This window comes from Rhamphochromis sp. 'chilingali' (genome assembly GCF_963969265.1).
Source record: "Rhamphochromis sp. 'chilingali' genome assembly, chromosome: 17".
NCBI classification, from domain to species: Eukaryota; Metazoa; Chordata; class Actinopteri; order Cichliformes; family Cichlidae; genus Rhamphochromis; species Rhamphochromis sp. 'chilingali'.
This window is the reverse complement of record NC_137944.1, coordinates 15642191-15930548: the sequence shown is the minus strand read 5'-3', so window position 1 is coordinate 15930548 and position 288358 is coordinate 15642191. Positions and strand designations below refer to the sequence as shown.

At 41.7% G+C, this 288358-nt stretch overlaps 8 protein-coding genes across 24 annotated transcripts; 5 read left to right on the top strand and 3 right to left on the bottom strand.

The window, feature by feature from the left end:
• The first annotated feature begins 49950 nt into the window (after positions 1-49950).
• col1a2 (collagen, type I, alpha 2) lies at positions 49951-65068 on the top strand. The gene is made up of 48 exons (XM_080862387.1): positions 49951-50100; positions 50487-50570; positions 51101-51157; positions 51372-51416; positions 51508-51561; positions 51653-51706; positions 51837-51890; positions 51989-52042; positions 52577-52630; positions 52768-52812; positions 52979-53077; positions 53279-53332; positions 53613-53711; positions 53917-53961; positions 54087-54185; positions 54312-54365; positions 54468-54575; positions 54677-54730; positions 54821-54919; positions 55364-55417; positions 55520-55618; positions 55726-55779; positions 55875-55928; positions 56031-56084; positions 56205-56258; positions 56338-56382; positions 56618-56716; positions 57012-57119; positions 57222-57275; positions 57398-57451; positions 58214-58267; positions 58405-58458; positions 58556-58663; positions 58895-58948; positions 60442-60495; positions 60600-60761; positions 60908-61015; positions 61326-61433; positions 61614-61667; positions 61847-61954; positions 62056-62109; positions 62196-62303; positions 62482-62535; positions 62761-62868; positions 63000-63246; positions 63374-63558; positions 63646-63888; positions 63999-65068. Exons 1-48 carry the CDS (start codon positions 50047-50049, stop codon positions 64143-64145), a joined length of 4005 nt encoding a protein of 1334 aa, XP_080718513.1. The 5' UTR covers positions 49951-50046; the 3' UTR covers positions 64146-65068.
• A 6033-nt stretch (positions 65069-71101) lies between these two features.
• casd1 (CAS1 domain containing 1) lies at positions 71102-81166 on the top strand. 2 transcript variants are annotated; one of them, XM_080862618.1, is made up of 18 exons: positions 71102-71553; positions 72638-72734; positions 72981-73101; positions 73840-73884; positions 74001-74063; positions 74146-74190; positions 74289-74412; positions 74797-75011; positions 75112-75531; positions 75637-75726; positions 75821-75940; positions 76658-76818; positions 76954-77029; positions 77253-77354; positions 77546-77686; positions 78007-78084; positions 79221-79313; positions 79437-81166. In XM_080862618.1, exons 1-18 carry the CDS (start codon positions 71310-71312, stop codon positions 79704-79706), a joined length of 2505 nt encoding a protein of 834 aa, XP_080718744.1. In that variant the 5' UTR covers positions 71102-71309; the 3' UTR covers positions 79707-81166. The 2 variants fall into 2 exon arrangements, with proteins under 2 accessions (XP_080718744.1, XP_080718745.1); XM_080862619.1 differs by having other exon boundaries at positions 71414-71553; positions 72613-72734.
• A 1392-nt stretch (positions 81167-82558) lies between these two features.
• Positions 82559-95146, bottom strand: sgce (sarcoglycan, epsilon). Of its 3 annotated transcripts, XM_080862497.1 has the most exons (12): positions 94961-95146; positions 89474-89596; positions 89117-89274; positions 88601-88673; positions 86643-86841; positions 85980-86142; positions 85660-85874; positions 85164-85190; positions 84546-84734; positions 84170-84213; positions 83615-83652; positions 82559-82951 (listed from the first exon to the last, which is right to left on the bottom strand). In XM_080862497.1, exons 1-12 carry the CDS (start codon positions 95007-95009, stop codon positions 82901-82903), a joined length of 1329 nt encoding a protein of 442 aa, XP_080718623.1. In that variant the 5' UTR covers positions 95010-95146; the 3' UTR covers positions 82559-82900. The 3 variants fall into 3 exon arrangements, with proteins under 3 accessions (XP_080718623.1, XP_080718625.1, XP_080718624.1); XM_080862499.1 differs by lacking the exon at positions 83615-83652; XM_080862498.1 differs by lacking the exon at positions 85164-85190.
• Positions 92174-145751, top strand: ppp1r9a (protein phosphatase 1, regulatory subunit 9A). Of its 5 annotated transcripts, none has more exons than XM_080862493.1 (20): positions 92174-92486; positions 99044-100559; positions 113548-113680; positions 115702-115822; positions 119802-119906; positions 123942-124077; positions 127729-127881; positions 130776-130829; positions 131503-131732; positions 133459-133555; positions 135026-135161; positions 136816-136901; positions 137620-137752; positions 137840-137900; positions 140267-140314; positions 140429-140477; positions 141873-141992; positions 142295-142318; positions 142606-142788; positions 143179-145750. In XM_080862493.1, the coding sequence occupies exons 2-20, from the start codon at positions 99183-99185 to the stop codon at positions 143359-143361; spliced, it is 3429 nt and encodes a 1142-aa protein (XP_080718619.1). In that variant the 5' UTR covers positions 92174-92486; positions 99044-99182; the 3' UTR covers positions 143362-145750. The 5 variants fall into 5 exon arrangements, with proteins under 5 accessions (XP_080718619.1, XP_080718620.1, XP_080718621.1 ...); XM_080862494.1 differs by lacking the exon at positions 92174-92486 and adding an exon at positions 94429-94721; XM_080862495.1 differs by lacking the exon at positions 92174-92486 and adding an exon at positions 97153-97661 and having other exon boundaries at positions 127732-127881; positions 143179-145751.
• A 174-nt stretch (positions 145752-145925) lies between these two features.
• Positions 145926-148864, top strand: asb4 (ankyrin repeat and SOCS box containing 4; the record flags this gene model as incomplete). Its single annotated transcript, XM_080863153.1, has 6 exons — positions 145926-146469; positions 146774-147073; positions 147160-147402; positions 147498-147745; positions 147833-147946; positions 148247-148864. 6 exons carry the CDS (start codon positions 145926-145928, stop codon positions 148433-148435), a joined length of 1638 nt encoding a protein of 545 aa, XP_080719279.1. The 3' UTR covers positions 148436-148864.
• Positions 148865-152404: 3540 nt separating this feature from the next.
• Positions 152405-164221, bottom strand: pdk4 (pyruvate dehydrogenase kinase, isozyme 4). The gene is made up of 11 exons (XM_080863614.1): positions 163870-164221; positions 163480-163621; positions 161802-161873; positions 160945-161129; positions 159693-159782; positions 159305-159382; positions 157719-157795; positions 157524-157622; positions 157176-157289; positions 154088-154201; positions 152405-153774 (listed from the first exon to the last, which is right to left on the bottom strand). Exons 1-11 carry the CDS (start codon positions 163985-163987, stop codon positions 153631-153633), a joined length of 1233 nt encoding a protein of 410 aa, XP_080719740.1. The 5' UTR covers positions 163988-164221; the 3' UTR covers positions 152405-153630.
• Positions 164222-164652: 431 nt separating this feature from the next.
• On the top strand, positions 164653-232414 carry dync1i1a (dynein cytoplasmic 1 intermediate chain 1a). 10 transcript variants are annotated; one of them, XM_080863389.1, is made up of 19 exons: positions 164653-164894; positions 166880-166943; positions 167232-167365; positions 167615-167729; positions 168324-168411; positions 170397-170438; positions 172808-172867; positions 173111-173223; positions 189120-189215; positions 191751-191922; positions 196029-196128; positions 196261-196386; positions 211208-211354; positions 213227-213340; positions 213494-213627; positions 213905-214049; positions 223484-223624; positions 227212-227337; positions 231593-232414. In XM_080863389.1, the coding sequence occupies exons 3-19, from the start codon at positions 167246-167248 to the stop codon at positions 231701-231703; spliced, it is 1950 nt and encodes a 649-aa protein (XP_080719515.1). In that variant the 5' UTR covers positions 164653-164894; positions 166880-166943; positions 167232-167245; the 3' UTR covers positions 231704-232414. The 10 variants fall into 10 exon arrangements, with proteins under 10 accessions (XP_080719515.1, XP_080719514.1, XP_080719517.1 ...); XM_080863388.1 differs by having other exon boundaries at positions 166860-166943; XM_080863391.1 differs by having other exon boundaries at positions 166844-166943; positions 167232-167353.
• A 38-nt stretch (positions 232415-232452) lies between these two features.
• slc25a13 (solute carrier family 25 member 13) lies at positions 232453-286802 on the bottom strand. The gene is given in 19 exon segments (XM_080863384.1): positions 232453-233425; positions 234169-234259; positions 234467-234625; positions 239832-239970; positions 243249-243389; positions 247734-247814; positions 249924-249976; positions 252273-252431; positions 255074-255158; positions 257840-257924; positions 258988-259081; positions 266220-266358; positions 268361-268434; positions 268437-268494; positions 274623-274762; positions 278568-278683; positions 284855-284997; positions 285162-285215; positions 286737-286802. Coding segments are annotated over 19 exon segments (2010 nt in total). The 5' UTR covers positions 286749-286802; the 3' UTR covers positions 232453-233238.
• Between the last annotated feature and the right edge of the window lie 1556 nt (positions 286803-288358).

The following is a 288358-nucleotide window of genomic DNA, read 5'->3' as shown; positions in this document are numbered from 1 at the left end:
AGGGTCCCCACCTTACTCCACACACAGCTTACATGCATCCTACCTGCACTCACTTCTGCAAACAAGCCCTGCCCCACTCACCCACAACTTCCACTGCTACATGGACAAATGCATGTACCAGGAGACACTCGCCATTTTCTGGGGTGCAAAACATTGCCATCTTGCCTTTGGTGTTTTCGAGATAAGCCCAAGGTGTTCTTTAGTGAGGGTTCTTGACACAGCAGTCATGGCAATAATGTGAGTCTCACTAATAAGCCATCAGGTTTAGACTCTTGGTCAAGAATGCTTTGGGGTTACATTTGAGCACATTGAGTACCCTTAAAAACATACAAAATTAAGCTTTAAGGTTGCAGTCTTTCTAAAGTTTTAGTGTATGTTATTGCTGTGACACAGTCAATTATAATAATTTGTAACTTCTTGGCCAGTTGTTTTGCATTTTGCAAAGTCATTACACTTCAAATAAGCGTGAAAGCTGAAGGATGGTTTTCACAACACTTTCTTCGATGTAATTTTCCATATCCGGGTTGATTTTATCAAGTCAGAAAAGGCCGTTTCAAAGTCTGACTCAAGTCTGAAATCCTTTGAAATTTGTTGTGTTGCAAGTTTTGAGGCTTTAAATTCTGTACTCGATTTTTTGGAGGTCTGCCACTGTGACTCAAGACATCACGAGGCACTCTGTTTAAATATGAATGTTTTACTGCATCAGATGGCACATTCTCAGATGGAAGCCAGTCCTTCCTCTTTTGTTTGACTAATGAAGTCTCAAGACTGTTTTAGAAACTGTTCAACAAACTCCTCACAGTCGTTTTCAATCACTCTGAGGGACAGTGTTAATGCGACCGAGGTACTTCTGCCAATCAAGGCCAAACTTTCTTCACCCAGTCTGCTCTCTCTCTTTGTCAATAATATAAACAAAATGAGAACGAAAAGGTTACAGATGAGGTATCTCGCAGAATAACAGTTACCACTATTTTACATTTATTTTAAAAAAATAGAATAAATCTAAAAAGCCCTGGCAAAAGAGGGCAAACCACATCTCTCAGCCAGAAGAAAAGACATAAAAGATGAGAATACATTAAACCCACATGTATAGTACCCATTATGTTTGTTAGAGTTCTTATATTGTCCAGGGAAATGGGGAGCGTGTACACATAAAAGCCATTTTTCTGGGGTATTATTTCAGCCGACAACCATCATCTTTAATCATTGTATTGTGGATTATATTTTAGCCTCTGTTCTCTTCTTGATATTTTTTTCTCTACCTATTGAAAATGCAGCATTTATGCAAATTTAAAAGCACTTCAAGGAAACACTGTTTGGGCCGTTTGGTAATGTTTTGTTTGGGGGGGTTTGCTGTTCCCAAGGAGAAGTCGAAGGAGGAAATCATTTGTCTGATGTGCGTCACAACACCTCAACCGACAGATGTTCACATTTAACAAAAAAAAAAGGACAATCCTATTTTTATGAGGCTCATGAGAATGCAAATACACCATGCTCTTTATTGTGTGGAAATAAATATCACAGTGTTGTGAACACAGATCAAAAGTCCACTCATCTCGTTGAGCATGCAGACGATCTAGAGCTAAGTCCCAGCTATTATTCATTAAAAAAAAACTTATGGGTGTAAATCAAATCAAAGGATCCTCACAAAAGGACAAAAGGTACTGTAATTTAAAGTGACTCTTTTAAACAAAAGAAGGCCCTCATTCATGAACAGATTACTGCGATGTTGCTCTTGATTTGTGCATGGATCTCAAATGCAAAGAAGAACAAGACGTCACGAAAAGGCGTGCACCTGAGCTTTGATGAGAAAGCCTGCAAAATGCTTTAGGAAGCGATCTGCAAGCAGCAGCATTTGGACACCAATGAGGAGGCACGAGGAAATGTTTCTTTTTTGTTGCCTCTCTCTTTAGAAGCTGAACTACAAGCAGAGGTGACAAATGTACAGCTGTTTTACTGAAGTAGAAGCACAGATATTTGTGTAAAAGAAAGTACTTTGTTAAAAGTCAAAGCAGTGATTCAAATTATTTACTCAAGTAAAAGTAACACAAAAGTACAGACTATGAAATGTACTCAGAGTAAGAAAGTAAAAAGAAGCTCTTTAAAGGGCATTTAGGTTTAGGTGCTTTAATAATATCATAATAAAATAATAATAATAAAATTTCCGGGATGGGTGTGAGGTTCTGGGGGCGCTCCGTCTCTGGGCTGGGGCCCGGGCCGGGCCTCGGGGGCTTGGGTCCTGGTTGGTGTGTTGCCGGGGTTGTGGGCGGGTGGGTGCATGGGGGCCCGGCCCTGGAGCAGGGTGCCGCCGGTGCGTCGAGCCGCCTGGGGGGCTCTTCAACTGGTGGGGGGGATGGTCACATCTTGCAGGAGCTTTCTTCTCTTCAGGAACTCTCTGCAGGAGGGGGAGATACAGGAGAGGTGGAGGAAGATCTCAGCCTGGGCGTTTACCGTCTTATGTAGTCTGGAAGATGTGTGGATGGTGGGGTGGGTGCAGTTTTCTCTGTGGTGGGGTTGGGTGGACTGTCCAGGGCTCTGTGGAGCCGGGGGGCGCTACTGCACTGGGCCCCGGTCTGATGGGCCTGGGCCCCCCTTCCCTGGCGGGTCGCGGAGGGTGGGAGTGCCTACTGGGGTCAGCGGGGGAGCTGGCCCCAGGGAGGGGTTACCTGCCCCTCCCTTCCTTCCCTCCCCATCTCCAGCTGCCTCCCTCTTCCCGCTCCTCCACAACCACCCACACATGCAGGGCCTTGGAGTAGGGGTATGTCACCAGGGTGCAGAGGAGGCTCCCCCCCCCCCCCCCCCCCCCCCGTCCGTCCCCTTCTGGCTGCCTCTGCCTCAATTTTATCCCACAACTTAGACATTCACATTATTCACACTCTCATTACACATACATATAGGATCTTGGGGGTGGGCACAATCACGGAGTCCAAATCACCATCAGGGTGTATACCTCACCCCTGACGTCATTGCCCACCTCTCAATTTTAAATACACTTAGTCATTGAGGGCTAGCAGGAGGGACTATGCGCTTACCTGCTGCTCCTTGGCAGGTAGCTCCATGCCCTCCTGGGTTTTAATTGCACCTTAGAACACATATGCATCAACACTACAATGAGCGGGTGGAGGGAGGTTTGGAGTCTTCTCCCACCCCCATTCTCTGCGGCCTGCTGGAGCGGGAGGGCTAGTAGGAGGAGTTGGCCGTCCGACTGCGGTCTGGGGTGTGGGGCCTCCCTGCTGCTGCGGAGTCGGGATGGTCTGCCTCTCCCCACCGCAGGGAAAAGGGTAACACCACCTGGGTCTGGGTGCAATTCCCCCCTCCAGGGGCAAGGGTACCTAGACCCGGTTTGTAGAGTACGCTTGGGGAGTGTGATTGTGTGTACAGCGTCTCTTTATGTCTGTCTCCACGTTGGTTGAGTGTAGAGTGAGTGCATATGAGAGCATGAGGGTGGGAATGGATGTTTGTGTCTGTGTGTGCCTGTATGTCTGTGTCTATATGTCAGGTTGGGTATCAGACGCCACCTCTCTGGGGACACCTCAGGCCCTCCAAGGTTTGGAGGCCTATCTCCACCCACCACCACTTCCCTTCCGGTGGCGGACTCCCTCAGGTGTCGGTGTGTTGGTGGTTCTTTGTGTCTGGGGGTGGGCGTCCGGGTACACACCGGCTCACTCCTTGGCGGCCGCTTGTCGGGGCCTGGGCCTGGGGCTCGCTCGGGCCCCTTTGGAGGTGGGGTGCCCCCGGCCTCTCGGCCTGGGGCTCGGTCACTCAGGCACAGCTGGGGGCCGGCGGAGCTCACGGGCACGTCACTGCAACTCCCCCTGACTTCTGCTCCGCGGCTGCTGGGCGAGCCCTCATCTGGGACTCTCCTCAGCTCTTACTGGAACAGTGGCGCGGCTGCCCCTCTGTTGGTCTTCCATGGTCTCTTGTGTTCTGGGGGCCTCTGGATGTCTGGAGTTTTGATCTCCTCCATACCCGCTTCACACCCTGGAGGACGGGGCTGTGGCCCCCCCACACTCCCTAGCAGATCATTACATGGAGAAACCTTTGGAATGCAAGCATGCTGATCCACACAGGTATGCACACATGGGTATTCACAGACGCGGACTAAAGCTTTCTTGGCTGCTGCCTCAAAGCACACTGTGCGCTGTCTATCTTGCGTGCTGCACAATATCGTTTATTATTTAGTAAATATTGATATCTATGACTAGCTAGTTTATTGTGATGGTGCTTTGTTTTCTCTATTATTATGTTACTCTTTGTTGTTTGCTGTCTCCTCTGTTTGTTTTTTTTGTTTGTTTTTTTATTTTCTCCATACAGGTGACCCAGGAGTTCTTTTTTTTTTTCTCTCTCTCTCTTCCCCCCCCTTCTCACCGTCTCTTCTCCCCTTTGGTTTTCTTTCTTTCTCTCCCCCTCTTTCTCTCATTCATTCCCCCTGTCCTATTTATTTAAAAAAAAAAAAAAAAAAAAAAAAATGACAAAGGATGAACTGAAGCTCTGCCATCACGTAATGTCGCATACTGCTGTTTCTGATGTCATTTAAAAAAAAAAAAAAAAAAAAAATGCAGCATTTATGCAAATTTAAAAGCACTTCAAGGAAACACTGTTTGGGCCGTTTGGTAATGTTTTGTTTGGGGGGGTTGCTGTTCCCAAGGAGAAGTCGAAGGAGGAAATCATTTGTCTGATGTGCGTCACAACACCTCAACCGACAGATGTTCACATTTAACAAAAAAAAAGGACAATCCTATTTTTATGAGGCTCATGAGAATGCAAATACACCATGCTCTTTATTGTGTGGAAATAAATATCACAGTGTTGTGAACACAGATCAAAAGTCCACTCATCTCGTTGAGCATGCAGACGATCTAGAGCTAAGTCCCAGCTATTATTCATTAAAAAAAAACTTATGGGTGTAAATCAAATCAAAGGATCCTCACAAAAGGACAAAAGGTACTGTAATTTAAAGTGACTCTTTTAAACAAAAGAAGGCCCTCATTCATGAACAGATTACTGCGATGTTGCTCTTGATTTGTGCATGGATCTCAAATGCAAAGAAGAACAAGACGTCACGAAAAGGCGTGCACCTGAGCTTTGATGAGAAAGCCTGCAAAATGCTTTAGGAAGCGATCTGCAAGCAGCAGCATTTGGACACCAATGAGGAGGCACGAGGAAATGTTTCTTTTTTGTTGCCTCTCTCTTTAGAAGCTGAACTACAAGCAGAGGTGACAAATGTACAGCTGTTTTACTGAAGTAGAAGCACAGATATTTGTGTAAAAGAAAGTACTTTGTTAAAAGTCAAAGCAGTGATTCAAATTATTTACTCAAGTAAAAGTAACACAAAAGTACAGACTATGAAATGTACTCAGAGTAAGAAAGTAAAAAGAAGCTCTTTAAAGGGCATTTAGGTTTAGGTGCTTTAATAATATCATAATAAAATAATAATAATAAAATTTGCTTCCACACCTAAACAGAAAAATTTGTATACTCAAGGGTTAAAGTGGGATTTAGAAAGTGGATTTAAAGATTTAACTTTAACTAACATATCAAGATATGCATGTAAGTAGATGTTTGATGGTTTCCATTCCCTATACTGACAGTATACTGGTTATACTGTCTTTATACTACACAGTATACAGCTGATATAAAAGGATGAATTCAGTATCATCAGCTAAATATCGATTTGAATAACACAAACCTATCCTTCAGTTTGTTTTGCAGGACATTTCACAACATGGAAAAACATAACTTAATGTAAAGATCTAATATCTTATTGGACTTGGCATATATGCTTTAAATTTCCAGTTTATCAAATGTGACTGAGCAGCCCTTAGCTTTAAATATAACCTCTTTTCTTCTTCTCCTTCACGTCTCTCTTACATCTCTCACCATCTCTGAGTGATTTTGAGTCTTTCTTTTCTCTCCCCAGGAAACACAGCTGATGTACCTTTAGTTAAGAGGCACACTGTGTGGCAAGTTGCACACAAGCAGCGTGTTTGCTGATATTTTTTTGAGCTGTTGGAAAAGTTGCATTTGAAATTACCTGCCACTTAGAAAAAAAAAGTTACTCCCTTTATGCTCGCTTCTCTTCTGCAGCTCTGCTTAGATGCTGCACCACGATCACAGCTTATGGCCATCTGAACCACAAACACCATTCTGGATGGTTCTGGCCCAGTTTAACCTGAGTATAGATGGTGCATAAACTATAACTTTTCACGTCTTTAAGCTTCAGAGATGGATACACTAATGGGATTGTGCTACTGTTCCCTCCATGTAGGCTGAAATCAGTTTGATGTTTGAAGCGTGAAATAAAAACATTGCTCGAATGTCGTGAACCTAAAGTAACAAGTCTGTTCTGAAAATGTACAGAATAAAAAGTACAGATATTTGTGTTTTAATGTAGGGAGTAAAAGTAAAAAGTTCTAAATACTGAAGTATTAAGAAAATTCTACTTAAGTACAGCAGCAAAGTATTTTTACTTCATTACTTCCCTCTGACTACAATCAAAAGCTTTGAATTCAGGTGTACAGTCTCTCTGCTTTTTCCATTTCCCCTTATTTCAAGCAGAGAAGACAGGCCTCGACTTTTATGCCATCCCGATGTTCTCGTGTCACAATGCATTCAAACATGACTGAAAGACACAATCGCAGCTGAGGAGAGATGCATTTTTAAATAAAGACTGAACGGACAGCAAAGTTGTGGTGGATCCTTGGTTAGATGAGTCATCGTGAGGCTGATACTAATGTTAGAAAACAAGGTGCTGTGTCTGGGGGTGACAGTCTGACAGGAAGTTGAACAGTTCAATCCAAGGAAATCAAACCCACTGCCATTTAAAATGTTTTGCAACTAGAATCGTTTGTTCTTGTCTTTGAGATTTAGTCAGTGTGCACAAAATCAGGACTGAATGATAGGGTGAGACCAAACCATAAAAATAACAACATTCTTTGCAGGAAAGTTACCAATTTTTTTTAAATGAAAAGGAAATATTAGGCAAAAAGAGACAGAATTCTTTCAGGTTTTGCTCTCTTCCACGTCCTAAAATAGATTAAAATGCGCAAAAATGGCTTGATGCAGAAATGGTAATACAAGAGTAGTGCAGTGATAAGAGAACTCATAAATCAGAAGGCAGCTCATCCTGAAGACCTTTGTGCTGTTTAATATTTAAACACCTCAAATATTCCTTTATTTCCAACACTAAATAAAGAAGACGCTGGTCTGTCACCATAGCAACCCACAACCCCTCAAGGTACCAATGTTAAGGTGTTCACCAAGTAAACTGGAAAACCATATTTAACATACATTTAAACAAATTGTAATAAACACTGAAATGTACAATATCAGCATAAACAAATAATAAAATACTGCGCTTTCACTCGTTTTTACTGCAGTACAAACATCTTAAAAGAACAAAGAAAACCAAATTAATATATATAAAATACAATACTACTGCATTAAAAGTAAATACTCCACCCTAGGGTTGCTTCTTGTTCCTAAATAATTTCATTAAATGTCCTGGATGACAGAATATTGTGTGTATTACGTAAAATGAGTCAAATCCAAGCAGCATCCTTTTCCATAGAGTCTCATGTTAAAACGTCAATTTTTACAGCATTAAAAAGCATATTTACAAACTGATATCAAAATGGTCTGAGGTTCCGCACTGGAAACACATCATTCATTGCATATCTCTTTAAAGCTAACATCTGTCCACTTGCTGAAACTCTGGGCTCTGGTTACCTAGGTAACCTCCTAATATATTTACTACTAGGTTATATGTCAATCCTTCACTGTCTTTGCATTTACTTGCTTTGCCAGGGACGTGATATGTATTGAGTGTGTATGCAGCTTTAGGGGCAGGGCCACCTAACATGATAAAAAGTATTCATAACGAGTATTCCAACAAAGGCAGATGTACACGATCGGTGTATGCTATGCTAGCTGTTCTCCTCCACTACTTGGTGCCATTGAACCGGGCCTAGCTAGCACTAGCTGATAACTTAACACTCCAAGCGTTCATCAAAACATGGTACCTTCTGCCTCCAAAAAACTCAAACGGCTTTAAAAGTGTTATCACATTGGCTATGTCCACCATTTGGTGAGGATTATTTTACGTGAATGCAGCTAACCAGTGTTTATGCAAACATTTAATTGATCGTAGAGAAACGGTCTATTTGTTGAGTTTAGTAGCCATTTAGCACCAAAACAGCACTACTGAAGTTATGAATGCCCTTCCTACAGCCACTGACAGCTGACTAACGTTTCTTCAATCAAATTGGGCTAAACCACAGAGCAGGTTAGATTGGGGAATTTTGTGAGTAACGATGTCCTATTTCTTACCAGTTCGAGATCTGCCTACTTCAGCATATTAAATCCATAAGTCACAGGCAAACACATTTAAATATTTTAACGTTTGGAAAAAACAGAAATCTCACCTTATGTTGGATGGAAAAAAATCCAATGAGATGTTAGAGAAATCAAGAAAACTGTTCTTTAGTTCTCTTCTGTAATTGTACATTTTTCCATATATTCTCCTGCTAGAGAAGAACAGTTGTGTATGTGAAGTGTGGAAGGAGGCTGACAATGTTGATTGGCAGCTTGAATCTTTTTGTGTTCTTAAAATTGAAAAATAAAGTATTGACCTCGGTGGAGGATGAGCTTTTTCGGTGCCTTTCTCAGTTTTCTTTAAGACACTGAAAATATGCCTTGTGCACACAAGCACAAGGCAGCTGAAAAAGACAAAGAAAGAAACAGTTAAAGCTGAATGCAACGAACGGTGAAAGCTAAAGACCATCGTATATTCACAAAATTACATTAAAGGTGATTATTGTCATGGCCAAAGGAGGGGAAAAATCAAGAGAGACTGGGATTTCAGAGTGATTAGTGACACTCCTGTGGCCTTGGGCAAATCTGCATTGTCAGCCAGCTAATTTAAGATAAATACAAAAAGTACCGGTCCAAACCTCGTGATGATGGAAAACCAAATTGTTTTGCAGAAATGTGTTGTCTAATTTACATTTTGAGCCATTTTAAATATGCTCTCATTGCATAATCTTCATTTTCTAATAACCCCAATATATTTATGCCTTAATGTTCTTTCTCATGAGCCCTTTCTTTTTCTTTTGCTGTTGTAACCTTGGAAGGTAATTTACCAGCTGCTTATCTTCACTCACCAGCTTGTGTTCAGGTCAGTCCCACATGTCAAACTAAGCTGAGGTTCCTCACCGTTGGATGCTGGAACAAAGCTTGGGAATGTAATAGTGAATTCACAAAAAAAAAAGAAAAAAAAAAGAAGAAGAAGCCATAATTACAATTTGGTGTAGCTTTGTAGTGTAAATATGTAGCTAAATTCTATGAGTGATACATGTAGCATCATCTGCTCATTACAGAGAAAAGTAAGACAGCAATATTAGGAGAGAAAAAACTGTTTCTGGCAGTAAATTAAGATGTGGAATTAAACCACAATCTGAGTGTAGAAATTCACCTCATAAAAAGAGACAACATTATTATTCTTATATATTAAATATTTTGTCTCCATTATAGTATGATACCAGAATTCTCACCAAAGTGGCGATAGCCTGGTCTGATGTCCGTGCTTGTGAATTAAATCATGCAAAAAACTATCCAGCTGACTTTCATTAGATTTTGTGGAGAGCTGTGGCATGAGCAAAGGATGATTATGTGTCAGCAGAATTCAGATCACTTTCTTTAAAATTGTTAAATAAAGTGTTAACCTCAGAGGAAGATAGGCTTTTTTAATGTCTTGCCAGTACAGCAGTATTTTTGCGTTTAATATTAAACCTCTACCATTTTTGGTTTGTTTATTTTCATTGTAATCCATGTCAGTTCTGAAGCCTGCACTACAGGAATGGATTTGAGATAAGAGAAGTATGTTGAGGTTGAACCTGCAGTAATTCATGCTGCACACATGTTTTACTTTAGATCTGGTGTATGTTGGAGATAACAGAGTCCAAATCTACTCATCTATCAACTATTGCAATGATATTACTGTTTCCTGAAGATCCACTGGACCAAGGGTGTCTAACGCTATCGATGAACTAATTTACTAAATAAATTTCAGCTGATTTGTGTTTTAAGCCACACTGTATGATATGAATGTAATACCTGCTGTGTATGCATGTAAGTTTATATACTGCAAATCCACTGAATTGAAGGCTACTGACAACAGCTGCAGTTCTGCTGTTTGTTTTAATGCTTCTGTGGACATTTAGTTACCGACACTTATGTTGACTGAGAGCAGTTATCAGCCAAAGAAGTGCTACAATGTTGCACAGTATTAGACCAAACTCTTTTGAAGATGGCTATGGAGTAGATGTTCGGTGCTCTGTTACATCACTTACACTGCTTTAAAATCCAGAAAGCAGTGTTCAAGTGCTCTGGCTGATCAGACTCACAGTGAGGTTGAAGTTGGATGAAGCTATCCATATGCACATTTATTTTAATTGCACAAATAGACAAGATGAATGGTAAAATGGAAAACTACATCCAGGACAGAAACAAGCGCATTATGCTGCTAACACAACTTTGCAGCATGCTAACGCTAAGCTAGTTACCTGCCGATCTCAGCAGCCAGACCCTGAACTTCAACAGGTAACAAGCAGATGAGCAGTCAGGCTGCAGCCTCCCTTTCTACCTGTTCACGTTTCTAAAGCAGAATCACTGTGGCTAGTTTTCATCTTTGAGTTGTGTGGTCAGCTTTTTATTCTACTAAGAGAAAGATCTTGGAGATGTGTGGCCTCATTAGGGATTTGTGTTGGTGTGTGGGGTTGTAGCCTCAGGTTTATATTGTTAAATGGTGATTATGAGACAGTGTGTTTCAGCTATTTTGCAGAGTAACGTGAAAGTAATGTAATGAGTAGTATAACCAAATACTTTTTCCCAGGAGTAAATAAGTAACGTATTCTATTAATTTTAAGAAAAGTGTTACAACTCTAACACTGATCACAACAAAGAGAGGGAATACATAATATACATATGCACAAACGTTTGACTCACAGCATGCAATTAATTTGCATGAATGTAATTTCTTTCTTGTTGCTTAGCAATGCATGGTGACGACTCTCGAAACTGAGCCAGTGAGAACCAGTGACAATTGATAAGAGAGTTAATCGGAATCACTAAATTCTTATCAGTTCCCATCACCACACGGTACGTTTAATTCTTCTACAGTGGAAGTATAAACATGCATGAATACTAAAAAGGAGGAGATAGCTCAGCAGGGTAGAGCGTTCACCCCATGATCGGGGGTTCAAATCGACCAAACGGCTACCCTGAGGTACCCCTGAGCAAGGTACCATCCCTACCCACTGCTCCCCGGGCGCTGGATTGGTGGCTGCCCACTGCTTCACTGAGTGAGTGGGTTAAATGCAGAGAGTAATTTCCCTACAGGGGATTAATAAAGTATACCAAAAAAGTGGCTCAATATGATAAACTCTTACCTTCACTGCCTGAAAAAAAAGTGTTTAGCAGTTCCTCTCTTTCCGCTGCATTTCCAAGATGGTAAAAATTAAGGCCCAAATGTGCATAGCACTCCACACTTGATGGTGTGAATGTATATGTGCAAACAGTAGTCTAAGCATGGAAGCACATGATTGGAGACATGACACCGGATGCTGAAATGGAAACAGCCTGTTAGTTGGATAAAACTCCAACATGCAGATCAAATCTAGGGTGATAGCTGGTGAAGCAGAGCTACGGCTTGGTTCAGGTGGCAGCAAACCCTAAGTTGAGGTTTGGGCTGTAACTGGGCAGACTGGGGTAATGCACAGGCAAGCGATCCAGCGAGTTCAGCTAAGCCAATGTGGATATCGGATAAGACAGGAGATTGGGTAAGAAATGATGAATCATTCACTGCAGCAAAAGGAAAACAGCAAACCATGTGGGCTGAATATTGAAGTCACAGAAAATACTATCAATATCTGGCGGAAACTACAAGTGCTTGATAGAGCAGAGACTTTGCTCCAGGGACCAGGAGGTAGCAGAGCAGATCATTGGAAAGAGACTTGATTGCAAAAGTGGCTAATGGCTGGTGCGCCTGTGTTTAGGTACCAGGCACCTGCCTCCAATCCTGGAGTCTCACATGAAGGGGAGAACGAGAGATGCTGCAAACGTGTTTTCAAACACCATACCGAGAAAGGAACATGGAGTCTTCATGTCAGGCCAACACTAATCAGCTGGGCCCTGCTTGCTCCATGAACTCACTAATCAAGTGTTTGCACACTTGCTACCAGTGTGACAAGAGGGAAGATGGAAAGAGTCACCCTCCTGATGTTCTGGACCTGTGACTGATGAAGTGCATCACCACAAATCAGAAGCCTCTCACTGTGCCTACTTATTTCTCCCTTTAGGGTGTAAGTGCAGAGGAAGGATACATTTATAGATCGTATCTATCAGGCTCAGACCACGGTGTAGTACACCGTGGTCTGAGCCTGATAGATACGGCTGGTGTATTAACAGTGATTTGGTCTGGGTTAAAAGGGCAGCTAACTTTTTTGAAGGGCATGTTATGTTTTGTGCTCAGTTCGGGATCAGCTCTTTTGATTTCTGGGCATTGGCAATAAAACATAATGGAAGAACTTTGATTACTTGAGCTCTCTGTCAGACAGAAACATTAAATCTGTGCTGCCATGATAGTGAGCATGTGGCAGTGCCATGTATTTTTGCCCAGAGGATGTATTCCAATGGCTCGAGTGATACTCTGACTTTTCGTCCAATACTTCAATGAGGATGGCATTTGTGGTTTTGAGCAGCTGGACTAATTAATAAATTATAGATTTACACGAAATGAGATGTGATACAAAGGTTTAGACTCTGTTCAAGATGAATTGCATTAACCTTGGCGATCCTCTGACTTTTCATCTAATCGTTCGTAATTTAAATTATGAGCAGTCGTTTAAAGACCTGATGACATCCCCATCTGTCTGCGCTTGCGTTTGGTACTAGTAATAAAGCATGCTAGACTGTGAACCAGAGTGTTTAATCTGTGTGAATCACAGCATCGCAGATGCTACCCATGGACTCTTGCTTCAACTTTGTTTTAAAACCAAACCCTCCAAAACTGCTCATTCAGAGCCTTAACCAGCCAACAAAAGTGTTTTAGATTGCAACAAAATCATTGTTTTAACCATAGATATACAGCGATCTATTCTAGTTCAGTGTCAGGAGGCCACGTTGGCTTCTCTGCACTGCTGTTTCCCTGCTTATTAATTAGACAATCTACTCAGCAAGCTGCCCATTATCCAGCAATTGAAATTAAATCTTTAGAACCACCAAAAATACTTTATTTCCCCTCAAGGACACATTTTAGTCCACTAAGTCAATTATCATACGCATAATTATCTAGGTGTCCTGGTGCCCCATCTGTCTTTACTCCACTGATCTGTGCCTTTTGCCTCCCTCAAACTTGTCTATGAGGTCTTGACACTTTTTAAAACTAATCTTTATGTATGGCTGCTGTCGCGAGCATCTGAATACATTTACAAGTCTAATGTATGCAGATCGAGACTTCTCTTTCTTATTGAGTCTCACGGTGAATGTTGAATGACGGAACAGGACCTTTCGTAAATGCAGTCAAGCAGGGACGGTGGAAGCAAACACGACAGCGTCTCTCTCATCATAACATACGTCAGACTAGATTTAGGGGAAATCTTTCAGAGATATGACTCAAAAGCAGATCAGGTCTGACAAGGCTAATTTTGTACATTTTACATTTTTTTCCAGTATCAATAAAGTCTTATATCTCCATTTCTATATTGATATTGTTACTGAAAGGAGAAAAGAAAAAAGCTACTAAATAGAGAGCTCCAGTCCTGATCAGAGCTTCTTGTCTTTAAAACTTCTATTTCTTAACTTTTATACCTTTTATGACTTGTATAAGATTTTAGACCATTTCATGATCTGGTGACTCTGGAGGGCATTAGAGTACAATTTACTCATTGTTATGGTCAAGAAACTAGTTTGAGATGATCTGAACTCACATGGTGCGTTATCCCACTGTAACCAGCCATCAGAAGATGTGGTACCAAGAAAGAATCCCCCACACTTACAACACAACAACCAGCCTGAATGATTACTAGATAGTCCAGTTTTGGTGAGCAAGTTAAAGCCTCAGTTTCCTGTTCTGAGATGACAGGAGTGGCACCCGGTGTGGTCTTCTTCTGCTCTAGCCCAGCGGTCCCCAACCCCTGGGCCTCGGACCGGTACCGGTCCGTGAGTTGTTTGGTACCGGGCCGTGAGAGTTGAGGCTCAGGTGTGAAATGTATGGTTTTCAGGGTTTTTATCGGTTTTCAGCGTTATTTTGTTATCGTTTTTATCGTTAACTCGGTTTTCCTGGGTCTTTTCACGTGTGTTATGAATAAATCTTCTTTTTTTCGGTACCGGTACTAGTTTTATTTTGTTGTATTTATCCGCGACACCTTAAAGGCCGGTCCATGAAAATATTGTCGGGCATAAACCGGTTCGTGGCGCAAAAAAGGTTGGGGACCGCTGCTCTAGCCCATCTGCTTCAAGGTCTTGCATTCAGAGATGCTCTTCTGCATACCTTTATTTTAACAAGTGGTTATTTGACATACTGTTGCCCCCTATTAGGTCGAAGCAATGTGCCCATTCTTCTCTGAGCTGTAGCATCAACAAGGCATTTCCACTTGAGAACTGCCACTCTGGATATTTTCTCTTTTCCAGACCATACTCTGGAAGTCTTGGAGATAGTTATGTGGGAAAAACCCAGCAGATCACCAGTTTCTGAAATACTCACACCAACAACCATTCCACTTTCATAGTCACTTGAATCATCTTCCTTTCTCATTTTGAATTTCAGCAGGTCATCTTGACCACATCTACATGCCTAAATGAATTATTCTGCTGCCACGCGATTGGCTGATTATGTATTTGCATTAATGAGCAGCTGAACAGAGGTAACTCATAAATTGGGCAGTGAGTGCAATTATCTATAGTTGCTTGATTAAATTTACATATATTAAGGTGCAGATGTAGGTGCTAATTCTCTGTAGAGTGTGATTTTTTTCTTCTGGAGTTAAAAATTCCTCTTCTTCTTCTACCAAAACTTTATTTGTACAACTCCAAGGTAAAGGTAAAGACTTTAACATGCCATACACGTCTTTCTCCTTTCTATTCTTCGATTCTTCACCTTTACGTCATAATAATTAAAACTCCTGCTGCAATGTCAACAGCTACAGAAATAGCCCTGTTTAAGTGACTCACCACAAGCTGCTTTATGCTCATCTGTCTTTTTGTGCGACCCAGTGCAGAAAATGGTTTATTGTTGCCTTGTTTTGTTTTGTTTTTTCTTTGAATGTGGACTGATGTGCACTCATTTGTTGAACACGTTTGATGACCTGTCTGTCATCCTACATTATGAGAATTATAACGGCCGCAGGGGAGGATACAAGGAGAAGACATTTGCTTTGCAGGTTCATTCTGTACTGAAAAGTTTGACTTCTCTTGCGTGGTGATCACAGCACAGAGTTCACAGATCTTACAGAAAATGATTCCAGCATGACTGGAGGTAAGAAGAGAGAAAAAGAGAATTGTGTAAATGGATTAATAGGTGAATAAATCAAGATTTTAGGTTTTCCTGGTGTGGTTGTTTGGTTTTTGGTTGCAATCATGGTTCAAAAAGGTGATTTAATGATAATAAGCGGGTTGATAGATTGCTTTGCATAAAGTTAGGTGCACAAAGACTTTACAAATATGCAAAACATGACAAAAGAAAAATCAGCTGCACTCTCGCTCCTTTACCTAATTATTGCAACACAAAATAATTCCCAGCATGCCTTTTCTTCATCAGACCTGCTCCAGCCCCCTTTTTCTTGCTGTGAATGTGCATGCATGTTTGCTTGAACATGTGTCATACGTTTTTACAGTTTGTGCAGACAGAAAGGACTGCAGACAAAGTTCTCCTGGCTAAGATGTTCTTTGATGTGCTCCACCGCTTGAATGAATTCCAAGTAAGAGGATGTGAAAAGGACACAAGTGGGTAAATACTGCATCGCCACAGATTTGTAGCAAAAATGAAAGGATGTCCCATCCCTGAACTCACTGGGCTATTCGGATGTGCACGGGCTGAAAGGCATATAATCTCTGCTTGTTCCAGTGGAGATGTTCCGTGTGTGTGTGTGTGTGTGTGTGTGTGTGTGTGTGTAGCAGCGTTTACATTAACACTTTCCAGTGACACAAGAAAAACACCTAGCAAAGCCGAAGTGTGACTTTTTCATTGAACAGAGCTTTAGAAACCTGATTATTTTTTACAGACTTCTTCACAAAATGAAGCGGCTGCTGATGCCGTCTGCATTTTAAGGATGGAGCGTGCCCGCCGGTTGTTCCGTGTGTGATGCGGCGGCACCCTCCAGTGGACAGTGTGATGCTGACGTTTCGTCGTTTCACCAGCAAGTTTGACCTCACATTTTCTTCAATAATACACACATGTGTGTGCAAAACAACAACAAACCTACTTCGTGTTGCATTCACAGAATTGAAATTTTCGTGTAAAATATGTGCTGTCGTATGTTCCCCTGACACTTCCAGAGTGACGTGTGGAAACTAAGAAGAAGGAAGAGTTCGGACTGCGGCGTCTTGCATATTGAGCATCTTCACCAGAAGAGGATGCTGCTCTCTCACTCATGAAGGGGCATTGAGAAAATGAGTACAAGCACCAAGATGGGTTTCACAGAGTCGCTTGGAGCATCTGCGGTTGGAAACTCTTTGTTTCACAGCGAGAGAAACAGAAAACGATGACAAACTGTCTAGAAATATACAGATAACTCACAGAAGGTGTAGCAGCTGTTTTTTGGGGGAAAGAGTGCCCTTCAGTTTGAAGGCATGCTGGAGGAAAAAGTTGGTGTTTAAATGCAAAAACCAAAACTGTAACAGACTAATGGTGGACTGCTGGATTCAGTGTTTTCATTGTTTTCTTTGTACCATTCTTTGCATTTATTTTTGGAGCTGTTAACTTCTCTCCTTCTCCCTTTTTCTTTTTTCTGCCTGCAGATTGTCTGGGCGGGCTTCAGAAAAGATTGTGGGAGGCGTTTAGACGCCTCACGTTTCTCTCATTGTTGCCAGAGGCATTTGAGGTGAAATGTTAGCACGATTCTCTATAAGATATGTTTAAACGTTTTAATGAGCAGGTAGAAAAAAATACAGCCTGACTCACTGTAGCCTACTGCAGCCTCACAGTCTAGACGCTGGAGACGGCACGAGCTGAAATGGTTGATCCGCAGCATGTGCATGCGTTTGAAGCATTTGAAGCATGTATTTGTTGCTCTGACTGAGCAAGACTGACTTTCACAAACAAAGAAGTCTCAAATTCAAAGCAAAGAGAAGGGGAAAGAAATGCTCCTGTGTCACATTTCTAATGGTTTCACTGGTCGGTGGCGTGCACCGGGTCCATTATGTTTAGAAGTAAATCACTTCTATAATCTGGGTGCTGTTTGGCTGATCAGGTGTTTATAGACTCAATATATCAGGAACGGATAACCAGGCCAGAATTATTCAGCATGTTGAATTCAGCAAGTTGTAACCTTGTTAGGTAAAAAGCATGTCTGTATGAAAAACCTGGTATAAACTTACAAAGAACTTGCTTATATGCATAGGTGGAGGTACTGTGTGAATACTCTCTGCTTTAATTTCTGTTTTTAAGGACTTTTTTACATCTGTGTGAAAAAGTGTCCACCATTTAGGGAGCAGCCTCAGTGTGGATTTGAGGAGGGATCCACCTCCTCCTCCATGGACCACATCCTTCAGTGCTCTGAGATATGCGTGTCGACCAGGAACTGATTAATCACACATTACAGTACAATATAAATATTAATCAATATAGTTTCAGCAAACCTCACTACAGCCCCTTAATAATCGATGGTTTTGTCTGAGTCTAAACTAATTTTCACAGATTTATTTATATAAAATGAGAGAAACAAAAAATAAATGGAGGAGTGCACAGAATCTATTCCTGCTAAGCATAAACCTCATTGCACTTACACTGTGTGGGTAAAACTGTAAAGATTAAAAGAAAGAAAACATGCAAATCAACTGGGGGTGAACGCTAGAGTGATACAAACGTGTCATAAACTAACAATACCTTTTACAGTAATGTTTCAGCTTGCTGATTCTCAGGGAAAAAGCTAATGATCACTCCCATTTCTCCCATGAAGTCCTATAAAAATACACAAATAAACAAACCCAACATTTCTGGACTTGGTTCATCTTTAAAGTTCAGTGCAAACTTTTATCAAAAGTGCATCTTGCATTTCATGTTAAGAGACCTTTAGAAGCCAGCGCCGTGTCTCTCTGAGAGTCGTGACAAATGAGAGAGTACAGCAGAGTGAAAATGGCCTCTGACCGGAGTACAGCAGCTGAATCATCACTGTGCCATCCACGCTTGTGCGGTGTGGTCACCGAGGTGGCTTTTAGACTGCCTGGAGCACAGGAAGCAAATGAACTGGACTGCAACCTCCTTTCATCTCTACAACCATATAATATAACAAGAGTGAGCAAAGAAAGAAAGAAAGAAAGAAAGAAAGAAAGAAAGAAAGAAAGAAAGAAAGAAAGAAAGAAAGAAAGAAAGAAAGAAATGCTAAGAGAAAATGTCTGAAAAAGAAGGAAACAAGACGCAGAGAGTTAAAAAAAAATCACAGTGAGAATTGTAGAACAAGGGAATGAGGAAGAGAGTGGAAGTAAAGAGAGAAAGGGAGGCAGGGAGGGGAGGAAGAACAGGAGAGACAACGTGGCAGGAGGTTTCATCTGATGTAGAGCTTGGATGGGATGATAGGACTCTGGGTTCATGTGAGGATGAGTGCTGGTAGAAAGCGCTGCACTCTCACTAAACAATCATTAACTTCCAAACCCCTTTAACTGCTGTTTGCACTTGATCTAACAGGACAATTTTGAATCATATAATTTAGTTTTCACTATCTATTTGATGCCTAATGCAGGGCATTTTCTTATAAATTAAGCCATAAGTTAAGATACCGCTCATTTAATAACAGTGCTAGAATGAAGTAAGTAGCATAAGTATTACAGGGTGGTTTGATTACACTTAATGTGCATTTCCAAAGCAAAATTCTCCCTTGTCTTTGAGTTCTCATCTTCCAGACAGCCTTCATCACACTGATATGGTTGTTGTATTACAATAGAGCTTCCTGTTTATTTCTTATTCTTATACAGTTTAATTCTTTGACAGTTTCACGAGCCTCAGTTTAGTCAAATGGATGCTGAATGTATCTGCAAGGATTCTGTAACACTGATTGAAGCTGATTGGTGTATATGATTTGTTTTCTTAGAGTTTCAAATCTAGTATTTCTGACTTTTACATCCATGTTAACCTCCATATGCAAGAAAAACTGGAAATATATTCATTCTGAAGTGGCTGAAGTCAACAGACACTGCATGTTTTAAGCACAGAGATGCGGATGCCGGCATTACTGTGTCTCTTAAAATGGTTTTTACATCAGATTTTACCAAAAAGTACTTCCAGGCTTCGCTCTGACCCCGTGTAAAGCTTTTACACTCGCCAGCTAATTGTGGGTTTTGCCTCTTTGTAGCCCACCTTTCAATTTAACACTTAATTGCTGGAAAAGAGGGGATTCACTCAACAAGCAGTTGCAGGCCACGTGCCAGTAAAGACAAGGGAATGGCTGGCACCCCCACACACTCTTCACACACTGCACAAAAACAGATGTTTACAGGTGCGTATACAGCTGTTTTCCCAATTGTGATCATGTCATATGTAACAGAACAGTTTGTAGTTATAACTAGAAATAAACTATAAAGACACCAGTGTTACTGCATTTTCAAGACTAAATGTTGGAAATCTTATTGTTTATGATGGCTTTTGTATATTTTCATGATGCATCTTTTATTCCTCTGTAAATTTTGATACCAAGAAGCTTTAAAAGATTCATTTTATGTGGACTGTGCACCTTATTTGTGTGCAAAGAAAGAATGCGGTGTTTGATGCTGCAGAAGATCCAGTTGTCCAACGATTATGGAATTACATTCAGTTATATGCTCGAGTTTTGTCATCACTGATAGGCAACAATAAAATAAACAGTTGTTGTGACATTTTTTGAGCACGGTGGCAATTTCTGGAGTGGTCAAATGAAACAAGTGAAGAAGTGGAAAGAAATGAGCTGTTTGGTTTGAGGCTGGCTCCAAAACTGACCCAGTTCTTACAGAAACCATTTTAACAACTTAAGACTTTACAGCGTGGTACAAATCGAAAAGCTTGTCTTTTATTTTCCCTTCATGACAAAACTGTCAGTGTAAGTTTTACACAGCTCAGCCTGTTTCCGTTATTTAAAGATTTAAATCTGCATTTTTATGATTTAGATTAACAATTAGAGTGATAGGTGCTGCCTGTCAGGAATTCTCAACTGTTTCGACTCAGTGGACCTCTCTTAAAAATTTACATGCACTCATGGTGGGCGTGAATGTTGTGGTAATTCGGGGGTTTTAATGATTTCTCTGAACTGTTCTTTTTCTGGAGTAGATTAAACAGGATACATATTTAATGACTTTGTAAAACAAAAATTGAGTGCACAAGTTTGAGTTAACTTGGATATTCTCTAATCGAAACATAGCTAAAAGTATGCATACAGGATCAAATATGTGCATGCCCCCATTAATATTTGGCTAAATTCCCTTACCAAGTTGCACCTCAATCAGACACCATCAAGAGGCTTCTGGCATAATTCTGGCTGGATATTTGTCCACTCCTCTAGGCAGAATTGGAAGAGTTCATTTAACTTATTTGGTTTCCTTGGATGGACCTAGTTTTTAAGCAAAGTCCATGAATTTTCAGTTGGGTTGAAGTTGGGACTTTAAAAAGATCACTCTTAACGGAGCCATTTCTAAACAACTGCAAATTCCAAGATCAGTTCAAAGAACTTATTCTGAGATGAAATTGGTTAAGTTGTTCAAGAACAACCCAGGAACGACCAAGGTTCAACCGGCCATGAACTAGAAACTCCTGGAACATCAGTGTTGCTGTCCAAGGTGAAATAAGTTTTACATAGCCATGGGCAGAGAAGGGGCCCGCCAAGGAAGAATCTCCTGCTCCAAAATCAAACTCTTTAACTCTTGTCCCACATGGACAAGCCAAATGCCTTCTGGAGAAACGTTTTATGGTCAAACAAGACAATGACTGAGCTATTTGGGCACAACAGACATCAGGTACTTTTGGAGGTGTAAAGGTGAGGTTTTCTAACCTGAGAACACTGCACCAGCTGTCGAGCATGGTGGTGGTAGCATCATTTTCTGGGGCTGTTTTTCTGCCGGTGGTACCAGCATGTTGCATAAACCAGATTGAATAATGAAAGAGGAGAACTACCTCAAAATTCTTCAACTCTACCTGAAATCAAATGCTAAATGGTTGAAACATGGACATATTTGGGTGTTCCAAAAAGACAATGATCCAAAATGCATGACAATTGGTTTTTGGAAGGACAAAGCAAGCTAACAATAGACCTTAAATAATTTGTTTTTTATGTGTGAAATTCTAGTATTATTTTAACGCTAATAGGCTAAATTTCTGAGTTGGCTGATATATACTAATTAGTAGCTTTAATTATCTGTATCTGTGCCTCTATGATGTAACCATACAGGCTATTTAAAATGGAGCACTGTAACAAAAAATAATTTCCCCCAGGGATCAATAAAGTATTCTGATTCTGATTCTGATTCTGATTAATGCATTTTTCTGACCAAGCTAGCTAGCTAGCTAGCAAGCTTCTTCATGACTTAGCACTTAACCCCTTTTCCAAATATAAAGCTCAGTTCTGGATCCATAAAAATGAATAAAATAAATCAATAAAGTTGTCAGGGGTCAAAAGGCCGTTTCTTCTGTCTCCAGTTTTGATGCTAAGCTGTTCTGACTCTTGACCAGGGGCGTCATTTCCGGGTGGGGAGTTAAGGAGGGTTATAAAATTATGAATTATCTTGCATAAATAGGATGTTGACTTTCTTTACTCATTTCAGGTATTACCAGCAAAATAGTTACATGTCTAATCATGGGAATTTACCCAGATTTATTTATTTATTTAGACAGAGATCTTGTTCAGCACAAAGTTACGCCGATGCTCTTGACATCTTTCTCTCATAAGATAAAGAAGCTAAATAAACAATTACTCTGAAGCTTGCAAATTACAGATCACATTTTCACAAAGAGTGTAACATAAACTGTTAAATCAATCCAAATCCAGCTAGAAAATAGGAGTGGGAAAAAAGGAGCTGGCAGCACAGGGAGGTCAGATCATAGAAGGAGGACGAGAAGTGGATGTAAATGCAGCTCCCCACCCCCCATGCTTAAATCAGGAAAGTAAAAAAAACCACATAAAAGCCTCCTTTATCATGTCCCTCTAGGGGGGGATTTGCCTCCATGAGGGTGCAATCCTGTGGATGGACCCACCAGTGCATATGGGATACCTGGGCAGTTTGGTGAGAGGCAGCAAGCGTTGTTCACAAACATCAGCCCTTTGGCTGTGGAGATTCCACATAAGCTTCATTCCTTCCGAGTTTTCGTTCCAGTGATCCTGACAAGCACTGCAGGCTGAGACAATCCAGCAGTAGGAGCCTCAGCACAGAGAATGAGAGAAAGGAGAGAAGAGGAAAAAAAGAAAAAGGCATGGGGGGAAGGGAGAGCTTTGGACCTTTTAAGATGTCTGTGGAAAATGAATCATGGGGGCCTGCACAGGGGAGATCCAGAGGAGAAACACATCTGGTTAGGAAGAAAAAAAGAAAAAGAAGAGGACTGAGAGCAGAAAATACTTTAGTTCTGGGACAGTAAAATATATAACAGGATTTGGTTGAAACGTGTCTTGTTAGGAAGGGAGACATCACTTTTTTTTAATGCAGTAATGAAGGAAAGACAACGAAGGAGGTAAAAGATGGAGGAGAAGCAGACAGTAAGAGCAACAGGCTGTCAGGCAGAAAACGGAAAAATGGAGACTGAGAATTGTCATTTTGAGGCTAATGCCATGTTATTCCAAACTTTAAACGCCCCTCCCTAAACACCGGCTGTTCTCCATCACAGGCGGGCCAAAGCAGGAAAACGCCAGCCAACGCTGCCAGCTCCCAGTTTGTTTGGGCCGCTAGGGCTTGTCATTAAGATTTCTTCTTTTTTCCCCCCCTTGTTCTCTTTTAGAAACTGGTTTGAGGTGGGAGCAGCAGAGACTCAAGAGCCACGTCATCTGCAAGTCTGTGTGGAGGAAAACAATCACTGTGCATCACATCACTGTGTAAAAACCCCAATTATATTTAAGTTACAAAGGAGAGGCATGCATGCTGTACACTTCATTGGGGTTTTGAGCCTTTTTAACGCAACGTTCGGCTCCTAAGAAGCTTTTAAACTGTTTTGATAATAATTTTCATGACTGTGGGATTTTCGTAATATTTAAAAATGTCTCTCATGCCTCGTCTCTTAATTTCTCCCAAAAAAAAAGGAGATTTATTAAATTTCTCAAAAAAAAGAAGAAAGTAGATGTAATTGTTGTGCACATTGGTTTGAAATGACTAGTCCCCTCCACTGCCTTTTAGGAAGTAAACATTTGCATATTTTATTTGATGAAAAGTGTTTTTAAAAAGACAAATGTGCAGTGCAAAGATCACACCTCGGATCTTTGTGGGAAATGCTGCTTTTATTTTTCGTGTGATTACTGCCACTGAGGGAGTGGTCAACAGACGTGGAAGAGGAAAGAAGGAAGCAACAGAAGAAAAGGATGAAGGAAAGGAGGGAGAATTCCAGACATGCTGGAAAAAGACCAGAGCTCCAGAGCTGGAGGCTGCAGATTTAGAGATGAGACTACATGCTGGGAAGCTATTCACGGCTGATCTCTTGTCCTTTCTTTTTCAGCATTTTTAAGAAAATTTAAATATTCCAGCACTCCAAAACCTCACCGGTGTGTATGCACTGCAAGATTGAAGAGCCAGAAAAGTGTGTCAGTCGCTCTTTGGCATTACCTCCCTCCCCTCCTACAGTTTCTTATGTCACTCATTTCCATTAGAAAGCTAAGATGGTGACAAAAGAGAGTCAGTCAAATATTCAAATGCCAAGACTGCACTTATATCCAAATTGTTGGAGCATTTTAGAAAAAAACAAAAGAGGACACATTTATGTGGTGATATGCTGATAAAGAAGCAACGACACAATTAAAGAGCCCCTCTTTGGTGTGAACTGCAGCTGAAGTTTGACACAGGATCCAATGTGTTTCTTCAGTGTGTGTGTGTGTGAGAGAGAGAGAGAGGGAGGGAGAAAGTGTGTATTGACACGGACCTCAGGGAGCAGTTAGAGGAAACACCCCTGATTCCTCCTCAGTGTGGCCATCCTGTCTGACACAGGCTAAGAAAACACAGCAACACGGTCCTCTAACTCGCTGACATGCTCACCTGACAGTGTGTGTGTGTGTGTGTGTGTTGCTCATGACCTGGACTATACCTTTATCTTGCATATTAAATATGTAGACTGTTAATGATACTGTGACTACACAGTAAATCAAGGGGACTTTTTGTGAGAGCAGCTGATTTCTGTAACCCTAACATCCATATAGACAGACGTGCTCATGTTGCAGAAATGCAGTTTGTGCTTTTGTCTGAGGAGAGGGGAAAAGGTCAGATTTCCAAATGGCTCACAGCATGTCCAAGCACGTCTCTTATCTGTGTCTGGTCAGACCCAACACCCTGAGTAGCCTAAAGCTTGACGCCTGCAATGTTAACCATCAGGTGAAACGATTAAACGACCAGGTTTCAGATGAAACATTTAGCCTACTTTTTTTTCCACAAATTCTTAAATTCAGTTCAATTTTATTTTATTTATATAGCACCGATTCAAAAAAGCAGTTGCCTTTATATATGCGCTTTACATTGTAAGGTAAAGACCCTGTAATGAGACGCCCTGTGAGCAAGCACTTGGCGACAGTGGGAAAGAAAAACTCCTCTTTAACAGGAAGAGCCAGGCTCAGGGAGGGGCAGCCGTCTGCTACAACCAGATGGATGGAGAGGAGAGTTTAAAACTAGAAATGTTATCTCAGTGAAAATCTGAGAAGACATTAAAGTCAGGCGGTATGGCAGGAAACAGACATGCACTCGAGATTCAAAGCCTACCATCATTTTTCACGTTCATTTGTTTGTTTTTTTCTTCATGCAGATTCGATCACTTTTTTAGAAGCACGCCAGCTTCAAAGCGATTTCTTCTTTTTAATCCAACAGAAAGAATAAATAAGATACCAAGGCAGGGCCTGGAGCTATTTCTGATTACAGACAGGTACGAACCTTTTGATAAATAACAGCAGTTATTTCTCAAAGCAAGCTGTCTTTTCTTTTTCTCCTTCTGGTAGTGCACTTACTTTAATTTATAGTTAAACTGTGAGTCCCCACCCACGTTAATGTTTTCTGTTTATAGCTGAGATTTAGAAATGCAGGCTAAACGATGAGTTCAGATTTGTGACATATGTAGGGTGCCAACATGAAAGTTTACTGTTTTAACGTGAACAGTAAAAGTATGTCAGTGGAAATTTAAAAAAAAACAGCCAAATTAACATCTAAGCAAGATGTTAATGGAGTAAACATAATGAGCTTATACACAAACGATCTGAAAACATTTGAATATGACAGATTCACTGGAGGAAAACTGAGAGTATATATGTTTCTCTCTTTGTGTCTGATGCCAGTTGAGGCCTGTCCTCTCCAGCTGAGAGCTTCTATCTACTCTCAAACCCCTCCGAGGCAGACCGCCTCCACTCTCTCCTCGGGGTTACTCCGGTCACTAAAACAGAGTCATGCTGAAATGAGCTTCAAACAACTTTCTGTTAGTAATCAAGGCCTGCTTAAAAAAGATGACTGAAAATAGAAAAAGTAGCAAAAGACTGACTGCAGTGTCGTGAACACCTGGACATTTTCTTTCATAGTTCACACTCTTAACTATTTCTTCCTCCTGTTGTTTCAGGGCTTTTTTTTACCTCAGTATGTTGAGTTGGCAGTAATATACTATTTTTAACAGTCACCTCTTAGTTTCCTGAAGTAAAACAGATGTTAAATATCTCATGTATTTCACAGCAGATAAACAACAAATAAGCTGCATCCTGAGCAGCAAAACAGAAGTTTCGAGTTATCGGTGTGCTGCTTAACCACTCGTTATCACTTGTTACCCAGCTGTCTGCTTTGTTCAGTTTTTCTCTGTCTTTCTTCCTTTGACATTGTCTCTATGACTGCTTGTGCAAGGGGAAGGTTCCCGTAGAGCAATCAAAGTTTACATTTCAAAACTTTATTTAAGCAAATGAGAAGCAAAAACATCAGACATGTCCTCTTCATCCCACTGCTTCTTCCAAGTCTTGCTGCGGACACGTGGAAGAATTTTCTGGTCATTGTGAAGTTTTTTTGGGTTCAGCTGCAGAAGGGGAAAAAAAAGAAAGGCAAAAAGTGGAGTTGACTTTAGAGGAGGGACAAGTGAAGACGCTCAGACTCCACCTCAGCATTATGACTGGGTGCAGGACATCATCTGGTCTTTAAACTGAACTGGGTGAAGAGCGGAGGTGTGGACACACCCTGAAGCTGTAAAAACCATGTTTAAGTATCACAAAAAAGAACCACTGTGGGAGACAAAAGGAGTGACGGCAAATATATGAAGCAGAGAAGCAGAGAAAGAAAGTATATTTGTGAAGTGTTTTATTGAAACATATACAGTGTGTTTAAAGTGCAATGCAGTGCAATAAAGCTTAAATGCAAAAATAGAGTGTGTATAATTGAAAATCATTATTTAATATGATTTCAACACAGCCTGGACTTCATTTCTTTAAGTATTCTTTAGGAATAGATCGCCGGGTTTCATGAAGGACATTTCAAAGCTCCTCTTGGGATCATTGTCATGGTAACAGGATGAAGCTATTGCCTGTTGGAAGCTTTCCAGATGACATTGCATGGTGGATCAAAATCTGATGGTCTGCATTCATAATTCCATCATTTTTGATGGAAGATCCCCAAAACCCCAACATTTGGCTCAAATACAACCCCGAATCATGATGGAGCCTCCATCGTGTAGAAACTCACTGTTGCACCTCTCTCCTGACCTCCTGTGTATATATTGACGACAAACAGAACTTGTATATGACAAATTATACAAGCCTGGTTCTTAATTTATTTGTCTTTTGGCACAACTTCCTCAGTTTCCTCAAACTTTTTAAGGGCACACACATCATGCTGTGCTATGGAAAGCTTTCTCCTAATAGCGCTTTGTTAGTGCAAAAATACTTTTTTTTTAAAAAAAATACTATTTAATTCTTGTCAATATGTTTTATCACTAGCATAGATTTTCATATATTCAATAAAAGAAATGGGAACAAATATATGTTTTTGTTACAAGCTGCTAGAAACAAAGTCCCCGACGATAAATTTAAAATTGGTTCTTTGCTAATTTGTCTGTTATGTGTAGACACAGCATTGGTTCCTCCCTGGTGTTAGGTGCCTTTTTTTCTCCACAGTGTTCGGTGGTTTAAAAAACTAATGGTATTTCTATGAAAATGGTCAGGTATGAGGACTGGCCTGAAAATCAGTGAAACAGCAGCCAATGTCCAGAAGCCTGGAAAGCCTGAAAAATGGCAACAAAGTCTGGTTCTTTCTTAGTAAAATATAGAGAAACAAAGGTTTGCAAAAAGACTTTTGCAAGAACACAATTATAATCAACGTGTTATGTGTATTAGAGAGAGAGAGAGGAAAGAGAAACAAGCCTGTCATATGTAAACTCTGGAATGACTGGGAGACAACGAGTTGGGACCACCACAATGTTTCAGCACATGCTCTTATCCAATAATGATACTTTAAAACAAGAGCTGTCTGTCAGAAAAAGGTGCAAGACTCGGGAGATGCAGAACAATTGAGCAAAGGTCTTAATGTCAGTAATCTGTTAAAATGTGTATATTAGTTTACCATCTAAAGACTGAAAGGCAAACATTTCAGGTTCACTGCTGAAAGTTGAGGTGACTTCAGAGTCACCTCTGGTAGGTCCAACAGTGTGACACAGAAACCCAGGAAATGTTGATCTCCACTCGTGCATATAGCCTAAGGTTGTTTGACCAGCTGTGATCAACCTGAGTCGTTTCCTGTGTTTCAGCTCTAATTTGAGCATAATTGTCCTATTTTTAATAAATAATCTGTTAAGAGACATAATACATGATTTTCTTGCATGACAAGGGAAGTCCCGGGGTTAGCCGAGGCTTTGTCTTCTACATCATCAGCAAAAATAAAAACTTTTCTAAATAAGATACCATGCTTTTGAAATACTTCATAACTTTTGGAAATGAGCTTAACAGACTCCTTCATAAAATGTAGAAAACAAAACATATAGGCTTAAATAAAAAGTCATAGCCATCATCTGATTGGCTCACCTTGGCATGATATCTGGAGACAGAAACAACAGTCTATATTTTTTCACTTACTGTCTGAAGCTAACCTCACTCTCTACTACAGAAGTGAAGAGAAAGAGACTGTCCAACACAAAACACTGAGCTCTCAAAGGGGAAGAAGGTTCTGATATCACCGCCTGTTTCTTATTTCATGCATCCATGTTTGTCTTTGTGAGCAGAGACAAAGAGACTGGGGCAGAGAAAGCAGGAAACAAACAAGCGAAGAAGGTCTGAGTATCATGAACCAGAGACATCAAGAAAGGAATGGGTTGTTTTTTTTTTGGTTTGTTTTTTTAAAAACAGGAGAATTACTTGAGGAAGGGTTGGAAATTTAACTGAAAAGGGAATAAGAGGCCTGGAAGTAGTGAGGAGGAAAGAAGAGGCTGTAGATTTTAACCAGATGCAGAAGTCAGTGGACGTCAGCCAACAGGCATGTACTAATGCTTCAGCTATGTCATGGGCCGCCTGCTCTACCCTTAAACCTCCTCCCTTTCCTTCACTCCCTCTCTCAGTTTTTTTTTAACCTCCCTCTCTCTCCTTAACCTCTTTCTCTCAGCTTCTCCAGACTCTTCGTTTTCCCCTCTTCCTCCCCACTCCTCTCTACAATACCAGCAGCCAGTGATTCATACAGAATAAACTGATGTTTGGCAAAGGTGGAAGATGGGCACTCCATGCAATAAACACTGGTCATCATTTTCGTCTCATCTCAATAATAAATAGGGCCACAAATTTAAAGGATGGTGGCTTTGAAAGGCAACAACTGGGTTGATATAATCTGACCTACAGTCTATAACTTTAGTCTAACTGTGAGTTTGAATAGGCGCACAGGGCTGCAATTTGCTATGATGGTGATTTTCCACTGAGCACTCAAGAAACGAGAGCAAGAGACACATAAGGTGGGGGGATCCAGTGAGAAAGACAGAGAGAGTGGGAGGGACTAGACAAAGGAAAGTGGAAAAAAAACATCTGTAATTCTCAAATGGAATTTCTTCCATCATGAGCCAAACCTCCAAATGCAACCAGCAGAGGAGGTCAACACACACACACATGCACTAGCTACATTTGGTAGCTCTAACTGCCTACATACACAATCAGTGCAGAGAACTTTGAATGCTTAAATTAGGAAGACACCAAAAATATATAAGTTACTTTTGAAGATGCTTTTTTATGTTAGACATTAGCAAAAGCTACTCATGCTAAGGACTAAACAGAGAAGATGTTTTCACCTGATGTCCCTTTTCTTTTTTAGAGCGAATAAAGCTTCACCTCATGCAGCATGTGGTATCATCATCAGGCCCGTTGAAATGGCCAGGCCAGCAGGGGGGTACGGACTTTACTAATGACTTTAATGTGGGAAAGACAGCCCCTGCCACTTTAAGACCCATATGCCCTCCACACAGCTCCATAAGGATGTAATGGGTTCCAGGTGCCGGTGGGAATGCATGGTGGGAACGCATAGGAGTGCATGCACATACAAAGAAACACTGGAAAAAACAAAAAGAACAAGTTCAACACTCACGTAAATTAGTATGTGTTAAGTAAATCCAAGTAAATTCATTTTGAGGGCGATTTGATGTGCAAACTAGCACATATTATTGCAGATATTATACAAAAATATGTTTTCTTCCTGCAGTATGAAAAAAGGGGACTTTATTCCATAAAGAGTAATATATTGGAGACTGCACAGGAAACATAAAACACTTCAAGCTGAGCTACAAGCTACTATGGACTCCTAACTGTGCATTCACACCTAGCTAACATGTTAGCTCTTATTCTTCACTCTTAGCCAGAACGGTGCGATTCATTTCACAGCATAACTACAGCAGAGTGGGATTTATTAATCTAATGTTCTTCCCCAGATTTTCTTTACAGCACATGACAGGGAAAAAACTGATGCTACTCTACTTTCACGTCAGCCTGTGTAGCTTTGAAAGCTGCTCTGTGTGGTAGTGTTGTGCCCAAACCGCAAACCAGCATGAAGCCAGGTTGTCTGCGAGGACTGTAATAAACATGCTCAGTGAGCCACTAACTTCCAAACAAACTACCTGTACTCACAGCCGCTCAGCAGGAACTCACCTGGGGCTTTCCTGATCCAAGCCACATTTTCACCAATTAGTGAACTCCGTACTTTTCATTATTACCCCAGATCCAGTGTTATAAATGGACCTGGGCAGCTGTGACTCAGTAGGTAGGTAGTCTTCTATGAATGATCCTTGGATCCTCCAACCTGCATGTTGAATGAGGCTGGTAGTAAGAAAGCGCTACGAGTGCTCAAATCGAGTAGAAAAGCACTACATCAGTCCAGGATTTTACTGTTTTGTTGACATTGGATGCACTTTTGTTATTATTTTTGCAGGTAGTGCAAGAAGAAGCAACAAGTACAGTTTTATCTATTAACACAAACTTATCGTACTCGGTGAATCAGCTGGGGCTCTCTTGTTAGTGTTACATCGTTTTAAGGTGCAGTCAGGTTTAACTTGCTATAGGTTAGAGAAACTTTATGCTGAGGCATCAGATTGGCCTCCTGCTGTCATGTCAAAAAGATACCACCCTAAAACATCTGTAGAATAAACCCAACCTCAGTCCAAACCTCACATCTCTTAGCTCTGAGACAAACCAGTGGGAATCCATATCAAGCACCAACAACGGAGCTTTAAAGCTATATCTCTAAGCCTGTATCACAGGATGCAGCAAACTCTTCCTTGCAGTTCAGTTTTCCACGTTTTTTTTCTCTCCTTTTGTTTGGCTCTGTGCAGTGTTTTCTCTGGACAGCAGACCCTAACATTTGGTCTGTGATCCACAATCATGGATCTAGACAAGCTGCGCTGCAGGCAGAGAAGAAAAGACAGCGAGATTATGACAGAGACTGGAGGATCAGGAGGAGGAGGAGGAGGAGAAGTGATGATGTGGAGCTTGTGAAACCAGAATATAGTCAGTGAGGACAATTTTTACATTTTTAAGAGCGAGAAGGAAAAGGACTGAGCATGCTGCTGTGGGGGGGGGTCGTCATATAGATGTATAATTGAGAAAAAGATTTATAAAGTTATAATTTTTGGATACCAGAGTGAATTGAAAAGTATTTTTAATTAGTTTTGTTACAAAAAAATTAAATACAAAGTTATTTGCTTGACTTCAATTAAAGTATATTCCACATAGTTGAAATTCAGAGTTTGTCATTGATTAAGAGTTTAAATAACTGAATAGCAAGACTTCATCAAAAAAAATAATGAGCTCACTCCTTACTCTTGTTCATGTATGGTCTTATCTTCCTCTCCATTATCTCAGCTGCAGGCTTCCGCCTTCTGCTACTGGCAGCACAGGGGTCTTAATGTTTAGGCTCCTCCTGCTATGACTAATAAGAGGTCTGGAGAAAATGCCAACATGCCCAGAAACTGCATATTTGGCACTAACTTCCATAGCTTGTAAAACACATCCCTTACCAAGCAAACATTTTACTAATACTTTGTCATAAAGTTTTAACATTATCACATAGAAGTGAAGTCAGAGCTGTGATGTACATCTAAAGATTCAGTCACACTTAAGTAAAATTGGGACCGCAAGAAGGATCAGTAGTTGTCTGGTGATTGGAATGAATCCTTTTGCATTTGGCAAACAATTGCAAGTAGTTGCAGGGACCGACGGGTTATGCAAATGTTGGACATGCAATAACTTCTGGATGACCACTTTTGCCTGTTCTCCTGATGAGAGGCGGCTTGTCTCCAAAGCACGACGGTCCATCTCAGACAGACTGGCAAAGTAACTGCCTTCTAAAATATAAATGTTATCCTGGTTTATGTAGTAAAGCTTGTTCTGATTATGTTAATTAAAAATAAAACTTAGAAAAACGTGTCTATGCAAAGTAAATAAAGTGTCAAAATTGCCTCCTATTATTTCTACCTTTGGGGGGAAAATGCAATTTGAGATAATGATGTTTTATGGAATTAGGTAGTTTTATCCACCGAAAACATGCTGTGTTATTAAGAATGGCTTTTAGCACTAACAGGTTTTTCCTGCTGCTGAGTAGTCTCCCAGCCTCAGCTGAAGTTTTCCTCTGATGCAGCCCTCCTCCCTCTGGCCCAGTCGGTGGAAAAAATGACACAGCAGCAGAATAAAATGCACGAGGTGAAGTTAGTCTCAGGAAGAATTATCAAACGGGGACAAAGAAGATCTCAGAACACAACTTTGATTTTCAGGAGTTGTTCAGAAAACAGGGGGGACAAGTCAAACATCTAAAGTCAGAAAACACAGTAAAGGAAGCACTTTCACCTGTGACTGTACTTGTTTTTGGCCTCAGGGCCATGTCAGTTTACTACAAAATGGGGAAGTTTAAAAGGCTCTTACCAAGCATCCACCAGGTGTTTTTTGTGGCCGGTGGAGGTGGCAGAAAGTTCAAGCAGTCGTTTAACCCAGCAAGACAAGGTGCTGCTGTAGTGGCTGACTATGTGTAGACACACCAGATGTTTATGTGACACACTTAATTTCATCACATTAAAGGCTTCAAGGCAACAGTCATTTTTGATATAGTGCTTTTGTAAAAGAGTCCATAGCGTGCGTTTGATATTTAAGCAGCACTGGCTTTGAAGCAGCTGGTGTGGATTTCGATTTCTCGGTTTTCATTTGTAGTTTTTAGGTGTTTGCAGTTCATTTGTTATGTGAATAATTAACCAGTTTGTTTGTTTGGGGGGTTTTTTGTTCGTTGGTTTGTTGTTTTTTACATTTTTTTTGTTGTTGTTGTTTTTTGAGAGGGTAAAAGCTCTGTGTGGGGGGCAAAAGTGGATGAAATGGAGTCTCAAAACCAAAGGCTATCACACACTAAGTCATCAGACAACAAATAATGACTGCTCAGCCTTAAACCCAATATTCTCCCAATATAATATATAAGGTTAGGATGCAGTTTTCACAGGACTCTGTGCAGTTCCAAAAAATCCTCCTAAAGTTAGACTGTGCAATGTTTAGAGAAACTGCAAAGAAACTGAAGAGCTATATCTCTGACTCCACAACTCTCAGTTAGCATGTTAAATATTCAACCAGAGTCAACCATGAACTCCTCTCCAACAAAGTATTTTTAAAGTCAGTTGTGAGGCCATCTGTCCAACAGGTAAAGCTTAAAGGCCAAAACTGAGTCGTGCAGTATCACAATGATCCCAAGCACAGCAGCCAGTCTACATCAGACCGGCTGGAAAAGGAAAAAAACAAGGTGTAAGAATGGCCAAACCTCACCCTGCTTGAAATGCTGTAGTTTAGAGTTGTGCATGAACATATGCCCACAAAGATCAATGAACTGAGGCAATATTATAAATAGGAGTGGACCAAAACTTTTAGAGACCGATAAAGTCATACTAAAAATGATTAATGCTAAAGGTGTTAGCAGCTGCTACAAGCTGTTGAATTATGGGGGTACTTTTTTTGACACAACTGTATTTCTAATGTATCTTTGGTTATTTTTAAGTTTCCATTCAAGCTGCAATTGCTAATTAGGCAACATTTTTTATCTTCATCATTTTGCCTTTTAACTCTATAAGATCCAACTGTTTTGTAGCCAATTCTCCTTTCTTCCGATCTGTGAAATCATTCAAGTGCGGAGGAGGTCTGGAGGAGTCGTTTTACGTCCTTGTTGTCACTCGCAAAGTGAAGCCAGGCTCTGAGGTTCCCTTTGACTAAACTTTTTTAATCTTTTTTTTATATAAGTGTACAATACCATCACTAAAACCAATTGTTATCAGAGTCACACCACAGCACCTGTGCACCAATTTTGCACTTTTCATTCTGTTCCTTTTGAGACTGAAATGCCACAATTTTCATTTGAAGAAGCAGATGCAGTGAAATGTGCTAAATTACCTTAAATACCACTTTTGCCTTTCACAAGACATGGTAGGTTTGAGGTCAGGCATGAAGGGGCAGGCATATGTGGTCCTTAAAGAACTTTTGGGTGGGGTTTTTCTTTTCTTCCTAAAGTTTGACCCAGGTCTATTTGACCCTGCAAGAACACCATTTTTAGTGTCCTGAAATCTTAGAGAAGAGAGAAATAAAGAAAAGAAAAGAAAAGAAAAGAAAAGAAAAGAAAAGAAAAGAAAAGAAAAGAAAAGAAAAGAAAAGAAAAGAAAAATGCTTTATTATTGTGACATGTGGACCTGGGAGGAAACAACACTTTTCCATAGGGGGGGGGGGGGGGGGGGGGGGGGGGGAGAACTGCAGATTCCTTCCTCAAGAAAACGCCGCCAGTCGACGTCTATCATACTAAAATAAAACTGCATGAACCAGAGATCTGAAAGAGGTGGAGCTAATACGGGGAGCTGATGGGAGGAGTTATAAAAATCTGAGGTCTCTGATTTCCATTGGTGTTAATAGTTTTTTTTCTCTCTCTTTCTTTGAATGTAAAACTCTGTCATTAACTGAGCACCAGCACTTTTCAGTTGGTGCTTTGCTAACTGACAAATGCAGTGTTAGTTTTATCCTGCAGTAAACAAGACTCTGTGTTTTGTCTTTATATGCTATGTTTCATTTTTTTTAAAAGAATGAATATGTCTGGAGATCATTGTCTCTCTTTTCTCTCTGTGTCAGCCTGGGCTTTCAGTGCATTTTCCCAGATGTGTAATGATATATGGCTGTGCTGAACCTGCCCCTACCCAACCAGAGAGAGAGAGAGAGAGAGAGAGAGAGAGAGAGCATGTGTGAGGGGGTAGAGAGAAACTCCAGACAGCTGAACTCACTTAGATGTGTTCCTCATGTGTGCTGTAATATGGAAAAGATTTCAGTTCTCTCCCTTCAGCTCACCAAAACTGAGCTCAGTTTAACCCTTTAGCAGCCAGCGCACTCCAACTTCACTGAACCGGATTAGTCTCTGCTTAATGCAGGTCCTTTATAATCAGCGCCATCTATGCCTACTCTGTACTTACCGAGCTACTTGTGCTAATGAATAGCCTGCCATATAAAGTATTTATATGACAAGCACAACAACGTTGGAAATCTGAACAATATCAAAAGATAAAGTCTTCTTTGAAGAAGAACTAAAGAAAAAATGATGACCTTCTTAATCTATATACACATTTAATCTGACCGGCAGAGCTGTCATGTTTACATAGATAATGCTATGTAATCTATCATCTTAATTTCGCATTTTAACATGCTAACATTAGCCATCCTGCAAGATGAGCAGCATATTTCACTGATAGTAATTTGACTGACTAACTGATACTGCATTCCAGACTCAGACAAATGAATAATGTCCATCTTTGACAAAACAAAAATGAAATACTGATATCAGGTTAATAATACACATGATATAATACGATAATAATACTGTAACTATCTGGCTGTAGTAATGATCTGGTTGACAGCCCAACATTGCAGGTAGCAGCAATGTTACCCACCTATAGAGTCTGTAAAAGAAGGATGTAGCTATTAGGATATTGCCCATTGTTTTGTTAAGTCCTATTTTCAACCCTTGAGATCAAAGACATTCAGTACAACTACTCAGTTTTCAAGATGAGTGTTTTCACCATCACCATCATGCTGTTTTCAAACCAGATGTGATGAGAGAGTGGCCGGTCTACCTGTGAAATCAGATGCTTGTTAAGTAAAACTAACTTGGACAGTTCTCCTTTCTGTTTGACCTGGACTGACAAACTGGATAATGTTCTATTCAGTTTGACACAAGATGAGATCAGATGAGAGGGGAGTTTGCTCATAGACTTCTATAGGACCAGAAGACAGAATGCAGTTTTAAGGGACTCCCAAGCTAGCTTCATTCAGACCGAAAGCTTCACTGAATGGACAAAAGTACTAGGTCACCTGCTCATTTTATCTAGAGAAGCTACAATGACTTGGGAACCCTACCATTCAAAGGCATAACATACATTTTCACTGCTATGCAGATGATAACCAGCTTTATCTATCAAGGATATCAGATAACAAACATCAATTAGTTAAACTGCAGGAATGTCTTAAAGACACGAAGACCTGAGTGACCTCTAATTTCCTGCTTCTCAATTCAGTTCCTGACTCCTCCAGTCTGCATGCCCAAGTATCCTTGAGCAAGATACCCAACCCCTAGTGTGAGTGTGCATTAGAAAGTGCTTAACATGGACAAAAAGCATGAATATGTCTGTGATTGGCTGAATGCGACTTACACTAGAAAGCACTTTGAGTGCTTAGCTGAGTAAAAAAGGCACTATACAAGCAATAGTCCATTTACAGTATTTTCTCCATGTGCGAAATTGAAAAATAACTCTGAGAATATACTGCCACTTCATTTTCTTTCTGGTAGTTTCTATCATATTGAACCAAATCTGCACATGCAAAATTTGTGCTTTTTATATATTCACATATGGCAAAAAAAATACGTTTAAAAAATCCTGCAAATGTCATATACGTTTAATAACTTTGTATCATTCTCACTTTAAAAAAGTAAATGCTATAATGTTACATTAGCTAAGATAGAACTAATTAATAACTGTTTTAGTGCCAAAGCAGACTAGACGATGTTCTCATACAATAACTGAAACCTTTTGTATTAATAAACTAAAAAAAAAAAATCCCATGTTTATTTAAACTTCTAAAGAAGAAACTAAATATACTGACATTAACTTGCTTTACTCTTGTATGAGATGGACTTTTTTTTCCCCTCCTCTCAAACCACGGCCCAGCTCTATCTAGCAATTAACTGCCTGCCTTGGACTCTGGTGACATTGTGTGGGGATATTTCTGTCACGTTTATTATGCGTTTGCTGACCAGACTGTGAGTCATGTGGACATGCAGGCAAATCTAACCATGTGTTAGTCCCAGCCAAGGGAGGTGCCCTACTTTGATTTTTATCCTCTTGCCTTCTATTTTTTAAGCGCTTCTCACATTCCTTCTCATCTCTTCAGCTCTTTCTGTGACAGAAGGTTTTCAGAGGCAGCTGCTTTGTTAAAAAGTCTTTTTTTTATGTGTATTAAGTGAAAGAACCATTCCTTCTGACTCATCTGCTCCACCATACTCACTTGTGTTTCCTGACACATATTTATGCTCTCACCCCACCACCACCACCTCCAAATCCAGCTCTTTGATAACCCCACCTCCTTGTAGTTAAGGTCTAAAATCTCAAGAAATATATTCCAGTGGAAAACAGCCTGCAGATGTGGTAACCTGAGGGAGTGAAGTCAGACAGGGAGGAAGAGACACAAAAGCAGTGGTGGCAGTGAAAGCAGGAGAAAAGAGAGGTAGGAGGGAATACAGGAAAGGACGGAGAAGAAAGGGAAGGAGTGTTAAATATACAGAGACACATCACAAACTTGGCTGAGGTGTTATATAATTTAAAGCACTTGAAGTATATGACTGCTCCTTGGTCTGTCTGTTACTTCTCCCCACCGTTACTTCCTCTGTTACATTTACAAAGTCAGTCAGCGGGGTTAGTAATGCCAGTGGCTTCAGCATTCTGATATGTGCTCGGGCCTGTCGAGCCAACGGGAGCACTTACAGACTCACGCAAATGTTTGCTGTGAGGAGAACAGTGAAGAAAGCTGCTGCAGACAATAAATGTGGACTTTTTTTGCTGGTTCACGTTGCTGATGTTTGTATGATCTGTGAAGAACATGCGAACATGTTGTCTGGAAGGTCAGAGGCTGTTTCCCGCTGTTACCAAGTCCTGTTCTTGTTGATGCCTACTAATCTCATTAAAACCTTTGAAATGTGCAAGCAAACACTCTTAAATCCCAGAAGACTTGATCTCATTCTTTTTGGTTATGATGGCAGAGGTGAAGTTAAAAAATACACACAACAAGTCAAACTTCAATACAGTTGGATTCAGTTCATTTTTATTTATATAGCACCAAATCACAACAACATTAGCCTCGAAGTGGTTTATACAGTCAGGTAAAGAGGCTACAATAACAGAGCAAAAACAGACATTTCTATTGGTTGATATGGTGCAATCAGCACCCACGATTGGATTTGAAGTGAGATGATGTGACGTTTGAGAACACAACTGTTGTACTTAATACACTGAATTATCCTGTGCATCAGGTGACTTGGGTAAACACTGCTGTGGCCCCAAACACTCAGGTAGGTAGACATATTGCTTCTTTAAAGTTTTACATTTTGAACTGGAAAGTTAATTTTCTAGTGGCCTCCAAAGCCTGTGTACCCCTCCATTCATGTTTTAAACTGCTTATCCAACTTAAAGTCTCAGTGTTTTCTAGCTGTTACAGGAGCAAAGTCGAGGTGCACAGGTTGCCGGTCCATCACAGGGCTATGTACAGCATTTCTGATCAATTTTATTTTATACAAAATAAAGAAAATGTGCTTTTAAAAGAAAAGTAAAGGATGTGTCTAATTCAGGGTCACGGTGGGTTTGGAAAAAAGGGTGCTGCAGACAGTCCCAGCTGTCACAGGGTGAGAGGTGGGGTACACTCTGGACAGGTCACCAGTCTATCAAGTCTGTCAGAGAGGAGAACATGCAAACTCCACATGAAAAGGCCCCAGCTGGCCTCTTTGCTTTTAGGCTACGGTGCTTACCACCCCACCATCATGCCACCCAAGATATTTCTAAGTTATCCCAAACTTTTGGAAGGTTGGTGCCTTGATCCCTGCCTGCTCAGGTTTCCCGGCTGCATGCCTAACTATCCTTGAGAAGATAGGTGCAGGTTGCTCTCCAAAGCATTCAGTGGAGTGTGAATGTTAAATAAAAAGCGCTTTGTTGTACAAAAAAGTGCTTGCACGAATGCGTGAATAAGGCACGTTATATAAAGTGCTTTGATCGCGCAAATCGAGTAGAAAAGCACTATGTAAGAACCAGTCCTTTTACCATCATGGCTTCCCTGTGATTGGGACACTTCTTGAGAGTAGGTTTGGATGATACTCTAATGACATACTGCATGAAAATAGCAAGAAACAAGAAGCAATCAGAGAGCACAAACTTTCAAGGCAGCTCACTCTCTGGCCAGTATTTACTTTTTAGGGAATAGTATTGTACTTTTAAACTTACTTTAAATCATGGGCAGTTAGTAAAAATAACATATTCTGGGTTCAACTTGAAAGAAAGTAAAAGTGAGATCAGAAGTCAAGTGTCACACCACATTTGGATGCAAACTATATAGTGATATTTAGAATCCACACATGCATGTTTCATTTACTAAATGCTGCTAACAGAGACAAAGTCAGTAGAATTTTATCCATAGTTGAAACTTGAACTAAAAACTTGAACTAAAAACTTGAACGCTCTATCTTATTTGACCTTAATAGAAGAGGTGATATTCTGAATCTCCACATATCACACCCCATGTGTTGTCAAATCAAACAACAGGCATAGGAAATATAGTTTTAAACATAACATCATTATTACTTTGACTTTCAGATTAATCTGTTGGCCTTGGAGGAGAGGTCAGAGGTCAAATGTGACATGACATTTTAAATCTTTCGGTGCTTTCTATACGTTGGCAATGTACACCAGACGTGCAAAAATAATATCTTCTACGCTGTAAGGCTGTTTGTGCGTTTCTGACCAATAATTGTTGGCTATTATTAAATGATACCCCTACAAAGTATTTTTCAGAATTCATTCAAACTTTTTAAGCTTTATAGCTTAAAAAGTTTTCACCTTTATTCTGTCTGTAAACTTTGTTTCATTTACAGACATAATGACACACACTATCAAAAACATAACCTCCTTGTCCATGGTAATAAAGGGGCATTTAAAATAAATCTGGTTTTCACTTGAGGCCAAATTTTTATATTGTGGCTTGCAAAAGTATTCGGCCCCCTTGAACTTTCCCACATTTTGTCACATTACAGCCACAAACATGAATCAGTTTTATTGGAATTCCACGTGAAAGACCAGTACAAAGTGGTGTACACGTGAGAAGTGGAACGAAAATCATACATGCTTCCAAACATTTTTTACAAATAAATAACTGAAAAGTGGGGTGTGTGTAATTATTCAGCCCCCTTTGGTCTGAGTGCAGTCAGTTGCCCATAGATATTGCCTGATGAGTGCTAATGACTGAATAAAGTGCACCTGTGTGTAATCTAATGTCAGTACAAATACAGCTGCTCTGTGACAGCCTCAGAGGTTGTCTAAGAGAATATTGGGAGCAACAACACCATGAAGTCCAAAGAACACACCAGACAGGTCAGCAATAAAGTTATTGAGAAATTTAAAGCAGGCTTAGGCTACAAAAAGATTTCCCAAGCTTTGAACATCCCACGGAGCACTGTTCAAGCCATCATTCAGAAATAGAAGGAGTATGGCACAACTGTATACCTACCAAGACAAGGCTGTCCACCTAAACTCACAGACCGAACAAGGAGAGCGCTGATCAGAAATGCAGCCAAGAGGCCCATGGTGACTCTGGATGAGCTGCAGAGATCTACAGCTCAGGTGGGGGAATCTGTCCATAGGACAACTATTAGTCGTGCACTGCACAAAGTTGGCCTTTATGGAAGAGTGGCAAGAAGAAAGCCATTGTTAACAGAAAACCATAAGAAGTCCCGTTTGCAGTTTGCCACAAGCCATGTGGGGGACACAGCAAACATGTGGAAGAAGGTGCTCTGGTCAGATGAGACCAAAATGGAACTTTTTGGCCAAAATGCAAAACGATATGTGTGGCGGGAAACTAACACTGCACATCGCTCTGAACACACCATCCCCACTGTCAAATATGGTGGTGGCAGCATCATGCTCTGGGGGTGCTTCTCTTCAGCAGGGACAGGGAAGCTGGTCAGAGTTGATGGGAAGATGGATGGAGCCAAATACAGGGCAATCTTGGAAGAAAACCTCTTGGAGTGGAAAAGACTTGAGACTGGGGTGGAGGTTCACCTTCCAGCAGGACGACGACCCTAAACATGAAGCCAGGGCACCAATGGAATGGTTTAAAACAAAACATATCCATGTGTTAGAATGGCCCAGTCAAAGTCCAGATCTAAATCCAATCGAGAATCTGTGGCAAGATCTGAAAACTGCTGTTCACAAACGCTGTCCATCTGACTGAGCTGGAGCTGTTTTGCAAAGAGGAATGGGCAAAGATTTCAGTCTCTAGATGTGCAAAGCTGGTAGAGACATACCCTAAAAGACTGGCAGCTGTAATTGCAGCAAAAGGTGGTTCTACAAAGTATTGAATCAGGGGGCTGAATAATTACGCACACCCCACTTTTCAGTTATTTATTTGTAAAAAATGTTTGGAATCATGCATAATTTTTGTTCCACTTCTCACGTGTGCACCACTTTGTGTTGGTCTTTTACGTGGAATTCCAATAAAATTGATTCATGTTTGTGGCTGTAATGTGACAAAATGTGGAAAAATTCAAGGGGGCCGAATACTTTTGCAAGCCACTGTAGCATATTTTGCATTTTCATTATTTACTCAGTTTAATTCAATAGAAAATATCATAAACCTTCAGTTGTTTTGTTTTCTGGTTTGAGTTGGTGTTTTTTGGAAGATGTTCTTCTGTTTCATGAGTTTACTTCACCTTTATTATCTGCAAGCATCACTAACAGCTCCACTGGAAACTGGTGGAAATATCTAACTTGGCATTGTCCAAAAGATCAAAACCCCTACAGAGACAGAAAATGTACACAATATTAATTCACTGAACCGCTGCTGGTGTTAAATCATATTTGGACTGACCCTGGTTAGCTCTTCTCATAGTAAAACTTACACAAAAAAAGCCTAGTGAAGAAGAAATTTGGCAGTGGATGATCGGAGGTGTCAGAATATAAGGAAGCTAATGCTTTACTTATTCCAATTATATCGTCCCATTGTTTACAGTTTTTTACAGACGCTAGGACACATTTCTCAATACTTAGGTCACTTTTGCAAAACTCTTCACACAATCCTCCTAACTGACCGTCAGCTTGGCAAAGCAGTTCATTTCACATTCAAAATGCACTACAACTACCAAAACACTTCATTCAGGTCTCAAATAACCTCATTCTTCCAGAACACTAGCAAAGGTTGACAGCCGACAAACACACTTTGTCACCCACAAAACAATGACCTAAAAAACACTAACAACATGTAGCATTACACAGTGTTTTCTTGTGTAAAACAAGGACACATCTCTGTTTATAATTTCAATATATGTTACTGGAATGAATCAGACATCATGCAGAATTCGTTAATATTTGTTTATGTATTTTTTTATTTTTTTGCACTAAGTAATCCCAAAATACAAGAATTTGTATACACACCATCCACTGATACACATACAATAGTAATGCTAATCTACTCGGTCTTCTCCATTTGGCCACAGGTTCTCATCCACATCACATCTTATGTCATCTAGGGCAATACACCTAGGAAAGAATCTTCTGGCATGCCAGAATTGAAGGAGTTGAAAAATTGAAGGAGTAACACTTGTGTAGATGTTCATCTACAATGAGAATAAGCTGTGGCTGGTTAAACTGCATTTTTAGATTTAAAATATGTTTCAATAAAATATTGTTGTTGAATTTTGCTGTCTTTTCAAGTTTTGCATTGTGTTATTGTTTTGGCCATAAGTTTAACAGTTTTGAAAACAGTATGTAAGCACATGCAAAATGTCCTGTACGTACAAAGATTGTTGGCAGTTGTTGTGTCTGAGTGAGAAGATAATTCATGAAATTTGAGAGATGTAGTCATTGAATGCATTTTGTGCCAAAACAATGATAACTGATCCTCAGTTTAGCCCACATAGACTTCTGTTGTGCTCACTGTGTGAGGAGTTTTGCAAACGTGACCTAAGTATTGAGAAATGTGTCCTAGCGTCTGTAAAAAACTGTAAGTCAAACTTCTCTGTTGACCTAGAGCTTTTAGTTCAAGTTCAGCTGAGTTTGATCCGGTTCAGTTTTTCCTTCAATGCTCTTGTGTGCAGAAAACGAAAAAGAAGTGCCTGGAATATACGCTGTAATTTAAAAACCTCAGCCGCCCCTGCATGTCTGCTGGTGTGCGTGTGTGTGTGTGTGTGTGTGTGTGTGTGTGTGTGTGTGTGTGTGTGTGTGTGTGTGTGTGTAAGTGTGTGTAATCAATGTACTGCTTAATTAGTGCTCATATTGCTGTGTATTTCTATCACAGATGACAGCGTTTACCATCACTCTCTGTTTCCCTTAATCTGAAATGTTATTTGAATCTTTCCTCACAGAGATGACTCTGTCGTGTCTCCCTCTGCTTCAGTGAGTTAAAGGTGTGTGTGTGTGTGTGTGTGTGTGTGTGTGTGTGTGTGTGTGTGTGTGTGTGTGTGTGTGTGTGTGTGTGTGTCTGCCGCTCCTCTTTAATTACCGACTCTCTCTTTTTCTCTGCACCGTTGCTAAACTTCCTGCTGGTGTCTGAGTGTGTGGGCAACATGCCAATGACAGTCTTTTCATTTCACAGAATAGAGTGGCATGGTAGTGCAGTGGTTACCCCTGTCTCCTCACAGCAAGTCGGTCCCACGTTTGAATCCTGGACGGCGCATCTCTGCGTGGAGTTTGCTCCGGGTTCTTCCTGCAGTCCAAACACATGCAGTTAGCTGAGAATTCCAACTGACTGTGCGTGTGACACGATCTCATATCTCATGTTGGTGTTCTTACTGCATTATCTTAATAATGTTAGTCCAGGATCAACATTTCAGCTGACCAGTGATGTTGTTGTGAAGTCATAGCTTTGCAATGTGGGTAAAAGATTTATTCGTTTTTTTAAAAATGCTTTTGTTTATATAAAACTCTCTTCTGGAACAAATGGTAAACATTTCAAGTGTTTTCTTTATTCATTTATAAAATGTAATAAATATGAAGCTTTGTTTGCTGTTAGCCACATTAACTCTGGTGCTGTTTTGCTTGCAGCTTGGGATTCAGTATCTTGAGTACTTTGACCTGCAGACTGGAGCAAACCAACAACCTATGATGATGCTAGACCTTCTTCTAGAGCCACCCACAAAAGTATTAGATTTCTATTTAGATCTGGAAGGTCCCTGTTTGATCATCTCCCCATGAATCATGTGTTGCGGCGTGCACAATCGCTAGATTTCATTGTAATTGTATAAGAAACGTCCTTTCGCAGCAGTCGAGCATTAGCATGAGTTTCTGCATAGGTTCCTGTGTTAATATTTTATTTCTGTGGCACTACACATCGCTCCTTTAAAGTCTTGTTGTTGTCATATTTAATAAAAATCCTGTCCTTTGACTCTAATCTACTGTCATGGTGTTTCAGTTTTGTAGACTAATGCTGAAATCCCTCTCAGATTTAGTGTGGGATATTTTTATATAACAACCATCCTGCTCAAAACTTTTCTAAGGTTTACATGAATATCTTTCATTTTTCGTCTCCAAGTGTTATCAGGTGGTCTCTATAATCTGGTGTTCTGCAATCAGGAATGCAATAGTTCAATCTTGATGCACAAGATAGCAAATCTTTGCACTGATCTCATTGATCTTGTGCAGTTTTCCTTATCCGCTGGCTGACAGGTAGGCAGCCAACCCTGACACGACAAAATGTACTTACACTTACATCAGGAGTGAAATATGACACACACTGACCAAACCCAGTGAGGAAACTACTGAAACAGCCAATCAGAGTGAGGCACAGCTGGAGAAGTCTGTCTGCAGGCCCGGCTGGCAGCACTGTAGGAGACAGATTCAAAATGGCTGAAGATTTTTTTCTTTTTTTACACATCTCCAAGAGGAATACATCAAATCTGGCTTGAGTTCAATTCACGTTCAAATTTTGCCACAAAGGCATTTTTGCTCAAATAGGCTTCATTTTACTTGAAAAGTGTTCTCTCAGCTAGTTACCACTGCATAATGTACATGCTGCCCTGCCCGTGACCCTCACAGAGATTTTCTTTTTCTTTCATTTTTATAAAAAAAATCCAAAAAATGATATTTTGAAAGCAAATACAATGCATATATTTGCAGGAGTGGCCTGCAAATACGATCAGCTGTTTCTCTTGGAGCATGGCTGTACAGAGAGAAAAAAGGCTGATGATGTGGAGCTTGGGAGCCATCTTTGATTTCCTACGCAGACTGTCTGCTCCTCTCCAGCTACTTGGGATCCTCAGCAAACATGAGAACGTAACTCTGCAGTGAGTGGGAGCCCTGCCATCTTTAAAACATATTTGATCTCTCTTTCTCCCTCTGTCTCTCTACTGCCCCACCTCTTCTTCTTCTTTGCTGTCTTTCTGTCTCTGCAGTGTAAATTGGATAAATAAAGAGTTAAGGTGAGGTTGTCGGGAGTGTCCAACAGTTACTTTTAAAAAAAACACACACACACATATCTGCTGCACAAGGGGAATACGGATAACACGTCGGAGAAAAGGAAAGGAAGAGGCCAGAGGAGTGCACTCTAACAGAACTGTACCAGGATGTAATCTGGTGCCTTCTTAGTATTGCACTGAATGACCAAACAAGCATTTTAATGCACAGACAGAGAGAATGGAGTACAGGTATAAAACTCTATCATAAAGCTCATATCTAATCATGTCTAACATAACAAAGATACCCCCCATCCACCTACTGGTCTGTGAATTGTGAACTTGTTTAAACCTGCATTTCATGATTGCTTTTGGCCATAGGATAAAGTGTTGTGCACTTTGCTTAATCAAATGGACAATGAATGTGTGGCATGAGGCAGTGTGAGGGCCACGCTGAGTGTTGTTGGAGTGGCAGTAGAGTAGATGACATGTCTGGTCATGTGGGCAGGTAAGAGCTGCTCAGAGAGGGAGAAAGGGAAAGAGGGATTGAAACTAGCGTTCTCCTCCTCCTCCACACACCTGTCTTTTGTCAGCCTGAAGCTGCAGAGTAGTGTGTTTGCATTATATGTGAAGCCTGCCACTGACAGGCTTTCGCTGAGTGAATGCTTTTGGTTTATTATTAAAACTCTGAGAAGAAAATGGATTTTTTTTGTCAGTTTTACTTTGAAAGGCAATGGAAATTTGAAGTTGAAATGCTTGGTGGGTGTGCAAAAATGAATCATGATGCAAACTTTTCTTTTTTTGGGCAGTGTGACAGCTTGGTAGATGGAAACAACACAAGAAAAAAAAAAGGAAAAGTGAAAACAATGTAAAATGAAGGTATCATACAACAATTTCTCGATAAATCGGTGAGTATAAAGAGGCAAATAAGAGCCATTTAAACTCCAACATGAAAAGATAACACAAAACCCTCTCTCTCTAAGTTAAGTTTGTTTCTGTAGAATGCAGCGCAGAAACGAAGGACTCTGATCTAGTTGGTGCCAAATGATGCCCGCCAACGCGCCCCTGAAATGTGCCCATAATTTACGCACAGAAATCTCAAGTTGAATATCCTGCGCCCGCACCTCTTAGCGCAGAGACAGCACGGATTCCCTGCAGCCCGTAAAAAAAAGAGGAAAAAAGTAGGCCTTCATCTCCCTTTTAAACCTCGACGCTGTCCACGTCCTCAAAGAGAATGGATCTAATTAAAACGTTGCACTCGTCATCATCGCCAAAGCGTTGCCAAACGGGTTCTGGTGGAGAGGAGGCAGGGAGATGTAGCACCACATGACTAAGTCTGAGCTGCGGAGGGATGGAAGTTAGATTGGGTTTCTCTTCTCTCATTGGCCGGTGGGCTGACTTTTGACACGCAGACCAGGGACCCTCCTGTCGTATAAATAAGCCTGATGGGACTTTATTATTCTAGCATCACGGCAGCAGGTTTCTGCTAAGTTTGGAGTTACTCGTGTCACCACAACTGTATGTCTGCCTGAAAGTGGTTTAAAAACAGGGGCTCAGCAGCACAAGGAGTCTGCATGTCTGCTTAGACATGCTCAGCTTTGTGGATACCCGGATTCTGTTGCTGCTTGCAGTAACTTCATACCTAGCATCATGTCAATGTAAGTTTGAATATCTGCTCTTTTTTCTTCTGTGATGGATATTTTTTTTTCTTGAGGATCTTGGCTTTTGTTTGGGACTTACATCGAGGTCAAGCCGAAGACAGCTTTAAGCCCTGCTGAATAAAACTCAACGGATTGAGCTCATGCAGAGGATTCTTCACTTTTTCCAAGGACCCAGTTATCATGATTTGATTAGTTTCCGTAAAGGGAAAGAGAGAGAGAGAGAAAAGAAAATTTTGTTCCTTTAAAAGAGGAACGTCTAGAGGTTGTTTTTTTTAGTTGTAATGCATGTGAAGTTAATGAAATGAGTCGAAATGTAGGTTTTCTTTCAGGAATAGGATGAAAAGCTTTTGTTGGGGCGTTGTACACATTGTTCCATCCAGACGTCCAGGGAATGAGCTTTATTATAGGAAACTCTAATGTCTCCCCCTGGTGGTCATGGGTGCAAACATCTACTCGCCACCATCTGCGTTATCTCCAACCCCCATTTATAAAACTAAAGCAGAAATGACACTAAACGATGACACGTTTTCTCTTATAATTACATTTAGATTCTTAAAGTACTTTTTGAGCAGCCTACCTTGCAGTTAATGGCAGTATAGTTCAGCATACATTTAACATACAGCGGTTTTATAGATTAAAAGATGATTATACAGGTAACACATCATGACAAATTTGGCAATATTATATTACATGAAATGGACAAATAAATAGTCTCACATCCCTTTTCAACCGCCAAGTGCGCCACCTCGTGGTCCAGATAGGATATAACGTGTTAGAGTTCACGGGGAGGTCCCAGCTGTGCCAACCTCTAACCGTGACCAGCTGGTCCGGAGTCGTGGAGAGCAGCTGCAACACAGTGCAGAAGAGAGACGCAAAACACAAGGCACCATTAAAGAATGAAGTCACCAGTTTTTAAACAACCCTTTAAAAAAACAGAGAAAAATCACACATTATAATATTTTTGCAGCAAAAGCAGTAAGACAGGAGTAATTAATACATTCTTATCACAAATCATGTTGGTCTTGTCTTCTATGTTGTAGCAGGCCAACTATTCATTTCCCTAGGGCATAAGCGGCCTGTCCAGGCTTGCTCGCAGCTGGAGCGCGAACATGTGGAATGCTCCAACAATGACATTCACATTCATTACCGACAGTTTGACGAAGTTTGCTGTGATTCACAAACTGTGCAGGCATGGCCCTCAGCTACACTTTTAAGAGAGGCTGAGACATGTTATGCAGCGAGTAAAACATGCAGGAAGGATGCTTATTTTAGGCCTGCACAGAAGCGTCTGCTCAGCATTTACAGACACACCCGATCAGCGTAGTGTAAAAAGCCCCCGACTGTGTGACACAGTGAACGAAAAAGAAAAGCACTGTTTGAAAAGTCACTTTTTCTAGTTTTGAATGTACTGACTTGAACACAGTCTCCAGAATATTTTAAACCTGAAATAACACACTCAGCATTTTAATACGAAGATCTTAGGCAGATTCAACCATGAAGCATTAAGTAGAAGATGAAAACTGCTTTGTTTCTTTTTCAGGTTTTGCCCTAAAATTATTATTATGTTCTAACGGCGTATTCCCTTTTTCTCTCCCTGCCCCTCTCTTCTGCCTCTCCCTCCTCATCCTCATCTCTACAATGCCACAGTTGCGGTTAGTACACCTGCATGCTACCATGAAAACAACATACCTTAAAGTTTTTTCCGTTTTTCTTCCACAATCTCTGAAATGCCCGTGAATGAAGGTCTCTGTCGTCTTTTAACGATTCAAGCAATCTGAACTATGGCAGAGGAGTGCCGTTAGGAATTTCAGACCCTGAGCTCAGTTATTTCTTGCAGTTTTCTCCCTTCCTGTCCATGAATAGGTGAGGGTCCTATTGGCTTAAGTTTGTGTCAATGAAAGCTAAAACCACAGGGCTGAGGCACCCATGGGGCCTGGTACAAAGGACCTTTTCTGAGGACAGCAGTGAGGAACCAGAGAGGGAGGTTTGCCCCTATAACAGCTGGCTTTGGCTCCGTTTGGAGTCTCCCTCTGATCCTGATTTAAGATTGAATTTGGGAATTCTTCTGCTCATAGCTGAGATTGCCTGAAACTAAGCACCCACTGCTTTTGGTGTTTACAGCTTCACCACGTCCAGGCACCACTGTGCGTGGTGTGATTGCGGTAACTTGATAGCTGTTCCATAGACTAACATGCTCATACTCCTGAGTGATTGTCCAGTCTGGTTTTGAATGTTTCATTTTGTTGCCTCTCAGCATCTCTGATGTGCGCATGTTGACCACATGCACATTGTCCTCCTGGGTTCTCACATTAGTTTATCTGCACGAGCGTGATTCACATGTCACTGTGACAGCACGTCTGCACGCTGCATTATTTTAGAACAATGGCCAGTCCTCGTTACAGTCACACACAAGAATAGAAGGCAATAATCTGAATGAATGGGATTGCCAGCTCATTAAATTGTTGCATGGAACCCTGAAAAGACTGAAAAGATCTTCTATTTATCTTAACCGAGGCAATAATGCATAATGTTGGACCTCTGGCTTGTTTGGATTATGTCTAAGATGCATGAAGCATAGTTTATATTAGGAAAGTTCAAATGCCACCTTCATGATGACTGGTTCAATCACTCAGTTTTTCTGTTTTCTTTTGTTTCCCTTTATTTTTCTTGACTTGCTTAGCCTCTGAGGATACAAGAAATCCCAGATTGTTTTAAATTACAGTTTAAGTCCAGGTTGCATGCATCTGGTTTTCAGATCAGAAGCGGTGGCCCACTTTAGTGTGGGGATAGTTTTGAAATGAAATGCTGTTGAAGTAACAAACTGAGGCCATCTGCTCCATGTTTTTGGTCTGACTGAATGACTTTTGTGCCGCAGGGTCCAGGAGGAGCGAAAGGACCTCGAGGTGACCGGGTAAGCAGATGCAAAACTGCTCTCTCTGTGATAAACACGCTAACATGCCACTGAAGTATTTGATCATTTACACTCATGAGGCATCTTTGGCAACGTTTTTGTCAACGTCACCTGACCTGTTAACCTTGGCAGGCCACACCCCTTTGTTTACATTTCCAATGGCACTATTTTTCTTAATTGTAACATATGAGAATGCCTCTGATATCTTTGATACGACAGTGTGGCAGACTTATTCACTGATTTATTTTTACAATTTAAAACACCTTCGTTTTTTCAAAATAAGAGCTTGCGAGATAAAAACAGACAAGCGTCGCCTCCTTAAATCTCAGCAGCTCATCGTTCAATAATAACAGTGTTTACCAACTCATGTCATCTCTGTTTTACAGGGTCCTCCCGGCCCAAATGGAAAAGATGGTTTACCCGGACTTCCTGGCCCCGCTGGCCCCCCTGGTCCCCCTGGACTTGGAGGAGTAAGTAGAGAATAAACAGTCTGCGTAGATGGTGTTTACTGCAAATGTGCTCTAAATAATGCTGATAAAGCATCTTTGAGGAAAAAATGACAAGCCGTTCATAGGAAACAAACACGAAACCAGCCGTAAAAAGCGTATAGCTTCTTTTATTTTTTTGACCTCTGGTTGCCCCTCTCTGTCTCCTTAATTAACCCTGTAATCTTTGACCTTTTTGTCATTTATCCATTTTGGATCAAAGCATTTTAAAAAAAAGAGATACCACATGCCTGGTTACCACTCATTTTGCTCATTTTGTCTGTGTTTAATCCATAAAGCTGCTCGGTGAAAACTTTAGTGTTTTAAGAAACTCTTCAGGTGAATAAAGCGCATGTTTGCAGTAGTCTGTGGCTGCTGATTGTGAGACAAGTTTGAACTACAGGAACTACTGGAACTGGAAATCTAAATTACTTTAGTCTTAATGCCCTTTAGCTATAGAAAAGTGTTTATTATGCATACATAAGTATTAATCTGTGCTTTCTTCTGTTCAACAGAACTTTGCTGCTCAGTACGATGGTGTAAAAGGCCCTGATCCTGGCCCTGGACCCATGGTGAGGACCCCTCTCTTCATTGCCACACAACAACACTAGCCCATATGTCACAAAAACTAATATTTTTACATATATAATTTGGGATGACTACAGTGCATGGAAAGTTTCGTGTATTTCACGTGTTTAAATTTTGATTTCAGTCACCACAAAATGTTTTAATGACAGTCTAACTGAGAGCTGATGATTGATTGTTTACTTCTTTTCTTCTTTTCAGGGTTTGATGGGACCAAGAGGCCCTCCCGGACCTCCTGGAGCTTCTGTAAGTATAAATATGTGCGAAAATTAAACCTATACAACTGTCTTTTTAAAGATTTTTATGACTAAATGCTGCATCTCCTCTCATTCAACAGGGACCTCAAGGACACACAGGACACGCTGGTGAGCCTGGAGAGCCCGGACAGGCCGTAAGATCATCCTCCTAAACATTTACACTTCTTTCAATGTCGACTTAAAAGTTCATCCTGGAGATCTTAATGCTCTGATTTTCTTTCCCAGGGCGCTGTTGGTCCTCGTGGCCCTCCTGGACCTCCTGGCAAAGCTGGAGAAGATGTACGTACACATTAGTGTAACTGCTGTTCAAAATGCAAAATCATTTTTGTTGCCACTCTTCTGTGAATATTTTGCGAGTGGCTGCGGTAGTTCTTTGTTGTGGCCTAAAGTCTATTTCACTGATTCACAGGGTAACAATGGCAGACCTGGCAAGCCCGGAGACAGAGGTGTCCCCGGCCCTCAGGTAAGAGATTTGCACCACGATAACCACAAACAGATATAAGCAAGAAATGGATTTGCAGATGTGAAGTACTTAATATGTTCTTTGTGTTTGATTTGCAGGGTGCTCGTGGATTCCCTGGAACCCCTGGACTTCCAGGAATGAAGGGACACAGAGTGAGTGCTGATTTTTTTTCCCTCTGCTTTAACTTTACCCGATCCTTTGTGGACACCTGAGAGCTCAAACAAAGTGCTAAAAAGAAGAAAGTGGAGGTGGAGACACACCTGTGCTCCTTAGAAATTGCATTGTAATTACCTCCACAGGGAGTGATTATGGACCTAACCTCCTGAATTCCTAATGGATGCCTTGAAGTTCTTAGCCTGTTAACATAACTGGATTGCAAAAGTGCTTCACAGAAAGGTGTTAGGTATTGAACATTTCCTTCCTATGATGGATGGAGACAGATGCAACGCTTTCTATAACCCATGTTTGATTTTATAAATAGCTTTTTTAAGACGTTTTTTAATGTCTCCTATAATATAACCCCTGTTGGACTCTTTTCCTTGTTCTGTTTTATCTCTGGAGCAGTGCACTACAATTTGAATCTATTATCCTTCTCACATGTTGATCTAAACGGTTATATTTATTTATATTTGTATCACATTTCTCATATCTTCACCTGCCTTCATCACTGTGCTCCTATGTTTCAGGGATACACTGGCCTGGATGGACGCAAGGGAGAGCCCGGTGGTGCTGGCCCCAAGGTAAGGTGACAACTAGCTGCTCTATGAATGTATCAAAAACTAAAAACTGTAATTCTTAATAGTTCCCAGTTAATTATTAGTGATAAATTTGAAAATGTTTAGACACATTCCTCATCGTACCATTTTCCCTCCCATAGGGCGAGCCTGGTGCTCATGGAGCTGCTGGAAGCCCTGGACTGGCTGTGAGTTTGAGATTCACCTTTCATGCACAAAAATTTTAGTAAAGACATCTGACTTGGATGTTTGTGACTGTTTGCGTCAGTCAGCATCATGTTCATGGGATGATAATGATGCTGTGGTATAAAAACCTGTACAGGTGATAATTGTAGGTAACTGTCTTGCCTTCAGGGAGCTCGTGGTCTTCCTGGTGAGAGAGGCCGCCCCGGCCCTGCTGGCCCTGCTGGTGCTCGTGGTGCTGATGGCAATGTTGGACCTACTGGCCCTGCTGTGAGTACACACACACTTATAACCCCTTTATCGGTGTTAGAGTGAGAAGATACCACTGAGATGCTTTTTCCTGATTGGACTTCAGCCTGTCTTCATATATAAATCACGATGAATACTGTAATGTGCCATCCTGCCAAGTCAGAAAAGGTTCATTCTTAAATTTTGGACTTTATTATGTGTTCCTGCTTTTCCTTTATTCAGGGACCCCTCGGTGCTGCTGGACCCCCAGGATTTCCCGGTGGCCCCGGCCCCAAGGTGAGTGTGATGCCACTTCCTGTTGCCTCTCAGAGAGGTTCACGATTAGGGTGAAAAAAGGCAGTTTTTATTGCTGTATAGGACAAGTACAACCAGTGCCTGCAAGCTCCTGCCCAATCACATATTCTTATATAGTATCCCCCAGGGGAATTTTGACTGTTAGTACTGCAAACCAAAACAAATACTTAATGCTGCTTAAGCTGCTTTAACTATAAAACCAACAACCACTAGGTAATGTCGGCACACTGTTTGATTGTGGATGTATTTGTGCTGCTGACAGGGAGAGACCGGACCCGTGGGAGCTACTGGCCCATCTGGACCTCAGGGATCTAGAGGCGAGCCCGGACCCAATGGTGCTGTTGGCCCCGTTGGTCCCTCTGTAAGTATACAAGGTTGTTTCCATCAAGGTCACTCTCCGGTCACGTGTAACCACTGTTTCTGTTATTAGTCTTTTAGTTGACTCTGACTCCTATAATTTAGTCATGATTTTAGGGAAGATTGGTGTCATGTTAACATGATCAGTTGAAAATGTGTTTTCTTTAAATAAAATGACTTGACTTTGTTTTCTTGGTCTTTCTCTCCAGGGTAACCCTGGTGCTAATGGCCTGAATGGAGCTAAGGGAGCTGCTGTAAGTATTTGACTTGAGCCAAAAGTGCATACAAATTTCCAGGGTCACACCAAGCTATCTTTATTTTGATATGGTTTGATATAATAGGATGCTATGCTGACCTGTTGACCATACCTGCTGTTTAGGGCACCCCTGGTGTTGCCGGAGCTCCTGGCTTCCCTGGACCAAGAGGAGGACCCGGACCACAGGGACCTCAGGGTGCTGCTGGACCTAGAGGCCTGGGTGTGAGTACACAAGAAACAAAATAGCCACCTGGAAACATTCTCTGTCCTTACGCCCCAGTACTGTCATAATTGTTCACAGATGATTGCTCTTCTGATTAACTGTGTCTGTTTATCTGTCTATTTTAGGGAGATCCTGGTGTTCAGGGTATAAAGGGAGATACTGGTCCCAAAGGAGAACCTGTAAGTTTATGTCCTTATAATCATTTAGAATTTGATCCAAATAAATCTGAAAACCTCTCTGTTGCACATTTAATGACCGTTTTGCTATGTTGTTTCCCTCAGGGTAACTCTGGACCTCAGGGAGCCCCTGGACCTCAGGGTGAGGAAGGCAAGAGAGGACCCACTGGTGAGCTCGGTGCTACTGGGCTTGCTGGTGCCCGTGGAGCTAGAGTGAGTTCCAGCCCGTCATCTTTAATAGTTTGAGCCATAAATGTACTACAGCCGGAGACATTTTACTGGGATCAGCCATTAATTCTATTTGTCTCCTTTAGGGTGCTCCTGGCAGCCGTGGCATGCCTGGTGGTGAGGGAAGAACTGGCCCTGTTGTAAGTATTCAATGATTAAAAAAACTCTTTTTTGCTTGAAATACAGGCAACATTAAGTCTCATAATTTGTCTCATCTGCCCTTTTCATAGGGTATGCCTGGTGCCCGTGGTGCTTCTGGTGCTGCTGGACCTCGTGGACCCCCTGGAGATGCTGGCCGTGCTGGTGAGCCTGGCCCAGCTGGTCTCAGGGTGAGCTTTTTACTAAATCCTGTTCTTGGAAGGTTATAATTCACAGTTTCAGTAAGTTACAGAGACACCTCAAAGTGCAAGTGCATATTTGGCAGTTGTAGTTTTAAAAAAAATATGGAGCTAATATGGAGATGGAAAAAACTCTGAATTTCTAAAGTGAAAGTCTTCATTTCAAGTCTTAATTTTGTAAGAAATTATTAAGTGTTAGATTTACATGAAAACCCTGGATATTCACTGAGAATTTACTTACAAACGTCCATGATTAAAAGAAAAAGAAAACACAGGGCTTCACCTTACAAGGTTATAAAAACCTCATAATGTGTAGACTCAGAGTATCATGCCTGCCTGCCTAATCAAGTTGTAGTTGCAAAGTCTGAACTTTCTATGCAAATTTCCATAAGAAAACTTTAATGGAAAATTCATGGCAGCTATTATTTTCCACAGGGTCTCCCAGGAAGCCCTGGAAGCTCCGGACCCCCAGGAAAGGAGGGACCTTCTGTAAGTAAACCTCAATTTTATTTCATCTATTGTTCCTACTGTTTTGTTTTTTTTTTTACAGTAAATATAATTTCCTGCTGCAATCTTTGTTTGTCGCTCCAGGGTCCTTCTGGACAAGATGGCCGCAGTGGACCTCCAGGCCCAAGTGGACCTAGAGGCCTGTCCGGAAACATTGGTTTCCCTGGACCCAAAGGACCTTCTGTAAGCCTTTTTCTTTTCAAGAATTAAACATGGAACTATATCCTTCTTTGTTTTTCAAGTTAACCTAAATCTGTACTTATTAACTTGCTAACTGCTTTTTGTTTTAGGGTGAGCCTGGCAAGCCTGGAGAGAGGGGAGCCACTGGCCCCACTGGACTGAGAGTAAGTCACAAATGTTATAATATATAAAACTTGAATTTAATTTGGTAATGGCTTCAGTAGTTAAAAGGCATCACTCTCTTTATCCTTGTGTCTAGGGACCCCCTGGACCTGATGGCAACAATGGAGCCACTGGTGCTACTGGACCTGCTGTGCGTGATCTTATGTGCAGCGCATGAGTAGATCTTGATGAATAATAGCCACTGCATTGTCTTTGTCTTCGACTCTGATAACTTGTCTCTTTCTCTCTACAGGGAGGACCTGGTGAGAAGGGAGAGCAGGGACCTTCTGGTGCTCCTGGCTTCCAGGTTTGGATCCATAATTTTCTCTAAATATAGAAAAATGGTGCATGATTTTACAGCCATTTTAAGCTGATTGCTAAAATTTTTGATGCAATTGGAGCTGATGTAGAGTCTTGATATTTTCAGGGTCTGCCTGGACCCGCTGGAAATGCTGGTGAGGCTGGCAAGCCTGGAGACAGAGTAAGTATTTGGAAAACTGTAAAAGCAGCATTATTGAAAATTTAAGTCCACGTCTAACCAAACAAAAATGCCTCTGTAGGGTATCCCAGGAGAGCCAGGACCTGCTGGAGCTGCTGGTGGCAAGGTGAGATCACCTGTCAGTGACATTGTTTTCCAAAACAAATGCAGCAATATAGGATTTTTACACAGTAGCAAAGCCTGTCAAAAGTGCATATGTGTCCAGGTCTATGTGCACTAAATGAATCAAGACCCTTTAATATGTTGTAGGCTTTTCAAACCTTTAAATCTATTGCTATAAAAACATACTCAGAATCAAATATAGAGAACACAAATTAAAATATGCATGTCTGTTTCTCCAGGGAGAGCGTGGTAACCCTGGTGCTGCTGGATCTGCTGGACCTCAGGGACCAATTGGAGCCCGTGGACCTGCTGGAACCCCTGGAGCTGATGGTGGCAAGGTAAGACAGTTCTATTTTTACAGAAATTGATGGAACTTCTGAACATATGTCATGAAACCTGACAGTTCATGGACGTTCTCTGGCCTGTCACGGAATGGTCTTTAAAATGCACTTTCACAGCAATTTCCAGCATTGCTTACTGATCAAAATCTCACTGTTTATGCAGTGATAGCTCTGAGAAACTTTAAAAATTAAGAATTATGTGATAATAAAATCTGTATATAGCTGGAAAATTGAAAACATCAATATTTATGTTGTTCAAATATGAACCCAAGTTTATCCTCTTTGTTTCCAGGGAGAGCCTGGTCCTGCTGGAGCTGCTGGTGCACCTGGACATCAGGGAGCTGGTGGCATGCCCGGAGAGCGTGGAGGTGCTGGTACTCCTGGACCCAAGGGAGAGAAGGTAAGTTCTAGAAATCTGCCACCAGCAAATAAAATGGGTGTAAATGAGGGAGTATTGTTTCTTTGCTGTTGTGCGTCTTACACCCTCTTCCCCTCTCCCAAGGGAGAGCCTGGACACAAAGGCCCTGACGGCAATCCTGGCAGAGATGGTCCCCGTGTAAGTAAAACTCTCCCGTCTTTGTTAGTATGCTTAATGTAAAAACTTTACACATTTATTTCCTCAATTTGAGTGTGTCAGTCATAACCCTGATCTCAGTGTGCTCTCCTCACTTAATCTAGGGTCTGCAAGGACCTGCTGGACCTCCAGGACCCACTGGAGCCAACGGTGATAAGGTAAGTTGATAAAATAGTTGCCATTAAATAAATAATAGAAAGAAACCACCAAATTTAATGTTTTTAGATTATATAGATTCTATAATGCAAACAAACTTTGTTTGATTGGGGTTTTTTAATATTTAATTCATTTTTACAGTATTTAAAAAATGAATGCCAGCAAAAGTATTGAACATAACTCATCCACTGTAGGACCAGTTACCTTAAATAAAAAGCCATTTGCAGACGTTCACACCACTTTCATAATTTTATTGCTCAGTACCTTTATGTGGGACGTCCCACCCCTCTAAAACAGAAATTTTAAGTAGCCGAAACACTGTTATGACTAAAGCTAGAACCTCAACACCGCCATCTAATGGCTATTATGCAAAATAACAGCAATGAGCAACCTGCAATGAAATGTAAGATGACAGTGGTTAACCTAAAAATAATGCAGAAAACAAGTATTCATATTTATTTATTTATTTATTTTTTCATATTTATTACTGGCATTTAAATATTTATTTAAATCAAAATGTAGGAATTTGCAAGTATTTTTTAAATTTGTTTTCCTGAGTGTTTGTGTATGTTGTTCTATAAACACAACCAACAGAGCCAAGAGTACAATAACAAAATTCTTTAAGAAGGAAAATGCTGACTATTTAGAGCATTCTTATAATATATGGCATATTGAAGTATATTCCTACATAAGGGAGCGTGACAAGTCAGTGGATGCTTGGAACAATTGTAAGCTAATAAAATGTTTCCTGTTCTCTCCTCCAGGGTGAGGGTGGTTCCTTCGGACCTGCCGGCCCAGCTGGACCTCGTGGACCCTCTGTGAGTAGCTGCTGATCACTCCTTGTTCCACTAGCTTACATTTGCGTTTAAATATCTCATAGCAGAACCTGGCAAAACACAAGCTTCCATCTTTTAGTTTGAACAGTCTTTTTGACCCCACTGCTTGTTGTCCACAGGGCGAACGTGGAGAGGTTGGACCCGCTGGAGGTCCTGGATTCGCTGGCCCCCCTGTAAGCCCATTTTGAAATTCAGTACCCCATTCCCCATGTCATGTTCAATAGATAAAGATGAGCCAATACTTACATACCACAACCACGCTTGCTACAGGGTGCTGATGGTCAACCTGGAGCAAGAGGAGAGCGTGGACCTTCAGGAGGAAAGGGAGAAGTTGGCCCCTCTGGCCTCGCTGGACCTGCTGGACAGTCTGGACCTGCTGTAAGTACCACTTTCACTGGACATATACACACACAAACACGCATCCAGCAAAGCTAAACAAATTGAGAGAGATCTAACATGATTTCACTGATTTAGCATTACCAGGCATCTATGAGAGTGTTCACAGTGGGATAAAATCAACAGCTATTTCAAAATACTGTTTATGTTTATAGATTAGAGGGGAGCAGTCTTGATATGACACTGACTTTGATTTCTTCTTCCGGTATCTAGGGTCCTGCTGGCCCTGGTGGACCTCCTGGTGCTCGTGGAGACAATGGACCTTCTGTGAGTATTCAAACATACAAATAAACAGCTTTACCAGCCACACACGACACTCTCATGAATGCACTCATTAACTCCGTGGGCTTAAAAGCAACCATAGCATGCAGTGAGTAGGAGTTCCAATCAAAGCTGTTAGGAACTTTAAAAAAGGCAACATTAAAACATGAGATTAAGCCACTTATCAGTTATTTCTTGTACTGCCCTTTTTAAAATGTTTATATTTTTTAATATAAGCCCAAATAGGAACTAGTTTGTACTAGTGAGTCAATATTGTGTGCATTTGTGTAAATTTATGCACATAACCGCACAGTATCACTGTTTTAACTTAGCAGACTTTGTCAGCTTTTGATCTGTTCATTTTCCAGTGTTTCCTCTAAATCACTCAAATGTATTTTAATGGTAACACCAAAGGCAATTTTATTCATACAGCACATTTCGCTATTCGCTACATGTAAAATCAATCTGCTTGACATTAAAGATAAAAACACAAAAAATCCTTTTATCTTTGGAATGACTTAAGGAAATAAAAACAATAAAACTAATTCTACAAAGACATATAATATAAGTTAGCATGCACACACGCACAAGCATACACACTCATACAGTGTAAGTGTAAGCCTGTAAGAGGTTTTTAGTCCATTTTTGAATGCAGGCACAGGTGTAACTGACCTCAGGTCAGGGGTCAGGTTGTTTTTGAAGAGCATCACATTAACTGAAAGCAACCTCGGCACTCATTTATATCTCATTCTGGGACCAGTTAAAAGATTACCTGAGAGGTACGACTGGTTTATAGACACTAAACAAGTCAAAGATGTGTTGGAGGACCAAACCAAAGAGCTTTATGAACTCATAGATTTAAACGGTAATTTCATGTTAAACTGGAAACCAATAAAGTGACTTCAGTATTAGGGTGTTATGTTCACATTTGCGTGTACATGTAAGGCTCTGGCTGCTGCATTCTGAACGAATATAAGTAGTTATACTGATAATTCTGACAGTTCTGCAAATAGAGCGTTACAGCAGTCTAACCTGTTTGATATGAATGAATGGATCATATCCTCAAAGTCAGTTTGAGAGAAGTATTTTCTAACTTTTGATCAATTTAGGTGGCAGAAAGCAGTCCTGGTGACCTTATTAACATGACAATCAAAACTGAGATAACTGTAAAAAAATAATGCCCAGGGTTCTAACCTGCTCGCTGTGTTTGAGAAAAAGCGGTGATAAATATTAACAGATTTTCCATCTTGAATTTTAGACCAACAACAAATATTTCCATCGAGTTTCTGCTCAGTTCAGAAAGGTTTCTAGACAACCAGCAAATAATGTCATCAAAGGATCTTATGGATTTGAAGAACTGCTGATTGAATTTTGTATTTGTGCAGATCTAAAACTATGTGTATCGTGTCTTAACTCTCAGCCCAGCTACACACACAAACGTAGACACAACAAACATTTTGAATGACCTCTGCTTAACCACTGTGTGTGTTTCTGGTCAGGGTCTGACTGGTTTCCCTGGTGCTGCCGGCAGAGTTGGTGCTGCTGGTCCTGTTGTAAGTATAGATTTTGCATTTACTAATAAATTACATTTTAGTAATAACCTCAAACATACAAACTGACTTGACATGACCCCTCGTTCCTTCTCTTCCCCTCTCAGGGTATTGTTGGACCCCCTGGCCCCGCTGGTCCCTCTGGTAAGGATGGACCTCGTGGTCCCCGTGGTGATGCTGGTCCCACTGGTTCTTCTGGAGAGTCCGGAATGATTGGACCATCTGGTCTTGCTGGAGAGAAGGGACCCAGTGGAGAGTCTGGCCCCCCTGTAAGTTATAGCCCTCTTGAAATTGTGGTGCACTGAAACTTTGAGGACACTTTAGTGGCATCCTTGCTTATACCGCTGATGTGCATATATAGATCTTAAGAACTGCATCCTCAGCTCTTAAATGTGTGACTGATGATGTATTTTAGGGTCCTCCTGGTGCTCCTGGAACTTCTGGTCCTCTTGGACTTCAGGGATTCGTTGGTCTGCCTGGTTCTAGAGGAGATCGTGGTACACCTGGTGCTGCTGGTGGTGTGGTAAGTAGAAACTAGTTCTGATTATACCACGAAAAAAAAATTACCTGTTTGATGAACCACTGAATGTGTATTATCATTCAGAAAGTGTTGGTCAATTCAAACCATGGACAACAAATTTTAAATATGCATGGACAACAGTGCTAGTCCAGACGACAGACCATAATTTCCATTTTGGAGGATGTCTCAGAAAGACCACATGCACTTTTGATAATGGGAAGATCCCTCGTCCCCAAAAGTCTGAACATACACAGCATCCATGTTATTGGTTGGCTATATTTGACCCACTGATTTTCTCTGTGTCATATCCCAGGGAGAGCCTGGTAGAGTTGGACCTGCTGGTCCCCCTGGAGCCCGTGGAGCCCCTGGCAACATTGGCCTGCCTGGTATGACCGGACCCCAGGGAGAGGCTGGACGTGAGGTAAAGACTTGTAACCCCTACTACCGATCTATGAATGATTTATAGAGAGTGCTAAAATAATATAATTATGTGTTCTGTATTTTCTGTGATATATTTGCTTTAAAAAAAATCACATAACATTTTAAAATAGTAAGCCTGTTAAACTTTTATATAAACTTCTCTGTTCTTTACAATCCACAGGGCAACACTGGTAACGATGGACCTCCTGGTCGTCCTGGTGCTGCTGGATTGAAGGTAATGCCCTGTCGTGTACCTTAAGCCATTATCATGCACAGAACACACACACACACATATATATATATATATATATATATATATATATATATATATATATATATATATATATATATATATATATATATATATACACTATGTTTTATTAACCAACTTCCACCGTGACCCACCGTGCTTAGGGAGACCGTGGTGAGCCTGGATCTGCTGGCGCCATGGGACTTGCTGGTGCCCCTGGACCTGCTGGACCCACTGGAGCTGCCGGCAGACCTGGAAACCGTGGAGAGGCTGTAAATATTCTAATCATTAAATTCCCAATATAAGCAAAATTGTTTACTGGGTACTTTTATCTACAATCGTCTGCTTGTTTCACTTTTTTTCCTGTCCCTAGGGCCCATCAGGTTCCTCTGGAGCTGTTGGCCCCGCTGGAGCTAGAGGTGCCCCTGTAAGTATAATACACTAGCAAAGCAAATGAAATTACAAAAGGAATGCACCACAATATGTTTATGCCTGTGTCTTTGTTCAATGTAGGGACCTGCTGGACCTCGTGGTGAGAAGGGAGTTGCTGGAGACAGGGGAGAGAGAGGCATGAAGGGTCTGCGTGGACATCCTGGTCTCCAGGGAATGCCTGGACCTTCTGTGAGTGGCTGCACAGCAGCATAATGCACAAGAACTGTATGAATACTCAGCCCCATTATGCTCATAAACAATGCTTCAATACAGATTCCAGTAGCATTTGCAGGGCAATGTAATCACGGAGAGGAAAGACTTGTTGTCACTAAAATGCCACTGAGTGATGTGTTTTCTTTTACCACAGGGACCTTCCGGTGACACTGGTGCTGCTGGAGCTCATGGACCTTCTGGACCCAGAGTGAGTAGAATCCCAGCAGCTTGCTTATTTTTTTTTCTTCTACATGCATCGAAGATCATCTGTGCATGCCCTATTGAAAAGTTTCACCGTTAGTGAGAAATAAGTGTATGTAGCTCCTAGCTCCTAGCCACTCCTACCCACATACACTCCTGCTATTTTTGACAGAGCACCTTTAATTTGTAGATTAATAAAACCACAAATGTTTGTGTGATGTGATTTCTTTAGGGACCTGCTGGACCCCATGGACCCGTTGGTAAGGATGGCAGACCTGGTGCCCATGGTACTATGGGTGCTCCTGGTCCTCGTGGACCCAATGGATACACCGGACCAGTGGTAAGTTTGCCTTTATATCAACAGCTTCATCACCTTCTTAAATACTGCAACTTTTATTTTGCACCCTGGACAGTTTAGTGCTATTACAGAACTGTTCTTTACACATCACTCCATTGTCTTATCCATGTTAGGGTCCTCCCGGACCTCCCGGTCTGCCTGGACCTCCCGGCCCTGCTGGTGGTGGATACGATGTCTCCGGAGGATATGATGAGTACAGAGCTGACCAGCCTGCTCTGAGAGCCAAGGACTACGAGGTTGATGCCACCATCAAGTCTCTCAACACTCAGATCGAGAACCTGCTCACCCCTGAGGGATCCAGGAAGAACCCTGCCCGCACCTGCCGTGACATCAAGCTCAGCCACCCTGACTGGAGCAGCGGTAAGCTTGGCTTCAGCTCCTCAAAATAATAGCAAAGTGCCACTGTTACTATGTTCTGAAGCATTTACAGAGGCCATGCGTGTAACTGACCTACTCCAGTTAATGCGACTCTCTGCTTTTCCTGAAGGATTCTACTGGATCGACCCCAACCAGGGCTGCACCAACGATGCCATCAAGGTCTTCTGCGACTTCACCACCCGTGAGACCTGCATCTACGCCCACCCTGAGAGCATCGCCCGCAAGAACTGGTACAGAAGCACCGAGAACAAGAAGCACGTCTGGTTCGGTGAGACCATCAACGGTGGCACTGAGGTGAGAGAGCAGGCAACTTGCATCATGTGAAATGAAAACAAGCTTAACCTCTACAGGAAACACTCACTGGTTCTTTCCTTCCTGCAGTTCACCTACAACGATGAGACCCTCAGCCCCCAGAGCATGGCCACCCAGCTGGCCTTCATGCGCCTGCTGTCCAACCAGGCCAGCCAGAACATCACCTACCACTGCAAGAACAGCGTTGCCTACATGGACGGTGAGAGCGGCAGCCTGAAGAAGGCCATGGTACTCCAGGGCTCCAACGATGTGGAGCTGAGAGCTGAGGGCAACAGCCGCTTCACCTTCTCCGTGCTAGAGGACGGCTGCACTGTGAGTAGCATTGCTGTTACGTTTCAGTCTGCTTCGCAGCTTTGTGACTTGTGTTGTTAAACCTCTGCTCCAATACTCAACCTCTCTTTTCCTCCGATTTACTCCTGCAGACACACACTGGTGAGTGGAGCAAGACAGTGATCGAGTACAGAACAAATAAACCATCTCGCCTCCCCATCCTCGACATTGCACCTTTGGACATTGGTGGAGCTGATCAGGAGTTTGGTTTGGACATTGGCCCAGTCTGTTTCAAATAAATAGACTCATGATAAATTAACACCGGAAAAAAAAGAGAGGAAGAACGAAAAAAAAAACAAAATCTCTGCCCTTCTATCTGTGTTCGTTTTTTTTTTTTTATACTGAATGCTGATTTCTCTCTGCGCATCCACTTGCTTACGATGGGCAACTATCGGAGAGGACTGAACGGACTGATCGGAGCGTTGGTGCAATGCAAAATAAATACAGCAACCCAAAGGGACGCGGGAATACACCTTGTTGTGGGACATCATGTCATCCTTTTGTAAAAAATAAAAGAAGTGTAATAAAAACGCTGAAAGTATGCATCACTTTGTGGTCTTTGTATATCTTCCAAAGAGGAGGTTTAAAACCACAATTTCCATGAAAAAAGGTTTAAACTACCTCATGCCTGTACCTAAAGAAAATACTATTACCAAAACCTGGGTCCACAACCGAGATGTTATGATTTCTAATGCTTCAAGCTTTGTCCCGTATCGGAAGGTGCTCGGTTACTTGAAGCAAAGATCTATGGTGCTAATATGCAGCTGTTGACCAAACCACTTTTTTAACTGTATTATTTTGTATTGACCTTTAAGGAGTCTTGCAATCTTCCCCTGATATTCCTCCATTCTAAGCAGGTGGAATGAGTCTAAACCTGATGTCTTGTTTGGGTTTTTATTCTTTTGTTTTCTTTTTTTCTAGATTTTATTTTTCTTTGTTTGTTTGTTTGTTTTTCCTTCAGGCTTTTTCACTCTTCCAATCCCACACCCAGTGTTCATTCTGACAGCACATAATTCATCTCGTTCTGAATGGTTTTTTTAAGGCGGCCTCTCTCTCAAAAAATGACACAACAAAGTCTATTGTACCTATTTTGTATATGTGAGATGTTTAAATAAATTGTGAAAAGTTCTGAAATAAAGCATGTCCAATGTTCCAAAACACACTACGCAGTGACTTAAGTGCTTTCGTGTTTTAAGGACACCGATGAAGGTGTGTCACTGTAGTTTGGTTCTAGTTTGGCTGATGATTTACATATCATCACTGACTTTAAACATCTTCCTATTGTGGAAGCACAGCAGTGTCCTCATTCACATCCCCCACCTTTTTTTTTTTTACCCTGCTTTCCAACGGTACATTCAATTTTAATGTACAGTAAATTTCTGTTTACACTGTCCATGCCAATGTGTGATTACTAAAGTGCATTGTTCCTTGTAAATATGCATCCTCTCATGTTGCTTTTTTTCCTTGCATAATACAGCTTTTGCATCCAAATAAATCTCTGTGATTTGGATTCAAGGCTTGCAGTCATGCGTGAACATAGTCATAAGTCAGTCTCAGTTAAGAATACGGCAGTTCTGGAGATAAATAGGTGTTTCACTCAGGGTGATGGTGTATGAGATCAGCTGCAACACCTTCTGCAACCACTAGAAGGCAGTGTGGCGTGCATTTACGAGAGTATCTTCTTCATGTCCAGTTCATTTAGGCTACGTCCACACGTACACGGGTAAGGACACTTTAAATACCTGTAGGTGGCAAGGTTATTATAGTTAACTAAATTTAAACTAAAAACTAAAATCAGATGTGGAAAAAACATTTTACTGAACAAAAATAAAACTAAAAACTAGACTTTGGGGGGGGGGGGAATAAAACCAATTAAACAATTTTGTGAACTTGAAAATCTGTCATTGAAAGACTCTGGATATCTACAATACTACAACAAACTAAGACTTAACTGCTTTCAAAAAGTTATATGTTTTTACTGCAATACCTTTATTAATTTTCCCCAGTCTGGCTTTGACACATGGACTCAATATTGTAATAACAAATAAAAACTAAAACTGACACTGAAACTAACAACTGAAACTAAACATTTCAAACAACAAAAACTAAATTGAAACAAGAATATCCGCTCTGGAAACTCACTGAGACTAAACTGAATTAAAACAAAAAGTCAAAACAAAATAAAAAGAAAAAGAATACTAATTAGAAAATATAAAACTACAACAACTCTGATGGGTGCATGGGAAATTAGACAGAAGAGTATGATTTATACATTATCCAATCATTTATGCATACAATTGATTATTAACAGTACAGAAATCAGGCTGTGGGTCCTTTAGATGTCATGCTGACGTCCAAACAAATGATGATTACACAACGTAAAGTTGTGTAATCATCATTTTAAGAAAATAAAAGTTCATTTACTTTCCAGGTCTTCTTAACATGCTTAACACTTCTATGTCAGTTCAGGATTCTGTAATGTTTCTTCTACTTTATTTAATGTCCCACTTTATTTATATACCAGTTTATGTAGTAAATGTTATATTACAGATAGATGATTAAATCCCGAGACAATCAAACCACTGAGATGTTTATTAAAATATAAAGTAAGCTGAAATTATAGAAAGAAGAAGAAGAAAGTTTTCACACGAATCTATTCAGTGTGGTGAAACACTAAGTACACCCTTCCTACTTCCAAAGGAGTTAAGAGTGTAGCAGCAGTCAAGTGTTGCTAATCAAAACCACTTGATTACATGATCATCAGCAAGTGTGAGCTCCTCTATAAAGGTACAACTTTAGGCGGTTTGCAGGTCTGGACCGATTAGCTGTGTGACAATACAATGCTGAAATCTTCCCAGGAGCGGAAGTCCCAGCAAATTCACCCCAAGGGCAGGCTGCACAATGCTCAGAGATATTCAAGCATGGTTTCTTTGAAGGGTACCAACAGAATGGATTAAGTTTGCAAAACCAGACATCCGGAGCCATTTCCTTTGGACATACAAGATCATGGTTATAATGCATAATCCAACAGCCCAGTCATACCAGCTGTTAAGCATGGTGGTGGAGGGGTGATGATCTGGGCTTGTTTTGCAGACACAGCATTAAGCTTGTTGTGGACCCCTGGACATAAATGCAGAGCACAATGTAAGACTAAAGGATGTTTTATTAAAAGAGTCTTTCTTTCAGTCGGTCCCTCAGGGGGTTGAAGGCGTCAGCAACAGGCGTCAGGACAGAGGAGGCGAAGACAAGTAGAGCAACAGCAATAGATTGCATGTGAGTATTACAGGAGCCGAGCTTGTTTACTGCATGCTGGTGTCAACTGAGGAAAAACACCGCCCTCTTAAAGTCACGCCCCAATCAGCTCAACAGCAGGTAAATCAGGAATGTCTTCCCGGTGCGTGATTAGTAGGGCAGAGATCCCAGCGATGCGCCGCCTCTGCAGCATAGCACGCAACATTCCCCACACTCATGTCAACTGAGGACGGAAAGAGATCGCAAAAAGAGGGAGAGAGAGACGGGTGAGTCAGCTGAGGACAGTCTGGGCAACTTGGAGGCATTAAGTTGATTGTGAATTCCTCTGTATGCCAAAGTATTCTAGAGTCAAATATGAAGCCATCTGTCTGACATCTGAAGCCTGGCCAAACGTGGGACATACAAAAAGCCAGTGACCCCCAAAGCACAGGAGCAAATCTACAGCAGAATGGCTGAAAAAGAATTTTAAAAAAATGTTGTGTTGCAACTGCCCGGTCAAAAGTCCAGACTTCAACCTGACTGAAATGCTGTGGCAGGCATTTAACAGAGCTGCACAGAGAGCTGTGTAGATAATCGTTGGAGCAAAAAGACAACAACAAAAAGCAAACAAAGAAAAAAGAAACAAAAAACCCCAAAAACTTAGCTGTGCACAGGGCTGGACTGGGACAAAAAATCAGCCCGGGCATTTTGACTAGAGACCGGCCCACCAGGTATTATAGGAAAAACCATAAATCCTTTGAATGAAAACAAACGCTGTTGTCACAGTGATGTTCACTGTCTTGTTGGTATATGGTAAATGGCCTGTATTTGTATAGCGCTTTTCTAGTCCCTAAGGACCCCAAAGCGCTTTACACAACCTGTCATCCACCCATTCACACACACATTCACACACTGGTGATGGCAAGCTACAATGTAGCCACAGCCACCCTGGGGCGCACTGACAGAGGCGAGGCTGCCGGACACTGGCGCCACCGGGCCCTCTGACCACCACCAGTAGGCAACGGGTGAAGTGTCTTGCCCAAGGACACAACGACCAAGACTGTCCAAGCCGGGGCTCGAACCGGCAACCTTCCGATTACAAGGCGAACTCCCAACTCTTGAGCCACGATCGCCCCCACGATATATGTATCTTAAACTTAAACCTACACCATCCTCCTATTGTGGTATTCTAAACAGTACCCGAAAGTAGACTGCTTGGTCGAGTTAACCTCCTGAACTATCTACACATGGTGAAAACCTGAAATTAAGACAGAGAAGACTAGAGGTGAGACATGATCATTACTGATTACTGATGACAGATTTAGATATATTTTCATAAACCATACATTTGCCACATCAATAAACAGCATGGCAGGGCAAAATATTTTTTCTAACATGGCAACCTTTAAAAAGTGAAAGGAGATAGAAAGACAGGTGAGAAAGAATAGAACTAATTGACTTTTTGATGGCATTTTACACACAGTACTGGTACAGTATCTAGAAAATGTGGGAAAATACTGGCATCATATACAGTACTTAGCTACTTCTGAAGAAATTATGATGGGACCCTAAAAAAAATTACTATGTACAATAATGGATTTCTATACATTTTACATCAGATGAAAACGTAAGATTCAGATAATTATTTGTTAAAAGCGAGACATTTTAAATGAGAATAAGAAAGAAAAGTATTTCTTTGTGCCCCCCTTTCCCTGTTAATGCCCTACCTGGCCCCTGGCAAAACTTTGCTAGACCCGCCCCTGCACAGTTACCAGCTGTCAGCTACATAAAAAAAGGATCCTGGTGTTATTTGTGTCTCAGAAACAGTTCCTAACTTCCCTTCAACTCAATCATGTCACCTAAAAGGTAAACCTGTTTCTCCATCACCTGTTCAGCTCTGATGATCCAGTAAGGACATCTCCTGGTTTCATCTTCATGTTTCCCTCTCACCAGATATCCAGACATCATGACCAGCAGCTTTTACAGCTGTGGCTCTAGCAAACATCAGCTGATACTAGGAATTAATATTAAATAAATTCTAACAACAGCTGATCAAGCTTAAATGTGCTGCTATTGTTTAACGCGACCTCCGCTGGTTTTATGTTTCTGACGCAAAGTGGGCGATAAACAAACAAGAGAGAAAAGCCGATCAGCTGATCATTGATCAGTTTCATGATTGAAGTAGAAACAGGAGAGGGAGGGGGGAGAATGAATGAAGAAGAGGCAGCTGTGCAGCAAAGACACAGAATAACTCCAGCTTTGTGTCTTTTTCATTGTAGCTGAAGTACAGGACAAACTGGGTTCCTTTTCACCTCAATACGAAACCCGTAATATTTTCTCTGAATACGAGACGATTCCGTTTTTTACGGGACGGTTGGAAACTCTAATAACTAACCTTATAAATAAAATAAGATAAAACAAGTTTAACATCAGTAACATCAAAGCACCCGCCCAGCTGTATATAAACTCTGTCATGCTAGTTAGTACACAGTACAAGTTATTGTAACTGACTGTTAAAAGTCAGCATAACGAAAATAAACTCCACCTAAACTTGGTTTATATCTGACCCAGATAGACTGCAGGTCATTCTTACCTGAAGTTCAGTTTACCGTCTCAGGTCTCTGCTCCTTCTGCCTTTCTGTCATCCACCTGCCAGCGTGTTGCATCTGCTGGCCTCCACCACTTGCTAATGTTACTGAATCTGTGGAAGCTCTGCGATAGCCACCACCAAACAATTGAGTTATTTTTACACATCTCCCAGCATCTGGCCAATCCACCACCTTTCAGTGTTTATACCGTTATGGAAAAAAAACAAAAAACCCATCGTCCCACCGGGCAAATGCCCGGTATGCCCGATGGCCAGTCCAGCTATGGCTGTGCATCAAATTGGCGACCTGTCTGGGACGGCCCACAACTCTGATAAGGATAAGCGGAAGAGAATGGATGGGTGGAAAGAAAAGAAAACTGTTGTTGGGCCAGTTTTGTCTCCTTTGTTGTTCTGTCCATGAGATTCAGAGATAGGAAATGTGCAGTGAAACAAATTCAAAGTGAACCTGAAGCTGCATGTATACTGTAAATTAAACTTGTGTAATTTTTATCAGATATGATTAAATTCCTGCTTTCATCAATGTAAGGTAAAGGTAATTCAACAATATTCATAAGCATGTGTGCCTACAGTGGCACACCATTATGTCGCACCTTTGAAATTGACTGGTTTTCTGCCTGAACTGGCTACATACTCTGAATAGATTTACACCTGATCTTCAGTTTCCCCAGAAACCCGAAGAAGCTCAGGAGACTCAGATGTAAGATTTAGAAATATATACCATGTTCTCAGATTCTTTGAAACCTTTCTATTAAGTAGAGAGACCTTCTTCTTTGTTTCTAACCTCTAAGTTCAGTATGTAGCTCACTGAATTGTAGTAACGTCACTATTTTTTGGAAATAAAAACATATATTGTGCATATTGGGTATGCTGTGCAAATCAGTTATTTAGTGATCATTAATATGTGTTTAGAATTTACTTGATAGGTTAAAAAGTACCTGTAGGAGTATTAGTACTAGCAATACTGGCCCTGTAGTTACTTGGTATCGATCTACAGCAAAATCTGCACTACAGAGCCACTTTGATACTCTCTAATTTAAAAAAAAAACCCAAAAAAAACCCCTAAACTTGATGTCTGGTTTTTGTTTGAACCCATTACTACTACTTCGTCTTTTACTCTTCCACACAGTCAACTGTGTGTAAAAGTGTGTATAAATAAATGTAACAGGTTTGACACACTTGCACAATCATGGATACATGCAGTTAAGCCGGTTTACTTACATCTAACGCATGACACCTAACAGCCCGCCCCTCCACCCTAAACTACAGGTTAATTATTAATTTTTTTTATGCAAAGCCACGCCTTCTTCCAACAGTGCAAACTAATAAACCACTGTTTTCAATCGACCTGATGACAGTGCGCCTTTGCTTTTCTAAAAGTTACCATCTCCAAATTCCTGCTTTTGCTTGTGATCATTCCAGCATAAAACTTTTTTTTCTTCTTTTTTACAGACACCCGAAAGAAACGATTTGCCTCACCATAATATTATTTATAATAATTTTGTTGACAAATTTAGACCCGCTGGAAGGTCTCCTTGAACCGCACCTGACTCATTAAGCAGCAGTGATGGAGGAGAAGGAGGCGGTGTGCCGGGGAGTGGAGCTGGCATATGGTGAGCTGAGCGGAGCGCCGCCGCCGCGAGACTGCACAGCTGCCTGTTGTCATGGAGGAGCAAAGATGGCGGTCCTGGCCTATAGCCTGGGCAAACGCGAAATAAATCAACATTTTACCATAAAAAACGCGAAACTGATATCGCTGGTTGCTGTTCTTTTACTCCTCGTGTTTCACGCTGCTTCGCGGTATTACGAAGGTGAGTGCTGCTTTTATTTGATCAACTTAATGTGGATGCGGCCACTGGAAACACTTGACATTGCTACTGGTAGCTAGGTAGCTGCTTGCATGCCAGCGCTTTTCTTAGCTACTGGGCTCCGTGCTTTTGTCACGGGATGCTTTCTAGATGTTAAAGTTATCGCCTGAAAACGTGCGTGCCGCAAATAGGTGGTTTCACGCACTAAGTCTCCAAAGGAAGCGTGAATTTGACCCGACGTTATCCAGCTGGTTAGCTGCTAACACTGCCAATAGCTGTGTTTACATGTTGCTGACGTTCCTGCTGCAAGAAACGCTTTATTGCTGCTGGAAAAGCCCTGGAAAGGTTCGTGGAAGTGTATTTGATCTGCACCTGGAGACCAATGTCATGTAAATACGCCCGACATGGTGTTTAGCTAGCTTCCTGAATAAATGCACTGTCGGTAAGACTGGCCACAAATGTGCCTGTCGCCCTGCTCACAACTTCAAAAACTCTAGATTTGCTGCTTTGTGATAACATTGTAGCTGCACGTTTCTTTGTTCCAGGGCTGTAACTTGCATATGCATAGTGCACTGGATGTATCAGTAAAGGGTTTGCTCATAAATTGGTTGACAAACAGTGACACGTCCTCAGAGCATAGAGTTGGACTATGAATAAATAAAGCAGGCTTATTTACATGTACGTCGTACCTAGGCTGCTCAGTGTGGACGTCACCCACGAAAAGGTTAGGGAGCAGAGTGTTCTGTGAGCAGCTGCTTTGGCTGAGAATGATGTTGCATGCTGGTCTGCCCACCTTTCATGCTCGCCTGTTTCTGTGGATTGATTCAGCTGCAGATGGCTCCATTCATTTTGCGAACAAATGAATAGCTGGAGAGATTTATGCTCGAGCTAGATCGCTGATGGCTTCATTTTGCACTGTGGCCCCTGCCAGAGCCGTGTATTGTATGGTCCTTTTGACAGCACAGAATGAAAAGCCAGGGCACTATTGAGGCAGCAGGTTTCTGTCATAGTCGGAGCGAAACTGTGAGTGAAAGCGAGATCTTGTTTGTTTCGCCTCACCAGAAAGTTCTCTGTGTCTTGCCTCCAGGAGGGGACTCGTGTGAATGGCTGCTGTCCAGAGGACGCTACTTGGGGGAGGATGTATGGCAGCCTTATGGCTGCATGATGCACAAATACAAAAGCATGTGAGTCACACCACCTCTGAAGTTATTACACTGTATGTTTGGGATAAAGATTTAAATGTGTGGCAGTGATGTTGTGAGTTTTTGTCAGTCACTAAGGGTTTGTGGGTAATTTCAACTAAGGACTTTGGGATAAAAGATCACTCATTGACAAATAAAGGACAAAAACATTATTCACTTCAGTAAATAAATGTTTGTTTGTTTGTTTTTATCTGTGCTTGGCCCTCACCAACCTTTTATGTTTTACAGTGAAGCCAAAACCTGCCTCTCTGAAAAGCGGGTAGCCTTTGTTGGCGATTCGCGAATCAGGCAGCTGTTTTACTCCTTCATCAAAATTATCAACCCTGAACGAAAAGAAGAGGGGATTAAGGTAATAATGAGAAACTGCACTGTTCAAGCCCAGGGTTTTTCTCACAATAGTGATGGTACAAGCCAAACAGATCTACAGATATGAGGCACAAAGATATGCTTTAACTCACTCTGCCCATTGCTTCCAGGGAAGTTTATAAACTGACTAAAAATATTTCAACCTCAAAATGGAAGTCTCTCTTCCATCACAGATGGCTCTAAATTCTGACTGATCAAGGCTGCAACTTAAATCTAATTAGAAGAGCAGACTAAGATTCATGCGTACCTATCGTGGCTGCTTTGAAGGCTGTGTGTCTTCCGTCAGCTCTAATAAATAACCAGACCATCAGGACTTCAAAAAAATGCAGTTTGACTAGTCATTCATATTTATGTGGCTTAATTGTGGCTTTTAAAAGCAATAGTTACTTTGCTCCTCCGTACTTCTCTCAAGTCTGATAATTTAACTTCAGACTATCGATTTTATGTTAGAAAAAATCACCCTGCTGACTTGTCAAATAAATAGTCGTTTTTATGAAAAGATGGAAGTACTTTAAAGCTTGATATAGATGGCATTGTGGAAATGCGATGTTTAAAAAGGTTAAAGTCGAGCGGCTTGCACAGAAACTCAACAAGATAAATGAAGCTATGGGATAACCCTATAACTATACAGTACTAACTGTTTTGGTCTCAAGCTGGGACAAAGCATCACTGACTGTATGTCACACTTCCTCTCTGTCTGTCCACTTCCTAACATCTGAAGCATGAGGACATTTCCTTTGAAGACAAGAGCTACTCTATTAAAGTGGTGAGCTATTTATTTATATATATATTCCTGGTTTTAACATGTTCTCGGTTTATGTTTTTTTTTCTTCTAAACACTCTGCCACAAGATTTCTTTTCAAACTTCATCTTTGTGTTTAGGACTTTCTGTGGTACCCCGAGGCAAATAATTCAATGAAGGAACGCTTGATATCATGGACACGTGTGAGTAACGGTAACAAGTGGGGGAAATTGCGAATCAAGTGCCGCTCGTAAACTTAAGTGCGGCGTCTCTTTTGCTTTGCAGGAAGGTTCAGCAAAGCCAGATGTTCTCGTCCTCGGAGCTGCCACGGTAACCTGCGTAAATGCCTGCATGTTTTATATGAGACAAGTGTGACGTGGTGGCTGCCGATAGTTATGTCAGTCCTGACTGTTTATCCATTTACACAGTGGTCCATCAAGTTGCACGGTGGCAGCAGTGAGGCCCTCCAGCAGTACAAAGTCAACTTGACTGCAATCATGGGGCAGCTGGAGAAGCTGGCTGAGCATGGGGAGGTCTACTGGGTGCTGCAAGGTGTGCTCAGCTTCAGCCACTCACACAATACAAGATCTTTTTATGATCATAGACAGGCTTCTAAAGTATGAGGCATGACTGGAAAATATTAAGACTCATTTGGTGTTAACATACAGAGGAATTAATAGTTTCCAATCCGCACACACGCCTAATAAATTTGCAGCTGTACTTCACATCTGTTTGTTAAACATTTTCCATTTTTAACTTTTTGATTGTTAGAATTTACTGCAAACAACAAACAGGCAAAATAAATAAGGTGCCACACTGACATCTCTGAACCTCCTACTTAGCATTTCACACTCAATAGTCATTTCCCACGTTGCACAATGGTTGTTCACTTCATGTTTCCATGCATGGACCCTCTTGATTAAACTCCTTCTGCAGATCCAGTAAATGAAGAGGTGTTAAGTGAGAACAGGAAAATGATCACCAACCAGCAGCTGGAGCTGTACAATGAAGCAGCAGTGGATGTGCTCAACAGCAGCAAGCGTAATGGCAGATCTCGGGTCAGACTGGTGGCTGCTTCCCGTCAGGCTGCGCTGGAAACCATCATCAAGTCAGATGATGGTTTGCATCTGCCTGAGAGCACCAGGAGTGTGGTAAGTTAATTAATGAGTCCAGCTTTAGTGCGGTTATTTTATCGGTATCCTTGATTAGTACCCACTTCCCCTTCACCTCTCCTTTTAACCATCCTGGCAGGGAGCCATGATCCTCATGAACTCTGTGTGCAACAAAATACTGAGGCCCATCGACGGTTCATGCTGTCAGACGTTACGAGCCCCTAACTTGCTCCAGAAACTGTCGGCTCTTTTCTTCCTTGGCTCAGCCGTGGTCATCATGGTCTTCCACATCCTTGGCAACAATCGCCACCGCCGACACGTGCCCCCTGATGTGGAGAGCCTAGAGGAGAAGAAGCCAGCCACTGCAGCTGTTCCCCCCGGCCCAAAAGCACCTTTTCAGGCTCTCTGCAGGATGGGCGTCATCATGGGCTATTTTTACCTTTGTGACAGGGCAGATGTGTTCATGAAAGAGCAGAAGTTTTACACGCACTCCACGTTCTTCATCCCTCTCATCTACATATTTGTACTGGGAGTGTTTTACAGTGACAACAGCAAGGAGGTGAGACGGTGCTTCTCAGTAAAGTTTTGTTTTTGCGTCAAACAGCACAGTATAACAGTCTCTAAATAATCTGACTATTTTATTTTTTTCTTTGCTTCCACGCAGGCAAAATTACTCAACCGAGAACAAACAGACGAGTGGAAAGGCTGGATGCAGCTCGTCATCCTCATCTATCACATATCTGGAGCGAGCGCTGTGAGTCCCAATTATGTCTACAAAAATCAGTTTGAGTCTCCTGCTGTGTATGTTGATGTCTGAAGAGCCTGATGGTTATTTTTCTGTCTTTCAGTTCATCCCAGTGTACATGCATGTGCGGGTGTTGGTGGCAGCGTACCTATTTCAAACTGGCTATGGACACTTTTCGTTTTTTTGGCTCAAAGGAGACTTTGGACTTTACAGAGTGTGCCAGGTTAGGGGTGCTTTCAGTTATACTTTAACTTTATATTCTTATTGACATTTGTTTCTCAGTCATAGCAGACAATCATGCACATGAGGTGTAATAGAGAAGTTCTGTCCATAAAAAGAAAAACAATTGGACGATTTTCCAGTGCGCTGCTATTTTTTTGGGGGGGATCACCTCCGCTCTGATTACATGCATGTGACAACTTTGATGTCTCAGACTTGCACAAACTTACATCAGCTCTCAAACTTTCAAGTAGAGGATCATTATTGGTACTTTGGTCACCCAAAGACCAAACGGCAGTGAAAGAAACCTCAATGTTCAAGACCAAAGGCGGTGCATAAGGACAACAACACGCACCATGACCTTTTCCTCTAGATTCAGACTGTGGTATCCTGCAGGAGAACATTCATCACTCATAATCTGCCTGACACGCCACGCATTGAACACTCACCTACACAAAAACAGTCCTTGTCCTCCACTCCACACTGGCTCCCTGTGACTTTAGATCTCGTCACCAAAATAAAACTTAAGTTGAAGTGTTGGCGTTTCCGCTCTGTGAACAAAATCCAGTGGTCAAAACTAGGGATTCGGTGACTGAGTGATTTTTAAAAATGGCAGCTGTGACAATAACATTATGATTGTTATTACAGAATAATTTGGGTTCAGATAAATAGTGTGATTTTTGGGTATCTGCTTAGGTGTTTGTGTCATATTCATTCACAGGTGCTTTTCCGTCTGAACTTCCTGGTGTTGGTGCTGTGTGTGGTAATGGACCGACCGTACCAGTTCTATTACTTTGTTCCCTTGGTCACATTCTGGTTTGTTGTCATCTACACCACAATGGCTATGTGGCCTCAGATCCTTCAGAAGACGGCTAACAGTAGGTGTCAAATTACTGACCTTTATATACTCCGCTCAGTCGTGTCCTGCACTGTGTGAATAAACACAGTTGATTAATTCATGTCATAAGTGCAAGCAGCAGGGTTGCGTTTCATATGTCTTCCTTGTTGGACAGGTAGTGGCGTCTGGCATTTTGGAGTCTTGGCAAAGTTACTGGGCCTCCTGATGTTCATCTGCTTTTTTGCCTTTTCACAGGTGGGTCAGCTGAAAGCGTTCTTAAGTGTAACTCTACTTTCTTTTAATTGCATATTTAAGTTTAAGAGATGTAAATGGTCACATGTCCTAAGTTGTTCACGCAGCACCATATTGACCACTAAGCTGTGCTATGATTTATTTTATTTTTTAAATCGGATGTTTACTCCATTTTTAAAATGCTACTTGTTTTATGTAATTTCTGTGTTTTGCATTATGACTCCAGGGCGTTTTTGAGCGCGTCTTCTCTGTGTGGCCCATCTCTAAGCTCTTCGAGCTGAATGGCAGCATCCACGAGTGGTGGTTCAGATGGAAGCTGGACCGATTTGTAAGTCAAATGTGTTTCCTCAAGGTGCAGCCAGGCTTTTGTCCACTCGTGCTTCACATGACAGAACACCCCCCCCCCCCCCCCTTTTTTTTTTAAATTTTTATTTTTTTAATATAATATTTGTTACCGAAGTGATAACAAATTTTCTGGCCTTTGCTGTAATCTTTTAATGTGTTGGCACTCCTCTGCAGGCGGTGATACATGGCATGTTATTTGCCTTCATCTATCTGGTGCTGCAGAAGCGTCAGGTACTGTCAGAGGGAAAAGGAGAGACTCTCTTCTCTGCCAAGATTTCCAACTTTCTCCTCTTCCTCTCTGTTGTCTCCTTCATAGTAAGTCTGCATTTCACATATTTTGGGTCTTACCAAAATACCCGTGCTGAGCATTAGTTCTTAATTTAGATCAGTTATCATCTGTTACATAATTCTTCTAATCTAATGCTAAATATTTATTTTTTTAAATTTAGACTTCTTTGTATATTTAAGTAATAAACACAATGTGCAAAAGGGAATGCTTAAAAAGGAGCCATGTTTACTTATGTGACAAAGCCTTGGAAAGTTCTTGTTGTACTAACTGGAGATTACAGTATCAGCTTAACTTACTGGCTGTTTGGAAAAATGTGGCACTTAAAATCTTCTCCACGTCATTCTAGACTTACTCAATATGGGCAAGCAGCTGCAAAACCAAAACCGAGTGCAACGAGATGCATCCCTATATCTCTGTGGTCCAGGTACAGTTTTTATCTGTCCTTATCTTTGTTTCTTTGGCTTTTCACACATGAAGTGTTGGTGCGATCAAGTCTGAAAGTTTCTCTGAGTCCGATTAGTTGTTACTGCTGGAAATCCTGCATTTGATTTTGGGTTAAGAGGTGGCACCTGGAGGCAGGACTGATGACGCTGAGGCTTTAAATGCCTCATTCTCACATTAGCTCAGATGAACAATATACAGAGTTTGTGCTAAAAAGCTGGAAGGTTAAAGACTGTTTAATGTCTGAACTGTTTGGGACATCTGCGCTTTCGCCCACTGTTCTGTGTTGATTGGCTAATTCACATGTTTGGAAACAACCCTGACATCAGAGGCCTGCACTGTGATGTTTCATGCATGTAACTTCAGGGTATATTGCCTCGGAAACCTGTACCACAAACAAGATTAGAGATCATCAGGTGTGAAATCGCTGTCTGCTGACCAATCAGTTCTCTGGAAAATAGCATCACCATTCCTGTGCGCCATCAGTAGAAAGGTCTAAAGTTTTCTAATAGTGTCTAATGTCTTTGCCTTTCTCTGATCAGTAAGAAATATAAATTATTAGAGGCAACTTTATTATTATTTTTTTCTGTTGTCTAATTTTAAATTCATTCTTTTACTTTTATTCTTTACTTGCTCTCAAACATCACTGATGTTGCAGCTGAGAGAATAAAAGCTAAAGGTGTCTTTTTAAAGATTCAATCCTGGATTAACTGACGATCTAGCTTTGTGTCTGACTGCTTATCATGCCTCCCAGTGTAAGGCAAAGTGAATCCAGATAACCTGGATATGATGAGCTTTCTTCGTAGTTTTGGCCCATGTCATCTGAGTCATGAAGTTAAATTTACTACTTAACATGATTTCATGACAGTCTGATATGATTGTGAGACCAAGCCTAATAGCTCACCATGTTATCTACAGTCAATTCACACTGGAAAAGATATGTTTTCTACATATATTGCCACCATTACTATATTTAACCATTCGTCTGTTTACACCACTTTAGTGTTTACAGTTCTTCAACAAGCTTGACCTGCTACTTTTTTAGTGATAAGCATGATTTACCTGTTGTAACGTCACACTTGGATTCCTAAAAATGTCTGTGATCTGTTTTGTGGGCAGATTTTGGCCTTCATTCTCATCAGGAACATTCCTGGCTATGCCCGTTCTATATATAGCTCATTCTTTGCATGGTTTGGAAAGATCTCCTTAGAGGTAAGGTTCTCCTTGCTTTAGAGTCACAGTTAGCAATATAACCCTTAAATAAATCTCCAATCACAAAAGACTAGAGTCTTATGAGAGGTATTTTTTTAAAACCATGCTTTTTGTGTCCCACAGCTTTTCATTTGCCAGTACCACATATGGCTTGCAGCTGACACCAAGGGGATTTTGGTCCTCATCCCAGGAAACCCCTCCCTCAACATTTTGGTTAGCACCTTCATCTTTGTTTGTGTGGCTCATGAGATTTCCCTCATCACCAACGACCTGGCCCAGGTGGTCATCCCCAAAGACAGCATGGCTCTGCTGAAGAGACTGGGGGCCATGGGGATTCTCAGTCTCGTTATACTGCTGGTGTCCAGGGCTGGCCAGCCCACACCTGGCGCCTGATGGACATCTCCTGAGGGGATCTGGGGGAGGGGCGGGAGACCCACTAAGACCCTGCTGAGATTGAAGTGAGGTACAGATGGAAGTCAGGAGGCAGCCTTGTGTTTTAGCTACTGGTGAGACGATGTTGGCAGCGGTGACCCTTGGGAGAACAAAGTCTGTCCGCTGGCCACATTTGAGCAGAGTCCGTACTTTTCTGACTGCTGTGAAAGTCACACACTGAAGAAAAGACAAATTCCCAACAGAGAAGGAGTCACTCCTTTAACAGCAAAGTCAAAATTGTGGGAAAGGAGTTTAAAAAAAAAAAAAAAAAAAACACACAAAAAAAACCAATGAAATGTTTACAATATCTGGTTTCAGGATTTTGGAAATGCAGAATCTAAAAAAACAAAGCACGACGTCCTCATTTTAAGACTCATGCCTGCTGCATTTGGCAGCGTCGCGTCTGTTTAGCCAAACGCTAATAATACGTTTTTGTTACATGCAGAACTTCCTGTAAATCGCTTTGGGAGGGATCACCTGGCACACACTCCGTCCATGTTGTGCAGTAGCAGCTGAAGGAGGGATTTCACTCAGGTGGATCCATAACCTGCATATTCAGATATCTACTCTTTTACAACAAATGCGTTAAATTGTGCTGCATTTTTATCGTCAACATTCGTTGTACAGTATTCCTGGTGACTTCAAACTGCGTCAGATATCTAAATATGAGATATATGGACCAACGACTGGCTCGGATGATCAAAGAGTGACTAGAGTCAGAAAACTTGGAGTGCAATGGTTAATATGTTGGAATATCCTTTGACGTGTTTTTGCTGTGTTTTATTTTTTATTTTTTTTGTGCGTAATTTTGCTGAAAGGCTGTGGTCACCTGCTGTAGCGCTGAAATTCTATGTGACATGTACAGTATTTAATGATTTAAATTAAGTTTATATTTTATACGGTTTTTTGGAGGGAGGGTGGGGCAGGTGGGGGCTGGCTTTGTTTTATTTTATACTCTGCGACTGCTGTTTGTGACGGAAGTGTTCTATAGACAATTTTGTATCCATCCCAGACCCTCATAGACAATTACCTGATGGTGAGGTTGATCCTTTTAGCCGTCTTGTCTCATCTGTAGCTTACTTCCTAGTCTGTGTATATTTGTACAGTAGTGACAGATTTATTTTATACAGCGTTGCTTCCGCAGTAATTTTGGTCTGTTATTGTTTTTTTTAATGTCCATTGAAACATGCCTCATACCTCTGGCAGAAAGTGTACCAAGTTTCACATGCTGTTCTAAGCAAACTGCTGGGTGACAAATTAAAGGAAAACCTTTGACCTGTGCAGAAAGGGGCTGTGGTGGCTCTGAAAGGCTGCAGGGGGGCGCTGTAGATCAACTTGTTTTGAATGACTGCCTTTTAAACCAATGATAAAATTTGTCCCTATGGGAGTGGTTTCTCCCACAAGCAATATGACACCACCACCCCCCCTTATAGTCACCTGAGCTCAACCTAACTTGCATAGCCTGAGAGATTTTAGATTTTTATTTTTTTTCCTTTCCTACTGATCTTTGAAGGATGTGGAGCAAATTCCAAGTACAAGATGATGGAAATTATGTTTACCCAACGCCTCACTAAGACACTTTATTTTTTTTATTTCCATTAAATTGTTACCAATCTGTTTTTCTTGAGGTGCCACAGCCACTGAACTTTGTAGTCAGTGAATGAGTGACTGAAGTGATGTCTTAGTGATGCCTTTTAAACAGACTGTGTGGTGTTTTGTTTTGGGGGTTTTCCCAGTGGCATATACCTACAGTACATCTTCAGATGAAGACTTACATCTGTGATGCAGCTGTGATCATAAACTTCCATGTTTTAGGCACTTTGTATGGGGGGCCACAACCACATCATTTAGAAACCACTAGGTAATGCACTGAGTGAGCTGACATTACTGTTAAGGAAAAATGTCGTACATTTCATCAGGCGGTGTCTGTCCCCTCCTCATCTCCCCCTCACATGTTTGCCAGGACGGCAAACATGTGAGGGGGAGATGATTTTTATTTTAAGATCTGCTTTCCCCCCCCCCCCCCCCCCCCCCCCTTTTTTTTTAAATTTTTTTATTTTATTTACTTGTTGAGGTAATATTCAGCGTTTAACGTTGAGTTTAGCACAGTACCAGTGCACTTACTCAATGCACTTTTCTTTTTTTCTTTTTTTTTTTTTTTTGGCTCAATCAAATGTTGTTTGCAGATTTATGACAATATAACATAAGATGTATTGCAAATGATTTTTTTTATTTCAGCTGCCATCAGGTAGAAAACATTAAGTCATCCTCTATTCATTTATGTAATGTGGGTTCACAGCGGTACAATTTGCGCAAAATGCGCAGCTTTCATCTTTCTTTCTGGTTGTTTGGGTTCTGTTCTCAAACTGGGAGCCAAGTAAATGTTTAATTTTTAACCACTCAGCACCTCACTGTACAGATGAGAATGGCATATAGATGTTTCTATTCTCTTTGGTGTGTTAAGTTTACTGATCTGTATGATGGTTTGGGTTTTTTCTCATCTATTAGTGAACAACCGCGATACAGTAAATTTGGTTAATGTATCGGGCCTTAATTGATCTCTTTGGTTACGTAAAAGCAACAACTATTTATACCCCGTGTAGGGCCTCTTTTGAAATATATTACATGTATTAAAAAAATTGTGATGTCTTAAAAAAATGTGAAATGTATCCATATTATTTATAAATGCCTTTATTCATTAAGAATTAAGTTGTACATTAAGAATATCTTCATAAAAATGTGCTGTTTTGGCTTCTTTTAGTGGATGGAGTGGGAAGGGGGTGTTTTTTCTTGTTTTCCACTGGGACAGAAAGTTATTTTGAAAGAGTTTATTATCATATGACACATTGAACAAATGTTCTAACACATGGCGACGAAAGCATTTCAATATAAAACACCCTTACGCCCCGAGAGGTCCGCTGGGCAAAGCAGTATGACATACAAACATATTAATCACACTTTAAACATTTAAACGGATATTCCAAAATAGTCTAAGTTATCTTTATAATCGGCTAAGCTCTTCGGGTCTTTTTCACACTCACTAGTCAAGGTGCAAGTGCGCAAGTGGACGATAAAATTTTCACTGCTAACACATGCAGGTTGGCACAAATTTTAGGACAAAGGAAGAGGGGCAGCTGCAACACTGGTGCTTCTGGTCATAAATTCAGAGCTTCAGCCACTTTTCTCTCCTCAGGAATACCATTTACCTGGAACACAGTGAAAGCAACAGCTGAACCACAGAGACGTGACAAAACTTCCAGAAATCTAACACTAAATACAGATGTAAGCAGCAATGCTTGGGATCCAAGCAGACTGCACACACTTTGTTAGTGCTTATTGTTCGCTGGTAACTGATGCATGCTATTGACAACTAGGACTGACAGTTTGTACCCTGCCTGGTCCCTTCCTACAGTAGCTGACTTGCAAGCATAATAATTTTATGCTCTGTCTAATTTAAAGGCCTGCAAAAGCATCACAGTTGCAGTTAGTTGCAGGTGTTAAATAGCTTATTAAAGCATGATTTGACATTTAGCAAAATAAAAATGCCTAACTACAATGAGACACTGCACATCACGGTAGACTGATCATGTTTTGAAGTTTATAACCTCAAGATTAACAAAGTCCACAGATGATGCTCACTTAATTTTTGGACAATTGGTCCAGAATTTCAGAGGAGAAATTAGAATTTTACTTCAGACCACTCTCTCAAGAGTAATGTCTTCTGGATTTTGCAACACAACCATTTTTAGCATGGTGAAATAAATATGGAGAAGATGAAAAATCTGAACATTTACAGTTTTTCCTGCAGCTTCTCTGCTTGGATCCCAAATTATCTCAGCTTTAAATCATGAACAGCCGGCAGCACCTACCTCCAGCCTTCGAAATGTTGACATGACATAGTTATCTCCTTTGTTAGCAGTGAACAGAGAGAGGATTCGGTTAGTGCATCATGCAGCTGATACCCGTGCTCACAGGAGGGCGCTCACACGCCAGCGTCACCATTAGTCGGCTCATGCAGCAGATGATAACGGTGCAGTGATGCAGAAGGAACAGACTGAAGTTATAAGAAACTATGAAGCCAAGTGGTTTTATATGGATTCACATTATTGATGCCAGTATAGTCCAAGAACTGAATTTAGTGAGAAGTAATATAAAGGCAAGTGAATTGTAAGTCATTTTTACTGTGAAGGTGCTTAAACCTTCAGAGGCATGCTTTACTGCACTTGAAGTCCTGATGAACATTCGGCAAGAGAGAGTGTGTTACCAATAGCAGACATCCAGGTATGCTGACTCTATGCTATGAGCTGCTGTTAAACATCTGTCATTTCAAAGAATTCCTGGAAATATACTCCTGACATATGTTCCTGAAAGTTCTAATCATTCAGCTGCTTCATATTACAAGACGGCTGTCTTAAGATTCTCACCTGATGGCCGCTGCTGTGGTATCGTAATCTGGTTTTGCAGATTCCTGAAATCATAAACAACAATATTATGCCAAAACATGTTATAAAAATGTTTGGTTTTTTTTTTGTTAGTTTCAAGCCCATTAAGAGAAATCATGGGACAGCTTGAAGCTCTTAAGCTCTAGTTGTACTTTCCAAAGGCCTGACTTGCTTTCTGTAGCTATAGTTGTAAACACCACATAGTTGGAAAGTGCTTGAAACAACATGGCATTGTTCCAACTTTTCCATTTAACACCTATAAGCCTCATATCTGCATCTGCTAATGAGTGTGGGCGTATGTGTGGCTGTACTTAGTCATCCATCCGTCTTATGTTTCCCACCAAATCCCTGAACTCACGCCTGTGTCTGCATCAGCGGCATGCTGGTGGTCTCGTAGTTGTCGGGGTGGATGGGTGGAACCACCTCGCCGCTGACTGGGTTGAAGACGGGCAGCGTAGAGAGCGGCCAGGAGATTTCCCTGTTCTTTGACATGCTCCTCAGTTCCTTGGTGGACTTCTGGATGGAGCTGTGGTGAACCAGCTGGATGCTGGAGGAGGGGAGAAGCAGTGAATTCATATTGCAGCACGTTTCTGTGTCATGGGTAGGGGGTTGTCTCATCAAAGCTTAAGTGATGTGCACTCAAGTTTGTGCATGCACAAACAGAACTATAACATCCAACCTCACCTACTGCTGTTCTTTTTTTCTTTTTTGGGGGTTTGTTTTCCATTTGTTTGAATTAAATTTTAGGTGTAATGCTGAGTACATAGTTCTGATAATCCTACAGCTGGTCATTACATTTTTTTCAGCAGCCCACTGAATGAATGGATGCCAATGCCAACGCACGTATGAGCGTATGAATGGACATGAAACAGCCATGAATGACAACATAAATGACCAAAACTGCAAACCAAAAACAGAGGGAGAGGGAACAGAAATAAAATTTAAAAGAAGAACACAGGAGAGGTAAAACACTTACTCTGGTGTTTGCATGTTTCTTTTTTCCCTAGAAACAAAACAAAATGGATGAATTAAATACTAATATTAATAGGTAAAGCAACATCTGCACACAAGTGAATGAATGGATTGTTGGATAAAGACAAGGTGGACATGATGTGGAACACTGAGTGAAAAAATAAAAAGGGGAGGGGAGGCACACGTCTATCCCAGCCTGTAAACGATGGATGAGGATGACTGATCATCCATGTTGTGGCTATGCTTCAAAACATCAAGATGCAGATGACAAGAGTCACAGAGACCCGAGACAAACAGTGATGAGGAACTTAACTACTGCATGGTAATGACAAGCTGCAGTTAAAGTCCAGATTTCCATTCTTTTTCAGTTATCCTACAGCTAACTGAGCTTTTCAGGCTTATTTTTGTTGTCTCTCATATGGTTCTCGTACACTTTTGGCTGCTTATTGGGGTATTTGGTGCAAAATTTGCATAGAAATGTTAAGACCGAGCACACTTACACCCCTTCCCGCCTGCAGCACATAGTGTAGCCAAGGATGAAGAAGAGAACTAGCGCCACGGCGGAGGGAACAGCCAACGTGACGAGGAAGTCGGAAAAGTAGTCCCGGCTTTTCAGAGACTCAGACGGGGGTTTGTACTCCCCGAATTCGGGCAGGATCCCTGTTCCGGGTTCGGGACGTGTAACGTAAACTGGGACTACTTTGTTGATGTCAACCTTAAAAGAAAAAAAAAAAACAAAGACGTAAAGATCAATTAGAGGTTGCATACTTTTAGTGCATTTTAATGCATTTTTAGTGAATTTGTTGGAACGCATCCTCACCAGAGAAATCTTACACCAGTCGATGTGAAACTGAGCTCGGAACTTCTTGTCACAGCTGATGACGGGCTCCATCTCCTGACTGCAGCGCAGCTGGTTATGTGGGCTTTCCACCTCCCGCAGGCACGACGAGAAGGGAACATCAGCACCGACCATCACATAGACGCTAGAGGAGAGAAGAGAAGAAGAAGATGGAGTCTAATTTTACAAGTTTATGCTGAGGTTTGTAATAATCAAGTGTTCTCTCCTGCTGAGTGCTCTGCTAGAGCTAGCTTTCAAGTTCCAGCGTAAATCTTTGATGAACAACTTATGGCAGCTCATGTTGGCTATTCCCATCTGAGTTAAAGGAACTGACAGCATATCGGTGTAGACGGCTACGTGCTTTCATCTAATTTACAGAAAACTGAGGATCCCCAAAGCCCCAATTAAATTAATGTTAACATAATGTGAGTGGGCTGAAAATACTGTTGATTTGTTTGATTTAGAGAGGTGAAGAGGTCACTCATGGAGAGATTTGGCACAGACGAGCTGAACCGAGTAGAGCTAAATCTTATCCTTGAATCCTTGTAAAGGAAAATATGTAAGTAGGGGATTACTTAAAAAAAAAAAAAAAATCACAAATGTTTTCTGTTTCTGCTCAGATGAGACCCACGTCCAGATCCTCACCCTTCTTTTAAGTTGTTAATAGGTAGCGGCACCCGGCCACCGCGGTCCAGTGCCGATGTAATGTTGATGGCATTCAGCCGCTCGGGCTGCCAAACGTTCTTCACCGCTCCCAGGAAGTCTCCCAGCACCTCACTGGCCAGCATCTCCTCCACATTCATATTTTTGATGTAGAACTCTGCTTGGTAAGGCAGGGGGAACTCTGTGCATAGAGACAAAGACACAGTCAGAGAGACAGAGAGAAAGACTTAAAGAGGTTAAAGGCAGCAGGCTGAGGTAACAGTAGCTGACACTGATTTTTACCAGTCTGTCCACCGGACACTGCTTTGCCTGCGCTGCCTTGTTATGACTCTGCTTCCTTCGGGGGCCAGATGGCAGATGACATCACAGCACAGGGAGAGTGATGTTACATTAGCAGTTTGAACAGCTGCTGAGCGTTCCCCCTGACTCAGTTCATACTGTACTGCCTGTACTGTGATGGGTCAATATGGCAGTGAGCAAATCTACAGAAGCGCAGGTGCAGAGATGCTCTCCACAGCAATACAATGAAAACTCAAACTGAGGTAGGATTGTGTGGGGTTTTCACCATGACTGACTGAAGTGGACACTTCACTAGAACTATACAGTCCTTCAAGTATCCTTTCAAGACATTATGATCTTATTAGGGCTGCCACAAACGATTATTTTGATAGTCAACTAGTCACCGATTATTTTTGCGATTAATCGACTAATCAGATCATGCATCCATTGGACGTACCAGCAGCATCTGCTCTTATATAACTATCATTAGCTTACAGCGTTAAGTGTTTAAGGTATGTGCTAACTAAAAATAAAGACAAGATGATAGTTTATTAAATTTTAATGAAATTTGCAGATTGTTTCAGTGAAGTTTAATAAACTCCTTGCTATCTAAAATATAACAGGACACCGGAGTATATTCTCAAGCATCTCACACTTCTGATAATCAGTTGTCTGCTTGACGTTTATTCAGCTGTGTAAAAACTATAACTTTAATATCAGCCAAACCGATTTACTCAGGAACAAATAAAATACTAAAAAAAGCCAAACAATAACATTTGTAAGTTATCTAAGTGACTTATATATGTTTAACCTGAGTAGCGAAAGATGGCGGTGGGTTTGAAAACTATTTGCCGGGTGTCCGGTGTTCTCACGGGCTCTAGTGAGCCCTGCCCCCGGCTAGCTATCGAGCTAGTGGGTAACTGACGTCTCCGAAAACGTCAGAGCGCTTTTGCAAATATGTGGCGTCTTGATAAACTGAGCAGATATTTGAGGTTTACACAGCTACATTCTCGCCTGAAAATATGCTAAACGTTTATTTTGTGACCCAGAAAGAATAATAAGAGTAATATTAAAACTAACTAGCTGCCGCCATTGTTGGAAACTGAGCTGGGCTGCGCTATGAATTCTGGGACACAGCTTCTTCTTCTTCGGGCTTTAGCGGCACCTGGCATCCTAGTACATGCAGTGCTGCCATCTTCTGTTTCAGTCCGTTATTACACTTTTAAATCCTGCTACTTATTCCTGCGTCTTTTGGGATCTTACAAAGCTTCAAACAACGCATCGACTATTAAATCAGTCGTCGACGATTTTGATAGTCGACGTAATTGTGACTGGTCGACTAATCGTGGCAGCCCTAGATCGTATCGCATAACCTTCATCTGCAGATTTTGACAAGTTGACATGAAATTGACTTATCTTATTAAAGCTTCAGAACAGCTACTCAGTGCAGTGATGTTACTTTAACGTCTGCTGTATTTACATTCCAAGACCAACGATGAACTTTTGGTTATGCTTGATAAAAGTAATCAAAGACAACATTTTCTCTTAAGGGAAGCTCATTACACAGTCCAAGTACTGAGTGTGCTTCCAGGATTTAATCAGCGAAGCTGCGCAATCTGATCTCAGTTTGCTCTAAGCTCTTATGTACAAGTTCTTCTTACCTTCTGCAGCCTTGATGTTTATGACCAAGTTGTGCCGCGCTGTCTCAAAAGTGCGCCTGTTATAGGCAGTAATCTGTAGGACACAGAGGTGAAAGTTTAAGCCCAGATCAGTCCAGCTTATAAGGCAGCAGTTCTCCAGACAAGGCTGAGCTCGATACACGACCCAGGTTCTGTACCCAGCTGAGGCGCCGTTGAACACTTTAAGCCTTTTGGGAAAAGAATTTGTACAGTAGCTTATGGGAAAGCATAACAAGTATAAAGGAATTTAAGTCTAGCATCTGCAAGAGTAACATAGTACTACGTCGCTTCCAAACACATATGCAAATCAGCTGGGCTCAGTGAAATAAATTCCAACTCATCCTTGGACTACAACTTGACAGATTTCATTGAATGTTTTAAATTTACTTAAGACTTTTGGCACAAAAACAAGCAGTCACTTTCCATAGTTGAAATAAGCAGCAGCACAAATTACTTAATCTCCACTCTTTTCACTTTGAAAGCAGTCCAACCACCCACCTCTATGACAGTGGGCTTGCCAATGTGCTCTGCAGTGGGAGAACCATAGAGCACTCCGTCACTATGTGGGGTCCTTTGGATATATCGTAGCCAGCCCGGCCTGTCGGGGTAGCCCTTCAGGTTGGTGTTGAAAGTGATCGGATCGTTGCTGGGGTCACCTGCAGACAGAGCAGAGGAACAGTAAGGGGGCCAATAACGTGCGTTATGAAATAAGCAGCGCTCTATGGAGTTTATATGCAATCACCACCTCTACAAATGTTTCAGATGTATTTAGATATTCAGATATATTGATGATATACTATACAAACATGATAATAACATGTTTTTGATCACAGTGTGAATGTGACAGCGTTATACCTGATTTTGGGTAAGGAGGAAACTCTCCTTTGAAATACTCCCTCTCCAGAACGTGGACGAACAACACGCCTGCAGACGGGTAGACATTACGGTCTGCGTGCGACCTCGACAGGATGGTGACCACTGAAACACACATTTTAAAGACAACAGAAGTAAGCAGAACATTTCCTGTATGCGTACTATTCATCAATAAAGTGGACCTTGGTGCTTTTTCATATTTTGGTACACACAATAAACACTATGTCCAAATGTTTTTGTGTAGACTGTCATATCTATTTTATTTATAGCCTTAACCAATTTAAAGTCCACTTTAATGTCCTGCCAGCAACAGCAAATGGAAAAAAAGAGAAAATGTTAAACTAGTTTAAACGTGAAATCAATAAGTGTTTGCGGTGATCTATTCTATCTGTTTCTCTTGCCTGGCATCTGCATTCTTGTAAAGGTAGAAGCATTCACTTCCCACAAACGTCAACAAGTGTGAAGAGAAAAACTCAGATTATTGCTCAGACAGACTACAGCTCTGTAAATAAGAAGCGCTTGACAAAACCAGTTAAAGAAAGGGAAAGCGTCTGAGGTACTGTGAGTGAAAGCAGCAGTAATGACAGTCACTCATATTGTACAGAGTTCTTTTAACGCCCTCCCCCCCACTTGATCTCCATTGTGCTGTCTTTTTAGCCCCCGCTCCGTTTCAAACACAAACATTTAGTCTTTATTTGTGAAGGGCATCACTAGGGAAATGGTAGCCCCTTAACAAAAATTTACACAATGTAAGACCGGGGGTGATTTACCCATTTCTCTCCCTCTCTCTCTCCCTCCTTTTGTGTCTTTCTCTTTCATTACTTCCTCCTCTCTTGCTTCATCTTTTTTTGCTTGTGTACAGCACGGCTTTTTTTTTAGCACAGTTTTCTTTTTTTCCCTCTCTCGCTCTCTCTTTCCGTTCTCGATTTTTGCCTTCTCTGTGCCACAGTGGGTGGGAACTCAATTTTTAATCACCATGGGAGACTGAGGCCGAGTGTATGAGGAAGAAGAAGAGGGGGAGGAGGGCTTGCAAAGACGAAGGAAGGGAGACTGGACTGGAGATCTGTGCTATGAAGTGCCAGAGAGGGAGAGAGAGAGGGGGTTTGAACTGTTCTTGCCCGTGGACATACAACTCCAGACACATTAAGCAACTAGGTAAAAGCCTGGGTAAAGTCTCTATGTACATATGTGCCTTCCCACGGGCAAAGAGTGGCTGGTTTTCCCAAGTTTTACAACCCTTTCTAATCTGCTAATCAACCCAGCATTTTCTATCATTAGCATCATAATATTAAGTACTCTTCTCCTTCTACACTGAACACAGGCTGACTTTCAAGGAGAATGCACTGAAGAGAGTAATATCAGGATTTACATTTTAATTCATGTCAATGAGAAGGGGAAGTGAGCATTAGATGCAGTTAATTAATAAACCCTCAGCATCTACAAGTACACCAGTGAGACACTGCAACTCTAAAGACATAAAACAGTCCCACATGTATGTTAAACCCTCCTACAGCTGTGGTCAGTGACAGAGATGCTGAACTGACCATGTGTCTACAGCCCCCAAGGGCTCAGTCACGGCAAGATACAATCAATAGCATTTAGCGGCTGCTAAATGTGGTGTTAGATGAACAACCTGAGGTCGTATCCACCACATCTCTTTTCAAGAAAACCACCTGGGCATGACTAATCTGTGCGATGGCTCTTCTCACCGCAACCGCTGCACCCATCGCATTAGGATCTGGGTTAGTCTGAGACCAAAAATAAACCATCATTCAGTCTCAGCAGACCGCTTACTCGCTGATGACTTCGGTCGATCCTCAAAGCTGAATGCACGCCCTCGGATTCTATTATGTGACACATTGGGCCTCATTAATTCTCCGCCACACAAAGGACCACTTTCAGACCATGCCGGTCAAGGTCAAATCCTGGCTACACTGCTTTAGTCCGAGCCCAAAACTGGATGTGCTGTGAACATTTGCAAGAGATTCGGAGATGGGAGATGTAGGACATTCGAACAGCCTCAAGAAAAAAACGAAGTGTTTTAACCTACTGATATTAAACCTTTTCATCCAACAACAAAGATTTAGGGATGAAGACAATTTTATTTTTTAGTCAGTGAAGCTTAAGTATGTTTCAATGCAGCAGCTTCCACTTATGGCTCAGCCAGTGTAAGTAGAGATCACTAACTAAGCTACACCGAGGATTTGCTAATAGCATCAGATCTGCTTATTTGCAGCAGGATGACTTTCTGCCAGGCCTTCTCGAGTTGATGACCAGCAGCACTTCCACCGTACACCAATACATCACCAATTTAAGGTTAATGGTAAACTGTCCACTGCATAATAACCCAGCAGTTTCAGTTGGAGGACAAAGGTAGTGAGGCAAGATGTGCATGACAACACATATAAGAAGCTAGATTTCCCCAACAACAGAAATGTTGCACTACCGTCTATATTCTCTATGAATTGCTTAAAATCATTCAAACACTGCTTTTTAATTTTTTAACCCACATGCCATCATACCATAGTAGATGCTTGACAGGCCTTAGGGGTGGTGGAAATAACTAACCAACTTTATGATTTTCTGGGCTGACCTTAGACTGGGATAATGTCACGACTGACATTGGATTAGTTAAAAATGCCATTGGCAACGTGAAGAAAAGTAAACCTCCCTCCTTCAATTGGCTCCAGCTAACTGAGGCCTCAAACTAGATGAGAGACAACAGAAGGATGTCCTTTAGTTCTGCTGAGTCAGCTTCATGTGCACATGTAGTCTGGGTCATGAGGAATGCATGTGCTCCTTTGGTGTTTAGCAGGGAAGCCCAGAAAACAAGGATCGCTACTGTTGTAGTATTCTGCCAACAGAGTCTGAGAATCGACCTGTTCTCAGACATGGAAGTGAAAGTCGCTGCTGGTGTCACAACAAGCAGAAGTCAACGGATAAAGACAAGGGCGGGCAAGAAACCACCGGTTCCATCCTCTCGCGCTCAATAAATGTAAGTAAATAAAAAATGTATCTACAGTGCTCATTAGCTTTAAAACAGTGCTGCAAAGTATCGACATCACGTTAAGCAGAATAAATATTGCTTTCTGTAATAGTTAATGATTTAGGAGGAATTCTAATTCTAGCAAGGACAAGGTTTAGATGACGTTCAAATTCATTAAAGTGCAGCTACAGCAGAAGAAAGTGGGCCAAGTCTGGGGGCCAGCAGACAACTCAAAACAATAATGCCAGTATTAATGGGGAACCAGCTGAGCGTGTCACTGTGTTATGACCGAGGGGAGGGGGACAGCGGGTCAACACATGACGTGCACCACTGCACACACCCACTCACCGTCTCTGGACACGGCTGCTCTCTGCTTCAAGGCCACGGATTGCTCCACACGGACATTTCTCCCGTGTAAAGCGCTGTGTTTCGTGTCATAGGCATGCACAGTGCAAACTACTGGATCAATGGATAAAAGCATGAATGGAACAAGTTTCTTTTTTTTTAGCAGCAATTTAAACAACAACACCCAGTTTTTAAAGCACTCTGACAAAAATCTGATTCAGTCTGTTGCACCCGTCCAACATTAATTAAAGCCTGTTGTCATAGTTATTGTTTTAGAGGAGTTTGAAATGTTTTCTAAAATATTAACGTAGGCGTTTTTCACAAAATGTTAAAACCAATCTAGACAAAGTGCAAAACAAAATGTAAGCATATTGACTTGACAACAAATACTGCACTACAGACTGCCGCATTTATATCAAGCAATTTGCCAGGCTGAATTTAATGTGGCTTGTTGGAGAGGTGGCATATGGTCAGAGAAGAAGCCACTAGATTTCAGTGCAGATCCTGACACTATCTTGAAAATTGCACAACAGGACAATAGCCTTTGTGAAGGATTAGCTCTCAGTTTGAAAGCCCTTCCGCTTTCAAACTCAATAGCACTTCTCTATTTATGAGTATTAGGTCTCTGTGTATAAAGCTATAGTGTGTTTTGACTGTGGAGTAAAATATCCCACTCTCTTCATGTTAGTTAACACTATAGTAACAGTGCTGTGAATGGGCCCCTTAATTTTGACGTTTTATCAAAGCCTGAAAAAACAAACTGGTCAACAAGTGTTTTGCTACTGGGATTCTTTTGCCTGCACTTTAACAAATTCTACTTGCTATTTTCCAAATCTGAAAACTGTTTTCATGTGGAATGTCTCATTTCCTTGTTTTAGTTATAATATCGCAAGTATTTGACAACTAGAGACAACTGGACTGAAAAGATTTGGTTTCAAGAAAAGTGAAGCCAAAATTAAGGAAGGTGTTTTTGTCTGTCCTGAAATCCATCAACTGGTGCTTGAGGATGGGTTCAAAAGGAAGCAAGCATGGGAAGCATTCATCCAGGTTGTTAAGAATTTTCTATTACATTACATTCTCATCCTGACAAAATCCATGTGATGTTGTCGGTAAAAATCCTCCCTCTCTTTTTCAATGCTTTCGCCTTTCATAACTACATGGGAATCTGCCCGGCCCGGGACCCACCACCAGTCCCCTCTGAGTGCTTTCCCAAACCGCAGTCTCAATACATGCTCATGCCATGTGCCATTACCCTGACATATGCCCCGTGGCAGCTGGGACAGGCTGGATGGATGGATATTAAAATTGTCATCATCAGGGTTAAAAAAAAAAAAAAGCAAAATAAAGAGCTGGTCTTAAGTTCCCAGTAGCAAAAAGAATGACGTATATATGCAGACCAGTGTTATAGCAGTAAACTGGGGCACTGAGATGACATTATCCATTACTCAGCACTTCTTTTGATAACTAATTGTTATCAAAAGGCACTTTTTAACAACATTTGCTGATTCCAGGCTATACTGATATGGAAATCTAATGTATATGTTTCTTTTAAGATTGTAACCACAATAATATCTCAGGCTTAGGTCAGTGATTGAACCTTACATCTTTCATGGAGGTGGGACTCATTGCAGAGACTGTATAGGCTATTAGTACCTAATAAAGTGGCAGCTATGAGTGTGCAGACTTTTAGGAGCAGTGTATTGAAATAAACGAACCTATTCCCTACATTAAATTTTGGATAACCTGAGCTGCTAAACTATCAGGAGCTAGGTAATTAGGCATTCATAACACACCTGTTCTACATAAACCAGGCCTGCGCTAAGAGGGGGAAAAGGCTGAAATAACGACCGACAAGAAACACAGCTAGCAAGAGAAACGTTGTTACTAACAGCTGGAAATGTAAGGTACCGTAGAGAACACAATTTGTCACTAAGTGCACTGTGAAAACCCATAACGTGTAACGGTCTAGCTGTCAAATTGGTAGCCATTTTTTCCTCTTGTCTCCTCCTCAGCCTCTTGGGAAAAAAAATGCTCAACGGCAGCTAGCTAACTGGCTAGCTAACTAGCTCGGATACTTCACCAGAGCCGAACCGTTTTCAAAGATGTCGGGATATTTCCCGAGTTCAGTCGATACGTACCCGTACCAAGCCATACCGCGACAGCTGCGGCGGACATGGTGCAAATCATCTCCCCGAATCTTTACATTAAACAGGACCGCTTTGTCTAATCGCCACTGGGTTTGACAGCCATAATAATAAGCATCCTGCAGCATTCCTCCCTCCGCCTCCTCCTGCCTTCACTGGAAAACACAGCAGGACCGCTCATTGGCTGAACATCTGGATGGAAAAACATGGTAAAACATGATGGGAATCGGAATATAGGAGCGCCACGCCTTTACCAAATGTTTCTGTGTGATGCTCTCGGAACGGTTAGATTATATCTGGCTGCTTGCAAGGAGTGGCTGCCTCTGTGTGCGTGTGTGTGCTTTGCTGTTTATCTGTCTGCTTCTTGTATTCAGACTGATGGGATTTGTCATAATAAAGCATTCCTCCCACTAAAAGCCACAGTTTTTAGTGTTTTGGGGGGGTTGATTTATTCTTGGATCAGGACTTGCAAACACAGATACACCCTCTTAAAAACATGCAAGTCACCTCAGCAGTGCTTGACCTCCTGTGCACAGCTGTAAGCAGCAGAGGCATGTTTGGAAAGTCCTGCTCCAATCTGTCCAGCCTCCCCCCCTGCAGAGACAGTCCAAGCAGACAGATGGTCATGTTTTGGCCCCCTTGGCTCCCAATCACATCTACTAAAGGAGCCTTAATTCAACCCCCCCACGCTTCCCTTGATGTCAGCTCCCACTGAGAGGGCACTTTGATATTGCAGAATAGCCTCCTAATTCTGGCTAACATACTAGCAGTGGTCACTGGGATGCTTCTTGATTGATAAATTCGTATTTGTGACTGGATTCTTGGCTTTCTCAGTGGCGATAGACATGATGCCATCCATCCTCTGTGTTCTGCAGTTCCTGGCTGTTTTCTTCTTCCACCCTTCCCTTTTATCCCCTTAAGATTATTTTTAGGTTGCTTAGCAACATCTTCTCATAGCCAGTGTTTGGACTGGGTATGAATGTATCACAACAACCACTATAGGTCTGTGGATGTACGATGATGCTTAGAAATGGAGGAAAGCGCAGAATTTGTGACTTGGAGAGAAGCTAAGGCCCCAGTGTGTCTAATTTGATACGGACTTAGACTGATTTCTGTCCAATCCGGTTCTTTTTGGTAGCAGTGAACATCAGTTTAAATTGTAATTGTCCTCAATTGGCTTGTTTTGAACAGTGGGGTGGGGGGGGGGGGGGGGGGGATGCAAAATCCTCTCGTCAGCAGTGGTGGGTGTTTAGTAAATGTATGCACTGCATAGACTGTGTTTCTTGCAGTAATGCCAAAGCATAAGACTTGTTTTTAATGCACTTTCTAAATTCAAAACTGATGTAGGCCTATTGAAAATTCATCTGAAGTGTGAAGTGTCCCAAATCAACTTATAACAGTTCATGTTCTAATCTGCGACTCACATTTGTATTAACCGAGTATGGTTTGGTTAAATGTTGACTGAACAAGCAAATGTTTTTCCTCAGAAGGCCTCATCCAAATTCGCACACAGCTTGTGCTTTCATAAAGTTAGAAGAAACAATGCTGTCTATTATAACATAACAACAGCAATTATGTAACTTGGTGCTGTTTGTAAAAATAATCACACATTTGGATGTTTACAAAGCTTCCTTTTCTCTAGCGCTTCATCACATGAATTAAGTCCTGTGCTTTTGGTGGGGTCTGTTGACTGAATGCAACCCAGGCAGATAGTTTTTCTTTTTTTTTTACTCTGATCTTCTTTAATGGGGCTTAAAAAAATGAATGCTCAGGAATTAATTGAGGAGAGAGATGACTAACTAAAGAGATCATTGCAATTTTAATGTAGTTCCTCATGGTGGATGTGTGAGATGGCACTCAGAGCTGTTTGATTAAACTGCCCCCTTATACATTTCTCCAGTCAGACTTAAAAGCTGCATGTGTATTTATAGTAATACAAGCGATGGACAAAACAGTTTAAGGGTTTCTTCAAATTCTGCCATCAGACTGAACTTTGAGTGAAATCCAACTTTACTTGTTTTTGTTTGTTTGTTTGTTTGTTTCTCTAAACTTAAACCAGGTAAACTCCTCAAGGCCACTTTCTGGTCCTCGAACCACATTTTGGAAACCCTTATTTGAACGCGCATCACACAGTCAGAGTGGTCCTTGACCCTCTCTACCCCACCCAAATCCCACTGATGAACCAGCGAAGTTACAGTTGCTGTGTGTTGGTATTTATGCCAGACTGCAGCTCGCTGAAACCCCCTCCGCGCAGCAGATTATCGGACCAAACCATTGCTGCGCTTCAGGTTTTAACACCTGTCACATGAGGCTTTACATTCGCAAATCGCCGGCTATCGCTGCAGCTAAGCGAGTTCAGTTTGCCACACTGCAGACGGACATCGGACTCTGCCGTCCTGCAAATGCTGCCACAGTGCAGCTCTCAGTGAGATGAGCTTCCCAAATTGCACCGACACCCCCATTGTGCGACTGGCAGCATCACCCACTGCCTGCAATGCAATGGCGTTATAGCGGCTCTAGTTATGTCCAAACGTTTCTAGTGGCGATTCCGCTCCGGGCTGGCTTTTTACGGGCTCGGAATAGAAATGTTATTTTCGATAGCTTTTGCAAGCAGACCATCCGCATTTCTCGCAAGTTTCCCCTCTGGATTACAGTTTATGTGTGCGGCGCGTCCAGCGAAGCCGGAGCCATGAATGTAAGTCTGACTCTTTTGTTTTTGTAACAGTGAAGCAACCTCGATGTTATCTGAGGTTAACTTGTGTTTATTTTGCAATTATTGAGAAAGGTTAGAGGTTGATGTCGCGGAAATTTGCAGTTGGAAGAATGTAAATAAATACGCGTGAAACGGTGTCAGAAGGGGGGGAACCTGAGCTGTCATGTACTGTGCGGTGTGGCTGATGTGCGCCTGTTTGTCTGATCCCACTGACACCGATCCCAATGTTCACAAGCCTCAATTTATATTTCACCTCTCACGTTATCGTCCTCATTATCTTCCTGCGTAAAATCCTCAGAGGGTGCAAAGCACAAGATGATCCCCAAGTTCAGATTAATTATTGTTGTTGTTAATATTTTTAACGCAAGCATTTCACATAGGTGTTAACACTGAGCTGCAAGAGTCCAGCATAGTGAATATTAAATATTGAGCCAGGACGTTTAGTTTTCAGGCACCGCTGCTGTTGCTGATGCATCTATAGCATCCAGGCTGCGGGTTACAGCACAACTTAGGTTAATGGATTCTGTGTCCCAGATGGACCTTATTTTTTTATTTAATAATGTATTTTTATCCCAGCTTTACTGTGTCATGTTTCATTTCACTCTCTGTGGCGTGCATTTCCAAAAAGGATTAAACATTAACGGATGTAGGTGTATATTTAACTCCTACCAGCCGACTACCCTGCTCTAACCCTGTATTATTGCAAATGTGGGCCTTTCATTAAATGTTTCTTTTTTTTTTCTATTGGATGGTATCAACACACATGGTTGAGTGCATCCAGCAACATTTTTTTTTCAGCTTGGGAGCTGACATTTAGAAGCCACAACCATAATGTCAGTTATGGTTTAGAGAGTTGAAGGATGTCTTAGTGTACAAGGGTCACAGCTTCATATGGAAAACAGAGGGTGGGGGAGATAACGGAAAGAGAGCAAGAAAAGAAGAAGGAAACAACCATGTTTCCTAGAGCATAGCACCATTTTAAACAAAAAGAAGCACAAATCAAAGGATTTATTATCTAAGAGGGTTAGCAGCGCAGCTCTTCCGTGATGCTAAACACAGCATCTTTGGAGGCCCTTTAGAGTCCGATTGGCTTTTATCACTGCAGTAGTTCTCTTGTACTGAGAGCTTTTACTGCACGCATAAGTATCTGTAATTCGTTTTGCCCTCATGTGTCTGAAGAGTGTTGCTGATGGTAAAAATGACTTTTTTCATGCTTTTTAACCATCATTCTGATCATGAAGCTCCACTGACAAAAGGAGGCACTTTGACTCCATATGGTATTGTGAGCCTGTTTAAACAGTTATCTGTCTTCACTCGACAAAACCATTTTTCTATCTTTATAACATCTCCTTTCATCTTTACAGGTATGAATGGGCCTAACGGAACTATAACAACAGCTGGATCAGACCGAGTGGCACTACTAGTAGAACAAGATACCTCACTTCGGTGCTCTAATGCGGCCAAGGCAATGCTGACATCTCCTCTGAATCCAAAGGCATCATCATGCTGAAAACGGAGGCCTCGGGGGAGAGGACCAGCCTCCGGAGTGCCTCCCCCCACCGTAACGCCTACCGGGCTGAGTTTCAGGCACTCAAGAAGGCCTTTGACCAGCCTCGGCTCGATGGAGACTCAAAGCCCAAAGACCTCGAGCGGGTGAAACAACCGAGGGGACGCCAGTATGGCACACACGTCAGTCGCATTAAGGACATGTTCATGCAAATGGGGTCAGAGAATGCAGCTGCTAAGACTAGGGGTCGTGATGAATCCTCACCACAAAAGCTGGTGAAGCCCACAAACTTCGTCAATAAGGCTGATGGATCAGTGATAAAACTTCAGCATTCCTCATCAGCAGAAAGGATTGGAGGTGCCGGGGCAAAGTTTTCCGAAACCAGAAAGCTATTTGAACAACAGTCACGCGACCAGTCCCAATCACCAGTCTTTCCCTACGGCCGTGATAAAAGGGGTTCCCATGAGCACCTCGATGACTGGCGAGGGGCGAGGTCCAACCGAGGCAGTACAGACTCCTTGGATTCTCTGTGCTCCAGGACAGAGGCATCCTCCCCAACTGTCAGCCAACTCAGTGCTGTTTTTGAAAACGCTGACCACCACAACCAGGGGGTTTCATATAGAGGAGTCAGCAGACGAGCCCTCTACTCACCTGACGGATTCCAGCGCCATGGCGGAGACGTCAGTGAGGATGATTCTCTTCGACAATCTCCAGTTCGTGGAACCTACCGGAACAGGATAGGGGGCAAGTTACCCACATCCTCGTCTTCGGAGGACCTCCTGAGCCCGAGTCCTGGAGTAGAGATTTCAGAGCGCAAACAAGATGCTCCACAAAAGGAAGAAACCCAAGACAAAGCTGGAGAGGCTACAGTGGGAGAAGGACAGCGTTTTTCTGGTGCTTCCACCAATGGAAACCAGATTAATGGTTCTTGTGAAGAAGAGGAGAAACCGCAGGACACAACAAAACAAACTGAGGATCTAGGAACCTCCAAATCCTCGAAACCTACACATGGTGCTGTAATTACAAACAAAGCTTTAGAGGATACCACTCACGAGTTGCTGCCGACCACCAGGGAAAGCCAAGAGGACAGAGATGCTTCAAAGGAAGAAAAATCTTCCAAGGACCAGCTGGACGAGCCTGATGAGGAATACACTGGGAATGAGCGGGTGATTTTTAACGCAGATGGGGACGCCTGTTACCAGGGTTGGGGGGAAAGTTGCACGGATCCCGAGGATGACCTCTACGGTGACGATGACGAGGACATCGTCTACGACCCGGGGTCCGATCTGACAGAGATTCCTGGTCTGGCGGAAGAAAACAAAGAGGACATCCCTCCGAAGAGGAAGATTCGCTTCAGCAGTGCTCCTATTACAGTAAGCCGAATGCTGCACAAAAGTGTTGTGAAAGCCGAAATTGTGTAAACACATTTGAACGCAATCCGGCATAAAAGCATTTGTGCAGTGCTTATCAAAAGTAGGTTAAAACAACAGAGAGCTAATAGTTTAGAGTATTCAGAGCTTTCTTTTTATGGCCTTGTATTTATAGTTACCACTGAACTACTCTTTGTGGTTAGCTTTGTTGTTTGAACACATGAGGTTCATGAGGTTATGCAAACATGACAAATGACATGACCCTAGTTGACTTTTTTCATTTGGCATTTTCTTCCTTTAGTGTATACTGAGTTAGGTAAAATATCACATTATTGGATGCTATAGGTGTTGAAGGTTGTGGCCATTTTGTGATGCTAGGGTCAAAGCATTTGATGTTCATGAGCACAACATCTATGCATGTGTTAGTCATGCTGGTTCTGCACCCACACAATTTTCACACAAGATACTGTGTTTGTTTTTTGTTTTTTTATCTTTCGGAGCCTCTTTGCTCGGGGAGTTGTTTGTGAAACTATGGAGTCTTCACATATCTGTGAAATGCTCTGTATATTCAGCACACAGTGGACCCGTAGTGTCTGTATTTGTGTATGTGTGGTTTTGGTTAACCTTGATGTGTTATGCAAGGTTACAGTAGACATAGCTAAAGATTACATGCATTTTTACCATTGATCCCACTCTGCTTTCACAGTGGATAGAATTATAGAAAATCTCGTTTTTGCTAATGGAAAATGGTTATTGTTTCTGTAGACAGTGACTTCTTCTCCAGTAAATACAATTATCTGTACTATGGTATTTGTTTCATCTGCAGTGGAGAATTTTGCTGTTTTCAGTATTGAGTTGGGCACAATGCAGCCAGTGTTGCTTGTGGATTGGGGAGCTGGATTTGGGAGATTATGGAAAATATTTTTCCTTCTTTATCCTCAAGTATTTAGAATCAATTAGCAATGTGGCTTTTGTTACCAGTTTGATCTTCTTAATTCAATTTGTCATACAAATATATATATATTCATATTTTAAGCTTTCTTAAAAACTCACAGTCATGATTGAGAGATTTAAGTTCTTGTATGTAAATCTAACTCAAGCTAATGCAAACAATCCACAGGTTTATAACCACGTTATAATGAACCAGAACAATTAGTCCAGTTATTCTGTGGAGAAAAACGTGATGTTAGCTCACTAATTACCGTGTGCTGTCTCTGAAAAGTTGGTCCTTTTGCTCTTTTCTCTTCTTTCCTCTCAGGTTTCATCACACATGCAAGCATTTCCATGATGGAAATTAATTTAAATTAAAATAATATGATAATAGGTTTATATTTAATTATTATGTATATGTGTGTGTGTGTGTGTGTGTGTGTGTGTGTGTGTGTGTGTGTGTGTGTGAGAAGAAAAAAATGGCATTGCTTTTTTCAACTTGCACTTTCACTAACCAGTAAGTAACGAGTAAATAGAGTAAATACATTAAACAGCTTGTTCTCGTATTCAGGTTGAAGAGGCGTAGATTATGCACTGTTGTTGGCTTTAACTTCAAGGCTTCTGTTTCCCGTGAAAAGGACTGACGCTCATTCATCATATGGAATATTCAAGAGAGAAGCTGCCCCCTACCCCACAAAGACGCACACACACAATTAAACATGCGCCCCTCCCACTTTTCCATCGTACGCCCCACCTCCTCTCAGTACACGAGAAACAAACAGCGTTCTGTCTTTTGTTCATCTCTCTGTAAACTGAAAGAGACAAAGCTGTTTTCTCAGCCCCCAGCCCCACACGAGTCCAGCTTGACCCCTGTGGGAGAAGAGGGTCTTAAAGCCGTCTAATAATCTAATACATAATGTTCCCTCTATTTGTGTAATACTGCTTAGACATGCCCATCAAGTCATTTCAATGGACCTGCTTATAAAATCTTTAATTTTTAAAAAAAAAAATCTTCGTAGTAGCTACAGAGAATAGATGACACGCAATCAATTTTCAGTCTTTGTGAATATGCAGAGTGAGTTAAGAGCAGCTGCAAAAAAGTATATTGTATCAATCTCTGTGAAGCCGGGAAAGCAGGGTCTGTTTTCCAGTTCCGCTTAAGTCCGGAAAAAGGATTTGTGAATTGCCATGAAATTTACACCAGATATTCATGTCTGGCTTCGGATAATGACTTTAGTGATATCCCCGAAAAAGTCTAAGTGTGTTCAGTTGGTGTATTAACAAGTATTCTCAGACGAGTGGTATTCATCCTCAGATTTCTTTTGTATTTTTCATAATGAATAACTTATCATGCTACAATTTTGAGTGCTACAACAGAAAACAAGGCAAACATCATGCCGTTAGCATGAAGTTTGCTGTGTCTACAGTAAGTACCGCCTCACGGAGTTGCCTCCATGGCTGCAAAGTCTAGCTGTTACATCCTCACTGCCCCAGTGAGAAATGGCTGCTTTGAGCTATCCAAGGCGAACACAGAAGAAAATCAGGTCTTATGTTCATTGAAGTGTAGGTGGTTTTATCCTTGACGTTCGAACCTGTGGTTGGGTTGTCCAGTCTGCAGACAGACTTCTGTATTAAAGTAGATCCAGTTTTCTAATGCACTAATCCACTGCTGTGTGTTCTTTGCAGCTGGTGTCATGTTGAGGATATAATGGAGACATAGGAATGTAACTAAGGTTCTTTTAATTTTTGATGACTGCCTGGGGGTGACTGATCTCAACCAGTGTTCACTTCACCTTCTTAGTCCTCTCAGGCTTGAAATGTTCAAGCCTTGACTACATGTAGACCCTAAAAGCTCAAACATCTGTTACATGTTGATTTTTCCTTTTCATGAGTGCATTTTCTTTCCCTGTTTTGTTGAACTGCACCCCAGGAGTTTAACAGAAGTCTTCGACCTCTGTGTGCTGTCTGCTTTGTCAGTTTCCTCTTGTTTACCACTCGTCTGAACGAAGGGCGTTTATATCACCTTTTGATGACTTTTTTCTGCCTTTAGAGGGATTGCATTTTCATTACTTGCAACACTGCAGTATCCTAATATAACTAAACAGATGTGGTGAGTAGAGCACTAGTTAAATGGCCACTGAAGCGTCTGTGTAATCACCCACTCCATTCTGCATGCTGTCTGTTACTGGATCTACATTTTGTCCATTGCTTCTGTACCTTGAGTGGAATGATAGCACAACTCTGACTCAGAGCTTTAATCTTTACGATGGATGTGTGTCACTCCTTTTATGTGTTGCAAAAGTGTTTGTAGATGCATTTTTCTGGGTGCCTTTTACCCTAGTTTGAAAGATGTATAGTCTACAGCATAAAAAGGATGGTTATGTTCAGTATAAACATCTGTGTGTTTCTTGATGAGCACTATAAATATGGAGCTTTTATTTTATGTTTTCAAAAGGATAAGGTATATACATGAAATAATTGGCGTTCTTTGGCTCATTTGCCTCCAACTGATATGTTCGTACTTGCAGATTAGATCCTTCTGCAAACATTTGGTTGCAAAAACCACCTACACACGTTTTCTCTGCGTACTATTGCCGTGTGCGTTTTGCAGGCAAAACCAATTCACACACTCATCTTGTACTTTACTGAAGCATGAAAGAACATAAAGACAAAGTTGCTGATGCTGAAAAACTGAGAAAATACACAACTTACGCTGTCTCGGTGCCATTCGTCAGGCATGCAAGGAATTAAGAGAGGGTTATTTCTCCTGAGAATTTTGGAGCTCATTTATCTGCCCTTAATACAGTACATGACAGTGGAGGCTCCAGACTTTTTGTCACGATGTAATTTCTGCCCTAGTCCTCCCTCGTGTATTTGACAGTTTGTCCAACAATGTTGTTATTCAGACAGATCAACAGAAAACATGCGTAACCCCAAAAACATCCTTATCTAGAGCATCAACTAATGCAGTCTTGTAAGACCATTTCAAATTAGATGGCCTGTTGCCAGGAGCTTTGCTTTCTGACCATGTTTTCTGATAGAAAGGATTACTCTACTTTAGTGCAATCTGTCTTTCTGAGTGATGATATACTGTATGTGTAACAGCATTGCTTGAATTTTGGATCCAGCACTGACATGGATTTAGGAATTTGTAAATACAATTTAAGTCTGCAGCAGCACTGCTACAGCTTAATCTTCCTCAGTATAGTGTTGTGCTTTAGTGGATGTCTTTTTAACCAAAATTCAATTTTTAGGATACTGTGGAATTTAGTGGTACCCCTCATTTCTTTATATTTTTCTAGGAAAATGGGAAATATGTGCAGCGACTTTGAAAGACATACATGGAAAGACAGTAGCTTGAACAAAGCTTGAAAGTCAGTATTTGGTCTGACTACTTTTATTCTTCACCATAGCCTGAACTCAGAAAGCTTCTTTCAGTAGTCTTCAAGAATTGACATTCAAAGCTCTTCTGTGGATGCTGGCTGATTTTCTTACATTCTCTGTCAAGATGATCCCACACTGCTGCAATAATGTTGCAGTCAGGGCTCCAGGGATGCTAATTTGTGACTGATAGTGTTCCACTGTGCAGGTATGCTTTTACTGCGCTGGCAGTGTGTTTCAGTGAAGCTTCAGTGAACAGTAGATGGATCAGCTGAAGAGCCAGAAGCTTCTCTCGGGTCCAGCGTCAGGTCTTTACTGGATTTTTCCCTCGTTCTTAAGGACCTGACTTTCAGAAACCGTCATCTGCTTTTTTAGGCCTGACACTTCTTCTTCTGCGTGCCACATCTCCAGTTTCCCCAGTTTTTTAAGGACACGTTGCACATCATGCTGAGATATACAAAGTTTACACCTAACAGCTCTTTGTAATCATTTTGCAAAAATACCATTTTGCACCTGTCAAACTGTTTTATCTTTGACATTTTTCATAGAATCAACTAAAGAAATTTGAACAAATTATTTTGTGACAGGATGCTAATAAAGTGCCCAAAGATACCAATTGAATTTGATTCTTTGCTAAGCTGTCTGTTATGTGTAGACACAGAACTGGTTCATCCTTTAGGTTGCAGACCTTTTTGAAAGCTTGAGTGATTCATAGATCCAAATTAAGTGATTTAACCCAGCGCTCCCCAACCGTTTTTGCGCCACGGACCGGTTTATGCCCGACAATATTTTCACGGACCGGCCTTTAAGGTGTCGCGGATAAATACAACAAAATAAAACTAGTACCGGTACCGAAAAAAAGAAGATTTATTCATAACACAAGTGAAAAGACCCAGGAAAACCGAGTTAACAATAAAAACGATAACAAAATAACGCTGAAAACCAATAAAAACCCTGAAAACCATACATTTCACACCTGAGCCTCAACTCTCGCGGCCCGGTACCAAACGACTCACAGACCGGTACCGGTCCGAGGCCCAGGGTTGGGGACCGCTGACTTAACCAACAAAAAACATGCTCAGGTACTAGGACTGAACAGAAAACGAGTTAAAAAGCAGCCAATGTCTAAAAACAAAGTTTGAAAGACCTTCAAAAAAGCCTGGAAAATAATTGCTCAACCTCACTTAATACATGAAGAAAATAAAATAAAATTCTGGCTCCTTGGAAGCAAAATATAAAAAATGGAGGGTGTCTCAAGTGTTTTGCACAGTACTTTAAGTTCATTTATTTCCAAAACAGGAATGAGTCAAAGTACAAAAATATAACTGATAATCCAGCTGATGACTGGTACTAAAAGGTTTTCTGGTAGGTCTCTTGTTTCTGTGCACATCTCAGCTGTAGCATGCCTCAGATTTCTTCTTATGCCCTAAACTCTGTTGCATTTCTACATAGCTGGGTAAAGCTGTAACTAAACCAGAGTTACAAAAATGTTACATGTTACAAAGTATCAAAACCTATATGAAAGTATGTATCAAGCAGTGTTTTATTCAAACCAAGCTGTCCAGTGAAGTACTGTTTTTCTTTAGCAGTTATGCTGTCCATAGAAAAACAATCATGACTCCCTTCCTCTCTTACCTCTGACAGGAACAACTACTCTTGACTCGGATGTTGGGCATGCGTGTATTTTGTGCGTGCCTGTAGCTTAGTCACTCCATTATTAATGCAGTTGTGTTTTTGTTTGCTTGTTTCGGTGCCACCCGATCCTCCCTGGGGGATGCATTTTTAATGATCCGGGAAAGGCGAGACGTGCCTTGCGGTTTTTGAGGCTGGTCATTTGCCACACGGCAGACTGTGTCATGAACTATCAACCAACCCCCCACCTACCCAATCTGGCCACGTGCTAATGATATTACCAGTGCACTGTCAGTTTTTATTGCTGAAAAAAAAAAAGCTGCAGAGAACACAGCATCTCAGTGACACAATGTTCTCAGCGTTTGCTAAGCTCGTGTTTAGGAAGGTTCTGACTGCCGCACCATCACCATGTGCTTGTTTATGAGTCAGAAACAAGATTGAGATCTGCTGATACAAACAAAGATAATTTTAGGGTTCTGTGCTTCATTCACAGCAGTCCAGATCACACAGACTAGTTATTATGATTCGTAGAAATGCAGTCCCACTCTCTGCACAGCCATTATCGCAGCCTAATGAATTACATAGCATAGCAAGTGGGCATGTGCTTTAACAAGCAACATGTTGTGTTACTTCTAATCTCTTCCTCCCTCTCGTTGTATATGATAATATGCACTTGTTTTAAGCTAGTTCTTCTGTCTAGTTTCCCTTTAGGTTTGTCTCCTGTCCTGTATTTGGCCCTTGACTCAGGTGTTGGTGGGAGTAGCGGCCCCCTGTAGTATTGTGCAGTAGCCGATAGAAAGGAAAAGCAAGCCCGCTGTAGATACAGCAGATGAAAAATCAGCTTTTTAAAACGACAACACAAATCAAAAGTTTTGCCCTCCTGTATGAACAGTGTGTGTGTGTCTGTTTTGTATGCAGAAGCGGTGTCTAAAGTTAAAAAAAGAAACGCTGACTTATGTGATTGTGGCATTCCCTGTCAGTGTCACTTCCCCAGATGAGGGAGGATATATGTCAAGAAGATAGAGAGGCTGGCCTTGAATTGACTGTAAATCCCTGTATGTTCTCACCTCTCTTTATATAGAGTTGTATACTGAATGTTTATGTTTCCTCCTCTCTTTTCTCGCTCCCTGTTCTTCCCATCCCCACCTCTTTATTGCTGTCAGTCTGAGTCTGACATTCATTTATTTCCACCATCAGCGACTGTCTTGTCCCCTCAGTATCCAGACACTTTCTTCAGCACCTGTCAGTTCTCCAGCCTGGCGTCGTGCGAATGTGTCTGTGTGGGTGGCCACAGGTAGAAGTAATGGAATGCAAATACGCTGAGGTGTCGCAGCAGAGAAGACTATGAGTTTTTGTGTGTGTGTGTGTGTGAGAAAGAGAGAAAGAAAGAGAGAGAGAGCCAGGCTGTAGTTTATCCACTGCAGAGTTTGTTGGGTTCATGCCACACCAGTTGGAACATTTCTCCTGGGTTTTCCAGCCTCGTCTTGCCCTGGGCAGCATCCACTGTCTGGAAGACGCAGGGCGGGTGGCAGCATTGGCACCAATTCACCAAAGGCCCAGTTTAATACCATCAGAGGCTTTTCGCCGTGACTGGGCGCCATGCCGTGCCATCTTAGGCAAGGACTCAAACAGCCCTGGAGCAAATTACCCCTAGCATCACCCACTCCTCAGCTTTTTTTTTTCCATCTTCTTTTCTTTATTTCTCTATTATTGCCTGTTCACTGTTCAATAGCCTCAGTGTCTGCTGCTGCTCTAAACCATGAATCATATGAGTCATTCGGTTTCTCTCTCTTTCTCGGTGGATATAGTCTTTCTTTTTTATTTACTGTGGCTCCAGACTCAGCATCTTAAAGATTCCAGTCTCAGTATTATCCCTTGGCTGATCTGCGGTCATCATAGGAGCTATTAGGCCAACCCAACCGCTATCCTTACAGACCAGCTGAGGTGGCTGACAGGTATCATTTAGCAGCAAAAACCAATGTCTTGGATGTTGATTGAGTATATATGAACTCCCGCCCTTTTCATTAGTGGATGATTCCCTGCCATGTGTGTATGCTTGCATCTACACATCTCTGTGTGTGTGCAATGGCCTTTTAATCTAAAGCCTACATGAATACTATTCATATTGTTAGGAATCTGTATTCATGTACTTGCATTTGAATCTGCATAAGCGCTCAAATACAAGGACAGATTGAGGCTCTTCTACTAAGTAAGAGGCCTCAGCTTTATCGCTTTACATTTTCCAAGCATCTGCAGTGTCCCGGCATCTGCAGCAGCATCCACAGATGACTGTAAAACCGTATTTCAGAGTCAAAGTATACTCCCTTATCCTGATGCGAGGACAGGAGAAAAGATAACAAGAGTGCCTGCCCAAGCAGAACCGCTGCAGAGTCTGCACATAACCGCCAGTTGTTCTGTTGCTGGAGGTTTGTTAACCGGCAAAATACAGAAACGCGCGTGTGTTTGATTTCACAGGGCGTTGATCAGTGCGTTGTGCAGATGAAGGTTAAGTCTAAGAAAAGAGGGGATAAGAGACGCCATTTGATACAGTTAAGAATGATAGATTGTACTTTGCGGTTTGTAGTCCAGATCTTAGAGAAGGGATTATATCTGCCTGTATTTTATGTTGATGAATGAGTTTGTGGGAGGATAAGCACTGACACTGGGAGAATTGTGAAAGGTGATATGTTTTCTGGCTCTGTGGACTATCTTCATACAGACTATTCGCATCACCATCAGCAAGCAGCATGACACAGAGTCAAGGAGATTTATAGCTGTTCCAGAATGTAAACTTCTGTCGTGGTTTTTTTGTTTTTGACCCGAGCACGGTGTTAAGCTTGACAGAAACTGCAGGCAGCATAGATGAATATATTTACATGAAAATGGCCGTGTTGTGTTAAAACCTTCAAAAGCTGGCTCCATTTCCAAGGGAGAACCACATGGGGAAACGGTCCCTTATGCTTCAGTCTCCCTTTTTTAGTGACTCTCCTTGTGTGAAGCTACTATAACTAAAGTAAAAATGTAGGGGTTTGTCATTACAGTATGATGAGGTCAAAGTCGCAGCCAGTTTGTTAGACTAATGGTAAATGGACTGCTTCTTACACAGCGCGTTCTGCTCAATGTCTCATACGCTCAGTCACACAGACTTTCATGCAATGCTTTTATCTATACCTAAGCACCTCTGCCTGACAACTGGGCAACCCAGGGTTCAGTATCTTACCCAAGGATCCTTGGACATATGGAGAGGAGGAGCTGAGATCGATTCAGCCACAGCAGTCCCGAACGACTAATATGAGTAAACATATTGATATCCGTCAAACTATGGTCCCAACAGTTTTTCCCACAGCTGTCAGGCTAGTAGTTGCCAGGTGCATGTCTGGTCTTACTCTCTTGCCACTTTACACCTCCCTAAAGTAATAAAAGCAGCAGGCAGCAGTTCTGCCACCCTGCCAAGGTTAAGCACACTCTCACACGACGGTGTACCAAATCATTCTTTGTGCGCCTTTGAGCCTCTTATCGCTCTACTGGTATTTCAGATCCAAAAGTATTTTTTCCCCAGAACAAAATCCAATTATTGTAGGAGAACAAGAAGATATTATACATCCTATCTGAGAAGAGAAGTAGCTGTGAGAGAGAATCTTGACCTTTATATTTCAGATAACCCTTCTACATATTTTATCTGTTCTTAAAGAATTTCTGAGCCTGGAAGCCAGGTGGTGTTTGGACAGGATGGAGATGCATACCGGGGTTTCTGTTTAGAGCCAGATAACCATCGGGTGTCTTTGTTTTGTAGGCAAATGCTTTCTGTTAAATGTTTCAGTCTGTTTCTGGTTCACTCTCTTCCTGCCTACCTATTCTTATTTCCCCTGTGCGTGCTGTTTCATTTATCTCATCACTCCTTCCCTCAGTCACCATTATTCTCTATTCCAGCCGCTTACTATTCAGTTCATCTGCCTCCCAGATGCGTAGAAGTCCCTCGCTTGCCCTTATCTTTCTCCATCACTGAGGCTCCGCCCACTCTTCTACGCTTACCTTCCCTCACAGATCCACCCTCATCAGTCCTCATCTTCCCTCATGACCTCATCTTTTCTCTTTCTTTCTGTCAAGTGACTGGCCACATGCTAATGTGTTTGTAGATAGCACACAGTGACTGAGAGAGGCCATTAGATAATGTACTGGCTGCCAATGGCGGCATCGCGTTCAGGACATCCTGGACAGAGCAAGTGCTGGTGTTAGCATTTGTCAGCAGTGTGCATACGTGGGTGTGTTTAACGGGCCTGTGAGTGTGATGGCGTCTGCTACTGATTGCTGAGTGTTTGCGTGTGTCTGATTTGATATGTTGTAATTCTCTGCACAGTCTATACAGTGCATATACTCATGTGTGCGTGTGCTTCTGGGTGCAAGCAAGTGTTAATAATGCAGGGCTGTTGATAACACTGAATGATTGATTACAGGGAGGTCATGCAGATCTCATGCAAGATCTCACAGAGCAAATCCTGGCAGCATCATGCCATCTCATTGTGCCCTGTCTGTGCGTGCAGCACACTATCTCTTTAACAGAGTGAGTAACACATCTATATGATGCCTTATTGATGCGGTTTTGTGAATAGCTCCAATGATTTAAGTCTAATTAATGGATCCTGTTACATTAATTTTTAATGTCATTTTGTTCTTGAATTTCACCAAAGATCAAGATTCAAAAACCTCCAGTTTATCTTCTGTCTAGAGATGGCACGATACCACTTTTTTATGTCCGATACCGATACCGATATCATAAATTTGGATATCTGCCGATACCGATATGAATCCGATATAGTGTTTTTTAATCAACAAAACTGTTTTTTAAATATCTTGCTGCATTTTGTATAAGTTCATACTCAAGTTTAAAACAACAACTACACTAAAGCTATTCTGTTATACCTGTATGCAAAAAAAAATATTTCATAGTTCAGCAATACTGATCAATCTAATAAACTTAAACCTACACCATCCTCCCTATTCTGGTATTTTAAAGAGTACTTAGCGTAAATATTAAGCAACCTAACTAATAGGGTTCCAACTCCCAGCAACAACAAAAATAAATAAATAAAAAATAGGGAACCACCCCTCACCCTCCACCTCATGATGCTTAATCGACGTAATCAACCTTAATTTGATGCAGTGTGGAAAAAAATGCACAGAAATAAATTATTTTTCAAGAAATATTAAATAGATTCAACATCTTTCTTCAACAAAATTGCAGAATTCACAGATGGTGCCTTCCCAAAGGAAAAAGTACTATAGCTTACTAGGGTATGTTAGACTTAATAGTTACTATATACAGTAATTGACTTCTATTCATTTTACATCAAATTAAAACTTTGGGTGTCAGATAATTATTTATTAAAAGCTAGACATTTTAAATGAGAATAAGAAAGAAAAGTATGTCTTTGTGCCCCCTTTTCCCTGTTAATGCCCTATCGGCCCCCCTGGCTAAACTTTGCTAGATCCGCCCCTGCACAGTTACCAGCGTCAGCTACATAGAAAAAGATCCTCGAGTAGAAAGTAATATTAAATACATTCTAACAACAGCTGATCAAGCTTAAACGTGCTGCTGTTGTTCAGCCGCTGGTTTCCTCTTTCTGGTGCAAAGTGGGCCAAAAACAAACAAGAGACACGGACTCACGACAGAAAAGCCGATCAGCTGATCATTAAGCAGTTTCATGATTGAAGTAGCAGCAGGAGAGGCAGTCGCTCCATATATCGCTTGTTAAGCTTAACGCAGGCATGCTTTACAAACATTCAGAGATGGACTTACACACTTGCTTTACTTCTCTCGGGGATAACTTTGTCGGAGATGAAATGCCGGGTTGCTAGCGAAGCTCCACATGCTATCCAGACCACCGACAGGTCCCGCATGCCACAGCCGCTCTATCACGTGATGCATACTGCTCCGACGTGCTAACGTTCTGAGGTGAGTTACGGGGTGTTGCAAGTTTTGTGAGATGCTTTCGTGATATTTAATGGATCGGATTACATTTTTTATTTTTCTCCGATATCCGATCCAGTAATTTAGGTCAGTATCGGACCCGATACCGATACATAATATCAGATCGGTCCATCTCTACTTCTGTCCAAAACAACCAATTTAGCTCATCTTCCTCTCTTTAAGCTGTCTTTCTTCTGATTGGCTGCCCCTCACAAACAGAAGCTTTGTTAGCTGGTGGGCAGAGATATCCACTCTCTTTGATGTGAAACTGATCACAGACTGACCTCAGTATTTGAAACTTTGGCCACAATTAATATAAAGAGTGACAGAAAACAGCTAATGGGTTCACTTCAAGATAAATCTGAGATTCTATTAATAGCGCCTGGAGTCGGGGTTTGCAGGTGCCTGTTTTGCCGGAGTGAAGCTTATGCCTTCATGCAAGCTTCCCTCTGCACTTACATGCATGTTAATCTACGCGCTTGAACACTTTGCATATTCTTACACCTCTTTCTTCGACACCAGCAGACAGCATTCGGCAGAACACCACACTAAAGTCGTGACAAGAGCGTGCACAGCTCTCTCTCCTCTCCTTTCCTTCCTCCTCGTTGCAGGGAGCCGTGAGAGCGCTTGGTTGAGATTTGAAGTGACAGCTGACTGTTGCAAGGGAGGAGAGGCTCCTCTGAGGACCACACAGCTCAGAGAAAGAGAGAGGCATCCCCGTCCTCAAAGCAATTATGTTTCCTTGCATTACAGTTTATTTGTGGTTGCAGTTGTTTCTTTCATATAAAGACCTTGTTTATCCAAGTGCTGTTAGCTAAAAGTAGTGCTGTGTTCCCAATAATTGGGAACACAAAGCTCTTATTTACTCCCTCGCCTAAAGAGCAACCACTGTTGTCAAGCAGAGTAGTATAAATGTATGTAACATTCCCAGGTGTGGCATTGTTAGTGTTGTATGTGCAAAGGCAAAACCTGTTCCTGTGTGAGCCTATTAGTACAGTATGATGTGCCCTTTATAAAGCCTGAATACATTTTTTTTAAATGCAACTAGCTTATATAATTCTGTGTGTTGTTTTTTTTCAGGTGTTTAACACCTACTCCAATGAAGACTATGACCGACGTAATGAGGAGGTGGATCCCGTGGCCTCCTCTGCTGAGTATGAGCTGGAGAAGAGGGTGGAGAAACTGGAGCTCTTCCCTGTGGAGCTAGAGAAAGGTGGGGAAAAATCTAAGAAAATCCTAATGAAGATGGGATCCTGTCAGCTACTTATCATACCCAACAGACAGAACCACCCACACAGGATGTCTTTGTTTTTTGCTTTCTTCTGTACTTTCCTAATTTTTTTCCTTCACGTTTCCTTCATCCCCTTCCCATAGATCATGCCTTAAAGTTTAAATCTCTCCCTCGACCATTAGCAGTATTTTGTTATTATTATTATTGTTGTTAGATGTTACAAAGAGATAATTCACAAATTGCAATTTGACTTAGATTATCCCAAAAAGCAAGGGTTGCTTAATTCATTCTAATTCCCTAGACGTGACACTGCATGTTTTCCACTTGTCTTGTTCTGGACTAAAATTCATTTACACCCAGGATCTAAAATACACTGACTTTACGTTGTGGGACACCACAATCTACTCTGTTATGTAACTGTGGCGTGAATAAGACACGGCGGGACCACGGAGCAACGTTCAGAGTCATCTTTATTTACATCTCACCACACCACAACACCCCCAAACCCCTCAGTCCCCGTGTTTTTAACTAGGCGGGCGTGATTAAGGATGCCGTGCAGGTGCGTCCGCCCTCCCTGCACGGCACCGCAGACCACGCCCCACCACATACCCCCATCGCCCGATTGAGGCCGGGGAGCCATCCGGCCGAACCTACTCCCCCACCGCCAGTGGGAGAGGGAATCAGCCCGGACAGCTGGCACCCCCAGGCCCCGGCCAAGCGACGGGGAGGTGCGAGTTCAGGCGGCCGCCCGCGAATCCAGCGGCGCAGGCAAAGCTGGTTCGGAAGTCGGACACGTGACAGGTGCACCCGGCGCGGCCGGCACAAGCGTGAGCCCCAGCTCACAGGTGGCTGGGCAGAGGTGTGGCGTGTACAGGCCTCTGGTGGTGGTGAGGCCGGTCTGGCGAGCACGGCGATCTCAAGCGTGGCGCCCGCCTCGCTCGCCAGTTCCACTCGAGCAAGCTCCCCTGGCACTGGGACCTCCAGCTCCTTGCGCGGCCCCTCCGTCACCGCTGTCGCTCCCTGCTGGAGCAGCCCATAGCGCGACTCCTCCGTCACTACTGCTCCCTCCGCCGCCACTCCCGGCTCGAGCAGCCCCTCGTGCAGCTCCTCTTTCTCCAACCGGCGCAGACCCTCGCGCACCTCGTCTGCCGCCTCCGGTTGGAGCGGCTCATCCACCACTCCCGGCAGGAGCAGCCCTTCACCTGGCTGTTCCCCCTCCTCCGGCAGGCGCAGATCCCCGCGCGCCTCGTCTGCCACCTCCGGCTGCTGAGGTGCCTCACGCGGCTCCTCCACCGCTTCACTGTCCTCGGGACACACCTGTGGGGGTGGCGCCCAGGCCCAGAGCAGCGCCGCCAGCTCCCCAATCCTTTCCAGGTGCCGCTCGGACTGGTCCTGTAGCTCTTCCTGCTGGCGACGCACCTCCGCCGCCTGCTCCCGCTGGGCGGCCGCCATTTCGGCCACCCTCTGGGCCAGCTCCTCCATTCCCTGGCTCCGATATGGACCCGCCGTGCTGCCTCCTGGGTTTCGGCACCAATGTGGCGTGAATAAGACACGGCGGGACCACGGAGCAACGTTCAGAGTCATCTTTATTTACATCTCACCACACCACAACACCCCCAAACCCCTCAGTCCCCGTGTTTTTAACTAGGCGGGCGTGATTAAGGATGCCGTGCAGGTGCGTCCGCCCTCCCTGCACGGCACCGCAGACCACGCCCCACCACAGTAACACTAACAGCATTTGAATTATTAACACAGGACAGGGATGAATGAAGGGCATTTCTCCTCCATTTTTCACATTCTTGTAAAAATTGTTTCATGTCTTGGAGGTTGACGTCTCCTTATTCTTTTAGTTAATACTGAACATATTCACATATTCTGTCATATTCCACAATATGGTTGACATTGTTAACAGAAGTCATTTTGGGTTTGATTGACTGGATCTTTGGACACTTATGAAAATGCAGAGAATGACACTTGAAATTTGTGGGGTTTTGTGTTTCCAGATGAAGACGGCCTGGGGATCAGTATCATCGGGATGGGTGTTGGTGCTGATGCAGGCCTGGAGAAACTGGGCATCTTTGTTAAGACTGTCATTGAGGGTGGAGCTGCGGAGAGAGATAGCAGGTGGGTGCTGCTTTCCTGCTGGATATCACACATTTCTTTCAGTCTAAAAGTGGGTCTGGAGACAACAAATAACATGCACGTAGGATTAAACTTGCATATGTTGTGCAAAAAGTATATAAATGTAGTCCCTCCACAGGAATAAATTTCCATAGATGTTTTTTTCCCCCAGCACCACTCCACCATATTGTCTCGCTCGGTCTTACATGCGCAGTCACACTCTATATCTCTCAGATTTAACAGCAGGGGTTCGGATTATATCCACCGAGAGAGGCACAGTCTTACACAGGTCTGTACCTGTGTAGGTGTGTGTGTAGGTGTGACGGAGTCGTTACATTAAATTATATTTCTTTTTCTCTGCAGAGTTTCTCTGCAGAAAAGCGCTGATTTTTAAAGTCTCTGTTTCTATTTATGTCCTTGGATGTTTTACAGTATTGCATTATGTGTTTTTGTGCATTATGAAAAGTGTAAACAGTGCAGAGTTAGCAATGAGTCAGAGATGGAGGAGATGACAGCTCCTCAGCTGACAGACTGGCCTCTTGAGCTGTCACCTTCCACCTATTAGTTTGTTTGTGTGGTTCAGGTTCCCCATAAACAGAAACTGCTCCTCACAATGCAGTTTGAAGCTAGTGAGCTCTTCATAGAAAACAAGCCTAATGCAGCAGGGCTGTTTGCACTAGGTGTTTACTCCTGGGATTTATTCTTATGGCAGAAATTCTGAGGAACATGACAGTGAGATTAGTTAAAATGTAACCAGCAGAGCGACGGAGAAAAGCAGCGGCAGAAAGGAAGCAGCTCCTTCGAAAGTGAGAAAAGTTGATCTGTTCTAAGATGACAGTTTCACTGACTCCAAAAAGCCTAATTTCCCATGGTGAGTGGGAGAAGTGAGAGAAGTTGAAAAGATCAGAGGAACACTGTGCTGAAGCTCGAGTTCACATTTGTGTGACTGTAGAGTTGAGCCTGTTTCTTTTTTTTTCTTTAGTGGAAAAAAAGTTTTTAGTTTAGTTTCATTTTTACAACAATGCTGTAGAAGCTGTTGAGCGTGCTCCTCCGTGTGCTTGTTTAGATTTTTAGCGATGCTAGCAGCGTGGCTGTAGGCATGGCGACAATAAAAACCAACCTCTAATCTAATAGCTGCCTTGAAATGATGTATTCTGAAAAATGTATTTATGGTCACCAAAGAATGAAGTCTGCTTTGTGTTCAGAGGTAATTAACATTAACACATGTGCACTACTGTGTAATGCAAATTTGGTGATCATTACACAGCAGAGGACAGCCACTGTTGCTATTTCATGAATATTTTTAACATCAAGTTTTTGTGATGAGACGCTACATGACAAAAATGTTGTTCATGGACTGTTCAGCTTTTGAGATTTGGGGGTTATTTTTCTTTAGTAACATGTCTGCCTTCAGACTCATGTAATGAAATACAATAAAATACAAAAATACACATTTAGGTTGATATTTTACCACTTTACCTGCTGGACATTGATGCAACATTTGCATGTTAAACATGTTTAAAGTGCTTAACATGCATATCTAAACATAAAATCTCAGAACACTTAAAATATTAACAAACTGACTTAATATAAGTGAAGATATTGGTGAAGTTTAATAGTTTCATAGTGATATTTGTAGTTTAGTGGTGAAATGGACATCTGCACTTAATATAAAGACTGAATAAAAGAAAAGAAAAAGGAAAAAAGAAATATTCACAAATCAAATATCTTTTTACAGCTGGCTTTAAAACAGCCAGAGTGCTGTGCATATTTAAGTAATGCATTCACATTTACATAACGCTCTTCTGTTCTTACTGACCATTCAAACTTTCATTTTAACCATACATACAGCACTTTATGGCCAATTTAGAATCAGCAATTACCCCAACACGCATGTCCTCAGACTGTGGGAGGAAGCCAATGTACTAAGTTTTTATTATACTTCAAGTGAATGAATGCTTCCAACATTATATTGCATCATTAGTGTCTTTATTAGAGATGGAAACACAGCTGTTCTTTATTGTGAATCTGCAGTTCTGGCTGTGGCCTCATGATGGATTTCACAATAGACCATGATCACAGTATTAGAGAAATAAACTGTACACTTGAGATGTTAGTGTCATGGCGGCAAAAACTAATCAGTAATTTTTGCATGCTCACTTATTCGTGCACACACACACACACAGATATACACAGGGAGAGAAGGGAGGAGTCACTATCCAGAATGTGATTTCCTTGAGTCATTACCCTCCCTGCCACAGGGCTCTGTCTTTGCTGAGTCTGACTTAATGGTCTAATGTGCAGGAGCGCATTCACTCTCAGGCAGACAGAATGACTTGGCTGTGGCTCGATGTCTCGCCTGTGTGTGTGTGTGTGAGATAGGGGACATGAGGGTGATAGGATGTGTAATTCGGTGTATGTACATTAACTGACAAGGTCCTTTGTTGGCAGTTTTTTGTCTTTCCTGCTGCCTTTGTTTGGAAGTTGTATACCGACTAGGCTCGACCACATACAGCCACATTTGGATGGTAGCATCTATGAAGGTCAGAGAAGCATCTGGACCGCTGACAGACAACCAGCCTGCTGTCTGTCTACCTGTCAGGCCCACGTGTCTCTATACATCCCTGTGACATCTGTGATTGATGCGTCAGCTGTCACAGACATACTAAATTCTGCTCGGCAGCTGGTGTTATGTTGTAACAGACTGGGAGAAGGAGCTGCAGTTTTATATGAAGCCATCAAACACCTCTTCATTTTGATATTATTGTTGCGGTAAATAAAAAGGAAACAGTGCAGAGGATGCATTTGTAGGTAGCTAGTGATTTTGACCATTGTTAAATAGTCTTAGCTACTGTGGCTCTCTCCAGTTTATGAAATTGTAATTGTAGATCACTTGAGAACTCTTTTATCTTTGAGTTTTATTGCTTTTAAATTGAACCTATGGGGGTAGTTCATTCATACAAATCAAGAAAAATCGAGTTAAGAGACCTTCATCTCATCTGCCCATTCTATTTGATAAAAATGTGAGAAATGTACAAGTTTAAAGTTTTCAAGCTTGTGTTCATAAGTATCGAGGAGATGGGCCTTCTTGCACTCTGTTTTGGACCAAATAAAAAACCAAATTGCTGTTGAAGAAGAGAATAATGTGTCTGTTGTGGCTTCCAGCAATTAATTATTAGCACAATTCACTGTTTTGTTGAAAATAATGAGAGCTAGTTTTTGTTTTATTTATATGTTGAAGCAGTTACTCAAAATCCAGATTCAAAATCCCTCTGCATCTTTTTTTTCAGTACAAATGTTCATGCAAATTTAAATTGAATATTCAACAAGGCTGTCTGTTTTAAGCAATTTGTTCGCAGTTCCCCTGAATCCTGTATACTCAAGTCTTATCAGGAGTTTCATTTTAGGTCAAGAACTTAGGCGACCTCCCGTCATGTCCAGAGCAGAGCACAAATACCGGATGTATTGTAGCCGAGGGCCAAAGGCGTCCATGTCCCCATTAGCCCTCATAGTTTGTTTTGAGTCTCATCTCCTCTGTCTCCTTGTTACACAGTAGTCTGGAGCTATTGCACTGGAAATTTGTGACCCCAGAAAGTTTTCCGCTGTTGTAGTTCTATAAATTATGTGAACATGAATGATACGCCAGCGTGTTCGTGACTTTGTGCATCTTTTAGCCTTTGGACCACAATCATTTTCGAATGCAGAAGCCCAGCGTGAGGTCATATGTGCATGCAGATTTCAGCTTATATGTATGCACAGTAAAAGTAAAACGCAGACATTTATTCCTGATGTCTATACTATTGATATATTTTTATTTGCTCCTGCACAGTTGGTGTTGGAGCACCTATAATTTCATTGTACATGTACAATGACAATAGAGGGCTATTGTGTTCTATTCTATTCTATTCATTTATTTTATAATTACATGTTTATTACTATCTTATCTTAAGTGCTGAAAGATTCTTCTTCTTGCATTTGCCAGAATCAAAGTGAATGACCAGATCGTGGAGGTGGATGGGACCAGTTTGGTGGGCGTCACTCAGAGCTTTGCTGCCTCAGTCCTCAGGAACACATCAGGAGTCGTCCGGTAATACACACATGCAACCATAAACTATAATGCAGTCTAATGCAACAAAGTATTGGGAACAGGACATAGTAATGCTGGAGTGATAACTCCATTAGAATTCAAATTTTGAGAGTTGAATTGTGAAAATCAGTTGTAACAGTACAGCAGGATTTCAGGAAAGTGTGTCAAGCCGCTGTCAGCTCCAAAATCCACGACTACTATTATACAGTCAGAGTTATTTTACAGCTCCCTAAAAGCGCTAAAGCGTTCTTTATATTTAGTGATGGTCTCACTAGCCGCAGGAAGAGTATCAATGCAGTTAGTCCAGCTATTATGTTGCAAAAGTCCTACTTAGTGAGAAATACCTTAACATTACATGACGAGCTGTTTTTGACAGGGTCTGCTAACAGCACTGGGAAGCAGAGGAAGTACTCGCACACATAGAGATGTGAAAGAGAAGGCTGCGTTTAGTTGATTCTCGCTCTTGTCTGTCCTGTTTATTGACAGGCTTTCGTTTTTATTTCTCTCTCTCTGGATTCTCGCCATTGTGTGTTATTGAGGATGTTCTCCACTCTTTTCATTCTGCCACTTTTTCACCATTTCTTCTTCAGTCATCTCGGGAGAAGTGTGCGAGTTTATTTTCAGACCTCGACCTTGCTGGTGTAGAGCCCTCCATTCTTTGTCATGGATCTATATTCATATTATGCTTGAACTCACCTGTGGAAAGACAGATAGCTGTGTGGGAACTACAGTGTCTGATGAAAAGCTGAAGGCTGAACAAAGAGATATCCAAAATAATCAAAAGTGTTGGACAGATGATGTTTGCTGAAATAATATTGACAGTGGAGATTTTCCAGGATGTGGCTGTACAGATGAGACAGCCTTGAAAACGCCGACGTATATCATCTGTCCACCTCGCAAATATAAAGAAATAGTTATGACAAGTCTAAAAACTGAAATACACTGACGTACTTGTAAGATATATAAATGTTGTAGTCCAGTATATGAACATTAAACTCTGACAGTGTTTACAGGAAATATAATGATAAATCTCACTCCTCGCTGTTATTTCTTCCAACAAATTATCACTCCTCCTGCCCTCTCTTCACTGTCACTCTTTCAGTCTTCATCCATCAAGTCTCACTCACTCCACCCCCTCCTCCTCCTCTGTAAATCCTTCTCTCACTCCGTCTGATCACCAGGGGTTTTATGGCCAACTGTCCTACATTTGCCATTTTGCTATATTTACCCCGGCTTCCAGCAGCAAATCATCCAGGTTTAGAGGTGATCCCAGGATCTTTTAAAAACGTGCTGCCAAGACCCCATCACAGACAGGAAACTGTTCCCAAAATACATGGAACATTGGAAAATGGCTTTAGCACATAATAGATAGCATTAGATAAAAAGAATAAGGACATCTGTGTTTGATTGATTACGGTATTTATTTGTCACAACAATGATTCTTGGCGTTATGCAACCCTGATACGCAACTCTCACGCACAAATGCATCAATGCATCAGAATTATTGTCAAGAAGCACTGTTACAACAAACAAATACGAGTTGAGGAAACAAAATTTCTTATTTTTTGTTAAGTTGAAGTTAATATTTTGTATTGATTAACTGTTTTACAGAGCTTTGGAAGAAGCATTTAAATACTCTGAGTAAAAGTGGCAATGTTACAGTGTAAACATGTTCTTCAAGAAGAAGTCAAGTACACAAAATACTACTTAAATAAAAGTTAAAAAGTGTCATACTATCTATGCCTTTTATCCGTAGCTCATTAAGCGTTCTTATCTTCTGTTACTGGAGTGTATTTGAGTTATTGTTTTAGAGTACATCACTTTGATAATGCATCTTGAGCTAATGTAGTTGCTTTATTCTTTGCTGTGGGTCTAATTCTATAACGAGATATCATAATTTATCAGTATTTATTCTGCTAAATAATTAGTAACTAAAGCTTTAAAATAATGTAACAGTAACTGCCCCCAAACTTTAGTGGAGCAGAAGTAAAAAGAAGCATTTCAAAGTATTTAATCGAAGTAAATACACATCATAGTTATACTTAAGTGCAGTACTTGAGTAAGTGTATTTTTTGCATTCCACTATCAGACTTAATCATGCTCTAAATTGAACTCAGATTAACTTGCAGTAGATACATTAGATAGCATGTCTCCAACACGGCTGACCAGTCATATCTGGTATTTGTGAACCTGTGCTGACATCCTAAAACGGCTGTCAACCCAGTGCTGCTTAATGCTCAAGACGTGTGTCCTGCATTGCTTCTCCAAGCATCACTTTCTGCATCCTTGCCACGTCTCTATTAATTGGAGTAAATGGAATAAATCAGTGGTGTCTGCAGCTGAGCTGATCCTGCACAGCATCCTGTGTGGCAGTCCCAGATCTTAAGGAGAAACTACGACAGGCTCCCCATGCGTGAGCGGAAAGGCTCTTTTCAGGTCAGCTACTCTTCAGACCTCCCTGCTGTCCAAAGGCTTCCTACAGTAGAGCACTTAGCTTAACCCCTCTAACCCCCCTTCTTTTTCTACTTACTGTGTGTCCTGGCCCTCAGTTGTTCCTTCACATGTAGATCAAATACGCCTCTCTGCTGGAGCGTAAGGCTTTCTCTACATCCCCTTTAGAAATATATAAAAGAGCTCTCGGGAGATGAATTCACTTGATTAGACCCCATCTCCGATCCACTCTCGCTCTCTTTTTCTGTTTTCTTCTCTCTCTCACACACACACACGCGCACACACAATAGCTCGGGCCTCGCTCACACATACACATAGTTACAGGGACCCTGCAGGGTGAGCCACAAAAATCCCCTTACTTGATTGCTCGGCTTCGTTGGTGTTACGAGGAGAATAAATTGGTGATTGCGTTATAAATTTTCTTTTGAGTTGCAGAACTATTATTTGCTTTAAGTTTTTACATTTTGAGCAGAAGCGTGATGAGAGAGATGAGCATCTTTTTGCTTTGTTATCCCCTTATTTGTAGCTCTAATTTGTACTCTCAGTGCTCCCTCTCCCTGTAATATAGACAAACACAAATCTATAAGCAATCTTTAGCTCCTGCTCTTTGTCATCATCGGCATCTTTAGCTGTATTTTAATGTGATATTTTCTGTGTTTGTTTGCATGCGTAACTGCTGGTCTTCTCTGTTTAGTTCTCTGCCAGCTTAATAACAGGCTGCCTGGCCGAGCTGACTGTCGCCTCACATTATTATGCGTGTCCTGTCTCCCAGCCCTGCCCACTACGTCAGCACATATCGCTGCCATTGCTATGTGGCTGTGGGCCTCTGTTTTGCTCTCTGCGTTACTGTTGTGTTCATTTCCTTGCATAAATACACATCACAACAAGAAAGATGGACAAAAAATGAATTTAAAGTTGTTTTCCTCTTCTGTATGATTTTGTAAAAAGGTGCATGTCAGGCTACATTATTAGGTTAAATCATAAGTTCCAGAGAGGTTTGTAGTTACGTTGTAGGTTATGATGTAGATGAAGTATAAATCGAGTGTCAGACAAATGTCAAACCCTTTAAAATATTAAAAATGAAAAATATTCGTTTTTGTCAGATGCTACATTTACGATTAAACCCTTTATATCGAGTGTCTAAAGAAAATAAATCTGATAACTCACAGTGTGAAAGGTCGTGGTTTTGTAATTATAATATTCATACTTGTAATTACAAGATAAATTATTTAACAAATTCAAATAGTCATGTGGTAACTAAAGCTGGCCGATATTGGTCCATATTAGTTGCTTGCCGATCTGTTAATATTTAGTAAAAGAAGACGTGAGAAACACCCTTCAAACATGTTTTGATGTTTCATTGTTTGTCCACCCTGCAACTTCCCTGCTGTGTTTTAAATGCTAAAGACGCAACAATGTGATCCAGGCTTCCATCCATCCAACATCGGCCGACATATCGCAATATCAGCATTTTTAAATCACCAAATATCAATCCTATATCTTTTAGGCTCTACTGTCATGTTGTGTAATCCCGTGCTGGCCGCCTCTGTGTCTGTAGGTCAACAGTGCCTCTTGTTGTCACAGGTTTGTGATCGGCCGGGAGCGTCCAGGTCAGCAGAGTGAGGTGGCCACGCTCATCCAGCAGACCCTGGAGCAGGAAAGGAGACAGAGAGAACTACTAGAGCAGCAGTACGCCCACTATGACGCCGATGATGATGAGGTATTGACCATACGCAACCCTGGCCACTGCCCTGGGTGTCCTCTACAGTGCATTTGAGACTTTGTGAATGATAGTCTGAATATGCAAAGGTGCAGCCAGGGTAAGATGCCAGCCTCTTAATATGAGGAACATTATCCTAATAAATCTCATTATATCTGCATGTATTTGAGGTTCATTTGCTAACACATTTCTCTACATGACACCGTAGTGAGAAAATGAGGCTTCTGGTTGTCACTTAATGCAAATAAGCTCCTTTCTCCTTCCAATGGGCTGGAAGTTATAGCTTAATAGCTTCGTAAAACTGAGTGACAGTAGGCTTTGATGCTGACACACAGAACAGCCTCTCTCTCTCAGCCACACATACTAAGAGCCATGCGAGAGTTGGTCCTCGAAAGCATCACTCAGCATTTCTTTCTCTGATTCTGCTGCTTACTTGCTTGTTTAATCCACCAAACACTGAGCTCAGGGGCCTTCATATCTTTGAGTATGTGTGTGTGTGTGTGTTCATGTAGACACTCTTACACTGTGTATACACAAGACATAACACAGTGTAGTAACATAAATCAATACCAAGTGTTTCCTCACTTACATACACAGAAACAGCCGCACTCATGCGTAGATATACATGCAGACAAACACTACCAGACATCTTTCACTGTTTTCATCAGTGCTCTTTGAAGCTTTTCATTTCCCTGCAGACGGTGGATTGAGAGCACTCTTCATGCTTAAGAAACTCTTTTCCAGGCTCTGAATGCTGATACTACATGTCAGCACTGCCTAAGCTCCTACAGAGTGTTAAGGCTCAAATGTAATGTAAGATTTCAATGTTGAAAAAGAAAATAAACACTTTAAGGGCTTTTTTCCCTTACAGATCCCCACATGGACATATAAACATAAGAATGGTGATTATATTAAATTTGTTAATCCATACATCGATTAGAGCCTGCTGTAAAATGAATCAAAATCAGCCTCTGTGGAGCACTAAGGCATCCATAACTTGCTGCTGATAGGATAAACGGTTGCAAAAGGATTACAAAGATGCGTGTGGCAGTAAAAAGAGCTCATCAATATTAAAATCTTTATAAATATTAGAAAGAGTCATTGGGTGGGTGGGAGTTATTTCTCAATCTGAGGGCTGCAACAGAGTCTTCAGCTCTTTATTGGTGCTTAGAATCGGATCCCAAGAGGAAGGAGGAGTGCATTTAACAACAGACATGCAGCAGACACATGCATGCCCATCTGTTAACAGTTAAATGGAAGCATAGCCCACAAGTCTTATATTCAACCTTTGGTCCTCTAAATAATCTCATGCAATCTTTGTCATGTTCAACATAATAAATAATAGTGACAGAAAGACAAATAATTCAGTTATCAAAGTTAACAGTAGTATGTGCTAAAACAATAATAATAATAATAAGGGTGGAGCTGGAGGATTACTGTTACAGCAGCCAAAAAAATAAACACAACATATAAAGTAGAAGAGCTTAGTATTATAAATACATTAATAATTAAAAAATAATAGAATAGCAATAATAATAAAATGAAGCAATAAAGTAATAATAAGTTTGCAAAATTGTGCTAAAGATGGAGTTGAATTAAATATAATAGGTTAAGCTTAATGAGTAGAAACATAAATAAAATAAATACTGATGTCGTGGTGTGAGACAGGAAAGATCTCCTGTATCTGTCAAAACTGCTTCCAGTCAAAGGTGCATCACATGCTGGGCACCCTCAAAAAGGATTGTCTTTATACATTCAGTAGGAGGAAGTTATACTGTGCAGATGACGGTGCTCTTGTGTGTTTAATGGTCAACTCCACCATCTGTAAATGGTAGCTTAATGTATGTAGATGGCACTGTTTTAACAACCGAGCCTGTTATGGAAATGGGACCATTCGATTGCGATGCATGTGACTGAATCAGGCCTGAGCCCTGCTATCTGGGAGATAGTTGGAGGGATGTGCAGGGAAAGATGAGGAGAAGATGTAGGGCACAGTAATGAGTAGAGCTGAGAGCAGAGGCACAGAAGTGTGTACGTGTGCATGTGGAGCGCGGGTACAAAGACAAGTGTACAAATATTTTCTGTATTTCATTACACAACTGATGATGGAAACTCACAGTATAAGCTAATTGTTGCATATCAAGCCTTTATCATTTCTGAATCATATGGAGATTATAAAATGTATTTGTGATGAGAAAGCAAATTTGCAGGGGGTAAAAGTAAAAGTAAGCTGCAGATGTTTCATGGAGCAGCTTCACTGGAAGTGTTCGAGTCTGTTGGTCATCAGCCAAAGACTGAATCAACAAATCCATTTGGGCCCAGTGCTTAATGGTTTTTGCCAATACTCATTATACAGTGTTTTGGGCATCAGAGAAGAGAAAAACTGCCTTGAATACATGCAGTGTAATGGCCTACATAAATATTTTTCATTTAAGTACTACTAAAAGCTGCAGTAATAAGTTGTTTCCGGTGACTTTCATTAGTCTCTTCATTTCTGAGAAACCCCGGCCTTCTCAGTCGTAGCGTTAGCCCCGCTGGATGCTCATACCTCACTAGTTTTGACATGTGACCTTGTTGCACTTGAGGCAAGATGGTGAGTAATTTAAAAAAACAAACAAACCCCAAACAGGGACAGATTTTGTCAGCATAACTTATCTGATGGCTTACTTTTAAAGAAATTATAATTTCAGCTCACCAGGCTGTCAAACTGATTTATTTCACACAAAGTTTAGGCATGGTTACCTAAATCTTATGTAACCGGCAGCATTAAAATAGCATTACTTATGTAAAGTAGCAGGTGAAGCGAGGACGGCTTCAACAACATGCTTAAGAGTTTCAGGTAGTCAGACGAAAGAAGATGGAAAGGATGTAAAAGGTGACAAATACAAGGCTGTAACCACCAGAGCATTGCTGGCGAGACCAAATCTAGGTTTGGGTGTCTTGTGTCTTCTACTTGTAATGAAAAGTAAATAAAAGCAACTGCTTTCTGCAGAAATTACTGGCAGGGGCAGTTTGATCATAGTTGAATCCAAGGGGGGATGTATCCCCTCCAACATGATTACAGCCTTGGATAATTAAATGTCACAGTTGGAGCCTGACAGGTTATCTGTTTTGTCCGTTTAGGCTATTCTGCAGCCTGTTAACTTCTCACTGGAGGGTGAATGCTAATAGCTGTATTGGCTTCACTGTAGGAGTGGCTAATTGCCTGTTCAGTTAGTCATTTCACCTCAGATACCGCTGCTGCGTTCGCACTGTACTTAAAGTGACATCTGTCACACATTTCACTGGTTTTGTGCAAGTTTGTATAGATATCAACCTTGACTAAAGTTTGTAGAAGTTCTGCTGGCTCTTTCCTGCTGTGCCTGCAGACTTGTGATGACAGCATGCAAATAAATGTCACTTTTACAAGACCTCGGGGACCCTTTACTAATATAAAACCTCTGTCATTTAAAAATGAATGACAGACAGACTGAAAACCAACCTTGGTTGCTTCTATTTATTCTTCATAAATGTGATAATATTAACCATCTGTGCTTTACAGTAAAGATTAAAAAATAGTGTGTGTGCTACTTGGATTTATATTTTGTGCTCTGTTTTAAATATTCATGCAGATAATTGTCTCCACGTGTGATTTTACATTTCCTCCTAAAGCAGACGGGAGAATACGCCACAGACGAGGAGGAGGCAGGAACAACAGTGGCGGGAGGAGAGAAGAGCATCGAAGTGTTTGACTTACCGGAGACGGAGGATATCTTGTCTCCGTCGGAGCTGGACGCCACTAAACTCTACCAGAAGTTCAGAGAGGTAACCTGAAACGCCGCTGAGTCTTGATTACATAACTGATGGGAGCCTACAGCATTTTTCTCTGTCAGTGGTTTGAAGCGTACATTGCAAATACACCCGCAAAGCCACCAGAATTGCTTAGCTACTGAAAAAAGGTAATTAAATTTAACAACAGAAGAGACAAACACAATAGAGCCTCTGCTTAACTTGGCAAAACGATGCTTTTGTTAAGATCTGCGATCCGCTTACCCTCCCTAATTGCTAATCTGAATGATTAGAGGTGTGAACACAAAGTGATGTAAGTCCTCATTACACCTAATTGCCCGTGTTTTTAGTCGAAACTCCCAGAATAAGAATGAGAGTGAACACCATAAAGCTGGTTTTGAACCAGATCTTGGCAGTGCTTCACACACTGGGTTCCTCAGAATAGAAGCTCTCTTTGTTGAACCTCTGCTACCTTCGCTAACAGTGAACTCACTTTGAAGATTACAGCAATGAAACAGAACATAAATTTACTGACAGTTAACTCATTTATGCTTTAATGCTGCTAAAAAGCTGGTAATATCGATCTCGCGCTCCAACACCGTTACCATCAGCGCTGTGGCACCACCGGCCTTCCACAATTGCTGTATGACACATTTAACAAATGGCTCCAGCTGCACTGCAGGCACTGCAGTGGATATCGAGTGAAAATATAATGTAATCCCTGGGCTCAGGGTGTGTGCTTTTACTCCATTTTGTCATTTTCTCTGCTTCTTGACCTCTCTCCCATAGTTCAGCTTTTCCCTTTCATTCTTAAACGCCTCTGTTTTTGGAGTCTTTTAGGAAGCAGTTGACTATGGGGCTGTCAGGCTTTTGTAAATGACAGAGAGAAAATGTGATGATACAAGATGCTGTTTGAAACAGCAATGATTAATTGTGCTATGAAAAAAATTGGCACGACCAAACTTGTGATGGCGTTGCTTTAAAACGGTCCCAGGTCTGCAACCATCTGCAGTCAGCTGTGACTTTAATGATGACAAAAAATGTTGATAAGAAACAGTCAGTTTCTGATTGAATTGAGTCGAATGGTTAAAGTTTGCAATTGTTGCAATCTTTCACTGATAATATGATGATTAATTGAGATAAATTGTCACTGTCTACATAGATTGACCCACATTGTAAATCTGTATTTATAATTTAGGCAGCAATTATTTTTAAACCTTCACCAATTTTTCTCATCTGACTGCAGTCAGTCAGAGTCCGAGTGCAGTGTATTCGCTTTGTGATCCACAGAGGTTGACGGTGTCGCGCGCTCACCCTCTGCAAACTACTCCTAAATGAAAAAGAAAATCTGCGCTATCACTGAGACACCACCACATTTTTTTTTGGTCTCAAGGAAGTTGCTGTCCTATTTTTACTCCAGTGTGAGTGAGCGATAAGTAAATTATCTATCAGATGTCCACTGATTTGTAGACACAGCCAAATATTCTCCCCCAGTTTTAGTCAAACCTCTTTAAAAAAAGGGGAGGATGACTCTTTATATTAGAAAATGAAAGCTCTGCAAAAATGTAACGCTCTGCAGGTCTAACACAGTCATTATCCCAACATGTACCCACTTTAGTCAGTCATTTCTTTTCCTTTGTTCCCTCTTAGACTTGCTGCATCACTGAGCTTTATTCAGACTCACTAGGTCCAAGGATTTCTAGAAGTTGTTAGAAGATGTTATGCAGAAGCAGATTAACTTTTGCACCAAAAGATTGGAACCTCGAAAGCTACACAACTACCTCTTGCTATTTTTGCACATGCACCAGAGCCCTGAAGTTTTCTTGGAGTTACATAGTAGCCGTGTGTTTAAGAACACACGTCGAACACCTGTCAGTCTCCTAATAAATAAGCTGTGTGATGTTGGATTGCACTGACGTGTGAACAGAACAGCTCATATCCTCTTGCATTCACTACTAGTGAGTGTGCATCATGCACTGCCTCCTATCCAGGCAGCTCCCTCTTCTCAGCCTCACAGAGTATTTCTAGCACTGCCACCTACTTCCTGCCGTGTGTGACATGTGAGAAAGGAGAAGTGTGAAAAATATCCTGATGTGATTCTACCAAAATTATTTGAAGTTGTGTGAAAACTTCTTAACTTGCGCTACTGAAACTTCACAGTAACTTTTGGTAAACTTTAAAGTGAATTTTTAAACAGAAGCAGAACTGTTGGTATTGTAACTAATTTCTGCCACTGGAGGTACATCAGCTCACACAGAGATAGTGAATGATTGCAACAAAGAAACACTTTTTCAGTATATACATATAAGAATTTGATATTTGCTTTCAAACATAATGAAAGAAGAATTTTTCAGGAGGAGTAATTAGAAAAAAGTATGAGTATCAGTATTAGTACTTTAAAAAAGTTCGGCCAGTGCTCTGTGTGTCACGCCTCTACTTTTCTCTCAGAGCTTTCACTTGTTTCCATATCCTGCTCTCTCTCTCTGCATCTCCTCTTCTCCTGTTTATGTCTGCTCAGTCATTATCTAACTTCCTGTCTGCCTCTAATGGACCACCCATATACACTTGTACATCTAACTAACACCTAAGTTTCTTAGATTTTTTTTTTTTTAGTTTAGTTTTAGTTTTAACATTGCATTAAAAATGCAAAACGTTATTCCATGTTAGAAAATGTATGACTTTTTTTTCCCTTTATGGCTTCTTTAAACTACTTAGCAATTCATGCATCCCTCAGCTTTCCTTGCCTCTCCTCTGAGAGTGCATGTCAGTGCTGGAGCTGGGACGCTGTCAGGGGGAGGACAGAGTCGGCTGCCTCTGTCCATCACGCTGTATCGACGGCACAGAGAGCCTGCTCAGCCATCCATTTGATTATTGACCGCCCTCTCTTTTCTCTCCTGTTTTCTTTTTTTCTCCTCCTCTGCTACCAACAGCTCCAAATCAAACACACGGTGACCGAGGCCGAGATCCAGAAACTGAAAAACAAGGTAAGGGATTAAAACCGTCTCTGGGCAATCAGGCGACTGGTTGTGGGTGTGTTTTGTCAGTGTTTACATGATTTTTAAATCAATGTGAGACTTGGGTCAGGATAGCCGGTGAGCAGCGGTTCAAGCTTGGTGGAAATGTTTGGGAGATAAACTTTGGTGTTATAAGCGAGAGATGTTTTACAGAAACAATCCACAGCTAAAATACTTTAAATACACTTTATACAACTATTGAAGGTAGTGTTGTCTCTTTGCATGACGCACTCAGTGTTGTCAGGGTCTCTGTGAATGCATTTGTGCCTGCATGCATATAAATAACGGTGTATTATTCATATGCAGTTTGATCAAAGTGGTGCCTATAAAGCTTTTTCCATGACAGTAACGATGTTCCTTGTGATGCAATTTGTACTCTTAATAAGTCTTTGCTCCAAAAAGGCAGTTTTATTAGCTTTTGCTTGCTGATTTTATAACTGTAGGTTTGATTTTGTCTTACTTTGAGACCTTCAAAACGTCCAACAAGCTCGTGTTTTAACAATTAAAAAACAGTCTATAACTTCTTACTTAATATTGGTTACATATCCTGTTAAAAGTGCCTGTTTTTTGGCATGTGTATATGTGTAATATGTTGTATATATAGTGTTGGACATTATTGGACAATGCTGATTTTGTCCTGCAGCTGGCATCAGTGGAGCGGGAAAAGCAGCGCTGGGAGAAGGAGAAGAGCCAGCTGAAGGCCAGCATCGAGGAGAACAAGGAAAGGATGTTGAAGCTGGAGAGCTACTGGATCGAGGCGCAGACGCTCTGCCACACCGTCAATGAACACCTGAAGGAGGCCCAGGCCCAGTACCAGGCTCTGGAGAAGAAGTACAACAAAGCCAAGAAGCTCATCAAAGACTTCCAGCAGAAGTGAGTGAACTCTGGTTAAACTGATCACATTGGACCTCTCACTGTGTTTATTTTTCTCGGTCATGAAATCTCAGTTACATTAAGCATTGGACCAATGACAGTGTTTTGGGTTCAACTGCTAATACAGTTTGAAAATGTAAGTCTGCTGGACACCGGCAGCAACTTAGGTTACTATAACTAATCATGCACTTTCTAATTAGGGTCATTTATCTGAGCTTACAACATTAGTCCAACTGAAAGAATGCTGAATGTACACAATTTAAAAAAAAATCATTGTAATTTATAGTCACATCTATGAGGTAACTTCAGTGAGGCTATTTATAGTCTTTTATATGATTATATAAATTATATATATTATATGATTATATATGATCTTGCAGGTATTTATGATGTCACATACTGGCAATCCCAGGTTCGGTTCACTATTTTCACTCAGTTTCAGATTTTAATGTGCTAATGTGTGCTAGCAGTTAATCAGAAATGATTTATGGAAGCTAGTGCATTGGGAAAACTAAAAACTGAACATCCGAGTGATTAAAAATGGGAAGGAGACAAGAATGTCCTAACAAAGTTTCATAGTTTCAAATTCTATGAATATTGCATATTATGTAAGAAAAAAACATTGATTACTTCTTGAGGGACTGAAATCAGGGCAAAAAAAAGACTTATGTGCGATAAATTTTGTCTAGTTAGCCATACTTCATACAAAATCAGTCTGTTTCCATATGTTACTGTAGCATAACTGAGTCAGAAACCTCTGCCTAGGTGCTTTCATTAAATGTACTCTTCTCAGCTTGCCGAGAGAAGCAACAGCTAAGAAGGAAACCTCACATTTATTATAACACTTCAACTCTTTCAAATGAGTACTTTAGCATTAATCCTACAAACATATGTTTTAATTAAAAAAAAACTTGGATGAATTCCTTTGTTTTTCCTTTTACAGCTACCCTCACTTCTCTCAGTGAACCTGAAAAACAATATCTACCTCATTTCCATCTGTGAGCTGGACCAACTATGTTTCTTTTAAGCCTTATCCCAGTTCAACAGTAAGAACTGTGTTTCCATTTTAATGCAGTGCAGCACTCCCTCCTTTTCTGTGCACTGATTTCAGAACCTCTCCTGCTCAGCTTCAGTGTGACTGGATATAATTGGCTGTGCCCCTGCAGGCCAAATGGAAGCAAAGCGGTGAAACAAACTCTCCATGCTGATCTGTACCTTCGGCCTGGGCTGCAGAGGAGAGAGACTGTGTGCCTTTCATTATGCAAACGTCCTCGCGTGCTCTTTCCTCCTTTGACCTGGAAATTGTTTCTGTCTCCCATCACGGAGGTCTTCAGATCCCCTTAAATGCACCTTTAAGGAGAGAGCATCCATCTGGAGGGGCTTAAAGTGAAAAAACACAGGTGTATCCTTCCTTGTGTCTCTCCCTCACATCCTCAGTGGGAGGACTTAAGATGTGATGAAGAAATGAGACAGGAAAGCAAATAGAGGGGGGTAAAGTAGAGGTAAAAGGGAAAAAAAAGATGTGTGTGTTAACCGGGAACAGCGTGATCGGGGTAAAATGAGTCATTCTGGCATCCTCAAACAGCCTCAACTCCCTTATTACCACAGCTGAGCGAGAGGCAAGGCACTATCACACATGATGAAATGTGCACATGCACATATTATAGCTGTATCTTGTTTCCTGTGTTAACACACATCTCCTCTCCCCCGCCTCCTGTTCCTCCAGAGAGGTGGAGTTCATCCAGAAGGAGGATGCAGAGAGGAGGCGGCTGGAGGAGGCTGAGAAAGCTCACCTGGCTGAGATCCAGGGACTGCAAGTCAGGGTAAGCTATCTTTTTTTTTTTTCTATCCACTTTTCATTTTTGCCATAACTGAATAGCTTCCTGCCTTGTAGCTGTTCAGAGTGGGCTTGTAAAATTAAGCTATTTGCCCTTAAATAACATTGAAAATATGCTAATGAGTGACACAGTCTGGCTTTGTGTGAAATTACATTCAAAGCCAATAATCAGCATGGACATAAAGATCTTTAGGAGCACCCCCCTGTGCTTTTTCTGCCACTTGGTGTTTCTTGTAATGTGCTCAGGCCCAGTGGTCACACTTTCTCACATGTCGTACTGCCTCTGCCGCCTCTTGTTTGCCGTTTCACTCTTTTCAATAAAAAGGAAGTGCGACACAAAGATAATCGTGCTGGTGTGAGGTTTAATCATCAACCTTTAGGCCTTTCTTCACAGCTGAATTGTCAATCAAGCCTTTATTTTTTGCATTCGACACTCATTCCTTTACTGGATTTCAAAGGGTAAATAGTCGAGGGTGGCACAGGTAAGAGTTTTGGAAAACAGTAGACTCTTTATACTCTGATACTCCCTCCGTACAACAACACACAGAGTCTCTGTTTAACTACACTGACATACTGGAACAATTGTACTATATGTTCAGATATTTGTACACACTTGGCCAACCCCTGAAACTGATTTCTAGGTCTGTGCTCCTTTGTTCAGCCCCTCATTCATCAAGGATATGAAACAAGCTATTTTAGGTCCACTACCTAAGCCAACTTTCTTCTGATTGGCTGTCCCTTGTAAACAAAAGGTTTGAGCAGCAGAGAGGTGGGGAGGCTTCTGTGTTTACAGCCAGAGCTGTCACTGCATTCCCTTCCCAATTCATGACTCAGGATTGTTTACGGGAAAACCCACTCGATTTGGATTTCCAACGCCGACTATACAATTGAAGATGGTGACAGTCCACATAAACACTGGTAAAACTGTAAAACCTTTCTTTTGTACACTGTTGTGGGCTGCAGTGGCTTATTCCTAGCTAGCTTTCTAAGGAGGAAATCTCCTTTTTCCTTGCTTTTTGTCGCCACTGTGGTATTACTGTGGAACGTGATTAACTCAGGAATTAGCTCACTCTGAGCTCCAACATCTTCTGAGGTGCCAGAGCTGACCATATTAAGGATGTCCACCCTCAGTGACATCATACAGAACCAAGTCTAGTAAAACCTGCCTGAAACTGAGAGTTTGGAGTAATTTGAAACCTGAGCTTGTAGCTCATAGGGATTACATGCACAGATGCTGACCTCTTCATTTTAAACTTTTGTCATGTTTAATTTAATTGTAACAGTAAATATATGAAAATAAGAAAAAGAATTACAGGTCCACTTTTTTCAGATCAAGTATAAATGTGTTTTCTGATCATCTCAGCATGTCACCAATTGTTCCAGCGCTTTAAAGCAGCTGTTTGACAGGTATATGCCTACAGGTGATTAACATCAACCGGTTGGCCCCTCTCTACAGATTGCAACCTTAGAGTCGGAGCTAATGCAGCTGATGAAGCAGAACGGTATCCAGGTCAACAACAACAACAGCAGCAGTTCTGAGAGGCTCAGCGCTCAACAGCACAGCCCGAGCCGAGCTGCAACACAAGCCAGAGGTCTGTTTATGTGGGAACTGCCCTTTATGGAAAAAGTATAATATCTCTATATGTTGTTGTTCTGCTTTTTGTTTGTTTGTTTTTCTTACCAAGAAGCTCAATGTCATTCACATCTGTAAGAATTTTATTGGAATTTAAAGGTGAACCAAGCAGCTAGCTAACTTAGCTTAGCAGTGGTTTTAATTTATCTTTTGATTAAAACTTTATTTAGTTTTAATCAAAATTTACGCATCTAAATTCTTTTCGTTTTAGTCTTTTAAATATCACGAGATTATGATGAGAGATTCTCAACACAGTTTAGCATTTCCGTTTCCTTTACATTAATTGCAAAATGTGTCCGTCTGTCTGCTCTTCTCTTCCTCACAAGTGTTAAAAATTTGGCCCATTTTCATGTGAAACAGGGAGCATGGGTCCTAGTTGTAGCATAAAAACCAAAAACACAACTTAATAAATTCTGATTGGATCTTGTCTCTCCAGACTATTTCCATCTTGTTTTTGTCCCTGTGCATTAATTTTATTTAGTTATTGTCAAAAACTATGATGAAAATCACTGGTCAGTGAAATTAATACTGCTTAGCAGGTGTGGGAGTAGTGGGAGTAAAACCAGAGCTGCTACCAGTCCCTCTAAAGCTCACTAATGAATATGTCATATATTGGTTTGTTTTGTATGAATCAGTAAAAAACTGATAAATTAAAAAAGAAAAGCAATCATGGTGATTATTTGCCTTCTTTATTTACACTTCATTGATTGAACAAAGATCTTAAAATGCTGGTTAGCACATTTCGCTAGCTCTGGCTAGCCGTCGCTCTCTTAGCTTTTGTGCTAAGTTAGCTTGTTTAATGAATCTTGCAGTTTAATGATGATTTTGCTTTTAAAGTACATTAAAAAACATTGCATTATCCAGTTTTTTACTGTTAACTCACACACTCCATTGTAGATAATATAGAAATATCCATTTCATTTTAAAAATCCTCACACTTGAACCTCTGACTCCAGTTTCACTCTGAACTACTGCAAATAAAAACAAACAACTAATCAGTCCTGAGCCCATCTGTCAGGGTTTCTGTCAGGCTTTGTTCTCCTCAAGTCTTTTTAAGCTCCGCTGGCTTCATTTCAGTGGCTGTAACCGTCAGAACAGTAGAAGAAGCACCATATCTGGTGCAGTTCAGCGGATAGCAGAGTGATTGCATCAGCAGTGAGATGAATGATGCAGCCCATGTATGCTATATTAAAACAAGAGGGGCCAAGGGATACGGCTTGAACGGGATATAAAGGAGAGAGCACACGTGGGAGGAGAATACAGGGTCTGCTGAAATTATCTTTTTGAAATTTAAGTGATTCAGTCTTTGTTTCATCTGACAGCATCTCCATGCGCACTCAGGGAATGAGGAGAACGATGATAATTGTCTGCCTAATTAGAAGTGTCGCTCATGGGGGAAGTTTGGACGTTTTAACTGAGTTGATGGTTTTTTTTAATAGGTGTGTTTAATGTGGGTGTCGACACGGGGTCAGGGAAAATTAAGAAGTTTAAAAAAAGTAAAATTTAAAAAACAAACGTCACGGATGGACAGATGTCATCATGAAGGGATGTGCTCGGGTATACCAAAAGCTGTTTTTGCTCACCATTTCTTGTGTGTGTGGGTGTGACTCTAGACACGAAGGAGGGCTCTCCCCACTCACCCAGCAAAATAAAGGGCTACGGAGGAGTTCCCAGAGACAGCATCTGCTCCACAGACGAGGTTTGTATTAACATGTTTCCTTTACTCAGTGAAACCTTAACACAGTTACACGATTTCTTATTTAACAACTGTTGAAACATGAAACAGACGTGATGCAGACAGATGTGACTTTTAATCAAACGAGCTCCATTATTCTCATTAGCGTACTCTTACATTTAATATGTCTCAGATTTCACCACAGGGTGTTTGGTATGTGCGTGTTTGTGGGCCTTTAACCCCTGTCCATTCCACTTTATTCCTTCTAATGGATTAATTGCCGCTTGTTGCTCTGCCACTTTAATTGAGTGTGTGGTTCTGTCACAGCTTATTGTCTCTCCCAGTGTGATAATAACAGCTACGGTCTTTTTTTTCTGGATGAAAGGCTCGGGTTTGGCTAATGCTGTCACTTAACTCAGCAAGTTCAGATTAGATAAACAACTCGAGAACTGGATCAGAATTGGCAGGAACACAGAAGCTAAGGCACTGTGGCGCTTCCTGGGGAAAAGAGGGCAAGGAATTAGAAATGGTGAAAGTATGTCAAGTGACTTCTGTCAGATTAGTGCGCAGCTCTGGCTGCTCAGATCTCTTATTCTTTGATTGCACTTAATTTCCTCTTCGTTCTGTGGGAGTTCTTTGGAGGTTTTGCTTGTCTTTTCTTTCGCTCTCTCCTTAGTTACATTTTTCACATTTTTATGGTCTCTTAAATTAACTTGATGTTTCTTCTTCTCTCTGCTGTTAGATCTCTGAAGGTCGTGGAAGTCAATCCCACAGCCACTCTGGTCCGTTTCGTAGTGTGGCCTCTTGCGATGGAGGAGTTCCAGCACTTAGGGTCCAGGCCAGTCCAGAGGGCTCCCCCAGAAAAACACTCCACGGTTAGCACTCCTGGATCCATGCAGAACTCTTTTAAGCTCATCATTTGATGTAGGAGTAATGTCAGTATGGGGCGTTTCTTATCACAGGTTCTCAGTCTCCGAGCCCCTCTCAGAGTTTGGAGGAGCAGAGACCAGCTCTGGACCCTGGGTAAGACAGCAGATGATGCAATGACATGTTAACTTTTTGAGTGAATTGATGCATCGTACGTTGTCCAGAGAAATGTCGTCAAATGAAGTTGATAAATGAAGTTGTTAATCAAACACAAGGATCACGTATAAAAGAGCAGTGCTGTGTACACTCACTGGGCACCTTATTAGGTACAGCTTACTCGTACTGGGCTGGATGCCCTTTTGGTAAGGTGCTAAAATGTTATGTTCAAGAAACCAGTTAGAAGTGATCTGAGCTTTGTGACATGGTGTCTTATCCTGCTGGAAGCAGCCATCAGTAGATGGGTAAACTGTGGTTATAAAAGGATGGACATGGTCAACAACAATACTCGAGTAGGCTGTGGCATTTAAGTGATGCTCAGTTGATGCTAAGGAATCCAAAATATATAAAGAAAATTCCCACACACCATTACGCCACCTGCAGCCTCAATAACTGGTAGAAAGCAGGATGCATCTATGCTTTTTTGCCAAATTCTGAACCCAACATTCAAATGTTGCAGCAGATCATCATTAGTTTCCTGTTCTTAGTTGACAAAAGTGGTACCCAGTGTGGTCTCCTGATGCTGTAAGCTCTAGAGATGCTATTCCAGGAACATCCAAGTTTCTGAAACTCCAGACTACCTGCAGCCACAGCCTACTCTGATGCTCAGTTTGGCTTCAGCAGATTTTCTTGCCATGCCTAAATACACTGAGTTGCTGCCACGTGATTGGCTGAATACACATTTGTCTTAACAAGCTGTTGAACAGGTGTACCTAAATGAACCAGATAAACATTTACAAACATGCTGAGCAATGAACACACGAGCAGATAAAACATGCTGTATTTATTTACAGCTTTTATCGTCTGCAGTTTTAATCAGAATCAGAAATTCTTTATTAATCATGAAAGAAATTATAGGTTACAGCAGGCAGCACGCTAATGGCACGTGCGCATTTACAAAGGAACCCTCTGACCGAACTTTACACAAACATCACATTGGGAAGACATGTCAGAGAGGTAGGCTGATAGGAAAAAAACAACGAAAATACAAAACATGAGGTGAGAGGAGGAGAAAAAAAACTCAGACTGAGCTCCTACTGGGAGAACAGTTTGAGAACAGAAAAAAAACACCCCAGCACAAAAAGCACATGACTGTCAATACACCATAGAAACACAAGACAAGCAACTGGGGTGGGTAAGGGTAAGAGAGAGCCGGTGTAGACAGCACATCCGGTCCTGCAGCATGTCTGTGCTGGTCCAGTCAACCCGCCATCTACCCCGGAGAGGACAAGCATCGAAGGCGTTTGGAAATGGAGGGGGATGAGTGTGTATCAGTGTATGTGTGTGTGTGTCCTGAGTTTAGCTGAGAGAGTGTCCTTCGCCCTGCCAGGCTAAGTAAACAGTCTTCCAGCCGACCCAGGTGGCCTTGCGTAGGGGAGGAACAGTCTAAACACCGTCTGTTCTCAGGGTGAAAATTTGTTTTGTTCAGCTCCAGCCTTGAGACCACAGCTGGCGCCTATATGGTAGCCGGATGAAATGATGGTAGCATTCCTTTAGTTCGAACAACTGCATGTCAATTTTACAGCCGCTCTAACAGTCCAACACTGGTCTCTCAATCTCCCGTTGGAGAGCCGCGAGTTTCTCCATGATGTTATCCAATTTTCGCTCATAGGTCTTAGTCTGAGTTTTCACTGCAGCCTCAAGCTTCAAGATCTTATCCGTGCAGCGTTCAATGAGCCTGTTTCGAGAAGTCACAAGTCGTCCCATCGCTTCAATCACAGCGGGCAGCCTTGTGGGGTTTTGAAGAGCCGATTCTGCTTTCTTTAATCTTTGATAAACCAGGGCCAAGCCAGCTCCGATCAGCAAGAACCCTGTTATCATGGTTCCGAAAAGGTAGATGTCTTCAATGTCCTCGATCGACAGCCGCGCCAGGCACAGGACCCTCCAGTTATTCCACTCGTCCATCGTGTATCCGGCAGGGAACGTCCCTCCAGGACACTCAGGCTCACCCGAGCCCAGGCTTCTCGTTGAGAAGAGGGTGTCAGTTGCATTCAGGGACCAGTTGATCAAATCCATAATTCCCCTTTTAGGTTTTAGAGAACAGACTGTGAGAGTGTTCCAGGGCAAGAGTAGAAAAGTAGACGAGACTAGACAAGGACACGAGAAGCCAAGCAGGGAAGATAAGGGAAAGGGGGAGGAGAAAAGTGCGACCGCCTTCGTCAGGAGCCAAGAGAGACAATTTAACAACTGATCTTTTATGGAAGTCATTTTGTATGAATAATTACTAAAGGTTCATAGTTAACAAAGCACATGAACAAAAAAATTGCATCACATATGTTACTCAACTCCACTCCACCTCCTCACAGGAAAACCAAAGTGAAGGACAAAGATCCCAGAGCTTCACCTGGAAACAGGTATTACTGTTTGCATTTTCCTTGTCTCCCTCCATCTAATAAACACGAGGATTTAAAATGTTTACTTCACGATGGCTGATTTCGGAACTCCCTGCACCTCTTTCTGTCTCTCAGCTCCACAGAGCCGTCAGCAGAGAACAGTCCAGAGTACCTCAAGGCCAAGGTGTGTGAGGTTTGGTCATTGGTACCTTGGTAAATAGTGATTCTCTCTGAATAATAGTCTGCTTTGCCCTTTGTGGTGCACAATTATACATGCACTTAAAAAAGTCTTCTTGGCATCCGTGCAGTTTTTAACAAGTTCTGCATTTTCACTGCAGGTTACTGTTCACTTTGTAGCTTTAATGTACTGTGTAGTTTCTGTTGAACAGACTGCACTCACATGGCCACACTTCTTCTCCTATTCACATTATGTGGTATTGTATTCCTTTATGTTTAATAATAATGCTTCAAACAATTGAAATGGAAATAATTTTGTACCCCAAGATGTAATTTGGGGCTTATATAAAAGGAAATTACCTTGCCAAAGCCATAGAAATCCATAATTTGCTTTATAATTGCCCAATTAATTGTGTAACAGTCGATGAAACTCAGTAAAAAAAAAAACATAATGATTTAGCAAACATATGATCTGATTTTAGGTGTTAATTTAACTTTAGCAGAAAAATCTGATCACAGTGTGAATGAGTTCATTTTCTAATGTGTATAAAATCAGTTAAACCTCATCCTGATACAATAAGATTAAAGTTGTAGGAACTTACGTGAAAACTGGCTAATCCTGTGTAATATCAGATGGGGTTACCATAGGATTAAAAAGGAGATTATTTTTGATCCTGCACCAGTTCAGTCCTCTCTCACTCCCAAGACACCCTCAGCTTAAGAAGAGTGCACATGAGAAGATAAATCTTATCAGAACTTCTTCTTAATTATGTTTTTATGGAGCTTTTAGGTAAGGAGTCCTCCCAGAAAGCTGACAGTCTAAGCCTGAGATTAGTCTCACTTTGACCTCAGATGGTACTGAGACTAAAAGGACTGAGTTAAGCTACTGTATGTTATTGAGCGTAAGAAATAGCTCTACACTCTTAGCCATATATCACCGAAACTATAAACCTGTGTATTTCAGGCGAAAAAAGGAACGTTCAGTAGCTCAAATAAAGTTTCTCTGCAGGGCAGTGTTGTGTCCACGTAAATTCCAGCCAAATTTATAGTTTGCATACTATTCAAGCATCTTTAAAAAAATTACAGATATGCACACACTCCTTCTTGGAGCTTGTCAAACACCTAAAACATAATTTTTTTTAAAAACAGGGCGATGAAGCACATCAGTTACATTCTGGGAGAAAAAAACCTCCATTTTCTTGATTCATTCACTCCCCGTCCGCTCTCTCAGGTTAAAAAAATCATTCTTAAATACATTTGTAACATCTACATCGTGTTGGGCTTCACATAACGCTGCACAGAAACATCAATAACAGAGAAGCGTTCCAACTAATCGGCTAAATTCAGCCGCAGAGCCAGTTGGCTCGCCACAAGTCTTACGAACGTGTTGTTGATTTCTTAGGCACCCACTTTGTGCGATGATCTGAGTGCCAGCAGCAGCAGCTCAGTAGAGATCAGCGGTCTGCTCAGTGAAGCCAAGATGTCAGGACGCTCACACACGCTGGTGCTGTCCTCAGATGAGGTACTAAATGTTCCCGAAACTTCTTCGTGGATGTTCAATATGGAAACACAAACCATAAATACAAGCTTATTTATCTTCGCTGGTTCAAATCAGCCCATGCATAAAGTGTGTAATCTTATAGAAAACATCCAGAAAGTTTTTCTTTTTTTTTCTTTACATTATTGCACGAAAGCTTATCTTGTTTTTACTGCAGAAAAGCACTTTTTTTTTTATTTGCCAGGCTACCACAGAGGTAGCTTTTTCATTTCTGTTCTGTTAACTACCCAATCATTTTCTGTTGTTTTCTATGCTGCAACATTCAGAGTCTGGATATGATAGATGATGAGGTGAGACTGAGGTTCTTTTAATGCATGCGTGTCTCTGTGTCTGTTGAGCTGTGTGTAAACCATTTGTCTGTGTCTCACTGCTACACATCTTTGGTGAGGAACGATCTTTTTTCTCTTCATGGCCCCCAGAATTTCAGTATTTCTACGTGCTGAATGTAGGCATCGGTGGAATTTTTGATGTTGTTGACTGGGTTTGAGCCCATTATTCATCCAAATTAAGCACTAAAGATGGAGCTGATAGGTTTTTTTTATCGTATGTGCTTCTTTTCCTTGTCATGTATGTTCAGATGCTAGACGAGGGGCAGTTTTCAAAGCAGTACCAGTGGCAGAACCGCAGCATTACCGAATGGACTTCACAGCAAGTGGCCCACTGGCTTATGGGCCTAAACTTAGAACACCTTATTCCAGAATTCACTGCCAAAAATATAGATGGAGTGCAGCTGCTTCAGCTGAATAGTGCTGAGCTCAAGGTAACAGAAACCTTTTTGTTATTAAATGCATCTTAATTAGATTTCGAATACAGATCACATCACAATGACCCAGTCAAAGTCCTCAAAGATAACAACGTAATTAAAAGGCTATGCCAGGACCTTAAGAGGGCTGTTTATAAATGAAACCTCCATAAAGAGTAGATAATGAATTCCTTCACAATTATGTGAGAGACTGATACATGTTTTCAGATAACTATGACTTCATTGCTGCTAAAAGTAGTTCCAAGGGTATAGGCCTAACAATAAAGTGTTTTTATGAGATGAGCATAACTGGTCTGGCAAAAGAAATATAAAGGATTAAAAAAAAATAAAGCGAAATAATTATACTTATGAGATAAATATAAAACAATTTTTGCTAATTTGTTTCAGGCTCTTGGGGTCACTTCTTCCCAGGATCGAACACTGATCAAGAAGAAGATCAAAGACCTCAAAGTTATGATGGAAAAGGCCAAGAGGAACCAAGAAAAGATGGAGAAACAGCGCGAAAAGCTGCGGAAGAGAGAGCTGGAGCAGCAGCAGAAAGATGCACGTAAAGAAAGTGCGGCGGAGTGAAACGAGCCCCCAGATTACCTCCCGCTTTACTGTAGCACCACATCAAGTAGCATCTCGCAGAACAGAACGTCAGCAGGCCCCACAAACGAAACCCGAGGGACGCCCGCTCAGTAGTTCAGTAGTTCTGAAAGGTGGAGCTCCACACCCAGCTGCCAGTTGTTGTTGAGTGACCTTTTCACCAACCAAACGAAACCAAAAGGATCAGTTGGATAACAGAATGGTGCCCTTCATTTGCTTCATTTTACACCCATCCTGTGTTTTTAGCCAGAATTTATGGATTCTGTTTTGCTGTTTATAGCTGTAAATTGGTTTTATTTATTCATATCCAGAGTGCGCCTGTGAAAAGTTTATCTCTGTAACCTACCACATCATCTCTAGAGACTTCTCTTACCCATCATAGCACCTTTAGACATAGACATGTACAGTGATAAATAAGGATGTAGATGATGTGCCATTTCAATAGACTTATGTATATCCTGCTCAAATCTAAAGATCAGCGGAATCTCTTTATGGCTTTTACGAAGCACATACAGTTCAGGTCTTTGTGTTGGATTACATGAGGCAGTGTTCATCTCCCACCACCAGGTGTCCCCATGCTGCTTACTTTCACTACTGAATAAGGCAACACTGGAACTTCCCTAAAGGAATTGAACTGGAAATTAAAGGTTCGCCGGGAGAAACGAGCGCTTTGATTTCTTGTAAGAACACTGGAAGTGCAACCACTGTAAATTTGACTTGCGTACTGGCTTACAGTGCCCCTTACCGTATACATGTACCATACTCAAGCCGTTTAAAGTATAAATGATGAAGACATACTAAACTGACTGGACTTGTTCTAATAGAGATTTCAGGTACTGTGTAATTATTACATTTGTAACTTACCTAACCCGAACCACAAAAAACAGAAAAGTTGATAAAAATGAAACTTCTTGCTTAAATGCATAATGTTGCTTTGACTCCCCCTTGTAACCTGCTTTTGACCTCTTTTTATATTCTCTCAGTAACAAAGTAATACCTGCCGCTGCCTTTAGAAATTTCAGCTTAGTAGAATTTTTCCAAACTCTGCCCTCTTCTGTGCAAGCGTCAGGACACATACGATAGACTAAACGACGTCCTCATTCGTGTCATTTTATTATCTCCGATGCTTTGTCATGCAGATTTCTCTGGAATGTCCTGAAAATAACATTTTGTAATGCTGCCATAAAGATGCTTTGTGCGACACCTAAAGTGCAGAAACTGTCCTTAAAGATGATCTCACCTAAAACTTTGATGTTAAAGTGGAATTGAACTTTACAGCCGGAATATATTTTGGACTTTATTCTGAAATTGGTTCATCATTGTTGGAACGATTTATTTTAAGATTTCAAAGCTCACCGAGAGACATTTTGCCTGTGTTACTTCTTTATCATTCCCAGGAATTATTTTATAGGTTTACATTAAATGTAGAGACACCACAGCCACCATGAGAGATATGCAGGCAGCTGTGATGATATCTTTATCTTAATGACCCTGTCTGGTGTGCTGCTAACAGGCTGAGAAGAATAGATGGGGTATCAGTGCGGGTATACATGATAGTAGATTGTGTTATTATTTATTTATTTCTGTATTTAATGAAGCAGTGTACTATTGTTTATGATAACGAAATAAGAGGATTATTAACATTTAATAATTATTTATCCAGAATTGTATGATTACCTACTTTTGCCAAACGTGATCAGAAAGTGATTTCAATTCAAATGGCTGTTATCAAATGAAGGATTTAAAGGTCGATATTGCAACGAGAGAAAAAAGTCAGTAGTATAGTCCCATTGTGCTTGTGGTTTTCCTCTAATACCACCATAGTGCTGCTCCTGTGCTACTCTAATAAACTGCTCATGATGTATTCTCATGAAATGTTTTGTAACACTTGAATCCTTCTATTAATACCCCACACACACCCTGACAAACCAGTCAGCAGACTCTTTTGTATGTATAGTTAAACACTGAAAGCAATATGCTGTAAGAGTCCTAAAGAAGCCTTGTTTTGTATTGTGTCAATGTGGGTGCGCTGTTTTCCAGAGGGCTGAGGATGCTTAAAGGTCAGACCTGAGCTAAATACGGGATTCCAAATCTTTTCTATGTGCTTGACCGATCTTGCCAGGCGTGATGAAACCATCGTATACATGGGACCTCAGTGCTCCCGGCGGGCAGAGACACAGATGAATCATGTCTGGAAGGTTTTTTCTTTTTTATGTATGTAGGGATAGCAAAAAGATATTTGCCACAAACTGCTAGCCATGCTTTCACTTTTAAAAAAAGCTGTGCTTATTCTCCTCCTCCTCCTTTTTTTGTCATTGCCTTGCTGTCACATTCTGAAAACTTTGAAAGGGCAGCTACCTGTCACACTGAATAAAATGTGCAGCCACTGTCCACAGTTTGCTTTTGTTTCTTCTTCTTTTTTCTTCTTCTGCATGTGTCCTATTCAGTCAGACACGCACATAAAAATATTAGAGTTTTTTTTTTCTCTCAGGTTCATAAAGCTGATTATTTTTTACCACATCCACTGATAGAAGGGATACAATACAATGCCCTTCTGTCACTGGACACCCCCCAGCACACTAACTGGTCTAGAGTCAGCCAGCTTTAGCTTTCCCATCCCACCCTCTATGCTTTCTATTTATGTTCATCCTAATTTCTCTCCAGGACTATTTTCTCCCAGTGACGACGCACTGCTGTCACTTGTTGCCCCTCTTCATCTGCTTTATTTTTGTCTTCTTTCTCTATGCAACTCCTATGGCCGGGCTGATGGAGTTGTTGCAATGGTTGGTATGCTGGAATCCTTCATCGTCAACATTTGTGCGTTGCTTTCCAACATACTCCATGCTTTATGGACAATATTAGCGTCTAAGCCAGACGATTTGGCAGCGTTAGGGCCTTTGGACAGAGATTTCATGGAGGATTTGAGTCCCAGAAAACTGGCTGAAAAACAGCTGAAGCAACGGTTCCTGGAGGCCTTGCAGACCAACAACGCACAGGAAGTCCTTGAGATTTTACAAACCAGCAAACTAGACATTGACGTTGTGTTGGAGGTGGAAGATCCCAGCATGGTCCTCGCCTCGTACAAACAAGGTGCAGGAAAACTGTGTGTGTTTGTGAGTGTGTGTGTGTGTGCTGAGTATAAATGCAGATCGTGAGATTTCTCACACTTCTCCATTGTTGGTAAGCAGTCCGGTAAGTTGACCACTAGGTGGTGCAAAACTTCCATAGAACCATAGTACGTAGGATGGATTATTGCACACACTTTAATGCAATATATTGGATTGTGTGTGTGTAACTCAAACATTACAAAGCACTTAGATGAAACTGCTGTAATTATGAAGAATTAAAAGTACAAAAACTTTACTGTTGCTGAAAGTTACTTCCTCTCTTTTAGGATACTGGCTACCCGGCTACAAACTGGAAAAGTCCTGGGCCATGGGTATCCATGTATGTGTAATGTACAATGCTGTGGAGACAGCACTGGTACTCCTTCAGAAAGGCGCAGCTGTCAATCAGATGCCCAATGGGAAGACGCCTCTGCACGTGGCCTGCGAGGTGTCCAATGGAGACTGTGTGCCCTTGCTTTTGGCTCACGGGGCAAAGGTCAACAGCCTGTCTCTGAGCGGGCACACACCGCTGCACTACTGCATTACCCGGGAGTCTGTAGAGTGTGCCAAGCAACTTATCCTCAAAGGTGAGAAGGCAAAGGTAGAAGCACAAATACAGTCACTGCAGAAACCACTAAAACAACAACCAAATGTTTTTTTCCCTCTCATGGAGGTGCAAAAGTCAACAAAGCAAGCCACAACAACGAAGAGGACACACCTCTACACACGGCAGCCAGATTCGGTGTTCCGGAGCTGGTGGCTCTCTATTTGGCTCATGGAGCATCTGTGAATGCAGTGAACTCTCTGCAGGAGACTCCTCTGGTGACTGCAGCCTTCTGGGCTTTTGACACTAAGGAGCAAACCTACAGCCAAGACCATCATCTAGTCTGTCGCCTCCTGCTGGACTATCAAGCTGGTAAGACGTTCTAGATAGGTTTCCTTGACTTTGACTTTAACCCCCCCCCCCCCTTTACTTCCACTGCAATGTTTCAGATTTGATTTCTGTTGCAGATCCCAACATTCAGGAGGCAGACCACAAAACAGCTCTTCACAAAGCTGCCTGGAACTGCGATCACGTCCTGATAAAGATGCTGCTGGAGGCTGGGGCAGATTCTCGAGCCATGGACATCAACGGCTGTTCTCCCATTCAGTATCTCCTTAAAGTGACGGAAGTCAGGCCTATGGCCATGCCAGACCTCTGCTTTCAGCTGCTGCTCAACTACAATGCAGCACGGATTTACCCACCACAGTTCCACAAGGTAGAGAAGATGATGATGTGGGTTTGTGCTGAAATGATCTGCGTTATACTATATGTTTAACCACAAAGTCTTTAATGTTTTGCACAGGTGTTCCAGAACTGCCATGACTACCCCAGAGTTGTAGAAATCTTGGTTAACTCCTATAGCAGTTTAAAACCCACAAGGAAGTGGAGAGCTGCTCTTCCTGATGACTGCTACAAGGTAGAGCTAATAAAGACTGTTTTCTTTAAATACAATACACACACACTGACTGAAATTAAAAAGGAAAAAACGTAATCCTGTGTAAGAAATCTCATTTATAATTTAAAAAAATTGTAAAAACTGAAAAGAATGTTAAAAGATGAAATATTTATAGATGAACAAATTCAAAGCTATCTGATGCCTCTCAACTGTTAATTAGTGTATTGCCCCTTTAAATTCAGCTTACATTAGCTGAATATGACTGAGTGTGCCCTCTCATTGAAGTTAAACAAAAGCGTCTGTTTCTTTTTGTCTCCTCAGCGCCATAAAGACTTCTACGACTCCCTGTTTGCCGTTTGCACTGACGCTCCTCGCAGTCTGCTTCACCTCTCCAGATGTGCCATCAGAGCTGCCCTGGGCAGTTTCTGTGACAGAGGAGTAGCACAGCTGCCTCTGCCATTATCCATGAAGAAGTATTTATTACTAGAACCTGAGGGGATACTGTACTGATAGAGACTCTGGTGTTCTGATGTGCAGAATGAGGCCTAATGACCTGAATAGAAACATTTATTAAGTGCCTCTCCGCTAACTGTGGAAATGAAAAGTGGTGCAAGATGTAACATCATCATCATTAACATTTTATTTATTTAAACCTCAGAAAGCACAGAAAAAGAACAAAAAAAGGTATTTTTTGTGCTTGCAGGATGAGCCATTTCTGTGTTTTAGTTAATAGCTGCTAACATTCCAGGACAGCTGGCGGGTCGGAGGGGAGATTTGTTAAAATAGCTTTAAGATGCTTCCAGATGTTAAATCCTCCTCATTGGTGTTTTTGTTGTATAGATGGCAATGGTGTGTCTAGTCTGAATCTTAAGGCATAGTGATATATGTAATACATATAAAGGCTTGATAGTGGAGCTAGGGCCTGCCCAAAAAATAACTTCCCTGTAATATATTGTGAGAAAATTCTTACTGAAATTTTGTTTCTTGTAAATAGTGAAAAATATATAAAGTAAGTTCTTTTTTTTCCAACCCAAACGACTCCTAGTGTTGCCTTCTCTCTGTTAGGTTGTTATTATGAGAACAAACTACCACATTCAGAATTTCTTGCATTCAAAAATAACAACCATTTGGTCTTTTCAAAGATAAGGACCAAATTATGGGGGCGTTAAAAGTTAAATGAGAGCTGTGGATTGACATTTTTGTCTGTATAAAGAGAAGGTGTCCAATTAGAAGGACAGAGCTTCGAACACTGCCTGTCGTGACACAGTGCACCCTGAAAACAAAAGCAGCTTCATGATTAATCAGTAGTGCAAATAACACAGCCAAGGTTTCTACAGCGTCTGAACCCACTGAAAGAGGTTATTAGTAGTTAATTTGCTCCATATCAATTTTTGAGGATATAAATGTAGAATATATTGAAAAAATGAAACTAAACGTGACGTCATGCGGGGAGAGATCGTTTTAGATATATTGCTATGTTGACACCTTTACTAGCCTGGTGAGTCTGAAATTAATTTTATTAAAAAGAAACAGTTTGATTATCAGCGTCTCGTTTCTGCCAACACCCAGAGGAGTCTGAGATAATGGGATCTATAGGTCATTTTTGTAATGACCCAATAAAAGACTAAAAATGAGATGTACGAAGCTCTAGATCACTTACATTAATGACTAAGGTGATGATAACAGAAAAGCAAAAAGAAAGAAGTTTTAAAGCAGTGACAGCATCACTCCCTAACCCTTAAATGTTTAATCGACAAATGTGCAAATGTTTGCATTTACTTTATTCTTTAGAGTGACAGAGGGACCTTTAGCCACCCAAAAAGAAGCATCTAAAGTGTCTTTAGTGCGAGTCTCTTTGCTGTAGCTATTTTCCACCTGTGCAGTGTTGACCAGATTCTCTCTCTATGGACAGCCCATGCAGAGAAGGCTCCAAATCTACCCGGCAACCAGCCTTAATGCGCACTCTCAAACTCATGTTCCACTTTCAGGAGAACAAACACTTGACAAAACCCTCCGGAACAAGTGCTTGTTTTTCCAGTGGACTGCTTGTAGCCAAAAAAAAGGAAAACACTGTCTGCAGTGCAAGAAAGCACCCGACGCCCTCAGATCAGAGATAACTTCTTAAAAAGGAAGAAGAAGAACTTAATATTATTTTCAGGTTTTACCAGAATGAGCACAGTAAATCCTCTCCTAGAGGAAACTGTTCTGAAAGGTGTCAAGTCTGCCTTTAATCCTTTACAGAACATGGCCCAGTCCTTTCACAACAGCATGCTGTAATGATGTCTGTCTATTTCATCCAGATGCTGAGTCACCGGGAGAAAGACTAATGTACAACAGAGGAAAGAAGTCATTAGACTGAGGCAGACTGGAGGAGACGTTAGAGGAGATAAATGAACTGTCAACCTAATGAAACGTTAAGATTAAAGCTTCGTGCTTGGTATTTTTGTGTCGTCTCTAATGATGCATTATAGAGACACACAAAATGAATATCTGAGGCGAGGAGAAGTCATTTTAAAATATTCAGAAAACCATCTACAAAATATTTATTGTTTGGATAATCACACTTTCAGTACTTGAAAGTGTGATTATAATACGGTGTCAAAGTTTTGAGCCTATAATAGTTGAGATATTGACACAACAACTTGGTACATCTTGGCATGAAGTGCAGTGTGTCCTTAAAAATGGGCAGGAAACTGGACAAAAGTAGCACATCTAAAATAAAATTTTAAAAAATCTAGCTACAGCATTTGAAATTATCTGAAAGTCATGTCCTTAAAAAACAGGGAAAAAAATCCAGCAAAGGCCCGACACTGGACCAGAAGCCTCATCAGAAATGAGCAGAAATGAAGCTATTCTTAAAGAACAGTGAGAAAAGGCAGCAGTAGGCCACGGTCAGCCATGGATTGGCCTCCCCAGAGCCCAGACCTCAGCATTACTGAGGCAGTGTGGGAACAAAAGGCAGCCAACATCCAAAGAAGAGCTTTGATTGTCCTTCAAGAAGCCTGGAGAAGTATTCCTTGGCTGCTCCTTCATCCATAAGGGGTCGCCACAGCTGCTTGAAGAAATTACAAGACCGCTTGCCTAAGGGAGCTTCTGCTCAGTAGTGCAGTTGCAAATAAATGAAATGTGAACAAAAGAGCAGAAGTTGTTTATAACCAGTAATTCAGATAGAAAGGTACAGTCATTATGAACCTTACAGCAGTCTATAGGTCATGTGGAGGTGTCTGTACTGGACCTCTGTTTTGTACTTTTTGGACAACCCAGCATTACCAAACATTACCAAAACTTGCAGCTTGAATCCATCCATGAATCCTTTTTAGTACCTGCATATCCAGTTCAGTGGAAGGAGGCCTGGAGATGGTCCCAGCCATCCTGGGCCACTCCATCTGTGAAGTCTCAAAATTAAACAAGACAGTCGATCTCGTTGTATTTTTACTCAGTTGTATATAGCATTCGTATTCTATTTTTATCTTATTGTATATTTTTATTCTATTTTATTCTACTGTATATAGTATATTATTTTATTCTATTCTGTACAGCTGTGTACTGTATTTATTCTTATTGTATTCTAATTTTTGCGTCATAACTTTTGCACTGTCCACTTCCTGCTGTGACAAAACAAATTTCCCACGTGTGGGACTAATAAAGGTTATCTTATCTTATCTTATCTTATCTTATCTTATGCACCAAAAGTGTCTGCTGCAGCTTTTCAGTACTGGCATGTCAACTTTATAAGTAAACAAACAGTGTCAACAGTAGAAAGGTTAAATCCAGGCGAACTCGTGCCCCGGCACGTTGCACAGTCGAACACGGAACAAAGCTAATATTTGTGCTGTGATATTTGTCTTCACTTGTATTTCTTAACTTTCTATGCCAAGATTCACAGCAGAGATCCAAACCAAGTGTCTGACGTAGCCTTCTGATTTGCCTGTGTTCATATTCTGTAGAGGGAACATTGTTAGGATGACTGAAGGACCAGGACCCGAGTGGCCTAATTCTAAAAATATACCAGTGAGGATTACGTCAGAGAAATGGTCTTTGCTTTTATTGATCTTATACTTAGTCTTACTCTCTCTTATCTTTCAGATCGACCTTGCATAATCCTGTATTTGTATGATGATGGCAGTAAACTGTAAAACAGAACAGAGTGACACAAACAAACAAAGAGAAACCAAACTAGAAAGGAGCACCGCATTTGTGGGCACACAGAGGAAGCTGCAAAACAAGACAGCCTGTTCTCGGCCTCTATTGGAAGGCGGCCACAGAAAGCCAATGGACTGCGTCTATTATGGCGACTTACAAACAGCAAAGTTTCCTAAAACGAGCTGTGGAAAAAGAGAAGGGAGACTTTAAGAGGGCGGTAACAAATGGGAGCTGTTTACAGACTGTAAACGGTTTCATTTCTGTTCACCGACTGTTCAAATGAACAACAAAGTGCAGAAGCATGAAGTGGATCTGAAGAAACGATACACTGAGAGGTGACAGGAGTTTATTTTTTTAATTTCTACATTCACTGGTCCTCTTATTGGTGAACCACAGACTCAGTGCAGGGACACTTGGCCTTTGAGTGACACTTATAGAGTAAAAGGTGAAAACTGCACATCTATGAATTCAAGGGAAAACATCACATAAAGGTTAAAATATTTTCTCAACATTAAGTTCCCAAGACAAACTTAAAACTAAATGGATTGAATATAAAAGTATGTCTGGCAGCTAATGGCTTACATCTTACATAAGGTCCTCTCTCATCTGTTTGTGTTGTTCCTACGTGCCTCCAATACTGACTGTATCATGTCAGGCACAGATAACAGGGTGAAGACTTACAGTGTGTTACAAAACAGGGAGCTAAAGTACAACTTCCTGCAGAAATTGTACTTCCCATTAAACTTCACACATACTTTAACACTTTAAAATCACTGTAAAGGGAACATTCGCAACTATTTTTCACCCATCTGACCAGGCATGATAAATTTCTCCACTCATTCCTCTGCATGACTCGACTTTTCAAACTCCTTTCAGCTCGCATAAAGACACGAGGTACATAATTAGTGACACTGAAAATCCTCCAACACACACAAATGTGGCATCGCAGCAAAAATAATTTCACATTTGCTGTTGTTCACAAAGAAACGCTGAAAGCTGTGTGAACGAAGCAGCGCTGCATATTATAGCTGATCGTTGGAAACAGACTTTGCTCCCTTTGTGTTTATGCGGCAGTCAGCGAACGCGCCCCCGTTCCGCTCAAAGACACAAACACTTCAGTCGGCTGTGGCTGGCCTTTTTTAAAAACAAAAAACAAAAGCGTTTAACCTAATGCACAAACACAAAATACTTGTGATTTTAATAAACCAAACGTTTGGATTGTGAATGATACTAATGTTACATAAACACAAAGAGGACTTTTTTTCTGAGCGTAATCACTGAGGTAAAAAGGAGATTATTAATTGTTCCATTCCCATTAGCAGCACATTTTGTGGGGTGAGCTTATGTTACGTGACGGCTGGTCTGAAATCAGATTCAGGTTTAGGTTTGTTACTGCTTTCTTCATACCAACAATAAACTTTTGTTTTTTCCGCCCTCCCTCAGGGAGAGAGAAGAGTCCGCGACAAAAATCCAAGTCCAGCAACACGCTGAAAGCTTTTTGGTTCCTCCGACATGTGCTCTCTTCTTCTTAATTTTCCTCATTCTCCTTCCTCAGTCTGACATCACCCGCTCGTCTCATACCTGCCGAGCTTCTTTGGATCCTTGCTGGGCATGCACCAGTCATCGGCCTCTGTGGTGGACTGGTAATGCCGCAGGGCCGACTTGTTGAAAACAGGAAGTCTCTCCACAGACTCTGAAGACAGGGCCTAGTGATAGAGCATGGAGGGGAACGCATTACTGGAGTCTAACCACACCCCCGCCCACCCTGCTCTCCTGCCGAGGTCCATGTGTGTCTAATTAGAACTCAGTAGCCTGTTTAAACGACATCCCTCGATCTCCAGAATGTAACCTTGTAAATTATACTAACAACATTTCTGTATTAAATAGTTACTCTGCATCTGCCTCCACTCAGCCTATCCAGTACGTCCGGCTAACAGCATGCAAGTTTGTGAACTCTGCACCAACTTGGCCTTCAACGTTATTTTTTGACATTATGTGTTAAGGTGAAGCTGTTCTCACCTTCAAGTATATGACCGCTGATGTGCCATAACCCTCCATTGAGTAGAGCTGCAGGTCTCCCTGGAAATACTTGGCGTACAGGCGGGAAATGGGCAGGCCATAGCCGAAACCAGCCTGAATAAAGGTCGGGAAAGCAGAAACATAACAAGGTTACACTGTCTTTATAGATTAATCTAAAACTACTCCAACATTTAAAAAAATAGCAGAGTCTCTCATGGTTAGAGTTTAAACCAGTGAACCACTGCTGACTGCATTTCACGGTGTAATAAGCTCATTTGCAGCCATGTTTGTTTGTGTAAGTGGTTAAAACAGGGTGAATTAGACTCAGGTTTACTCCTAATGTCAGGTTTAAAGGCAACACCTTTTTTTCTTCTAAATATTGCTTAACACAAAGACACTGCAAATATTAAAAAACACCAGAATAATCATAAAAGCACCTCCAAAACAAAGAAAAACTAAGAACAATCCAGAATTTTGAAAATTATATTTAAAAAACTCTCATAAAAGCTTGTCAATAAAGGGAATTTTTACTCTATTTTACCCCTTGAAAGCATACTGGGAGTGACCCTTTTCTAAACTGAGTGGTTTCTGTGATATTTCAGGCCTGTTTGCAGAACCAAATGACAGGGTTTGCCACAAACGTTAGTGAGGGTGGTCTCTGCCTCTGCAGCTATTCTTGGAAAAAACCCAGTCGTTAAACAGTCTTTATTGATTTGTGCTGTCATTAAGGTTTCAGAACCTATCATTAAAGGTACAGGCAAGGTCATCAAATGTTGTCTTTAGCAGAGATTTAACAGACAAAAAAGTTTCCATTATAAGTTACTGGACGTTTGTAGCCTTCCACAGTTGTGCAGGTCTAACATCACAGGCCCAGTCACCTTTGTTGTCTAGCTGAGACCCAGCAGAGCTCCATTCACCCACATTGAAGTCCACAATTTGAACGATAAAGACACAATTTTTTGTAGTTTTGCCTCTGTGCACCACCACAGTGCAGTTTAAATTAAATTATCGAGATGTCATTGATGTGCAGACTTTCATTCACTGCGGTTCACCGAAGAAATTTGCATTAACTGGTTAGGAATTACAGTCATTTTCATACATAGTATTGCATTATAAGAGGCCTAAATTAAGTGGATAAAGCTGTTTAATTTTAAACATAAGAAATGCTTTTAAAACTCCTCTGTAGTCAATGACAGCCTGAAGTCTTGAAGCCATGAACATCACTAAATGCTGTGTTTCCTTCCCTGAGATCTGCCAGGACCTTATTGCTGCTGTTTTCAGTTGCTTGTTTTTTGCTTTTTGGTCTCTCTGCCTTCAGTTTTTGACTTCACTAATTATAAAGCTTGCTCTGCTGGACTGAGATCAGGTGACTGACTTGGCCATTGAAGAATATCCCATTTGGCCTGAGAAACTCTTTGGTTGCTTTTTGCAGTCACTTCATCAATAAATGCTAGTGACCCAGTTACACTGGCGGCCACAGATTCCTATGCTATGACATTCCTTCCACCATGTCTGACAGATAATATGCTATACTTCGGAATATGAGTGGTCTCTCCCTCTCCATACACGTCATGTTGATCTTGGTTTCATCTGTCCAAAGATTTGTTTAAAACAACTGAGAAGGCCTTTTTTTAATAGATATTTTCTGGCAAAATCTAATGTGGTCTTTCTGTTCTTGAGTTTAAACACCAGTTTGCACCTTGTTGTAAACCCTGAGTATTTCAATTCAATTCAATTTTATTTATATAGTGCCAAAGCACAACAAAAAAGTCGCCTCAAGGCAATATCATGAAGATATGTTAATTGTAGACTTTAATGTGTATAATTTCATTCTAAAATTGTTGTTAACCTCCATTAATTAAAGCTGAAAGTCTACACTTCAATCACATCCTGACTGTTTGATTTTTAAATCCGCAGTTTTGATGTACACAGGCAAAACTGCAAAAATTTTGTCACTGTTCAAAACCTATGGACTTAACTATATTTGGAAAATGACAGTGGGACAAGGATAGAGCTTTGATGAACACCACAATTTGAACAGGCAAAAACTGGCCACAGTACAGGTTCTGTTTCAGTGGCAGAAACAGAGGTAAGGTATTTTTTTAGTTTGTTTAATGGAAAACAAGAATGTTGTACTCTTAAATATACATTTATTAGTGTTTAATTGCATCTTCCAATAAATTGTTGGATTCTTAGACTTAGAACGAATCCATTAAACATACATAGAAGAAAGCACCAGTTTTTGATGCCACCATGTTCCCCCACCATCTTGAATACAGTGGCCAAGATGGAGAACACCTTTCCAACTAATCACATTTGATGTATGTGGCTAGAGACTGAATAAATTTCCACCTCAGCCTCTTCCTCCTTACTTCCGGCACCACTTCCTGAACTGAAGTCAGGGCTCTAAACACACAAACATGTGCATAAACATGCTCATTTATTCCAGATATTGTTGCAGCTACTTACTGTCAGCACATTATTAGACATGTAGCCCTCCTGTCTCCAGACAGCAGACAATGTTATAACAGCTGATTTATAGCTGATTATAATCTCATATTATGACAGCAAATGTTAGGCTTGAGTGTCCTAAAAATCTCACTTTTCCTCAGATAATCAGTTTGATTAAATTCTCACATTGAGTTTATTTGCTAAATCTAACAATGTTAGATCCACTTCAAGAAACGTTTCACTGATGCTGGCTAATAGCAGCTAACAGAGGATGATAGCTGCTAACAGAGACTAACAGCAGCTAACTGAGATTAACATAATAAATCGCAGTACTCACAAAAAAGGTCAAGATATCCTGAAAAACTCATTGAGTTTTGTGGGAATTTATAGGGCATCTTCAGAATAAATAGCCAGGGACACCGAGCATACTGACAGCTGAGCTAAACAGCAGACTAACAGCCTGCATCACTTGCTGCAAATGAACAGCAGTCAGAGTTCCTACAATAGCCACCATAGCTTCAACCCCACCACCTTCAACTTTAGGAGGAGGGGCAGTGCTACTGAGTTCTAGTAGTAAGATTTGCACCTTTAAGGACAAAAAAAAGCCTAAAAGCAAGTGTGACAGTGTTAGTCTCACCAGAGGGGCATTACGACCATTGTCTACGCGGACTGGACTGGGAGCTGTGGAGTACATGTAGCTGAAGAGACGTTCAATCTTCCTTAGAGGGACTCCGCCTCCTCTGTCAGACATCTAAAAATAAAACACAAGCATTCTGCATTTACAAGAGTTCTCTTAGTGTTTTGCCTGTGAACTCTTTATCATTTAAACATAATCTAAGAGTGTGGTACTTTGCGTATCAAGTCTGCAGGTTAGTTGTATTTATGGTATACACCCAGAGCAGACTTAGAACAAAGTACAACACGTACAGTGCTGCCTGGAGCTTAAATGTTCCAGCCTATCATCACGCATGGTGTCCTCATTTACCTTGATAGTGAGATCCTCAGTGCCCAGTGAAACACGGACTTTGATCAAGGGCAACGTCGTGCTCGTCTCGTGCATCTCTACTGTAGCTCTCATGGCATTCTGACAGAGAACACGGAGTCAGAAAAACAAGTGAGGAGACCCATGAGGAACAGCATTAAATGTCCTGTTTTTAATAGTGCGTGTTTAATACTGTACCTTGAAGAGCTCAAAGAGCATATGGTAGAGATGTGATGGCACATATACAATTTGGATGGGCTGGCCAGGGATTTTGGCTGTGAAACATTTCAAAACATTGACCACAAGAAAACCCAAAAAACACTTTTTAAATGTATTATAACAGTCACAGATATTTAACCATTAGGGTCTTATTAAAAGGCGTGCAGCTGGTCTCTTGAATCTCTTCCTTGATAGATTAAACTCTATTTGATCAACTCTCACCATACCATGTAACAGAACAGGTGTATCTATATCATCTATATATTTAAAGAGCAGTTTCTTTTTCTGTTAAACGGCATACAGCTATCTTTACTATGTAGATATGAATGTTATGGTTCAAGTTTGGGAACCTCTAGTGTCGAGGTTTTGGCAGAGCCAGCAGACAGGTAACAGATATCTTCAGTATAAAACTAACAAAGATTATGTTCAGGAGAACAGCAGGGGCTTGTTCCGGTTCAAAGGGCTCCACGTCTATCCAAAAACTTTGGCACCTTGAGAGTTCATTCTATCAATTCTTGGTATGTCCACTCTGAGTTAAATACATGCATAAGTAGAAGAAGAAAGCCAACAACGACGGTGCTTCGGTATCAGGATTTGCAACAAGTAATGAGCAGAGCCTTTCTTATCCAAATTGTGACTCTGTGCCGCAGAGTTAGAAAAACTGAGACTACAGATTTTATTCTGAGCTGAATATAACCCTGTGAAATAACTCCTGTCTCCGTCCTTATATATTAATGACAGAATGATTGTAAAGGTGAAGCTAAAGGTGTCTACAAGTCTCAATAAATCGCTGCAACTTTTTCTCATTTTCCTAGCAAAATATAAAGAAATGATGGATGGCTCAAGACTTTTACACAGCACATTTTGACTATCTGCAGTCTGCATTCAAAAGTCCACAACAATCCTAAAGTCATTACACTCAAATGTACTCACAAATATTTACCTAATCAGCAGGTATTTTTTCCATCATTTGGCCCGAGTACGCCAAGTCAAATGATTGTTCATCCTAAGGCTTGCTACAGATTTGTTCATTTAAACATGGATTACAACAGTAACATGCAAGCAATGCTTTAGCACCTTCATGGAGTCACAGTGTTGTAAAGATGTGACCTGCTGATTTTATTCTGAGCTGATAATAAATCCGCAAGGTCCAGTGATCCCTGTTTCTACGCTCATGACAGCTTGATTATAAAACTGTCAAACATGCGTAAACAGCAAACATGCAACTGGGATTTCAGTGTTTGTGAAGATGTAAACTTCTGCAAGTGACCACATTCTTATACATGTTCTAGTATCAGCCGTACATTTGAGGAACTGAGTGTCAAAAGGCGACTTCAGCTGCAGCAGAAGGGGAGGAGTCAAAGATAAGAAAACTTGCCAGTGATCGTGATTGGTTAACAAAGCCTGTCACCCTGGTAACTGACTTAGAGTAACTTTCAGTTAGTTCTGTTTCTGGAACAGGAAACCCAGCAAAACTTTCCTCTCACAGATGGCAACGAGCAGAAAATCCAAGCAGCGCTACATCCTGAATTATAAAGTAAACCTTATTTTTTTAAAACACTTACAATTGACTTCTGTGATCTTCATATCTGGAGAGGTCAGGTAGTACTGCTCACACAGCATCTTCGAGGTTTCGTAAGCATCTGCAAAGTGAATCAAAACGTGACGTTCTCGGCGTCAGAAACTGTTACCACAACAAAAAAAAACCCAGACCTGCACATCCTGAAATAACAAGGGTATAGAAGTCCTCGCTCTTGTTCTCACAGTGATCGTATGTGCACACGCACTATAACAACACAACACCGCTTACACACACTATGTGTGTTGACTCAAAACATCAGAGGTCAAAAGGTCACGAAGCTGTATGTACAGATGAGTGGTGGAAAACAGATAACACACAGCGTGCATGGGCGTGAGTGTGTGTGCATAGCTATGAGAAACATCATTATTTACCTTTTATTACTTCCACAACGTCACAGGTGGGGTCAATGCTGCCAATATGCTTGGGATGGGCCGGATTTACACTGCCGTCAAATATCAATGCTAAAGTAGACATATTTAAAAAAATATATATATATATGAGAGGCTCATCTGTGATACATACACAGTATACATGCTTGTTCAGCTGGAAATAAAGCCAGACTCATTAAATAGTCAGTGTGACAGCAGTGCTACACCGCTGTAAAACTGTTGTTATCAGGTTGGGCCTTGATTATGCCATACTGGTTAAAGATGTAGTAGCCAACACTAGTAGTGGAAGTCCATAATCAGCACATTGTAATTCAGGTTTTCCTCCCCTTTGCAAAAGCAGGGTCTGAATCTTTTTCTGCTACTGCAGCTTTTTAAAAAATGCTCTTAAAAATACACGAGAACACAACTTGGTGCTGAATCAGCTCATCAAGTGTAACTTAAAGCTTTTGGTTTTACTTCCACTTAACCTTCTTTTTTATTTTAGTTCTTTTTGTCTTAACTTCTAGTGATGTATACTAGCCTGGCTAAATAAGTACTGCCAGCTTCCTTGGAAATTTAGATCTCTAACAGAGCTTCAGCTGTAAAAGCTGATTCCCTTTGATTTGTTTAGCACTGACCAACAATACAGAATGTAAAGGAAGTCAATGGGCTCAATAGTATTTCTTATGGTGTTGTCAACACCTATAGTATGTCTGGTATGAATCTTTATGACTTTTTACCTGTGATCTGATTTAATTTGCACACAATAACAGTTAACTCCAATGAAACGGGAACGTGTCACTACAAATTACAAGACAACATTCAGTCTGCTTATTGGAGCAACTGAAATAAACACAGAAGGAAGATTTCTGTGCTCTGGACTATCGGAGAACACTGAGAATTTACGTTCATTTCACAGCTAGCTGCTTGCCTGTACAGACCTTTGCAAATGTATTGTACCTTGCTGCATCCCAGAATGCAAAGCTTACATGGCTACAGGAAGTTTTTTAGCTCACATTCACACCATAAATGAAATGTACTGCTGTTCATTAGGAACCAGACTGAGACCAGCACCTGAGTGCGATTACCGTGTTCACACCAGACTAAACCTGGCAGGTGTGAAAACACCCTTAAACCTCATTTATTTCACTTTTATTTAAATGAAAACTTCAGAGGGCTCCTTTAATGACATGAACTGTGAATGATAACAACTGTGCGGATTAACTCACAGTTAATCACAGGTAACTATACTGACTGTGCTGGTTCATGAGCATGCGTGTGGAGATGCGGCTCATGTAGAAGCGGTCCAGGAAGTACTGAACGTTCTGGTTGGTGACGGGGTCCACGCCGAAAGCCTCCTTGTACTCCACCACCCCCTGAGCCATGGTGGGCACCACGTTGTTATGCCGGTTCCTGATGTTTACTAGAGTCTGTGTAAAGCTGGAGACAACAACATGATAAATGCATGAATATGTGAAGGGACACGATGATTGTGAGAGTTACTGCACATCAGCATAGACAGCACATCACATAGGTTAGCCATTTAAGAAATCAGCTGTAGAAGTGAGCTATTATAAATGCAGTTAGTAACTTTAAGGAACTGCTTTGAGTGAAGCAATTTCAAAAAGATGGCACCTGACAAAAAGTCAAAGCAAACATCAGACGGTGAATGCACTGAATGAATAAACCAGGTAAACAACTTGTGATTAAACGTCCACTGTCCCACTTTTTCTTGCACAATGATGCCTTGGTTTTAGTTTTCAAATTCCAATGCATTCATTTTGCTCCTCCCTTAAAATCCAGTTCACTCCCTGCCAGACCGGGGTATATTTAGTTCAGCTCGAGCAGATATGACAAAAATGAGACGTCATATCTGCTCGATGCAATGCGGGGTATTTGTGATTTCATGTGAGCATGAATAACGGAACCGTATCAGGGATTCAGACAACTGCACTACTGATTAATTAACGTGTCATTACACAGATGTTGAATTAGCATTGGCCATCACTCGCCTAATAAATAATTTGATTTGTAACACACACAAAAAGCCTGGCAGAGACATTTGTTTACAGTTAGTACACATATAGTGAATAGTTTCTGCATACGACTTACTTTTTCAGGACATCCTTATCGTCTGGATCTTTTTCTAAAAAGTCTATGAGCTCCAACAAACTCTGAGAATACCTGATGGACACAAAAGAATAGATTTTTAAAGCAGCACAGTTTAATTTATCACAAATCAAAAGGGCAAGAAAGGCAATATATATTGAAAAAGAAGCATGTGAAAGAAGCTACTCTGGGCAGAATTTTGCTGTAGCTGTTGGAATATGACATAACAACATCCTCTCTTTAAATAAAAGATGATTGTTGTTGGTCTAGACCAGTGAATGAGGAAGTGCTGAGCTCATCTAGTCATGCTCTCTTGCGCCGCCTCACTGCACAAAAACTGGGTGAAAGGTAACCAGCAGTGTAGCTTCAACTCAACACACTGAGCGTGTCCCTCAAATGACCTTCCCGGCCCTCCACACTCTGCAAACAGACATCCTGTAATAGATGTTTTATGCAACTTTCCCCCAAATGCCAAAGCCTCAAGTGTCTTGACTCGTCAACACCAATAACAAACAACAGATCGATGATTTTTGCAAGCAAAGCTCAGTGGAAAAAGGACGTTACTGTCCATGAGGTACATGGCCAAATATAGTTGCTGCTGTGACTTCTATTTAAGAGTGGGGTTGTTGCCTGGGCTTGATAAGTTATACATCATCAACATGGTTAGCGTACCATTTGCAGTGTGTGATGCTGCTTTGGTGGAAAAGCAAACTGCTATTTTAGTTTTTGAGAAAAGCTGGCTGAGCTCTTCAATCATGCAAACAAACAAGGCTGACTAGCCAACATCTGTAGTGTTTGCTTTGTGATGCATACAGTAAAATCTAGAGGCAGAACACACGACAGTAAAACTCCAGTAAATGGGGCCTTTTCCACTACAGGAACCAGTGCATTCCCACCACAAGGACTAGAGCTTTCTATAAGTTCAGGAACTCTAGAGGGCTAAACATGCCAAAGTGGTAACAAAGCACTTTATTTTAGCCACCATGTGAATGAAGGACATTTACAGAAGGAAGTGAACCACACCTGGCCCAACCTCTTTAGACTAGGAACAAACGTTTCAGCTGCTTTGGTCAGAGACATAGCTACAGTATGATAACAATAAAGAGATCACAGCTGTTCTTCTCACAGTCAACGTGCTAAAAGAACAACATGGTTATGAGTTCTCCTACACCTTGAAATCGGAGTATGCACATGGGTTCATGCGATAAGTAGCATGCATTCCTCAAAAGTCAAAAACAGGTGCTGCTTCCTCACAGAGCACCGCTGAAGCGAGACCAGGCATATGCATTAATAATTAAGTCATAAAGCCCCATTGGGACAACACAACCATGTGAAACAGGGACTGGCTGTCTTATCTAATCCAGAACAGATCATAAAACATGTTCCCAGATCAGGTGCCAAGCGAGTGCACAGAAATCCTCTGGCTGAGAAAAGAAGAGATTTGGTGCACATCTAAAGTTAACAGTCACACAACCTAAGGTGCAGATTAGCAAAACTACAGGATGACTGTGTGTGTGAAGTCACTGTAGATATGCAGATGCTGTAATGTGTGGGAAGTAATATTATGAGGTGATAAGCAGAGGGCATGAGTGAACTGCATGCTTTGAATGACCAGTTGAACAGTGCAGGAATCTGGGATTCATAAATATGATTTTTGTTGCTGTGCATCTGAATTTCTTACCAGCTGGTGAGGAGCCTCAGTGATGGAGTGCCGAGGAGTTTGTCAGGGAGGAAATCAATTTCCTTCATGATGTTGGCCAATCTGACAGGAAGCTCCTGGCGGAGGAACACAAAGGAGGTCTTCTCACATGCATTGGCCGAGCCTGCAGTCACATGACAGCCAACATCAGGGAGAAGAAGAAGAAAAAACACTGAGCAAGCACAAAAACATGACCTCTGTGTCATCTTTGTGGGCATATGCTTCCTTCGGGCAGTTTGTTTCGCACCTGAACTGAACTCTAACCTACGATTAAAATCTGGAAGTGTACCACTACCACAGACACACATACAAACACAAAAATAAATAAATAAATAAAATAAAAACAACAACAATTTGCTCTAGTTCACTTACCAAAGTCGATGAACTGCTTCATAGACAGGGGAGATGGAGAAAACTTAGAAAACCTATCCACTTGTTTCGGTATCCCAGCCACAAAGTTGTTTTTCAGCAAAAACTGAGCGAACTTCATTTTTCCCCTCTCCCCTTTGCAGACCCCAACTCAGAAACAAACAGTCCTTTCTCTCTTCAGCACGGCCCAGTTTGACGACTCTCAGCTAGCTCGGTGTCATACCTCTGAAGAGCTTCGAGGAAACTATGGGTTCCCCGGTGTTTCTGTTCTCTAGCAGCGTCTTTGCATTTTACAGGCTGCTTTGTGCCCCTCAAATTCAACTTCTGTGCTGTGCTACGTGTGTTGTTGACTGTAGACGGGGAAAGGAGGGGGGGGGGGGGGGGGGGGGTGCAGAGATTGACATCAGAAACAACCAATCAGAACCCGTGTTGTCCTCACTTTGGGTGGAGTCATTTTAGCATCGAGGGATGCTAAACGTGCTCTACGCGCATCCCCTACCGACGAAGTCTCTGAATTACTTATCTGATTTAAACTTTTTTTATCCTTAGAGTAAAAAAACCGACTGATTACGTACATATATATGGATGAAACCCTCAAATATCCAAACCACAAATTAAATCCTCTTTATTTGTTAAAGTTATGCGTCCGAAATGCTGAATAATTCCTGTTCACCTTTTAGATCTAGCCGTTTAAAACGCACTTCTCAATCTTGACCACACGATGGCGGCGTTCGCAGTTGTGGTCAAATAAGGTGGGATTTCAACCCCTCTTCCTTCTCAGCATCATCCTGCTCGCTCTTCCTAGGGATGTATCGGCGTGCCGTGCACCTGTTCCATCTGTTTTAACCCATTTTGTCAGTAACCACACGAAAAGGCTTAACCGACCTCTTCGGTGGTACCACGGCGGCTTTGATACGGTGCCATTTGGACAGCGGTGGAGGATGTGTTGATTTGTCTTTCCCGAGGTGCAGCAGTGAGACAGCATCTTTGCCGGTGACACTTCGTTATCACAACGAGTGGACGAGGAGGTACGAGTGAAACAATAACACTATTCGCTGTACGGTTGTTTTCGGTAAATTAGGCCCCTTTTGTGTTGTTAAATGTCATTGTAACGCTGATGACAAGGCCTTAAAGGCGTCGACGTTTGTATAAAAGCTGTCACATTTGCAATTAGCTAGCAGCGAATGCCTTAATGGCGATAGCCGTCAATGGAGCACAGTAAATTTTGCTTTTCTTCCTGTTGCATATGTAGTTGTGTTTTTTATCTTTTCTGTTATGACTCTGTATGTGTCAGCTCTGTTGTGCTAATGTGTAAGAAGATAAAACGACCTACACAGCGGCAGATAGGCTTAATTGTGTGCTTAACACTCAGGTTTGGTGATAGTTTTGAACCTCTGCCTATACACTCACAAACCATTTCATTAGGTACAGCTTCCTAATACCACGTTTGACCCAATTTTGCCTTCAGAGCTAGCTTAATTCTTTATGACATACATTCAGTAAGAGATTCAGAGATTTTGATCCATATAGATATGATAGCATCTCACATTTCCTGCACATGTCGGCTGCACATCCATAATGGGAATCTCATGTTCCGCCACATCCCAAAGATGCTCTATTGGGTTGGGATCTGGTGATTGTGGAGGGGATTTGAGTACAGTGAACTCATTGTTATTTTCAACAAAGCAGTTTGAGATGATTTGAGGTTTGTGCCTCGCCACGTTATCCTGCAGGGAGCAGCCATCAAAAAGCTGATCATGCCCATCATAAAAGAATGGGCAAGGACAGCAACAATACACCAGCACACTAAATGATGATCAGCTGGTAGTAAGGGGCCCAAAGTATGCTAAAAAATATCTCGAACACTATTGCGCCACCATTGTCAGCCTGAACTGTTGATACGAGGCAGGATGGATCTATAGTTTCATGTTGTTTAACCCAAAGTCTGATCCTACAATCCGAACGTCACAGCAAAAATCAAAATTTGTCAGACCAGGTAATAATGCTTTGTTCAACTTTGATCTTAGCTGACTGGAGCGCCACCTTGGTGTGGTCTGCTGCCGGTGTGGTCATCAACAAGGCACTTTCTCCCTGAGAACTGCTGCCCACTGGATATTTTTTCAGAAAGTTTTCTGTAAACCCCAGAGATGGTTTTGTGGGAAAATCCCAATAGATCAGCAGTTTCTGAAATACTGAGTCCAGCCCGTCTGGCATCAGTTACTATGCCCTGTTCAAACTGTCTTAAATTGCCTTTTTCCCCTATTCTGATGCTCAGTTTGAAATGCAGAGGGTCATTTTGACCATGTCTGAATGAAACTGAACTGATGGTATGTAATTGGCTGATTAGATATTTGTGTTGATGAGCAGCTGAGCAGATGTACCTAATAAATTGGCCAATCACTTATATATTGTTGCTACCACGTGCAACAGCTAATACAGGCATCAAATTAGCAGCCTGTAGCAGGCTCATAGTTCGATGAGCTCAACCAGTAGATCACATGGTGCAGCTCTAAGGGATGAGTTAAACTAAATGAAAGAATTAGAACAGGAGAGCATAATTATACAAAGGTTTTAAGAAAGCTTTGTTTTGTTAAGCCCTGGCTTTAGAACTGCACACATGGATGCCCCCATTGGTTTGACTTGGCATAGGTGGGTGGGGCAAGCATCAAATAGGAAGTTGATCCTGAAAAGCATAGGCTGAGTTAATTTACACAAGGCAAAGCTGGTTTTTCTCAAAAGGTAAGAAAATTGTTACAGGAAGTATGCTTTAAATTCCATTGAGAGCTATAGAAATGTGATGTACTACTGCAACAAAACAGCACTCTGAATGTGGTAATAATGTGGTTTATATCTTTGAAATTAAGCCCATTCACTCAGCTGTGTTTGGGTAAAGAATAATGAAAAAATTAAATAAATCCATTTTCAACCTTGTAATAGAGAACCATTGTGTATGTTCTCTGTACTTCACTCTGCCAAGATTGCTCTCTTCTCAGTATTGACCCACTTATCCCAGACACCTGGAGCTTCTACAGCTCTGACTGGGCCACTTCCCAGGTGGCATCCACTAGTAGCGTAAGGTGGGTTCTTTGAAGAGCCCCACTTGGCTCAGTAAGGGTGGCAGCTGTTCCATGACACAAGAAATATATATAAAATATATGTATTTTATATTCATATTTGGTTATGCTAACCGATATTGTTTTGGCTTTCAAATCAAAAATCCAGTTTTGAACTTAAAAATACGTCAAAACTTTTTTTTTTTATTCATTGTCTCATACAGATTTATAGCTGCCACACAGGAGATTTTCTAAATCAATGCTTAATAGAATCATATGTAGTTCATTCTTGTTTGGTCATCTTACTTTAAGCCCCACAGGACACCATGTCGGACAAAAGCGACCTAAAAGCTGAGCTCGAGCGCAAGAAGCAGCGCCTTGCCCAGATCAGGGAGGAGAAGAAGAGGAAGGAGGAGGAGAGGAAGAAGAAAGAGGTAAGGAAAAAAGTGAGTAAATTCCCACCATCGTCACTCATTTTGTATGTTTTCCTTTTTTGTGTGCGGTTGACTGATTTTTTTGTCAGGCTGTGACACACGAACAGCATCTATGCATGTGCACAAGGTCGGTGTTTTAAGTATGGATCAAAATGTGCATGCAGCTGCATGTCTTAATCTATGATGTTAGAGCAGTGAAGCTGTTCTTTGAGTTATGATGGATAAACTGGTGTTTTTTGTTTTTTTACTTATCCGGAGCAGACAGAAAGCCAGCAGAAGACAGAAGCGACCCCAGAAGATTCAGATTTAGATCGCAAGCGTAGGGAGACTGAGGCCCTGCTGCAGAGTATTGGGATCTCACCAGAGCCTCCACTAGGTATGCAGTATTGTAATAAATGAATACTAAAATGTTCTTTGACTCCTTTCACTGAAATGTTTACTAGAACACTTACACCAGAGAATAGCTTTTTTGTTCAAAAACTACACTAACCTTCATTATTACAGCCAAAAACCCTCCATGCATCAGGCTAAGATGCACACAATCACCAGCTATGTGTTTAATTTGTTGTCTCCCTTTGATTATCTCTGTTCTGAAATTTGGTAGAAATAATTGATCAGAAGTAATCAAACAATTTCTATTGGACCCATTTGAGTTTACAAATGAGTGTTGCTTTCCTTTTATGATAAATCTTCAAATATCAGAGCAGGTTAAATCCTCAGGGTCACTTGAAATGAGCTTTTGGAAGATCACTGTTCTCTAGTGGTCTGAAATTGTAATAACACCCCCTACACCTCAAAACTGGGTCACTTCCAGTGCTTATTATAAGCTTAGGTTATTTATAACGTGTCTTCAAAAGCTGCTGAACATAAATAGATAATAATGAGTGATAGTCTTTTTGTTTTAGATCTTTTTTATTTTATTTGTCAATGACATGCAGCTTATAATGTAAATTTTTTAATTATTTTTCAGTCCCGACTCCTGTGTCCCCCTCCAAATCAGTAAGCACACCCAGTGAGACAGGGAGCCAGGACTCGGCCGATGGAGGAGCAGCAGGCAGGTGGGCCAAAATCAAACACTGTATGCCGAGCTGTAATTCCAGAAGCCTTAGTTCATCACATTTGTTCAAATCAATACATTTCTAAGGGTCAACACAAATTCATCAAACATTTTTCACCGTCTCATATCAAACAAAAATTACATTTTAAGCACACGGCTCAAAAAAATTAAAGGAACTCTTTTTAATCAGAGTCAGTTAAACTTGTGGGATATTGATTGTGTCAGTTAAGTAGCGGAGGGGGGTGTTAACCAGTTTCTGTTGCTTTGGTGTTCATGAAATGAACAACAGGTGCACTAGAGGGGCAACAATGAGACATCTCCCAAAACAGGAAAGGTTTTACAGGTGGAGGCCACAGGTGTTTTTGTCCCTCCTCATCTTTTGTTTTTTCACTAGTTTTGCATTTGCCTAGGGTCAGTGTCATTACTGGTAGGGTGAGGTGATACCTGGAGGTTGCACAAGTAGTCCAACCTCTCCAGAATGGCACATCAATACGTGCATTGCCAGAAGATTTGCTATGTGTCCCAACACAGTCTTGAGAGCATGAAGGAGATTCCAGGAGTCAGGCAGTTACTCTATAGCGCTACACAGTGTCGTATGAAGTCCTTAAACCATCAGCAGGACCAGTATCTGCCCCTTTGTGCAAATTGGAATAGGATGAGGACTGCCAGCAGGCCACTGGTGTGAATGTCAGCCATGCATGCAAGCACGCTGGAGCTATACACACAACTGAGAAGCATTTTAAGTTACTGCGGTGATGGACTAGCCTGCCACATCATTTTTCACTTTGAGTTTTGAGCGTTTATCATTTTCATTTCCATCAAATGAAATGGCATCCTTTGGTTTCTAACATTACTCAGTCCATATCATTATAAATATCCAGCGTAATTTTTCCCCAATCTGAGATCTGATGTGCTTTAAAAGTGTTCCTTTAATTCTTTTCAACCAGTGCATTTGCGTGGGAGACACTTGAAAACCGTGACAGAAGTTTTTATCCTCACATGTTTGGTTCTCTTTGAGAACTATACAACAAATTGTATAGTTGTGCACCGATGTAGGGCTTCTTGAAGACTTAACATCTTAAAAGGATAATAATTTTAAAAGGCTTTTGGCTGTGGGTGTTTATGGTTCATATGACATATTTTCTTTCTTTCCTTGTGAATGGCTCAACAGGTTTAGGTAAGGATGAATGTTCCTAGTGGTGAGGTTAGGATTTGAATTTGGTGTCTTTCATTTGTCATGGCATCCAGTGCTTTGATGACCACTTTACAGCTTTTCCTTTCATGTCTTTCCTGTAGAATAAATCCAGATATAAGCTGTTGAAAGCACGAACCATAGTGGAAAACCTTTAGAAAGCAGCCACAGTGAGCCAATAAAACTAGCTCTTGTATGAAGCAATGGACATGAACCATATGTTTGTCTCAAAGTGGCTCATTTGAGCGTAAGTGACAAAATTTAAGCATTTCCCCTTCCACAGGCTGCAATCACAGCGCGCGTTCATCATACATGCTCAGGCTACTGCAGGATTTACTTTTACGCCTGTTCATTCATTACTCACCCAGACACGTGCTGGAGCTCTCTGAGTTCTGCACATGGCGGCTCTGGTGAATGCTGTTGAGACACGAGTGGTCATCAAGCGCTTTCCATTGCTTTTTAACGACAGCTGACTGTGAGGATGATGTGTGAGTGATGCCTTCAGGGGTCATTAGTGATGTGATGTTCTGGTACAGCCAGGGGTGGAATTGGGGCTACAGAACATGCAAAAGTTTGTATTAGACAGAAATTGCCTTATGTAGGATTTTTCATCTCTTTTTAGCTTTTACAAATTGGATTTTACAAATTGGTGAGTTAGTGTTAATTCCTGGAATGATTTGTTTTTCTTTTTTTCTTTTTTTCTTTTTTTTTTTTACCCCCAAATCCACCCTGAATGATGGCATGCCATTTTGAGCTCTCCATTTGTGGCTGTGTATGTGTGTGTCCCTTCTTAGGTCAGGTTTCTCTAAAAACAAGTCCCAAGCACAGACCTCAAGGTAAGCATTTTCATGTTAAACACAGGAATCCCCCTCACCCCCTACCCCCTTACCCCAACCCCCAACACCCTCTCACCTCTCTTTGGCTGAGGTTACCCTCATAGGGAGATTAAACCCACAGTGTTGTCAGTTGTCTTATTTTTGTGTCCTCAATGTGATTTATAGGATCAAAACAGTGCAGTGCCCCAGCTTCTCTGTTCAGCTTTCCTCCACTCTTTGCTGGTGTTCTCATCTGAAGCTTACCTGTCTCCTCTAATACTGGGGTGAAAGATTTCTGCTCTCATGAGCTGAACCACAGAAGTCATTTCAGTCTTCAGAGAATTGCCAGTGCTGCTTAAAGTGTCATCCCCGTTACTGTAAAACAGCCGGCCTGTCAGGCTAAAGAAATGCCTTGCCACTCTCACCTGGCGCTTTGTAGCGCAAGCTGAATGTTAACGGGTGTGCTCGCTGTCCCTGAAGGTATCATCAAGAAGTGTAGTGAAGGCTGGAAGCATTATCCTTTTATGGCTGCCAGAGCTCAGCCAAGCTGCCACAGAACTCCTCGGGTTTCTGCAGCAACTTTTTCACTCTTAAATCCCCAAAACCAATCTCAGCATTGAGCTCAGGGATGTATTCAATATTGATGATGTATAGAAAGTACACTGTCATCATGTATGCAAACCACAGCAATTTTCAAACCCTTATTTTTTCCATTAAAGTGTGTGTGTGTGTGTGTGTGTGTGTGTGTGTGTGTTACATGATTTCCATGTATTGTTTGGCACTAATTTGAATGTGAAACACTGAATTTTTCCTAAATATGTTTAGAATAACTGCAGAAGTGGGCGAGGATAGGTATGAAAAAAACTACAGGAGAGCAGCCCTTTAGTTTTAGATAAAAACACCATGTGAGCCTGAACTTCGACATACCCAGAATACCTTTCTGTTATCTAGATTCACTTACCGTCACATTTTCGATCAGGATAAAAGGTCAAATGCCCCTGGTTATCAACTTGCTATGTTAACCCAGAGTTTCCGCTGCACGCTTACATGAAAGGAGTGACCGCATCTGACCAATCACAAACATGCATAAATGTACTGTCATGGATTTTATAAACAAAAACCCTGCACAATTAGAAAAGTATGACGATGTTAAACACATAATGCAGACTGAAAGTAACACAGCTGCTACAGATAAAGAAACATTGTGGGGGAGTCTGTTTGGAAATGCACTGTACTGCGGTTTAGTATTAAAAGCATTGTATGAATGTGTGGGTGCTTTAAGTGCTCAATAAGCCTGGAGGAGAGCTGTTTTATGAATAAAGTTGAGCCTTTTTGAATCCAGGAAAGAAAGCCAGCAAAAATACAGACTCTACCATTAAGACATGAAAGGATTTAGTTGTTACAATCAAATATTTCATTAAATGTTTAAAAGACAGTTTTTTCAGCTGTAACCTCGGTGATGTTTAACAGTAAAGAATGAATCTAAAAACAGAATTCAAACATTAGTCTACCTGTAAATTTGATAGGTCAGTAAGTAAAAATAAATTCCCTGATTTAGGATCATAATGCTTACAGAACAATAACATTGTTAAAATTGTTTGCAGCCAACAAGAAAAAAAAATCAAAAAATAAAATTGTGTCTAAGAATCTCTGTTGATCACTGATGACTTCAGATGTTTTTAGAAAAACTTCATTAGACTTTACTGCTGAAAGAACTTCTCATAATGGTGACGCTGTTTCCTTGAGAGCTGATTGGTCAGTGGGCGGTGATTTCATAGCTGTTGATCTCTAATTTAGACCATAACCAACTCTGGAGCAGGTTAGATTTGCAGCAGGGATTTACCCCAGGAAGAAGTGAACCGTGTTTGCAGTATTGAACCCCCAGAATTAAACCTGAAGTTACCTGGATGAGACCACTGCTTTGTAGTACAGGCTTCTAGTCAGTCATGCTACAGATGTATATTCACTCGACACATATATGTTTGTTTTAGCTGGATGTAGTGTACATAGAAATATTTCTGCAGTCACTAGGACATCAAATAGCTTTTCCACTGATATAAATCAATCTTTTTCTTCCACAACGACTTGTAAGCAGAGATCTTTAAAATAACAGAGCACATTGATGTTTAATGAAATATAATATATCTGCCTCATCTCCTTTATCTGTTTAAATTATTTCCAGTGCCATTTTTGCATGAAAATCAATGGGAGTTCCTGTGATAGGCTATTATAAGTGGTGTCAGTGCATAAGATTGTGCGCACATTCATGTGCTAATGTCTGTTTGTGCACGACACGTGTGTTTTAGTGTTTTTGTATTTGTTATAAGGTGTTTGTTTGTAAACATGCATGTCCTCTCTTGCCCTCTCCCTCCCCCTGTTGGTGACATCAGGACACTGCAGTGGGACACAGACCCCTCTGTGCTGCAGCTGCAGGCTGATTCTGAGCTCGGGTACAGATTTTTCCTCTCCTCTTGTTCACTATTAAAACATTCACCTGCAAAACATCCTATTTTGACCGCATGTCATACTGAAAAACCTCTCGACTTTAAGTAATAAAATATTTAATGGTTTAATGTAATTTGTTACTAGAAACTTTGGCGTTTGAAATGAAAAATGATGCCCTGTTTGATCGACAGCTTGGATTTATCCACAGTAGATCAGGAGCTAATGAGAACGTCTTCTCTGCCATCCAGGCGCAGGATGCAGAGATTGGGGGCCTCTAAGATCACACAAGTAGACTTCCTACCCAAAGAGGTCGTCTCTTACAGCAAGGAGACTCAGACACCCACCTGCACCCTGTCTGAAGGTGAATATTTATGTGTGTTTGTGTGTGTATGTGTTCACAAGTGAGCATTTTTAGAGCCTTTTTGGATGCTAAAGGAGAAATACAGTGATTGCTGTTTCTGAATGTGACAACGATTTAGTTACCCAGGTCTAAGCCTGCAAAGCATGGAGCTTATAGATGTTACAAAGGGAGAAGACAGATCATGCTTTGGACTTCTCGTTATATGTGGAAACAGGCTGATATAATTCACCCAAGATTACTTGATAGATGAGGGGCAATTGCAGTGTGTATATTATATGGCATACAAATGCATATCTGCATGGCACTGTTGAAATAATACGTGCTTCTTACGTTTATTCATTAAAGTTTAATATTCCTGATCAGGAAAGCTGTAAGTCCAGTGTGCTTTAGCTTGGAGGAAATTGGTGCAAAAGTGTGTTTTTGTGCATTTAATGGGTGTGAGTTCTACATGTGAAGGTATGTGTGCATACCTGTGAAAATGTATACATGTAAGTGGGAGCTGGCGTGCTGAGTTGCAGCTACTAAACAGATCCATGTGGTTAAAATGTAGCTTTATTAGTGCAGTATGGATTTTGTGGAACATCGATGGGTGCAAGCGAACGACTTATAGATTTGAGTTCATTCTAATGGAGAAGGAATTGAATTGAGATTAGGGTTGAGGACAGTTTGAGTTTTTGCATAATTTCACTTGGGTTTTGTGTTTGAAAAATGAAGATTTCCCATTAGGACATTACAAATGCACACAAATACTTGTGTAGCCACAACTTTAGAGGATAGTACAGCGTCTTACTATAAAATCCTGGAGATAGGTTTAATCATAACCACTACATGTCGTCATCTTAAAATGTAGGGATTTATATGAGGACTTGCTTTCTCATAAGGAAAACAGATTTAAGTCCCCCACAATGTGAGTAATACCTGGTACACACACGCACACACACAGCCTGGCACACATGCACACAACCCCTATCATCTTCTCTATCTTCCTTCTTCTTGTTGCCAAGACAGCTGGCAGCCATGTGACTGTGAAGGGGTTGTACTTCCTGCTTCCTGTCATTATAATAGATGGTCTGGTGTGGATTCCACTGCCCCCACCCTCCACCAGCAACAACCATCTTGCACATACACACGTCTGTACCGATCAGCATCCAAATGGCCTGCTTCAACCCCTACTCCACCCACCCACCCCCATTTCCTTGACAGACCCAGGAATAGATCATTTATTCAACAAGTGCACACATATGTGTGCTGGGAGACATCTACTCACACACACATACACATGTGCCTACAAGTATACTTAATGGAATTTATCGTGGTCATGTTTGCTCGCGCATACAAGGTCTCGACAAACAAACGTGCAACTGCTGTAAAATGTGCAAGACAGATATGGTAGTTAAAGAGATAAGGACTCGGCAATTAAGCAGGCAAACAAATAAACACGCAGCAGTTACTATATGCAGGTCAAGTAGTCTGTGTACACATAAACAAATAGTCGCAGTGTGACTGGTTAGCGCCCGCAGCAGTACAGTATGTCTGTCCATTTAGGTTTGTTTGTTTTCAGCTTCCAAGAGCATGCTCAGGAGGTCTCTTTGTGTGTTTGTGTGTGCACGCATATGAACATCTGGGAACCAGAGCAGAGCTGTGTTGGTCTGCGGGGAGGTGACCTTGGCCTCAGGAGACCCTTCCTTTGCAGACTGCCACAAAGCTTGTGTGTCTATAGAAAGGGGGGAAAGAGGGTAGATGGTAACACCTGCCTGCATTTCTGCCTGTGTGTTTATTCAGGCTTGTTCCTTTCTGTTGATTACCTAACCCGGCTTGCAGCATACGTTTCATTTTAGGTCACATCTACGGATAGTTAAGCTGCGATTTCAAATTTCAGTAAAAATGTTACATGGTTTATTTTCAATAAAAGTCTGTTGAACCTAAAAGTGTGACATTTAAGGCTTCTTGCACCCTCAAGAAGTAAATATAAAAAAAGGCATCACTGATCCTCAAAGAAGTTGTGTGTCCAGTACATAGAAATGTGTGTTTGTGTTAAATCTGCTTCAAGGAATTCGAGCAATGATCTCAGCTTGTAGCCCTTGGTGTTCTCGTGCAGCTGCACTAGCAAATATTCACTATTTCTACTGTCCAAAGGCCTGTTTGTATTGAGTGGATCAGGATTGATATTGCTGGGGTCTTCCTGTGGTAACAGGCTGCTCACTGTATTCATATTTCCTTAGTAATCTTTGAGTTACTCACATTCTTAGTTTTAAGTTCTTCTGAAGTTAAATAGTTTCTTCTCTGTTCTTGAAGTCTGATGTGACTATGGTGGCATCCCCATAGATCCTGAGTCTTTCAGCAGTAATTCTGACTAATGACACATGTCTTGTCAGAACCATCTGATTGAGTCAGTGCGAGGATTAGTATTAAACGTATTAATTTGATAATTCCTTTTCTTTTGTGAATTTACTATTTGATTCATAAAAGCAAGAGGTGTCGTCACATTAAAACTATAACACTGATCTTTTTTGTTTTTATGTTTTTTGCCCGAGTGCGTTATTGTAATTGCTTTAAATAATTGACAGATGAGTCAGGAAGTTTCTCATGGCGTCTTTTCCTCGAACTCCTGACCCCTCGTGCTCTCTTATCTGTCCTTGTGCCCAGAGTGGCTGGCTATGCGCGTTTGTGTGGGTGTGACGTGAGCGTGTGTCGAAGCCCGAGTGCAGTTTCATGAAATTGGATTTGATCTGACGTTGCGTGCAGCTTGTACACAGGAGTTTGTGTTAAAGTGCCCATGTAGTTTGTGTGTGTGACTCTCATTTAAACCAGTTAATTTTAAGGCTTTTCATTTCCGAGACCAATTTGCGTCTACGTAATTGTAATGCGTCGCTCCCTGTGAATGTTATTTTCCCATTGGCTGCTCACTGATCTGGTCTGTACCGAGTGTCCATTGTGCCAGGCAATCGGATTAGCCCCAGTCACGATTGGTTCCAGCTATTTGCTGCTTTTCTAATGCGTATGAATGGACACGCTTGTTGTGACGGATAGATGCTTTGTTTAAGGTCATAGCAGAGAAATAAACCAAGGTCTACTGTGGTGTGTGTGATAGTAGACTGGCCTACTAAGGTCAAACAAAGTACTCGGTTCAGTTATGTCTGTGTTGTAAGACCAATAATTTTCTATATATTTAACATGAACTGTAAAACAAAGCAAAAGAAAAGAACTGCGGTAAAAGAAAATGAACACTAAACTGCTGTTCTTATTTACACATGCATAACATATCCATGTATAAATAAAAATGTCAAGGGACAAGCATGGCAAACCAAATCTTCACACTCGGATACATTTTGTATTTATCAATTCAAACGATATAACAAACCAAACACTGCATAGTTTACAAAATCTTTTAGATCAAAAATTCCAAATTGGTCTCCGACCTTGTCACGTTTTTTCCTTTCACCTTAAGTGCACATATAATTCTTTCTAGTGGAAGGTTACAACATTTGGTCCATGAGTTTTTCCCCCCAAACTGAGGCTTATTATCGATTGTATTTTTTTATTACTAGTACACGCCCATGTTACAGTATTTTCTGGTCCGTTTGTGCTGTTGGAAAACTGATATATTTAATTACATTGATTAAAAGAAATTGGAGCGAATGAAAAATATTGATGTTGCTTACATAAAAAAAGAGACAAATATGGTTGTGATTGTATGTTTCCATGCAGCAAAATGCATTTTCATCTAAAACAAGAGTGCACTGTGATCAACCAGACAGTGCGCACTCCCATTAAATGTACTGAATTTCTTTTTAATATATGCCAATAAAAGAGGATTTTTTTTAAATTTACCTTTCATCATGTTACAAATTTACACGCATGTGTTTACCTATTCATGTCCCTTTTAATTGCTTGGTTGGAAGTTGAGAAAAGCCCACTCGCCTGTAGTCGCTTGTAGTTTCCAAACGTAATTCACTTTCTCTGGTCTCTAGTCCCCACATTCTTCCATTGTGGATGCTTCAGATGTACCTGTGTGCCAAGTTTGGTTATCCTGATTGTGTAGGAGGAGTTTGTGGGCAAGTTAAAAGAGTTTGTGAAGTGGCTGCAGCACAGATTGTAATATATAAGCTCAGAGAGGATGTTAATGGGTGCAAGGCCTAAAGTAAGACATTAACTGGAAATTAAGATACCCATAATTCTTCACCTTCTTTGAGATGCAGCACTTCCAATCTCCTCAAGTCTAACCAAAAAAAGGAAAGAGAAGCGAAAAGGTGAGATTTCACATAGGTGTAGTAAACTCTGGACACCCTTTCTGTCACCCTCTTTCGCTTTTCCCCTTCATCCCTTCTCCGGACCAGCCAGCACCGCTCTGTAATGAACAAAGCAAATGCCAGTACTTTGACAGCCACACTTAAGTCCGCTGAACCCAATCTGGGGATAGCTATCACTACGTGTATGTGCTTACTTGAGATCTTGGCAAGATAAGGAAAGGTCAAAGCGATTGAAGGCATTTTGCGCATGCGGATGTGCACGTATACAAGCGCGCAGGTTTGCATGAGAGTAGTGTGAGCCTTACACCCAGTTTGTAGTAAATTGGCTTTGCTCAGTGGAGCCTTAAAAGACCCATAATAGGTCACAGTGGAAAAGCAGAGCGAAAGAGAGAGAGAGTGAAAAAAGGTGAAGAGAAATTCATGGCCACTAGCAAATAAGCAGGAATAGAAGAGACACAGAAATGGAGGCGAAGCGGCAGGGGCCGCCGAGGGACGACGAAGCACTTCTGACATTAAAGCAGTAATTGTTTGCAGTGAACCAGAAGCAGGCCCTCAGAAATACAACTCTTTGAGTATTTGTGTATAATTTGATATTGCAACTTTGGAAAACCCCCTTCTCAGGGTTACAAGTTCATGGGGTCAAGAGTGTACATAATCTTAATGTTTACACGCCCGTATGGAAAAAAACTAGGGGTACACAAGTCTCTCTCTCTCCCGCCTCTGTAATATTTTCTGGCCCATTAGCTCTCAGGCTCTGTACAGCTTGAGTGTATAACTGGTCAGAAATTTACTCCTCAGGTCCATTTGGTGGGCCGGTAATGGCTTTTAATTGCAAGAGAAACCTCATGTCCAGACACTAATGTGAAAATACTGAGTGTGCGTGTGTGTGCTGTTTTGGTTTTTTTTTGGTTTTTTCCACACAAGCATTCAGACTCATAAATGTAAACACAGCATACACTGGAATAAACAAACAAAAAACAGACAGCCACAAAATGCACACATACGAACGCCACGCATGCACACATGTCACTCGAGCTCCACATAATCCCGTAATAGAGCAGTTAAGAAACCAAACTCCAAATTTATTAAATGATCCTGACCACTGGCAGCACACTGGTCCAATTAGAGTGTTTACTTTGGTGTGTGTGTTTTTTTTCCACAAACTCCTAAATGTATTAAATATGGTTCAACAGGTCCTGAACTTTAGATATTTATCAACAGTTTTACAACAGATGTCTTTTGGGATTTTATCCAGTCCAATCCTGGATTTTAAATCGGCCGAATTACTGGAATCCAGGTCTGACACTTATTACTATAAGAGTTGAAGAGTTTATTGCGCTCATTTATTGAAGTTCTTGCATTACACACATGACGGAGACACACTAGTATGGGACTGGTTTTTATTTATTTATGTATTTATTCGGTGTGGGTCCAGAGTTGGTATGTGTTACTGCTGAACTTTGATAATAGTAACAGTAGAACTGAGAATAATGCCTTAATATTGTCTTTGTTACCAAGCGTGTGTCTACAAGTTAGAAAATATCAGAAACATGAGATTTCTTTTCTAGTCATGTTTATTTTTTCTTTAATCAGATATTTACTGATTAAATATTGTTTTTCATTTTTTTTTGATCAGGCAAAATCCAGGGCCTTTTATTAAAGCCATACTTCACATTTGAGAAGAAGAAATGGTATTGAATAAAGTTTTTACTAAAAAAAAGTCAAAGAATACCCAGAGACGTGCTCTGTGTGGAGTATTTTCTTCTATATCTTTTATTTCTTTAAAAAATGTTTACATAGATAATGCACAGACTGGAGAATATGTATGTTGCTGGTCACAGCATTACGATCGCTCACCGGTGACGTAAATAATGTGCATTCATTTACAAAAGTGCTGAGATAAGCTAGCTGTTACATTCAGCATGTTCAATGAAAGGAAAACAGGCAGGTGTGAAGACAAAAGTAAAACAGGCTTAAGTTGATATTACCAGAAAATTACAGCCAGATGCCTTAAACTGTGCATACACACAGGGGTAGAAATGTGGATCTGCATACTTTCAGCAGATTTTTAAAGCAGATTTTATAAATTCCAGTCATAGTGAAGTTGCATGCACGTGACCAATCCTTATGTCCTGTCCTGTCTTTTGCCACGAATGGTTTTAGATACACCATTAAATATTCATCTGCATACTCAAATGCTCTTCGTATCACGTGGTCCTGGAAGCACGACTAGATCAAAAACTACTGGATGAAAAAGTTAATAAACTCTGTTGTTGGCTCTGGCATTCGCCTCCAGCATGCCAGAGCAGCTATCCATCAGTTTAAGAAGCCTCATAAAACGTAACACACGTTGATTTATGTGTGTGTGTGTGTGTGTGTGTGTGTGTGTGTGTGTGTGTGTGTGTGCGTGAACAGAAAAAGAAAATTATAATGTTAAGAAATGCAAGCTCTGTGAAACTGCTTCTTTATGATGATAAATTCTTCCCCTGCCTTATATTTCATCCCCACTTCTCTACTTTGAGCCTGATTGGCTCTAAAAAAAAAACTCCACTCAAGTATCTGTGAGGTACACACTTTCCTACTGCACTTTATGCCTTTTGAAAAACCAATTTATGTGTAAGGGAGCTTCCGTAGTGACCATGCTGTGACTGAAGGAGGATCATGGGGCATTTGCTGCAGCATATGCAGTCTGTCCCTCTGCCCTCCAACTGCCAAACAAAAAAAAAAAAGAAATGGTCTGCTGCTAAAATCTTATCGCCAGGTACATCTCAGCATGTTAGCGTGTATGTGTGGACACAGATGTGGACATTACGGTGATATCTGTAGATGATTTGAAGAAAAATAAAAGGCATAACTTCTGTAAAAAAAAAAAAAAAAATGAAGGTAAAGTTAAAATATTAACAGTCTACAAAAAGAATTGTACCAGAGCATATGAAAACAACAATAACACAGTTATTTACAAAATAATCACGTGCATAATTGACGAGATATTGTTAATATATTTTTTTTAAATATCAGTAACTACACAGTTGACATGCCAATCAAAAGTGGATGTAAAGTTCTGGTTCATCAGTGTGTATGTCAGCTGTGGGAGAAAATGAAGCATGTTGGAGTTTTGAGAGTGTAGTGCATGTGCTTTTATCCAGGAGGTTAAAATCAACAATAGAATCACTGCTTGTAAAATCTAAATTAACAGCATTATTTTCTTATTGGCACATTTTAAATAATAGTGCTTTTGCTTTGTCCAGTTTCTACTACCGATCGTTAGCAGGGAAAGTATTGCTGCATTAGCCAGAGGCTCACACCAGATACTCACAATTCATGTACTTGAAGTTTCCTCTGCCAACCTATCCCGCGCCCTTCATTAGGATTTCACACAGTCCAGTGATTCAAATAAAAACAGTGAATATAACACACTCCCACTCTATATGAAACTGACATGACTGATGGGTTTGTGGGCCGTCTTCAAGGTCCTGGAGAGAGGAATGTGATTGCACGAGTGTGTATTTTGCATGGCTAGGCACTTGTGTGTTTTCTGTATGTATGTGCATATGAATGTGTGTGTACCCAGCCACATATGGAAGTATTTGTCTCATACATTGTTGTTCCAGCCAGGCGGCTACAACAGGCTGAACAGAGCAGAGGGTTTGTGTGTTTTTTGTGAAGGCACAATTTGTGTAGCGATCAACCACAGTGAGCGCACAACGGAGGACCCTGGACAAAATGTACTTTGAATTAGTTTTGCTCAAAAGTACATCGAAGACGTGCCTTTTTGCGATCGTTGACTTCTGGACTTTTAAAAGAGTGGCTGCCTTCAGGTAGCAGTTTCTCGTGATGCTGTTTAAACCAAGTGTGTTTCACATAGACGCACACACAGAAGATCAGATCGGGGTTATGCTATTATGATCTCTCCCAGTGTTTTCCCTGCAGACACACTTAATCACCCAACGCTTCTCACTTTCTGTCTTTATAAAACAAGTCTGAGTTTGGCTTTCATCGTCATCGCCCTCCAAAGGGCACAACCTTCACTCCTGTTTCACTCGCAAAATTGATGCGGGGTCCCAGGCGGTTTCTGTCGAAATGGTCGTGGCAGTCAAAACTGAGAAAAAAAGTCTTGATATTAGAGAAAAATAATGTCTTTCGGTGTGTGTAAGGTATTCCAAGTGAGTCACAGATGATTGCAATTTTCCCCCATGACCACCGTATAATAAGGTACATGAACCCCTTCTTCATCTCCCTCCCTCTGGCTTTCTCCCTCTCTTAGGTAAAATGGCCATCATCCAAAATAATATCTGCCATCTGATGAGTGCTCGAGATGAGTAGGAATGTTTAGTTTCACGTTTCCCCTTTTTCTCTTTTCAACTTTTTTTTTTTTTTTCATCTGCATTGTGTTGAACATGACTTTTTGACATGCACGCCCTACCCTCCCTCCTCTTCTTGAGGTTTTCTTTTTTTTTTTTATACACATGTAAAACAAAAGTGGGTCTTTAACATTTGCTTGGGTGGTCCTCTCTCAGAGGTTTTCATTTTGATAGAGTAGCAGTTCACTGCCACAGCTATCTTCCAGAAAGCTGCTCTCAGTAATTGTTTAGAAAGAATTTTTTGTCAACACTTTCCGTTGCAAGTCTGAGCCTTTTGACTGCTTTATACTTTAGGTCAAAGCTTTAGGTGCCTTTAAAATTGCTCCTCAGATTATTGTGGTTGAAATTCAGCGAGCTTTAAAATCCATTTCTGCCGTACTTGCGACTGATTGAGCCCTTTTAATTTTTTCAGATCATACAGCTTGACAGCTGATTGAAGTGAAATTCATAACCCTTGCTGCTTTTGTTTGGCTGCGTTTGTCATGCAATTCTGTGTTTCTCCAGCAGGGAGCACTCTTGGCACATAGACTTTTGCTCCATCAGTCTCACCAACCAAATGTGACAGCCCCCCCCCCCCCTTTTTTTTAACGAAATGGGTATCAAATGATATTGAATGATTAATAATTAATCACAAATATGTGTAGGATATGTGTTGCTAAATTAACGAGCTTTTTCACATTAGACTGCGTGACGTTGTGGTCTTTGCTACAAATCAAGGTTGCTTATGTGACCGCGTTGCTGAGGTGTAGTGCAAACTTTTGTCTTTTTAGCAGAAGGGAGTCAATCTTTAGTGAGCTACTAAGAAAATGGTTATCCCATGTTTTTTTTCCTCCATCATTATATCAAATCAAACACCACTTTATATGTGTGTGTGTTTGTGGCATCAGAGTCACACAAAAAAACATAGATGCAGACAGCACTTTCTCTGAGTGACACAAATACCAGCTCAGATGACGCGTCGAAAAGCAAGTCGATGCCACAGCAGCAATTTTTATTTTTATTTTTATTTTATGTAAGACCTTTTCTTTCTGTTGGTCTCGCTCTCCTTGACTGGGTTTTTGACAGTTTGGAAAGTTTGAAGTCATGGGTTTTAATCAGAGCCTTGCGGTGGGGCTCAGAGCATGGCATGGCGTGGCATGATGGCTCATTTTAAAGATGTGGGTCTGGGTCGCGGCCAGACTTGGGTGGCATTGCTAGAAAGAATGGGGGAGGGCGAGTGGGACAGGGAGAGAGAGAGAAAGAGATGGAGGGAGAATCTACCAGCCCACAGCGCACAGCGAAGTTAGCCACAGACCTCCAAAAGGCCTGTATGGGCTGCATTAATGAAAGCGGATTATGTGTGGGCATGCATGTGTTCATACGGTGTAGACTTGGGTGTACACAGGCTTAGACACACACACACACACACACACACACATATACACAATGTTTGATCAGTGTGGGGAAGTGTGGTGAAGAGATGAATTAATCTAAATCATGCTGCGGGTTTTAGCTTTAGCAGTTTTACATCAGGCCCTGCTGCTAATGTGTGGGTATGTGGGGAATATTTACTTACTCACCCCTACTGTGCCAATCATGACTTGATGAACTATGATGAATTTTAAACATGACTTTATATTAAGATAAATTAATACCCCCTACCTAAAAAATGAAAAAAGAATCAAATTGCCAGAGTTTGGAGGACTTTTTATGCAGTTTCACTAAAATCCAAGTATTCTACAAATAATTACTACTTGCAACTGTAGTGATTGTGTTCATGCCATGCGTGGGTTTTTTTTTGTTTGTTTTGGACAGTGTGTCACGTCTGTCTCGATCACTGAGATTTCTGCGCAGGTTGGACTTGCCCTCTCACCTCTGAGAAAAAGATCTGTTCGACTTTCCTGCATGGCTGGCTCTAAACCATCAATTTTCTTTCCAACCTGACTAACAGAGGTCCCTAAAATGTTAGCGGTGATTCTCTGCGCTCAGAAAGAGAGTTTTATGTCCAGCTGAGTATTAACAACAACAACATAAAAGAAAACAACTTTCTGATCTTCTTTAGGTTGCGCAGACACTTCACAGACACTCGGTGTGACAAGTCCATCTGTAAAAAAAACATTTAAAGTATTGTAGGGTGGTGTGTGTGTGTGGTCTTTTATACTCTTTTACATGAATTTTGACCTTTTATTTATTTGAAAGCTGTGTGATTATTGCTGACTTGTAAAATCAATGTGGTTCGATTATTGTTTTTCTTCTTTTCTTTTAATGGGCGTGGGCTGTTCTTAAATATCAAGGATTGCATTACTGGAGGCAGGACTCATAAAAGTTAAAGAATTCCCCCCGATGTCTCAGGTTGATATCCAAAGAGGTGATGTGGTTGCAGTTTGAATGTGTGTGACAATAAGAAGGTTGGAGTTTGACTTGTTCTGAGTGAAGTTAGTGGATAGGAGTGTGTGTGCGTGTGTGTGCGCGTGTGTCATGCCAGGGCCACATTAGAGGAGCCTTTTAAGTCTTGTTGACCTCCTCCTACTCCTCTGCATAGTACTTGTGTTGTGGTCTGCTCCACAGCCAATCCACCAGAACGTCTGTGAAGTCTATATGTGTATGTGTATGTGTGCGTGTGTGTGTATCCATATAAATAATGTGTTATTCCCAGCCCGTGAGATGCCCCCCTCCTCAAAATCTCACCGGATTTCTCTTTTGTGTCCTCCTCCCTGCTTCCGCCGCCTCTCCTCTCTCATATCAGTATCTCTCCTTCTTTGTGATTAACACAATGAAGAACTCTAAAAAAAATTATGAGCTCTGTCAACTTTGATGGTGTGTGACTCAGCCGAGTAGTCACCTCCATACTGACGTGACAAGTGTGAAGCTCTGCCCCAATAATGGCAGCTGATGACAAACTTAGGGTCTAGTCACAGCTCTTTGATAACTATGCCAATTCCTCCAAGCACGTGCGAACACATTTCAGCAAACTAGCACTTAAAGTTTTGGGTTCAGAATAAAAGTTTGGCTAACGCTTCGATCCTTCACCAAAGAGCGCGTGCTAACACATCACGGCCGTGACGCCACACCGTTCGCGCTTTATGTAGCAGCTGAAGGGAAGCGGAAGACGGCGTACATCATGTTTTATATGCTGTCAGTATCTTTCTCTCCACATGCTCAATAGTTGCTGCCTACTGTGAAGTAATACACAATGGTTAAGCTAATGAAACTCTCAGCAGTAGCTCAGCCTTCATTAAGACTGTTTTCTTTATTCCACAAACAAATCAGCACATTACTCTCACCTGAACTATTTCACTCGTCTGCTGGTCCATAAAAGCAATAATGATGCGTGTGCCGGCTAACAAGAGCCTCATGCACTGAAAACAAGAAAGTGTTTATTAGTCCCGGTACAGTAGCTACTTACCATACATTTAGTAGCTAGCTCCAGATTTGTCTATATAAGTCTATGCAGCATATCATGTTAGGGTGTAGACATACAGATGTTTTGCTGCGTGGATACAGAAAATGTGAAATAAGCAAAAGGGAAAAGATGTTTTATTGTATGTGATATTTTCTGTGCTTTCCCTTGTGTAAATGATCTACAATATTAATATAGAAGGATTTTGTTCTATGACACAGAATCCATCTATAGAGTGCCACTGTAATCCATATATGGTTCAAAACTGTTAACTATCGCTGGGGCTTAATTTAACAAATAATTTCTCTATAAAAGCATCAGATACTGGTTACATTATCTGTAATGGGAATATTTTCTGTTGTCTTGGTCTCTGAATGATTGTAGCATATGTACGTACACTCCAAAAAAAATTTATGGCTAAAATGCTGCCTTTAAATAATTTGATTACATGTAAATCTTCCATGTAATCTTGTTACATAAGTACAATGCAAAATGTGAAATTTAATAAAATTTAAAGATGAATTATATGAATAAATAAACCTCTGATTTTATGTAATTCAGATGCATTTTATTCAGAATTATTGCTTCTTCTTTATGTATGTGCCCTGTCTCCTCCTTAACTGGTGGGTCAAGTTTTTTTTTTACAAACATCTTCTTACATACAGCGATTATTAACTTCTAAATATTTTTAAAAAACATTGGTGATGACTCCCAATCCTTTTGAGTTTCCTGTTCATCATCCGCCTGAGAATGTACGTTATGGTCACCAAAATTTGTATCCGCGATGGAATTTTGCTCAACTGTTTTTAGTCCTCGTACTACGAGTGTTAGCAGCCCTAATCAGATTCTCACTATACATGTGCTTCATATTTACTGGGAAATAGTGTTTACACATTTTCTGTCCTGACGCTAATTCTGATAGCGTATCTGCTAATCACTCCTTTTCCCCCCCGTTTAAAAATCTGTCTGATACGTCTTCAGATAAATTAACGAAATATGTTTTATATCCAGTAACAGATTTGTTATTGCTGTTAAAACTGAATGATGACAGCAATAGCTGCTTGAGGGGTTAATATTAGCTGTTTTGGCATTTTATAGGTGACACCCAATCTTTCCAACTTGCTAAGCTGAAGCACATTTCTGTGTTTCTAACAGTCACATTTTATACATCTGCTCTTGTGGGTAGAGTGCATACCTCTGCCAGTGTGTGTGTGTCTGCGTTAACAAACACTTTTACACATTTGTGCGCGCGCGTGTACGTTGTTTCTATGCCCGCACCGTGAAGCTGAGAGAGCCTGCATACCTGCTGGGCTGCTCTGAATTGACTGGGCCTGGTCAGCATGTGAAAGCAGCCAGTGGAAGATTGAGGCAACCAGATGCGGAGGCCCCAGGCTACAGAGGATATCATTACCCCGGGTGTGTAGTCGGCCAAAACGGGAGCCCCCAAGCAGAGTTTCATCAAGGTGGACCCCCGTCTGCAGTGAGGGGGAGGATACCGGTTAACCGTCGTCCTGCAGCGAGGAGCGGTATTAAGCGGCAGGTGGAAAGAGAAAGCATCCCGTGACTGGAATGAGGTGGAAACAAGAAAGTGTGCAGGATACTTGCAGGGTAGCATGCAGACACGCTCACACTGTGAGAGATTGTCTCTTTTCATTTCCCTTCCCTGCTTACTTTGCTGTGCCGCAGGAAAACCGAGCAGTGCCTCTCTGCTTGTACTCGTGAACATTTTTACATAAAGTTTTAGATTACCATTTACCACAGTATAGGTTTTGTTTTAGCCTGGGCGCACGCAGAAACACATCTCTGAAAATTTCCATTTAAAGGAAATAGTAGTGATATTTTTGGTGCGTACTGTTACAGAACAACTTGATGCATGGCCGTTGGCAAAGACATCAGCAGTATCTTCGGACGGGAATTGGACCGTCTCCCCTCAGTGAGGTAACCCATACACCATGAATCACGCTGCCTTGCTCCACAGTCTTGTGGTCCCGGGGGTTGACAGTTTGACCGCTCCTCGATGTGGTTTCTTTCTGCTTTCCTCACGCTCCTCCCATCCCCATTACCGCACATTCCAACCACCGGACCGGTCACATAAGGTCAAGAAAATAGAGTAGAATAGAAGTTGTGTGTAATATACCTTCCTGTTTTCTTTTTTCTTTTTTAACTTCTTTTACATCCTGTAGCTTTTCTCATTAATGACTTCAGTTTGGAGGAAACAATGACAGCCCAAAAAAAACAACACTTGGAAGAAATCAAACTTCACAAACTGAGTCATGGAGGAAGAGACAAAAGGACCTGGGGAGGAAAAAAAAAGGGTATCCCTGTTTGTAGCGTGTCTGTTTTGGCAGCTCAGACATGGAGCTAGTCTGGCAGTCTGCCTGTCTGGTTCTTTCTGGTCTCTCTTCCATACTGGTGGGTCACTGGTGTTTGGATCAGTACAGCTGGCTGTTAACCACACACTTGGCTGGAGCCTCACCACTATGTATTTGATATAGCGTAGTCATTTATTATATAAACACAGTATGAAAATTAAAGTCATATATCAAAAACGTTTACTTGGAAGTGAAAAGAAAAGAAAACACAAGGACTGGTAGGGAAGGATCTTCTGGGAATACAGTGAATAGAATAAGGCAGGACATTATTGTAATAGCATCAGTATAATCAGTGGAGTGGTCCACCAGTTGCAATTGTATTCGTAGCAGCGAGTTCATCAAAAGCTTAGGCGAGCCCCAGTGACAAATGGACAGTTCATCTGGTGCAAGAGCAGCCCTCGAGCGAGTGGTTTTAACAGTGCCCCAGGCCATACTCTAGCTGAGTTAAACACACCCTGACATGTGTATGCGTGTGTGTTTCTGTGAGTGTGAGAGAGAGAGAGATGACATGTCTGAGAGTGTGATGTAGTCACTTCCTCCCACTGGACTGAGCAACTGTTGTCAGTTTGACCCTGCCAGTTAACCCCTCACCACCCCTGGCACTGTGGGCGAGGGCCCGGGTGTGTGTGTGTTTGAGAGAGAGTGAAAGACAGATTGTATGTGTGTGTAGCGTGTGTGTTAGCGGACCACAGGTGTCTGGTGGCCGTGTCAGGGTGTTAAGAGGTCTTCAGAGAGGCCCCCCGACTCTCAGCATCTGTTTCAGAGGGAGGGAGCAGCAGAAAAGAGGAGGAGAGGTTGGTGAGGGTTAGCAACACATAGCCCGAGGGGTGGTGGGGCAGTAGCTGACAAGCAGGTGCCTATGTTGACAGTAACCCTTCATACTTGAACCTCAAATACACACACACACACACACACACACACACACACACACACACACACACACACACACACACACACACACACACACACACACACACACACACACACACACTCTTCAAGTCAAGTGTAATTGCAGAGACTGATTGGAGGGAATGCAGAGGGAATCCCCTTTTACACAGACACGCATGCACACACATACATCACAGGATCTCTTTGCATGGGGTCAAAGGTGAGGGAAAGAGGGGAGGGCACACAAAACTCTCACATTTCCTGCCAAGTCTGTGTGCGTTTGTGATTTTGGTGCACAGTAACCAAGCTGCCCACACAGATGTGCATGCAGGACAGTAGAGATGGACACGAGCTTCTGGCCTTTACTTACTACGCAACTGTAAGGGAAGTTGCGTGGCTTTGGAATTCGTGTGTTTTGTAAAAAACAAAGTGCGTGTGTTTGTAAATGAAACCCATTTGGTCTGAATGTTAGTCAGTCAGGTGTACCGGTGCATGTCTGGGAATGATTATTTTGGTAAGGAGGAGGGGGGAGGCAGCACGCAGCGGGAGGTCGAAGAAAATTGGAACAGCTGTTGATTAACATGAGTGCTCTCTGTCTCTCTCTCTCTCTCTTCTTTTTTTTTTTTTTTTTTTTACTCTCCCTCAGTAGAGGAAGAAGAAGAAGATGAAGAGTTGATGGAAACGAAGCCGGGGCCAGAGTCGGAGCAACAGGATGAGGACGACAACAGGGAAGCCAAAGAAGGTAAAACGAGTTTAGCAACAAAAAAAAAAAACCCATTCATTTAATGAAACCCCAAAATAAACTTCCCATTCTTTTTCTCATGTGTGTGACACCCTTCTCAGGTCAGTGGGTGGATCAGATAGGAGGGTGGGGGCAGGTTTCAGCATATCAGGACCATGGCATCTTGGGGTCAGCACTGATTAAAAACCTGTCACTTGACCCCGTTCGTCTTCAAAGTGAAGAGGAATGGAGAAGTGTGTGTATGTGTATGCATGTGCCCGTGTGTGGAAGTCCTAGAAAAAAGACCTGGTTCAAACACAAGCCATGATGGACATATTCATATTCTGAATATGCGTGACTGTAGCAAGTGTGAGTCAAACACACACAGATAGGCAGATGCACCCACGCAGTCGTAAACACACAGTCATCCGTCTCCTCTCCATCCTGGCCTATTACAAGGTCTGGCCTTTGATCTCTGCCACTCGATTCACTGGGTCTTTTCTGACAACTCGTAAGAAATACAAAGAGATGGAGAGGGATCAAAGTCAAGAGGCAGGGTAAAGGTCGGTGTGTGTGTTTGTGTGTGTGTGTTAGTGTGAGGAAAATCGCGTGTGTGCTTGGGGACAGTGACTTCAAAAAGTGGACGCCGTGCTGTGCAGCCATTACGTTCAAAGGGAGGCGGGTCGCTCACAGGGCTTTGTTATTCCGTTGTTTATGAAGTTCTTGCTCTACGTTTTTTTGTGTGTTTTTTACTAGGAATGATGCATTAGGAACTGTTTGTAGTTTATTACGTCCTGCATGCAATTCTGGTTTTGATAGAGATGAAGAGAATGCTAATCTTGTCTAATGTCATAGCCACATGTTGATTCTTTTGCAAGTAGTAGTAGAAGCAGAGTACAGTGTTTGTGTGGATATAGTTGGATACACTAGCTGTTAATTCATATAGTGCGTAAGAGGGGGGAATAATTAAAGGAAAAATGGTTAAGGTGTGGGGTCACTACATGCTGCCACAACAGCTTCAGTGCACCTTGACATTGATTCTACAAGTCTTCCATTGGTTTGACAGGTGGGACTGGCCATAGCATAGACCTATAAATCAAGGGTTCAAACATAAGGCATGGGGGCCAGAGTCAGCCCCCAGTGGACAGCTTTGGAACTTGTGAAGAAAGCTGTAAATTTATGGACTTTTACCTGTATTTTAATATGTTTTACAGCTCTATCTTTACTGAAAAAGACCATCTACATGACTTTTCATGCTACACTAAAGTGATTATAGGCAGTAAAAAAAAAACATCAAATAACAGTGAAAAACCAGCAACAAAAACTTTCTGTTTTATAGTTACAGGGTTGTTTTTTACAGTCTATTAAGACATCCTAAGGATCAAATGTGTAATTAAACTTCTTTAGAATCACAGAAAGGGGAGTTTCACTGGTACGACCCACTTAATAAAAATGGGCTGATCTGCCCTATGATGTAAAATGAGTTTGACATCTCTGCTATAATCATTTTTGCTCACTCAGTGACGACTTCATCCTGAAAGAGACCATTCAGAGGAACTTTGTGTTGATGTGCAGTAAGCCTTTCCAGAACCACTGGATGCTCTCTCTGTAGAGGTCAAGCAATCAGCCCTGTACCCCTGTCTTAGTGTACAACCATTATCCTTTCACTGTCTTTAGTCATTAATTCACTGGAGACTATTTCTCTTGTCATCTTTTTCTTATTTGCATAAGAAACAGCAGATTAACAGCCTGTCTCCATGGGCAGTTTTTCTTTTTTTTGCACTGAAAGCATCGATGACTGTAGTTTCAGAGTGCTTTCTTCACAACTTGTTTCTGCTAGGTTAAAAAAAATGTATTTTTATTCAAAGTTCGGTCATAACTGATTTGGATTTGATCGCAACTGATTGGATCAACCCAATAGAGCACTTTGCTCTCAGGCTGCAGGCTTACTTCTGGTTCCTAGGATGTTTAAAAGTAGAATGAGAGGGTTGGACATTTTAACATTTTGTTTTTTTGATGCTCGCCTCATGTGAGATGTTTCAAGTAAAAGTCCAGCTTTTGTCACTTCCACAATAGCTTGATTGGGCAGCTCCAAAGGTTGCCCCTTACTGGCCTATTATTTGCAGTGTTGGCATTATAACTCCAATTCCTTCTTGATTTTGCTTGGTTGTGTGAGACATGCAGTATCGTGTAGCACAGCAATGTTGCAAAAGCTGATTGATGTTCAACTGGGAGCACTGTGGGCACAGTGGGGGGGAAAGGGGGGGGAACTGTGCTCTGAGGATTTTTTTTGCGGTGAAGACTTTGAGCACTGTCAGTATTCAACTTCATAGGATTTGAGTAGGAAATCAGTCCTACCAGTGCCCAAAATGCTGTCTGTGAAACATATCCTAAAATGTTTCCTCCCCCCTCTCCTAACATTTTAGGAACGCAACAAAATTGCTTTCAAACCTTGCCGTTATTTTCTATTACAACAACATTGTGTGCGAAGTGTGGCCGACAAGTCTCACATGTCTCTGTGTGTTTATATGTTTATGTTGATACTTCTTCCAACAGGCTCATTTCCAGTGCTGCGGGAGCTGACCGAGGAGGAGAGGCAACAAATCCTGCACTCCTCTGAGTTTCAGAGTTTTTTCGACTGCAGCATCCGAGTGATGGAGCGAGCTCTGGCTGAAGACAGCGACATCTTCTTCGATTACAGTGGCCGAGACCTTGACGACAAAGAGGGGTGAGCAGGAAGGAGGCAAATGGGAGCATGAGGTTGGACAGAGCATTGGGTCAGGATTTATTTACAATTCAGTTTTTATTTCCATTTTACTAAACCTCCCAGCTTTTGTTCATGCCTTTAAACAAGCCTGGTGCATGCCCACTGAGTCACTGCAGTTTCAGTGACATTGTGGCTTTTGTTCTTCCAAATACTTGTCTTCATAGTGATGTCACACTCTCAGTGGGTTTAAAAAAAGCTCCTAATAACTGACAAAAATCTCAGCTTAAAGAGCCATCCGAAGGGTTGCCTCTAAATGGTCATTTGGCAAGGACTCCAGACCATTACAGACTACAGGACCACCAAACCCTCCTCCCCCGCATCCTCTGATGTCTCCTTCCTCAACGAGCTCAACAACTTTTATGCTCGTTTTGAGCGAGGGAACCCAACAATTACAACCAAAGCAGACATGACGCCAGACCACCAACCTCTGACTCTCTCCCCCACCGATGTCGGAGCGGTGCTGAGCAGGATCAATGTCCACAAGGCTCCAGGTCCTGATGGCGTCCCCGGGCGTGTTCTCAGAGCGTGTTCTGAGGAGCTTGCAGGAGTCCTGACAGACATATTCAACCTGTCCTTGGCCCACGCTGTGGTATCGGCCTGCTTCAAATCCACCTCCATCGTCCCGATACCCAAAAACTCCAACCCATCTTGCCTCAATGACTACCGCCCAGTAGCACTCACCTCCATCATCACAAAGTGCTTAGAGCAGCTGGTCCTAGCACACTTCAAATCCTGTCTCCCCCCCACCCTGGACCCCCACCAATTCGCATACCGCCAGAACAGGAGCACAGAGGATGCAGTCTCCATCGCACTGCACTCTGTCCTCTCACACCTGGACAACAACAACACATACGCCAGAATGCTGTTTATAGACTTCAGTTCAGCATTCAATACAATCCACCCCTCACAACTCATCAGAAAACTGACAGACCTGGGCATCAGTTCCCTCATCTGCAAATGGTTACTGGACTTCCTGACCAACCGCCCCCAACATGTCCGGCTGGATAACCGCTGCTCATCTATAATCACGATGAACACTGGTGTACCACAAGGCTGTGTGATGAGCCCTTTCCTCTACTCCCTCTTCACCCACGACTGCAGACCTGCTGATGGTTCTAACACCATCATTAAGTTTGCAGATGACACCACGGTGATTGGCCTCGTCAGTGACAACGATGAGGCCGCCTACAGGGAGGAGGTGGATCGTCTGGCTGAGTGGTGCGACACAAACAACCTGCTGCTTAACACCGAGAAGACCAAAGAGCTCATCGTGGACTACAGGAGGAATGCTGACCCACATCCACCCATCCACATTAAGGGGACGGCTGTGGAGCGTGTGAGCAGCTTCAAGTTCCTGGGAATCCACATCTCCGAGGATCTCGTCTGGACGACCAACTGCTCCAAGCTGGTCAAGAAGGCTCACCAGCGCCTCTTCTTCTTGAGGACTCTGAGGAAGAACCACCTGTCCTCAGACATCCTGGTGAACTTCTATCGCTGCACCATCGAGAGCATCCTGACCAACTGTAAAACAGTCTGGTACGGGAACTGCTCTGCCTCGGACCGGAAGGCGTTGCAGAGGGTCGTGAAAACTGCCCAGCACATCGCCGGAGCACCACTTCCTGCCATAAAAGACATCTACAGGAAGCGGTGTCTGAAAAGGGCTGGGAAAATCATCAAAGACCCCAGTCACCCATCACATGGACTCTTCACCCTCCTGCCCTCTGGGAGGCGCTACAGGAGCCTCCGGACTAAGACCACCAGGTACCGGAACAGCTTCTTCCCCACAGCTGTCAGACTCCTGAACTCTGCCCCCTGACATCTGACCCACGTTAACACATGGACTGAACATACACACACCCACAATGGACAACTGTACCCTCAAACACACAATAATAACATGGACTGAACCACCACTCACAACCACCAGCACTTTATATAGCCTCTGTAGGAATTATCCACATATCTCACTGATCTTAACTGCACTACTGTATAATTCTGTGTAAATAATCATTCTGTACAATACGATAATTTTTAAATCTACAACTCTTTATAAACTGCATAGTTCACATTTCTGTATAGCTCATATTTTTGTATAGTTTTTTTAATTTCATATTCTGTATAGTTGTTCATATTTATATCCTGTACATAGCTTGTACTCACTACAGCCTGTACATACTTGTAGTTATAGCATATTCATAACATACTTCATACCATGTACATTATAACATACCATAATAGACCCATTTCTGTAATATGCTCACATATCTATATTATTGCTAATATATATTTGTAATATATCTATATCATGGCTAAAGCACTTCTGGATGGCTGCAAACTGCATTTCGTTGCCTTGTACCTGTGACATGTGCAATGACAATAAAGTTGAATTCTATTCTATTCTATTCTAAATGGAGGTGTTGGTCGAAGTTGTAAGAGTCATAAGTGCAAAGCTGTTTTAGTATACTGCTCTGCTATTATAGAAGAATGCTGCTTTTACTGACTCACTTCAACTTTGACCACTGCAGCCACAGAGAAACATGAAGCCTGTGGTCAAATAGAGATTAAGTCTAAAACAGGCCATGGCTCAGTGCTCAACATCAGCCCTCCTTTTTTATTCTTTTCTCAAGGACGTGCTTTGAAAGTGTAACAACCTACATTTCACTACCTTTTTTCATTACATACAGCCTCACATAGTACTGCAGACAATACAGATATCATCCACATACTGGTGGGCATAATGCGTGGTAATTTACGCTCCAGGTTTGTCCAGGTGATGAGTCAGCTTTAAGTTTAAAAATGACTCTTTTACATTAATTGTTGCTATGAAGTTTTGTTTTTTTCCCCCTTGATGTTATAAATCGAGCTCACACTTTACCCTTAAAGCAATGTACTTTTGTCTCTACCTAAAACCTGAAACTCACTTGCCACTTAGTGCATGTCAAGCCAAGATGACTAAACGGGAAGCTGCAGCCATCAAGGTCCGTGGGAAGTAAAACTGACAGGTTTCCATAAATGAGCCTGTGAAATTATTAACAGCTGTCTGCAGGTACCTTTTTCTACGGATTGCTCAGGTTATCTCAGCCAGTCTGCAGACATCCCACTGTGGAAGCTCCCAGTCTGGATTTAACTCCAGACATTACTGTGATGTCTCCCACTATCATGATGTGTTTTTTCATTTATTTGTTTTTCATTCATTCAAAGTTCAATGTATCCGTTTTAATAAGATATGGATCATGGTTTGTTAAATTAATCATTAACTGTCCAAACTGACCAAAGAAACCTTAATTATGATTTTTGTTAGAATTTTGTAGCCGTGCCACTCCAATAAGAGACTTCTTACAACTGGAGAGCTGCCCTTGTAGAGTTGATATTAGCTATATGGACAGAAGTATTGAGCCCCATCTCTTAATCACTGAATTCAGGCGTTTTTAGTGTCAGTGTCACACGTGTATAAAATCAAGCACCTAACCATACAGACTATTTGTTGGTTGTTCTAAAGAGCTCACTTTTTATGTAATAGGATGCCGACTCATCAGCTTGGTGACCCCGCTCCAAACTTCCAGATTAACATTAACATCAGCACAGAAATTGGGTACCGGGAGCTTCATGGCATGGGTTTGAATGGCCGAACAACCCTAAAATTATTGTGCCACTCATAGCCAGTCCAACACATCTTCATTTATGTTGGTTTCTTTTTCTCTTTAAAACTTTTGTAAACGTTATAAAATGAATGTTTGCCTTGGTTCTAATGCAACTTACACTTTTAGTAAAACAGTACACATGGTACAGTTCAAAAGGGCATTTAATCAATTAATAGTCTCAGCTTTAAAATAGTGGCTGTGCCAGCAGAAAATAAGTTGCTCCCCTTTCACCCTAGTTACTATGGTGTGTACGTTTTGGTAAAGCCCAGACTAGGAGTTACTTTGCCAGTGATCACAAATGACTTCATCAGAATGAAGTCAGTTTTTTAGTTGGCAGGTGCTTATTAACTCTGGCAAGGATTTTGCTATTGGAACCAAGCTGAGTTGAAGCAACCTTTGACCTTTCTCTCCACTGTCCTCTTCCAGAGACTTGGGCAGTGGCTCCAGTCTGTCCTTCAGTAGGCTCTTCTATGACGAGCACTGGTCAAAACATCGTGTGATCACCTGCCTCGACTGGTCCCCTCAGGTTAGGCCTGAAACTTTTCCAAACAGTAAAAGATTTGCCAAGAATGAACCATGTCTCTGTTGGTATTTTTTTTTTTCTTCATATCGTTGTCTGGATGTTTCCCATCTTGTAAGCCTTTCCTTTCTCTCTCAGTATCCCGAGTTGCTGGTTGCCTCCTATAACAATAATGAGGATGCTCCACACGAACCAGACGGTGTTGCTCTGGTGTGGAACATCAAGTTTAAGAAGGCCACCCCAGAGTACATCTTTCACTGTCAGGTACGTCAAACATACACTTGCCAAGTCTCACATCTATTTCCAGAACTATTGGATGCCAGTCCTGATGTCAGACGTCTGCAGGTTAAGTTTTGCCACTTCTGTCTTAAATGTCTGGATGGTTATTTCCAAGTATTCTAACCCAGAAAAGTCATGTTAAACAAAAGAGGTCCTCTTATGTCTTTCTTTTGAGTTTCTTTGTTTTGAGTTTTTTTTAATACATTTATGAATTCAACTTTATGTCCATCGAGTAATTTACAGCTTTTACTTCTTTACGCAATAATGGTTGGAATGTTGTGAGATTAAACTAAATATATATTTACACTACCACTAGAGGGTTATTGTAAGCGTCAGAAAGTGGGATTTTCCAGGATGTACTCTCTGGCTTTTAATTGACAAATCATTAGCAAAAGGGCTTGATAGTCAGACCTCGTTACATTTGTTTAAAAAAACCCAAGATGGTGGTGGTGAGAACACTCATTTCACGGCTTCGATATGGGACTTAATGAACCTCTTGACGGTGGCACGTCCAGCTTTTGTTCTGGCCATGAGTCAGGCAAAGCATGAATGTGGGTTGCAAAGTGGCTTGCAGATGTGCAGCAGTCCTAGGAAGGATAAAGCAGTTTAGTGTACTCTGTGTGAAATTTGGCAGTTGTATGGATTTCAGCTGATGAGGGCTGAAAATGACATCAGCTGACCTGCTGTCATTGCAGTTGTACTTGACTTCATGTATTGCCTGAACTGAGACTGTGCTGTTTTTGTTGGAAATGAAACTAATTTATGCTTGTGATGTTAATTGCAAATGGAAAATAATACATTTTAGGAGGGAGAATTGGAGATGGAAGGAGGTGGGGAGGTGGAACGATTGACTGTGGGGACCTTCACAGCTCCCACAGGGCCACGTAGAGATGTGTCAGTAGTAAAATGATTTGGCCTACCACTTCCTAATCCAGCACTGAGTGTGTTAGCCCACCCAGGCTGTGCTCTATTTTGAGGTGAAATCTTCCTTACGCACATTACAGTAAAAGCAGACATACATCTGTAATAGTATAAATGCTATAAGCGGTTACCTTTCTGTTTAAAGTGATGTCAGACATGAACGCGCACACTCGCACATTCAAGGTTTATTAAAAACTTAAAGCAAAAGAAACAAACAGAGCAACGTAGTCCTTCATACCACACACTGTGTGCAAATATTTCAACATGAAGTCTAGTTCTGTAATGGATTTTTGAAGCACTCCATTCTTTTACTGCACCATAATTTATTCTGCTGCTCAAATTCATGCGGTTGTACGGACAGATTGCAGCTATGCATCTCGTAGCTCTGCGATTCTGTAGATTTTTCCATGTGGCTCTCGGACGTTGTCTGACTTTATTAACAGCGTGCGGTTTCTGAGCATGCTGATCTGCAAGTTGTCGGCACTGAGCAGTAGATGCTTGGGAACAGGGATATTTGTGTAAGCAGCAAATAAAATGCTCTGTGTATTAAAAGGAGCAATAAAACTGTAAAAGTTAAAGTGAGTATAGTGACGGGAACACACTGAATAGCACTGAAAAACTGGGAAATTTCACTTTGTATCAGAAACAGACAAACAACTACAAACAGTGTTGACTTGTCCACACGGAGCGATTTGTTTTATCTGAGCCTTTACTGGAAAGCTGTGCATTACACAACATGATGCTGATGAAGAAAAGAAAACAACTGAGAGCAAATAAAAACATTAAAGTGCCCCCACCCACCAAATTTCACCACCACACCTCATGTCTTACATGACACGTTCAAGGAAGGATTAACAGTGGCAGATTAAGTGGCGATAAAGTAAGAAAGAAACCATTTAACGTCGTTACACATGCTGTACGCATGTGTAACGACCATGGTGTTTATGTGTGCGCGTGTGTGTGTGTGTAGGATACAAAAGAATGACAGGGCAGGATGGTATTTGAGTGTTTGGGTTTGTGGTTGAGGCTGGATCCAGCAGGGGCTTTATTGTAAAAAGTAGTGGGTTATGGGACGCTTCATATTTCAGATGGGGTTTCAGTGAGGTCAAGCTCATTGGCCACTTTATTAGGTACACCTGTGAACTCTAAGTGGCTCCAGCACAGCAGCTCCGCCCTTAAGTGAACTATTAAAACAGCTTCTGTTTGTTTTTTGTTGTTGTTTGATGTCACATTAAACTTTATTACTGAAATTGCTTTAGTTCATGTACAGTATGTCAACGTAAACACTTCTATAAACATTTTAAATGTAGTGGAATCTATTCTACCACCACACTCCTCTATGAACGTAAACATAAAGTTGAAATATATCTTTTCAGCATCCATGATCTTTTTCAACAAACACCGAAAGTGAAGCTTTGTAAAAGTGGAACTTGTGGTAATACAGAGATAGCAATGCATTTCATGGGTTATCTATTAAAGTGGCTAATCATTGTTTTTTCATTTTAAAGGAATATGAAGTTATAAAGTGTCAAAATACAATATTTCATGCTTTTCTTTTGGGCGGAATCTCAGTTCTTTTCAATGCCGTTTTATTAGCATCAGGACAAATTAACACTACAGACTGGTGGCAGATTTATTTAGAAATATGCATAGTATCAGCTATGTGTTGCTAGAACAACTTTAATGCACTGGTTTTGGCATTGATTGAAGTCTCCAGTGCTCTGCTTGAGGGAAGAAGCACTATTCTTCCAAATGATAATCCCACATTTACTGTTTTGATTAAGGTATGGAATAAAATTAGGCTGATCATGTTAATGTACAAAAAAAAAATCCTAAAAAAACAGTAATATTCCGGCAGCTGGGGCGCCAAAATAATACCAGAAAATAACAGAAAATAACTTTCACATGAAAATACGGTTATTTTCAGTAATGACAATACAGTTTGTTGCCCTAATTTTACATGGGATTTTGCCTCTTTCAAGTGCTTTTATACATTAAATTAGGAACATTTTAATGTTATTAAACAATGAAATTACCTATAAACAAGGTCAATGAATCCGGCAATATGAATAATAATACTTCAATGTACAGAAATATACAGTTAACAGTTGGTTTAAATAATAAAGGATTGCATTCATATCGCGCTCATTGAGACCCTCAACGCGTTTTACAATTCCACAATTCCCCTCTGGCCATCACCAGTAGGTGGTGAAGTGTCTTGCCCAAGGACACAACGACCGAGGGCTCGAACCGGCAACCTTCTGATTACAAGGCGAACTACCAACTCTTGAGCCACGATCGCCCTAAATAACAATAATAAGAATTATTATTTGATGTAAAAAAAAGTTTATGAGAATCATATATTTTTCCATAGCATTACATTTGAATTTAACAGTTCAATCTTTCAAATAACGGACAAATATTTGTGAAATTATGATACATTTGTGAATGTATTTTAACAATAATACATTTAAAAAACAAGAAAATTATGTTTTATTACATTTATAGTGATTTTACGTTAATTTACATTTGATATGTAAAATCACAGTCTATGGTGTGTTAGTTACAGCAGGGCCCAAGAGCAGACATGGGCAAGGAGATGTGACATGACTTAACAAAAGGCGAACCTTTATTATGGCTGATGACAGAAGGCAAAAACAAAAGCTAAGACGAGTGCAGGCAAGACAACTAAACTGGAAAACAGACTAAGAAAAACCTATGAAACTGTGATAAAGCTATGAAACTTCAAGAACTAATTCTATGACTGTGAGAACTGTGACGACTATGACAAGACATAACTGGGAAGGTTACACAGACGACGCGACACAGACTGAATGAAACACAGAGACTAAATACACATAAGGGATGATCAAGGGAAGTGGCCACACATGGGAGCACAGCTGACACACATGAACCTAATGACAGGACAGGGGAAGTGAAACTAAATACAATGAAAAAAGAGGACTCTTTCAAAATAAAACAGGAAACATGATGAGACAGACCAAACAACATGGGTTGACAACATGAGACATGGAACACAAAGTGTAAACAAGACTAAGATCCAGGGAAAGGGGAAATGAGGAGATCCAATAAACAGAACTAATTCTGAACAACTTAGGGGTGTAAGAGAGCTAGACGAGCTTAACCCAAACAATAAATGACAAAACACAAAGACTCAAGTTCTAACTGATAACGCAAAAACAACTTAACATTTCCCCATACTAAACAGAAATACACAATATATAATGAACTCAAAATGCTGGGTCACAGACCCAGCCATGACAGTCCAGTCCTGATTCGTTGTTGGTCTCTGTTCTTGATGTGCTGGTGTTGTGAAGGATACTTCCCAGTTTGATTCTGGGAGGAGTCTTAGTGTCACATTGGGCAATGCACTCAGGGAACCATGCACAAATATTTTTGGCAGTGTGCAGCAATACTGTAATATTGCATTCTAATGAAACACTTGTATGTGTAATAAACAGATGTCACAGGAATGTCAAGGATTTGTTTTCATTTTCTGTTTCTTCTTGCTTTGCTGCTGCGTGACCGCTTTTTTAACTCTTCTATCACAGCTATTCACAGTAGGGCTGCTCGATTATGGCAAAAATGATAATCACGATTATTTTCACTGAAATTGAGATCACGATTATTTGACGATATTTATTTAACCCTTTAAGACCTACTATAGAACCAAGTCCACCAGAGCTTATATTATTTTTATTTATTTTTTGTACATGCTGTAGTGCCATTTGTGGGAGCATTTCAAGTTGCTATACATCAATACAACTGTTATAGCCCATATTTTAATAATATGTATGCATTAAGTCCATAGTAATTACATAAATTGCAAAAAAGTGCAATAAACTACAAAAAAAATTGAAAATCGCTTTTGTTTTGTTTACATATATTTCTACTTGGAGAAGTTTAAGAGGTTTATCCCTCAAAACTTTAAATACAATAAAGTTGCAAAAAATAGTTTCCCACCACAGGAAATTTATTTTGAGTGTCTTCATAGTTTTATTTTGGAGATACAGCAATTTTTATATACTGCAGGAAAAACAAAAAACAATCCTATGATGCAAATTTGCAAAGAAAACAGCATGTGCATCATTTCACTGTGGGAAGTGTTACGAACAGCTGATAGTAACGGCAAAGCGTGTTTCTGGAATATTATGTTTTTGTTCCTGCAAGCGCTTTTTATGCAATTTTTGCAAAGCTATACAGTGGGGCAAAAAAGTATTTAGTCAGCCACCGATTGTGCAAGTTCCCCCACCTAAAATGATGACAGAGGTCAGTAATTTGCACCAGAGGTACACTTCAACTGTGAGAGACAGAATGTGAAAAAAAAATCCATGAATCCACATGGTAGGATTTGTAAAGAATTTATTGGTAAATCAGGGTGGAAAATAAGTATTTGGTCAATAACAAAAATACAACTCAATACTTTGTAACATAACCTTTGCTGGCAATAACAGAGGTCAAACGTTTACTATAGGTCTTTACCAGGTTTGCACACACAGTAGCTGGTATTTTGGTCCATTCCTCCATGCAGATCTTCTCGAGAGCAGTGATGTTTTGGGGCTGTCGCCGAGCAACACGGACTTTCAACTCCCGCCACAGATTTTCTATGGGGTTGAGGTCTGGAGACTGGCTAGGCCACTCCAGGACTTTCAAATGCCTCTTACGGAGCCACTCCTTTGTTGCCCGGGCGGTGTGTTTTGGATCATTGTCATGTTGGAAGACCCAGCCTCGTTTCATCTTCAAAGTTCTCACTGATGGAAGGAGGTTTTGGCTCAAAATCTCACGATACATGGCCCCATTCATTCTGTCCTTAACACGGATCAGTCGTCCTGTCCCCTTGGCAGAAAAACAGCCCCATAGCATGATGTTTCCACCCCCATGCTTCACAGTAGGTATGGTGTTCTTGGGATGCAACTCAGTATTCTTCTTCCTCCAAACACGACGAGTTGAGTTTATACCAAAAAGTTCTACTTTGGTTTCATCTGACCACATGACATTCTCCCAATCCTCTGCTGTATCATCCATGTGCTCTCTGGCAAACTTCAGACGGGCCTGGACATGCACTGGCTTCAGCAGCGGAACACGTCTGGCACTGCGGGATTTGATTCCCTGCCGTTGTAGTGTGTTACTGATGGTGACCTTTGTTACTTTGGTCCCAGCTCTCTGCAGGTCATTCACCAGGTCCCCCCGTGTGGTTCTGGGATCTTTGCTCACCGTTCTCATGATCATTTTGACCCCACGGGATGAGATCTTGCGTGGAGCCCCAGATCGAGGGAGATTATCAGTGGTCTTGTATGTCTTCCATTTTCTGATGATTGCTCCCACAGTTGATTCTTTCACACCAAGCTGCTTGCCTATTGTAGATTCACTCTTCCCAGTCTGGTGCAGGTCTACAATACTTTTCCTGGTGTCCTTCGAAAGCTCTTTGGTCTTGGCCATGGCGGAGTTTGGAGTCTGACTGTTTGAGGCTGTGGACAGGTGTCTTTTATACAGATGATGAGTTCAAACAGGTGCCATTCATACAGGTAACGAGTGGGGGACAGAAAAGCTTCTTACAGAAGACGTTACAGGTCTGTGAGAGCCAGAGATTTTCCTTGTTTGAGGTGACCAAATACTTATTTTCCACCCTGATTTACGAATAAATTCTTTACAAATCCTACCATGTGAATTCATGGATTTTTTTTTCACATTCTGTCTCTCACAGTTGAAGTGTACCTCTGGTGCAAATTACTGACCTCTGTCATCATTTTAAGTGGGGGAACTTGCACAATCGGTGGCTGACCAAATACTTTTTTGCCCCACTGTATGTGGAACGAAACCGTGACCGAGGACAAGCTGATGGCATAAGATGTAAGTACAACTCCTCCGGTTTCATATGCAAAACAAATTATTGCGCTAGCTTACACGGTTCAGGTTCTACAGGGATTTAAAAATAGTTACGCAAAACGGAGCGTGCTGCTCTGACCGGCTTTAAAGGGTTAACAATGACTTTAAAAAAATAATATAAAATAGTGTGCAACACCACTGAAGTTTTTTTTTTTTTAAACTCTTTTCAACCAACGGCAGTCACTCTCCTCTCCAAATAACTATAGCTTTCTGAGCTTCCCTCGGGTCCTCTTAATCAGCGGTCTCCACCCTTTTTTTGCGCCACGGACCGGTTTATGCCCGACAATATTTTCACGGACCGGCCTTTAAGGTGTTGCGGATAAATGAGGGAGGGGCTAATAATCGGCTCAGTCATTTTTAATGATCGTTGAAAGCCCAGATCGTAATCGTGATTAAAATTCGATTAATTGAGCAGCCCTAATTCACAGCTTCCTTGGTTCTTAAGTACACCTTTCTGTTTTGAATGTACTTATCTAGTGCCGCTTACTGTTTTTCCAAGTACTTTTTCCAATAAAGAATAATTTAACTGTGGTACTAACTAGCTGTGCTATTGAAAATATGTCAAAACTGTTTCACATTTATGCTGTGAGACATTTTTGGAAACTGTTTCGCTTTTTCATGATTTTTAACATGAAACGGAATTTTTTCTGATGTTTTAAAACCCTGTTTACAGAAAGAGACTGTGGAAATTAGGAAATGAAACAAATGAATAAATATTAACTCTTGTTTTTATAATTGTCAAAACCCGAAGTCACAGTGAAAAACAAAGTCTGACATTTTACACGGTGTCCCAGTTCTTTGGAAGTGTGGTTTTTGTAGTTTGTTCTGGTTTGTGTTTTTCAGCACACAATATAAATGCAGTTTGTTTTTTTTTTTGTTATCAAACTCTGCTTTGGTCAAAAAAGTGAATAAACTGTATATGAAACGAAACGGCGTAGTAGGGATCGGTTAACGTAGCTTCATGACCTCACTTTAGGAGCCACTGATCTATGTAGCTCCTCAGTAAAGGGTCCGCCTCTGCTGGGGATTCTGGTACCAGTGTGCTCTCCCCTCACGACGCCTGTCCCAGCAGTTGGACCCTTCATCACCCCTTCCCAGTTGGGTCCAATCTTGTAACTTCACACCAGCCTCTCAAGTGGGCAAAGTCATACCACATTAAAGAGACCGTTTGACTTAAAGCCTCTGCTGAACCCCCCCCAAACCACAAGACTCCCTGTAACAACCCCTGCCGCTACTGTCATATCCCATTGCACTCAGTCATATTTTTATTAATATCTCGCTGCCTAGCGTTCGTTCTTGAGTCTCTGGCACTTCCAGAAAGGTTGGGTAAGAGAAGTGGGGGAGGCAAAGAGGAGAGAAGGAGGTAGGGCAAGGGTAGAGGGAGTAGGAATGAGAGGAATATGTGACAGCATTATTCATTGTCTTTGAGTGAGTTTGAACCCATGTGCAGCTATACTGGTGAACAAAATTGCTCAGAAGGCTTGACAATGTGCCAGTATTTGATATCGACCGACCAACAGTGTCTGTGTGGAGAGTTTAAAAGTTTTTCCCATTGTGATTAGATGTCAGTAGATGGAATTTCATCTCTCAGAAAGTAAGCGTTGAATTTTATGGAAAATTTGTTTATCCTGTACCACTTTAACGGTATCGATCAGAACTTAATCCTTTCAGCCGTTCTCATAAATACCTTAAAAAAACCTGAGATGTCAACATCAATAAACATTACACCAGCATTGGCCAAGTGAATATAGGAGCCTAGCAAACAAACAAGATATGGAAAATAAAGGAAAACCAGCTCTAGCAGGCAAAGAAAGGCCTGTTTGTGTTCCCAGAGCCGCCTCCTCATGCTTTCGCTCAATTCTTTGCCTGATGAAATGGAGACTCTGGCTTGGTATTCCTCTCTCCCTGCCAGAAACCACAGAGTGACAAAATCTGTGGGGTGTCATAAACGAGTGAAGCCAGGGGGAGAAAGGGAGGAGAAAGGTGGTTGCGAAGCCGGGATGCAACCAAAGACAGTCGGATCCATCTGGTCCTGATAAGGCAGAGTGGAAAACAGATGAGTGCGGTGAGGCAGATGGTGGGTTTGGGGGGGGAGTGGGATGAGGCTAGAGAGTGGATCTGTTTAGGAGGATATACTGCCTAGCGTGCCATATCAGGCCCCCTCCCCGTTTCTCCTCAACCTAGCGCTCTCACTTCATTCCTGCCTGCCCGAGTGGACTTGAGCAACAGTTTGTTGCCTGAGGAAAGAACAAAAGAGAGGCGGAGGCAACAAAAGAAAGACTGTTTGCCCCTCTGTAGCTTTCTTTCTTCTTATGTCATTCCTTTACACATCTCTAATCCCTTGCTGGGTGCCATCTTTCATCACGGTGTACCCTGTGTGTATTATCCTATACAGAACACTTCCTATTGATACAATAAAGGCTGCCAGAAACACTTAGCCTTGGGAGCCTGTGTGTGATATGGTAGATGATACATGTGTGCAGAACCTGCCTGAAGAAAGAAATGGAACCTGCTGTTCTTACTGCCACAGTATCTCCCTGTAAAACTTCCCCACTTTATCTCAAGCATAATATAATGTACCAAAGTGACTCTTGCTGCTGTCTTTTCTTCCGGGAGACATAACTCCCTAAATCCTGTCCATCTGGATTAGCAGGAGATGACGCAGAAGGTGTCTGACCTGCTCTGCATGTGAGATGAAAACCACCCAAAGAGCCACTCTGCATTTGGAAATGAAATGTCAGGCTTTGAAGCAACAGCAGTGATATGGAGATGCAGTCCCACTGCTTCTACAAAAACCATAGAAGACATGAACTGCATTTATATTAGGCTGATTTAAAGAAAAAATATCTCTCTTTATCTATCTCTCGATCTATCTAGATAGCTAGATAAATAGAGCTAAAAGGCCCAGCCACCCAATGCATGTAGGCAAGGTGACCTGCTGAAGTTCAAACCAAGCATTGGAATGGGGAAAACTCCAATTTATGTGACTCTCGTGGTTGTTGATGGCAGATGGGCTGGTCTGAGTGTTTCAGAAATTCCTGAACTGCTGGGAGTTTCTCTAACAACCATCTCTAGAGTTTATAGAGATTGATGCGAAAAACTAAATATCGAGTGAGAGGCAGTTCTGTGGATGAGAATGCCTTGATGATGCTAGAGCTCGGAGGGGAATGGTCAGACTGCCTAATGGGAAGGCAACAGTCATTCAGATAAACGCCTGCTACAACCAGGGTATGCAGAAGACCATCTCGAACAGCTTCAACTCTTCTGCGAAGGCTTTTCACAAGGTTTATGGGAATTTTTGACTGTTATAGAAGTGCATTTGTGGGGTCAGATACTGATGTTGGACGAGAAGGTCTGGCTCGCAGTCTCTGCTCTATTGGGTTCTATTGGGTTGAGGTCAGGACTCTGTGCAGGCCAGTCAAGTTCGTCCACACAAAACTCACTCATTCATGTCTTTATGTACCTTCGGGGACATTCCCAAACCGTTCTCACAAAGTTGGAACATGAAGTTGTCCAAAATGTCTGGATTATCTGAAGCATTAAGAGTTCCTTTCACTGGAACTAAGGGGCTGAGCCCAAATCTTGAAAAATAACCCCACACCATAATCTCCTCTTCACCAAACTTCAAACTTCAGACAGTGCAGTCAGAAAAGTACTGTTCTCTGGCAACCTTCAAACCCAGACCCATCCATTGGATTGCCAGACAAAGAAGCGTGACTCATCGCTCCAGCAAGCACATCTTCCCTACTCTAGAGTCCCGTGATGTTGTGCTTTACATCACTGCATTCAACGCTTTACATTGTGCTTGGTTTGGATGCAGCTGCATGGCCATAAAGCTCTCTGTGCACTGTTCTTGAGCTAATCTGAAGGCCAGATGAAGTTGGGAGGTCTGTAGCGACCAAATCTGCAGAAGGATGGTGACTTCTGACCATTATGTGGCTCAGCGTCCGCTGAACACTGTCTTTGATTTTATGTGGCCTACCACCATGTGGCCGGCGTTCACAATCACTTCCACTTTGTTATAATACCACTAACAGTTGACTGTGGAATATTTAGTTATGAGGAAATTTCACAACTGGACTTGCACAGGTGGCATCCTATCACGGTACCACGCTGGAATTCACTGAGCTCATTCATTCACAAATGTTTATAGAAGCAGTCTGCATGCCTAGGTGCTTGACTTTATACACTGTGGCCAAAGAAGTGATTGGAACACCTGAATTCAATGATTTAGATTGTGTGAGTGAATATTTATGATAATAAAATGTAGCTAGACACTTCTAGTTTCATTGTTTGTCTTTGGTTTCCTGTGGCAAATGACTTCCATCACTCACTCATGTTGCTTGGTCAGTTCAGAAGCTGCAACCTACAGACTTCCTGTTTTGAACAGACACAATCACTCACAGAAATTCTGTGACTGTATCCGCATAGCTGTCCTCTTTTCAAAACAGTAACTTGATATTTGCATGCATGTGACACCATTTGGTGACATCTGTAAATTGTCCCTTCAAACCATTACACGAGTAACACTCTCCCAGAACGAGCTCTAAGTTTCCCAGAACTTGAGACCGTTAATGCAGTACTAGATTGATACATCCGCTTTTATGCAGTCATGTTTAGACACTGAAATATTTTCCTTTAACATAATGCAAAACACATGTTTTGAGTCTCGATGGCAAAGATTCAAAAAAATGAATAAAAAGTAGACAGAATTACAGAAAGATTACAGAAATCCAGCCAAAACATAACTATGCTTCCCATAATTCAAATGTATAAAGTCAGACATTAATTTCCTCCGACTTTGAAATCGAGATTCCATCAACGAGTTCACATTTAGCTTAAATCATAAACTTGCTTATACTGTAGCACGCGGCAAATTGATCTTATTTCAACGCCTAATTACATGCAGTAGATTTAAAACGGATACAAGTTTCAAACTTGTGCTGATGTGACATTTGATTAGCAGAATTTAGGGAGAACGACTTTAATCTTAAGCCCAAGTTGCTGCTGGCAGACGCCTCATAGTGCGTTACTGGGACAAAGCGGGGCTAATTTTCAGTAGCTCTTTCACTAAGCCTGACAGCACATGAGGGGAATGATGGCATAACCTGTGGTTTCTCAAAGAGGGGATTCAGAGTTTAGTCGGGAATTTTCCTCTTAAGATGGGAACACTGATAGGGCTTACGATTGAAAGTAACATATGGATCAAATAGAGGAGTTCCTTGATTTGATTTAGTTTCTCTTTGTCATTACTCATGTGGGGTAGAGATGTTTATTTAGGGTGTTGACGGCACTGATGTTTTACGTTTTTGTCTGTATATTCTTGTGGAATTACATGTTAATTTTTTTATTTTTGTTGGCGGAAATAATAAAAGAAGCTTTGGTCTTTACTAGAAAGATGTGAATTTAATGAGATTGCTTATATTTTAATCCACCTTGACAAAGATACTAAAACCTCAGATGAGCGATGCTTTTACGAGGCAGGTTAGCTGTTCCCCCTGCTTGTGCTCAAACTGTCAAACCTTTCTTCATAGAAGAAGAAATCAGATCCAAGAGTTCTTACATTGTTTGGAGTTTTGAGACAGATGGTTGTGGGGGTGGAACCATGTGCATGTTAAGCGGATGTGTGTGGGTTTGTGTGCGGAGATGACAAAGGGTGCAGGACTATGGTTTATTAGCCCACTGATGGAGTCTGATGGAGGGGGAACAGACCTCAAACAGCAGCCTGTGAGACGACCACAGAGGGTAAAGGTCACCGAGAAACTCTGGGTCATTAGAGTGATCACAGCCAAGAAACAAACCTCCGCGCGCTTGAGAATAGCTGCCTTTTCAGCACAAAAACATCATTCCAGACATTTTTTTCTCTTTTTTGATGATTTGTTAACACACAAGCACATGATTGTATATTGCTTAATCCAGCGTGTAACATGTCATACAGTGCACCGGTGATCTTTTGTTAATCAGGCAGCTTTAGATGTTCCTGGACGAGCTGTCAAGTCTTGCTTAGTAATTCATGCTAATAAGCCTCTAGCCTCGATCCCCTTTTTGTCAGACTGTGTAAATAAACTTTTCAGATCGAGCCTTCATGCCAGCCGACAAGCACCTTTAGTTTTTACCACCAGAGTTTCGTTTATTTTGAGTCTAGACATCTGAAGTGACTCCCGAGCCGTGCCGCTGGAAGCCGTGACTCCTCAGAAGTAACAGAAAAGAGAAATAAAAGAGCGTGAAGTGTTTTCTTTGCCTTTGGTTTGTTTTCCAGTCTCCTTTCAAAATGAACTGGGGTTTGGAGTTGGCTGCTTCGCACATGGTGTGGTGGAAGGGATGGGGAGAGAGGGAGAAGTAAAAAAAGAAGTGAAAAATAAGCACATTTTACTACTGCAGACGTAGTGGAATCTTTCTACGCTATAAACAAAATACATTCAATTAGTGTTTTTCACTATGATACCTTTACTACTGTATATTTACTTGGCACATGGAGTCTATGACATGCCTCTCTCATCATTTTTCTAATAACAGAAATTTTAATTTGTAAAAAAAATCAAACATGTAGAGACTTAAGAGTTATAATGAGAGTCCAAGGTACAAACCAGGTATAACCATCATGGTTAATGCACCTTTGTCTAGATTCAAGTCGGCAATATAAGATAAGGAACAGTTAGCGTACTTTGTTGCTTTTTTACCACTTATAGACGTTATTTTTGCTGCTACAACCTGGCAGATGTTCACGATAGTCATAAATAGGTATAAATAAAGCCAAAACTCCTGCAGGCTGAGCCAGCCTAACTGACATTATGAGTACTTTCTATTGTTTAGCATTTACCTTTATCCCATAATTACTGCTTGTGGCCACGGTGGCTGCTGTTTAGCTAAACTTAACATAGTTTCACTTGAAGCAGTTGTCACCTTTTTAAGGCATTATAACAGTCTCTGTTGTACAAACTTATATTGTTCTCGGTTGAACAATACCCAACAAATTCCTTTGTGGTTTATTTTTTTATGGATTATTTATATGATCATTATAAATTAAACTGTTGTAGATGTATCCTAGGTCTTGCCTTGTTAATGCAGTGATGAGTTTTGGAGGATTCTGATAGAGTTTTGTCTCCACGCAGTCTATGAGCTGCTGTTTCAACAGCAAAACATCTGACATACAGTTTTCATGAACACTAAAACTGTCACCAGCGCTCCTTCCTACAAATCTACGATTGCATGAGGCAACGATCCATTTGCGAAATGCACCCTCCATGTTGTTCTAGCTTTACTGTTTTTAGTTGTGATTTGTGTTTGTGAGCTTTGCTCTGTTGGCTCTCTCGTGCCTGTGAATTATTTCCCTCTCAACAGGACTATGCTTTTTTTTTTACTGGTTCTGATGAATCTGTCAGTGAATCACACCAGTTAACCTCCTGTAGCGCTATGCTGCAGGATGCTGAAATAATTTTCTCATAACTCATAGCTTCAGTGGCTCTGGGTCAGGGGGAGCTAGCTGTTGCACGCAGAAGCCCTTATGGGATGCGCACCGAAGAGGAACCAAAACTCAATAAACACAGCGTCTAGGGGGGGTGGTAGTTCAAGGGTGCGCTTGTCATGACGGAGCCTACGGTGAGCGCTCCAGTGGCTGCTGGGGTTTTGATGCTGTAATGTGAAACGGCTGGGGAGGGAAGGAGGACCACAATTCCCTCTTTGTCTGGTCTCCACCCCAGCGTCACCCCATTCTCGTCTCCTCAGCGGACCTTCACAGTGCCCACACTCGTCATCTCCGTCTCCGTCTGTGTCCCCACGTATGCCACCCATCACGATGTCTTGATTGCTCGCACTCACTCGCACCCAGCCAAGTGTTACCGTTTTGAGTTCATATCTTTTCCTCTGGGCTTTTCTACCATCTGCATTCAGTTCATAATAATGTCAGTTACATAAAATAACACCAGCATTGAATCTGAGTAATGCGTCCTAATTCTCCTCTCTCGTTTTCTCTCCTTAGTCTCCGGTGGTGTCTGTGGGCTTTGCCAGGTTTCATCCCAACCTGGTGGTGGGGGGGACGTACTCAGGACAGATAGTCCTGTGGGATAATCGCAGTCATCGCCGGACCCCTGTCCAGAGGACCCCTCTGTCTGCTGCTGCACACACTGTAAGGATGATTTAAACTGTCAGTATGATACATTTATCATACAGTATGTAAAGGTTTATCTCTGCTTTACAATTAGAATTGTGATATTAACAGCAATACGTCTGCAGGAGATTATTTATTACTTTCCTTACAGTGTAGTTTTCCTGCGATGACACATCATTATTAAAACCTGGAAGGCAGAACAGTTTCAGTATTTAACAGTTATTTTTTAGCAGGATTGTTTACCCAAAATTCTGGATAGCTCCTTAAATCATAGAGTAGTTACATTGCACCAATCCATCCTTCTCTACAGCCATTCACAGTATAATCAAACTAGGGAAAACCCTTGCTCAAGGCTGTGCCACGACCAAAATTAGTGCCACCGTGTGCAGTGGATTTATGGTTTTTTGTGTAGCGGCCTTCAGATGGGGTCAAGTTGGCAATTACATGCAATCTGTGATAAATCAGCAAGCATCGCAGATCTGCTGCCATGTGCATTGATAATCTTTTCCCCGAGTATGATGATCCTGACACAAACAGCTAAGAGTGATAAGCTAGGTCATTTTAGCTAATTAGCACTCACTATTGCTTTGTAAACTGTGATCTTCTTGTTCTTCACCTCCTAAATGAAAGACCTGAGATCCAAATTACAAATAGCGGTCTGTTAAAAGTGTATTATTGTACACTCTTATCCTGACGGCAGTGCAACAAAGAGCATTCACAACAAGAAACTGCTAAAATGGATCTCCAGCAGGGACGTAATTGTTCTCTAGTGATTAAAATATTGCAGTGGATTCTGTATGTGGATCAAAAGTGCCCAATTTCCATTAATCTTCTTTTGAGAGGTCATTTAAATGTTCTTTGATTGAAAATTAATTTTAGTGGAGGGTTGTTGGAACCGTGTTTTGCTCTTCAGAGCTCTGTGTGAGTCACGTGACTGAAAACTAAATTGTTAATTTGGTTAAAAGTGTTGAAATACACTTAGGCCAACATGGGGAAAAAAAGCAGATAAACACTTTTTTTAATCCAAAAATTCAGACGTATGAATATGATAAAAAGATTTTGATTGCACCAATTACACTGAATGATTTTTATATGATAATCTGTATTCTTGGGTCTGTCTGCACTTAGACATAAACTTGATAAAAGCAAGACATAACTGAAAGAGCAGCTCAGTTCAGCTATAGCAAATTACTGTTGAATATAAACTAACGATATCTTAAGAACCCAGCTTGTTTATAATCACAGCTACAGTAGACACACACATTGTTACATGCCATCCATACTGTAGCTTTAAACGGGCTGCGGGCTCTAATAATGAGGCTGCCACTCTCCCGTTAGTGGGTACAGCATGCTAGCATGGTGCTGATTGCTGAATGGATTCTTTGTGCGACCCGGCGCACAAATCAATTACTGCTCAGTAATGATATAATGGCTTCACACACTCGTGGATTTGAACAGCAGCACATGTCTGAAACGTAGGGTGATTTAAAAGGACGAATGCACACTGGCATGTGAGCTGTCTGCATCTCTTGGCCCCAAAAAGCATCTAATGACATCATGTGCTAAAGGGGAAAAAACATGTGATCATTACAGGACAATGTTTATTCGTTTCATAAATAGTGGAATATCACAATTAATGACATGGTGATGCTGCTGACAGCCTGCTACAATTAGGACTGTTTCAGCTATTTTTTGTACAAGAGAAATTGTTATGCTTCAGTTCAAAGAGGCTAATAATTAAGAACTATAATGTGATCACAATGTATTATCCTAAACGATGTTGTTGTAATTATACTACAGTTGATAACAGCTTTTTTGTATTGTGCACGGGTAAATCTTCACCCAAATCCATTTGTTTGTCTCTGCGTATGATCGTGTGTGTTTGTCTAGCACCCAGTGTACTGCGTGAATGTGGTCGGCACACAGAACGCCAACAACCTGATCACCGTGTCCACAGACGGCAGGATGTGCTCCTGGAGTCTGGACATGCTCTCCCAGCCTCAGGTACACAAAACTCTTACCGCACATTAGTGAAGCAGTCCACACAACCTGCCAGCAGCATTTAAAAAAAACAACAACTTTTTTTTCACTCACTAATGCTGTTTTGTTGTAAAAATGCAGGTTTATGCTATATCCACTCTAATATAATGTGTGTAGGAGACCATGGAACTGGTGTACAATAAATCCAAACCCGTGGCAGTGACATGCATGGCCTTCCCCACGGGAGACGTTAACAACTATGTGGTCGGGAGCGAGGAGGGTACTGTGTACACTGCATCCAGACATGGCAGGTTGGTTAATGAAACATGTATTCTTAAACACAGATATGCATTAAAGTTCACCAAACGTCTGCTGAATATGAAACAGTGCTCATATAATTTATAATTATAGAATATTAGAATTATAACATTAGCAAAGTTTAAGAGGATGATTGTCCCTAAATTAGATTACATTTAAGTAACTTAAAACTTAAAATGTGATTACAAATGAAGTTCTCCCTCTTTTGGAGGGAATTTTGGGCTAATGGTCGCAGTTCCAGATGTTGCCTTGTGCGTTTTCCCTCTCCAGTAAGGCAGGTATCTGTGAGATGTTTGAGGGCCACCAGGGGCCCGTCACAGGCATCAGCTGTCACAGCGCGGTGGGCACCGTCGACTTTTCCCACCTCTTTATCACGTCCTCGTTCGACTGGACCGTCAAACTCTGGAGCACCAAGGTACAATGTGGGAGGTGTGTGTTAGTGTGTGTGAGGGAGCGAGAGAGAGGGGATGTGGAGAAAGAAAGGTTGTGCGGGGGGTTGATTGTGACCTCCAAGAGGTTTTTAAGCAGATCCTGAGAGGGAGAGAGAATGAACTAGTGAAGAGGGAAGGTTGAGTAGAGAGGTCTCGTACAACTTGTGTGTTTCTCTACATATATGTTTGAATAAGCTGTTATTGTGCGTATATGGGTACTCTGTGTGTGTGCGTTTGTAGGGAAAGTATTCACTGCTAACTACAGACTGTATATAAGGATGGTTTTAGCCTCCAGAGCTAATAACATAGAAAATCTGCAGTCTATGAGCTCACTTCATTTATAACTTCATTTATGAGTTTATGTTCTAATTTGTACTTTCAGCTCTTATGTTAATATAACATAGTGTTGATTTGGTAAATTATGCCCCCGATGTAAATTGGGATACGTTTTAGGAAGACCTACTTTGTGATACTGTACGATCGTGTATTATCACTGTGTCTCAGACAGAGCCACCACTCGCTGTTCACCTCCAGCTTCAAAACATCAAATTGGGGACGATCAAAGTGTTCAGGTCAAACAAGAAGCAGCCTCTGGAGGTGAAACATGATCCCAACACAGAAGTGGAAAAAATTGCAGTTCCTTTAGGTGCCACTCGAGGCGTGCTCCAAAAGGGACTCCATTCCCATAGATTTCACATTTAAGATATAGAGACTCGACCTGAGTAATGGAGTTTGTGTAACTGAGTACATCTCCATTGATATGACTACTGCCTACCACGGTGAGTCTTGGAACCAGACCTTTTCACTGTGTCGGCACTGTTGGTGAGTTTTCGATTATCTGATGGATGTTCTGTGATACAGCAAATCAAAATGAATTTATGCATCCGTTTTGTTGAGTAAAATGATCCTCTTTAATTAGGCTAATACAAAGCAATAATTAGCTTATAGACAATTTGCTGCTCTGAACCATTCATGTGTTAATACAGTGTTACAATCTTCAACTGGTGTATATCTCACCCCAAGCACACCCAAGAGCAACACCTCTACAGTTGAGACCAAAGTGAATATGTTTGGTATTAAAACCAAACATAGCATATCAGCACAAACATCTCATACCAACAGTCAAGGACGGTGGTGGAGGCATGATTTAGGCTGGGCACCTTGCAGTCATTCATTCGACCATGAAGTCCTTTGTGTACCAAAGTATTCTAGAGTCAAATATGAGGCCATCTGTCTGCAGCTACACCAAAATCAAGGTATTGCAATGACCCAAAGTCCAGATGTCCACCTGATTGAATCCATCCAAACCTCAATTAACTGAAGCAACACTATAAAGAAGGATGGGCCAGAATTCCTCCATAATGATGTGAGAGACTGATAAAGTCACACAGAAAACAATTAGTCCACATTATTGCTGTTAAAGGTGGTTCTACTGAGTTATGGATGTAGTCCTATGAAAACTTCCTTCTTCAGAAAACCGCACGTGCGCCTGTGCATTGCACCGGTAGGGTTTATGGATGTAACCACTTGTTAAGCTAATGTTAGCTGCTAACGTTACCTCTGGCTTTGAAAAAACAGCATGGCAGCAGCCAAAACACTAACATTGAAGCTTTAAAATACAGAGTCCAAAACCAGTGGGTGACATCGCTGTGCCTGCATCCATCTTATATATACAGTCTGTGTTAATCATCAGTAACCATCATCATTATTATTATTACCTGGTTTCAGCCTGTCAAGCAATTTCCTCTTAGGCTGCGCTCTGTTTCTAGTAAGAGCCAGTTAACCTGCTCTTTCTTTGGAGACAGCAGGTGAACCACTAGTATTACAGATGTCAGATATCTACATTGCTTCAGAGAAATGTGTGCCTCCAATGGCAAAAGTCACAAGAGCACAAACAGCTCCACACACGATTCTTAGCTTACTTCAAGTAATAAGACCTATTATAAGTGTAATTATAGTTAGTTAATCTTCCAGTAGTCCATTATTCAACATTATGCACTCCACACTGTATATAAATGCCACTTGTTTTGCACATATTCAACTCTGTATATTTTATATATTTTATTATTTTTATTATTATTATTATTATTATTATTATTATTATTATTATTATTATTATATTTTATTTTTTATTTTTTATTTTATTTTTTTTTTACTATTTAATTTGTAAAAATGTGTATACACACACACACACACACACACACACACACACACACACACACACACACGTAGGAAAATATTTAGTATACACATCCAGAAATGCATACACTATTATATATTGTACATATATTTATTAGTTTCAGGTTGGCCATTCTTGTATTTTGCTCGTTTGTGTTGTTGTGTTTGCACATCTCTGTTGCTTGTGGGGCTCGCACACAAGAATTTCACTCGCATGTGCTGTGCCAGTGTGCCTGCACATGTGATGTGACAATAAAAGTGATTTGATTTGATTTGATTTGATTTAAATGAAACTACAAATACTTGCACTTACAAAGAGACTGTCAGCTGTTGTTCAAGTTTCCGTAGAAATATTTTGCTGAGAGACAGCGTAGGATCTGTTTTTTTTTTATTTAAGGCTTGCTTGTTGCACCTAATCTGACGTGTGTGTGTGTATTGTATGTGTGTGTTTTTCTGGTTTGTCCTGGGTGTACATGTGTGAAAGTCCCTTGTTTGTATGTGTGGGTGTCCCTCCTACTCAACTATCACTGCAAAACACAAATGCACTGATGGGATAGTGCTGGCTGCTGTCTGCAGGCACACTTAGTGAACCTAAGTCAGACCCACTCTAAAGGTGGGCGCTCCTCCTCTCGCTGGTTTTGAGTGACCTCATCCTCTCAGTGCTGTTGTTCTCCTTTCAAACCAGTGTTATGAATTCCATTTGGCAGCATTTCAGAAGCGGTAAAAAGCAAACAGCCACTATTTCTGTCAGAGTAAGGCTGGTGAATAAAAAAAAAATAAAAATAAAAATCTCGGCTAATACAGTGAAAGGACACTGCTGTGGTGGTGAAACAGAAGTTTTGGCTTAGGTGTATATGACATATTGCACAGAAAGGTGTAGGAAATGGATACTCATGTAGTAACCACAGGGTAAATGGAACAATTAGCCACAACTAATATGAAAAATGTTAAGTAGAATTTAAATATGATTATGATGAGTGGCTTGATTAGAAACAGTAAAGCTGTAGAAATGTACAATGTATAAATTTGAGGGTATGAATAATTAAAACTGCTAATGGTCAAAAAATGAAAATAAGGTTACATTAGCTAGCTAAAGTTATCGCTAGTAGTAGAAGTACTGGAACTAATGGGTGAGTTGGGATGTCATTCACTAACAATAAAGCCAGAAACATGATGGATAATAGCTTAATTAGCTAGCTAGAATTATTATTATGAATGATTGTTGGAAATTGTTATCTTAGGCAATGTTTCTGGCTACTAGCTTATGGCTAGTGACTGAATTTGCTAGCTGATTGTATAAATAGTAGAGATAGCTAGCAAATTGTTACAGTTGCCTGTAATTTGCATGGAAGACACCAACTTCTCTACAAACACTCGCAATCCAAAGCTTTTTGCAACCAATTTCACTTCTCACTAACCAGTCAGGGAATATGTTTTTCCTTAATGACCAGTGGTTGCCAGGGCATCACAGACTGGTTGTTTACGAGACCTTAGCTGATAAATGGCTTGCTGAATGTAATCACAAAAAGCGGTAAGGTGAGAGTAGTCAGGGTCAGCATTAAAATGAAACGTTTTAAACGTGTGTGTGTGTTCCTGATGAAGGCTATCTGAGGCCTGAACGATCCAAGAGGTTAAAAGAAGATTGATATTAGGAATATGAATTAAAGCTGAGGTGCAAATAACAAAAGAAAATGTGACAATCAGTTTTTACTATTAATCAGTTAATGGTTAGTAGTAAAAATTTATGCTAATTTTGAATTACAGAGGTTATCATGATACATACATGCATAGGGTGATATCGTGTACAGCCCAAAATCAGAGGCATACCTCCTTGGTGTAGTAAAAATACATAATTCATATTGCATATCAGCTTTATGCAGGATCCAGTTACAGTTTTCATTCTTGGCTGTGACAGCCAATAAAGCACTCTGATGACTTTTAGCCCATGTTAGCATGCAGCCAGTCCATAAGTCTTGTGCAGCGGGTCCCGTGACACATATTAAAACATTTCTGTGGATTTTCATCAGAAGAGTGTGTTATTTTTCAGGATTTGGGAATTCCCTTTCCTTTGAGGGTCACCACAGGAATGTGTGTCTGTCTCTTATCCCACATAACCCATATTTGTGTGTGGGCAGGAGGAATACCTGAGTGTGCGTGTGTGTGTGTGTGTGTGTGTGTGTGTGTGTGTGTGTGTGTGTAAATACAGACACACCACACATGCCTCATGGTACACCTTAAGCAAGCTGCCTTTGCTTGCCTAAAATCCCCTCGAGGTTTGCCTTCAGCCCTCCAATCATAAGCATCACAAACTGTTTTGAACACACGTGCGCATGCACGTTTGCAGCAAATTTCCTCTGCATTCACGTGCGTTTGCCCTCACGGTTCAAAAAGGCCGTCCTACAGACGTCTGCGTATGTTTTTACACTCAGCGGTGCAAATATTGTGGTTAGTGAAACCATTCTGAGTCGGCCAGAGTGTGAAGATGTCGCGACCGCTGGGAGTGGGTTTATGATTGTGCATAACTTGAACCACCTTGCACGCTTGACCCCAAAACCAGCATCTATGAAATGATTGGATGGAGCACAATTACTCCACTGTTGCTGTTCTTAAGAAGGTAATCAAAGGCCTGCGTCCCTGTCGGGTCAGATGATTGTTAGCGAGCGTTTATAATATTTCAGGTGAACATCTGTAGATACGCTGACTCGTCACTTCATTAGTTACAGCTTGTTACCACCAGGTTTGACCCCCTTTTACCTTCAAAACTGTCTTAATTCTTTGTGGCATTGATTCAAAACACTGCTGGAAACGCCCTGAGACATTTTGGTCTATACTGACATGACAGCACCACGCAGTTACGACAAATTTGTGTCTGCACATCCATGATATGAATCTCCCATGTCACCACATCCCAAAGGTCTTTTGAGTGCAGCGTTAAGTTCAAGCTTTGCGACACATCGTTCCTTCCTATCAGCTCAAAGCAGTCTGGCCATTCTCCACTGACCACTGCCATCAACAAGCCATTTTCACTCACAGAACTGCTGCTCACTGAATACTTTCTCTTTTTCAGACCATCTTCTGCAAACCCAGTTGAGACAGTTGTGCTCACTTTGAATTTTAGCAGGTCATCTTGACCATGACATGGTCAAGCGTATGTCAGGAGAAAAAACGTTTTGGTTGGGATCTTGCAGCACAGCGCATGAAGGAAGAATTTCTCATTTAAGGACAGTATCTCCATTCCCTTGGGGCGCATGTTTATTAAAACTATCAAACTAGTGCGATTTTTGAGATGCAAATGCAGCGAGGATAGAAGCGGTGAAATTATATGACTGGCTGCTGCTGAGATGAGTGTTTTGGATCCCTATGGATGGCTGCGTGATGAGATGTTTTCTGAGAGAACGGCTTCCTCCTTGACATTTTGATTTCCGAGACAGTTAATGCAATTTGATATTTTATTATTAATGCCAAGGTGGTGCCTGCATTTTTGGCAACGATATCCAAATGATTGAATGCTAAACTTGCATTAGGTTCTCATTTTTTGTCATTGCTTCACTGTGATGCTAAATATCAGTGCCCAGTTTTTCAGTGTTGGTTTTCAGGCTTGTCAAGGCTCTGCAGCTTTTCAGCACAGAAAAGATAATGACATCCAGTTACTTCATGTGTGGCGCCACAAGGATTAAGCTTCATTTAAAGATTAGTTTAAAGACTTATTCACCTAAATTATCTTCCTTAAAATTGGTAGATATAGACAAAATAGTAGTTTACATTATGAGTACCCAGTATAATACCGAGAGGGCTTTATTCATCTTATTTTGTCTTCCAGGTTTATTCATTACTTTGAGTCACGGCCAAATGACACATAGGACAAATTTCAGAAAGTTACCTTGAATGGGAAACAGAGGTGTTTTGCTTCAAGACTGATTATCTCGATAAAATCACACGTGCAGTGTAACCGGCTGTCATAAAACCCCGAAAATAAGAACAAGTAAGCGAGAGAGAGAGAACATAAACAGGTACGACTTCGATCGAACGCTGGAACTGCGAGATGGAGAAAAATGACCTCTGCTGTCATCCTGCCGGCTGGAAAACAGGTTCAATCGAGCCTTGAAATTGGCTTGGCTCAGTTTGTTTGTGTTTGTGTGCGAGTGTATGCGAGTGCGCGCTCTCAGATCTGCCGTAGAGTGAGGGAGTAAAGGTGATGGAGAGAAAGGAGCAGGAATGAGAGAGAAAGGGAGAGACTGCATTCTTTCATTTGCTGTTCTAGCCAGCCTGTCTCCTCTCTTCCACTCCTCCCACTCTACCTGCAAGGAATGTAGTTTGTATGCTTCTTGAATCTTAACAGTCAGCTTGGGAAAAGGTTTTTTTTTTTTTAACACACATATTAAGCTGTACTGACCCTATGTGGGACACATGGGGTTTGTATTACATATCTGAGTTTTTGATCAGCAAAAGATCGTGACCTTTTTTATATCACAGAAAGGTGTGGGAACCTGTCTGGTGTGGGAATTTGTTCTGTGCCCGAGTATATTTTGACCCCCAAAGTCCAGTTTGTTTGACTAGTATAGTGTCTGTGTATGATGTTTGGACACAGCTAATTGTGCTGAGCCCAGGCCCGCTTGATGAAGTGGACTCTGGGCATATACAGGGAGTGCAGAATTATTAGGCAAGTTGTATTTTTGAGGAATAATTTTATTATTGAACAACAACCATGTTCTCAATGAACCCAAAAAACTCATTAATATCAAAGCTGAATGTTTTTGGAAGTAGTTTTTAGTTTGTTTTTAGTTTGAGCTATTTTAGGGGGATATCTGTGTGTGCAGGTGACTATTACTGTGCATAATTATTAGGCAACTTAACAAAAAACAAATATATACCCATTTCAATTATTTATTTTTACCAGTGACACCAATATAACATCTCCACATTCACAAATATACATTTCTGACATTCAAAAACAAAACAAAAACAAATCAGCGACCAATATAGCCACCTTTCTTTGCAAGGACACTCAAAAGCCTGCCATCCATGGATTCTGTCAGTGTTTTGATCTGTTCACCATCAACATTGCGTGCAGCAGCAACCACAGCCTCCCAGACACTGTTCAGAGAGGTGTACTGTTTTCCCTCCTTGTAAATCTCACATTTGATGATGGACCACAGGTTCTCAATGGGGTTCAGATCAGGTGAACAAGGAGGCCATGTCATTAGTTTTTCTTCTTTTATACCCTTTCTTGCCAGCCACGCTGTGGAGTACTTGGACGCGTGTGATGGAGCATTGTCCTGCATGAAAATCATGTTTTTCTTGAAGGATGCAGACTTCTTCCTGTACCACTGCTTGAAGAAGGTGTCTTCCAGAAACTGGCAGTAGGACTGGGAGTTGAGCTTGACTCCATCCTCAACCCGAAAAGGCCCCACAAGCTCATCTTTGATGATACCAGCCCAAACCAGTACTGCACCTCCACCTTGCTGGCGTCTGAGTCGGACTGGAGCTCTCTGCCCTTTACCAATCCAGCCACGGGCCCATCCATCTGGCCCATCAATACTCACTCTCATTTCATCAGTCCATAAAACCTTAGAAAAATCAGTCTTGAGATATTTCTTGGCCCAGTCTTGACGTTTCAGCTTGTGTGTCTTGTTCAGTGGTGGTCGTCTTTCAGCCTTTCTTACCTTGGCCATGTCTCTGAGTATTGCACACCTTGTGCTTTTGGGCACTCCAGTGATGTTGCAGCTCTGAAATATGGCCAAACTGGTGGCAAGTGGCATCTTGGCAGCTGCACGCTTGACTTTTCTCAGTTCATGGGCAGTTATTTTGCACCTTGGTTTTTCCACACGCTTCTTGTGACCCTGTTGACTATTGTGAATGAAACGCTTGATTGTTCGATGATCACGCTTCAGAAGCTTTGCAATTTTGAGACTGCTGCATCCCTCTGCAAGATATCTCACTATTTGTGACTTTTCTGAGCCTGTCAAGTCCTTCTTTTGACCCATTTTGCCAAAGGAAAGGACGTTGCCTAATAATTATGCACACCTGATATAGGGTATTGATGTCATTAGACCACACCCCTTCTCATTACAGAGATGCACATCACCTAATATGCTTAATTGGTAGTAGGCTTTCGAGCCTATACAGCTTGGAGTAAGACAACATGCATGAAGAGGATGATGTGGACAAAATACTCATTTGCCTAATAATTCTGCACTCCCTGTACTGTTACATCATAATGAAGTGTGTGTTGGAAAAACAGACGGAGGAGTTGAGATGCTTCTTTACGTTAAGGATGAAGGAAAGACAGTGAAGAGGAAATTACTGAGAGTTAAAGAGCGTACTGGCAGCACGGGCATGGAGAGGGAGAGGCATTTGTGATCAGGCATGGACTGAGACAACTGCCCCTAGTGTGAGTAAACTGCAGCACAAGCAGTAGCCTTCACCAACTGGTCTTTCTCCCAGAGGTTAGTGTAGTTCAAGGTCAAAGTTCAATCAGCTCTCATTGTAGGCAGCTGTGTTGTCCTGCATAGTGCAGTGCATGCACCACAAAACCAAACATGCACAGTAAGGGAGGACGCCGGTGCGAGAGCTGACTGCATCTGTTCTCTGACCTCTGACTTTGTCACGAGGACTTTTTGGAGACGCAATGTCACAAACACATAATTGTTTAGGTCAGTATAATGGGATGAGTTTGTCTACCAGACGAGGAATGACAGATTTGTTTCGGAAGTGTAAAACGATGCCTCTGAGCACATAAATAACATATAGATCTCTCTGTTAGATTTAGTTTCAGTGTTAAATAGTTGGTTTAAACCATTATCAGTCAGGTTCTCCTTGCACACCTGCAAGGACACACACACACAAACACACACCTTCCTGTGCACCATTGTCCATCCCGCCGCCTCCTCCTATTTTTCTGTCTCTGTTTCTCTCTCACAGCTGTTGTGTTGAGGTTACAGTACACCTTGTGGAGAGGCCTTCTCTTTCATCTCTCCCAGCGGTTTTATGGCGCTGTGTGAATGTGCTAGGCTTTTTAATTAGGCTCTGCACCCAGACAGGCCCCAAGGCTGAGGCAGCGCCACTCTGTCTGAAGCTCCCTCACTCCCTCTCTCAATTCCTTTTCCCTCTCTCTCTGGTATGTCATCCGCTGTAATCCGTCGCTCTCCGCGTTTTCTCTGCTTCTTCTTCTTTTTTTTTCACACCATGTCACTCATACACGCTCGCACAGATATCCTCTTTTTTTCCTCCTCTCTTTCAGCACAACAAGCCTCTGTACTCGTTTGAAGACAACGCCGATTATGTGTATGATGTCATGTGGTCGCCCGTGCACCCTGCCATGTTTGCTGCCGTGGATGGCATGGGCCGCCTGGACCTGTGGAACCTCAACAATGACACTGAGGTGTGTGCATACTCTGTATGTGTGTGCGTGTGTGTGAATGTAGCTAATACAGGCCGTGATGGGTGTGGTTTGTGTGTCATCTCTTTGTGTGTTGATGTGCGTGTGTTTGGTGTCCTCAGGGCCTGTTGCTGGGCCTCAGCCCGAACCACACAACCAAACATCCAAGACTTTTCCCTCCCATCAACCCCTCCACCACCAGTCCCTCCACATCCCTCCCAACACACACACAATTCCAGATTCCCCCGTGGGCGTTTCCCACAGACCTTGCTTTAAATCAGACTTTGACATCTCCTTATCCCAGCTCCCACCCAGCCATCCCGCTAACATTTCTACAACCTCTCTCCAATGTTCAGGGAACCTCAGGACCCCACAAACCCCGTCCCATCATCCTCCCACACAGTGTCCCTTCGAAGGGGAACACAGATGTGCCGGAGACCATGAGCAAAGCCCCAGCCCTCAGTCCACAGTTCCATGAAAATAATAATAATGATAAAAAAAAAAGAAACTTCAGACCAGGGGTTGAGTTTCGCAAGGCTGTGGGGCAAGCAGTTATTTTAAGACGAGTGCATTTAAGGCCACTGGAGGACACGTCATAGTATTAAACAGTTTGCAGACAGTGTTATACAGTGAGCAAAATAAAAACACAGCTTATTTTTCTTTTAAAGGTCGCACACACTTACAAAAAGTGGAATCAGGGTTTTTTTTGTTTTGTTTTAACACACATGTACAATAAGATACAGTGTAAAAGTAGGGACGCATTGACTGAAATTCTGGGCCAATATTGCCATTGATGTTTACAGTGCTTATGGTTGGGATATATTCTGGTACAGGTAAATTGCAGATTGAAGTCACCTGAGGTCTGTTTTCTTACCAGTTATGTGCATAATCCTAGCTCCGATGTCTGCTATAGGACAAACATGTATTAGTCAGCCAACAAAGGTCAAAAACATTAAATCTTTATTTCTCAGGAAGATGCTGTAAAACCTTTTGAAAGGAATCCGATATAGGTCAGTGAGTCAGTGAAGCTCACTTCTGAATGATGACAATGATTCGGAGATGTTGAGGATGTGCCAAAGTGTTGGTAGCGCTGCTGTTTTTGCTGCTGTTAGCTTGATTCTGATGCTTGAGGGAATGTGTGATTTCTAGGACACTTCAGCCTAACATTAGCTGGGATGTTAGCTATAATGTTAGCTTATAACCAGCTATTGTTGTTGTCAGCTGTCCGGAGACGGGAGGGTCGCATGTGTAATCTGCTGACAATAAGTAACCGGGATAATGTCAGGAATAAATTAGCCTATTTATGCACGTTTTTGTGTGTTAGAGTTCAGGAGATGAGGCTTGAGATGTTGGTAGCGTTGTCTCTTTCCTTTCCCTCCTCCTCTGATAATAAACCATACGTATGATCCTTCGAATCTTTGCTCTGAAGACGCAGGCACAAATTCAAATGTCCTTCCATGGACACAAATAGCCACGACTACTTTTTCTCCACAGCCTCCACATATGGAGTCCATGTATGTGGCCAGTCTCTAGCCACATATTTATAACGCTGTTAGTCAAAAGGGAGATGTCCTTCCCAGCTACTGTATTCAAATATGGTGGGAGAACATGGCGGTTTCCACAAACCGCAAAGCCACTCCTATGTATTTTTAATGGATTAATTATACGTTTCTGAACATTAGTTTGTTGGAAGATGTAATTACAAACTATTCAGTGTATATTTCAGAGTACAGTGTCCCTTTTTCCTTATTATGTAACATCGCAAATTTACTGACTGTACCTTTAATCTAAGCTAACTGTCATGGCTGCAGCCTCATATTTAATGGACAGATGAGCATCAATCTGTCGAGCTAAGAAGCAGAATCCACATTTCTTAAAATCATACTTTGTTACAACTCTGGGAGCAGAGTGGGCACCAAACCTTTGATCACTCGGGTAAAAGTAGAGATAAAAGGATCCTCCTTTCTCCTTCTCTTTTGGTTTCCATGGAGACAACACCTACTCTCCATCCTCTCTCATAATGTTCTTTCACTCTCAGCGTCTCATTTTCTTCAGTCTACGTACATAAATAAAATTGGATTTGGTGTCGCATCTCTTCATCTGCTAAGCCCGTTACTCTCAGCCGGGTCCATCGGTAGCTGAGAGTCCTCCCTCCCTCTGCAGCGCAGATGACAAGTTTCCCAGGCTTCCCTCAACAGCAGCCTTTTCACAGACAGAGGAAGAGTTCATTATCGGCGGCCTAACTCGACTAACAATGTGCTTTATGAGAAACATTTGCTCAGACACACACACACACACACACACACACACACACACACACACACACACACACACACACACACAGGCGGATGTATCGAACACATGCGCGCACACTGCCTCGCGCGCAGTCTAATAGCAACAGGCTTCCATTGTTATCGTCATATTAAAAACACACAGGCATAACGACATTAACAGAGCTTGCGCGGTGCGCCTGGTTCTCATTTCCAGTGCGCACACGTACGCGCACGCATGCACAACCAATTTAGAGCGCTCAGTTCGGATCCGCTCGTGCAGCATGCGGTTAGCGCTGCTTTCAAATACGCAGAAGCTCTGTGTGTGAGGCGACATGATGCCAAGGCCTCTGTCTCCACCGGTGACATATGTCAGACTCGCCTGCCGCATGTCAGGAGCAGTTCATGTAGACTGTGCACGTGGCTTCAGGGGGTTCTGAAGGTGCAGTGTGAGCACTGCTGTTCACCCACAACAGCAAAGTGAGTTATTACACTGTAAATATCCTGTTGTGTCTACAAGTTGTAATTTGACAGCTTTGTTTTTCTTACCGTCTCGTATAGCTGGATAAAGTGGCCCTTTATAAATAGTAAATTTGCTAAATTTGACCATAATGGTATAATGCTTCCATTTACCAATAAACTATAAAGGGAATCGTTTAAACAGCGATTATGGTCGTAAAAAATGAGGGCCGAGAGGCATGATTTATGCCTAAATGTTTACTTCACTGTATTTTCCTTTAAAATCAAAGGAATATGAGAGGAATTTAAGACTAAATTACAAAGTCACTCATTGACTTTTTTTTTTCTTTTTTGAGGAATAAAATTCCCAAACACAAACAGCAGCTGTAACAGAAGCTGTTTGTTAAGTGCTCTGTTTAACACTCACGTTTCCATATTGCTGTTTATTTGTTTCCTGTTGATTCGGCCTGTTCCTTACCACAAAAGCACGATCCGATATCCCCGTGCTGGTGTCGATCCTGGATCGTCAAAACTAACGTTGGTCCAAAGTTCAACATTGCAACTGACCAATCACATTGTGATGTCAGAGTTTACCAGCACACCAATCATATCCTAACCTGACCTTAACCACCTCCTTTTTTAAAAAGATTTTTTCATGAGTGAACATCGGGAGGTTTTGGTCGCTTGCAGTGTTAAACCTCGAGCAGCATTAATTTTGATGATCAGGAACATAACCAAGACCAACTCGGGGATAGCAGACACACCTACGTGTTTACACACCACATTTTACACTCAGTTATCCGTGAACTGTTTGATTTGTTGTTTAACGGTGTGGGTTTGTTTGAACTCTTTGCCTGCCAGGTACCCACTGCCAGCGTGACCATTGAGGGAGCTTCAGCACTCAACAGAGTCCGCTGGTCTTCAGGAGGGAAGGAGGTGGCTGTGGGCGACTCGGAGGGTCGAGTTTGGATCTACGATACAGGAGAGGTACTCGAATTAACTGTATAGCTGACATGTGCTTACACGTTACTTAATTAAGACATTTATAGAATATTTGTGGCAACCTAAAAAAAAGTGCAGGATAATGATTACAGAGTAATAATCGTAGCATTTCCAGAAATATTACACTCGGTTGTTTCTCATATGATGTTAAAATTTTGGCAGTGTGCTCTGGGCTTTTACAAAAAGTCTGCTGAGTTCATTTTTTTTAATTCACTTTGAGTGCCGTGGTGCACGGAGCCAGGAGTTCTCGTGGGTTTAGTTTTCAAACAGTCAAGATTTAATTACCGCCTAGGTGCCAAAAGCTTGAGTGAACTGCAATGACCAAAGTTTATTGCCACATAGAGCGATTTTTTTTTAGTGCCTGAAATTTAACTTACTGATCTTTTTAAATGGATAATAGTTAAAGCTCATCACAAACACCTCTTTTTCACTTTAATTCTAAACAAAAACCCATCATGTGGTGAAAAAACTTTAATCATCATTTTATAAATATATACTTGCTTATGCTGTGATTCATGTGTGTTTGAGCCACTGACATTATTGTGTAACAGTAGAAATAAGGTTGTTTTTTTTTCAGTAAAACCTGCACATACAAATAATTCATCTATTTAGGTCTCGTTCTTCAGTGTATAAAGCCCCCACTAGGTTCATCTGAGTGAAAAGAAACATTCACACTCTCCGGATGTCTCTGCGACCTTCAAACCAAAAAGTTGATTTTGGAGATAAAACTGACGTTTACATCAGATCAGTGTTTAGAACACAAGACGGCATTAAATGTGCCATTAAAACTATATACATTGGAAATACTGAGCTAATGACATTGAATCAAAAATCCTTTCTTTGCCTGTTCTCTGGAAATTTGAGTACTTTCCAAATTCCTGTGCACTGTCTGCAAACCTGAGAGTGGAAGATGAGACGATGATTCAGTAAAACATTGATCAGCTGATCAGCTGAACTTAGGTGCTCTGTAGCGCTGCCGTGAGTCGCATTTGGTAAGTTAGCATGAAGTCTGTCTTTAGTCCTTGTACTTTTTATGGGACTCTACTGTAGACAAAGATTTGATGTAGCCTGGACTTGACCTCAGTGAACACCTGAGTCATGTGTAGCCACTCATTTCAGCAAGGCGTTACCAATGGGTGACATCACAGTAGCTCCGCCCATCTTTTGTTCTGTGTTTCTACAAATTGAGTCACTGAAGTGGAATTCATGGTTCCACATTTGTGTCAGATTAGTGAATAATTAGCAACCAATTAACACATTTCCTTGAACTGGATGAGAACAATATGAGAGTACAGAGAGAAGAAAGAGAAACACAGTGGACAGTTTTCATTGTTTTACACACTTGATGTGTAAAACACACCTATTCTTATTACGGTCGTTCCCAACGGCTGGAATTTCTTGGTTTTTCAAATTTTATGTATGCAAATAAACAGATCTGCATTTTTTGACAGGGACATTCTGAACACAAAAGTGTGTTCAGTGTGTTATTTGTCACACAACAAGTTTGCATTTGAAGCTAAGCTTAGCGAAGCTAAACGACCAGAGCAGTCAACAGTACTGGTTACTCTGCGTATTCTGGACACTGCCCCCTTGTGAATGTACACAGCAACAACATTGGATCCCTGTAGGACCAGTGCACAAACACGCCTTTAACCATCCCTCATTTAGTTTATGTTTTTAAGGAGGCAGAGGCCAGTGTTAGTAAATCTACCCATAATTTTAAAAACAAACAGTTTAGATGGTTAAAATCCTGCTTGGCGATGTGTGGTCCTGCAAGCTCCACCCACAAAGAAAGCAGCAACCCGTAAGCAACCATAAGCAGGGGGGTGAGGGGTTAAGTAATTTCCCTAGACCTTTATTTAGATCTTTCTCCCTGCTTTGTTAAACCCCCTCAAAAAGGTTCCTGCAGTGGAAATGTTTGATATTTTTGTGCCCCATCTCTTTCATGTGAAACGGCCTCCACGTGACACTGCTGTCACCACAAAGCGGCCAGCCCGTATGTTCTCTCATGTTTAGAGAGCTCTGGTTAGGATCCCAAGTGAGTGCAGCCTAGCCTAGCCGCTCGGCTAATTTTAGCATCTTTTTTTTTTTTGTTGTGTGGTAAACTGGAGAGGGGCTGAGCTGGTGGACTCCATGCTGAGTTCATGGTAACCATGAGAGTCATCAATAAGAGCGAGCGGGGCTGAAAGGTTTTATGACTCCAACAAGCTAAGAGTTTGTGTGTGTGTGTGTGTGTGTGTGTGTGTGTGTGTGTGTGTGTGTGTGTGTGTGTGTATTGTGGGTATTAAAGTCACTACAAACTCCCCCATACAGCTATAACTGGGAACAGCATGTGAAAAAAAGAGATGGCCAGCAGTTTCATCCAGAGAGCTGTGGTCCTGGGACTTAGAGCAGCCCTTTAGAGTTTTCCAGTGCAGTAAAATACCAAATACTGTTATTTCTGTTTTATTTTACTGAGTACAAATGAGAAAAAACTGTGTCATCAGAGATTAGAGCAGTTTTTATTAGGACCTTACTGGTATTGCTCTGTTTTTCCAGATCATGTTCCTCAGCATGAAGCATTTTGAAGCTGCTGCTGTTTAAAAACCTGACTTCAGCCCAGCCAGCCGTGTTTCTGAGCCTCTTGTCTTGCTGCTAACGCTGAAGTCACTCAGGCACCAAGTACACAACGATCTGCCAGAGCCCCCCGCTGTGGCCAGCCCAGCCCCTTGGGGGGTGGTTCAAAATGGCTGTCTCCCTCTTCCTGGTTCCCGATTAATTACAGCCTGGGCAGGCAAAGCGGTTGCAGGCATCTTGGGTGGCGACTTCAGTCCCACTCACTCTGACTCCTGCTGTGCACAACTCTAGCAAGACACTTTATGAGGAATAAAACACAGTTTGACATCTCATACTGGCCTCATGTTCTCTTATCAAACACCAAAGTGAACCTGTGACGCTCATAGTTCTGTTCTGAATGCTTATACAAACACAGGCTTCAGACTGCTCTGAATACTCTGTTTGCAATGATTATTTTTACCTTTTTGGTCAGTATGATGCTGATGTGGTGATGTCACGGCTTTGGCTGTGAGTACAGAAGCGTTGCTATCATAGATCAGCATCATAGGCCGTGCTTCCAGTGACAGTATCTGATTGACCAATTTGATGTCTCAGCAGCAATTAAATGAACTATCAATGAAATTATGGAAAACATTTATGGCCCCGAATATTGAATCCATGTGATTTCATTGATGACTTTGCCTTTAGAGCTCGGATGTGAATTTCTTTGCTACTAGGAAGAATTAGTGATCGCATTGATTTTCTGGGAACTACTTTGGATCATTAAGCAGTTGTACAGGTTGCCTGGTGTGAGGGAGCCTTTCTGCAAATAACCACACAGGTCGTCTCAGACTGACTGCAGTGACTCTGAGCAAGTGACAGGCTTGTAATAATAATTGTCTTATTTTAGATCACCAACACGTTTATATAAGCTTGCACTGATGACTGCAACTCCTCTCTTTGCAGTAGGGGACTCGACTCAACTGGTTGCCAGCTGGTTGTATTGTGGTTCTATTCCTATATAAAAGCAAGGTTGCTGAGCTCGTGTGTCACGTTGTAGTTAAATTAAGCCCTGCATCAACTACGTCAATGTTTGTGGAGGAATTGGTTTCAGATCTGTGGGGTTGTGGGTGCAGGCTGAATGTGAGAAGTTAATGTGAACTGCTGTGTATTTGCAGAGCAATAGCTTTGTAAATTTTTGCAGATGGCACCTGACAGCAAGTGGTTGCCGAGCTGGTTAAAGGTCGATCTGTGGTCATCTCTGGCTCCATCACAACCGATGAGCAGATGTCACCTGTCCAGTGTTAAAACAACTGAAGAGAATATGAAAGCTTCTCAGACACTGAAACACCGAACATCTGTTTACCATACTTACAGACACGCGGTTAAACTCTGGAAAATGATCACGGAGAACAACTGCTTTATCTCATGTTGCTTGTTCATGCTAAACGTAATCTGCCAGGAATTTATGGGATTTTATGACATCGTTTTTCCTTGTGGAAAAATCTGGAACCGGGAGAAGCGTGGATTCTCTGTGGGAGTCCTCTATGTTGGCACGGCCGCTGTTCCAGCATCAGTACCAGGATCTGATGTCAGCACAGACAGATTTATTGCTCATTTCCTTCCGTTATTAAGTCATGCTGTGGTACCCGTATAGTGATGTACGCGATTTCCCTCACACCGTGTACCTGTGTGGTTTTTACAGCTTTCGGTGGCCCACACGGACGACTGGGCACGCTTTGCCCGTACGCTGATGGAGATTCGTGCTAACCGTGCTGACGGTGAGGAGGAGGGGCCTATGGAGCTGGCTTCATAGAAAAGAAAGACTCCAAAACCAAAGTGGGCGGATCCAGAGACCTGGTGTGCTTCTGCTGGTGTCAATGTAGCATGTGCTTCTCACTCACTTTGGGTTTTGTTTCTCCACGTTTATGTTCCTCTCTTGTTTGTTTTTTATTGTACTTTTGCATTTCTAAAATCAAATTGTACCGATTTGTTGTTATTTATTCGTCCAACGACTTCAGGTGATGCGTCGCTTGCAACTCGTGAGCCTCCAGTATATAAAGAGCAGCAGTCTGTTAGCCTTATGGAGGTGTGTGTACTGTAACAATGCTTCGCACTACTGTAAAAAAATAATAATAATGGAGCAGGTTTCATAGACTAGTCATGCTTCGTTTCCATGTTCACTTTATGTTGTGCTTCTTTTTGTCTGTAGTAAGCCTGCATGCAACGCATTCCCAAAATATTCCAGATGCAGAAATGTGGGGTTAACATGGAGCGAGGTTATCACACATGGAGCTGCTTTATGTCAGTGTTCGAGTCGATGCGTCAGAAGCTGAATCGAGTGGTCCTCTGTACTCAGTGACAGCTTCAACTGTATATTATTTAATGAACTGTGACGATTAATAAGAGGTATATTGTAATTCAGAGTGATTGCTGTTCAGCCTGCTAATGTTGACTATTAAAGCAGAGCCCAGGAGCCGCTGTGTTGCTTTCATTTCCACCTCCAACCAGGAAGTAGTACTGCAAATAAAACCTCCACCATACTTACTAATACAAGTGTCTCTTTACTCCGACCACACATGTTGCTGCCATACGTTCAGTAAGACACAATTATTACACACCACATGTAGCTCCTACAGTCTCTGCACCGTACAAGTTTAAATACAGAGCCATGGCACACGCACTCCTTCATATATTTCCACATCTGCATACATTTAGACCTGAACCCAAACATCTTGACAGCGGTGAACATTATGTACAGTCACAACGTTAACGCCGCGCCTTTTACATTCAAAACTTCTTTCTCTGGTCGTATTCTTCTGGATTCATTCGACCATAAATCGACACACAGTTGAAAAGAGCAACTCAATCAAAACAGACGCACACATATGAAAATATGTCTGGATTTCTAATATATACAGAAGTGCCACATTTACTGTATTTTTTGTGTGTAGCTGGTTTTATGATCATGTGATTAATGTGCTTTTGGTTATAAAGCAACACAAAAGGAAGACACTGGAAAAAGCTGCAACAGTAAGTAGCCACCGATATTTAAAGAAAGTGTTCAAGTGTATTTGTGCAAGCCCTTCTGCTGCTGTGTGCATACTGTGTACGAGTTTGGAGTGTAAACCTAACTAGTATAACACAACACTGTGAAACAAACACTGCGTGAGCCCTGTAGCAATTACACACTTTGCTAATCGGTGAGATCGCATATAGATGCTTTTATACAATAATTAGAACAAAATAACTTCAAATACTGTGAAAACTAAATGGACCTGATAGTTTCTCGGTGCTTTACGTATGAAAAACACTTCAGCTCCCCCCCCTCAAACACACACCCGTGGAGGTTCAGGGGGTGCTCACGTTGGAAGGGGCCGCTGCCGTCGGCACCGTGTAGCGTGGGAGATGGAGTCCAAACTTGCTCTTGATGCCAGCGAATGTGGCCACGGCCAACCTGAAGCCTCCGATGTGGTCGGGGTTGGGCGCCGGCAGGCTGATCCGAGACTTGGGGGTGGGCTCGGAGCCAGCCGGCTTTCTGTGGTGTGTGGAGAGAGAGAGATGGAGGAGAAAGTGAGGGACATGATGAGAGAGAGAGGAGCAAAAAAAGAGGTAGAGACGAGGAGAACGGAGGGAACTGTTCAACAACATAAACACTGCAAACTGTTAACGCACAGGGGTTTTATTATCATCATTATTAAATCTTAAATTAATATTATCATTCGAAACGCTGTTCGCCACAGAAATAAACAATCTTAATAGAAAATCAAAAGCGGAACGGCTCAACGGTTCTCCCTGAGAGCAGAACTAAATCAAATCCCTCAAAGATTTCACGCCGCGCTCTGTGAATCGCTGCCAACACAGACAGCAAGAAAAGGATCTGCTCGGGTCCAAACCGCAGCGAGTTTTCACTGGATCTGCAGCTGATTTTGTGTCGCTGTGAGCGAGCGGGGAGAGAGGGCGCTACATGGAAAACGAATGAGCCGTCCGACCGATGCGTGCATGTGCATCGCGGTGTCTGTCCATTAAAAGGAGGCAACCCAAGTTCCCCAACGGGGTTTAGAGTGAAGGAGTGAATTATTCTTGACAGTGACCTTCATGAGAGGAGGATGAGGCTCTTTGAGTCCCAGGAGTGGGGAAACGACACGCTGAGGTCAAATGGGTGCTAACAAAACTTGTGTATTTGAGGAAACTGTCAGAGGGACTGTGTGACATCACTGTGTGCTTGCATTCAGGAAGAAAAAGGCTTGTTATTGTTTCTGTGCGGTTGAAGATACTTACGGTCCTCCAAAGTCGATATAAAACCAGCGCTGCAGGAGTTCATAGGTCACCAGTGTCACCCCAAACTGAGGCGAAGAACGAAACACTCGAGCTGCAGTGGAGAAATGTGTTTATTTTAATTAATAAAGACGCAATTTACACAAACGCAGAACCAGATTGGTCAGTTGGTTTGGCCAAAATCCTCTCTGAGATGCAAGGAGAGTGAAAGTGTCTGTTTATGCTTTATGTCTTATGATCAAATCAATGTAAATCTATTACAAGAATTGTGTTGTAATTGTGTTTGACTCCATGAGCGTACCTCCAGCTCCTTTCCAGAAAGCGCGGGGCCCCTCTTCTCTGAGAATCTTCCAGAAGCAGTCCATCAGGCCGCTGTAGGTGGTCTGGCCAGCACGCGCCGCCACCTGTAACCGTGTCTTGATCACGTCTGCCGGGGTCACCAGAGAGGCGGCCGGCATGCCTGCAGAAAGAACTCGAGAGCTTTCTAAAAGGTCGGAACGTGTTTGATTCTAAACAGAGCGCACAAAATCCAAAATCAGGCCCAAACAAATGAGATGATGTGCAGAAAGCAGCCATCAGCGATTTATTGAAATCTTGCATATCTTTGAAACCGCATCTCATCGAGTGGATTTTTAGCCGTCTTTGTTCCCCTTTCTGAAACACGTCATCTTGGATCTTTACCATCTTGCAGTATGTCTGCAGCATACATACACTATACACAAGTAGGGGCCAGCTCCTATCACTTCACCATCAACCAATCCAGGCCATTATTTAATCTCTACCTTTTTTCTTCCTTTCCTCTCTCTCCCACTTTTCCTACAGCCGTTTGAAAGAGGCCAGACAATGGACGGTAATGAGAGAAATGCACACTGTGCCCCGTGTGCCGCTCAAAGTGACTGGCTGACTGAAGGGAGTGACTGCAAGGCCCCCACTCCAGCCACTTCACTCATGAATGGGCCCAATCATTGATGGCTCGGTCATTACCATCAACTGCCCTCTTGACGATTTACTCTGACTTCTTGGTTTTTGTAACGGCAAAACGAGCTATTCAGCAAGCCTGATCAACTCGGCATTAGGTAGCCGACTGGGACCCAGTGGAGACTGACCACCTGCACTGAACTGAGGAGAGGAGCGGAGAGGAGAGGAGGGGAGCAGGCAAGATGTCTGAATATATATATATATATATATATATATATATATATATATATATATATACACATATCTACACACACATAAAACTGACTATCCTGAGACTTTTAATTCAGATAAAGGTAAACTTTAAACTTTTAAAATCATTTGACAGAATAAAAAGAGTCTTGATATACAGATGCTGAAACAGAACTTTATCCAAAATTTTAAAAAAGATAAACCATGATGACAGCATCTTTATCTCTACAAAATGTAATCAAACCAAATCCCCCACACAGTATGGGATCGACATGAAAATTGCATAGAAACAGCAGAGGTGTAGCTACAGGGGGCCCCAGCCCTCCCTGAAATTTTATTACCTGCTACTAGGGATGTTCAAGAAACCATACTGCCATGTTTTATGGAAAGAAAACAAAAACAAACAAAAAAATCATTGCAAATCAACTATATAATGTTATATAATATAAAGTCTGCAAAGTTTAACTGTTTAAGTTTTGAAAAACATGACTGGTTTTATATTCACATACACTAAATCCTGAAACCTGACCCCGAAAGGATCAGTGAGACACTGCTCTTCACTTTTACAGTCATAAATAGACTGGATTTTGAGAGCAGCTGAATCTTGTGCTTTACTTTGCAGCCGTGTCTGCTAAAGCATTACTTCTGGAATTAGAAGAACACCCTGCTCCCAAACCAAATATCCCACTAGCTGTGATCTGGTTCTTGGTCCCTTCTGTGCCATCTCACTTAAAAAAGAAATCTGCAAGCATTAGAGACAGACAGAGCTCATGGGCTGCAAAACAACAACAAACGCAAAGAAGTGTTTTTGCGTAGCTGCACACATGAGCAACAGGATAAAGGACGTGAAGCAGGAAAACGAGAAAACTGCAGTGGACTTCTCTAACCTCAAGACCTGTGGCTGTGTGCCACTTATGTAAAACGGGAATGTTTCCAAGCTTTAAAAGTCACGAAAAAAATCATTATATTTGCAAGCGCTTTAGCTACAGTATCTACAGTAACTTGCTAACATATCTAACAACTGTGGGAGCTAAAAGAATCTCCTGACATAAAAACATGAATAATTTTCACCAACTAAAAGCAACTTTAGGCCTTAGTCGCATACTGTGTGCCTGACTGTTTTCTCTGTCTTTGTTTTGAGACAATGACGCCTCACACTTTCTCTTCACTTCCTTCCTCTGGAAGAATCTGCGTATTTTCCAAATATTTGAAATGATCTTCACCTTTTTTACTTAGTCTTAATGGCTCAGTCAGACTAGAGTAAAAATAAACCTTGGTTAGAAAAAGAAATTAGTTGTAGCAACCAGCTGACTGCAAGAGAAGACAGGTTGGAGGCAACCTGTCTACAAACCATCGCAGCCTGACTCAGACTGACTGCAGTCACTCTCAGGTAGATGGGCAAATGTTTGCAAATAACTGCTGCCAGATTGCCAACAACACGCTGCAATCAATCTGAGTCAGTCTGGGTTGATAAGTGCAAATCATCTGCACTGTGTCTCTTTGCAGTAGGGGGCTCAAGCCAACTGGTTGCAAACAAATTTGTAAATTTCTGTTTTAATTCTCTGAGGTTCTGGGTGGAGTCTGAATGTAATTAGTCGGTGTGCCTTTATATGTAAGCAGACAGCAACAGATTTGCTAATTTTGCTACATTTGTCACAGTTAATTGCCGTATTATCACAGAGAGACAACCTGCCAACTTGACTCCAATCAAGTGCAAACTGAGAGCAGGCTGTCTTATCGATGTTGATGCACCAAAGTGGCTTTTGAGACAGCGCTGACTGTGAGCGGTTGCCGACCTGGTGTCCAAAGCAAGGTTCAAGTAAAACATTCAATTTTCTGCCGGGAAACAATTAATATTCCCGCCATATTTCACAGTGACAAAACAAGCGAGTGGATATTTCTTACACCCCCACAGCTCGGCCAAAAATCCCCTCCCTCCAATATTTATCCCATTCGGAGCTAACGCGAGCTGGAGATGTCCACGCTACATTCTTCACAGACCAGAGTAATGCCTAGCTAAATAATGCTGTACAAACTGAGCGTGTAATTCAATTTCCTGTGCTGACTGTAAAACACTAATTGCCAGAATGCTGCAACCGCTGATAAATATATGTGAAAGAAGGATGATAAATGCGTCAAAGCAATGAAAAAAATAAAGAAGTCATGAGGCTCGTTTCAGTCTGTGAGCCGTGGCTGCCAGTCTTGCGGTGAGAAAGTAAAAGTTGGAAGCGAGGCAGGATTTATGATTTTTTTCCATGTTGCCTTGCATCAAAAAGAGAGTGCTGCTGACACATCTGAGGATTCAAAATAAATAGTCAGCCGTTCATGCCAATGCTGTAAAGCTTTTGAACTTGGCAGGGCTGTTATTAAGGATAAATCAAATATTTAAGCCTTTCTTTGGTTAAATCATCTTTTTATGCAATGGATAAAGCTCTTAAATCATAACTGATTGTTTTGCTGTTCCAGTTCTCCTACAGGCAGGACGGGACTGTTCACCCTGCTTCTTTAACAGAGCAGTACGCGCGACCATCTTTGTGCATGTGCATGCGTGTACAGTATATGACGACTGGAAAGCCTTCATCCCGGCCCGGTTGGCTGGCAACCGAGGCGCTTCCCTACAGCACAGCTCCAGAAACCCCAGTCCCCAATCACTGAGCTCTAATTAGCAGCTACCGCCATGGAGCCTGCGGTCAAAGGCTGCCTGGCTCCCAAACTCCGAGCTCTGCTACTGTTACTGCGGGCTCGCGGACCTCTGAAGCAAGAGCAGAGCGAAACCTGCTCTCGCACTTTGTTCGAAACGGCCAAAGATTTTATTTCATAAATGTCAGGGCTGTGCACGTCGCATCGGGGGCAAAGCTTTTAGCCTTTCGGGCTCGCTTGGAATGGTCAGTCACTTTATAAGCCAAAGCACTGGTTTTCAAGCCAGGGGCAAACACTAAAAGGCTAAGCTATTAAAATGCAACATGGGACTGTGTAGACTAAACAAATGACCTGCAGAGAACTTGCATAAAACATACCATCTGAGATCCAAACAGTAATGGGTAATGGCAGGTAATAAAAATGTATGCTGTACTGTAACATGGCCGGTTATAATGGTGGTGTAACAAGGGGCGATCCAACAGTGCTGTTTTACAACTTTACAGAAACTGCAGTATATATTTATACAATATAAATATATACACTCACCAGCCAATTTATTAGGTACACTTACATAGCCATTTTCTAGATTCCCACACACACAGCACTTTAGCTGCACACCCTCACACTCTGATGCACACAATGATGGCTGCCATCTTGCCCGTGGATACCTCAACACGCACAGTAATCTGCCTGAGTGTACTTTCACCTCCTGGAGGACCCAGGGGTCAAACCACTGACCTTACGTTAAGTAGATGACTCTACGGCTTAGAGTCAACAAGGTGCTGGAAATAGTTTCACCACATCCCAAAGGTGCCCTGGTGGCTCGAGATCTGGTGGCTGTGGAGGTCATTTGAGTACAGTGAACTCACTGCAATGTTCAATAAACCAGTTTGAGATGATCTGAGCTTTGTGACATGGTGTGTTATCCTGCTGGAAGCAGCCTGAGAATATGTATGTACACTGTAGTTGTAAAGTGATAGGATCGCTCAGGTAGGCTGTGGTGTTTAAACAACGCTGAACTGCCACTAAGGCGACTAAGATGTGCCAAAAATATTCCCCACACTATTAAATCAACACCAGCAGCACGGACTGTTAGAAAGCTGCATAGATCCATGCTTTCATGCTGCTTATGCCAAATTCTGACCCTACAGTCTGAATGTCATAACAGAAATCAAAGCTCATCAAACCAGGCAACCTTTTTTGAATCATATAGCATACACGTGTGTATGTGTGTAATATGTAATCACATTGTATATTGTCCTCTGATAGGAGTGGCACACAGTGTGGTTATTTATCTGCATACTTTGAGTTGTCGTCACATTCCTATCAGCTGAAAACTGTCTGTCCCTCCTCCTTTGACCTCTGACATCAACAAGATATTTTCACCCAGAAAACTGACGCTCACTGGATATTTACTCTTTTTCAGACCATTCTCTGTAAAAGAGAGGGCTGTGTGAGAAAATCCCTGCAGATCAACAGTTTCTGAAACACTAATGCTCAATCTGAACTTCAGCAGGTCATCTTGACCATTTTTACATGTGTGCATGCATAAAATGTGTGCCAGTAAGTGCTTACTATGCAATACATATACATATAGATGCAGATCTGTTTGGAGGTACACCACATGTGCAGGGGTCAGACATTAGACACTCTTCATTTGACAGTGGTAGACAGTGATTAAAATATATTAAAATGCACATACAGCAAAAGCACATATAAAATCAATGCTTTCTATTTTAATTCAAGCACTCTAGCCTCTGATCTTATATACAAACTACTTTTTACCTCTAAATTTTATACTAGTTTGTCCTTCCTTTTATTTTGAAGTGTAAAGGCTCCAGGGGATGGACGTACTTTACCTGCCAGAGCTCCGGCAAACAGCATCCTGGCTGGCCCTATTCTTCCATCCTCCTCAGTGAGGTAAGCCTTGGTGTGGGCGTAGCAAGGGAAGTAGATAGCCGAGAAGGGGATGTCCCGCAGAAAACAAGCCTTGGAACCCTAAAAAGAAAGTTAGCGAGATACTTTGGGTCAAAACACCGGGTTAAAAGTTGAGCTCCCAGAAGGAGAAAACAAAGACAAGAATAAACACAAAGGGGAGCAAAGAAAGATTAATGAAGCTCAGGGGATTTAAACCTTGATTTCTGGCTGAGTTCTCTGAAAATAAATTGCAATTTCTAGCCACAAAATTAAACAATCTGTTCCTGAATCACATATCCAAGCATCAACTGATGTTACCACCATTTAAGCTACTTCCAAAAGACCCCTGCAACTCATGAGGCAGAATGAAATGTGGGCCGAAAACATGGCAGAAAAATCATGTCTCTCCATATGCAAACGATCAGTGCTCTCAGCGGCAGGTGAGGGGGCGGCTCCAAACGCAAAGCTATGAAAAAGAAAAAAAAAACCAAAGCAGAGGAAGGCAGACTGGCTGGCGAAGATGGATCCTTGTCTGCGACTGTAAACAGCACTATATCATCAAGCCTATAGAGTTTCCTGCTGTACTTTAAACCTGCTGGCTCACTGCCAGCTTTTTGACACAGCAGCTACAGTCAACAGAAGGCGTTTAAAGACCTCGCCAGAGTCTCCCTGTTTTGGACAGGCTTCATTTAACTCCCATGGGATAATCCTTTGGTTCCTCCCTGACACATACACACATACATACAGAGGATTGGCAGATACCTGGGCTATCTCTTTCCCTCTTTTTCTCCTCTGGCACTGCTTGTTTGCCTGTCCCTCCTGGCCGAGGCCCATGTGGCTGCTGAAAGCCTCGAGATCCTATCGAGGCAGGACAGACAAGCAGCGTCACAGGGACTGGGGATGAGAAGTTTGAAAAGCAGGTTTAAGGTGTTCAGTTGGGTAATGCACTGGTGGACCAGAGACAATGAGCCGCTTTACAGTAGTCCTTTAATACAGAGGTGAAAATTAAATGATTATTTTAATACAAAAATAGAGCCCGACCAGTATATGGATCAACAGATTATCGGTTGATATCATCAGTATTATCGATAAAGGTATTTACAACAAGTGATAAATAGAATTTTTTTTTAAAAAAGACGAGGAAATAACACCATCCAACAATTTAACGATGCTGCATAGTTTCTCCATCAGGGGGCACTCTACAACTTTCCTGTTGACAACACACATGCGCACACAAACTTGTTGTAACCATAAAGGAACTTTATTTTTAAATTCAAGTGTCATAATATTTTAGTGCTGACTACACCTAACAAATTTCAGGGAAACAGGATTTTGAAATCTCCAAATATCAGTCCTAAAAATCTGATATCGGTCAGATTCTAACACGAAATCCAAAGCTCTTACGTTACTTGCAGGTAACGTGATATACAGTAACTTCACATACATGAAACATTATCTGGTTCGATATCCCTACAGTGACAGCTTCTCCCACGGATGAATGGTGGCGCTAGAGCGTTAGTAACCATACCAACTGGTAGCTCCACCAGCTGAGGGTGAGCATCAGGATAATTACCCTGACAAAGGCAGCTCTGTGCCTGGGTGCAGCCCCTCCGGAGCCAGCCCGTCTGGGGCTTGCAGGCTGGAGCGCGTCTCCTCCCCACCTCTCCTCCACCACCACCATCGCCGCCAACACTGCTACTGCTTTCTCAATGCACTTTGTCTCCTCTCTGTGCACCGGGAGACGAATGCAATTAAGTATGTGCACGAGCATGAACACATACATGCACTGGCACTGCTAACACAGCGTTTGGCGGCATTTTCACAAACAGGTGAATGGAGACAGCAGCTATGTGTGGACACACACCTCACGGTCATAAATTACCACCCAAACACGGTGACAGGTAGACAGAGACGTGAGGAGGCTCCACGGTCTTTTACAGCCTCGTTAACAGAACCCAAAGGTTTGTTTGCAAGTTGCCACAGCAGCAGACGCATGGACCAATCACTAAATAAATAAAAGGAATATTAAAGTAATAGTCTAGTGCAATAAATAATCAGCAGACATATCTGAAAAATAGTTTACTACCTGGAATTTAAGGACAGACATGCTGCCACACACCAAAACAAAAAAAAGTGTCATCTTATTTAAGTAAAACATGACTAATTAATGTAACCACAGGTATTAGATTGACATTTTCACAGTTGATTGCGTTTACAGTTGAGGTAGAATCTCTCCCACCAAGCTCCATTAGGACTTATTTATGTAACTCAATTAGACATGCTCTGTTTCACCCCCGGGACTAATGTCCCTGTCAAGCCAGTTAAGCTGCTAATGTTAGCGTTAGCCACAGCTCATTCACTGGCTCCCCCCAGCTCTTTCTGCTAACATCTCACTGCTTCAAACAGACCAGGGTTAGAAGTCCAAATATTTACAGGAATAGTAATTATTGAAAAAACAGGACATACTCTTTGTAATACAACAAAGATTGCTAAATTAGCAACAAGTTATATGCTCAAATAGTACACTATAATTTTTAGCCTTGCGCCACTGAAAAATACCAATTATGGCAATTAAGGTTAAATACAGCTTTTAGCATAAATTGTGCCGTTTGTGGTTCTCAAACAGACCACAATGAATTGTCAAATTAAATGATAGCTGATGTGGGGTAAGGTAATGCGTATAATTGAACAACAGTTAATAGAAAAATCACATATGATTTAGTCACAACATTATTAAGGAACAATAGATTGTTGTGAAGTTGCAAGGCCAATCAAAAGAGAAAAGACAATCTAGGAGCAAAGAAAAACAAATCAGCCCGAGTTTCTGTCTCTTTCAACTGCATCTGAAGACGTACGAGTTTTAAATTAAAAAAACAAAAAGCTGAATATCATCCCTTCTCTGTCTTGGGAATGATCTCGTGTCTTGTGTTATAATGAACTTACAGATCATTTCTCTAGTCTACACACCGGCAAGTTTGAGTGCGACAGACTGACATAAAACCGGGACTTTCAGATTCTCCTCCCGAGCTAACAGATCACTGTACACACATACTGTAGGCAGCTCCAGTGTGTCCAGTCCACACAAACTACACCGTGACCTTAAATGGGTCCTCAGCAACATTCACTTGAGGGCTTTGAAGAGCTTACTGCAGTAAAGAATTTACACCAGAAATCTCATGGAAACTTTTCATAGACAAAGACCCATGTAAGAATATTTTGATCATTTACACCTTAGTGTGGACCTGAATTAATGACCCTAATCTTAAGTATATATATTTTTAAAAAGCTCCATATGAGGACCATCAAACAAAATATATACTAACTACACCTTCACCTCTCATCACAGAAGTCTTTCCCACCTTGTAAAGCCCAAAGAAGCCCAGGTCCCTGATGACCGACAGAGCGCTGACCCTCGGCCCCGTGGTGATCTCTCCTGCCACCTGCAGACGGATCTTTACTATCTCCAGAGGGTTTGTGAAGATCACCTGGGATCCTCCAGCCTGGAGGAACACATAAAAAACACAAACAAAGCGAACTTCAGAAAAAGGGAAACCCTCACTTTAATCGCTGCAAATTAAACCCAATTTCAATGACGGCTTTGTCTGTGCTTTAACGTGAGAATTCAAGTGTTGCGCCAGATCCACTTAAGCGATTTCATTTCAACATAACGTGCTGAAATAAAAATCATTATGAGACAAAACTGCTACAATTATCTGGCTTATGATGTAATTTTAGCAATGTTGCAGCCTCAGCAACCAACTTCAAAACAAACACGGAGAGAGGAGGAGAGTACCAGGAATATCCAGCTGATGCACGCGAGTCTGTCAGCTGTTTGTCTTCATCACCCAGACCCTGCGGGGACTCCGACCTCTCTTTTTCTCCCTAACCTCTCTTTTCACATCATCCTCCAAACCTGTACTTGTGATGGTGGGCGGGGGGGGGGGGGGGGGGGGGGGGGGGCACCACCACAGCAAGTTCAGGCTGGTTTCTGTGTCTTTTTGTGGTCAGCAGTGCTTTTAAGTGTATAAGAGGTAGCTGCTGTGAAGGAGTTGGGGCAAGACAAATGGTTAGCTGTGCAGTGGGGGGAGCATGGCGGCCTTTCCAGGACGCTTCGAGACACTGGGAAATGGAGACAAGATTTTTATTTCTTTTCCTTTTTACCCCCTTTCACCAATTCTCCCCGTTTCTTTCTTTGACCTGCTCTCAAAATGATCTCTCTCATCTTGTCCAATATCGTCCGCCTCTGCCAACGGTTGCCAGTGGTTACCGAATCTACACGCAAAAGGGCGGCACATCGCAATTAGATAGCAATCGGTTGCCATGGCGCCACTTCTGTCTTAAATAGGCCTGGTCTGTTTGTTGTTGTTTCTCTCCCTTTCTCCCCCTCCTTCGTTTTGCATCGTTATGAATGATGGATTGTGCTCGTCACCTCTTGCCTTACGGGAAGCTGCAATCTGCAAACGTGAGCACCGTTTTTTGCTTTGAGTCCCCCGGCTTTAAGCATTACCACGTACTACTTAAGAGGAGGGAGGGAGGGAGGACAGACAGAGAGATTATAATCGTCTCATTGAAGGTGTGTGTGCAGCTGCTTTTTTTAAACAACACAAAGAATAATGGGCTACAGCTTCCCTTCCAGACCAAGAGAGCGAGAGAGAGAGGGCTGTGAATAGCAAGAGGGCTGCTGCATCTCACAGCTAACTCTTTATGACTTGTTTTATGGAAATAACCTAGTTGATTACATGCTGGCTAATAGCGCAAGCATTAAGAGGCTATTGGCCCCGGCCTTTAGCAGTGCTGGCTGCTTCAATTGGATTCAAATGAGACTGGAGATGGAGGAGATAGAGATGTTGTTTATTCGAAATGGGTAAACAACAACACTGTTCAGAGAGATGAGCTGACAATTAGATCTGACAACATGAGATAAAAAGGAGTGGTTGAGGGTTTTTTTTGGTGCTGTTGAACCACCCCAGAGTCCTGCATAACTCTGGAGGGCATTGGGAGAAGGAAAAAAAGAGTGAAATGCACAGAAAATAGCGAGTCAGACAAATAAACAAAAGGTGCTAATGAGAGAGAGAAGAGGAGCAGTCAAAACAAGAGAAGTGAAGGAAAGGTCGAGACTGAGGCAGAGAGGTTGAGGGTTGTGATTATGGAGTGACAGCGTCGGCAGTCCTCTGATGATTCCCAGGTAATTACAAGGCAAGGTGATCCTCGGAAACCTGGGACGTCAGCACCTTATGCACGGATCGCAGCTCCTTGGCCGTGTGTGTGCTAGAAAAGGAGCTTAGTAAAAGTTTGAGGACCAGCCCACCATCAACCCTACACACGTATGCCGACCACGCACTTACACAGGAGATTAGCACCAGCTAAAACCCCCCCACAAAAACACAAAAAGAAAAAAAAAGAAAAAAATGTAACCACAGTCTATAAATGATAATCACAGCTTCATTTGTTGCCGTGGCGTGCGCATGTTAGATTCACTGATAATGTTTTCATAACTCATGTCAGGCCTGAATAAGAAACTCATTAAAAACCACAAACGCAAACTGTAACACATTCACAATGAATGGGAACAAACAACCCCGCTCCTCCGGTCAGCAATGACCCAGCAAGTATTTCGTGTAACTTAAGTCCTGAAACGCAGGCCAGTTACTGCCAGATAAGCATCCACCCAGCTCGGTAAACGGAGCATGCCATTCTTACCAAATAATCATTAGAAACTGGCAAACCCGCACCGGAGCTTAATGGTGCTGAGCCGCAGGTTTAAGGACAGAAAAGAGGAGGAGGAGGAGAAGGAGCGTGAGAGGTGAGAAGAGAAAGAAAAGGGACCTAAAAACCAACACTTTGGGGCAGATAAAGATAAAGATACTGACATATGAAAAGTTTTCTTCGCAGAAAGCAAACATATCTTCTCTTTTTCTTTCTCGCTTCTCCTTTTTTTCATCTTTACAGACTGTGAATCTGAGGCCGACATCGTGGTCCAAACCAACACTTTCACAGCTACCAAATGATATAAACAGATTTCATGTGCTGTGGCTGGAGCCTCGCTAAAACAGGGTTCAGGGAGGTTTGACGTCTGTGTGTGAGTGTGAGAGCGTGTGTGTGTGTGTGAGGGCAAAACGGAAAAGTGAGGACACTTTTTCACCCCTCTTCAAAGAAAAGTTTGAGGGTTTGGACTCGTTTTTTAGGGTTAAGATTAGGTTCAGCGCTATGTTAAAGTTGGGGTAACGAACTGATTTGTTAAGGTTAGCATAAGGGGCTAGGGAAGGCAACTGGTCCTCATAAAGATAGCCATACATGTGTGTGTAAGTGTCTGTGTGTGTGAGTGTGCATGTGTGTAGATAAAGTGGCAGGCAGAGTGCAGTGCCAGCACTAACACCGGGGCCTCAGCCAGGATGAAAGGAGCTGTCACGACGGCTCACGGAGGAAAAGAGGAAAAATCCATCCATCCACACTCCTCTCCTCTACATTTATCCTCCTCCCCTCTCTCTGCGACTTTTATGGTTCTGCTTTTAAATTCATACGAGTTATTATTATTATTATTATTTTTTAAAGGCAACCACTATTCTTCACACCCAGGACACCACAGAGCATGTCCTAAGTATATTTACTTTGCTGTATGTTTTCCATTTCTCTCTCTCACAAAAGAAAATCGCCATCCAGAATGTAAGTTACAGCAAATGTAGTGTGCCATAACATTTCTTAAACATATTCCCAGAACTAATAAGGTCAATTGAATGTGCCTGAGTGGAGCTAAACCCATAATGACTTGTGTATCCTGAAATACTTTGCTTTAGTGATCGACATCAAAAGAGGGTTCAATGAAAGACCTTCTTTCATTTGGCCTGGCTAAAGCTGCCAGCCTTGTAGGACCGAGTGTGTGTGTAAGAAAGAGTGTGTGTGTGTGTGTGTGTGTGTGTGTGTGTGTGTGTGTGTGTGTGTACATGCATTGGGGGGTAAGTAGGGTGGGGCAGGGGTTAGACTTTGACAGGTCAGTGATCAAAACCCATGATTGGAGGGGGAGCAGGTAACAAACTGAGTAAGGGGGGACTCAGGTATCAGCAGCTGTCAATCTTTGTGTGTGTGTGTGTTTGCTTGTAGTACTCCTCATGCACACACACCTCTCTGAGCATGCACAGTGTGTGTGTGTTTGCTCTTTCGAGTGTACAGGTTCCATCAACAAATAGCAACCCCTGGACTCCAAAACAAGTCCATGTCTGTCTGCTCAACTGTCAGCATAGTTAAGACATGCATGCCGACTCAATACTGCACACACTGCCTGAGTGCTGTGCAGCATCACTCCAACACAGTGCACTCTGGAAAGGCAGAGGGTGCACACCGAAATATGTAATTTGACTGTATTTGATTATGCTCATAATATTTTCTTAAAAATGACTCGGCCTTTTGTGTCTTTTCAGTAAAAAGGGAGTAAAAAGCTCTTTCGTGTGTTTTTATTTCTGCAACAGCAACGAAAAAAAGAGTCAGTACAGAAAAGAGCAGGCATCAGTGGCAGCGATTTAGTCAGATCATAAAAGAATGAGCTATGGTCGATGTGGGATGCAAAGCAGCTGTAAGCAGACTAAAGCAACTATATGCAAATTGCTAATTGGATGTGCAAAATGGTCAGCTGAGGCATCAGATGGCAGCTTTTAATAGTTTTTGATATGTTCAAAGGCTGTATCACATGGTGTGTGCACATTCCCAGGTGAGCTACCAAAGCTCAAACAGCTCCTTGATAAAACACCCAAAATCTGTTCAAGCAGTTGCATCTGACCTTCACTTAACCAACAAACAAAGGCGTTCTCACATAGAAATACAACAAATGTAACAGCTGTCTATAAACTTACACATCCACCAGCCAGAATCTCAGCGGCAAGCGGGACTGTACCATCCTTCTGTCTGGTCTTTCCACGCACAAAATCATTCACCTAGAGACACAAAATGTATGGTTTAGAACATAAGCAATAATCAGCGGACACAGTTGTAGCCATATGTTTTTAGACGGTGACAATGAGTTTGTCAAGTTGCCTCTATACATGACCACAGTGGTTTATAAATCAAACAGTCAACATGTAATAAAAGTCCTGACTTTCAGCTTTAATTCATAGGGTTAATCCAAAAATTAACCATTTTTTTGGATTAACTGATCAGTTTTGCAGCGTTTGGCTGAACTTGAGCAGAGAGTACCGCCCTGTACACTTCACCATTCATCCTGCTGCTTCTATCAGCAGTCACTTCATCTGTCAACACAAGTGACCGACTCCAATGGCCATGCCACAACATTGCCTTCATCGTGTTTTATAGACGATATCTTATGCTTTGGACTATGAGCTTTTTTAACATAATGATGGCCTCCCTCCCTCTTTGGACCTCATACTGGGTGTTTTAGTGAACTACTACCAAATACAAGTTCAACACTTGAAATCAACTCTAGGGATGGGTACCGGTGTCCGGTGCCATGATGGCACCGGTTCTGACATAAACGGTAGTAACCAGACCGAAAAGCAGCGCAAATTTCAGTGCTTTATTTCGGTGCTTTTTTTTCCGGAGCTGTGATACACTTCTAGCCAATCATTTTACGTTTCCGAGGATAGTAGGCGGGTCCAGGTACGGACGTTCTTTTAGAGCAGACCTACAGATTAAAAATGCCCAAGGCGAAGCGGTCAAAAGTCTGGTTGTACTTCACAGCAAAATATGCAAACTCAGCAGCCTGCAACAAGTGCTTTAAGCTGATACTGTGATACTGTCAAAGGAGGTAACACCTCAAATCTGATGAAACACCTGGCGACGTATAGCGTTTTTTTTAAAAGCCCAGAAATGCGCCGTATGATAGCTTGCTGCGAGACCTCACACCGAGCACATCTACTGCGGGTGGGTTGCCAGTTATCGGACCCAGAGTTAGCAACATCCCCCAGAAACACGAAGAGGAGAGTCCTGGTCCCTAGCCCTGTCAGTGTAGCAGAAATGATGACGGATGATGATGGCAGCAGCAGCCGTTCTTCTCTGCGTGAGTAGCTTAATGTTGTTCGTGTGTAATTTACGTTGAGTAGGCTAACCATGTTATTATATTAATGCAGGTAAGGTGAACTAGCAAACATCATCATAGCTACATGCGGCTGTCTTCTTGTTTGATGGCAGATACTCCCTTCACCCTGGCCAAAAAGGCTAAAATGACCAAAGAAAAAGTGGAAAACAGTTAAACATGAGAGGTTTTTGGACAAAGTTTGTGTTTTTTCCATTGATTAAGCACTGCTTCCAGCCAAGAGTGATACCATATATGCCCCATAGCTGCAGAAAAGGCTAACATTGTTATCTTTTTACAAAAAAACAGCTGAACATGAGAGGTTTTTGGACCAATTTTGTGTTCTCCATTCTTTAAGCACCGGTTTGAGCACCGGCACCGTTTCAAAAGTACCGATTTGGCACCGGTATCGGATAAAACCTAAACGATACCCATCCCTAATCAACTCTACTTAATTTGTCATGAAATATTGAGGGAGCAGACCTCAACTAGTCCTTGTCAGTCAACTGATTTGTAAATAAAATCTGAAACAGTGAAACTTCTCCAGTTACTTTTCAACTTCTGAAAATGAGGAGTATGTATAAAAATGACTGCAATTCCTGAACAGTTTAAACAACATTTCGTTAAAATCCTTCAATTAAAGCCGAATGTCTGTACTTTTTACATCTTGCTTGATTTGAAATCCACCGTGATCGTGTACAGAAAGTGTCTCACTCTCCAAATACTTATGGACCTAAATGTACTGACACATGCTTCAATGATGGTGTATGCCACTTAGCGTACCACAAATGTTACACTGCATGCTGTAAATGCTCCTCTGACTGACAGTTTACAAATGCAGAAAAACAGGAAGGTTAAGGAAGTAGCTGTGTTTGTAACTATTTATCTAATTGTTTGCTTCATAAAACAATCTAAAACTCATACAATAATTTAAAGGGATTAAAGACCCTCGTGAATCTCTGCCTGAGTGAATCTGAGTGCATGTGTCTGCACGGGCTCTAACACAGTTACTTACTGTGAGCTTTATGGCTTTCTCGGGCGCCACACCCAGTAGCTGTGGTACCAGACCTATCATTAGGAAACGACAAGATGATTAGAAAAAAAGACTGCCGTGGTACCCCCACTCTCACACACACACACATACATATATATATATACATATACCACTTCCCCACGTTCCACATCAATGTGTGGCTTCCCGCTGCATGCGCCTGACCGTGCAAGATCCCCCAGAAGCTAATGAAATCTATTGATGTGGAGTGTGGGGACATCAGAGTAGAAAAAAGACAGCGAGATAGAGAGAAGAGGATGAAGGGGCAAAGAGAAAATGAAGTGAGCGAAACTGCTTCCCAGAATAGGAAAAAAAGGGCAGTGTAGCAATCAAAGCCACCAAAAGTTTACGCAGACCTCAATTACAACCCAGAGTCGGGTAAAAATAAACAAAAATAATCACAACGGAGCACAATGAAACTTGGCCCCCTACCCAGTCCCAAGGCACGAATCACTCACGCTCAACCATTTGTTCAAAGTAGCACTCGCACTTCATAATCGAGTCCTTTGTGTGTAGTGAGGCCAAACATACACACACAAACAACCACACACCCAATCATATACCCAATTTGGAAGTTGCAAGTTTTGGCTAGCCTGAAAAAGAGAAAAATCAGCAGACATGTGTTCATGAAAACAGAATATACACAACAGGTTTGTTATTGAATATTTGGTCTTGCCATCGTGTTTCTTTCGTGTGCTGTCCCAGCATCGCATCGTAAAGCAGTTTTGGGCCGTTAATTCCCTTCTCTTCCTTCTGAAGAATGTTTCAACAGAGATGGCCCTTTCAACTTACATTACATAACTACAGTTTAGGTGCCAGGATACCTGTCTCGCCTTCTACCTGGAGCCAGACCTGTCTGCGTCTGTCACTTCACTCTTCATAGCCTTTGTTTCCCACAGAAATTCAAGCATTCAAGTTTCCTCTTACGAAACCTAGTTCTGTCAATCAAAATCGTAGGATTTTTTTTTTAAAGCCCCACCGTCATTCCAGGAGACCTCTTTTCAATCCTCCTTTAATCTGACCCCAACAATGCAGACACTCTAACCGCAGTTTCTGAAGGCAGGGCAGGTAGTCATTACTGGTGTCGTGCCCTGGTATGTACGTACCTGCATGCCCAAGTAGTCCCCTGCATGCCTACATACTTGTGTGTCTGTAATGTGTTTGCACCGGTGTGTAGGTCTAGACGTGCGACATCACTACATCGTGACACAGGCCTCAAGGTATGTGGCTTTGCGTGTGACGTTCATTGTGCTGCTCTGAAAGTCCCCAGCCAGCCGGTAATCACTTCAAAGAAGCCAGGTCAACAGAGAAGTGAACTCACACCGCCCTCCTGTCCACCCTACACTTTTCTTCTCTCATCTTCTCTCGATTCCCTTCTCTTTCATTGTTCCTACTACTCGATTCTTCTTTGTACTCCCTCATCTCAGCCCCTCCTTTACTTTAAAAACCTGTTTTGTAGATTTGACCGCCAGTGAGTTGTTTTCCCTGAAAACCTATAGTTTTGAGGAAGGATTCGATTTACTTTAGTGTTGACTAAATGTAAAGAGCTGTTTGTTAAAACCACATAAAGTTTTATTTAAAATACTGATAAAAGTTATGTGGAAAGTGCCTGTGATACATTTTAGTGAATGCATATGAGAGATTCTCAACAAAGGAGCAACTTCCTGAGATGAAAAATGAAGCCAAAAATTGTAATTTCCAGCTGGCTCCAAAAACAAGTCAATCTTCATAGACTTGCATGAAAAAATACCCACCTTAACAGTATTAAAACACATGAACAAAACAATAAAAACCAGATTTGGGATGAATGTTGCACAGTGCAGGTCGGTGTTGGATTAATCCCGACTCCTCTAGTCTGCATAAAATACTGAACCCTGCGCCCCCCCCAACACATCCATCAGAGTGTGTCGGTATGTGAATGTCAGGACCATTTTTGTGAGGTTTTGATATTTTTTTGGTCTATTACACTTTCAGTACTTACAGTAGTTCATGGATGTTTATTGTCATCAAAGAAATCATCCAAATATGCTAACTTCTGGCTCTAAAAGAAAAACGGGGGTCAAAATGCTAACTTTGAGGCTTCAAAATGTCGAGTCCAATAACCACTGTGTCATGCCATCTTTTATAGTCTGTAGCCTTTAACATCTGACTCACCCCCACAGCTTCTGTCAGAAACCTTCTCAACATTTAGTTTCAAACTCTCAGGATTTCTGTAACTTTGGTTCAATATTAAGTTCGTGTCTTTGTTTGTGTATATGTCGAGTATGAATAAATAACACTGGAGGTTCGCGTCTTCTCTACATGTATGCTGACCTCGGTAAAGTCCGAAGAAGCCCTCGTAGCGCACCACCTTCTTGAAGCAGTCGAAGCTGTTCTTGTACATGAGCTCTCCCACCAGTGACCCGCTGCTCCTCTGGTTCTGCATGCGTGTCTTCACCAGATCAATGGGGTACACTGCTGTTGCACCCACAGCTGCAGAGAGCGAGACACGTTTATTTAGATGCTGAGTGTTTTTATGAAACAGATTTTTTATTTACAGTAGGTCTTATGACCACTACTGTTTCTCTCCCCATGGAAAACTGAGTGACTCACAATAACATGCTATCACGATCATCCACAATACCTATTATTCCATGGCACATATTCCAAGACAATAAGGAATTATGTATTTACACTCACCGACCACTTCATTAGGTACACCTGTTCGAATGTTAATACATTAATGCAAACATGAGAAGAATTTAATCCTGTACACAGACTTGGTGAATGGGGAAGGAAGGTGATTTAACTGACTTTGAGTGTAGCATGGGTGTTGATGCCGGACGTGCTGGTCAGAGTGTTTCACAAATTGGAATTGTTAAAGTGGATCTCTAGTGTTTACAGAGAATGGTCAGAAAATGAGAAAATCTCTAGTGAGTGGCAGTTCTATGAACTAAAATGCCTTGTTGATACCAGAGGTAATAGGAGAATGGCGAGACTGCTGATAGGTAACAGTAACAAACAAGGTATGCAGAAGAGCATCTCTGAATGCACAACATGTCCAGCCTTGAAGCAGATGGACTGCAGGAGCAGAAGACCACACCAGGTATCGATTCTGTGAGCAAAGGAGAGGAATTCACACAGGCTCATCAAAGTTGGACAATAGAAGATTGGAAAAGTGTTGCCGGCTCCAATAAGTCTCGATTTCTGCTGTAGCATTTAGATGTTGGATTTAGAATTTGCTGTAAACAACATGACACCATGGATCAATCCTGATGTGTTGTAATATTTCAGGGTGGTGGTGGTGGTTTAATAGTCTGGGGGATATTTTCTTGGCACACTTTGGGCCCCTTCAGTACCAGTTGAGCACGGCCTCCCCATCCACCTCAATCCAATAGGGCACTTTTACGATGTGAGGGGAACAGAAGATCCACATCATGAACAGCAACTGTGTGATGCTGTCATGTCAAAATCTCTGAGGAATGTTTGCAGCAGCTTGCTGAATCTGTGCCATGAAGAATTAAGGCAGTTTTGAAAGCAAAAAGGGGGACAACGCAGTACTTGCTAGGTGTACCCAAATGATGTAGCCGGTGAGTGCATTTGCAGCACTGTGTAGACCACCTGCATCTTTTAATATATATGTTTTTAATTTTTGGTTCTAGTATATTGGTAATAGTCTCAAGAGTTGCAATACAATATTTTTCCCCACTTTACTTACCTTAACCAGCATCTGTAACCCTTTCCTGTGTTTCACAACATCAAAAGGAAACACTGATAAAGTGCTACACACATAGGCTAACATATGTTTATATAACTCATGAGGAATAACTTGTACAAAGTGTAACTACAGACACAGACTAGTTTGTTTCCAAGTACAAAAATATAGTGGCTTTCATTGAGACTACAGTAATTATTAAGTAGAAAGACCTGTGATCTGTTTTAACAGCATAGTCTCTAAAATAATCTCAGTAAAGAACACGCAGAGCCTCATACATGTATACAAAAAGATTAAGTGGTGCATACAAATTTTTTTAAGCAAAATTGTCTCAATCACCAGTGAGCTTGGAAGACTGGAGGGAAGTTCATAAATGAATTCATAAAAGGCTCGCTGTAAAACAGACTAGAAAATACTTGCTTGACTTAACAAATATCATGTTTTAATCTTAATGATAGTGTTTAAATAAATGTCATGTCATAACTGAAAGTTGTGCACAAAAGAGTGGAACAGGTGATCTTATAAAGAAGTTGTGGCTTATATCAGTAATCAAAATCTCACTATCAAACGTTATATTTCACTTAGCAATTTAATAAAGCCGACAAAAATCTTTTTCAGTACCGACTCTGCTCATTTTTATTATTGGGGGATGGGGGGGGGATTAAAAGAACAAAACAAAAACTACCTGCACTGTCAGATCCCACTATAGAAAGGTGGAAAAAATGTTTTGGTAATTTGTGTGAAATGACCCTTTAAGAGCAGAGACGGAGGAGGAGGAGGAGGAAGGGGAAGTCTTTGGGAATAATGTTAATAAAGATGTGTTGTGAGTTGTAGTGTCTTCAGCCTGTCACGCGGACACAAACAAAAAGAACCGACCCAAGGCGACAGGCTTAATTAGAGAGAGACCGAGAAAGAAGAAGAAGGGATGATGGACCCATACCTCCTTATTAAGCTGTCTCCCTTGGGAAAGGAGGAGGAGGAGAAGGGAGGAATGAAGGAAGGGAGGAGGAAAAACAGTGGGGTGTCTGGAGCCAAACACAAGACCTGGGCACCACCCTTCACCCCCACCGTCACGTCTGTCTTCTCATCACTCACAAAGGTACAAAAGAACGCACAAGAGGGTTTTCCCATGGCACCCAGAGAGGCATGAGACAGGACAGAGCTAGACTGAGCGAGTGTAGGAGACAGAGACTGAGCGAGAACAAGGAAGAGAGGGAACACTTCTCTTTAAGCAGGAGAGTGACTGTTGCTCTTGTAAGGAAAGGGCAATAGAGGGGCCATTGTCCATTCTCTCTCACCCTTTTCTTATGAGGACAGCACAGGGCGGGGGGTGGTAGGTAGGCAGGCAAGCAGGTAGGTGGATGGATGGGTGGGTGGTGGGGTGAAGGTATGTAGGGAGCCAATGGGGCGTGACTCTTACCCCCTGCTACTGAGCCAAGAGCGAATCTGTAGATCGACTCTGCCACCTGGATAAGGATGGGGCGGGAGCCGTCGCTGCCCGAGTGCTGCCCGTGCGCAGGAGAAGAGACAATTAAGACGTTAGTAAGGACGTGAGACAGGAGCTGAAGATGAGAGCTTGCAGTACATACACCTGACAGGACAGCACACTTTAATCCTGATTCTTGTAAAACCCTGTATGCCACGCACCTATTTCCACCCAGAATCCAACGCTAGTAAATCCGTCTGACAGTCTAGCACAGTTACATTTGTATACAGTACAACATTCATTTAATAAAATAATGCTCAGGAGAAATAGAAATGGATGAGCAGAACGTCATTAATTCTAATCAAAGATATTAAGTCTCATCCTAATAATGTTTTTGTATTTTTCTGATATTAATTGTTTAGATTATGATAAAGGTGAAAAACTTGTCAAACTTTAACTGGAGGATGTTTAGCTTTAAACAAATAAAATTACAAGCATGATTATCAAAAAAATTACTTGCCAAGCATAATTTGTTGAACTGATGTCATGCTGCGCAAAAGTCTTGAGGAAAAGTCACCCTTGATTTTGTTCCATTTTGTTTCCATTGGGACTTTCTTGTAATTTTTAAAGTTCTTTTAGCTGTAGTTCTCCGGGCTCTCAAAAGTTTTTCTTTGGACAATTGTTGCTTTTTCACTCATTTTCAGTCCAGGCCTTGTACCTGACATTTTTCAGAGGAATCTTTTGTGTTTGTTAAGCCGCTAAACTCTGACCTATGGATCAATCAAATACAAAAAAGGCACCTATCTGTGAGCATGAGCCGGTGCTGTGTCCACACATAACAGATAACTTAGCAAAGAACCAATTTTAAATTGTATCTTTAGCAGCTTGTAACAACATATATTTTCTTTCCTTTTTTAAAATTTAAATATGCCGAATTACACAAGAACTGGACTGAAAATCAGTGGCAACCCAAATTAGCACGGCTTCATTTTTCAGCATGATAATGATCCCAATGCACTAAAACCATACCTGGAAATAAAAACACACATTGCTGCTCTATTCCCATCTTCTGGACCTGAAAACAGGGTATGATCTTTGGTTTCATTCTATCATACATAAGAGAAACTTGTGAAAATGTTGATGCCTGTCTGAGAAAAGTGTATAAAGTGTGTAGTGAGGGGTTTAATAGCCTTAAAACATCTATAATAATTGTAAAAAATACAGTTTGCTACTTTGCGGATTTCACCTATTGCGGGTTATTTTTAGAACGTAACACCCGTGATAAACGAGGGAACACTGTATATTACATATCCCATCCAAATGTCTTCCAATGTCTACCTTGACTCAAAAAATAACAACCCCCCCCCCAAACAGTATGCATATATGAGTATACATAAAAAGGTATGATCATCAGATCAACATATGATCTCTTAACATATCTTAACAAGTCTGTTACTCCCTTAGATTAACTTGAATCACAAAGGTGTATTCAGTGCCACCTGAAAAAGACCTTTGTGATCATTATCACTTCACCATGCAAAGAACAGAGGAATGGTAACAGCCACACTCCCCCATTCACCTGAGGCACCTGTTGCTTTGGCTGGTCTCCTGAGCCCTGACCACTAGACCCTGTTTGGGGGGTGGCTGCTTTTGTAGGGTTGTAGCTTTGCGTTTGTGCGTGTGTGTGTGTGTGTGTGTGTGTGTGTGTGTGTGTGTGTGTGTGCGCATGCGCAGTGAGAATGGAAGAGGTGGGGGAGTCTCAGCTGGAACACGTCCACCTGTCAAACTGTACCCATGCTCCCTTCACATATCCTGCTCTTCTACTTCATGAGAAATGATTAAACGTTTCAATACTGTCAGCATGTTTAATGGAGAAAGAGGAAACAAGTTAACAGGATATAAAGAGAGAACAACTCAAACATGTATGAGAGAGAGGGAGGGAGTAGATTTAAAGAAGAAAAAAAAAGAAATGGGGAAAGAAGTAGCAAAGATGAGGAGAGAGCGCTCCAGTAAACTGAGGGCCAGCCCCTGAGTCCAAACCACAAGGGCCTAAAGTGGCTCATTGTGGTGGGACTGGCGTCTGTGCAGTGCTGGGCCCCTTTGCTTTCTCCCCTTTGGCCCAAGCCGGCTCCAGTATGGCCTGGCCAAGCCTCTACTGTAGTGCTGGAACCCACCAGGCAACACAGCCCTGACCAAACAGCTGGAGAAAGAAAACTGTCTTCTGCTCATCCATCTGTACGTCCTTCTTGATTTTCTTTGTTACAAATTGCTCTTATTATCCAGCTACTATAGTCAACATGAAGTATGTTTGACATTCATTAGCTCTTGAGGATGGCTCTGCTTGTCTTTGTTTCCATGGATTTCTTGATTTTTGTGCGTTTGTTTTTCAAGATGTCAACCGCACGCCAGGGAGAGGCAAAGCAGTGTTTTCTCTGAAGAAAGTCTTTTAAGGTTCAATTCAATGATGGGAAATTACTTAAAACTTGGTGGGAACAACTGAAAGGGAGTAGGACTGATGAGTACTGGCCAACTTTCCATTTTTATACCTGACTAAACTTAGTTGGATCTGTTACTCCTGCATTTCACTTCTATGCTTGTTTTGGTGGATTATTTACATGCAGGAGCTATCATTAACCTAAAATTTTAAATCTTCTTTATCTTTGCAGTCACATTTAGCCTAAGAGAATGTATCAAAAGGGAAAGGAGCTGCCAGTGTGGAAGAGGAAACCAAACACATCAACAAGTCTTCATATTCTCTACCTGTCTCTGGACTTCAGCCAAGTTGTAGGGCAGGGCGCCTTCCTCCAGCGGAGCAATCTTCTCAATGTCCGCTAAACCAACACGTCTGGTGGAGACAGAGAAAGAGACAGAGAGTGAGAAGGTTCAAGTAACTCTCAGAGGATTATAACAATCCACCCATGTATCACCGAGCTCAAGGAAACCCATCGGTCTGAAGTTACTCAGAGTTTAAAGACAACATCGTTTCAGATGAAAATATTGTGGCATTCACAAATCCAGACCTGTGCTTGGCATGACAGCGTTGGATAACCGACCAATAGAAAGTGATGACTCATGCTTCCTTTATCACTTCATCCAAGTATAACAAAGATATTTAATCTTTTCATGTCTCTCTATTGCATCTCTTTGACGGTCACAGAATTCCCAGGCTCAGGGAACTGGGAACGCCAAATCCCCCCCCTCCCCATCTCGTCTGTATATTGGGACTATTATCTCTCACATCTCCAATCAAGGGGAGTGGAGCTACTGGGCTATTAAAGTATCCCATTGCCCAGAAATAATAATCAGGTGGTTTCTCAGGCCGGGGTTAGAAATTATGAGCGTACTGGTCGGGCCGCGAGGCAGATGCAAAGGAAGTGGGGGAATGTGAGACATATACAGTTGTTTTGTGCCACGGATTACAGGGACTGAAACTGCTCCTCTTTTTTTTTTCTTTAGAATAAATGGGAGTTTGGTTTAGGTTCAGACTGAAAGAAGATTCCCTGGCACTGGATACAGGTCTGACTCTTTTGATCCACTGCAGAGAAGTTTGACAGAGTGTTCGTCTCTCTGAGGTATGGACCCCGGGGCAAAATTTTCCCTTCAGGGTGGCAAGTTTGGAATAGTCTTATACTGCATAAGTACTTGACTAGCTCAGCAGAGGCAACCTGGCTAAAGTATTAATTCAATTGCGTCTTCTATACTGGTTTAATACAGCTCAAAATCACCAAATATTTTCTGCTTTCTTGTGAAATAAACATGAAAGAAAGTACACAAGCCAGTAGTGTCTATCTAAAATAATTCAGTTTGAACACCAGCCACCTAAGAAGTATGTCATTTTCTACTTTTACTTTACTTTCTATACAACTTCTTTTAATATTAAGTAGTTCTTTGTCATATGATCATCTTACCCACGAGGCTCCGACAGGTCAGCCAGCTGAAAGAGGATGTCGACCTCCATGGGCGTCACCTGGCCGAACCTTTGAGCTGCCACGATAAACTCCTCTGCAGGAAAAGGCAGATTTTCCATCATGTTTTCACTAATAAAATATTTAAATATATGTAGAAGTATTTAAAACTTGATACATAGCCTCTGCCTATCTCTGTCCGGGTCACATGTAACAGTCAAGAGCCAAGATGGTGTCCCCTTGGCCAGGAAATATACTGTGTCACTTTTGTAGTGCATTTCTGGCAAACTCTAAAGGGAAGCACTGTAATCACAAACTTGAACCCACAACTGGCTTGTTTCAATGTAAATAATCAGGGAGGGAGAGCTGCTCGTCTCCCTCCACTTTGCCTCCAGCCATTAAATGGACTGTACTTATACAGCGCTTTCTTAGTCAGTCACTCATGCTTCATTCATACACACACACACACACACACACACACACACACACACACACACACACACACACACACACACACACACACACACACACACACACACACACACACACACACACACAAGCAGTTTTTTCTAACATTCAGACTCCGATGGATGCATTTGGGACAAGTCTGGGTTCAGTAACTTGCCGAAGGACACTTCAACATGCAGACTAGGGGAGTTGGGGATTAGACCACCAACTTTCTGATTAGTAGACAATCTAATCCACCTCCTGAGCCACAGCCATCACGCTAGACGGCGTCCCCTCTTTGAGCTAGGTTCGCTGGAGGTTTCTTCCTGTTAAAAGGGTGTTTTTCCTTCCCACTGTCGCCAAGTGGTTGCTCAATTCAATTCAATTTTATTTATATAGCATAAAATCACAACTACAATTGCCTCAAGCCAGTTTAGATTGTAAGCTTAAGACCCTACAATTATACAAAGAAAACAGAGAAAACCCCAACAATCATAAGACCTCCTTTGAGCAACAACTTGGCGACAGTGGGAAGTGCTTTTGTTTAACAGAAAGAAACCTTCAGCAGAACCACGCTTGAGTAGGGGCGGTCATCTGCCGCGATTGGTTGGGGTTAGGGGAAGAAGACAGGACAAAGATTTGCTGTGGAAGAGAGCCAGAGATTAATAATAACTACAGGGAGTGCAGAATTATTAGGCAAATGAGTATTTTGTCCACATCATCCTCTTCATGCATGTTGTCTTACTCCAAGCTGTATAGGCTCGAAAGCCTACTACCAATTAAGCATATTAGGTGATGTGCATCTCTGTAATGAGAAGGGGTGTGGTCTAATGACATCAACACCCTATATCAGGTGTGCATAATTATTAGGCAACGTCCTTTCCTTTGGCAAAATGGGTCAAAAGAAGGACTTGACAGGCTCAGAAAAGTCAAAAATAGTGAGATATCTTGCAGAGGGATGCAGCAGTCTCAAAATTGCAAAGCTTCTGAAGCGTGATCATCGAACAATCAAGCGTTTCATTCAAAATAGTCAACAGGGTCACAAGAAGCATGTGGAAAAACTAAGGCGCAAAATAACTGCCCATGAACTGAGAAAAGTCAAGCGTGCAGCTGCCAAGATGCCACTTGCCACCAGTTTGGCCATATTTCAGAGCTGCAACATCACTGGAGTGCCCAAAAGCACAAGGTGTGCAATACTCAGAGACATGGCCAAGGTAAGAAAGGCTGAAAGACGACCACCACTGAACAAGACACACAAGCTGAAACGTCAAGACTGGGCCATGAAATATCTCAAGACTGGTTTTTCTAAGGTTTTATGGACTGATGAAATGAGAGTGAGTCTTGATGGGCCAGATGGATGGGCCCGTGGCTGGATTGGTAAAGGGCAGAGAGCTCCAGTCCGACTCAGACGCCAGCAAGGTGGAGGTGGAGTACTGGTTTGGGCTGGTATCATCAAAGATGAGCTTGTGGGGCCTTTTCGGGTTGAGGATGGAGTCAAGCTCAACTCCCAGTCCTACTGCCAGTTTCTGGAAGACACCTTCTTCAAGCAGTGGTACAGGAAGAAGTCTGCATCCTTCAAGAAAAGCATTATTTTCATGCAGGACAATGCTCCATCACACGCGTCCAAGTACTCCACAGCGTGGCTGGCAAGAAAGGGTATAAAAGAAGAAAAACTAATGACATGGCCACCTTGTTCACCTGATCTGAACCCCATTGAGAACCTGTGGTCCATCATCAAATGTGAGATTTACAAGGAGGGAAAACAGTACACCTCTCTGAACAGTGTCTGGGAGGCTGTGGTTGCTGCTGCACGCAATGTTGATGGTGAACAGATCAAAACACTGACAGAATCCATGGATGGCAGGCTTTTGAGTGTCCTTGCAAAGAAAGGTGGCTATATTGGTCGCTGATTTGTTTTTGTTTTGTTTTTGAATGTCAGAAATGTATATTTGTGAATGTGGAGATGTTATATTGGTGTCACTGGTAAAAATAAATAATTGAAATGGGTATATATTTGTTTTTTGTTAAGTTGCCTAATAATTATGCACAGTAATAGTCACCTGCACACACAGATATCCCCCTAAAATAGCTCAAACTAAAAACAAACTAAAAACTACTTCCAAAAACATTCAGCTTTGATATTAATGAGTTTTTTGGGTTCATTGAGAACATGGTTGTTGTTCAATAATAAAATTATTCCTCAAAAATACAACTTGCCTAATAATTCTGCACTCCCTGTAATGATTAAATGAGGAGTGATGTATACACATAGGTGGTTATTTGATTGTTGGGGTTTCTCTCATATTTTAGCGGGATCTTTACCTTACAGTCTAAAGCACCTTGAAGCAACTGTTGCTGTAATTTGACTCTATAGAAATAAAATTTAACTGAATTCTAAACATCTGAGATAACAGTTCAAAAGACACAATCACAGAGGAGTCTTAAGATGTGAATCGACAGGTAAATAAAGAGCGGAGCTTTGAGGCACGGTTCACCTTCAGTGTACTTTCACCTTCAGTGTACAACATTACATCAACACCCCAATCTGCCTGTCCACTTCGCTCTCCTAAATATCTTTACTTTAAGCAAGTTCAGAGATTCTTCACCCACCCTACTCTTAAGACAACAGCTCTCCCTTAATGCTGTGTTCACACCACTGCTCGGGATGTGACTGGCTGCACGCCATCTTCAGTAGAAACATGGAGCTATAAGCTCACGACCTACTTGTTCTTTTAGCAGTGCAATGATGTGGTGTAGCAGTCACAAAGTGTTTATAGTGTGAATGTAGCAATTTGTTATTTTTCTGGCTGACAAATATCATAGATAATGAAAGCTTCTTTCACCAGATTGTCATACCAGATATACCCTTCATGGTGCAACCCTCACAGGTTTTTGTCTCCTCCCAGTCTCGGACCAGGACTCTTTCACATGTTAGACCAATATTTTAAGAGATTGGACTGAATGACTCAAGGCAACACAGACATCACATCTCACAACAGGATGTGTTGTTAAACGATAAACACTGGACTTTGCTGCAGTGCATTATCCCTTTGTTGCTCTTGTCACTACAGAACACATACACCAAAAATAAAGTGGGTCCTCGAACTCCTCGTCTCCCTGACGAGGAGTTGGAGTTATCCGAGTTATTGTCAGTGGCTGCGTTAATGTTATGGCTCCATATGATGGATTTTTCCTTCAACTTCTGTCACTCACGGCAGCTTCCCTCTGCGAGTTGGTTGTGAGTTAAGAGTACAATGTGTCAAAGCACGCTGAAGAAATTAAAATAAAGAAATACGGCCATGGAGAGTTATGACTTTAAGACCTCTTTGAGGCAGCTTTAGCATGTCGTAACTTAAGACCTGCTCTATTGTTAAATGAAAAAGGAACAGGTTGACTGTAGGCAGGCTTACAGTGGAGGAGTCACCATTGTTTGACCTGCTTTATTCAAAGAGCAGCAGGCTGGGGTTGTGACAAAGTCGTCCTACACTGGAGCCATTCACCCCACAGAGGCTCAGCTTACCCCCGAGGCATGCTCTCTCTTCCCCCCCCCCCTCTTTCTCTATCACATACACACACATCTATGAGTAAAAGCAGGTAATGCCAACAAGCATGTGAGGCAGAATAGTTACACAAGAATAAATAATTTAGGGGGGGAAAAAAGAACAATGCTGGGAAGTAGATGGGGAAAACCCTAGAAAAGCATTTACCAACTTTATATTACTGCTTGATATTTAAAGAAAAACTCCTACTATTCCTTGCTAAGATAATCTTGGATGCCATAAATAGGCACGACGCTGCTTTTTAATGGAAGCGTCAGCGTGCTAACATTTTCAAAATTACAAAGCATCACAAAGCAGGTTTGTTCGTCACGCTCACCGTCTGAGTTTATCACGTCAGCGTGGTCACATCTGATAGTTACCACCGAGGGAAAAATAAAAGTCATGGAATCACCAAAGTGGTTAAAGTTTAAAGGGATGAATGTTTGCACTGAAAACTCACAGCGATCCACAGTGAACTTGACTCAAAACCAAAAATGTCAAACGCAAATGTCAATGATAGCGCTGAGGAAAAGTCAGGGGAACACCTAAGTCATTATCTAAATCTGAACCACGAGTGTTTCCATAAAATTTCATGCCAATCAGCTTAATAGTAAACAGGTCTCAAACCATGAGGACATGGGATGTCTGCGCAAAAGATTTTTTGAGTCATCTCAGTCTGGACTGATTGGTGGCAGACAAAAAAGGTCAAAAATCTGATTGCAACAATTTACGTTTTAGATCTGTTGTTAGTAAGAGCCAGACATCTCTCCTCAGCTTAGGACATGTAACATTGCTGGCTTCATTGGCCTGTTAAACTGATTTATTCTGCTGTTTAGACAGAAGGTCCCTTTTACTATTACGGCTTCATTCAAACACTCCCATGACAATAAGCCAAAGTACTTACATAATGTTATGTGTAAGACACCCAGCCGACCGAGGTCGGAATTTTCTTAACACTGATATTAGAATATCAGTGTTAAGAAAATTACACTGATAATTACAGAAGTCGCATCATCCATACATACTTTAGTAAACCGATGAGACAATAATTAAAGACTAGCTTATAAACTGTTACTCTCTGTCATCAAGAGATCAAGTATGCAGAGTGATTTGCTGCTAGATCCTGACTTACATGTCAGGTATAATTAATTATAAGTAATTAATGAAATTACTAATGCTGCGCCTTGTGCTTAAATGTAACTCTGTGACATAAGAACGGCTTATGAGTGGCTCACGTTGCCGTTTCATGCCACATGAATGCAATGAACTCACAGCAAACTAACCAAAGTCAAAAAAATTAGAAGTCTTGTTAATCCGATCTGTCAAAGACTGTCATTGTAGCAAAGATAAAGATTTCAACATCTAATAAATAAACTGTAGAGCAAAGTGGACAAGAGAAAAACTCGGGATGTAAAACTATGCTTGCTGACTTTGAAGAGGTCAGTGTGCTCCTACAGAAACTAAAGGCACTCTGTAATGTTCATGGACAGATGTTTGTGCCAAAGCGAGAACACTTCAGACATTTTGCTGTGTGCAGAAAATGTCTGTTCAGCCATTTTTACCCGAACGGGCAGCTTCGAGCCTTCTATGACATTAGTTTGGGTAGCATGTGACTGTGAGACAGACAGAAAGCAGGTGTCTAATGAAAAACCTTTTTAGCCCTGCATTATAAATACATAGGGCATTGACCAAAAAAATAGAAGAGACACGATGATGTCTCAATCTTGTGAATGCCAATGTGTTAATGTGCCTGCATGCACTCATTCTTGTGCAAAGTTAAAAATCACACACAACTGTTAACGGGCCGGACCAGCAGGATTGTAAGTTTGGACTTTCATGCAAAAAGAGGCTAGGTTTTAAAAAAAGCCAACATGATGCCATCACATTAATGAAAAGAAGCGTATGTCTGAAAGGGCCTAAAGGTACACAGTCGTGACTTGTTCTGTGGCAGTGCACTGCTAGCCCAAAAAAGTGCATCTCCTATATAGGTCCCCTGTGTGCATACGCCCAAATATACGCGTACAGCTTTGTGAGCACTGTAATGGTGTCTCTGCAAAACAGTGGCCTTGTTGCACATCAGGAATCAATCAGGATTATTACACATGTGTGCATGCTTGGCTGTGTTAATGCATTTTAATGCTTGAGCGTTATGTGAGAAATGCTAGAGAAGCGTGTGTTGCAACATGTACACAGTCTTGATACATGCAGATGTGTGTGCGCTATTTGTGTGGAGCTGAGCATTCGCAGTCCCCAAGGAGGCCTTAATGACTTCGGGAGTGGGGAGTAGATAGGCGGTGGCCGTGAAGGCCTGGCTGGCTGCGGGCCACCCTGGGTCGAGCCAAGCCCAGGCCTTCGTGTACCCTTGGTGGGAACAGTTTGTAGAGTGTACGGGCTTTTGGTCTGAGTCGGGTACAGTCCACACCCCTGATAAGGCTTCAGATAGCATCATAAGGCTCCGTTAGTGGCCTGGAGCCATGTGGAGAGAGGTCAGAATGGTTTCTTAAAGACAACTAGAGCTCAAGAGGGAGTCAAAAAGAAAAAGATGGCAAAAGGGAGAAAGCCATTGAAAGCCATTAGCCCTGCCAAGTACTGAAGAAAGGAATGAGAGACAGCAAGTGGGGCAAACAAGGGAGAGAGATTTAAAGGAACTAACTAATGGAGACAGAAAGATACATATAAAATAAGTTATGAGAAATACAACAGTATGTTTTTTTTTCAATAAAGAAAAGCGTCTTTTTTCATTATGCTGTAGCTTTGCATATTTGCTTTACAGTAATGTAGACTGTGGAGTTAGTATTAAGCATATAAATGACACTGGATCTACAGGGTTAAACAACACAGACTCAAAAGCAAGGAGCAGAATTTTACCCACTTTTATTCTTTGTTTTTCAAATGAAATGAAGTTTTTCCTGTGTTCCTCAGATCACTGCCAGGATATGTAATAGACAAGACAGGCACCATCAGGGACTGTGGGCATGCAGTACGTGTGCTGGGTTGAATCCAGCATGCCCATTTAAATGCCACTGGGAAGGAAGTAACCCAAACAAAAACAAGTCTCCAAGCCCTGTACAACGCACATAGACATACCTATCTGGAAAGCGCATTACTGTGCATGTGGTGCATACTTACATTTGTTTTGTGACTGTGGTCTGTATTACATAAATGTGAATCTGCTTTTTTTGCCATCTCAGTTATAATAGGTATGTGTTATATATACAGGGAGGGGAGTGGGAAGTTCTCCCCGGGTACCTTTAGTGACTTCCACATCTCGGCGGTGGCCAGCCAGAGTGCTGTAGATCTTTCTAATCAGCTCCATATTGTTGAGCAGCGAGTTGAAGCCGTTGAAGTAGGAGAAGCTGACCTGATGAGACGTGCTACCCCCTGCAACCTGGGCAAGAAAGAAGAGGGGTACTTTAACAAGCAACCAAATAAGAAAAATAAACTTCAACACAGCCGTGCATCTGGATGTTACTGTTATGAAAATACACACAGCGTAAAACATGGTGGCTAATTAGCCGCGTTCCTCTCTAGCATTTCTCCACAGGGAGAAGCAAACTTGTTTCACCCGCTACTTTTTCCATCACATGATGCGCACTCTAAGGGAGTTTAATTAACTTTCTTTATGAGATGGAGGAAGTGGTAAAAGAAAAGAAAATAGAAAAAAAAAAAGGTAACAGATTAAAAATAGATGCCGGGCTCTAGAGGACATTCCAGGCTGCCCACAGCCTCTTTTACGCGAACCACGATCCCATCTTTATTAAATGAGGCTCTCAGAGGCTTAGAGGAGCAGCTCTAAATGCTGTATGTTTAAAAAAATATATGCGTTCAAGTACGACTACTGTGGGGTACTGTTGAGTTAGAAGATCACTGCGACTGTGCTGGCCTGAAGGGTTAAGTGAGGAGAAAATGTTGAGCTTCCGTTCACTAGATGGCACTGTTTGCTTTACAGACGCATTCAGAGAGGTCGCCTGCTGCTCAACATGGTCGCAACAAGGGAGGGAAGCTCTGGCTTAGGTGAAACTGCTCTAACAAGGGAGACACTTTTGCATCTGTTCATATCTGTGAGTGTACAGACATGGATCTTCCCACAGTGGAGAGAGGAGAATGGTATTTTGGTGAAAAAGAGTGAGGCGCTAATCAATTACCATGTTTGGTGAGTGAATTAAAGGTTGCCGTCTCACTGCCTATGCTCTGCTATGATACTGCCTTTAATGTGTCTGCAGTGTTTATGAGGTTTTGTGATACATGTGTGCGTATGTGTGTGTGTGTGTGTACGTGTGGGAGCGCGCGTGCATGAGAGTTTACTAACAGCACACCAAGATGTCTGGTCGGTGAGGTAAACACAGCAGAGAAAATGACAGAGTCTACAAGGTGTTTATGAAATGGGGCAAGACATGGACGCAGACACAAGACGCACACGCGCGCAACGAAAACACTAACACGCAGAAAGAAAAGACAAGAGGCAAAAAAAAGACAAACATCTCAGAGTTCAAAACAAACAGAGAGCCCGCACAGGCGCACAAACACACGCGCGCGCGCACAGGCAGAGATGATGGACTGTAAAGCTCCAGTCTCCATCTATCTCTATCTTCCCCATTCAGCTCTCCTGCTTGGCTTTGACACTGCCAGAGAGGTTAGACTTAATGACATGTTGGGAGGGAGAGAGAGAGACACGGGGAAGGGAGGGAAGGGGGAAGGGAGAGATAGAGGGGCGGCTGAGAGAGAGGAAAGAAAAAAGGAAAGGAGGGAGGAAGAGAGAAAGAGAGCAAGGGACAGATGAGAGGTAGCAGGGGAAAAAAGATAAAGGGGAAGAAGAATGAGAGATGGCCAGAAGAGGAAAAGAGAAAGCCACAGTGTTCGGTTTGTGGGGCTGTGAGAAAAGAGAGAAGGAAAAAAAGCACAAGAAATAAGTGGTGAGATAGAAGAAAAGAATCTTGACTTTACCTCTTTTATGGAGAATACAGTAATGACAGGCTGCTTTGGCTTGCTTGCTGACTTCAGCAACCAAATCATCATATAGTGCATATGAGCTGACAATACCGTGCATGCTTCTGCATCCAAAGTGTGCATCATTGCACATTTGGAATTTATCACGACATTTAGAATGACTTATTTAAAGATATGCATACATGAATAATCTACGAATGAGAAAAAAATGCATCGTGGTGGATAAAAAAAAGCCTAATTTTTCCAATTGGTGGTGCTAAGGAACACCTGATGCATCCAACCTTTTATTGTTTTAACATATCATGACTGAAGATAGTTTCCAAGAGACACCAGTGACTTGCTATTTTTAACCAACCTGACTTTGTGGCTCTTGTGGACGACAGTAAAACAAATAGATGAGAAAACCACAGAGCCAAAAAAAAGGGAAAAAAAGAAAAACCCACCGCCACGAGGCATTCCTCTACGAAGGGTGTGAGCATGTGCGGCCGAATGGTAACCATGATGTCCCTGAAGTCCAGCCGCTGTGGGCTTGGTCACGCTGGATGAAAGCCTGTCGCGCGTGTTCCAGCTGCATCTCCTGCAGAATGGAGAGGTGAGGAGGAAGGAGGGGAGGCAAGTGCGTACACTAAATTGATATTATTGTGCACATATGTGGGTCAGACACCTCTTTGAGTTGCCTTTATAAATTAAAAATCCACATAAACACTTATGAATAATGACACACCATTTGCTTTCATGGGCCCCCACAGTGCCATCTGCCCCCCACCCCCTCCACCACTACTCTCAGTGCCAGTGTTTAGCCAGGCTTTAGCCTCGTCTCCTCTCCTCCAGCACAGGGGCTTGCCTACTGTGAGGCGTCGCTTGGGCTTTTCACACTCTCCCTAAATCCACATTAAATCCACTTGAGGGAGAAACATACAAACACACACTGGGGCAAGACAGCTAATCGCCCAACTGCTCACTTTGTCTCTCTTCATGCACACACACACAAACGCACAATAGGTCCAGAGGGACAACAGCAGGCTGTGGTGGGGACAGATCCCACAAGGCCTTTGAAAATTAGCAGCCATTATCAGTACCTGCAACCACAAGTCTACAGAGAGAGGCTGTAAACAAACCGCTGACATCAATGCTTCCTCTATCTATCAGCAAAAGACGGGGATTTCAGGCCAATAAAAAAACAAAAAAAACAGCAAGATAAAGCTAGCTTGTGAGCGTCTGACTCACCTGCGGTGTATGAAGGCCTTCAGGTCAAAAAACATATGAAGGCAAAAAAAAAGAAAAAGACAATGAGCCTGATGTATTTTTGTGCATGAGGTTTCTGACACATTACAAGACCTCAGGAAAGTGCATATATAGGGAATGCACGGGGTTATTTTGGTGCTCAAAAAGAGGTTTTAGTCAGAGCCAAAAGAAAAATCAACAGTGTCTTAAAATGAGTTATTAGCTTGTTTTAATTGGAGTTTTATTTACTCATAGACAAAAGGTATTTTTGCTTATCAAATATATTAAAAATGATACACAAAAAAATCATAGATTTACTGTTAAATAACGAAGCTGAACACTTTACTGTGTATGGGTTAATTACGTCTCATCTCACCAAAACTGGTCAGTTTTCTAATATGGAACATGAACATGTTCAAGATCCTAACACATGCTTTTTGTTCATATTATGCATAATAACTGCTAAGAAAAAAAATAAGACAGCTGAGTAACCAACAATAAAAATACATGTTTCAGCTCCAGAGCTACATATATGTAAAGAAACAATCAAACTGAAGTGTCAAATTAATTTTCTTGATATTTACTTGAATATTATAAAATTAATTAAGAAAGATTTTTGAATTACATTTCTTAAAGTATTAGGACTGGCTAACAATATTTGTACAGGAAGAAAGTAAAAATTAAGATTTAAATAAATGAATATCATTTTTTTAAAGTCACGTTGGACAAAACATATGGGGGCTGATTAAATCTTGAACATGCACGTTATTCAGCTGATTGATTCAGATGTTATTGTTGTTAAGAGAACTCTTTAAAAAAGGTATAACCACAACACAAAAACCTATGAGACTATGACTTATTGTTGTGTTGAATTTTTGAGTGATATTTCGCTGACAGCATAACCGATCGAACTCTAAAATCGAGGCGCCCGAGAGAAACGACTGGGGAAGAGTGACATTTACACAAAGCTGAGTGGAGACCGGAGGGGAGTAAGAATAGACATTGCAACAAAAGAGCTACATTTGCAAAAAAAAAAAAAAAAAAAAAAAAAGAAGAAGAAGAAGAAGAAGAAGAAGAAGAAGAAGAGGAGGAAGAAGAAGAAAAAAAGCAGTAAATGTAGCAGGCATGTGTCAGTATCACCTATGAGCACAGCAGGGGCTCTGGAGAGTGCATAAGTGAGTGGAAAGCAAGGAAATGAAGAGAGATTGACGCATGTAAACACTTCCAAAGTAAATAAGGTGAGATATTTTAGTGTCAGCATCCTGAGTGTCGTGACTCACTTCTTTGGTCGGTTGTGAGTAGGTCAAAACACTTTGGTAAGACATAAACTGGGAAGAGAAAAAGATTTGGGGAGGGGGAGGGGAGCTGAATATCTACAATCAAAACAAAAACAAAACAAAAAAAACAAACGGGAGAAGCGTTTCGTTTTGCAAGCATGACTGTGTGTCTCTTAACATCGCAGGAAACACTGATCTGTGCATTTGTGTCCATCTGTACATGAAAGAAGAAGAAGACAAAAATTAGATCCCATTTCTCTTCAGTCCCGAGTCTGAAAAGCTACACGCCAACCACACAGAGCAACAAACAACTGCGGTGCAGGCAATGGAGAAGTTTATAGTCTCGGCCTCCTAAAATCTTAACTTGTAACTGTGCGAGTGTTTCTGGGACGTGGTTTTTATTTGGGAGGGGAGCGAGGGAGGCAGGAGACATAAAGCTAGGGGCTTAAGACACCCAGGGAGAGACTGTCAAGGCATTCCTAGTAGCTTTAATTGCCCTTGGACAAGAATAAAAACATATGACAACCCACCTCTGTTTGTTTTTAATGGCTGGGATTCCTTTTTCAAAAGTTAAACAATAGAAATGAGCAGAGTGGGATTGCTCCTCTCTCATTCCCCAAGCAAGCTTCTAAACGGCACCAAAAACTGTAAAGTTATCAAAGTTATCGGAGGAAGAAGCACAACGGTCCATTTAAACATGTGCCAGTGATGTTAAGGGCTGCCCACTGATTCGTGGTCGAGTCAAACATATAATTGGGGCTTTTAAAAATCTGAGTAATGCCAACAATTCACTTTTTGAGTGCTTAGGAAAGAAGTGGGACATGTGGTGTCCCCTTCACGTAATTCAAGCCCTTTACTTGCCAGAATTTATAATATGAGCTACTATGTGCCACTTCTCTGGACATCGGCAATACCGCTGCCAGGGACAACAGCACGCTGACAGTGCGAGCCGAGCCTTGGCCGGCGTCCATGTGTGAGACGGGAAAAATGCATGTAATTGGTGAGAATCTCTGGCTTCCATCAAGACAGTAATTGGCCAGAGAGAGCCCTTGTGAGAAATATGCGGCGCAAACGTTTTCCCCGATAATCCCATCTTGTGAGCATCTGGCAGTGGCGTGGTTACAATGGCAGAAAGACACAATAAACACATGCATGTATGGCAGGAAGAGGTGGAGGGAATAAAGGATGAGAACATTTTTTTTTGGGGGGGGGGGGAGACAAGGGTGGGTGGGAATGGATGTTAGGGAATTAGAGAAATACACAACATCATGTGTGGGTTGGTGTTCCCAACTTTGAGAACTTTTATGGTTGCACAGTGTACTTTGGGATTAAATTTAACTGTCTCTCTATTAATAAGCGTGTTGTAACATAACAGCATAACAGCAAACTTAAAGTATGATGCAATTGCACAGATTTGAATTTTGGGTCAAGAAATCCTGTTATTTATAACTGTAGCTGACAACATACAAATAATGCAGTGAGCAAATATTGCTGGAGGCTTAATACTTAAGTCACAGTTATAATAAAAAAGAAAAACATGATTAAAAACCAACATGACAAATATGTACTGTGGATTTTTACAAGTATCAGCAGACCAGCAGAAAAGCTGTAACACAAACTTCACTTTCTTCTGTCGTTTATTAAGGCATTTATCAAAAGCTATGAAAAATGATCAAACGCAGACAGCATGAGCAGGAAACGTGCATTTCATAGTTGAGCAATGAGTGCGGCTGGCTGCGAGCCTGCTGCTGTGAGGAGCTGGAAACCACTGACTGAGTGACTGGGAGAGAACTGGGCATGCTGTCAATGCAAAGTACAGCATCTACTGGCCGCAACGCCACACAGCTGCACTCCTGCGCGCACACAGGCAAAAACAAGCATACGCAAATACGCAAACACTGAAGTAAACACGAGGCATGCGTGCTGATGCTTACACATACAGTACAGTAGAGCCAGTGTGAGACAAGGACAGATTCCGTACGTGGAACTGTAGTTATGCAGAGACACTGCTATGCGCTTATAACAATGTCCCAATATCCATCTGCTGCTGCCCGCTGTGTTTAAGCCATCTGGTCCAAGTTAAGTGTAATATAAAAAGCTCATTCAGATACATGGTGAGTGTGGATGCAAACTTGGCACAGCTCAGGCCCTCCCTCTCTCCCACCAGCTCCACCACCTCTCCCCTGCTTAGGCTTGATTTAAGTCTAGACATCATATTGGAAAATGGCTCACACGCCACAAATACACTAGAAATATTCCAACTGTACTACACTATTTATGGAGGCCGAAATGTGTCTTTACCTGCTTCAGAATAGGCGGAATGGAGTAATGCTACGTGCATGTCAGCTAATGGAAAACAAATGCAGAAAATGTCCCAAAAGCATAACCTCAGTGTTTCATTAACGACTAATCTGGACAATGTGGAGGACTGTGCTGGAGAGGGATAGAACCAGTAAAAAACCCCAAAAAACCCTTAAAACATGTGACTGTGTGTTAGTGTGTCCAAGGACTGACAAAAAAATACAGTTACATGATGACAGGAGTATAAGACAAAGTGTACATGTGCATAAATCAGTTGGTGAAGATTTATTGCCTACTCTTTGATGAAAACAACACAGCTAGACAAAAAAGGGAAAACACAATATAAAGAATGTGATTTCATATCAGCCAAGCAGACAAAGAGAGCAGGAGCTCACCCCGGTTTTGTTAGCCGTCAGGGCTGGGGGGCTGGGAGGAGGTGCTGGCCATCAGACTGGGGTCTGGGATGCGGGGCCTCCCTGCTACTGCAGATAAGGAGGTGGTCCGCTTGCCTCTACCCCAGAGAGAAGGGTTACATCTCCTGGGTCTAGGTGCGGCTTGCCCCTCTGAGGGCGGGGGGACCTGGACCTGGGATATAGAGTATGTTTGGGGAGTGCGACTGTCTGTGCAGTGTCTATTTGTGTCTGTCTACACGTTGGGTGAGTGCCGAGTATTTGGTTGTGCATATGGGGTGGGAATGCACGTCTGTGTCTGCGTGTGCCTGTTCGTCTGTGTCTATATGTCAGGTTGGGTCTTAGACTCAACCTCTCTGGGTACATCTCAGGCCCTCTAAAGTACGAAGGCCTATCTCCCCTCACCACACTCCCTGCCGGTGGCTGATGCCCTCAGACGTTGGTGTGTTGGTGGTCCTTGTCGTCTGGGGCTGGGCGCTCATGTATGTACCGGCTCACTCCTGGTGGCCGATTGGCGGGGCCTGGCGCCTGTGGCCCGGTCGGGCTCCTTCCGGGGGGTGGAGTGCCCTCAGGCCTCTGGGCCTGAAGCTCGGCCCTCTCTGGCACAGCTGGCTGCTGGCAGAGCCCGCGGGCACGCCACTGCAACCCCCTCTGGCCTCTGCTCCGTAGCTGCGGGGTGACCTCTCCTTTGGGGCTCTACTCAGCTCTTCCCAGGAGGGTGGCACGGTTCCCCCCCCTTTGGTGGTCCTCCTCGGGTCCTTGTACTCTGGGGCCTCTGGATATCTGGGGCCTGGATCTCCTCTATACCTGCTTCATACCCTGGTGGACGGGGCTATGGCTCCCCACACTCCCTAGCAGATCGTTACATGGAGAAACCTTTGGAATACAAGCATGCTGATCCACACAGGTGTGCACACAGGTGTACACACGGGTGTTCACAGACGCGGACTACACCTTTCTTGGCTGCTGCCTCAAAGCACATTGTGCGCTGTCTATCTTGCGTGCTGCACAATATCGTTTATTATTTAGTATCTACTGTTATCTACTGCTAGCTAGTTTATTTAGATGGTGCTGTTTTTTTTATTATTATGTTGCTCTTTGTTGTTTGCTTTCTCTTCTGTTTTTTTTTCTCCATACAGGTGATCCAGGTGTTTGTTTGTTTTTTTGTTTTTTTTTCTTTCTTCCCCCCCTTCTCACCGTCTCTTCTCCCCTTTGGTTTTCTTTCTCTCCCTCTCTTTCTTTCATTCTTTCTCCCTGTCCTATCCCCCAGTCATGTCTGTCGCGTTTGTAGCAACTGAAAATAAAATAAAAATTCATAATTATAATAAAGGTCAATCAAATGGACCAATATGGCAAGGCCATGATGATCCACTTGGTAAAATAAATCCACTTGGCATCTTTCTTGGCCTTAAGACAACAATTCTGATGGCTAAAGATCCAAACGGGACACAAAAAAAAAAAAAAAGAGAGCAGGAACTCGGCATGAAACCTACCAGGAGGAACTGGGTGAATTCTCCGTAGCTGAGCTGCTTGTTCCTCTTGGTGCCAAAGTGCAGCCGTATAAACTCACAGTCCCAGTTGAAGGGGATGTGCTGGTGGATGGTCGTCTGGCCAAAAACCTGCTTCACATCCTCTACAGAGGAGACAATAAATGAGATAAAACATTATTTGTAATATTATTTATTTCCTCCATTAACAAGATGCAATAAGTTGATCCTGCAGACCATTGATATTACAATAACAATGCTATTTGTCATCATTAGTATATTGTTAATTAACCTCTGCAAGTGCTCAGGCCAAAGTTACTTCTAACTATATTCTGTTGATTAGGTCCATCTGTAACTATAGCAACTCCACGGAGTAGTGGTGAACAAATTCACCCCTTGTGCCGGCCCCGAGCCCAAAGATCTGTGCCAAAACAAATATGTGGATCTATCCACTGTGGTGACCTCTTGGGAAATAAGGGAGAAGTTGATAATGTGTGGGTTCATCTGTGAATATGTGTCATTTTCTAACAGCTCATATTTTACTAGTGGAATCCTAAATTGGCACTCCAAGAATCCCAAACTGAGAACTACAGGAGACGTCTGAAACAGCAAAGATGGTAGTAGAAGTTTAATTTGCAAAAACTGCACGTTTGTGCAAAGTTTTCACATCTGACTGCTGAGTGTAAACATGCAGTTATGTCCTGGTGTCCACTGAAAGAAAAGTCAAGTAAATACAGAGAAATTTCAACCTAATGTGCGCTAACTATTGCATGTTCCAGATGACAATAAAGTAGTTCTTCTACAAAATAACTGCCCATACAAGTTTCAGTATGGCTGCCAAGAGGCGAGACTCGCTCTAGAATAACTTTGATAACATGGAAGCACTTAAGCACAAGTGCCTTCGACTTTTAAAGAAACTTGGTAAATGAACCTTGCTCTGCTGCCCTATTGACTTCTTGTAAAACAGAGACTATTTAAACAAAATGCAGCAACCAGCGAGGCAAAGCAAAAGCATGCCAGCTTTTCCTCGAACCTTTAACAATTACAGATCGCACCGCACTTTTAAGGCTAATGGCCGTGCGTCGTATGAGGCCTCCATTAAATAAAAATCCATCCACGGTTTCTTCCTGTTCAGGTTTTTAGTTTGCTCTAATTAAGACCTCAAATCTGAATGCTGCAAAGTCGTGTGAGTCAAGCCTTAACAAATAGCATGTGTTTCCTGACTTCTGGTTAACATTAGTAATTATTTCATTTCCCCCCCCTCCAAAATAAATAAAGAAATAAAATAAAAAATGTGCAATTGTTGCTGACAAAATGTCAACGTCAATCTCGCGAATACAATTCTGCTCTGATTGAGACTTAAGTTCCCGTAAATCAGTGGTGAATGACACATGGCAGAACTTGTTCGAGCTGTGTAGGCTCTGTATTGAGAAGGAAAGGCTTTTCTTCTCACTTATGTTCCTCTGCCTGAACCCTCTAAGCCTCTGCAGCCAGTGGAGTGGAGAGACACTGAACATGAGTCCTAAATTACAGCCTTACTAAAGAAACAAAAACAAACCAATAGAGCGACCTGTTTCTTATTACCAAACAGGCTGCGCTGAAGGAGTGGAGAAAGGAAAAAGGAGGAAAGAAACTATTTTTTTTCCTTTTTTCTTTTTTTTTTACAGAAAGGGAGGGAAATAGAGAGTGAGTGAGTGAGAGAGAGGGAGAGAAAAGAAAGGTAATATTTACTTCAGCCCAGCATTACCTTCTGAAGGAAGACAGCTTGTGTGTGTGTGTGTGTATGTGTGTGTTTCTTTACACTTTAATGAGGCAATAAATATACAGCCTTTAATTCTTTAAAGGACAGGCCGCTCCCGAGTGTGACGTTTATATTATCAGCTTTTATAGACCTGTCAACACTCAGACCTCTTTAAGTCTTTTTTTCCCTCCCCACCTTTCTTCTTCTTCTTCTTCTGTTTTTTTGTCTTTCTGGCAGAGCTACAACTGCATTTATACGCTATGTTACGTTGCAGTTTTTATGAAGTCAACTTTCCAGCAAATTATGCATTTATATTTTTTACGTGCTACAAATTCTGAGCAATGCGCCGCCCTTGTACTTAACACAAAACTGCTCGGGTTATTATCGAATAATAATAAAAAAAATAAAAATGGCCTGACAGAAAAACTAAATGAAATTTGGAAAAAAAAAACAGAAATCGGACTACAGACATTTATTACACGGGGAAAACAAACAGGGCTTTAATGCGGCACGAGCTGCATGTATGAATGCTTTTAATAGGTAATAAAAGAAAGGAGTTCTTATTTCTGTGCCTGGCTTGGTGAGGCTGTTTAATCAAATGAGTGGCATGAATAGTGAAAAAGAGAGCAGGAGTAAAAAAAAAAAAAAAAAAATCTGCAATGTGTCACAATAAAGCAACTTTGACAAGCCTATAATCTCAGCCACCAGTTATTTGCTTTTCTTGGTGAACACGGTCGCCCGATGCAAGTGGCAGACGCTGCAGCCAGTGTTTATGCGTTGCACGATGTGTGCTATGTTTTTCGTACAATTTTCCACTCGTACGCAAGTCTCATAACTCGCAAGTTTTGGGATATTCATTAACCTTTGGGAGACGCAGAAAAACAGCAGACCTTTTAATTGCCACCAAGACAACGTCACTCTAATTGATCCTTTTAAATATGAAAATTTACATATGTGCATATATAATCACCCGCAATGATCTTGCACCCTGTCGACAGCAACAATTAAAATGAAATTCACTTACTCTTCCCCTGTTTGCGAGCGGGATGTGTGCACTGCATTTCAAATCAAGCCTAATGTGCCAACACCTCGCACACCTACAGAAGGCTGGCATTAGACTTGTTTAAATCAATTAGGCAAATGTGAAATGAGCAACGAGTACAAATGTCTTCCCTTTTCACCTACGAGCTTCCAGGCATCACAGTAATGGTGCCAATCATGCACACACACACGCACACACGCACACACACACACACACACACACACACACACACACAGAGCCACCCACCCCTTCCTCCATCTTCATCTGCATCCCGTAGTTTCCGCCAAACCTCTCCAACGCCGACCCTAACCTCATTTCTGCAGATAAGCTACCAGACCACGTACAGTATTTTTGTTTGTGGATGCAGCTCTAACAGAACAGACAAGTTGAGGTCAGACTCCCCCCCCCACCCAACCCTCCACTCCCCGCACCTCCACATAAACAAAGGAGGACTGCACGAAAACTTCTTCAGGGCACATTTAAGAGGAGCGCGCTGCCTGAATAAGTCTTTGGTAAATGTCAGCGAATGAGGTTCAGTGTTCAGACCTGAACTTTGTCTCACTTTACATAATAACATTATTGCTACGATTCAATAAACCGGCACTTCTATTAAGTCCTGATTAGTTTTGTGAGCTGGTATCATCCTCAACATGATACGAACGCACAACCTGAGGAAACTGCAACATTAGAAAGAGTAGAAAAGGTTTTCCCAGTGTATCTTTTTTTGTCTCTCCAGATTTTGTTTTACTTGAACTAAGAACACATGTGTCGAGCAAATGACTTACCTGACAATATATAACAAAGACAACGATGCTTTTCTCATGATTGAAACTGCGGTACGTGTGATAAGAATATCAATACCATAACAGGAACAGTTTAAAATGAGCACAAAATACGCGTCTGTACCAGAAGTGATCATAACTTTCTGAGCTTTTTACTTTGAGCAGTGAATCAGTATACACTTTTAAAGTTTATCACAATATCTACTACATGCATCAGAATCAGGATCAGAATTATGTTTAGTAAAAATAAAATATGTTTAATAAAAAAAACTGTGGTACGGAAATTGATTGTCTGGCATTTACATCAGATTTGCACAGTAGATGCATCTGTGCAAACTTAACTACAGCTAAAGGTTAACTTGTAAATCAGATGCAGAGTTACTTACCAAAAGTGGTAATCCCAATGCCCGTTTTATCAAACAGCAGGAAGGCAACCATGAAAAGTGAGTCTGGGGCACACAGCACCGATTCAAATGCTACAAACTCCTGAAAGGAGATCAAGCTAGGAGAGAGAAGGACAGAGGGAAAGAGGATAAGTAGGTCTGTAACAGACGGTTAAATGCTGCCATTTGAGCTGATTCATTACTGTGGTACGTTGTGTTTCAGGTTCCCTGTATAAATACTTCATCGGCTACGCATGTGATCATTGAGTCTTTGATATTCAATTAGCCATGTAATACATAATAAAGACTTAAGCGTAAATTACACTAATGAAATGAAATATTAAATAAAATAATTTAAAAAAACAAGTGATTTTTACACAGCATTAAACTGTAGACACCGTCATAATTACTGCCACACAGTGGCAAACCAGCACACTTGGACAAGCTATCAATCTGCGCAACACGTAATTCAAGCAGCCTTTTATCCTTTTAGTCTGTTATTCCATATGTAATGTAATAAAATCATCGAGTGTGACAGCAAGAAAATAAAACATTTTTAAAAGCTCAGTGTGTGTTCCCAGTCTGCGCTGGCAGCTAACACTGAGAGGGCCAACTTTACACCACACAAAAAAGGCTTGAAATAGGACGTTTCACATGCAGAGTGTGCCATTTTAAACAAGCAGACAGGTGTGCAGGGGCTTGGGAGCCAGTTAAGGACATCAACATAAATTTAATATAAGATGAAGCCATTATGTGAAAGCCAACAGGAGCCATGGCGAAAAACGAGAAAATGAAGGGTGAACTTTGTTTGCCACAACACTATGAGACGAGCTGAAAGTCTAGTTTTCCTATTACAGCACTTCATCTCTTTGTCACTGTTTTCCTAGAAGCCTCAATAGAGGTACACACGTCCACATGTACCATCAGCAAGCAAAAAAATAAACACAAAAACACTGCCTATGTGTGAGCCCACTGAGAGCCCCCTCAGGAAAGTCCCACTGTGGAGAACTGGACCACGCAGTCTAGCCTTTATATAGGCCGTGGTTCATAGTTGCCCTAAGTCCATTATGAATTTCACAAATGGATCTGATAATTACAGGAAGGGTCAGCGTTAATGAGCAGTCCCCGAGCATCCATCTATTAAACCCATTTCAATTTCCGAGGGGGAGTGTGGCAAGGAAGGAGGGGGGGCAGTGATTGCATTTTCCTTGTTGTTGTAATTAATTATGTTACTGATGAAATTTAGAGGTGTTTGTTTGGCCTTTAGAGTTTAGGTTTCAGGCTTGTGTGCATTTATATATACACAAAGTATAGGTTTATAACCAGAAAAAGACTGCAGTATAGAAGACTGGAGGAGGAGGCGTCGACAGAAAGTAGTGCTTTAGGAACTTATTCTTAAACATGAATCCCAGAGATCTTTCATAAAGCAGCGCTTGGATAAAAGCTTTATAGTCTTTTGAATGCAGTCTTCAAAACTACTTTTTCTCCCTTCCAACATTTGTGAAAAACCCAACGAGGCAAAGCGGCAGCGACAAAAGACACAGATTAATACCTGCTTTCAATAAAAACCCAGAAATACATTTCGAAAGATAGCATCGATACATTTCGAGAAAGGCATTGTGTGTGTGCTGGAAAGGGAGCCGCTCAAGAACAAAGGGAAGTGTGGAGAGGGGATAAAAGTGAGCGTACGGTTTCTCCTCAGCGGCAACTGAAATCAGCTGTCATTGTTTCAAAGGCAAGGCTAATTGTTTTATTAACTAAGCAGGTAGTTCTTAAGAGCAGGCCCCCGCTGATGGTAAGTAGGTGGAAGGGGGCACAAAAGCTCACTGCAGAGTCCGGGGATCTACTGTTAAAAACAAGGCTAATACCCTCGCCGCTCACACTGCTGGAATACTCACAAACTCTCCAACACCTCGCCGATCCTGTGCGACACGTGCACAGCACACTCGCAGGTTAATAGAAGGAATTTAAGCAAGCACAGCCTCAAAGACTCACAGAGAATCGCTGTTTTGAGATGGAAACAAGGGAAAATGTCAGCTATGTGTTTTTGGAGTTCTTTTCACACGCATCAATTTGCATTCACGCTGGTCATTCCGTCTGTGTTTTCCCAGACATGGATAATCAGGATATTAGTGTAACCGAGAGGGCCGTTGATCAAGAAAGGGATTGGACCACGGGGGTGGGGAGGGGTCCAGACAAGATCCAGGGGGCATCTCCGTAAAGCGCACTGAAAAACATTCCACGTGCTCATAAGCATTTACACACAACTCTGCAGCCAGGGATGAAGCTTATGATGGTTGATTAGCAAGCGCCATGACGGCTGCAAAATGATTACCATGAGGGGAAAAAAAGGGGGGGGGGGAGGGTTGCATCATTTTTTGCTATGCAGACTCAAACCCTGACGAGACCGCTCAATAATCAAATCAACCAACAGCATCTACCAACCATCAACTGCTATGGCATGTGTCCAGGGCTGCCCCATCCATGTTTGCAGGCTGGGATGAACCGCGGAAGACGGGGCTAATGTGATACTCCTCATTTGCTTACTTTACTCCATGGGATTTGTTAAATCCTTTAAACAGCAATATTTATGGGATGTATTACATGACAAAGGCTTGCATGTGTTTCTATGGATGACAGCTGAATGACACTTTTGTCATGATGCCAATTCAATGCAGTTTAAACTGTCTCCGATATGCCTGTCTGACATTACAACTATATTCCACATATATATGTTTATCTCATCTTCATCACCCAGCTTTTACTTCTGTCTTCTCTCAGCAGGCATTTAAATACACAAAAAATATACAAAAAAACCCAGGCTTGGAAATACTGTTTACAAGTAACATAAATGCATGGTGTTGCTGTGGCCCGGCTGATAGAAAGACAGCTCTCCTTCGTTGATAGTAGTGGGGGAGAGGGGCCTAGAGGGGCTTCAATAATCCCCTGTCCGTGGCATCTTGGCACTGTTACTGACAGCCTTCCACCCACCTAGAGAACACTTGCACACAGACACACCCCAAAAACCCCACATACACACACACACGCAGGTGAGCGGTATGTGTTCGGCTTCTAGGAGTGGACACCCACCAGTCCAAGTCCAGAATGCTCGCAGCCTCTGGAAGACTGCTATTTTCCCAGCACGCTCCCTTAACAAAGTTTTTTCTTTTTTTTTTTCCAAACCTCCAAGAGTCTATGGGTGGAAGTGTTTTTTTTTTCACACTTGAACAGATGCTTCTATCAAAATATCAGGGGGAAGAAGGAACGGATAGAAAGGTAGGGAGTCGGAAAGAGGCGAATGAAATAGAGGGAGCTCAGAGTGCATTGTAGTATGTGAGTGCAAAGAGAGAGTGATGATCAGAAAGGAGGAATGTGCGAAAAGTCAAACAAGAAAAAGAGAGGACATAAATAAGTTGACTGAAAGAGAAAAATCTTTAAACCGTCTTCTAGGCCTGTATGTCAGGTCCCTGGAAATTGAGGCATCTCCACCCTCAAAGCCCTGTTTCTGTTTCGCTCTCTCTTGATCTATCTATCTATCTGTCTCTCTGTCTCACGGGGACGGCGAGAATAAGAGGGAGAAAAGTGATTTCCACATAACAGATTGTTAGGACTGTCACTATATCCCCTGATTTACACAGTCACAGAGAGGGAGACAGACAAATGTATTTTCACTGTTTACATTGCTCCCCCCCCATTCCACAAACATTGAGCCACTCAGATACACACTCACACACACATTGTGTAAGAAAAATTTCTCTCGCACAACACAAAAGTAAGCGAGCGTGCCACCTCCCATCCGACCCCCTGCTAAATCTATTGTCCCCACACTCATCTTGCTGAAATGGAGTCCTACCTGGCAAAAACAGCAGCAGGCGCACTAGCTGCAAATACGCTGCACCTCATATACCGACCGAAACGTATTGTTCGCGAGTGTATTTGCATGAGATCGGGCATGCTGGATGAAAATCCAGCCGCTAAAGTGGCTTGTTTTGTCTTGCTCCTTGTTCTTTTCTGGAGCTTTGCACGGCTGAGTGCTTAAAAAGAGAAAACAAAAAAACTACGCAATTCTGTTTTCATGCTACAGGCGACGGCCCTGAGGCTGTCGCATCTCTACTTATTGTGTTTCTTCTGTGTTTGTGAGGTCTGCAGAATAATCATCTGGTCTCTTTTGCCTCATCAACTCGTTTGTCTGTTAAAGTTCAGGAAGAAAATAACACATCACAATGCACAGGCCTGTACAGCGACTATACGAAAAGAAAGTGAATCACATCTAAACTAAGTCTAAACAATATTTGGAAGGAAAAAAAAGATTTTTTTTCTTTTAAAAATGACTCTTTTTCCTGTTTTGCCCCCATATCATTTCCATTCTCTTCCACAAAACCAAAATGAGGTTTAGATACAAAGCCTGGGCCATGGGTTCCTAATAGATTTACCCTGATGCCACGGCCACCATTTATCCTGCTCCAAAGCCGCACAATGCAACTGAGTGCTCCTGAATAGCATGGGCAATTACAGTGCATGTGTGATTTTTTTTCTCTCTCTCTGTGTATGTGTGTGCGTGCGTGCGTGCGTGCGTGCATGTGTGTGAGAGAGAGCATGCACGTTGCTCTCTCTTTTTCCAATTCCAAAAACCCCCACTACTCACATCTCACTGTCCTCTGTAAGTGCAGACACACACACACACATACACACACACACCTTAAAGCAGATGTAATAACATGAAACTACACAGCCATGTGCACTTTGCTCTTTGTAGAAGCCCAGGTGGTTACCATGGCAATGTGGGCCTTTTTTTTAAATCTTTTTTGACTTACCCTAACATTTTATTACCCATCATTATGTATCATTAAATACATACATATTAATGTAAAAAACAGGGGTGATGGGGATGGGAGGGGGGAGGCGTAAGTGTGAAATTAGGGGTGTATCTACAAAAAAGCCAACACCTGACAGGGGCCTTGGTGGTTTTGATGTCTCATTGCTATATAATTCATGTATGAACGTCCCCCTGTGCATTTCTTACACCAAAGGATTAAGTCATAGGTTTGTTTATAAAATGCAAAGTAACACTAGGAGGCTAGTCACACAAGATCAAAGGGATACATAATCCATGTACTAATAGCTTTAATAAGAGTCTATCATGAGCTTACCTCCTAGCAGGTGGCTTAATATTAATAAGGCTTTTTCTTTCTCCAGTCTTGATCCACCAACCAAAAGAAACGTGCATCTAGCCAATGTCTGATTTAGGCTTCTGTGTTGAATCTATGCAACACCTACAACACAGCCTATGCAAGTGGTCAACGCAGTTGCCAACACACTATTTCGTGAGGAGTTTCTCACTTCAGTTTCATCCATTCTCTTCCAGCTAGTTCAAAACATGGCAGTAAGAGGAGCTGGAAATGCACAGGAGGAATCAATGGTACCAAACAGGCCTATCAGAGTCGCTGAGGCCTGCATTAGCATGACGTGTAGCTACATTTCTAAGATTGTGCATGTAGGGCTTTAGAAAAGTTTGTGGTCATGACGTACCTATGGCATAAACTTAACACAGATGTATTAATCCACTGTTATTCTACAGAGTGATATCGATGACATGTTGTGGTTAAGCAGAATAAAAGTAGTTCTTCCATGCTTTGAACACCACGAGCAAAGTGATATTTAGTTCTAATATATTCAAGAGAAAACAGACTTCCTATTTTTGATATCATCAAAACTAGCTACCCCAAAAAGAGTCTAGATCAGGGGTCCCCAATCCCAGTCCATGAGGGCCGGTGTCCCTGCAGGTTTTAGATGTGTCCTTGATCCATCACAGCTGATTTAAATGGATAAATTACCTCCTCAACATGTCTTGAAGTTCTCCAGAGGCCTGGTAATGAACTAATCATGTGATTCAGGTGTGCTGACCCAGGGTGTCAAACATAAGGTCCAGAAGCCAGAATCAACCTGGCAAAGACTCCAGTCTGGCCCACTAGATAGATTTGGCAAATAAGAAGGGCATACATTTTGGACTTTTATTTGTATTTTAATAGGCTTTGCTGCTTCTCTCTCCTATTAATGAAATTGAAATTACATTTTTTTCTTATATTGAAACATCTCAGTCAAATGTGTAGTTAAACTTCTGGTGACTTCTAAGATCAAAGTAGAGTGTATGTGGCCCATCATGTAATCTCTGGTTTAGAGCCCTTAAGCAAGATAAAAATATCCACAAAAATATCTACCCTCCTAGAATTGTCTACAAAACCCTACATATGTGAAATTTTCATTGCCTAAAAGATAAATGGTACACTGACCCATCTTTCTTCTGGTCCACCACTCCAGCCAGCAGATTTGTGGCCTCATTGGTCAGCAGAATGTCCGTGTGAGCATGGAGGAAACGGCTCACAAAGTCCTGCGCCGACATGAAGTATTTCTCATTCTTCTTGACGCTGGCATACTGTAAAACAGAACATTTTTTTTATAAAAAATAAAGACACAAGGCTGAGCTTTAGAAATTCATTAAAAAAAAGAAAAGAAACCCAAATCAAAAGATGGGAGAAAACCTTCTTTGAAACTAGGCAAACTCAAAAAAGAGAACAAAACATATAAGTCAAATCCCACCTTTTCAAAAATGGCTTTCAACTCAGTGGGGTCGGCCCTCCTAGGCAGAACTGCCTGCAAAATGATGAGAGAATGTTTTGTGAATAGACATACCAAACCTATATCATCATCTGAGCCGGTCCTGGTGAGCCACATTGTAGAACAATGTTTTTTTTCTTTTTGGCTACTGGCTTGTAAACAAAGCTTTGTCTGTCTGCAACCACCTCTTACACACTGGAATGCTTTTAATCACATACCTGTGATCACATATTGTACAGTCAAGGTTTCTTAATTAGCTTTTTATGTTATTTTTATTGTTTTAGACAATATTTCTTAGGGCAAGGATGTCAAACTCATTTTACATGGTGGGCCACTTTGATCTTAAGTGGGCCGGAGCAGTGAAACTCCCCTTTCACTCAGTGTAAAGAAGTTTAACTACACATTTAGGTGTGAAGTCTTAATATAAGAAAAATACTTCATTTCAACAGTATTTCTTAGTTTTTCTAGGGGATAAAGAAATACTGCTGTGAGAAATGAAAGAAATGTGTCAGCGTGACTTAAATTGTAACAACTGAATTTGTAAAATTACAGAAAAATGAAAAGTGATATAAAAAAATAGACTGTTTTTTAGTGTAGACGATTGTAAAATAAATAAATAAATAAATCTACAGTAAAAAACAGGCAATTTTCTGTCATTTAATTCTATATCTATTACTTATGTACGGTGGTGTAGTATGATTATCCAGAGGTAAAGTTTTCATAAGTAAGAGAAGCAGCAAAACTTAATAAAATACAAATAAAAGTCCAAAATCTGTGCCTTTCTTCTGATTTGCCAAAGCTGTCTAGTGGGCCAGATTGGAGTCTTTGCCGGGCTGATTCTGGCCTCTGGACCTTATGTTTGACACCCCTGTCTAAAGGGAATGAATTATATATGTTGTCTATAGGTTTCTACATTTAGTTAAAGCCTCTGGAAAAAGTTTGTGAAACCTTTAGAAGAAACGTCAGTACCTCCCGTCTCAGATAAGAGCTACACACAGCTGTAGGTGATGATGATGGTGTCAAAAAACATGTTAGAAGTTTCCTCCGCTCTGCGGGAACTTCTGCACCCGGTGGGGCGTTCATAACAGAAACGCCACAACTTGTAGCATGATGCTATCCAAGGTTACCGGTGACTACAACCGACTTTTTATTAAGTAAGGTGGAGAAGAGGCCAGGGAGGAACAAGGTGGAGTTAGAAAAAGGAAAGGAAAAAAAGGAGTGAAGGAAGCGATAGCATCATTGCTGCATTTTACATCACTGTGGAAACACCACTTCATTCAGCTTATAATAAAAAATGCTGCAAGCCAAATATTCACCAACTAGCTAACCGGGACCAGTAAAGTCTCAATGTCATTACCGTGTGGTCAGTGTTAAACTCTAGCACATCCTATTAGCTGGCTAACCGGCAGTTAGCGAGCCCTCCTCCGGGCAAACGTCATGACAGGCGGAGGGCTTCGGGCCGCACACCCCCTGCACCGGGCACACATCACCGACAAGGCGACAGCTCCTGCCAGCAACACGGGGAGGTGACGTGGGGAAAACTCAGCAGCTGCTTACCTTTGTTGCCATGCTAAAGCGAGCTCACTGTCAGATAGTCCTGTTCACTTCCTCCTGCGTGACGGCGTTCCCATGGAGATTACGCGCCGGTGCAGTGCCAAAGGAAGGTGAAAGAGGATCAACCGCGCACGTGGTGCGGGCCATGGAAGGTCGGGTTGTTTTTTTGTTTTTTCAAATTGTATTTGTTTAATTTTTTATTTTATGCATTTACAGAGAGAAAGTTCTCTTGTTGGTACTGTGTCTTGTATTAATCTATTACACACTCCTAGGATGCATAGGATGCATAAGGCATAGGATGGAGCACAAGGCCCTGATAATATGTGCATGGATACCTAAGGAGTCTAAATATTTGTTTTGCCACTTTGCAAAGAAGACATTCACTATAAAATCAGTTTAGGCTCTGTCCCAGACACTAAGGTGTCACACGCTAAGCTCATTTTAAAGTTACAACTCAAAATAATCATCCATTCCTTTATAATCCTTATCCAATAAAACTTAACACACTTATTTTGACCTTTTGGCTCATATACAAACATGCATACGTACGTGTGGGCTTATTCTTACACGCGCCAACTATCTATTGTACTGAGCAACAGAGACCTGTAGACATCAGTGTGAAAGCCTCAGTTCCTTCCTCCAGCCTTTTCTTTCCTTGCAGCAAATTATTCCTATACTTTATATCCAGCTTTTCTAGCCCATCTGTGTCTTGTGCCAGGAGGGAAAAGGTACAGAGAGAATTTCATGACTACAAAAGCAAAGGTTAACATTACTCACAGCATAAAAACAATTTAAAAGGGAGCAAAAGGGCCCTAATGGCCCGACAGTCTTCAAAGAAAATGTATTTTGCGCTCAAAATAATTCATAGCTTTTTGCTGGTGGCTTTTCAGCTTCCCGGAGACCCAGCATGAACCACTGTATTTTTCCCAGCAGGCTCTCTGCTCCTCGCAAAATGGCCTTCACCAGGGCATACCTTGCATCCCCTCCAAATATTGACAGCACCGGGTCCATCGCTTATTGGAAAAATGGCTGTAAGTAATGTTTTATCAGCCGATGCAATCTCCACACCTGTATTTTCTCCTGTCATATGACAATATTTGACAAGATTAATGATTTGATCCAGTGACTTATTTCCCATCACTGTCAGTCTGCTGCAAACAACTCGCTTGCTTGTGGCATTTAGTAAAAAAAAGCATGTAGTAGCATTTTCATTTGTATTATTCATGAACTGCAAAGTTTGTATGAGATGTGCAAACTAGTGTGTAGCAGCTTAGACATGAAACTCGTGATTTTTTTAACAAGGTAATTCCTTTAAAAAAAAATCCCACTGGGCGAAATTACTTTGCTTGTCAAGCCTTGTAGAAAGGAAACCAACAATGATTGTGCCAACCACCAAAAAAGCAAGCGGGTTAAAAATAAACCTTGCAACCTTTGAACTTCCACGGCTTGAGGGGTCTCCTGCCCACGTCCCCGAGGACTCACGTGTCCTGACAGCTTGAGCGATGAGTGGCGGATGGCTGTCTCAATCCGCCTCCTCCTATTTTTAACCCACACTAAACACAGAGCTTCGAAAATAGGCTCGAGCTCTAAACAAATGATTAATAGGGCATTTAGGGTCTCCCCAC

Bases quoted from the DNA above. Each gene is read 5' to 3' on its own strand.
- col1a2 (XM_080862387.1), top strand. From the start codon at position 50,047: ATGACTTTTGTGCCGCAGGGTCCAGGAGGAGCGAAAGGACCTCGAGGT. The intron at 57,452-58,213 runs GTAAGTTGATAA...TCTCTCCTCCAG, and splicing joins CTGGAGCCAACGGTGATAAG to GGTGAGGGTGGTTCCTTCGG. The intron at 58,268-58,404 runs GTGAGTAGCTGC...TGTTGTCCACAG, and splicing joins CTGGACCTCGTGGACCCTCT to GGCGAACGTGGAGAGGTTGG.
- casd1 (XM_080862618.1), top strand. From the start codon at position 71,310: ATGGAGGAGAAGGAGGCGGTGTGCCGGGGAGTGGAGCTGGCATATGGT. The intron at 73,885-74,000 runs GTGAGCTATTTA...CTTTGTGTTTAG, and splicing joins AGAGCTACTCTATTAAAGTG to GACTTTCTGTGGTACCCCGA. The intron at 78,085-79,220 runs GTACAGTTTTTA...TTTTGTGGGCAG, and splicing joins CCTATATCTCTGTGGTCCAG to ATTTTGGCCTTCATTCTCAT.
- sgce (XM_080862497.1), bottom strand. From the start codon at position 95,009: ATGATTTGCACCATGTCCGCCGCAGCTGTCGCGGTATGGCTTGGTACG. The intron at 86,143-86,642 runs GTGAGGATCTGG...TCTCTCCTCTAG, and splicing joins ATTAACAACTTAAAAGAAGG to CGTCTATGTGATGGTCGGTG. The intron at 84,214-84,545 runs GTGAGTTCAGGG...TTATGATTTCAG, and splicing joins CCGCTGATGCAGACACAGGC to GAATCTGCAAAACCAGATTA.
- ppp1r9a (XM_080862493.1), top strand. From the start codon at position 99,183: ATGCTGAAAACGGAGGCCTCGGGGGAGAGGACCAGCCTCCGGAGTGCC. The intron at 115,823-119,801 runs GTGGGTGCTGCT...TGCATTTGCCAG, and splicing joins GCTGCGGAGAGAGATAGCAG to AATCAAAGTGAATGACCAGA. The intron at 133,556-135,025 runs GTAAGCTATCTT...CCCTCTCTACAG, and splicing joins TCCAGGGACTGCAAGTCAGG to ATTGCAACCTTAGAGTCGGA.
- pdk4 (XM_080863614.1), bottom strand. From the start codon at position 163,987: ATGAAGTTCGCTCAGTTTTTGCTGAAAAACAACTTTGTGGCTGGGATA. The intron at 157,623-157,718 runs GTACAGTATTAA...GTTCTCTGTCAG, and splicing joins TGCTCTTTGAGCTCTTCAAG to AATGCCATGAGAGCTACAGT. The intron at 157,290-157,523 runs GTAAATGAGGAC...TTTTATTTTTAG, and splicing joins CTGAGGATCTCACTATCAAG to ATGTCTGACAGAGGAGGCGG.
- dync1i1a (XM_080863387.1), top strand. From the start codon at position 167,246: ATGTCGGACAAAAGCGACCTAAAAGCTGAGCTCGAGCGCAAGAAGCAG. The intron at 196,387-211,207 runs GTACGTCAAACA...TTCTCTCCTTAG, and splicing joins AGTACATCTTTCACTGTCAG to TCTCCGGTGGTGTCTGTGGG. The intron at 227,338-231,592 runs GTACTCGAATTA...TGGTTTTTACAG, and splicing joins GGATCTACGATACAGGAGAG to CTTTCGGTGGCCCACACGGA.